We start from the raw sequence: 285034 nt of genomic DNA on the forward strand, positions 1-285034 counted from the left end.
TGTTATAGCATAGCTATCGAGTAAGCATCTCTTACTCAAGAGAACTCACCTACTTGCCCTCCTGTTGAGTGTCAGCAGTCAGGAAACGGTTTTACAGAAATAGGGCATTTAGAACAGTTGACCCTTCATCAATGCAAGGGTTAGGGGTGCCAACACCTCATACTCAAAAATATGTGTATGACTTTCGACTCCCCCAAAACCTAACTACTCATAGCCTGCTGTTGACCAGAAGCCTTCTGATAACAGAAACAGCACATACTGTACATTATATGCATTATGTAACATATTCTTCTAATGAAGTAAGCTACAGAAAAGTAAATGCTTTTGAGAAAATCTTCAGGAAAATACTTTTACAGTATTGTAAAAAATCTATGTGTAAGTGGGCCAACATAGTTCAAACAGTGTTGTTCAAGGGTCAGGGATATAGTGAAGTCAGGTGAGCAAGAGTGGATAGACATCCACTTGTGTGAGCCTGAGCCCCCTCCCCTGCATTTTGTGTCTCAAAAATGGGCATATTTTTCTAGGGCTTCTCTGGGATTCTTTTCTTCATTCATAGTCCATTGTTAGGTAACTACTAATATTTCCACTTTGACCTTTACCCTGTAGTTTCGAAACTATGCATCCAGTGTGGGTTTACTTTCTTTCATTCTGCTTGGTATTTGGAAGCACTTTTAAATTGAAAACTCATGTGTTTCTGATATTCTGGAACATTCTCACCTTTTATTGCTTTAATTATGCTTGCCTATCATCCTCTTCATTCCTCTGGAATTCTAATGAGATTAGATTGAACTCCTGGCTTATTGTTTTACTTGTCCCTCATAGGACTCTTGTCTTTAAAAAGTATCTTTCCATTCTTCTTTCCAGATGCATTTTTCAGCATGTTTCTTCTTTCTATTGTGTTTATGTCAATCGCTACATTTATCATCTCTAGGATTTTAGTTGGTTCTTTTAAAATATATGCTTGTTTTATTTCTGACTTTTTTTTTTTATTGGAGTTCAATTTGCCAACATATAGCATAACACCCAGTGCTCATCCCATCAAGTGCTCCCCTCAATGCCCGTCACCCAGTCACCCCCTACCCCCTTCCACCACCTCCCCTTCCACCACCCCTTGTTAGTTTTCCAGAGGTAGGAGTCTCTCATGTTCTGTCTCCCTCTCTGATATTTCCCACTCATTTTTTCTCCTTTCCCCTTTATTCCCTTTCACTATTTTTTATATTCCCCAAATGAATGAGACCATATAATGTCTGACAGTTCTGTATTACACAATTTCTTATCCTATTTTATGGGTATTATCCCATCATATATTTCTTAAGTTTCCTAAATATTTATTTAAAGCTCTTTTCAGAATGTTTCATTATTTTTTTATTTGGAGTGAATTCATCTTTCTTTTTTTTAATGTCTTATTTAAATTCAATTTAGTTAACATACAGTGTACATTAGTTTCAGGACTAGAATTGAGTGACTCATCAGTTCCATATAATACCCAGTGCTCATCCCATCACATGCCTTCCTTAATTCCCATCCCCCAGTTATCCCATCCCCTATCCCCCCTTCCCTCCAGCAACCCTGTTTGTTTCCTATAGTTAAGTCTCTTATGGTTTGACTCCCTCTGTTTTCAGCTAATTTTATTTTTCCTTCCCTTGCCCTATGTTCATGTTTTGTTTCTTAAATTCCATGAGTGAAATCATGTGGTATTTGTCTTTTTCTTACTTATTTTTCTCAGCATATCTTCTAGTTCCATCTACATTATTGCAAATGGCAAGATTTCATTCTTTTTTTATGGCTGAGTAATGTTCCACTGTGTATATGTGTGTGTGTACATGCATGTGTATGTATATCTCACATCTTCTGTATCTATTCATCTGTTGATGGACATAATCTGGGCTCTTTCCATATTTTGGCTATTGTAGACATTGCTGCTATAAATGTTGAGGTGCATGTGCCCCTTCAGATCACTATTTTTGTATCCTCTGTATAAATACTGAGTACTGCAATTGCTGGGTTGTAGGGTAGCTCTATTTTTAACTTTTTGAGGGCCCTCCACACTGTTGTCCAGAGTGGCTGCACCAGCCTGCATTCCCACCAGCAGTGTAAGAGGGTTCCCCTCTCTCCACACCCTTGCCAACATGTCATTTCCTGAGTTGTTAATTTTAGTCTAGAGTGAATTCATCTTTCAATTGCTGCTTTTCATGGTCAGTTAGCATTTGGTTTGTGCATGTGTTTTGGAATTTTGGGGTTGTCAACTCATCCTAGGTCGTGATTCTCTCAATCTCTCTCTCTCACTCTCTCTCTCAATGCCTCTTTGCTCACATCTCCTTCTGTCTAACAAAGGCCTTGACCTGGTCCAAGTGGTCATCCTGGTCCTCCCTCATCCTGGAGGGAGTAGTGTCCTGGCAGGAAGCAGAGATACCACTGTGTGGCTTAGCTCAGTTCCCGGTCAGAAGGCTGGATCTGTGTTTCCTCCCCTCCCTCTGGGCTCTGTAGTCCCCACCACCAAACAGGACCACATCTCCTCGCGGGACCAACTCTGGGCCCCAAGTCCAGCAGGATGGCTTCTGCAGCTCCTTCTCATCTGGGCACTTGGGTCCAATGTGGATCCTCAGTGATGTTTGGTTGTTTCAAGTACCCGTTAAGTTCATATTTTCTCTGTCTTTCATCTCTCATTGGTATATATTTAGAGCAGGTGCATGTGTGTGGCACCAGTGCCTAGAGCAAAACAACAGCGTCTTAACCAAATCCTCAGGCCAAGATTTTCACTTCTCACAAGGTTTTGCAAACATCAGTACTTTTAAAAATGTCTACATTGAAAAAAAGAAACAGAAATGCTTGAGTTGTACTGCATTTCCGAAAGCGGGCACCTATAATTTGGCATTTTTGATTTCCAGAGATGCCAGTGGATAAAGGAGAGGCCTAGGAGAAGTCCTGAGATATTCTACTCTCAGGTTTCTCATGGACAGCACCTTTCTCGATATTTATTTCTCTTGGTTTCTCCATTTCTTACTGCCAGTAAAGTATTTAATAGTCCACGTTCCCTTCATTTGGTCTGTGTTTTTATTTATTGAAATAAAATTTAATGGGAGTTTGTATTTAAAAATATGTGTTCTAGCAAAATTATATACATTCTATACATCAGCATATGTTATATATCGTTTATATAATTCTGTGACACATTTTATTTATATATTATTTTTATAAAACATAATTACCAAATATATGTGTATATACATAAGTATCATACAGACAGGGGCACATAGAGAGTAAAGATTGATATATTCTTACCATTTGTTTTTTCTTAGGTCTGTGAAATTCTTGATCTTTTTCCTGACACTTTCTATCTCCCAGAGCCTATGAAAATTGGGGCAGGAGTCAGGTTTATTACACTTAGTTCACTTTAGAACCTGTTTTTCACAATGTCTCTTGCATTCTCTCTGCTTTGGTTGAGTCAATGGCAGCCAGTGGGCGGAGTCATGTGAAAACAGCTCAGGAGATCAAGACTTCTATTGTAGGGATGAGGCAAACATACCTTCTCCTTCCCGCCCCACCATCTGGAACTATACCTTTTATTATCCAGAGAAAAGGTGAAAGCCTGGGTAGAAACCATCTGTGGCTTCCGTGCTGTGGCATCCACCCTTGTAAAGACTCATCATTTGAGTGATGGCCAGACTGCAACAGCTCGTGGCGGTGGGGTGTGCACCGTACCCCACAGTGGGCCTCCACTCCAGTCAACGATTATTCATCAAACAGCCTTGTACACAAAGCACAGTGCTGCGCTCGGTGCTGGGAGTGGGGGACAGAAGCAGAGTCAGTAAGACAGGTCCTCGGCACCAAGGGCCCTTACTTAGGTAAACTAAGGTAACATGAAGCAATTCTCCAACACATTAGGGGTGAGTGACCAGGTTCAAACAGTGTAATTCTCCCCCTGACACCTCCACACACACATACACAAACACACACAGTCTATTTCCTTTGCATTCAGTGTAAATACCTTCTTTATCTATTTAAGATGTGGCATCTTTTTTTGCAGCATTATCTTAACTTATAAAATGCTAAAAAACACATTTAACCACTGATGTCTGAGTTGGTAAGATTAAAGTCCTATTTTAAGGGCTTTTTGTATCTCTGCTTTCTCTGTGAAAACTTGTTTCCTGAGAATTCTAACAGGTAACCTGAAATTTAACCATCAAGAACATGGGAATATAATGCAGGAAAAATTTAAAGGCACATTCCTCCATTCACCAGTAAAGTAGCACGTACCCTACTTACTTCTGGAGACTTAATCCTTTGGAATCTCTCTCTTTTTAAAAATTAAATTGACAACACTGACCTTCTTGGCCATGGGTTAGGCAGAAGAAGAGTCTGGTTATTTAACTTTCTACAACTAGCTAGATTAACTTCTACTTGGCGAGGCTACGGTGGAAGGTAGGCTAACCCGGAAAGTTGGCTCTTTGTAACTCTATTATATACCTTTACTTGAAGTTTTATTTAAAGACCGTCCTCTGAATCAACAGATCTAGCAAAAGGGCTCTTAAGATGATAGGTGCTATTTTCGGATTAAAATATTTCAAAACTAATTTACTGAAATATGAAATTTATTGGTGGCTAGAAGTGACCTATAGACCATTAATCATAGTTGATATGTTTGTACCATTTGTTCTTCCAAGATGGATTAGGCTCTTAATCTTTCTCTTGGCATTTTCTATTTTCCAAAGTTCGTGAAAACTGGGGCAGGAATAAGTTTATTACATTTGGTTGGTCTTAGAGCCTGGTTTTCCTAATATTAAAAAAAAAAAAAAACTTCTTTTAAGTTCAGAGTTTAACTAGAATTTTAAGTTATCATTACATAATTTCTTCCCATTATATTATACTCTAAGATTTTAAGTAGATTGAAGTATTAGCAAGAAATACTTAAAATATTTGCTGATCAGTGCATATTTAAGCAGGAGCTCTTGTGTTTTTTAAGCATAACTAAAAAAACACTTTAAAAAAGAAAAGTAAAAGTTAGATACAAATTGGAAAATAAATTTTAAAACAGACGTATAGATGAAAAAGATTTTTTTTCTTTTGCCGCTCTGTTCACCTTCAGCCTCATCTCTGGTCTCACATCTTGGTTTCTCTGTCTATAGGGTGGGGTGAATAATAACTCCCACATGAATTTATTTTTATACAGCATTTCTTGAGTAGCACTTAAATCTGATTTCTTAAATGTATCAGTACTCAGCAGTACAGTGAAAATAGAAGATCATGTCTAATTATCTGTATAATGTGGAATCAAAATTAACAGAGGGATCAGTATGTTATCTTGAGACCTTGAACACTGACAGTGGAAGAATGTCAGCCTGGACATTTTCATGGCCTAAACATATACCAGTTCTTCGTGATTTAGAAATGAAAGGTATTCTTTGGATTCTGGGTTGCTTTTAAACCTTTGTCAATAAACTAATGGTGGTTGGGATCTACTATGAATTGTAGTTTGGATATCAATTTACCGCTCACATGTAACACAAATGGAGATTTTTAATGAGACTAGGAAAAACTATAATAATAACATTGTTTAAGAGCCTTCTGTGTGTCCTGCATCATACTGTAGGCATTCCCTGTGTGCCATGTTTTATGACAAAAATACTGCAGGGAACTTGTACTTATTTTCTAGCAATGCTGAATTTTCTCTAGCAATACCACGCATACTTACTTTGGACACCAGCAGTCTACTCACCAGCTTTGCAAATGGCATAGATCTTTACGAGAGAAGGAGCGAAGTCGTTCCTGGTAACAGCTTCATGAGCAATCAAGCTCTTACAGTGGCAACTTGGCTGACACGGTGGCTGATGACTCGCAGGGCATGTGGAACCTAGCGACACGCTTCTGAGCCGTGTTGACACGTGATGTTCACTACAAACAAAACAACCAAAAGCAACTTGAGAATACAGAGGTAGAAAGGAACAGAACGCCAGGACATGAAGGTACCATTTGCACACACATAGGCTTTTCTGCAAATCACCACCCTTTAATCTTGAGAAAGAAGGCCACAGAACTACTAAAGGATTCATTCATCCCTGGCACTGGTTCAGCACCTCAGGCTTCTGCGCCGAAGAGCCTCTGTACGCAGCTGGACTGTACTAGAGCAGTGGAAAAGGAAAGCGGGAGACAAAGCCCAGCAGGGATGATGGGATTCTCCTCTTGCCTACAAAAGAAAAAATCTGATTGGTGGCGAGAAAAATTACCTCCATTCTGGAAGACAGAGTAATGACCAAAAGAAAGAGGCTTTGTCAAATATAACTATTCTCATTATTACTTAGCTCTGGCTCCCCAACGATGGAGGCTTTTGGTTACAACGCAAAGATAGAGAATATAAGACACTGACTTCACCTGGATGAGCATTGCATGGAGGAAACAGTCTGTTGGAATGTGGTCTGCAGCCAAAAAGTAATTTTTTGAGGGGGGGGGAGGTAGGGGGCAATTAAAGAGAAAGCACCTTAAATTGAGAAACCTTGCTAGCAAAGTTAATGAGGCCTCCACGTGTACTGAGAGGTGAGCTGGCATTCCCCCTGCAGGAAAAAGGCCGGTGCGGTGACTCTTCCCCTCTGTTACTGTAACTTTGCAGAGCCTGCTACCTGCGTCTGTAGATACAAGTTGTCTGGCAGAAGATGTAGTCTCTGAGTGGATGCGCACAAAGGGAGCCAGGCAGCCCGGCACGCAGAGCAGAGGCAGGCGGACCGCAGTGCTGGGACTCCCAGGACACAGGACAGCCAAGGACAGGGCTGCCTCCAGACACTGGAGGGCTTCAGGAACCTCATCTTTGAAACACGCCCACAGCATGATAATTGACCGCCCAAAAGGTTCGCTCTGATTGGACTCCCACAAAAAGGGTATCACCCTGGAAGGGATGCCTTAGAGACCCACAGACGCCCGCGGGAACCCAGGCGAGGCGACTAGGGGGCACAGGCCCTGCTGCAGAGGTCAGCACCTGCGGACTCCCGCGCTCCGGTTCTTCCCTCCGCCAGTCTTGCTGCCCACGCCCATCCCGCCCCGCCCGGACCTAGCACCGCCCCTCAGGGCCAAGCCCCCCGGGTCCGAACCCAGCCCCCTGCGGGCCCAGCACCTTCCGAACCTAACCCGACCGGGTCGAACCCAGTCCCCTGCAAACCAGCACCTTCGGAACCGGGCTCCACCGGGTCGAACCTAGTCCCCTGCAGACCCAACACCTTCGGAACCCAGCTCCACCCCCTGAAACCCGGCACCGCTGGGACCAAGCACTTCGGAACCCAGCCCCCTGCAGACCAGCAGTTTCCGAACCGACCTCCACCCCCGGCACCCAGCCCCCTGCGGACCCAGCTGCCCCGGGTGGAACCCAGCCCCTGCGACCCCAGCAAGCACCTTCCGAACCGAGCTCCCCGGGGGAACGCAGCCCCCTGCAGACCTGCCCCCCGCCCCCAGCCCCGCCCAGGCCCGGCGCGCTGCGGCCTCCGGCGGCGGGCGCAGCAGCACCTAGCGGAGGCCCCGAGGTGCGGCGGCGCGGGCGCGCGGGGGCGGGCACGCGGGGCGGGGGCGCGCACGGCGGGCGGGGCGGGGCGGGCCGGGGGCGGGCCGCGGGCGGGCGGGGCGGGGCGGGGCGGGGCGGGGCGCGGGCGGCGTGTGCGGGCGGCGGGCGCACACCGGCCGGCGGGGCTGACGCGGGGCGGGCCGGCGGACGCGGCCGGGAGCCCGGAGCCGGGAGCCGGGAGCCGGGAGCCCGGAGCCGGGAGCCCGGGAGGCGGCGGCGGCGGCGGCGGGAAGGCCGGCCGGGCCCGCGGACCTGCGGGCGCGCGCGGTGCCCCCTCCCTTCCCCCCCCCCCGGCGGGCCCGACCCCCGCGGCCCAGGAGCGCGGCGCGGCCCGAGGCGGCGGGAGGATGTCGGCGGGCGGCCGCGACGAGGAGCGGCGGAAGCTGGCCGACATCATCCACCACTGGAACGCCAACCGGCTGGACCTGTTCGAGATCAGCCAGCCCACCGAGGTGCGCAGGCCGCCCCGCTCCCCCCGCTCCCCCCGCCCCCCCCGGACCCCGACCCCCCTCGGGCGGGGCGCGGCGCGGTCACCTGTGCGGCGGGCGGCGGGCGGCGGGCGGCGGGGGCGGGGCCGCGGCGGGGGCGGGGCGGGGCGGGGGCGCGGGCGGGGGGCGCGGGCGGGGGCAGCGCGGACCTTTGTCACTCGGGCGGGCCTGTGCCCCGCCGCGGGGGCTCCCGGGGGTCGGCGCTCGGGGGGGGCGGGGGGGCGCGTGCAGAGTGAGCGCCGGGAAAGTTCTCATTGTGCGCGTTTGCTGCCGCGCCGCCGGGAACGGAGCTCGCGGGACTCGGAGCCTCCCCCGCTGGTCGGCGGCCGCCGGGTCGGAGCGCGGCGCCCCTCCCCCCGCCGGGCCGGCGCGGGCGTCCGCGGTCACCGGGGCAGGGGCAGGGGCAGGGGGCGGGGCGGGGCGGGGCGGGGCCGCGGGGAGGGGGCCGCGGGGCGGAGGCCGGAGGCCGGGCCCCCTCCCCCGCCCGCCCCTCCCCCACCCCCGCCCCCCGCCCCCCGCCCCCCGTCCCTCCTCGGGGGCGGCCGGCCCTGCCCTGCCCTGCCCTGCCCTGCCCTGCCCCGGGCGCGCTCCCAGACCCGGAGGAAATCCCACTCGCCCTGGGCCCGGGACAATGGCCGTTGTTTATGGCCGAGCCGCCGGGCGGGTGGCGGACGGGGCGGGGGTCCCGAGCTGCAGAGGCACCTGCCCGGCGTGCGGCCCCGCGTCCTGGACGCACCTGTGAGCGGTCCCCGCTCAGCCCGCGTCCAGGCAGCCGCAGCCCTGCGCACCTGCCCTCTGGGCCGAATCTGCCCCCCCCCGCCCCCCCCCCCCCCCCGCCACCACGTTTCATCCTCTTTGGTGTCATGAGCCCCTTTTTATCACACGTGCGAGGTCAGCGTCGGGCTGGGCCGGGTTGGGGGCTGCTTTCTGCCTGGTGGGCCCAGCCCCTTGGAGCCCCTCCTGGGTTGGGGATGGTGCACGCGACCCGGCTCGGGCACTCGAGCGAGGTCCTCGCCTGCACATGACTGGGTGTGCGGACCGTGCCGGCGCCTGCACTGTTAGCGCCTCTTCTCCAAGGTGCTGTGCAGTACTTTGAGCTCTCTGGGGTCTTTCAGCATCATGGATTCATCCTTCTTATCTCTGCTTTAAAAACCGAGGATGCAAAACCATGATACGTGGTTGATTTGTTTTTCTGTTTGAATGAATCTATTTATAATTTTTTTTTTTTTGAGAGAGATTACCCAAGTCTGGTTGAGAAAAGGAATATTTTTTCGATTTACTAATAGATCACTCAGTTTATTCTTTTGGGATGTGGAATTGACTTGGCATTTAAAAAAAAATCTAAATCAGAAACAGATTTTATAGTTCATTGGTTTCAAAAAATTCCATTTTTAGGCGCTCAATTGAAATTTTTTCTCTATTTTCTTAGAGATCGTAGGAGGTATTAAAACTGGCCTGTCATTTGGAGAGCTGCTTTTTACATAGTTGACCTGCAGGTGAAAAGTTGCTGTATGTATGTGTCTTGAAGCAAAGCAGATTTGAAGGGCTGGTTTTGAAAATGGTTATGAATTGCATTTAGTAGTTTCTCGTCCCTACTCAACACTTGGTCCCTTTTTAGAAATGATTCTCCAGAATTGTGTGGGAAAGCTCTGCAAAATGAAATAAGTTGATTTTTAAAAATATATGCTATTTATGTTAGTTTTTTTTTTATTCTCTAGAACTAGTTCACACTTAATACTATGTGTTCTGGAGAACCTTGGCATACTATTAAATTTATTCTGGTCTTGCAGGTTGAGCTTCCCATTTAACAGGGTGTATTTTTCATTATGATGTAGGTGAACTTTCATGTTAGTGATTCTCTAAACCAATATTTCAAGATTCATGGTTTCAGTTTGCTTTATTTACCTAAACTTGTGTCTTAAAGTTTGTACCGTCTGATGATGAATTCTTACCTTATTTGGCCATCACAAATGATTTTTCTTAGTTTTCTCTAAGAATGTAAGTGGGATACGGGCCTTTATTATTTTTAGTAAACGTTAAGCAAATTTATCACAGAATTTGATTTATAGGATTGCACTTTAAGCCTTATATTTAAGTATTTAGATAATCTTTTATATGCGTATAGGAGAGCTTCGTTGTGGTTTATTTTCTTTGCATCTTGGGGGGGGCACAGTAATCAGTGTCTATTATCATTTTATGGCTACGTTAATTGTTGATCATTTGTGTTTGGTGATTTCAGGCAGTCTTGATAAGCACTGATAACTCGGTGGTTTCTATATTCAGTAAGATGGTAAACTTGGCTTTTTGGATTATATTCTTAAGAAAATAATGTTATGAAATCAACCTGGTTAAGTTTACTTTTTCTTTCATATTCATGTTTATGTGTAAAAGGAGAGCTTCTAAAGAAAAAGCAAGTTATATGTTGTCATTGCATATTTTTCAGTCCTTCCTCACTTGAGTCCTAGATTCTTTTGGACTCATAAGAGTTGACTTAAACTTAATGTTGATATCTTATCACTAGGAGATTGATGTTAAGTTCAATTAAGGTGTTGGTTACTGTGGAAAACTGTAGCTCCCAATAAAGCTTCTTAAAGTTTTTTAGTCCTGTTGTTTTCTTAATGTTAAGGCTTTCTTTCTTTTAGGAATTTCTAATTATTATGGCAGAATGCTTGTTGCTAAACTTTACTTCCATTACTTTCTCGGAAGAGGGCTTCTCTGCCTACCCAGAGCTCCCCTCTTGGTTTCTGGTCCTCTGTCTTGTCATTCATTGTAGCCACTGGTTTCTGTGTCCCTCTGAGATTACATGAAAGCAAGGGCTTTGAATTTTATTATTTTTAACATTGTTATGTCTGTCACCATGGTAGGTGCTCAAGGAATATTATGTGGAAAAGGTGTTGAATATGACCTCTTTCTGTATACGTTTATTCTTGACAAAACGTAGAGTACGTACATGTTAAGAACTGGCTGGAGTTATCTGTTAGGTGATTAGAGATTTCTGTTTTCATGTGTTACTCTTTTGTATAAGGGTTACACCTAAATGCAGGAACTGTTCTTAATTGACCATTTTGCTTCACCAGAGTTCTTAAAGTCAGTTTTTAAAAAATAACTTCCGGAGTTCATTATTTTCTTTTTTATGTTGATGGGAAAATATAACCTAGAATTTGTAGGTCCATCCATATACACTGTATTAAAGGTGAATGTGTTGTATTTTAATATTCTGATGAATCTTGAGAAGTAATGTGGTGATTCATATTACCCAGAGGTGTGTGTATAAAACAACTTCTGGTTTGTCAGCACAGGTGGAGTAGGAAGTCTTCAGGTGAAGTAGTAGTAAGTTGCATAATTTATAGCTAAATCTATAGTCCAGACTATATAGCTTAGGCTGTAACTGTGCTTTATCATAAGACTTAACTATATTGGAAACTATTTTGAAAACAACAGTTGTTTTATTGAACATCCATACTTACAAGATCCCTTTTTCTAGTGATTAATATATAATGATGCAGGCAGTTGTATTTATAGGCATCTCTGTCTTTTTTTTTTTTTTCTCTTTGAAACTTAATGGTGGTTGTAACTTTTTTTTTTTAACCTTTATTTCCTGTAATAACTGGTTAAGATTTGTTTGTATGGGTGTGAGCCTGTCAGTCTGAGGTAAACCCTTGTCTGACAGTGTTCAAATCTTAAATTGAAACTGCATCTAGACTGGCTTCAGTTTGCCCTCTTTCTGCCAGTGAAGACTAATTTTAATTTCTGCAGTTTATAGACTTAATGGAATATAACTGTTGTAACTAGGCTTTTCTAGAACTATAAAATTTTGATTTTGGTTAATAGCATAGTAGTAGAAGTGGCTCTTTCATATTCTTAAAAAAGTACGAGTCACAGAAGATCAGAGTATATACCAAATTGGTGGGAAGCTAGAGAAACGATTTAAGGTTATGCCATTAAGGATTTAATTGAGCAGTTGTAATATGTAAAGCATTATTACTAGATGTTGCCTATTCTGGTGGCATAGGTTAATTTGTTTATAAACACTTTTATTAGATTTGAACTTGGGTATAATGTCAGAAAATGCTAATGAATAATACTAGCAGTTACATTGGTGTAAATCTGTTTTCCTTTATTAAAAACAAAATGGATCTGAGTAGTGTTTATAGAACATAAAACTAAACTGATCTCTTAATTGAAAATTATTTCCAGGTTAAGTGAATTCTGTTGATTTTTTTTTTTTGTTCAGAAGTTTGCTGTTTCTATTATTTTCCTGGCTGATTGTATTTAGGATGCACTCATTTGTCTTAGGAGAGAGATGAAAATTTGTTTGACCTACATTTACACTTGTGAGTTGATAGTAAACAATTTGCCAAATCTCGCAGACCCTTTAACCCATTTTGGGTGTGTCCCAGTCTGTTAGCTGACACTGATAGGCTCAGGGCCTGAAAATCCACTGGTGGGCTTCTAGTTAGTACCATGAGTTGATGGCAGATGTGGGCATACGGTCAAAGTTGGACCATCCTTATGCATAAGTTATGAATGAGCAGAAACTTTTCTTAATATTACCCAGTCATATGTCACGGCCAAAGAGAGTGGGCTGGGGAGGTGGATCTAGTTGAGGTCATCTGGTTGAAGTTTGGTTCTAGTGACAATAAAAATGTAAAGCTTCACTCATCATTTTGGTACATGTGATTGACCAAAACTGTTATAATTTAACTTAGAAAGTGAATGTACTTTATAAGGTGAAAGTAAGCATATATAAAATAGTTCGTATGTAGGGACGCCTGAGTGGCTCAGCAGTTGAGCGTCTGCCATCGGCCTGGGGCATGATCCTGGGGCCCCGGGATTGAGTCCCGCATCGGGCTCCCTGCATGGAGCCTGCTTCTCCCTCTGCTTGTGTTTCTGCCTCTCTCTCTCTCTGTGTCTCTTATGAATAAATAAATAACATCTTTAAAAAAAAAAAAAGTCTATGTAAACTAGGAAAATATCTTCCTGGTATAACTTGATTCCAAAGATAAGGATAATTTGAAGTTTCATACTTGTAAGTTTATGAGTGTGTCATGAATGAACTTAGAGGAACTGAAATTGCATAGCTTACTATGACTGGAAAATAGCCAGAATTTCTGTATTTTACTAAAAAAAAAACAAAACTGATGTTAAAGAAAATTAGCATGGCTTACAGAAAATGATGTGAACTTTTGTTATACTTCTTTGCATTATCGTGTTTTTAGGTTGATTGCACATAGCGTGCTCTACTGTGTGTGTGTGTATCTCTGTCTAGTATTATGAGTTTCAGGTGTACAACAGAGAAGTACATTAGTGTGCATTTACATACATGAGGAAGTGGTCTCCATGGTAAATCTGGCTACCATCTGTCACCATCCAGAGTTATGAGATGTATGCACTAAAGCCTGTGTTGTACATCATGTCTCCGTGTCTTACTAATTTTCTAACTGGGAGTGTGTAGCGTTTAACTCCGCCTCCCCTCTTTTGCCCATCTTCCTACCCTGTCTCTCCTCTGACAACTAGCAGATTATTTTATCTATCTATGAATCTGTTTCTAGTTTTGTTGTTGTTATTGGGTGGTGTTTGTTAAGCTTTTTAGACTTCACGTAAGTGAAATCAGATGGTATTTGCCTTTCTCTGACTTATTTCACTTAGCATAATACTCTCCAGGGCTGTCCATGTTGTCAGCATCATGATTTCACTTTTTTTTAATGGTTGAGTAATATTCCATTGTGTATGTATACCACCTCTTTATTCATTCCCCTGTTGATGACCCCCTAAGTGGCTTCCATATCTTGGCTATTGTAAATAATGCTATAATGAACAGAGCAGTGCCTGTATCTTTTCAAATTAGTGTTTTCATTTTCTTTGGTAAATATCCGGAAGTGCAACTGCTGGATCATAGGGTAGTTCTAGTTTTAATTTTTTGAGGAATCTCCATGCTATTTTTCATAGTAGCTGTACCATTTTGCATTCCCACCAATAGTGCAGGAGGGTTCCCTTCTCTCTGCATCCTCGCCAACACTTGTCATTTCTTGTCTTTTTGATAATTGCTATTCTAACAGGTGTAAGGTAATATCATCTTGTGGTTTCGATTTGCGTTTCCCTGATGAGTAGTAATGTTGAGCATCTTTTCATGTGCTTGTTGGCCATCTGGATGTCGCCTTGGAAAAATGTCAATTCACAATCTCTGCCCATTTTTTAATTGATTTTTTTTCTATTACATTGTGTGAATCCTTTGTCTGTTTGGGTAGATTTGATATGTGGTTTGCCAGCATTTTCTTTCATTCCATACGTTACCTTTTCATTTTCTTCATGGTTTCCTTTGCTTTGCAGAAGCTTTTTAATTCGATGTAGATTTATTCATCAGTTTTTGCTTTTGTTGCCCTTGCCTGGGGAGACAGATCCAGAAAGATATTGCTCAGACTGATGCCCAAGAACTTACTGCCTGAGTTTTCTTCTAGGAGTTTTATAGTCTCCCATTTCATATGAGTCTTTAATCCATTTTGAGTTTATTTTTGTAAGTGGTATTAAGAAAGTGGTTCAGTTTCATTTTTTCTACATAGTTGTCCAGTTTTCCCTACAGCAGTTATTGAAGAGATGGTCTTTTCTACATTATGTATTCTTGCTTTCTTTGTTGAAGATTATTTGACTGTATAAATGTGTTTATTTCCGGAATCTCTGTTTTTTCCCATTGATCTGTTTTAGTGCTAGTATCACCCTGTTTTGGTTACTGGTGCTTTGTAGGTACAGTGTGAAATCAGGGAGCATGATACCTCTAGTTATGTTCTTCTCAAGATTGCTTTGACTATTTGGGGTCTTATCTGGTTCCATACAAATTTAAGAATTATTTGTTCTAGTTCTGTGAAAAATTATGCGGATTGCATTGTATCTGCAGATTGCTCTGTGTAGTATGGATGCTTTAACAGTATTCTTCTCATGGTTTGGGAGAATATTCTTCTAGTCTCAGCAAGGTCTATCTATACCTTTTCTTTTTTTTTTTTTTAATTTTATTTATTAATGAGAGAGAAAGAGAGAGGAGAGACACAGGCAGAGGGGGAAGCAGGCTCCATGCGGGGAGCCCAATGTGGGACTCGATCCCGGGACTCCAGGATCAGGCCCTGGGCTGAAGGCAGCACTAAACTGCCGAGCCACCCCGGCTGCCCTATCTATGTCTTTTCATTTGTTTTGAGTCATCTTCCATTTTTTCAGTGTCTATCATTTTTAGTGTACAAGTCTTTCACTTTCTTGGTTAAATTTATACCTAGGTATTTTATTCTTTTTGATGCAATTGTGCGTGGAAATGCTTTCCTAATCTTTCCTTCTGAAGTTCATTATTAGTCCATAGAAATACAATGAATTTTTGAGTATTAATTTTGTATCCTGCAACTTTACTGAATTTTTTTTATTCCAGTAGGGTTCCAATAGTATGTTGAATAAAAGTAGCGAGAGTGAGGGGCACCTGGGTGGCTCAGTCAGTAAAGCGTCAGCCTTTAGCTCAGGTCATGATCTCAGTCAGGGTCTTGGGATCCAGTCCTATGGCTCCCTACTCAGTCCAGAGTCTTCTCTCTCTGCCTCTGCTCCTACCCACCCCACTCGTGCTCACCTTCTCTCTCTCCCTTTCTTTCTCTTTCTTTTCTTTTTTTTTTTTAGTATATGTGCTGCCTGAAGCAAGCACTCTCCCTTTCTTTCTCAAATAAATAAAATCTAAAAAAAAAAAAAAAAAAAAAAGGCAAGAGTGAGCATCATTGTCTTATTCCTGATCTTAGGGGAGAAACTTTTAGCCTTTCACATTTAAAGATGGTATTGTATTAGTTGTGAGTTTGTCATTTGTGACCTTTATTATTTTGAGATATCCCTCTATAGTCCCCTTGTTGAGAGTTGCTTTTTAAATGCTGTTACTGTATAATAGTTAGAGTGAACCATATGGAACATATGTGAGTAATGATTATACCAGGACAAGAGGGATAAACTAGAATTGTTTCCATTCACAGTAAGTGCAAACAATACAAACTTGAGTAAATGGTTTGTTGTTTCAGTTTCTGAAGTCTCAGACTTCTTTAAATTTACTCTTGCCTGGAGTGCTTGGTTGACCTAGGCTGAACTGGTGAGACCATTTTTCACAGAATATCAGATATTTTCTTTGTGTAAAAAAAAAAAAAAAAAAAAAAGTCTTCCTTTTGGGTAGCACAGAAGCATGTGTAGGAAGAGGGCATGTGACTATTGAGTTCAGCTCGGCCCCCACCTGTAGTGAATGCTGTGTGACAGGTTGTTTCGAATATAGAAGTCTTACTTTGCTTTCTGAAACTTTATCTGAGAGCTTCCACTGGAATTTTGTAGTAGAACAGAGTTTAAATCCTAAAATTAAGACCCATGAGAAAAATGCTTATTTGTTAGTCTTGTTTGGGTATTTATGGGTTAAGTGCAGTCCAGTGCACTTGTTATATTCAGAGTTCTAGCTTATTGTTCTCTCTTGCTTGATTTCACTTATGTTTTACTAAGGAAAATTAGTCTTTTGCCCTTCGCAAATTTAAATTGTTGTCCCTTGCAAGAATGTACTTTCTTTTTATACCCTTGTTTGCTAATAATGGTACTTTCCATGGTAACCTACTTATTCTTTTTATTTCCTGACTTTTACAAGAGAACCAACAAGATTTCTATCTTATTTCTTTTTGTGCCTGTTACTAGTCACAGTGTTTTGGTGCCGAGGCTTCAGATTGTCAGTTTTTCCTGTTGCTTTGAACCTAGTTCCATATGTTTAGTTGCGAAAATGAAGTGGGAGGAAAAATATACACAGTGTTGGGGCGCCTTGGTGGCTCTGTTGGCTCAGTGTCTGACTCTTGGTTTCGGCTCCAGTCCTGACCTCAGGGTCCTGAGATTGAAATGGGAGCCCGGCTCCGGCTCTGCACTGGGAGCAGAGTCTGCTTGTCCCTCTCCTTCTGCCTCCCTCCCCCTCAAATAAATTAAATCTTAAAAAAAAAATGCACACAGTTGGACACAGTAAATAATTAAAAACCATTGTATTCTTAAAATGTGTAACTTCCGGATGCATGGGTAGCTCAGCAGTTGAGCATCTACCTTTGGCTCAGGGTGTAATCCCGGGGTCCTGGGATCGAGTCCTGCATCGGGCTCCTCACAGGGAGCCTCTTCTCCCTCTGTCTTTGTCTCTGCCTCTCTCTATGTGTCTCTCATAAATAAATAAATAAAATCTTTAAGAAAAATGCATAACTTATATACATGGTTTGTGTAAAGCCTATGACTTGGGAAGATGTCTTTCAAATATGTTATTTTTAGGTGGTTATTGGCATTGTTATCTGAGTAGATTTCTGAAGGCACCAGACTTCTAGACCAATGCTTGTAAAATACCCCATGATTTTACGTAAGTTTACAATATACCATGATTTTATATGAGCTCTCTAATGAGTTTCTAAATTACATTTCACATTAATCAATTTTTGTATTGACAAAAACTTGTGTAATTTTGGGGGTGATTATTTTTAAGAGACATTAGTAATAAAATAATCAGTTATATGAAGGTTTTTTATTTGAGCCTAAGTATTTTAATTTCTGCTACTAATTCTTCTTTAAAAATCTTTTAAAATACTTTTTATGTTCTATTACATTAGAGTTTGTCTTGTTGTTTGAGTGGATCTTTTACCCATACATAGTTTTTGCCATCATGCATTGACTATACAGAAAATATTGGTTCACTGAGTTATGTGGATTTTCCAAATGTTGGGACATTTATTTAAACAATACCGAAATACTACATTTGTTTAATATTACCACTGATCAGAAAAATCTTAAGTTTTCAAAACGTCTTACTTCCTTATCAAAGCTCAAATTTTATTACTGGCAGCAGTGCCAGAGGCAGCACTTGAAGGGATAGGCTTGCTTCATTCGTGTTTGCGAAAATGCCTGCCAGATACTCAAGCCTGAATAAGTGTAGCTTGTCAGTCATTCTTTCAGGTAAAAACGGTATTCCATGAAAAAGTTGGCTCAGCTTGATTACAATTTCAGCGGTTCACAAGTGCTTTTTCTTGAGAGATCCATCAAACTGGTACGCAGCCTATGTACAAGTGTTTCCCAGAGTGGTACATAGATTATTGAACACAGATTTATTAATTAAAATTATTATTTATTTATTTATTAAAACAAAAGTTTTAATAAAATTCATAATTTTTTCTGTTTTATCAAAGATACTCTTAAGTGAAACAGCACCTCTGTTTTTTAAGTGTTTACTCATAGCAGTGAAAAACTTCATTGGCTCTGAGTCCAGTTTGTTGCTGCTGCCTTGATCTGTGCTAACGGGCATTGGTTCGGCCCATCATACATGTGCCTGCACAGTGCGAGGCTGTTCCTGTGTAAGTACCAGCGTGCGAAAGTTTGCACTTCACAGTTGGTTTTGAAAGGTCTAAGGGGGAACCCCAGGGGCTCTTGGACTATAGTTATGAGCTACTGCCCTAGAATACTAAGATGGGTATTAAGAATTTTGGTTTACATTTGAATTTTGGTTTATATTTGAAGGTAGGTATTAAAGCCTGTATTCATGGTATTTTCCAACTATAGCTCTAAAATTAACATACATATCATTTAAAATGTGAACATAAGGCTCAATATGATGGAAGAGTAGACTTCAACAGTGTTCATTTTTTTGCATGTTATATATTTATTTTCTATATAAGCACATACCTTAATTTTTACTTATCAGTAATAAGGTACAAGCGTTTATACTTTTGTTATTGAAGAATACTGTCCCACGACCTCACTAAAGTGGTGACCTATGGATTTTATTACTCTGATTCACCCAGGATAAGACTTAGGCCACTCCTCCTGGTGGGTCCATTCCTAGCCTAGAGAACAATGCTGTCTAATGTATTGCAAGCGTTGTGGTGGGTGGATATTTTGTTTGATGCGGGCTCACATCTTCTGGCACTTGTGTGTCCTTTCAAGCTCTCCTTCCCACGTGTAAACTCTGATTATGCCAGTCGTTGACTCTGTGAGGATGTCTTTTTGCTTTTTTGGTTGTATTTTCCCTTAGCTTTAGTGTATTTCATAACATAAGGACAAATACAGACAGATAATACTTGTTTCTTAAACCTGCCATACAGAATATGGAATCTTAGTACTTCAAAGTAATTTGTAAATATATTCTAGAAAACATAATCTAAAAATTTATAAAATATATTCTAAAAATATATTCTAAAAACATGTGCTAAAAACAGAATATTTTACTGAATTGACATTTAAGATGAATTTCTTTACTTGCTGGCAACTTGTCTTGCAACAAATATATTGTGGTATTAATTTATGGCGAGATGTAAATTCATTTCAATTTTTTGGTGACTGTTTCCTTTTTATAGTTAGCATTACTAAATTATTTTGATACACCATTTTTAAGCATCAAATGAAACGTGTTTATTAGTAAACATATTATTTTAACTTACCAAGGTAATAAAATTACAGATAAGAAATCATATTTGCTGAATAAGCCAGTTTGTGAAGGGTTCCTTTGTAGATCAGCTAAGCTGCTGGTTGGTTATTCAAGAGGAGGAGCTCTCCCAGAGTACCATGGACAGTGTACATTTAACATTTAGGACTTCAAGTGTTTAAAAATGTGTTTTTAATTCAAGTTTGGCAAAGGTGGCCTTGTTGAGTTCTTGCTATAGTTGACATGTTTTTATACCAAATTTTCTGGTTTCAGTTTCTAAAAGTTATTTATTACTTTCAGGAAACAGTTACTTTGGGAGTATTGGGGACAGTGAAGTTAAGACCAGCAAATCTGGAAAAGCATTAGGAAACATTTATGATACTATTTTATGTTTTATTTGTAAAGTATCTTCTTGAAAGCTTAGTTAGAAGGAGTTTATGTGTTTACTTCACTGTAGTGAGATTGTACGTTTAAAAATACTTTTCTTTTATGAAAGAAATATACATCTTTTAGAATAGTTGGAAATTGCTTGAAGCGTGCGTGTATGTTTGGCTCTATGTGTTTATTGTTTGCATTTTTAGTCAGTACTGAGTCGTTTTTCTTTTTTTTATTTATTTTTTATTTATGATAGTTACACAGAGAGAGAGAGAGAGAGGCAGAGACACAGGCAGAGGGAGAAGCAGGCCCCATGCACCAGGAGCCTGACGTGGGACTCGATCCCGGGTCTCCAGGATCGCGCCCTGGGCCAAAGGCAGGCGCCAAACCACTGCACCACCCAGGGATCCCTGAGTCGTTTTTCTTAACCAAGCATATGTCTGTTGGGAATCCAGTTCTTAAAAGCTGCCTAGGTTGGTTGGACATTCTGTGAGTGCATGCTATGTCCACATGCCTGATACAAACGTGGGTGCTTTGTGTGTGTTATCCTACAGTTCTCCTAACTCCTCTCCTCTGCTTGAATAAGCAGAAGCTTTAGTTGATTTAGTTGAATACTTACAAATTCCCTTATTCATCCAATAAGATTTCTTACCTGTATTTTATTACGCAGTTAAGTTAAAACAATTTGTTTTCTAATAAATGTTTTTGTATGTATTTTTAGTTCCTGTAGCAACCCTGTGAGGTGGGTACTTCTACTGTTCTCATTTTTGGGTGAAGAGACCAAGGCCCAGGGAGATGAAATAATATGCTCAAGGATGTACAGGTGTAGTAAGCTGAGGAGCAATGAACCTGTGTGTTGGCTTGAACCCTAACCAGTGTGTTTGTAGAATTCAGAAATTTAAAATCACTGCAATGAAATTTGGAAATTTTGTAGGAAAATAATTTATAAATAGGATAATTTAGGGGCACCTGGTTGCTCAGAAGAGCATGTGACTCTTGATCTCCAGGTTGCGAGTTCGAGTCCGTTTTGGGTGTGGAGATTACTTAAAAATAAAATCTTAAAAAAAATAGGGTAATTTAGAGCTTGATCTTCAGAAAGAATCACAAGCATGGTTTAAGGAAATGTATGTTGTGTGTATATATGTATATTTTTATATATTGTATACACAGATATATAGATCATCTTGATTTTCTAAAGCTCTGTTATAGCTTTTATCTTTGTAACAGATGATTGTGTGTTTTGTAGCCAGCACAGTGCTTGCCATATTTTGTGTTCTAAATATGCAACTAAACTGGAGCAACTAGACTTGGAACTACTAAAAATCTGAGTATGAGTGAAGGATATGAGGGAATTTTGGTAACTTTGTAGATAGCTTTCCTGTGCCTGAGGGAGAGAGAGGCAGGCTCCCCAGGGTTCAGACTCTTTGGTGACAGCATGGCTGTCCCTTTGAGTTTGTAGTAGTCCCTTCCTCTCTCGCTCTGCTTCCTTCTTGAGTTAGCTCCAGTGTCGCCTCAGCCCTTCCCTGGTCCACGTTTCCATGTAAAGGACAAATGAAACTTGTTTGTTCTCATCACTGCTGGGGTTCAGTTAATTTAATTTCGTAACATTTTGTTTACATATTAATTAGCGATTTCCCCCTAGGTAATGTTTGAATTTCAACGGTTTTCTAGAGATAATAACTTGATTGTTACTAACAATTCTACCTAATATCTCTTGAGCATATATTTGCCTTTCTCAAATTAGAAGGGGGAATTTCAGATGAAATGGTGGGTTTAGGGGGCAGTGTAGTGGACCTTCTCAGATCCTACAAATTCACTTGTCTGGTCTTTTCTCACATGGAGGAAGTTTCTAGATGGGAAGTCAAGTGTACTATTATGAGTTGAGGACTCTGAATAATTGAGTGTAATATTTGCATGTATACATTACATACATATGTAATTTATGTGTTAGTATATAATTCTGTAACAGCAGCAAACTAAGGTTGTCTCTAAACTAGTGTTATAGGGTGTTTAGCCACATGCCATGCCAAGTTTTCCTGCTCTGGTTTCCTAGTATAAGTATAATTTAACTGTAAGAAATTATTTTTTAACCAAGTGGAAACTAAGCCACCAAATGCCACTTGTTTCTGATTTGCACACTTCTGAGCAAGTTTCCAGTGCTTCTGGAATATTTGCATTTTATTAGTGTAATGACATTTTTAGATATTTTATCTTTAGTATGTGGTTACAAATGCATATAATTGATATCACCAGCTTGATTGTTGAGACCCATTGCAGATTTTACATAAAATACTATGAAAATTGTTTGCTTTTTTCTACTTCTGTGAGCAAAAATTTGGAATAGGGAATCCTTGGGTGGCTTGGTGGTTTAGTGCCTGCTTTTGGCCCGGGGTGTGATCCTGGAGTCCTGGGATCAAGTCCCATATCAGGTTCCCTGCATGGAGTCTGCTTCTCCCTCTGCCTGTGTCCCTGCCTCTCTCTTTCCTCTGTGTCTTTCATGAATAAATAAATAAAATCTTAAAAAAAAATTTGGAATAGTTATGCACCTATATCACAGGCCCGGTGATAAGAGAAATTGCTTCTATGTTTGTTTTTTTGTGGCTTTGCCGTGTTAAAACTGTGGACATCTCGACATTCCTTTTGCATTTTTCTTAGGTCAGCACAGCACTCATTCTGGCCAGTATTCATTGAGTGCTTGCTGTGTTTCAGGCTTGATCAGAGACAGCCTGCAGAGGTGAGAGGATGAAATGGTCTGCTGTCCAAGGAAGAAGGGATGCAGATGGACCATCATGGATGGCCCCATTGTGCCGTCAGAGCAGAGCCTAAGTGGCAACCTACAATGCTGACTGCACTTCGGGCCAGAGGTTGAATCCTGGCTTTCCCACTCAGTAAATGTGTCCTTCTCTGTCTCCTTTACAAGGTCAATCATTTAGCAGTTATTGTTTATGGGCCAGTCGCTGCAAGTACTGAGCCTGCAGAACTTCATGGACACATGGTTCTTTTCTCAGATAGCTCCCATTCTAGTATGGAAGATAGATTGAAAAAACCATGGCAGTACTATGATAGGTGCTCTGTTTGGATGGTGGGGACCAGGGACATCTTTTATAGACTATCGAGATGAGTCCTTAGATGGTAAAGAATTGTCTGGAATTTTCTGTAAAGAATTGTCTGGAATTTTCTGTATGGGTAAAAGGGATGGCATTCCTGGCAGAGAACATTATTGATTCAGCAGACTTGGGTCATCTGGTACCCATTGTGAAAAGATGAGCAAGAGCACACTGGTCAGGAATGCCTTTGGCAGCAGACGTTCGCAACTCAGCAGATACAGTGTTTGCAGTCAGCGCTGTGAGGAGGGACAACCCGAGTGACCTGGGCAGCAGAGCTTTCCTGCATTGCAGGTCAGCAAGGTTAACCGAGCTATAGGAAGTGTTTCTTCTGAATCCAGAAGAATTTTAGGACCAAGATGGAGGAGAGGTGCCACGTGTGTGCCGGGTGACCTGTGGAGCGCATTGTTCCTCGGTGTCCACTGCTCCTTCCTGAGCGAGGGTTGCTTCCTGTTCTCCGAGTGTTAGGCTTCACTGTGTGGCTTGCTCCGGTCGGTGACACGGGCCAGCCTGCGTCCAGGCGTTAAGCCCCATGCCACACTGCTGTCCTGATAGCAGAATGAAGACCATGGGAACAGGCCCAGCTACCCACACAGTGATGTGCTGTCATGAGAAAGACCTGAATCTTAGTTGTCATAAGCCGCTGAGATGGCGTGTTCATTTTCGAGGCGTAACCCGGTGGCTGAAGGGTAGCGTGCTTTATGTGTGCGTCCTAGTGCGTCAGGAGCCAAGGAGCCGGTTTGTGACCTGGGAACCTGGAGGTGTTAACCAGCGCCTTGTTGGCTGAGTTAGGAATGTTCCAGATGAAACCGTAGGATGAGGTTTGCCGCTCAGCAGACCTCCTGGTAGCAGAGCAGGCAAGTGTAGGGTGAGTGAGCTTGGAGGCAGGAGGCCGGCGGGTTATCTGGCCGGTGGTCCTGGGAGACAGAAGCCTGAGCTCAGGCTACACTGGTCACGGGGCAGGAGAGGTGGCTGAGGAAGTGCCCCGGGGCCTGGAGACCGATGAGGCAGTGTCTGAGAGGAAAAGAAGTCCAGGCCCGTCCCAGGTCTGTTCTTGGCCACCTGGACACATGGTAGGACCCTGAGCCAGAAGTAAAAAGAAGTGTACATGTGGTCGATGAGGTTTGGGGGGGAAATAGGAAGCTGTCGTTGAGAGAGTTTGCTTTTGAAGGTGCTTGTGGATTTCCAGGTAGAAGGTTCCTAGGCTCACAGCTAGAGAGGAGGGGACAGCAAGGAGGACGATTGTGGAGGAAGGGAGGGACAGAGGGGGGAGCCAAGGCAGAGATGAGACTGTGGGAGAGACTTGTGTGGAAGAGACCAGAGCCCCGAGAGCCCCAGGACGCAGGCCTGAGAACACCCCGTTGGAGCCGGGGGGAGGGGGAGGGGGAGCACTCACGGGTGGCCCAGAGGGCTGACGCGGGGAGGCTGTGTGCGCGTCCTGACCAGAGGGCAGGTTGACGGCGGTGCCTTCTCCGGCCCGAGCACTGCTTGCAGCCCTGCTGCCCTCGTCAGCTGCTCTCCCGGGTAACCCGGATGTTCTGAGCGCCAGGATCACTTGCCCACTGTAGGACCACGAAAAGGCTTTTTCCTTTGCTTCCTGAAGGTGTCGGCCTGTTTCCTTCCTGCCCTTCCCCCTCGGGTGATTCCGTTTGCTCCCCTCTCTCGGCAGTGTAAGTGTGTTACTATCAGAGTCTGGGCTCTACGTACATTTTCAAGTAAAGAGAGGCCTGTAAGTATGGGACTGTTCTGAGACCACGGGGACAAACTGACACTGACCGTGGCTGACGTGATACGCTTCTAAAGAAGCATTTGTTGACTTCGCACTATTCATGCCCGTTTAGATACTAAAAAATGTCGCTGGTATTCCTGGGTCACGGGGTCCTCTGTGAGAGGCATTAACGGAGGCCTGGTCCCCGCTAGCTGCTTCGTCCCGTGGGGTCGTCTTCTTCGTCTCCTTGACCAGGACTGGACTGCGGATGCTGTGGCTCTGGTCATGGAATCTGGAGGATGTATTTTCTAGACCGGGCAGTCGAGGTGACGGCCTACCTGTGCTGAAATCTGGTATTGCTTTTGAGTTTAGACTGATGGGCAGTTGGTGACTGTTCCTCGGGAAGTGCCGACCGGGGCTGGTTTTCCTCCTCCACCTGGATCATTTGCAGTGCTCTCCAGTGATGTCACAGGCGTGGACATTTAGTCATTCCCCATTAGCCATAAATAAATGCCTAAAGAACAAAGCAAAAACTGTGATTTCGGTGGCCAGTCTTAGAAGAGAGGAGCTTTGGAAATGGAATAGATAATGAGGAACAGTAGAGGAGCAGAAAGAAAATGAACTATATTTTGGGGGAATCCAGTAGCAGTTGGTGTGCTTGGGTGGCTGGGTTAGAGGTAAGATTTGCCTTCACCTCCAGCATTCTGTCTCAGGGAAGAAGTCTGCAGGAGCATACCAGTCTTCCGCAGCACAGACTTTTTTTTTTTTTAAGATTTTATTTATTCATCCATGAGAGAGACACAAAAAGAGAGGCAGACATAGGCAGGGGGAGAAGCAGGCTCCCTGCAAGGGAGCCGGATGTGGGACTCTGTCCTGGAACTCCAGGACCACGCCCTGAGCCGAAGGCAGCCACTCAACCCCTGAGCCACCCAGGCGTCTCTCAGCACAGCTTTTGATTGATGTTTTTGCTTCTAGGCCGTTCTGTGCTCAAATGTTCAAATAATTTTCCCAAACGCCCACACCTCCAGGACTAGAGATTATGGAAATGTTGTCTGAGCAACTTCTGGTCTCTCGTCCCTAGTACTTGTGAAGATAGAGTGGCTGCGGGGCGCTCTGCGTACAGCTGAGGGCCTGATGAACATGCTCCAGGGATTAGGTGGTAAGTGTAAGAGCTCAAGGTCGAAGGCATTGACACCAGGGCACACTGTCCCACACCTGGCTCTTGCACTAAACTTCAGCTCTTTCAAAAACACTGAGGCTTGGATATATACTCTGCTGTCAATTTGAATTGTTTAACAGGAAAGTTAAATTTTACAACTTTTTCATTGCTTTTTACCCTAAGAGTTTGAACTCTTGACTTTTTTTTTTTTGTATTTTATTATTTTATTCATGAGAGAGACAGAGAGAGGCAGAGGCACAGCCAGAGGGAGAAGCAGGCTCCCTGCAGGGGATCCAGGATCACCCTGGATCATGCCCTGGGCCAAAGGCAAGCGCTAAACCGCTGAGCCACCCAGGTGTCCCATGAACTCCTGACTTTACCAAAATCTCTCCTGAGTCACCCGTGACCTTCACGCTGCCCAGTGCGGACTTTATTTTGTAACTCCTGATGCTGACCCATCCTCCACGGGCCTCTCTCCAACACTGGCCGGCTTTCCTTTGCTGAGTGAAGGAGACTCCAGGGTCTGACCACGTACCTCCTCTCTTCTGCCACTTGCTCGCTTGCTGAAATTTCCCTCCTTGTGACTTTAAGCACTGAATGGCCCATGTGTGTATCATTGCCCTGGGGTTACCGTGTCCAGGACTGAACTCTGACTTGCGACGGCCCCAGTCACAGCTGCCCTTACCGTCCTCCCCATCTTCGTAAGCATCCCGCAAGTCACTTGTCTGTTGCTTAATGCTCCCCACCTTGCCGTTGTTGTTGAGTCCTTTCTCTCACTCAGACCTCGCATTGAATCTCAGCATGTTCTGGTAGCTCTGCCTTCAGAGAAGCTTCATGATCCAACTCCCTTCTCGCTCCTGGCCCAGACCAGCCTGTCCTTTTACATCACTCAGAACGTACCTTGACCTCCCAAGCCCAGTGTGATGCCAGCCAGCTGCTGTCCTGGGGGCATTTGTACTTGTTCCCTCTGCTTGGAATGCTCTTTGCCGAGGGTTAGGGCTTTGCTCAAGTATTCCCTCCCACCTACGTCCCCCCTCTGCCCTGTGTATTTCTTGTGTGCCACCATCTCTCATTACTGTGTATCTCCTCTTGTTGGGTTATAATGTCCTGAGAATAGGGGCTGTTTTATTTTGTTCATTACTCTTTCCCCCTGCCTAGAACTAAGAGGAGGAAGAAGGGAGGAGAGGGGTACGGGGAGGGGGAGGAGGAGGAGGACCACAACCACGACGTTACTGGAAATAATGTTCTATCCCTAGGCTTAATTTCTTTAAGTCTTCCTTGGCTACTAAATTAAAGTTTTCATTTCTTTTTAAAACATTTACTCTTAAGTTATTATTCCCATATTAGTGTTTACATTTATTTATTAAAGGTGTAGTTTTTACATTTTTAATGCAATTCACAGCACTACTGTGAAGTGAGGTTTATCTTTGAACTCATGTGTGCCCCAGCTTTGGAAATTCTGAACTCTGGTGTTGGTTTTTGTTTTTTCCTCCCTTGTGGACAGTTTGTTCCCTTTCTCTTCTTCGTTCTGTGAGAGTTCTTACTGGAAGAATGCAGAGAACCTTTGTCCTGAAGGCTCTCACCAGCTCCAGGGAGACCTGGGTAGAAGGCAGCCTGCCTGCTGGGCGGTTCTTTGATTGTGGGAACTGAGTTTCTTCCTGGGCAGTAGGTTGTCTGACTGCCTCCTGGACTCGAAGTCGTATTACACACCTACTAGTGATGTAGGTGCTGCAACCAATCTCTTACTTCATTTAATTCCCAGAGCAACAAGACTTGTTTATTATTTTTCTTTCAGTTGAATCAAGACCCAGCAGGTTTTTTTTTTCTTTCATATTTTTATTTATTTATTCATGAGAGAGGGAGAGAGAGAGAGAGAGAGAAAGAGAGATTGGCAGAGACAGAGGCAGAGGGAGAAGCAGGCTCCATGCAGGGAGCCCGACGTGGGACTCGACCCAGGGACTCCAGGATCACGCCTGGGCCAAAGGCAGGCGCTAAACCACTGAGCCACCCAGGGATCCTCAAGACCCAGAAGTTTTAAGGAATAGTTACAGACATAACCAGAAGGCTTCTCTGCCTTTCCTTCTCGCTTTCTGCCTTTCCAGAGATGCGTACTTACTGGAAGTTGTGGGTGATAATTCACTTATTGTAACTGTTCTCTAGTATTCCATTGTCCAGATGAGTCTCAGTTAATCTGTCTCGCCCCCTACTGAGAAATGATCAGGTTGTTTATATTTTTCTACTGTTAGAGATGTGGATTTAATGAACATCCTTGTCCATGCTTCCTTCTGTACTAATGAGAATTTTTAGCATGGACACCTAGGAATTTCTTGGTCATAGGCCATGCAGAGATTCTGATTGACCAGGCCAAGCAAATTGATCTTTGAGATGATTATGTCCATTTGCATTCCAAATTTCAGAATTTCCCACTTTCTCAGTATTTTCAGGTTTTTTTTATAACCTGGAATATATGAAATATTGTTTATATATGACCCTAATTTCAGTGAGTGGACAGGCTCTCTTTTGTTAAGGGTCATTCTCATTTTCTCTTTGAATTGCCTGTTTATAGATTTTGCATGTAATTTTTCCTATGAGCTATTTGTCTTTTTCAGATTGACTCACAGAAATTTTTTGTAGAATCTGAATCCTAATTTGCCACGTATTTTGTATTTTGTTATGTTTATATTAATGGTTTCTCATGTTTCACAGTGTCTTCTGTAACAGATTTTAAAACTCCTGAAATGTAGTTGGGTTTATCTTTTTGTTTTGTTTTGCTTTTAAGTTTTATACTTTTTGTTAGGTGCATGTATTCCATGTTTTATTCTGAAAGTTTTACAGTTTGGCTTTTTACGTTTAGGGGTGTGGGCCAACTGGAATCTGTCTGTGGTGTAGTAACACGCTGTCCTCCTGGTAGCACCTGGCTCAGTGCTGGCCGCTCGGGAGCCCATCCTGGATCCCTGTTTTTCTGTCCTGCCTTCTTAGAGTTTTCTTTCTTTTTTAGAAACTCAACAGTATACTTAAGAGAAAGTGTATTTCGTATTATCTACCATATGATGGCAATGATGGTTCCTGAACCCTTAGTTCTTCCATCTTGCTAGAACTAGGAGTTCCACAGTCTTATTTTAATACCTCAGAGTAAATGAGAGGCAGAGTTGCTTCATGGTTAAAAGTATGGCCTCCTGTTTCAGAATTGCCTCAATACAAAGTCTGGTATTAGCTGTGCCATCAGGTCAAGCTGGTCTTTCTCACACCCAGTTCCTCCTTTGCAAGACAGGAGGAAAGTAATAGTACTAGCCTCATAGGGTTGCTGTTAGCCGTGAAGGGGAGGATGCAGAAAGAGCCCTAGCACCATGCTTGGCTCTTTTGTTACTAATGAGATTTCTTAGGATGGTGGTTAGGTGGTCTTACATTTTGTATTACATTATCATCATCATTATTTGTGTTTTTTTCTTTCCCTTTCTTGTTTTGTTTGCTGTAGCAGGACATCTTCCTTGTTCATCTCAGGGCAGAAATTTAGATCTGTCTGCTGGTCTCCATATCAGTTGATGTTATTTGTGGGGGAGAGGGGGGTTTCCAACAACATGCTTAGATTTGATAGTGTACGTTTTAGGTTGACTCCGCATTCCATATTTTAAATTGAAAAAAAAAATAGTTCTATTTGTTGCTGTTTCTTAAAGTGTGATGGTGTGTGCAATCATATCTAGATATCGTAATGTCATCTGCAGAAGCCTTCTTAAGTGAGGTTTCGTGAACAGTGTAATTTTATATATAAACACAGTGATTTTTAGGTTTTCATTTCATAGAACCTAACAGCTACCATAGTTCTATATCTTTTGTTTTTGAGTTCATGTCTCTGACCTTCCATTAATTGCCTAAAGAATTTATCCCAGAATGTAGTTTTTTTTTAGTGTTTATGTATGTTAGCTTGAGATGTTTGTTGTACAGTGTAGATGATTGGAATCGTAGGTGAAAGTATCATAGTGAGAATATTTAGTAACATGAAGTGAGAATCTATTCACTGATTGCTTCTCTTGCTGATAGTTCTCTTGAGCAGTTCTGTTAAGACGTCTCAGTGGAATCTGTGAGCTCATGTCAGTGTCACTTTGCCCCCGCATAGAGGTTTATGTTCCTTTTCTAAATTAGTGCTGTTAAAAATCCCCCTTAACAACAGGACTTCTTTTTGAAGTCCCTGTACTGATTTATATATCTTACCTTTTTGTTTTTTTTCTTGCCTGGTACTAAGTGACATTCCAGTCTGCTGGGATCATTTGATCATGCCCAGTGAAACAGGAAGTCAGTCGGGAGGTACTGCTTGGCACCAAAGACGCAGTTCAAGATCGTTCGCGATACGGAGGGAGAGAATGTCAAATATGTACACCAAAACAATACTCGCACCCAACAAAGTGTTTAGTTTGTAAAAGCCCAACTCTTAAGACCATAATAGTCTGTCACTACTGTTGCATCCTCTACCCCCAAAATTATTTTGTTTTTAATTTGTTCTTTTCACTTCTGTTGGAGGCCCCTCTCGAGTATCTTGTGTAAGCACTCATGCAATACTACCATAGACAGTTGAGGATATTTTTAATTTAGGTAATTTGCATGAAGTTTTGTTTTTTAATCAAAAGAGGTTGAATGTGAATTCAATTTTTAGTCCACTATGCTATCATACTATATTACTATAGTAAACAGGTACAGATAGAAGCATTCTGATTATAGGAAGCTTCTTTGAATCAGAGTATTTACTTTGATGTGAAATTACTGTAAATAGAGTAAATGATAGTCTGCTAATTTGTGTATACAGTTTGTATGGTGCATTATCCTTGTTCATACTTAGAAAGTCTTTATTTATTTAGGTTTTTGTTTTGTTTTATTTTGCTTTTTTGAGAGAGAGAACATACAGGCGGGGGCAGGACACAGGGGGAGAGAGAGACCTCCCATGCTGAACGGGGAGCCCCACATGGAGCTCCATCCCACAACCCTGAGACCATGACCTGAGTTGAAGAAACCCAAGAGTCAGATGCCTAGCCAACTGAGCCACCCAGGCGCCCCAAAATGCCTTTTTAATATTTCACATATTTAAAAAAAGAATCTCAGTACAGCTTGAAGAAGCAGGTTATAAAAACATGATTTCTTATTTTATATTCTTGGATTTCTTTTTGATATTATATGATATTGAGGCTGAGTTCAGGAACATGGTTATTTTCTTACAGACGACCATTCAGAATTTTGTGTATGTTGATTTGATTACAGTCTTATCATTGGATATGATTTGAACTTTTGCATATTGAATTTCAAAAACAATTGTAAGTGTTGTAAAGTGTCATTTTTTCTATAACGATTACTATTTTGCATTTTTCAGATACTTTTAATATGCGCTCATTTGTTTTTGCTTTTGTATTTTGTTTTGCTAGAGGTGGGATTTCAAACTAGTTCTCATGTAAGTATGAGGGCTTGAGAATGTGCACACAGGAAGTGACTTTTATCATCAAGTGCCTTATTCATGACAGGTGCTTTTACATACCATAAATGATGTAGTAACCACAAAACTCTGTGAAATAGAGTAACCTCTCTGTTTTGTACACAGGGAACAAGAGACCTCAAACATCTTGCCCGGAGCCACATGAGCAATCAGTGAAAATACTGGGGTTTGAACTAATGTCTGGCTATTTCTAAGGCCCTGCCTCTCTCCCTATCTCTCCTCCACACACCTGCTGCTTGCTCAGTGCAAGCCATAGATGCTTGGCCTCTGATGTTCATTATCTATCTACAGAATCTGATTCCTTGAATTTGTCCTAAAGAATCTATATTTTCATGAAACTAGGTTTATGTTATATATAATAGTTTGTAATTGGAATTTATTTTCATATTAAATATTTATTTATTTATTTATTTATTTATTTATTTATTTATTTATTATTTTATTCATTCATTCATGAGAGACAGAGAGAGAGGCAGAGATACAGGCAGAGGGAGAAGCAGGCTCCATGCAGGGAGCCTGATGTGGGACTCGATCCCGGGTCTCCAGGATCACACCCTGAGCCAAAGGCAGACGCTCAACCACTGAGCCACCCAGGCGTCCCCATATTAAACATTTTAATAAGAAAATTTAATAGATGAAATTCATTTATAGCCATCCCTTGCACTTAAAAATTTTCAGAATTTCATTGTTCTTAGTTTTTTGTTGTTTTAGCTATTTTAAAGCAAGTCCTTAAAGCTGACATATTTCTTTTCCTCTACCTCAGTGTATATCTCAAAAAATCTAACCATAATGCAGTACTCCTGCCAACAGTTAACCGTATTTCCTTACTATTTCCTAATATCTAGCCCAAATTCAGATTTCCCTGTCTTTCTGAAAAACTATTTTTACAGTTAATTTATCTGAATCGAGGATCCAGACAAGGTCCACACGCTATGTTTAGTTATCTTATGTCTCTTTAATCTAGAGCATTCTCACCCCTCTCCAACTTGCCTTTTATTTCTTGTCATAGACATGCTGGAAAAAACTGGCTACATTTTCCTGTAGAATATCCCCATTCTGGACTTGCCTTTTTTTGTTTCCAGGGATGGTGGTGGTATTTGACTTGTTTCCATAGCTTTAAGGCCCCTGTGGCTACAGATCCAACTATTTGAGAAGAATGCTTGGGTTGGGAGTGATGTCTGGCCTGTGGCAGCACATGGATGCACAGCAGGAGGGACTCGGCAGCCAAGAACTTGGTGTAGGTTTTATCCTCGTGGATCTCTGCCCAGTCAAGTAGGGGTTACAAAGTAGTGGCTTTCTAATTCTATCATTTCTGTCCCATTGAGTGACTGGCATTTTTCTTTAAAAAAAATACAAACGCATTTTCTGCATCTAAGTTAAGGAAAGCAGAGTTGCTGAGGTCTTTTATTTTCACTGCTTATTGTCAGGCCAAGGAGTTGGTGCCCTAGTTACTTGCAGTGCTGACAGTGATTATGATTTTGTTTTTGGCTTGCTTGGTTTTCTTTACTGTCATGGATGTGAGGATTTTTTTCCCCACTTTTTAAAAAATAAGCTTTTTATTTAAATTCCATTGTAGTTAACATACGGTGTTACATTAGTTCCAGGTATGCAGTGTAGTGATTGAGCAATTCTATACATACTCAGTGCCCATCAGGGTAACCGTACTCTTTTTTTTTTTTTTTTTTTGAAGACTTTATGTTTTTCTTTTTAAAAGTAATCTCTACATCCAGTATGGGGCTTGAACTCACAACCTGGAGACCAAGAGGCATGTACTCTCGGGACTGAGCCAGCAGGCACCCCTTGAAAAATGTCCTTTTTAATCCCTATCCCCAATTTCCCCTATCTCCCCTCCTCCTCTCTGGTCACCATCAGTTCTCCAAAGAGTTAAAGGTCTTGATTTGTTTTTCTCTCTTTTCCTTTGCTTGTTATCTTAAATTCCACATACCAGTGACATCATATAGTATCTATCTTTTCTCTGACTTACCTTGCTTAGCATTATACTCTGTAGCTCCATCCATGTAGTTGCAAAAGGCAAGAATTCATTCTTTATTATGGCCGAATAATACTCTGTTGTGCTTGCATGTACCACTTCTTTCTCATCCACCCATCAGAATGGATACCTGGGCTGCTTCCGTGGTTTGGCTGCTGTACTCATCATGCTCGTGAGGACTTGTCTGTGTTTCTGTCACTGCAGTCATTATTGTTGCTGGCGTTTAGATTTCCTCACATTTGGCCAGGTGCACCTGTTGGTTGACTGGGAAGTTCTTTTGAATGAGCTAGTTAATTTTTGAGAACTCCCTTTTTTTGGCATATCAAGATGTACCAAACTCCTTTTGTCCATTTTCTGACTTACACTTGGATTCAGCCATTTCTCCAAGGAGCTTTGACTCCTTTTAGTGGTGAGTCATATTTAGAGCTCATCATCTAGGTGCTACAGATGCTTACTTTTTACAGCTTGTCTTTTGCTTCAAGGCCTTTGCAATGGAAAGAGCTAGGAAATATTTGTGTGTGTGTGTGTGTGTGTGTGAAAAAGTCCATGAATTTCTTCTGATGCTTCCAATTCAGATTTGACCTTACAGGGTTTTTATTTAATTACTTTGATTTTTAAAAATGTTAATCTCCTTTCTCTTAAATTGAAGATCTTTTTTTATAATTAAATTAACACAATTACTTGTGTGCTTTATCTTGTCATATAGTTCCTGTATTTTACATTATAATGCCAGTATTACTAACAGTAGGACTTCTGAATGAAGATGAATATTTCAATGTGAGATACTTGTCCTTAGAGTCTGGGGATGTAAAGTCAAAAATCACTTGAAAAAAAAATAATTTCTTCTGTATGGTAATATAACCAACCTGATATATTGTTAGACATTAATTTCAATTTATTTGAAGTTTTTAGGTATTATTTTGTGTGAAAATTTAATTTTTATTATTTAAAATAATCCCAGGGTTTCAAAGTTGAAACTGTTTAATCACTTGCATTTGGAAAGGCTTTGCTTCCATGTTATTACATTTTGGTATATCCACTCAAGGAAAGATTCCTTTTGCAGATGTGATCAAGTACATTTGTGTGTGTATGTGTGTATGTGTGTGTGTGTGTGTGTGTGTGTTTCCTACCCTTTCATGTAAAAGATGCCTGTTGTGCATAGTGTCACACTCCTCACTTTTTTCCAGCTAACTGTATCTTGTGCATCATGCTGCATCACAGGGTAAAAACTTTTCCTCATTCCTGCCAGTAGCAGCATTTTATTCTGTTATCTGAAAGTACCAGAGTTTATTCTGCTCATGCCCTTTGCTGGATCATTTCTACACTTGTGCTGTTTTTGACTGTGCTATAGTGAGTCATTTTGCATAAAGCATTTCACATTCGCATCTCTGGGTAGATCCACAAAAGTCAGATTGCTCTGTCAAAATGTACATGTGTATCTAATTTTGCCAAATATTGCCAAATTCTCCTTGGGTATGTACTTTTCTTTGGTACTATTCAAACTGGGTATGTACTTTTTTTTTTTTGGCACTATTCAAACTAGAGTGTTGTCAGAATTTCAGATTTTTACCACTGTGATTGTTGAGAAATGGCATTTTACTGTTATCTTTATTTGAAGTCATTTTATCATTGATGAGATTGTTCATCCTTTTTTTAGACTTGAGTCCTATTTACCTCTTTTCTGAGCTGTCTGTTGAGCTTCTTGAGGTTCTTTGGCCCCCTTTTCAGTGAGTTATTGGTGTTTTTCTTCTCAAATTTTAGGAACTCTATTATTATTTATTTATTTATGGGGGGGGTGGCACAGGGAACGGTTTATTCTCACAGCCAAGCAAAGGATGAGGCCCACAGTTTGGTGGCAGCAGAGGTGGCCACTGGCCATGGAGCAGCCATGGGGTATCATTAGTGGTGGCAGCTGGTTCTTGAGCGGAGCTGGCAGCCTTAGGCCCACTGGCTCCCGTTCCTCCGTGGCTGGTGCTTCACCAGGGCTGGGGTAGGGGTGGGCTGGGAGGGAAGGGGCATCGGATCGGTCCAGCGGGAAATCTCATCCAGGAGCCATTCAGCACCAGGCAGGAGGTTCTCGCCGGTGTGGGCACCACAGCCCTGGATATGCTGGGGCGTCTGGACTTAGCTGCGAAGCCTCAGGGACAGCGTCAGAGGTCAGTGGTCCGGGCAGCCCCTGCTGGGTGGCGACTGGAGGGGGGCTTGCTCTGGCCTTGCTGGCCTCTGCAGCAGCCAATGTGCAGAGGGTGGTCGGCTTGGCCCACCTCCCAGTGAGGCCCTCTGTGCTCTGGTAGCAGCTCCGCGGGCAAGGTGCTCACACCCTGGCTGCTCAGCTTGATCCTTGGTCCTCTGGGCCCTTTCCTTTCAAGCCCTGCATCAGGGATGTCTTCCCCATTGAACTTCTTGAGGGGTTGTTTGTTTGCCAGCACGTTCCAGGCTGAGCATGAGTGCTCACAGCTCCCACTCTTTCTGATTCATTTTCAGAATATGGTCAGAAGCCCCATGGTCCCAGTAACCACCTAGGAACTCTTTTTCTGTATTAGAGAGATTGTATTTCTTTTTCTGTTTTTTTCCCTAGTGTGTCACTTGTCTTTACACTTGTGCTTTTCTTTTCTCCAAATGGAAATTTATATAGTCGGATTTGTTCATGTTGTTTATGTGCTCTGCGATCTACATTTATATTTTAGGATATAATTTTTAAAATATAGATTTCCATAAAGATGTTTATTACACAATAAAAACTTCAGAAGCAGCATGTGACCTGAATGTGTGGACACGGTGGAAAGGTGAACTTTGAAACTATTCATAGAAATGTTCTCCATAGCTGTGGCCAGACTGCAGGGGAAACTGGCGTGGGGTTAGGGAAGCTGTGTAATCCTGTTCAAAGGAACCATCATGGCTCAGTGGATAAAACGAGGGCATTTCGTGTGTGCTCACGTCTGAGAGAGAGTAGGGTTACCAGGTTTGTAGATCAAGGAAGTGCATCAACCATAATGTATCTGAACTTCATCGAGGAATTCAGCAACTTCTTTCATCATATTCTTGTGTTTGTGACCTGGGTCTCAGTACAGTTAGATGAATGAGGAACTAGTTGTACTCAAAGGCTGTTTAACAGATTAGCATCAAGCTGGAGAAATGTTATTAGTTGGTAACTAACATGCAAATGACTCAAGAACTTAAACTTTACTGGAATCTCATGAGAATCAGCAATATTAGGTGGTAACCGAAAAGCTAATGTAACCTTAACTTGAGTTAATTACAGGTGTCGTGTTAGAACCTGTTAGCAATATACTTAGAGTTGATCAGAACTACACATTCGGAGTTTTGTGATCAGTTCTGGAAACGGTGTCAGGCCGGGTGGATAGAACACAGATGTGTTTAAGAGGGAAGTGAGCAAAATAGTAAGTGATTTTGGAATTTTGTCACAGGAAAGAGAACAGTTGGAGGAACTAGAATTAGAATGCCATTCTGGAGAGGGACTAGACTTGCTCTAAATCCGCAGTTCTCCACAGGGACAGTTTTCTCTCCTGGAGGATCTATGCAAATGTCTAGAGACGTTTTTTGGTTTTTGCAGCTTTGGTGGGTGCTGCTGGCATCTGGGCTGTAGAGGCCAGGGGTGTTCTCGGGCATCCCACAGTAAAGTGATCCCTTCCCAATGTCACAGTGCTGAGGCCAGAATACCCTTTCTCGGACTAAATTGCTTAACTGTCACCTGTAGTGAGATAAAGAATTGCATTTTACCTTGTAGCCTGGGGCATACACAGGAAAAAACTGGAATTAAAATTTCATGAGCCGGTACTTGCCCCGTTTCCTTACCCAGAGTGCATTGTACCCAGTAGAAATCTATTCTACTGTATACTGTTTGATTAATAAATGGAAAAAAAATGGTCATTCATAAGCCATGGTTAAATATAGGCCTAAATAATACCAAAGGGTAAAGCTATAGGAGGTGAATTTTGCTTTTGTATAAAACCATACTTTCATGCTATTGAGCTATACAAAGAAAGAATGTACTACATGGCCAGTGAGTTTGCCATCACTGGAGTTGTCATAGGGGCTTCTTAACTTGAGGTCCGTGAATGGACATGATGGAGTCTTTGAACATGGATGAGAAGATAATTACATCTTTATTTTTGGTAAATAAATATTTATTAAACCTCTAACTGTAATTATCATTTTCTTCACTTAGGAGTTTATATTCATATCTACTCAGAATTGTGTGAATCTACTTATTTAGTATGTTAATAAAGAAGCACTAATTTTTGCTAGGTAATGATTTTTTAAAAATATTTAAATAATTATGTTTTATTTATTTATTTTTAAAAGATTATATTTATTTATTCATGAGAGACACACAGAGGCAGAGACATAGGAGGCAGAGGGCGAAGCAGGCTCCACGCAGGGAGCCCAATGTGGGACTCAATCCCAGGACTCCCAAGATCATGCCCTGCGCTGAAGGCAGGTGCTAAACCGCTGAGCCACTCAGGCATCCCTAATAATTGTGTATTAATGTAATTGTTTCTTTGTAAAATCTTTTGTATTTTATTTGATCCATTTAAAATTTTGATTCTGAGAACAGGTTGATGGGCTTTATTAGACTTCCGAAGGATCCGTGGCAAAATTGATTAGGACTTCTGCACTAGATAGGTGGCTTTTAGGGTTGTTTTTGTATATCTCTTAGGCAAATATATTTAAATATTATAATAGAAATATAGACATAATCTTTGATCATAAATGTGACAATGGCTCTTTTGTCATGTGGATTTAATGTATTCTTTAATTGATCATCTTTCAAATCCCCAATATATGTATGTGTGGTAGCTAGTCAAATAGAGACTTAAAAAAATTCTAAGACTACCATGGGGGCAAACTTTCACTTTTTGATCCCCCTCCCCAATGCTGATGTAGGAATTAGGTAGATTTCTGATTGCAGTAGAGTCTAGCAGCAGAACACGGTTTACCTTGCTGTGAAAGTAGACAGCTCACAAATGTTTAGCCACTGTGAGCAGATAGTTGTTTAGTAGACACTGTTGGCAGTTATAACTGAGGTACTTAAAATAATATGTTGGCTTATTGGTTTTCACAGTAGGTTGTGTTTTCTGGAGGAGAACTGTTTTATTTCTAATGTTCAGAGGTGTTTGTACCGGCTGGGATTTGTTAAGAGTTTGTAAAAGGGGATATGTGTTTATGTTCTCTTTGTGGGCTGTGTGTGTGTGTTTTAGTCCAGAAAATTTGCTTTTCACCTGAAAGATGACTTTTCCCCCATTTCAATAAACTTTGTCTTAACTAGTGAACTAGCATCAAGATGTTAGAAGTAAAAGTAGTTGGCTTGCACTGAACAGGTGTACACTGTGATGTGTTAGAAATCATACCTTTCAGACAAAAAAATATTTGATGGAATAATTTTTTTATAAAAACCAAATACAGGGATCCCTGGGTGGCGCAGCAGTTCGGCGCCTGCCTTTGGCCCAGGGCGCGATCCTGGAGACCCGGGATCGAATCCCACATCAGGCTCCTGGTGCATGGAGCCTGCTTCTCCCTCTGCCTGTGTCTCTGCCTCTCTGTCTCTCTATCTGTGTGTGACTATCATAAATAAATTAAAAAAAATTTAAAAAAAACAAATACACATATGCAGGTATAAAGTCTTTTCCTGGATGACGATTGCTGGGTCAGGGAGTAGTTGCTCTCTTATAATCCGATGCCAGTTTACATTCCTACCCTCAGAGTAACAGTGCCCTGTGGGAGTCCTTTCTCACAGAGGAGAAAACAGGTTCTGGAATGTTGAGCTACCTCATGATAGAGATGGGATTACAAGTGAAGAGAGGAAACTCTCTCTCTCTCTCTTTTTTTTTTTTTTAGATTTTATTTGCTTGAGAAAATGTGATAAGCAGACCTGGCCTCCCAAGTGGGGATCCCACTGCAGGGCTCAATCCAGGACCCTGAGGATGACCTGAGCCTAAGGCAGATGCTTCACTGCTTCACCGACTGAGCCACCCAGGCACCCAGAGAGGAAACTCTTAATCTGTACTCTATAGTTATCTGAAAGGTAGTTCAATATAAAACAAACCCATTTACTTAGATTTTAGAGAAACCTCTTAAGGTGCCATTTACAAGGTACTATAATATTGTTATTAGAAACAAAATAGGGGCTCCTGGCTGGCTCAGTGGGTAGAGCATGCAACCCTTGATCTCAGGGTTTTAAATTAGAGCCCCACATTGCGTGTAGAGATTACTTAAAATCTTTTAAAAAATAAAACAGACAAGTAAATTAAAAGGAGACTCTTAAATACAGAGAACAAACTGGTGGTTGCAGGGAAGGGGGTGGGTGGGTGAACAAGTGAAGGGGAGTAAGAGGACACTTGTGCTGAGTACTGAGAAATCTATGGAATTGTCGAATCCTTGAATTATACACCTGAAACTAAATAGCACTGTGTGTTGATGATACTTGATAATAAATATATAATTTCTTAAAAAAGAACCATGGGGTTTCTTAGGAGCTCCCCACCCATAGGAATGGGGAGCAGGTGGGAAGAGTAGGGAAAGGACCCCTTGGTAATAATGAGTGCCATGGGAAGATTAAGTGTGAGCCTGAGGAGGACATTGTACAGTTATGTACCTAAGCTTGCCAGGGTATCATTTCTCCTGTGAAAGTTTTAGATAATGCATATTATTTTAAAGAGTATCCTTGAAGTACTAGTGTTTAAGAAACAGTCTTTATACAAGTAAGATTCCAAAAACCCATATTCAAGTATTTTTTTTCATTTTCTACCTAAACTATTAACAGTCAAATGACTGTTGTCCATTTGATTGATTTATGTACTAATAATGTGTGTGTGTCTTTAGAGGCATAGCTGTATTTTTTCTTAACGTTTTGCACCTACTTTTGGAGGCACGAGCATTAGAAATAAATTATGTGTGTGATAAAGTGGTGTGCTCTGTCCACAGCCCTTTTTGCCATGGGGAGTTGGACGATTACCTGTTACAGTTGGTGTTGCTTTGCTGCAGGCTAGGGAATGGCTTCACATAAATGCTGGACATGAGGAGAAGAAAAATGGATTAGTATGGTCGACCTATTTAGCTTTAGAACAAATGGTTCTGAGCAGCGTGAGCAAAAAGGAGATTTGAGGTTGCACTGGTGAGTTTTTACTGGTTTGGAGAGGGCTGATTATCAGTTTTATTAATAAGATACTGATAAAATATTTAAAAATGAATTTCCACCTTTAATCCTTTGTTCTTTGCATTGGCTCTTCAGTAATTTATAATACAGCCTTCTGTGGTTTGGGTTTTTTGTTGTTGTTTTGGGTCTGTTACATTCTTTCTGGTAAGTATTAGCATAATTTTGTTTTGGAGTTGTCATTAAATCCACCCCAAGTAGTGTTCCATTTCTTTTGTTACAATCCTTGTGATGTTATTTCTCAGGGAGAAGTTTATGCAAAGGTGAATATATACCTTTAGGAAAGAAAGAAACTTGTTTTCTTGTCAGGAGGCATAACCCTTAAGAGAAGGAAACAGGTGCCTCTCACTCAGGTTATTGCCCTTGGCACATGGAGCAGGACTGTGCTGATTACAGAGGTTTCAGGCAGTTAGCCGCTGGCTTCCCTGCTCCTGGTCCTGAAAATAGGCTGCTAGCAAGTAGGTACTTCATTTTGATACTGGAGGACATTGCAACAGTGTTTTTTCATTTAAATACTATTATCTCTTGGATATTTGTATAAGGACTTTTTTACGGAAACATTGGTCTTTGTAAAATTATAATTGTATTGGCTGCAACGAACACTATCAGCATATTAGCCCTATTATTGGAACTTCACGGCCACTTATTACAGATTTAAAGTTTTGTTCCAGAGTTCTTATCAGTTGAGAACAGACAAACCACAGCTGAAAGAATTGGATATGGTTATTGGAAGTTTTGACTCAAATTTGTTTTTATTTTTATGTGGGAAGCATTATATCAGAGACTGTGGGAGGGTCTAGAACAATGAATAAGAGGCTCCCTCAGGAAAGGTGCCGTCTAGCGGGAGCTCTAATTGCTAGTTCTTTATATAGTTTACTCTTCAAAACAAGCTTATTTTCATTTTATAATTAAGGAAATTGGAGCTCACATGTGTGTGAGAGAGCTCTCTCAGGGATAAATGCCAGCTTACCTCTGCCGTGCTGCAAATGCCAGGTGTCTGCCCCGTGCACCGGGCGGGCTGGCAGGTCACAGGCTGAGATGGGAGTGAAGCAGGTGCTGCTCAGGGTCCGAGCCTGGCCTCCGATGCCAAAGTGAGCTTTAGTAATACTCGGATCCAAATGCCACCGCTGTCTAGGCAGTGACTGCAGCAAGTCGTTGACAGCACTGCGTGCAAAATTCTTTATCTTCACTGTTTCTTCTGGGACGACTCTTGTACCTGTTGTAAAGAAAAGGAAGGAAGTCATCCCAGACTTTTCTAGATGAGGAAGTGACTTGAAGGGGCTGCAGAGCATGGTGATTTAACACTTGAGGTTTCAAGGGACAGCTAATGCTGGCTGCATCTGGGTCCTGCTCCTCGGCGGGCTGTGTGATTGTAGTTAAATCAGACTTAATACTAACTCTGTGGACCTTCTTTAACCCTTTGTGAGGTAGGAATGATAATAGTACTTATTTCGTGTTTAAGAAATTAAATGCTGAACTTTTAGTATCTGGCACATAGTAGCCTTTAATACATGTTGGCTGTTAATATTATTGTTTGTAGGGTCATCACGCACAGAATTTTTAGGTTCACAACTTGATCTTATCAATCTTCTCAGGTCTGATAAAATTCTGTAGATTGGGGCACCTGGGTGGCTCAGTGGTTGAGCCTCTCTGCCTTTGCCTCAGGTCGTGATCCTGGGGTTCTGGGATCAAGTCCTGCATTGGGCTCCCAATAGGGAGCCTGCTTCTCCCTCTGCCTATGTCTCTGCCCCTCTCTCAGTGTCTCTCATGAATAAATAAAGAAAATCTTTAAAAAAATATTCTGTGGACTTAGTCACGCAGGCCAAAACTTATATTTGGCAGAATAAACACAATGCTAGTTTATTAAGGTATTATTCTAGTAATAGGTACACTCAGGTATTCTGTGTGGTATTGAGGTAACCAAACTAAGTTAATATTTATTATCATTTATCTAGTACAAATGAATTCAAAGGTAATTTTAATAGTCTACTTTGTTGAGGCTTGGTGTAGAACCTCGAGATTTGTTTCTTTAAAAACATCAACAGAGATATTGTTAGTTCTCTGTAGACACAAGAGCTGTTGCTTGCTGGATCTCTACCCTTGGGTTTACTCTTTTTTTTTTTCTTTTTACCTCGGCATTTTATGTGAGATCAGTAGCTGAACCACATTAATAATGGGGATTTTGTGTATTTAGTTTCTTCTTACAAACGGTAGTCATCTCTGTGTAAGGGAATTTCATGAGGGCAGTTGAGGGATCTTCCCCTTCCCATGCTTGCCTTAACCACATTCATTCACGATCACTTCCTTTGTGTTCTTGCCAAGTTGGGCATTCCTTCCCAGATCTTTGATTTCTGGTCATTTGGAGGTATTTGTGGACAGTCATCAGAGAAAGTGGTACGTTTGTGTCTTTGGAATCCATAGGCACATCTAACTGTTTTATTCTTGTCACAAATGATGTGAAACTACTCTTAGCAAAATGATCGAGTGGGAGGTTAATTTGCCTTTTTGGTTTAACTTCCATAAAGCATGAGCCATGGGAGGAGCCAGGGTAGTTTTGCCAATTAACATTTGGAACTGTAAGGTGTAATCTAAAGATGATTTCAGAGCGTGGTGATGATGAAAGTATCAGAGCCTGGGATGAAACTATGACTCCCATAATAAACACTTAAATATATGTAACTAAACATATAGAGTAGTTCCTGTTTCCTACCGTAGCCTGAGGAGGTGGTGGATAGAGAGAGCACCCCCTGAGGTGGGAGCATAGAAGGGCCTGGAGAGGGCACGGCCCGCCAGAGCAGTGCTGGGGAAGCCCTGTAGGGGAAAGGAAAGTAAGTGGTTGGTGCCTAGTAGCTATTATTAATATTCACTAGTGCTTACATGCACATTTACAGCTGAGGAGCATTTTTCACGTGCGTTGTTACTTTATGGAGCTTTGGGGGTTGCCAGACTAATACTGTAGATAAACGTTTAAAAAGGATGTTGTTTAACTTTGCTGCTTGACCTAGGCTGAACAAGACAGCTTATATAGTTTTGAGAGAGCAAAGCAGGACTACTAATATGCTCCCATTCTGCTAACTCAAAGCTTTTTTCACTCACCCCCATAATCAATGGTCCTACTTCAACCCAAGATCTGTGGCTCGATGGTATTTTTTTAAAAAATATTTTATTTATTTATTCATGAGAGAGGGGGGGGGAGGGGCAGAGACACAGGCAGAGGGAGAAGCAGGCTCCATGCAGGGAGCCCGATGCGGGACTCCATCCCAGGTCTCCAGGATCACACCCTGAGCTGCAGGCGGCGCTAAACCGCTATGCCACCGGGGCTGCCCTTGATGGTATTTTTTAATACACATGCTCACGTACTCTGTATTTTCCGTGGGGTAATGGGAAATGGGTAGGACAGACTGCCTAGTGGTCGTAGAAGTTTTTGAGCAAACACAGTAAAGCTTTGGGGCTAGAAATGTCTTGTCGTCTCATTTTCTATTTTAATTTTATATAGCTTATGCAGTTACCCAAATTCTAATATCCCATAACTATTATAATTATTAGGTTATAATTGTTAGCGAAGACTAAGCAAATAGATTGGGAAGAAGTAGAGAAAAGCTTACCTGTGATGGCCTTTGAGCCCATAGAAAAAGCCATCTCTGGAGTAAAGCTAAGGACTGACATTTTCTCACTTAACTTTTAACACAAATTTGGATGGATTCTAGGTGTATATTGAAGATGGGATAGATTTGATGTGCTAGCATGGAGGGTGAGAAGAGGGGAGAACCGATGAGCCATTGGCCTTTGGTAGTGTAGGGGCAGTGAGGGTGGCCAAATAGTTAGAAATGCTCCTGGGAATCTCGTTGAGAGCTGTGCTTTTTTGTGTTCTGGGAAGTAAGAGGGTACAAAGGAGCTCTCGACCTTTCCCCCTGACACCCCAAGGGAAGGTGTAACCCACCAAACAAGAACCAGGTTCTCTCTGATGCAGTGGTTCATCCTGTGGAATATGGACCGCTGAGTTATGGTTGTAGCAGAAGGCCTGGAAGCTCATGCAACTTTCACCCTACTGACTGCATTCTGATAACGAAACAGGGACACAAGGAAATAACAGGAAAGAGCGTCCCATAGTTGCATGGGCTTCAGTCTGTCTTTGCTTGTAAGACCATTGAGAAAAAAGTCTTAAGTTGTGTTCATTGATTTTGGGCAAGTAGTTCATATTAAAATCAGCCACCATTATATTCTGCAAAAGTTAGGAGTTTCCATTTATTCACATTCATGATAGATCTGGGCTAATGCTGGCCCTGTGGTTCTAGAGTAGTCTCTTCATTGAGGCTTTATGATCTCAGGGCTGGGTAGGACCTCAGGGACCTGTAGGTGTGGACTTTGGGGACCAGTGGGTCTGGGTTTTAACTCTGGATTTGCCACATAACTACCCAAGCGACGTACTTAAACTTTGTGATTTAATGGCCAAATCTTGAAAATAGGATTTAGTAATAAATCTACCTTACTGGGCCATTATGAGTACATAGTAAAATTTAGCATGTCAAGGTGTGCCTGGTACTTGCTGGAGACTCATTAAAATTAGCTGTTACTAACATCAGCTACTCTGCAGCCATTGTCTTGGATGTGAGATGAGTAAGGCAAAAGCTATAAATAATTTGTTCCCAGTCACATAATTAAATTTGAGGACTCAAAAGCCATGTCTCTCAGTTTCCATCTCAGATGTTTATGGTAATGAAACATTTTTTTAAAGTGATGGATAGCTCTTTTTCATTTATTATTGTTGTAATAAGTGAATCTTTTTAGAATGTTATTTTTCCAAAAATCTATCTTTTTGTTTTCTTTTAGGATTTGGAGTTCCATGGAGTGATGAGATTTTATTTTCAAGATAAAGCTGCTGGAAACTTTGCAACAAAATGTATTCGGGTCTCTAGTACTGCCACCACTCAAGATGTGATCGAGACGCTGGCAGAGAAATTCCGGCCTGACATGCGGATGCTGTCGTCCCCCAAGTACTCCCTCTACGAAGTGCATGTCAGTGGAGGTCCGTGCGTCCCTGCTTGTGTAGATAGCTCCCAAAACACCCATTTGTCCAGAGGGCAGTGCAGTGATAGCACTGCTCTCCCGAGGGTCCTTCTCTTTTTGGAGGGGCTGGGGGGCACATGGCAGGCGGGCAGAGCATTTGCGGGTCTGGTAAGTGTTCTTGTGAGATCCCAGCACACACGCTGTGGGAAGTTAGAATGAATAATGTCAGTTCTACACAGTCTGGTTTCTTCAGCAATAAGGTGGTGACATTTCTTCGTTAAAATTAGCCAACAGACCTAGGTGTCGTGTACACACTGCTGAGGCATACGGTATGCCACTTGCTTTGGGAAGAATAGTTCACATAACTCATGTGTAGATTGTGATGTTACAATTAACTTTAACCCAGTTAAATATTATGTCATCAGTCTTAAAAAACGCGTATTTTCTAATGTGAGACAGTATGTTTTTATTATTCTTTGGGAATAATTAGGGGAGGAAACTGTCTTATGTAGTTAGTAATTTTTACTTGTTTTTAATGTTTGAAATTTCTGAAAATATCCTGTGGATCTATGTCAAATAGCAATTCTAAGTTGGACTGACTAGAAATGTAGACATTTCTAAGTTTTTTTTCATGAGTGCGTTGGATATATCAAGTCACCTATAAAAAAATACAAATCTCAATTAATGAAGCAAATAAAGGATTATATTAACAGCCCAAACCAAATTTTAATACCTGTTCAATTCCATCCCCAAATCCTTTTTGAACATAAGTTATTTATTTGTCTTGACTTCAGAATTACAGCTTTCCGTGTACCTTTGAAATTGGGTGAACAGTTTTGTACTGTTTGGAATCTGTATATGACCACACATCATTTTCCCTGCTAGAATATGAGATGGGCCCACACTCGTTATTACTGCTAACGTCATGAGGGTATCCCACTACATCGATAATACAAAAACTAGATTTGACAACAGAGGATACACTCTGGATAGTTTTTCTGAAGTTGAGTTTTTCCTTTACCTCAAAATCAGTATAACCAGGTTATCAAGAATAAAATGTTCTTCACACCTTTTTGCGTTTTCACTTTTCGATCATTTGAAAACCACCAAATGAAGATTGGAATTTGAGATCTGAAAGTGGAATGATATTGATATTTTTTTAAAAAAAGTTTTCTTTTAATTTCCTTAAATTAAAAAGTAAAACGTATTACTTGTAAGGAGGTGAAAATACAATAAAGGTGTGCAGAGAAAAGGGAGGAGGGCTTGCTCACAACCCTGAACTGAGTGGCAAGGACCGTCTGGCTCTGTCTGTGCTTAGCAGAGTGGCTTCCACAAGGGCCGTCCTCCATGTACAAGGACACATGGACAAGGGTCATGAAGCCCTCAGGGTGTCACCTCTGGGCCAGAGGACATACTTAACAGTTCATGTTACTGAGTAGTTTGATTCAGACAAGTTAGTAAGTGTTTATGCACTAACAACATGATAGATGTTTGACAAAATAGTATACATAAAAGGAAAGGAAAACTAACATTTTCATCCCTGATGGGTGTGTGTGCCTCTTGGGCCCTGCACAGCTCCTAGATTAGAGTTGGGGCCCTCACTTCCTATCTGTGAGTTTAGGGGCGGTGCTGCTTGTTTTGTACAGCACCATGGAAATCTCAGGTTGACACTGATGTGATACAGGCAGAAGTGGTGGTGCAGTCTGGTGTGGACTAGGGGCTTCCTGGAGCTAGCAGTTTCTGCGGCTTCTGCCAGAGGTAACTTTTTTCCCTGAAAATTTAAAGTGCTTCTGAGTGAGTGTTCAGGGACCTCAGCACGTGCTTGTAGAGCTTTGCTCCGGTGGGCTGAATCCCAGGCCCCAACCCACATTTCCACCACCAGGGAAACTCCACTCTTGCCCTTTCTGTATATTAGGATCCTTTGTGTGAAATCAATTGGGAAAATAAAAAGGAGTCTGCTGTTAAAAAAAAATATATATATATTTATATATGTATATGTATATGTATATATATGTATATGTATATATATGTATGTTTATATGAACCACTAAGGCAGAAAGATATCTTAAAGTTATAAAGTTGTGTAGGACCTTGACTGTATTTATATTTTAATAGTTAGGCTCACATGCTTTAGAATAGCTACCTCACCCTTGTTTTTATTTTACTTTCATAATTTAGACTTTCTTGTTCTTAAAATTAGTTCTCTAAAAAATATACTATAACGGATTTCAATCTAGTACAAATTTTGCAACAACAAGAACTTGGTAATTTTGGTTTGTAGCAGGAATTTCAGATTTCTTCATTCAGTCCCTAACTTATTGCTCTAATTTTCATTTCTCATATTTTCAGTTCATAAAATAATAAATTAGAATTTGTTTTTCCTATATACTTAAAATTAACATTACTGTTTATATAGAGTATTTACTGAAAGCCTGTGTAAGTTTATCTTTTGTTTATCTTTTAAATTTATCCTGTTAACTCCTGTTTCCTTTGCCGCTGGTCTCTGCCTCCTGTGTGTGCTCCCCCCATTGTAGCACATCCTATATACAGTTACATGGATAATCTTTGCTGACTATAGGCTTCTAATAGATGGTCAGGGTGAGCCTAGCCCTTGGGGAGCCCCCTCCGTAGACTGCAGGGTCTTGATCAGTGTGCTTTGAGGTGTGTTAGATATCTAGCAGGCAGGGAAGGAATACTCCAAACCTAGCACTTTATTCTTTTTTTTTTATTTTTTATTTTTTTAAATTTTTATAATAAATTTATTTTTTATTGGTGTTCAATTTACCAACATACAGAATAACACCCAGTGCTCATCCCGTCAAGTGTCCCCCTCAGTGCGCGTCACCCATTCACCCCCACCCCCCGCCCTCCTCCCCTTCCACCACCCCTAGTTCGTTTCCCAGAGTTAGGAGTCTCTATGTTCTGTCTCCCTTTCTGATATTTCCCATACATTTCTTCTCCCTTCCCTTATATTCCCTTTCACTATTATTTATATTCCCCAAATGAATGAGAACATACAATGTTTGTCTAGCACTTTATTCTAATGAAGAGATGGGATGGTGGTAGTTTCATGGTGGAAGGCACTGTGAGGGCTGGGCCTGGTGAGTTTGAGAGACAGGGATTAGATGCACAGAGACACAAAGAAGGGTACAGCTGTCACATACACAGACACAGGTCAACAGGTCTCCTGTGTGAATGCTGTTCTCTTATTTTCCAGTTGCCTATATGAGATAATTTGATTTACAGAATTAGGCTTATAGCAAAGACCTATATATATTTTTCTCTAGTTTGTGTATATTTCTCCTGTTCTCCTGTTTGGATTCTAAATGTTTTAAGGACATTATCCCTGGTCAGTGTTTGGCACTGGGTGTATGGTACTATATATTGTAGAAGCAACAAAATGGTAAATTAAAATTCTCACTTAACATTTTGAGTTACATTTCAGCCTGTTAGTAAGTCCTTGTGGTAATATTTTATGTCTATAAAATTAAATGTATATGGGAGTGTTGTATTAGTGCCATTAAATAACCATGACTTAATTTCTTTTCGTTTCATGATTTGAAGAAGAAAGAAGATTGGATATAGATGAGAAACCCCTAGTTGTGCAGTTGAATTGGAATAAAGATGATCGAGAGGGCAGATTTGTTCTTAAGAATGAGAACGATGCCCTTGCTCCTAAGGTAGGATCCCTCCTCGTTTCATGGAGGGGGTCCCAGGGCCCACGGGGATGAACACAAGACTGATGTTGATGTGCTAGGAGTTCACTGAACTTGCCTTTTTGCCTCTTTTCCTAAATGACTTTTTTTTACCTTCCTCCCAGAAAAAAAAAAAAAAAAAAGTTCTATTTCTTTCTGTTTCATCCTGTTTCACTGAATAATCCTAATATTGCTCTCTACCTTTGAAAGTTAGTAACTTTTTTTTTTTTTTTAAGATTTTGTTTATTCATGAGAGACACAGAGAGGGAGAGGCAGAGACATAGGCAGAGGGAGAAGCAGGCTTCCTGGGGGAAGCCCGATGTGGGACTCCATCCTGGGACTCTGGGATTATGCCCTCAGCCGAAGGCAGATGCTTAACCACAGAGCCACCCAGGCGTCACAGTAATTTTGGTTATGAAGAGATTTAATGACCAAGTAGTCAGCACCAAGTTTTTTTGTTTGTGTTTTTTTGTGTTTATAACAAATTAGGAAGTCAAAATATGTTTTAATAAGAATCACAAAGGAAAATCTTTAATAGCCTATTTATATGAATTTTTGGACACAACTTCATAAGGCACATTTAAAACCTTTCCTGTACTCTGTGTGTAAGGATAGAGATGAGCAGACTTTCTGGGCTGACATAATGCAGTGATCCTGAAACTTCCTCAGGTGCCAGGGCATCTGGAATTCATGTGCCGCTGTTCTTTTGTGGGACACTATGGAACACAGATAAGACTTGAAAATATAATTTCTGTGTTAAATCAAATGGCATCTTACACTAGAATTCAGTATTGACAAGTGAGAGCAAATGCAGAAGTCAAGAATATTTTGAAAAAAAATCTTGTATTTAATTATTTTCCCTAACCAACTGGGAAAGAGTGCCATTGTTCACTCGTGGAAACAGAACATCTTCACTTTGCTTGTCTGATGTGAGTGCTCCATGTGGAAGAGTGTTAGACACACAGAAGGTATTCTTGGCCTTGTTAACTGTGCTTCTAGTGGCTTAGCATTTGTAGCAAATACATAGACAGTAAAAATGGACATCTCTTTCTTTTTTTGGCCCATGTTTTATTTTATTTCTGCACCATGATTTCAGCTGATGTGCCTCGCTGTGGGATAGAGACCCTCATTCACATGGATTAGAGCTCTTAGTAGGGTCAGGATAATGCTGACGTGACCAGCAATGAAAATGGAAATCGTAACTTAGATAAAACAGAAGGCAGTTTATTTCCCAATACAGTAACCACGCTTTCATATTTTTCTTGATTTTTTTTTTTTTACCAACCTATTAGTTATACATACCAAAAATTGTCTCTGTGTTATCTGCTAGTAGGGCATGTTGTAAATTAAGAATAACCAAGCAGATAAACAAAATGTGGAAAAGAAGTTTTGCAAAGACAGTACTTACAATTTTGTTTCAAAAAAGCTTATTTCTTATAGCTATACCTACCATTTCCTTTGAAGCTAGAGAAACGTCTATAAAGTAGATAATGATTTAAATAGTTACTTTTTTTTTTTTTAAGATATTATTTATTAGAGAGTAGAGAGAGAGGCAGAGGGAGAAAGAGAAGGACAAACAGACTCTGCACTGAGTGTGGAGCCCGATACAGGGCTCAGGCCCATGACCCCAAGACCTTGACCTGAACCGAAATCAAGAGTCCCCTGCTTAACTGATTCAGCCACCCAGGCACACCAGTTATTTCCATGTTTGATTAGGCTCCTTTTTAAAAAGTAACTATATATAAATTATTTGGATTTTTATTTATTGAAAATCAGATTTCGTGATTCTTGCCCCAGGTTTTTTTTTTACTGGGGTTGGTTTTCTGTTTGCTTACTTACATATTAGTTTTGAACTGAGATAAACTACACACATGCGAAGTGCACAGATCTTGAATGTATAATCTATTATGTTTTGCTAAATACATGCCTGTAACTGTCAGCCCAAGGTGAAGGACATTCCCATCCCCTGGGCCCTTCCCTGTGCCAGTAGCTGGGTGTAGCAGTCACGTGAAAGGAAGCTAGCTAGGCCGTATAGAGCTTCCTGTGATTCTGTGTAACAGCCGCCATAATGATGTTGGTACTTTTATCAGAAGGCTCAGAGCAATGGACCCGAAAAGCAGGAGAAAGAAGGTGTTATCCAGAACTTCAAGAGAACTCTCTCCAAGAAAGAAAAGAAGGAGAAAAAGAAGAGAGAAAAAGAGGCAGTGAGGCAGGCATCTGATAAGGATGATAGGCCTTTCCAAGGGGATGACATGTAAGTAATTCTGGTAATATTTCTATTTCTTTTTGCTTTAATAAGCTGACTGTTTTTAATGTAGCAGACCTCATTAAATCACCAAACTGTGAAAAGGATGAACATCTGTTACAAAGTTAATTTCCGTATCCTCTGTCTCTTCTGTGTGTAGAAGGTGGAGGGTCTCGGCTCAGTGGAGATTATGGCCGGCCATCCTGTCTCATGGGTTTGCTAATCCCCCATAAGCAATGAGCTGTACAGTGTTGTTTCTGAGCAGACCCTTGCTGTCAGTGTATTATTTTTGTCTGACCTCTCCTTTCTGGTTGTTTGGACCTTCAGGCTGCAGTGTTTTCTTCCAGCCCCTAAATACACTGAATGCTCCCCAGAGCTTGGCAGAACCAGTGAGGGCAATAAGGCTCAGGTGCACCATGAGGTGACCCAGGCCCATCAAGTTGTACTGACCTGTCTAAGGGTCTTTCGGCTTCTGACCTCAGAGCTGAGGGAATAAGGGAAATCACTGCATTTTGATTATAGCAGGAAAGAGACAGCAGAGGAGACTGACCTTTCCCCTCTGGGGGAGGTGTTGGTGTAGTCCTGCCCATTTCACGTGGGTCATTTTGTTCATGGGGCAGCCATGTGTCGGCGCTCAACTTGGGCCCCCTTGCCGTGGTGGTGAGTGCAGCACAGTGTCCTCAGTGTTCTTCTGTTGCTGAGGTAACAGACGTTCATTTTAGAAAGTCAGAACATATGCAGATTTGTCAGAAAGAGAGGAGGAGTCACCTGTTACCACATGAGCTCAAAGAGAACCATAGTTTGTTTTTGATACACAAATATATACTACACATATACTTCATATGTTTATGTAGAGTTTTAAAATATACCCATAGGCTTTCCACATAATGTTTTTCCATTCTACTATATCCCATAAATGCATATATATATTCACACGTATATATTTTCATAAAAGTATAAAACAATTTAGATGATTACATAGTCTCTCATAGTTTTTTCAAGATTTATTTCACTGACCTCTTTTTTGTACTTGTAGGTGGTTCACAGGTTTTTGGTATTATAAATAATACTCCTTGCTTTTCAACTCTGGGAGCACTCTGGAAGGACAGCTTGGGGGCAGCCTGGGCATATTTCCAGAGCCCACCAGCTTCCTCACTTCCTCGGACCCTGACAATTGTCACACACTCTCTCTTCCCCACATCCAATAACCTGAATGTATTTTATCATTAAGATAGATGTCTTTCTGCACATTGACTAACCATTTATATTCTGTGGTAGTGACTTCTTCAAGTCTTTCTTTATTGTATGATTAATACTAAGTGTATGTATTAAGGACTATTAATCATTTGTTAGTTAATGATGGTTACTTTAGAGTGGACTCAAGCCCATTTTGGATGGCATTGAAGTGGGTTTAAGGTACTAATCTGTCAGGCAGTGATGCCTGTGTAATGAGTATAAACTCTTGAGTATAGTATTACATAGTAATGCTCTATTTAGCATAAACAATAGGCAGAACTTATATGAGTATTTTGCTTATACGTGAAAAATATCGAAGAAAAGGAGAGTTTGAAACTTAGGCTATGATTTGTCCTATTAACTTTTAGTTTATGGGGTGATATGTTGTTTGTGTTTAGAAAATTAGCTACTTAAAATGAGTTAAGTTGTTCAATTCTGTTGATTCAAAGCTTGATTTTTTTTTTTTTTTTTTGATAGAGTGAGCTGGTGGTCGGGGGAGGGGCAGAGAGAGAGAATCTCCAGCAGACTCTGTGCAGAGTGCAGAGCTGACGCAGGGCTTGATCTCATGATCCTGAGATCATGATCTGAGCTGAAACCAAGAGTCGGATGCTCAGCCCACTGAGCTGCCCAGGCGCCCCAATGGTTGATTAGTTTTTAATTAAATTATTTTTATGATTAAAAATGACATCTTTAAAGTGTATTCATCAAAATTTAGCCATTAATCTTTTTTTAATACATAGTCTTCAAGTCCTCATTCTCTACAGTTGATTCCTTATCAGAGGAACTGCTGGAATGTTTCCTTTTGAAAATTTAGCTTCAAGAAAGTGAATGTTAGTAAATCTTTTAGTTAAAAACCATGTGGTTTGAGTTCAAGATTTACTATAATTTTATGAGGATTTTTACTAAATAAAAGTAAATCCAGTCCTTTATTTCTTGTGGTTGGAATGTTTGATCACTCATTGAGTCTATTTTAGGAAAACACTGGTGCAAATTGCTGACCAAGTGTAACTTACCCATTTTTCTTTTAGCCTCGTCAGTGAATCCACAATAATTGACGGGAACTCACTGATATTTTAATGATAAATTTCCATTGAGTTTAGTGTGTTGCATGTTTTGTGAGGAACTTCATTTTGTGTATGCGATGCTGGTCAGCACGTGGTCACCTATCTGCCACAGTGTGTGATGGCCAGGGCCCAGGGACACCTGCCCAGGCCATTTGTCTGAGTTTGGTGCCATTCTTGTTCCTGTAATAGCTAGAAAATGTTGTGCTTTGTTTTCTCCCAGTGAGAATTCCCGACTGGCTGCTGAGGTCTACAAAGACATGCCTGAGACCAGCTTTACCCGAACAATTTCGAACCCAGAGGTGGTGATGAAGCGTCGCAGGCAGCAGAAACTGGAGAGGAGGATGCAGGAATTCCGCAGCTCGGATGGGCGGCCTGACTCAGGTACCCACACCAGGCCTACTCCACTGGGCACTGGACCCTGTGTGGCTGCTGCCCCACTAGTGTGCCTTCAATACGTAGAGATTTGTTTAGTGACACGGTTTCCCCCAGTGGGGCTCTTTTTTCCCCTAATTTTTGCTTTCTGGAAAATTATCTATGAAAGAAGAGAAAGATACAATGAATTCCTGTGTCTTATTACCCTGCTTCCATAACTGACAGCTCATGTCCCATCTTCTCCTATGTGTATTGTTCCTGTTCCCAAACTGTACTATTTTGAAGCAAATCCCATATTTCATCTTATATTTCAGTATATTTTCCTAAAGGTCAGGGTTTTTAAAAAATAAGAACAGAAGAAACCATAGTACCATTATGATATACAAAAGAATTGATGCTAATTCCTTCCCATCATCAGATGTCTTGTCACTGTTCAGGTGTTCCCACCTGCCTCAGATAATTCTCTGGTCAGGGTCTTAGTAGGACCTGCCTGTGGCCCCTGTCTCTCATTTCACCTTTCAGTTTGTGCATTTGGGGGTTTGTTTAGAAAACCTCAGTTGTTTGTCTTGTAGATTTTGCTGACAGCATCCGGTAGTTCACCATCTTTTCCTCTTGCTTTCTCTGTTTCCTCCATTAGGTGAAGAGGCAGGTTTAGGTTTGGGGGGTGGGGTGGGACGGAATGTGGCAGAAACACTTAACTCACTAGCATCCACAGGCGAGCAGTAGTTTGTGAGATGTTTTCATGCACTCATGGAGTTAAACTTCTCAGTATTGTTCCGTCTGTTGCAGTTATCTCCTTACTGATTCTTGATCTGTCACTTGGAGTCAGTGAGGATCCCTTCCACCTGGCACCTGAGGCTTCTGCATGTCCCCGGTGGTCCTGGGGAGTCTCCCTGTGTGACTGGACATCCAGGCTCCCGAGTGCATTTCCCACCCCAGGCTCTAGGGAGTGGCTGTTTCTCTAAGGAGTCTTTGTTCTGTTTGGTGGGATGTATTCTTTGGTTGCCAGGAGTGTCCCGTGTTACTGGTCAGTGTTTGCTTTTAATTCTACTTAGTGGACAGAGTTTTAATACTTTTTTTTCTACTATGATTTCAGAAAATCTGAGTATCTTTTCTCATGATAAAAATTCTTTCCACTGAACACCAATAATTAATTATTTGCTTTTCCCTATGATAAATAGTGATACCAAAATAAAAATAATGCTATGATTAGCAACATGATGCTGAAAAAATTGTAATCTTTTTTGGGAAACTTCTCTGTGAGTAAATCCCATAAGGATGTACTGTCATGTTACTGTGTTTTGAAGTCACGGAATTGATGCCTGTGTAGTAGTTACATATTCATATTGATTTATACTTAGGTTTGTTTTATTTTGCTTCTTAAAAATTTAATGTACTTATTTGTTCCCAAGTCAAATCTACAAAATAAGGTATATTCAGAGAAATTCAGCTTTTGTCCCTGGTCAGCCCCTTTAATCAAATGACAGCGTGCTGTATACTTTTTGCTATCTTGTCTTTCCCACCTACACATACACTGGAGATTACTCTGTATTTCTGAGGGAAATAGAGATTATAAAGAGAGTTAAAGTAAATGACTATTATTTTAGTTATAAATTGGATTTGTGTATTTTTAGCTATTTAGCTATTTGACATAAAATTTTATTTGTAATTAACCTGTAATTATATTCATCCAAGAAAATACTTGTTATAAACTTACTAGTTTTGCTTGTTAAAAAATGATAGCATAATCATTTTGAGTTTCAAAAAAGAGCCTTCTGTTGGAAGACTAGATCAGTGAGCCAGCCTTTTCCAAAAATGTCTGACCTAATGTGACCCATCCTCTCTGTAGTTCTTCTATAACATTATACTTGCGTACTCCAGAACTGCTCATGTTGTGTTGCATCCTGTACGTACACCTGTCAGCTCACTTACTAGCTTTAAGGTTTTGAATGATGAGACTGGCAGCGCTTTTCTAACTGTGGACCCCTTCTCTTTAATCCAAGCCTGAGTCGAAGGGTTATACTCCCTACCTAGCATTTTTGTAACATTGCCCAATATACGTATGTGGCAGCAGGTCAGATCTGTGTGGGAAGGCTGTGTTGACACTCGTATTACGTTCATGGGAACAGCATTGTTTTTCATTAGTAAGTCTCCTGTCTTCATTCGCGAATTTGTCTGTGGACCATGGTCCTGATATGCTTGGTCACTTGACAAAAACTGTTGTGATTCCATGTCTTCAGAACTTAGGGTGTTGTATCAATGTCATGTTCCCCACACCCACTAGCCATGGTAGAAGCTGGCCTCAAAGGTTTGCCACTCTTGCTGTCTTGTGTTTACTTTGTTTACCTCTGCACCTTTATAAGGGAGTCTTAGTTACATGTTTCGTGAGAGCTGTAGCCTCAGTGATTCAAAACAGCTAGAAGAGTGAGATACTTATTAGTTGGATAAATAATGTAACATGAGGTCCAGGTGATAATCTGTTTATATATATCCTGTCTTGTTTGGTGAAAGATTCAAAATAACTTACAAATATATTTTAGGTGGGGATTCAGAAAGCATTTAATTTAGCCTAAGTTCCAGATCTGGAGTGGTTTCTGTGGGAACAGTAGAGGATGGATCTGATGAAATTGCATTTGGAAGTGGGCATATGCTGCCCATGTGAGGGATGAGTCTCAGTGCAGTCCCTGGCAACAGGCTGGTAAAAGAGAAGCAATGTATCTAAGAAGTGGAGTTCTCAGGACCTGGTACAGACTAGATTTGTCTTGGGAGGGGGGCATTCTGGAGAAGACCCATTTCCAGTTGGATGGATGTTGACGGACTGCAATGAGAGAATGTATGGGAATGGAATACAGGTTTCCTTGAGGTGCTGGTGTGATCTGGGGGATGTTCTGGGCTGGTAGTTCAGTGGCTCTAGACCAGGTTCTGAAGTGTCAGAGAGAGATTTGGGAGTAATCTGTGGTTGCCAGGCAGGCATCATTGGGCATGAGTGAGATTCTTTTTGGTAGAAAATATGCAGGTAATAGAAAAATTTAAGCAAGGTGACTATTAAGAGGGGTAGGCAAAGACAACAGAAAAAAAAAAAAAAACCTTCCAAGAATTAGGAGGAAGACTACCAGAATATCCAAGAAGTAGAGGTTAAAGGGATAGTTGGGAGCAGAAGGAACATTTTTCTATATAGACTTCCTGGAAATCCTAAAAAACTAAATACTGTTAGCAAAATAGATGTTTATGGTTAATATTAAGGAAGTCAAATATATTAAGTTCAGCTACTTTGTCCTTAATAATTGATTTAGAAAATATATTGTCATAACATGTTATAGTTATTAGCTTTGCTGTTTTGTTGGCAGAAAATACGGGGGATGTGGTCACACGTTGCTGAGCCTTCTGAGAGTGACCGCTCCATCTGTAGTAATCCTGTCTGGTTAGCCTAGGGATTGGTTCCCTAAGTTCTCGTGACCTGACTCACTGCACAGCTGATCAGATTCCTAACTTGTAAGAAGCTTGGGCCCTGGACTTTGTAAAAAAGCCTTTTTGACACTCTGGTATATTCAGTCTGTAATTTCCTCAAAGTGTAGTTGGCCCAGAAGGCCCCTGCGATCGCCGCTGACTGGTTTGCAGCACCGTGTTCTGCTGTCTGATATGGCCCTGGGTTTCCTCCTGAGACATCGTTGGCAGCGGCGTGAGGCTGCTCTACAAGTCTGTCCTCCTGCCTCCACCGTTCCAGGAGCAGTTTTGGGGGTGGCAGAGCACTGTGACAGGACCCCATAGCTGGGGGCCTTGCGAAGCACGGGCCTCGGTGTGTCCTCCTCAGACAGGGCAGCAGACCTACCTTAGTCGTAGAGCCGAAACGTGCATTTTTACACATCCAGGTTAGTCCACAGCAGGGCTTGTAAATTGTCAGCTGCTCCTGTGTTCTTCCTCAGCAAACTGGGTGTTAGTAGGCCTGTCAGCTGAAAACCCTCTGAATTAGACCGCCTCACACTCCTGATCCAAAACCAAGTCAGGTTTTAGACAGATGTTCTGAAACATTCCAATGGGTGCTACAAGTAATTCCATCCAATGGCGAGTTCATTCGGCTACGTGAGTATGAATTTTACAGCTTCCTCATCATGATGTGTCCTTTAGAAGAAGTGCTACTTAAGATTATATTATCTCTAGGAACCATACCGACTTTTTAAAAGATTTTCTGGTTAACCCTGACCTTAAATTTTTTCAGACCAAATATTCTTTCATCTGCGGTGGTCTGTAACTTTGGGATTGCAAAGTACTTGTCTCGGCTTTTGGCAGATGCAACATTTTTTAGAAAAATTAAATTTCTGAGCATTTGCATTTTTTTTTTGTAACCCTGTAGGTGAGGATACAAGTCCATTTCTTCAACTCTCAAATCAGGTGGTCTGGTTTGCTCTTTGGTTGTCTAATTAAAGCACACAGATATTACCTAAGTCTACAGAATTGTTTTTACTCATTCTCTTGTACATACGTTTTTCTTATAAATTAGTTCAAATATGCATTTGGAAGTAGGGTATAATTAAATCAGAAGGTAATGCATTTTGGTGGACTAGAACGTGTACTTTAAAACTGGCCTTGCCCTGGGGTTGTTGGCCCTGCCTCCACAGTTCCTTACCCAGAAGCTGGGGCCGTCTTAGGAAAGCACGGGTGGCATTTTCCCACCTCCCTGCCTGTACAGGCACACACACATGCTAGTGCTTCCATGCATGTGCACACATAGTGAGTGAGAGCTTCCCCATGGCTCCCACTTGAGCTAGAGTAAAATCCAGACCCTCATGATCATGGTTTGCTGTGTCCCACGTGGTCTGGCCTCGTGACTGTGGGTGAGGAAGTCCTGTAGGACCTGGCTTCACACATTCTGACTGCCTTTCTGTCTTTTCCCTGGGGTTCATCTCTGACAGGTGAGCCTAGCCAGACCCAGGCGAGCTGTCGGCCTTAGCGTCCTGCTAGTCCCTCTGCCCAGAAAGCAAAGTTTAGGTGGCTTTGAGGCTGCTGCTTGTCACTCAGGGCTCGGGGCAGGAATTTATCTTCATAGAAGGCTTTACAGTCCTGTGAGCTTAGAAAGCTTTTGGTCATTTTCTTTCTCACAACCCTGCTTGTATTTTCTTTTTCTTTCTTTTTTTTTTTTTTTCCCCTGCTTGTATTTTCCACAACATGTATCACTGTCTTAACTGTTTGCTTGTCGGTCTTTTCCTCCTGCCCCCGACAACTACAGGGTAAGCTTTTGGCTGGCAGGGACTCTGACCTGTGTGTCGTTGCATCCTCAGCATTGGAACACTGGGGCCCTCAGCCTGTGAGCCCGTGTCAGTGTTTGTACGTGCTAAATGTGTTGACAGGCAGCCCTATCAAAACACTCTGGAGTCTCTTCCCTTACTCATCCTTTACCCATAGTGAAAGTCTGCTCATCATTATAAAAACGACGTGGGCTTAAGGAGAGGACAGAACCAGTCTTTGTCATACAGGATTAGTCACTGTAGCAAAGTGTTGTTAGATCAACAAGTGACTGTAAATGTATGTTGTCTAACAGGACACGAGTATCGAATTATTGCCCAGATTCCATCTTTGCAGTCCTTGAAACTGCAGCTTAGGTGTCCTTTTTTAAGTGATCATAAATGTTAGCTATCTTTTTGCTGGAATAAAATAAAGTAGGACTCAAAGATGTCAAAATTTTTTTTTACAGGTGGAACATTGAGAATTTATGCCGATAGTTTAAAACCAAATATTCCCTACAAGACAATCCTGCTGTCTACCACAGATCCTGCAGACTTTGCTGTGGCTGAAGCGTTAGAGAAATATGGTCTAGAGAAAGAAAATCCTAAGGATTACTGCATTGCCCGAGTAAGTAACTGTCAAATCAGAACTCACCAGTATTACCCATGCTAGAACTTCACATTTAAGTGGAAAGATATTCTTTAAATGATTTTCTTTCCACGGTATCACTTAAAATGTAATAAATGTAAACGCTGTATTAAGTATGTGTTAAAAAGTGGCATGTTCCCTTCCATTATAGAAGTAGTAGATGTTCTTGTTGTAAAGTTAAAAAAAAAAAAAAAAAGTATAAAAAGATGAATTGAAGAAAATAAAAATCACCCATAGTTCTAATACCAAAGGATAACCACTACTGACTAGAGAGGGTAATACATATGACACGTGTGTATACACAACTGTGTAAATACATATGTGTGTGTGTGTGTATATACATATATATAATATACATATCCTTTTAGTTCTTGTTTTGTCTATTTAGGTAGCATTTTTTTAACAGTGTTTTTCTTATGGTTTTCACTAAGATACATTATGAAGATTAAACTTTTAAACAAACCCAGTTTGCTGTTGTAACTAGCACGTGGTGCTACATTTAGTCATCTGTCATTTTTTGCAGAAATCTTCCACCCAGTTCTCCCAAGGACAGTGAGCTCTTATTCCTCAGAACAGAGTGGGCCACATTAAATAAATCAAGCAGGTTTTCTCTTGTGAGACAGACTGCTTGGACACAGCAGACACAAGTGTCTGTGCTGACTTCTTTCTTACCAGGATTTCCCTGTCCAGTCGCATTGGCCTGGGTTCTTACAAGAGATGTCTTCCTTTCCTCGTCCTTTTTTTTTTTTTTAAAGATTTTATTTATTTATTCATGAGAGACAGAGAGAGAGAGGCAGAGACACAGGCAGAGGGAGAAACAGGTTCCATACAAGGATCCTGATGTGGAACTCGATCCCTGGACTCCAGGATTACACCCTGAGCCAAAAGCAGACGCTCAAATGCTAAGCCACCCAGGTGCCCTGTCCCTCCTTTCCTCATCTTAACAGTTGATTATTAAATAATAAAATAGTGTGGTTACTTGTTTTGGTCTCCCCCTCCCCAAAAGATTATGGAGGAGTGATGACAATGCAGCAAACCTCATGTACTTACCCTTGGCAGCGCCGCCAGGATCAGCGCACCAGCACAAGCAGCATCATATTCACCTGCGGGAAGCTCTAAGTGCCTCTGTATAATTCATCCCTTCCTTCTCCCCCTTTGCTAGGCAGCCACTGGTTTGCTTTCACTATAAGTAGTTTACATTTTTTAGAATTTTTACGTAAGTAGCATTACACAGCCTATACTCTGGTTTCCTCTTTTCCTGTACTCAGCTGTAAGGATTTCAAGTGTCCTTGTCTGTATCCATGCTTGCTTCCTTTTCGTTGCTGAATAGTATTTCATTATATGGATACTTCAGAATTTATTCATCTGTTTTCCTGTTGATGGACATTTAAGTTGTTTCAGTTTCTAGGTTTTGGCTGTTACAGTGAAGCTGCCATGAGCATTTGTGTGCAGGTCTTCTCATAGGTGTTGTTTTTTTCTCCAGAAATACTCAATAGTAGGTATACGTATAACTTCTTAAGAAACTCTGGAACTGTTATCCAAAGTGATTATATCTTGTTACATTAGCGCCAGAAGTATGTGAGAGCTGTGGTTGCTTTACTTCCTCACTCATATTTGATGTGGTCAATTATTTTAAATATCAGCTGTTCTGATAGGTTATAGTAGTGTCTCATTGTGGAAAACGGTTTTAATTTCCCTGTTGAGATATATATTAAGTCCATTGATACATATGTTGTGAATACTTTTCCCCAGTCTGTGACTTTCATCTTTTTAATGTTACCCTTTAGAGAATGATTTTTTTTTTATTTTTGTGGACATCATTTTGGTTTTTTTTCATCATTTTGTTTTTTTACATATTTTCTATTTTGTTCTATGTTCTATATAAGAATTTGTCTCTTCTGAGGTTGCAAATACTTTCCTCCTATGTCTTATTATTATTTTTGTAAGATTTTATGTATTTTTTTGAGAGAGTGTGCAAGAGCGGGGATCGGGGGTCAAGAGAGAGAAGCAGACTCCCCACTGAGCAGGGAGCCCGACCTGAAGCTTGACCCCAGTACCCTAAGATCATGACCTGAGCTAAAGGCAGATGCTCACTGATGGAGTCCCCCAGGTGCTCCTCCTCCTGTGTCTTATTATAGAAGTGTTATAGTTTTAGTATTCACATGTAGGTCTGTGCATTCCATTTCAAGAGAACTTTTGTGTGTGGTGTGAGGTTAGGGTAGATGTTCATTTTGTTCCATGTAGATACCCAGTTGATCCAGCACCATTTGTTGAAAAGGGTTTCTGTTCTCCCACTGAGTGCTTCGAATCCTTTGTTGAAAATCAGTTGACTATATATATATAGTTCTATTTCTGGAATCTGTTCTATTAATCTGTACATCTTGTATCCTTTTGTGAGCATCAAGCTATATTGATTACTATAGATTTATAATAAGTCTTAAAGTCAGGTAAACTAAGTCCCAATTTTGTTTTTTTTGCTTTTGCTTTTAAAAATTGCTTTGATTATTCTAGGTTATTTGTGCTTCTGAATAAATTTCAGAATCAGCTTGTCAGTTTGTACAGAGAATGTGCTAGGATTGTGGCTGGGTTTGCATGGCTTCTGTAGACGAGTCAGAGAGACGTCTAGCCTCGCAGTGTCCGGTCTTCAGGCTGTGAACACAGTGTGCCTCTTTGTTTATGTGGTCTTTGAGCCCCAGCAGTATTTTGTAGCATTCACTGTAGAGGTCTTAGACCTCTTTTGTTAGCTATAGATGGAATTATATAAAAGGGCTTGTTGAGCTTTATGGCTTTTATCTTTTTGCTAAAAACTAAATTCTCTTCAGTTGGAAAAACTGTTGGCAGATCTGTAATTTTATGAATAGAACTCAATTTTCAGCTGAAAATAAGAAAACAGATTTTTTCCCATTAAAATGATAATAAAAAATTAAATAATCTGTATAAATGTGCAAGAACAAAGAAAATGAAAGAAGAGACAGCAAAAGACCAGAGCTGTGAATGAAATTCTGGAGAAGTAATTCTGATATCCTACTCGTTGGGTCCGAGGAAACCTGCAGAGAGAACCTCCAACAAGAAACTTGTCAAGTGCCCGTATCCTATCCTTAAGCAGACTCAGGAATGTTAAGGGGCTTTAGCACTTTCTGAGTCAGCATTAAAGTTGAACTAAAATGAAATTGGGTCGAAAATTTTCATAAGAAACCGTAGACCCACCAAATTCCTCTCCCCATCCCCACTCCCATGTCATCTCTCCATCTGGAGACTGTGGTAGAGGTGATGGGGCAGAGGCCTGCACTTCGGGGTAGCAGGCATACAGAGTATGGCGAGGGTCTTTGCTGAAAATGGGAGGGTGAAGTGGAAGGCTCTAGCCAGGATACTGACAGCCAGAAGATTTCAGGATTTCTCCCAGAAGGCACTCTCTGGCCACATGAGAAAGATCTGTATGGAAACTGTCCTGTGGAAGTTCAGTCCGATAACCTCAGTCAGAGAGCTCCCGACAATACCCCTTGCCCATAAGCATAGCCCCCACCTTGAACTTTCTTGTGCCTCACTGTAGAATGTGAATGTATGGCCAAACTTCAGCAGACATTTGAAACACCTCTATGATGAAAGACAGACCCACACAAACAGGTAAAGAACCGGATCTTATTCCATGGATGATACAAGGCAGAAAGCAGAGGGAAGTGTTCAAAGAACTGAGAGACTTGGAGAGGTAAGGAGACAGTGCATCTGTGGAGTAAGATCACAGTGCTATCATGAGGGACACCCAGGGAAAGAGGCCTCAGAAGTTTAAAATGTAAGTAAATAAGGGGTAGGAGACAGTGTCAACAGAAGGAGGTAGAAGATAAAGCTCAGGAAATCTGTCCAAGTGTAGAACAGAAAGAAAGGATAGAAGAGGAAAGATCAGAAAGTTAGGACATCTTGTAGAATTCCTAACACTTGGCTAAAGGAAAGCCAGGGATGAAAGCAAGAGGACATGGAGAGGTAGAGTCATCAAAGATATGTACTGGAATGTCTCCCAGAACTGAAGCGTGTGCGTTTCTAGCTCAGGAATGGCCTGTAGGATAATGTTGGTACAGCCACACCAAGGTGTGTTATTTTGGAATTGTAGAACAGTAGAGAAAAGAGGATAATGATTCCAAAGAAAAAGATTGCAGTCACACATAAAGTGTTGGGGGGCAAGATGGGTGCCAGTCATTTCAGCATCACCATGGAGTCTGGAATACCTGAGCCAGTGGTCTCTGATTCACAGTGAAATGATTTCTAGCCCAAACTGTTGAGTGGTGTGGGTGGAATAAAGACATTTCAAAACATTCAAGGCAAAATTGGCCACCTGTTCAGCCTTTCTCAAACAGGTAGTGGAGGGTATCCCCCAGCAGGATGGAGTGGGCCAGGAAAGAGAAGGGTACAGGCTCCCCAAACAGGAAGTTATCCCATGGGTGATGGTAGAGGAAACAGTCTGGAAGGTGTTTTGTGTAGTTATCCTGCATAGTGCTCACTACACTGTGGGGATGGGGTTTAAGATTGAAAATGGTGTTTATAAATGTTAGTTATATTATCTAAAACAAATGGCAAGTAAATTCCTGAATGTGTTTCTAAGAGAACTTTGTTTCAGTTCTCTGTGTTATAGCAATAAATAAGAAGTAAAACACCTATCACTAAAGGATTGCTTATGCCATTGGATACCTTTTGCTATGAAATATTATGAATTAAATCTATACAAATTGACTTGGGGGTACATACATTTTGTAAAATACCCCATTTTTGGAAAACCAATACCATAAAATAAAATGGAACTACACAAGTCTGTGTGTATGCGTATGTGACCATAGAGAAAGGTAGATGCCCAGGAAAGATACACAGGTTACTAGTTACCTACATGAAGAGAAGAGGGAAGGAAAGAAGACTTTGAAATACACATGTGATTCAAATGTGAGCTCTCATATGAGATAGGTAGATGCATAAAGATCATTAATGAGGGCATGATCGTAAAAACAGTCATCTCACAGTGGGTTTTTTTTTCTTACTTCCTTATACTTTTCTGTGTTCCAGGTTTTTACAGTGAACCTGTATTACTTGGAACCAAAAAAACATACCCCAAAGATCATTTCTTAGTGAGGTGGGGAAAGATCAGTGATCATGAGTGTTTGTTTTTCGATATGCTTTTTCATTCTCTTTGGTCTCACTAAGAGAGAGTAAGAAATAGTATTGATAAATTAGAAGGGAAAGTGAAATAGAAGATATATTTTACACTGAATTTCTGGAGAATAGGGTTCATAGATAAAGAAACAGTATCCTGAATTGAAATTCTATCCCACTTTGGTGAGGGAGGGGACTCTTGGGGTGAGGTTGAGAGAGTAGGTAGTCACGGTAGTTATGCATTCCCTCTGAAGGGGAAATGCTTAAGATACAGGACATTCTGATGCATTTTCCTCCTGGTGGTTAAGTGTGAAATAGAAGAGAATCTTGTGATGCCAGGTTTTGTGAGCTCGTTGCTTTTCTGTTCAGGAGGACTATGTAGTGAGCATTATCGTATATGGTCCACTTATGCCCTTGGAGTAATAGGCCCATGGATGAGGATGGATTTGGATACAGGCTCCGTCAGCTTTTGGTTAGTAATGACTATAAAAATGTTCCTGGTCGGAATAAAATCAGCAAATCAGTAGTGTGCCCAGGGCCCAGCTTGCTCAGTGGAGACCTGACCCTCTTCCACTGTGCCCCTGCTGGTCTGTGAGCACCCAGGGCAGGGTGCCTTACCACACCTAGCCTTGCATGTGAGACTTGGGATTGCTCACGTGTTTGCCAAGGCACGTTTTTGTGTCCACGCATATGACTCTACTAAATAATATTCAGTTGCATGTAAAGTTGCATTTGATACAATAGGTGGTAATGACCTTTACCATTTTTTCCCTCTCCTTAATTTCTACCATACCTTTACTGACGACATTCAAGTGAAAGGGCACCCCAGTCGAGGTCATGAAATATAAAAGCCTACCATGGGCTTGTAGTGACAGGCCTTTTTGAAGTCATTTGATGTTTTCTTTTGAGGGTCTCCTACTTTGGGCTTTCCTTCTATTATGTCCTTAGAAATTCTGCTTCGCAAGCTTAGGCAGTAGAAATCAGGAGTTGATTATTGTTTTAATCTTGAATGAGATGTTCTTTGTTCTCTTGGTCTGTCATCTTATCAGTTATGTAGTAAGTAGTGCTTCCATATTCATTCATTTGTTATTTTAGCTATTGAATTATTCAATAAATACTTAAGTTCCTCTCACTTGTTAGATACTCTGCTGGGATACAAAAGCCAGAGCTGTCTCTAAAAGAACTTAAACTGAAAGGAGACGGAGAAGCCAGGAGTGAAAAATATAAAACAAGGAGTGCCTGAGTGAGAGTGGTGGTCGGGGAAAGATTACTAGAGGGGCTGTAGTTGAGCTAGGCTTGGACACTGGGAAATAAGCCTTTTAAGCTCAAGAGATCATGGAAGTGTGGGAACTCACGACCTAATCTGAGAGCTCTGAGTAGTTCGGTGTGGCCCGGGTCTAACAGAGTGCAGGACAAAGATTGGGACATGAGAGAGGTGTGAAGCTCAGGTTCTGAACTATGTGTGTTCTAACCCCAAGATACTAAATTCAATATAAAACAGCACAAGGAAAGATTAATTACTTTAGGAAGATGGTGTTTTATAGTACATTTGTCTTACTAAGGTAATCTGAAGCAGTGTAGAGAGAAATTAGAGGGTTCTACAGAAGAGTCTAGTCCACTGGTATATGAGTATGATGATATTTTGGGTGGCCAGGTCTCCTGAGATAACATTACTGCACTACTATAGGTTGAGCTGTTCACAGGCCAGTGGTCTGGCTGCTTCTCATATTTTCTATAATTGTGTCTCAATTTGCGTTAATACTTAATACTTCATTCCTTAGAATGAAGGAGGGGCAAAAATCCAGCAGATGTGTGAGCTTATTGGGCCACTGTCACCTAGATTTTTCCTTTGTATAACCGGGGGGGAGGATGGTGTGTGCGAAAGTCGTTTGGCTACCATAAAAGCGTAAAGAGCATTATGAACTTTTAGAGTGTCATGAATGCAGTCTTTTAAAACAGATGCTTAAACACATTTGTTGAATGAATCGCTCTGTGGTATAGCTAAATGATCTGATTAAAATTTAATCGTAAAGATAGATTATCTTTAAGAAAAAGAATGCTTTGCTGTTTTGTTGTTAGGTGACATTTATCTTGAGAGATCTCACATTAGATGAAACTACTTAAAAAAAAAAACCAATTATTTAATGATGGGAAGGTGGGTTTGGGACCAGAGACTGAGCAATGGTGGAGTGATCTTTCCTTAAGAAATTACTCACAATTTGCCCATTGCATACCATCCTTTCCTATAAGAGTTTATTTAAAAATAAATAAATAAAAATTGCTCAACTAGTACCTTTTGGGGGCCGGAGAACAAGGTGAATAGAAATGGCCCCATCAGCTGGCTAAACGTTTTATTGGAAGCTATTTTCCTTCACTTTTGTTGATAGTTTGAGAATTGTTTGTAGTGTTTGGTCAGTTTATTTACACTAAGTTCTTATTTGTGAATCCTGGTGCTTTACTTTTTAGGTATAGCACAGTTGATTTTATAATTTTCCCTTTCAGGTTATGCTTCCTCCTGGAGCCCAGCATTCTGATGAAAAAGGTGCTAAAGAAATGATCCTGGATGATGATGAGTGTCCTTTACAAATCTTCAGGGAATGGCCAAGCGACAAAGGTAAAGGGTAATTTTATTTGTTAAAGAATGATTTACATGACGAATTAAATTTCTGTCAGCTACGTGAGTTTTAACAATGAGGACGCAAGGGAGTGTGCAGGGAAGTATTTGTTTTGTGGTTGTTTGCTGGTGTAGTTTTGTAGCTCCTTCATAGATCTGCCGGATGGTTCCTACGTGGCAGCCTTGTCCTGAGGGCCACACACAGCTTATGTAAGTCTGGGGACCTGGAGTGGGCGGTCCCACTGTGGAAGGAGAACCTCATCTGGAAGGGACCGGGACTTGAGTGCTGCACTGTGTCGGCCAGCACACTGCACTCCTCCGTCCACGCTGAGCAGATGAGCAGGGGGGTGCTGATGACAGGATGGTAACCTGCAGCCCTAGAGACTCTCCAGTAATTCAGTCATTTCAAATAAGAAATCCAGACTTTTCACTCTGCGGACAGTTCCCCTTAATGATTTCAGAACAGCAAAGGTTGAAAGCTGTGTTTTTGATGAAATCTAGTTTTCTTGCTTTTGGTTTTACACCGTAAGCTGGCTGTCCTCTAGCAGAGGCCTTTATGTAATGAAGACCTACAAATTGATTGCCCATTCATCCTATCAGCAATGTAGATTGGTAGTTTAAATTAAAATGAGTAAACTAAGTAATTAAATTACTTAGTCTACCTCTTTTTAGACTGTTTTAAAGTTAATTGTGTTATAAAATCAAGTTACTTTGACATCTGAGTTAATTCAATTGAATTAAAAATCAGATCAACTAAAAATATATTTGTATATGCATGTGGTATGTGTCATGTGAATGTATTTATTGATCATAGGGTTATTTACCAGTATAAACATTCATTTATTCTTAAACAAATGCTATGGTGTTTTCCAGCATGTAATGTACTTGGGTAGTTATTTAAAATAGTTATTTAAAATAATCTTTGCAAATTGCTATGAGAGTTTCTCAGAACACAAATACTATTTCCTCTATTTCCCTTCCAGTATAAACTGGATAAGCCTTCACTCAATCACCCCTCAGGAGATGTTAAATTAAATTTTTTGGTAAATCTTAGAGGAATTGACAGTCAATTATTTGGCTGTGCATGCTGACTTGAGACTGCTTGATGATTGACGCTGTGCACTGTTCTAGGGCTTCTAGTCTTTCAGTTGAAGAGGAGGCCAGCCGACTATATTCCAAAGAAAACTAAGAAACACGTCGATGGGAAGCTGGTGAAGGGAAAGGAGAGAGCAGAGGGGTCAGCCTACGGTTCTGCACTCCCTCCCGAGAAACTGCCCTATCTAGTAGAGTTAAGCCCAGGTGAGAAATACTGTCAGTATACATTTTTTTAGCTTTTCATGTTTACACTTTTAATGAATTTTACTTAAGTATCCTTTCTCTTGACTGACATTTAGACCATTTATTTTTTAAAAAGTCTCTTAAGATATTAAAATAACAGAACCTTAGTGTCACAGGATATGTATATTCATAAAAGTAGAGTTCACATGGACAAAAATGAATGTTGAAAAACAGCATTTAAAATAGTGAATATGGGGAATTTAAGGAGAAGTTTAAATGATCCACTTCCTTTTCAATTTTTTCTAAAATAATCTTAAAAATCTACTAAAGTGAGAAACTGAAATAGATGTACTCTTAGGGCAGAGTTAATAGAAACAAGTGTGTGTGTATTTACCATACTGTTGTTTAATGAATGAACCGTGTCTGAAAAAAAAAACCTTTAAGTTTAACAGTACATTTAAGAAATCTATCTGTAAGAGGAAGGATATTTGTTTGCTTTTAAAATTATAATAGACCAGGTTTCTTTTCATGTTAGTCCTCTACATATTTCTTTTTAGAGCTCCCTTAAGCTAAAGCTGTTACTCTAAGTTAGCCATGAGGTAGAGAAATATGTTGACATTCTTGAAGAAGTGAGCATATACATCCCAGTGTGCGTATATGTGTGAGTATAGGAGATACGTGTACATGTATGTGACGTTTTATTACTCATTTGGGTCAAATCATGGTATGTAACCTGTATTATAAAGAATAGAGCATTGTGCTCTCCTTCCCAGAACTGCTTTTATTTTCTACTTTTGAAGATTTATTTATTTTTGGAGGCCGAGAGAGTGAGAGAGAACATGTGTGCCAGCAGGAGGGAAGGGTGGAGGGAGAGAACCCCAAGCAGACTCCCCACTGTGTGCAGAGCCAGACGTTGGGCTTCATCCTAGGACCCTGAGGTTGTGACCTAATCTGAAATCATAAGTCGGATGATCACCTGAGCGCCCCCAGGCTCCCCCAGAGCTGCTGTTAAAATAAAGCTCAGTTAGTAATAAGTACGGAAAAAAACTTGAAGCCAGAATGATGATATGGATCATCTATGGTTGCTTGGACAGAAATTATGTTTTTGTCTTCTTTGATTCATGAGCATTTATTTATGAGATTATCCCCATGAATAGATGAGAAACCTGTGGCCCTACAGTCCTAGGGCACAAGGAGGAGCTGTCGATTCAGGAGAAATGGTCTTGGTTCGACTGATGCTCTGTGATTTACAGTCAGCGGCAATATTGCTGCAGCTAGTAGTTTTTATACTTATGTTTGAGGAGCTTTTAAAATTGATTTGCTGTTTGTGAGGAACATGTTAGTGTTGCTTTGTCCCTTGGTTCTCTGGCTGAAAAGTTCAGCATTGTCGCTGAACTTTGTCGCTGTGGTTTGGAGACATGTCCCAGTATTGCTGTGTGCTGTGAAGTATGAGCGCACGGGTGCTGGTCACGGAGGCAGCTGAGGGCCAGCCGTTATGTTGGAACTTAAACATTTTCAGGATCTTTGGGCATCGGGTCTACTTTTTAAAATTTTGCATTACATGCTAAAAACTAATGATTGTTTTCTCCAAATCTAAATTTTGAGGATTTAGGAATATTAGTCTAGAGAGAATTGATAAATAGCACCCGACATAAAATAATTTTCAAATGAATAATGAAAAGGTGGTTTAGATGGGTAGCAGAGACAGGATGAGCATTCAGTCATCTATATTGAGAAGTACTTACTGATCTTTAGTATGTGTCAGACCCTCCCTGTCCAGGGTCTTTGACATGGAGCACCAACAAAACAAACAAAACCTGCTGACCTTGGCAACTTCCATTCTAGTGAGAATTGCTATTTTGACTGCTTATTTCATACTTTTAGTCTCCCAGCTAAATATATATATATATATATATGTTTTTGTAGGTGTGGAAACATGATAGACTGTAGGTAAAAATTAATTCTATACTACTTTTCACCAAATATCGGGTTACTGCTCATGACACATCTCCCTTCGTGGTGCTCTGCTGCCTTTACTCAGCATTTACTGGGCTGCTGCTTCAGGGAAGGCAGTGAGTACAAAGGTGGAGAGGGGAGATACTGCCTTCAGGTGACTCCCAAATAGTGTGTGTGAGCCCCCTGCAGCCCACCACCCCTCCTCAGTACCCTGGGCTGCCTGGCTGGTACCTGCTTGCGGTGACACAGGTGCACGTCCTGAGCTTGGCTCTCACAGCCTGCAGGCTGGGCCCAGGTCTTTCTCACAGTCAGCATGCTCAATGTGGTTGATTCCTTCTTACATGGACAAGAGAATGATACTGGTAAATGTTGATTTGTCACAAACAGATACGTGCTGTACTTGCACTGGACACGTGACCAGCCCCGCAGGTATCCTCAGGGTTGGGCCGAGGTGCAGGGGTGTAGATGGGAGGTTTTTGAGGTATGGGTGTATGCTTATACTGTCTGGACTGTCTTTTGGAGAGATGGGGGGAAATGTCATTTTATCCTTTGGTTTGGATTTGAATGTGTTCTTTTAACAGAAGGAATAGCTGAGTTGGCTGGTGATCTTCTAGATGATTAACTAACTGTTGCTCTCCTGCTGCTTGGTGACTCACCTGTTGTCTTGGTGTTTTCCTTAACAGTGTGCACTGGTTTCTAACACACACACTGCCTGGAGCACTGTTGTTTTGTCCTCACAGCTCTGAAAGCTATGGGTGAACCGTAATTTTCATCCTCTGAAAGGTGTCCCACTGCAGCTCACCCTCTCCTGTCTCTCTTCTCCTCCCCCCTCCCACGTGCTCTGCATGACCTCTGTCCTGACGATGCTGCCTTCACCTGGGTCCCGTGCATGTGTTTCTAATCCCAGGGAGAAGGAATCACTTTGCCTACTACAACTATCACACTTATGAAGGTAATGCTTTGCTTCATACTACTTTTTTAACTAGAGCACTAACAGAACCTCTTGAGCAAAATAATGTTAACTGGCCAAACATTTTATGTATTAGTTTTTGAATTGATAGAAATAACTTTATTCTGAGAAATTTAATGTATTGTCACTTTATTCGTATCTAGTAAGTGTTCCATATGCTTTATCGCTTCATTTCACAGAAGCTTATTTTACAGAAATGTCTAGTTCCTTTTTTTAGGCTAAGTCTTAAGTGAGAAATTGGACTGAAGAATGATGGGAGCTGTGTTCCTATCTTTCCCCTCCTCCCCCCAAAAGGTTAGGAAGAGGGGAGATGGTGGGGAGAGAGAGTGAGGGTGGTGGGTAAGAATGTGCCCAGGACTGAGGGGCAGGTGGGAGGGGCTCCGCGGTCACACACTCCAGCTATGACACTGATGGGGAGCAGGTGTCCCAGTCAGTGGCCTGTGTCTGACAGTATTTGGGAGAGTGAGAGGAAGAGAGTCAACCATACGCTTGGCGTTCACTCATATTTACCATCTGTTTTGTAGGGAACTAGCTTATTACATTATGATCAGGTTTTAGAGTTTCCTTAGGATTCTCCTTGTTTGCCTCATCAAAATTCATTTCTTCTTGTTAGCAAAGATGTACTTTCTTAGAATATGCTTCTCAAATTTGTGTGTATCTGTCTTTGTCATCTTCAGTAGTATAGCTACTTATTGGTTTTATGGAAATACATTTTGGCTGTTTTTATGTTTTTAATATTTTTTTACATGTTGAATGTAACAAATGTTTTCCCATGCTGCATAAAGTTTCATCACCCTTTTTAGCATCTTGTATTTGTTGAATTATCTCCATACTGATCATATAGACTTTCATTGGCTATTGACTGACCTTGCAGTTTTGGTTTTTGTTCTTTTTAAAAAATATATGATGGGATCCCTGGTGGTTCAGCAGTTTAGCGCCTGCCTTCGGCCCAGGACGTGGTCCTGGGAGACCCGGGATCAAGTCCCACATCAGGCTCCCTGCATGGTGCCTGCTTCTCTCTCTGCCTGTGTCTCTGCCTTTCTCTCTCTCTCCCTCTGTGTTTCTCATGAATAAATAAATAAAATTTAAAAAAATTAAAAAAATGAATAAGTGGTATTTATCACCTATTTTGATATTCATATGCATAGAGTCTAAGACCTGCTTTTATTATTATTTTTTTTAATTCCTGAAAAGGATTCTTTAACGTTTTTATGTGTGTGTTAATTTTATACTATAAAGTAATGGAAACTAGGGATAAAATGGCATTTCCTTTTTTACCTTGTGTATATAAAAAATGCATGGACCAAACTCATCAAAACTTTGACCGAGGTGCTTTTAGTTCTCCAGTTTTTTTTTTTTTTTAAAGACTTTATTTATTCCTGAGAAACATACAGAGAGAGGCAGACATAGGCAGGGGGAGAAGCAGGCTCCATGCAGGGAGCCCAGTATGGGACTCGATCCCAGGATCACAACCTGAGCCAAAGGCAGATGCTCAACCACTGAGCAATGCAGGTGCCGTGCCTTTCTCCAGTTGTATTTGAGGAGTGCCAGTTTGTTGTTTGCTTTTCTTAATAGAGTTAGTGGAAATATGCTCTAAAAGCTCTGTGGTTCAGTAAGCTTCGGAAATTTGATGGCTTTCTGAACTGTTGGGTTGACTTGGCTAAAGTAAATTCTGTGGGGATGAGAATGTGTTCAGTTCCTCACCATGCTTAGGATGCGGCAAGTGCTTGGTCAGCACTCTTGAAATGAAGGAGTCCCCACCTTTCTCTAAGTGGCACCTTTCCCTAAGTGGCGTGGCAAAGATGACAGCACCACAAACTAACCTCCAGAGGCTCACCCTGGGGAATTCATCCCAGGAAGCAAGCAAAGACAAAAGCAGAGTTGGACATAAAGAAGTGCTGTAAAAACAAAAGTGCTATTTAAAGACTCTTCCTATGCTATGTTCATAATAGTCTATTTTCCCTTAATATTCAGCATACTAAAGAAAACTTCAGGTTACATCTCAAATTTAGAAAAGCAAAAGCAGAAAAACAAGATGCAGAATAGTGTGAACAGTAATTTAGGGGTACCAGAGTTGGCAAATGAAATTCAGGAGACCCAAAGACATTAGCATTTTAGAAAGAACACCAGGTTTTTGTGTAAATGGGTCCCGACAATCGCCCATTTGACTAGATGCCACATATTTCATTTGTTGACCCTAAGGAGTATTCTAATGTTTGTCCAAAGAAAGAAAAATGCATGTATTGAGTTGCTTAACTATATGTGCATAAAACAGATTTTAGAGATTTGCTTCTGGATGGGGAATTAGGCCAGGAAAAGAAGGGTACTTTTCATTGTATACTTCCCATGTCTTTTAAATTTCAAACTGCATGAATATTTTATAGATTTTTAATTCTACATTATGACACGAAGAGAAGAAATGACCTCTGATAGAAGCAGTGTTATGTGTGGGAGGGTTACTTAGATGTGTCTCTGCTCTTACAGATGTTCCAGATCTGTAAGGAAGAGAAGTGCTTAGGTGCTTTTGTTCAGTTGAGGACAAGGAGAAAATAGAAGCGGTTGTTTTTGGCAACTTTTCTGTGTTCATTAATGCCCATGAGATGGTCCTTGTGCTCTTAATAAGGAGAAGGGAGTGAGTTATTCCAAAAAGAAAGATGTTAGTTATTTGAAGATTACCTGCCTGCATCTCCCCTTCCTCCCTGACTCAAACCAAACACCACTGTATCTAGTAAGTTCTGTGGCCACCATTTGGGTTATTCAATAACCATATTGTCTGTCCATAAAGGCTTTCTCTGTATTTTTTGTTGCTATGTGGTAGTGAAAAAAGAGGGAGTGGGGAGCAGCTTGACTCTCCCCTCGAGTGACCGGAGGCGAAGTTTGTATTTACCCCTTTTTCTTTATACTTCTGAATCTGTTGTGTAGAAAAGTCCATAACATCCATTTATTGGTTCACAGGATACTTTCCAGAAGCACTCAAAATGCAGAATATTAATGTGAATTTTTTCTACCCCTAGACACGTATTTTTCATGTTCTTGTACTTTTAACTTTGTATTGAAATAATTGTTCATCATTTATTTGCTTCTTTTGCTCCCTTTGTAATTCATTTGTGTAATTACATAATATCTGTGTCACCAAAGCGCTTTATTTTCTTCATTTTTAGCTACTAGTTAATTAACTGTAATAAATTAAATCTTTGTTGGGTGAATACTGTGGACCAGGCACTGTACTGAGTGCTAGGATCAAGTTTTTTTTTTTTTTTTTTTTTTAAATCTAGCTACTAAGGAGCTCAGAGATAGGGGAGGCAAGTAAATGGAAATAATCATAAACTAGGGTTAGTGGTATGACGATAAAGTAGCGTACAGGCCTGTGGAGGATGGGAAGAACACACAAGGTTTCCTGCCTGGGAGGATTTATTGGGACCGCCTGTGGTGTTTAAAGCAAGCAAAATAATAGACATTCCTGGGGGACTGGACTCAGCAGCTCTAGAAGGGAATGAACTGCCTACGTCCAGGAAAGGCCCACGTGGTTCTGATGCCTCATTTTGGATCAGGACGTGGAGTTGGAGTTGAAAATAAAACTGCTTAAAAAAAAAAAAAATGCTCCAGTTGCCACCACACACAATGAGGAGATTCCAGCTGCACAGCATTGTCAATTATGAACCAGTCTTTTCATGCATATTAGGTGTTGTGGTTCTCAAATACAGGCTACTTTTATCCAGATTTGACAGGTTTCTAAAATATTTCAGAAATGGGAAATATTGTTATTAGAATGTTATTTTGTGTACTCTAAATTTAACAACAATCCTAATAGAACTTGTATGTTCACGGTGTGTTTTGTCTGAGAGTTGAGACCACACCACAGCTAAGAGATTTTAGTAGTCTTAAACCTGCAGACACTCCCAGTGTTTAATTCTTTTTTTTTTAAATTCAAACTGCATTTTATTTTTATTTTTTAATTTAAATTCAGTTAATGAACATACACTGTATTATTGGTTTCAGAGGTAGAGGTCAGTGATTCATCCATCTTATATAACACCTCATGCTCATTACCCCGGTGTCTAACTTCTGAACCTCTCACAGCTTAATTCCTGGTCCCAGTGACCAGAGGTTTTAACTGGCAACTTAATAAATGGATCAGCAGTTTATTAATGCATTAAAGTAGGCCAGGGAGACTCTACGTGGCCCCCTTAAGGACTCTGCACTGTGGATGGCACACACCTGGTTGGCTGTCATGGCTGGGAGATGGTATCATGATTCACTGATTCTGTGAGGCTTGTTTCCTAGTATGTTAACAGCTCTGAAATCAGAATAAATCTTTGATTGACAGCCTGTGTTAGGTTGAATATAGTAGGTGAGAAGTGAATGAACATCAGGGTGTAAATGGACCAGATGTCTTGACACTGGTTCTTTTTCCTTCTCCACACACCAACCCCATCATAGGAATTCATGCACAGGGAAGTCAAATAATGGTAGCAGTTCACAGAGGTATTAAAAAAAAAACAACAAAAAAAACACATTATCTCTTTCTGTCCCTCCCTCCCTACACACACACACACACTCCACTCCACAAAGCTAAGCACTTTTAATGGTAGTTGTTACTGGAACTTAATGTCAGGAATGGGCATTGGAATCCCTTGGGGAGATTATGTGTGTGCGCCCCACCCCTAGAGATCTTGGTCTGAAGGTCTGGATGGGCTGGGAAGTTGTGCATTTAAAATCTCCATCAGCGATGCAGCTGTGCCCTGTCAGTCCATCCATATAGTGCCCTGTGCTATATATATAGGTGGCAGGTTTGCTCTGAAAGGAAGGTCTATTTTTGCTAATCTTTATCTGCTTAATAGAATTGCTCTTCAGAGCCATTAACAAAAATCCAGGGCTGCATGGTGGAGAAATTTCTTTTTATGTGATAAGAAGAATGTTGGTTATGGATGATGATGTTAGCCCCTTAAATTGTATTAAACAGAAGCTGACGTGTCTGTGTCTTAATTTGAATTTTCTATATTCAGTTAGTTAAATTGCATGATTTAAGTTTGGAGAACTCTTTGAAATGAAACCCTGAGAATTGGGAACTGTTATATCATTTCTAAGATAAGCTTTTGTTCGCTTGCTTTGTTGGTTTGTTCAAATAACGTGATGAGAACATCAGACTTGGCAAATGAAGCTCTGTTCTTCTCTCTGCAGATGGCTCTGACTCCAGAGATAAGCCCAAGCTTTACCGCCTTCAGTTGAGCGTTACTGAGGTTGGGACGGAAAAGTTTGATGAGAACTCCATCCAGGTGCGCAGGCGTGCTGTAGCTCTCACGCATTTTGTAGTTCTTACATTTGGGTAGGTGAGGGCACCCGGTATAGGGCCTGCCGCACAGTAGCAAGTGCAGGAATGGACAAAAATACCCACCATTTGCTTCAACGTGGATGGAACTGGAGGGTATCATGCTGAGTGAAAGTCTGCATTTTAATATAAATAACTGTGTACTTTCGGCCGCTTTCCTTTGCTTCAGCATGAACAGAGCAGCCTGTGAAATTATGTCCACTCTCCACCTTGGAAACTTGGCCTGGTTGTGGGGTTCTTCCGAGACTTGGCTTTTCTCCAGAAGGTGGTGATAACTCCATGGGTCTTTTTCAGGGATGGAGGAGGTAGCCTGCCACCGGGTCTGATGCCCGTAGCAGTGGGCATTCCCTGAACTGTAGTCACAGTGTTAGCCAATGTGGTTCTCAGGTATTTTGTTAAAACAGCATAGCATGTTCTTTAAAGGAGGAAGGCCAGGTTCATTACCTGACCCATCTCAGCTCACTTCGGCAAACCGCCCTTCCCCTGTGCTGTCCTATCCCAGCTATGAATGATGGGTCAGGTTGTTCAGTGTCATTTTTAGTTCTGGCATCCCTTCTTTCAGCACAGCAGTAAAATGCATAAATAGAATTTGTGATCCTAATGATCTGTACAGATTTATTCTTGACTATCTCATAAATGTTTAAGATGACCATGTACTTTTCGATTCAAACTTACAGGGTGTCTTAAACAAGTTACTGGATGCCAAACATAATGTGTTCAATTACTTTGACACTATTTTGATAGTGTGTGTTTGTTTTTATACTGTAGGAGGAGAATCCACTTAAGTATCAGAAAGCCAGTTTATCTTATATTTATATAATAAAAGAAGAACTCACTGTTTTGAAATACTGGCTTCTTTGCTTTTACGAAAGCTCCACACTCAGTTTGGAGCCCAGTCCAGGGCTTGAACTCATGAGCTTGAGATCAAGACCCAAGCTGAGATGAGGAGTCAGCTCCTTAACCAGCGGAGCCTCCCAGGCGCCCCTAAGATTGTTTTTCAATACTGTGTCCTTTATGATGGAAGCTTCTTTGATTTTATTTTAGCTGTTCGGATCAGGAATTCAGCCCCACCACTGCGACCTCACAAACATGGATGGAGTTGTCACTGTAACGCCGAGAAGCATGGATGCTGAGACTTACGTGGAAGGACAGCGCATCTCGGAGACAACCATGCTACAGAGCGGGATGAAAGTGCAGTTTGGGGCGTCACACGTGTTCAAGTTTGTGGATCCCAGCCAGGACCACGCTCTGGCAAAGCGATCTGTGGATGGAAGCCTGACCGCCAAGGGTCCCAGACATAAACCTGGGTAATTGCTCTAAGAGTTTACGCTGGTTCGATGATGTGTAGCAGAGTCTGAATTAGGCATACGTTACAGGTGGTTTCATTTTTAGGAATTCATGGTGGGGTTTGTTGTTCTTGTTGATCTGGGTTGGTTGCAGAGGGAAGAAGAAACTTCCAGGTCTTGACTTCATCGCAAAATTGGCAGTTGTAGCTGGTTTTTAAGTTGGTTTCAAATCTTGTTTTTTTAGTCAATAGTTTATTCTTTTATGAGGAACTGTGATATATTATGGAACAATCCCATGTAGCTAAATTTTTGTTGTTTTTTTTTTTTTCTTGTTAGTAGTGATGAGACACGCTGAGCTCTTTAAGGAATTTAGAATATTTTAGCTCCACCTAGCGCCTTTGTGAGGACTGGCAGTGTGACCAGAAAACAACAGTCCTCACTGAGGACCTGGGAAAACATTGATGGGGGAGGGAGTAGGACTTCCTTTATGGTAATGGTGATTATTATTGTTTTTTATTTTTTTATTTTTTTTTAAATTTTATTTATGAGAGAGAGAGAGGCAGAGACACAGACAGAGGGAGGAACAGGCTCCATGCAGGGAGCCCAATGTGGGTCTCCAGGATCGCGCCTGGGCTGAAGGTGGCGCTAAACTGCTGAGCCACCTGGGCTGCCCAGTAATGGTGATTTTTAAAGGAATATGCTGCGTGGCTCCATTATCACCCGTCTTGCAGGCTGCTGGGGCATAGTCTTGGGGCAACAGCTCCCATGGCCCTTCCTGCAGGCTCTTGAAGGGTCCACAGAGTCTGCTAAGTGGAAGCCCTCTGCCCCAAGCCCTGCGGATGCCACATGTGGGTGGTCTTCAGGCTGCTGCCTGTCCCACTGTTCTGTGCTGTGACCTCACTTTCGTTAGCCTCCCAGAACTGATACTCTGGGGCAGGCAAAAATTTGCAGTTTCTTCCTTTGGTCTTTTGCCAGTTTCCCGGCATTGTAAACTCTGCCTCGATCCTTCCTGGTGGGTTATTAGTTCATTCTGTGTCCATCTTGAATCCTGGCCCAGGAAGAGGATAGAAGGCAGCTAGTACAAGGAATGCTTAATATCCTTCTGTAGGATGATACTTTATGGATCATCACACACCGTCTGGTGGGCAACAGGGGATGTGGGAAATGTCACAGGCTGGGTGAGACCTTCTGTTCCCGGCCGCTCACCTCCAGCTCCATGGTTTGGCCAAGGACCCATCCCTTGGTTCCCAAGGAACACTGTCATGGGCCTTGACTTCTCAAGAAAGCCCGTTTCTGTCTGACTTTCAGCTTTAAACAGAATGTGTATCTAAACTCATCCTTCCCGCTTTGTGTCTGGGAGGACTGTGTGTTTTATATTCCATTCTTAAGGTTGTATTTACTTACAAGCCATGTCCACATTTCCTGCCCCTCGTTGTGACCTCTGTGGCCCCTTTGCTTCAGCCAACAGTCCTATTCAGATGTTTTCCATTCTGACCCTCCTCTATTCTTCAGGCCCATGTCTCTCTTTCAGCACCAGACAGGACAGGGTGAGGGGTATCTGTCTGAGAGTCTTACGTGCCACTTAGCTGTATGATGTTCGGTCAAAGAAATCGGTTCCTTCTGGCCTTCTGCATGTTTACAGCGATGCCTATGGTTATTCCCAATCATGCTTCATTCCTGATTCCTAAATCAGATTTATTTTGATGGTAGGAGTTGCTGTGCCTATCAGACTTTGCCTGTCCCATCACTACAGCCGTCCAGTTCTGCTCGGCGAGGTCGCTCCCTAGTTGTCTTGCCATAATTGCACCTGCTTTGGAGGCCTCCAGGTGTCTTTTCTCATCTTCTCTGGCCAAAAGCAGAATCTTTTTTTTTTTTTTTTTCAAAAGCAGTATCTTATTAAGAACATAGCTTAGTTTTCTTTTACAGGAGTGTGCAATGAAATTTTAGGTTTATTATTGTTAACATCTTTTCCCTACAAATCTAGTAAAAACTGTGTAGTGGTTGAATATGCCAGTACTTACATGTACATACATAAATTAGAACTTTCTTTTCTTTTTTTTTTTTTTTAAATACTGATTTTGTTCTGTCATCAGACTGTTACACACATGTCTAGGTAGATAATCCATGGGTGTTTTTCACAGCTGTGTTTGTGATATGTTATATATATATATATATATATTTTAAATGATCACCATAATAAGTCCAGTTACTATCCATCACCATACATTGGTACATTTTTTTTTCTTGTGATGAAAACTTGCAAGATTAACTCTCTTAGCAACTTTCAGATATGCAATACAGTATTATTAACTGTAGTTTCCATGCCATACATCACATCCCCATGACTTATATTTATTCTATAACTGGAATTTTTTACCTTTTGACCCACTTTACCCAGTTGCTACCCCTGCCTTTGGCAACGACCAATCTGTTCTCACTTAGAACATCTAAGTGTCTATGAGCTTAGATTTCTTTTTTTTTTTCTTTTTTTTTTTTAGATTCTGCATATGAGATAATATAGTATTTGCCTTTCTCTGTCTGGCTTATTTCACTGAGCACATTGCTCTCCAGGTCCATCCACGCTTTGTAAATGGTAAACTTCCCTTCTTTCTTATGGCTGAAATACTCCATTTTATATATATGTGTATGTATGTTTATGTATATATATACTTATTTATGTAATTTTTATATAAATATATATATATAACACTCCGTAACTAATATATATATTTTTGATAGAGTCCTTAGGGTTTTCTATAGGTAATACCATGTTATCTGCAAATAGTGACAGATTTGTTTCTACCTTTCCAATGTGGATGCCTCTTATTTCTTTCTCTTGCCTAATGGCTCTGTTAACTCATCCAGTACCATGTTGGATAAAAATGATGAGAATGGGCATCCTTGTGTTGCTCCTCCCGATCTTAGAAGAAAGCCTTCAGCTCGTCATCATTGAGTATGATGTAGCTGTGGCCATGTCACATATGGCCTTTATTTCATTGAGATACATTCCCTCTATACTTGCTTTGTTGAGAGTTCTTACCATAATTGGATATTGGATTTTGTCAAATGCTTTCTCTGCATCTGTTAAGTTGATCCTGTGATCTTCATCTTTTCTTTTGTTAATATGGTACATCACATTGATTGATGGGTGGATGTTGAACCATCCTTGCATCCCTGGAATAAATCCCACTTGATCATGGTGTGTGATCCCTTTAATGTAATGTTGAATTTGGTTTGCTAATATTTTGTTGAAGATTTTTGTGTGTATGTTCTTCAGGGATATTAGCCTGTAATTCTCTTTTCTGGTGCCCTTTTCTGGTTTTGGTATCAGAGTAATGCTGGTCTCGTAAAATTAGTTTGTAAAAGATCCCTCCTCTTCTAGTTTTTGGAGACTTTGAGAAGGATTGGTAACCATTCTTCTTTGAACATTTGGTGGAAGTCACCAGTAAAGCCATCTGGTCCTGGACTTCGGTTTGTTGGGAGGATTAATCTGTCTATTCAGATTCTCTATCTCATCATGGTTCAGTCCAGATAGTTTGTGTGTTTCTAGGACTTCATCTGTTTTTTCTAGGTTGTCCAGTTTGTTGGCAAACTGTTGTTTATAGTGGTCTGATATGTGGTTTTATTTTTGGTTATCAGTTGTAAAGTCTTCTCTTTTCATTTCTGATTTCATTTCCTTCCTTCTAGTAACTTTGGGCTTTGTTTGTTCTTCTTTTCCTAGTTCCTTGAGGGATATATGATGCATTTATTCTTTTTTTTTTTTTTTGATGCATGTATTCTTAATTGCAGGTTTCACGGTCAGTGTCTTCAAAGCCTTAGTAATGGTGTATGTATGAGCAAAGTAGCACAATTTGATGTTGATGGTCAGTATGGGACTTCTGTTGATACATTCAGTGCTCTCCTTCATCTCTTCATGTATACATCTAGCCTGCATTCTTGGAGCACAAGTGTCACATGTCACAGTGCTCTGAGCTGAGGTGGCCAAGACATGGTTCTTATCCTCAGTGGTCATTCTTAGATAATGTCCTCAGAGTCATGAATGAGATCATTTTGTAATCATTTATGTATCTATAGAGTGCAGTATAAATGTGTCCATGTTAAACTTTAATGTCTTGTTAACTCTGGGGGAACAATAACAAGCTTTGCATGGTATTGAGTAAATTTGTTATTTTACAAGTGGAGTCAAGAAGGCTTATCAGGTTATATTTGTGTACATCAACAGCATGGAGTTAGGGGTAGGTGCAGTGCATGTGTAGCTTTGATAGATGACAAGGAGGTGAACTATCTTTTCATTATCAGAGACAGAATGACTAAAGTAAATTTCCCATTCTAACCATTAGAGACCAGGAGAACAGTTTCTCTGTTGTTACTATCTTGGTGACAGGATCGCTGACAAAGTATGGAGCCTCAGGAAAAGCTGCTACTTTCTCAACTTCCTGTTGAAAGTGGTATCGGGACACCTGGGTGGCTCAGCGGTTGAGCGTCTGCCTTTATCTCAGGGCATGATCCCTGGTTCGGAGATTGAGTCCCACATCAGGCTCCCTGCATGGAGCCTGCTTCTCTCTCTCTGCCTATGTCTGCCTTTCTTTCTCTCTCATGAATAAATAAATAAATCTTTTTTTTTTTTAAAGTGTTGTATTATTTTGCATTACAAGATGATTTTATTTTCATAGTGATGACATAGAAGTGGAATTTGTACCTGGTTTTCTAATTCGAAAAACAATTTTGAACTTTTATATCACTTGTGATTTCATCCTATAGATTGGGCTTAAGTACAAGTTTAAAGTTACCACAGTGCTGTGAAACTAGAGTGTTGTCTTTAAATAAGAAAAAGATTGTCATTTTCTTTTTATTATCTTGGGCAGAAGCCCAGGGAATTTAAGCACTAACCCATCCTGTTGGTTTCCAGGTGTTTTAGGGCTCTTTTTTTTCCTTTTATTGGGGTCTTTCCCTTGGACTAGGATTAATGGGTGGTATTTACCCTCATTGTGCCAAAGAACCATAGCTTGTTTCAGGTTATTGACTCTTTAAAATGAGATTTTGTTTATATTCTGAATTTTTCATAATGATGGGTTTAAAAGTTTGGTATTTTTAGATATTCTAAAAAATTGTTTAAAATGTAACTTAATCTGATTACTAACATTATATAAAAATTCCCCATTTCTTTATCATAACTTAAGTAGTGGTATCCATGAGCTTTTAAAAAAATCATCAGATTGATTTGTGAGGATGGCAGCTCAGGTCCTGTGCCTTACCCTCCTGTGGACACAGTTGCCTTCCCTATGTCAGTGTGTGGGCTCTGGCACCATAGACATATGCCCTTCGTTTGTGTGCCATTATGTGATGAAGTAGCTTGCTTTTTCCTTTTATGGTTTTTTCAATTTATTGTTATTAAAATATAGTCTTAAAAAATATCCTGAGAATATTCAGGATATAGCAGTAAGAAAAATGTAGAAGTTTTAACAGCTTTTTAATTCTCTAACATTATATGTGAAAATAAAGTGATTTCTTGAAGATCTTTAAATTGGAATATTTAGCTCTTTTCTGTTATTGAGAAAAAGGATGTCTTCTCATTTGAGAGTTACTAATTCTATGTATTTCTTTTTTTTATCCTGAAAGAATTGTTCAAGAGACAACATTTGATTTAGGAGGAGATGTTCACAGTGGAACAGCATTACCAACAAGTAAGGTAGGTCATTTACGTAACCCAACAGGGCTGTTTGTGTAGAGTTATAGGCACTATGGATGCACTATTGCTCCTATGCTCATAGAACTAGTGTGAGCACAGACCTCACAGTGGTCTCTAACTGAGGGGTGTCCTAATTGGTGCTGCTGTGTCTCATAGTGGTAACGTAGCAGGGCTGAGGCCGGGGAAGTGTGCTCTCTCCAGGCAGTGTATCCTAGGTTCATCCTCTGTTGAAGCAGCTCTTCTGGGTCTGGCGACCTCTGAAGATAGCAGACTTTGCTCTCATCCACCTGCCAGCTTTCTTTCTTTCTTTTTTTTTTTTTTGCCAGCTTGCTTTTTCAGGCACTTTGCTTCCACAGTTCTCTGTTATCTTGCATCATCCGGGAACCTTCGTCCTCATTTTGGTTATCTATTGTTCAATAGCAAACCACCCCAGAACTTAGTGGACTAAAATAAAATAGCACGTGTTTTATTTACTAACTGTTGTGCATTGTGGTTTGGACTGGCCAAGGCTGTTGGCTTGTTGGACTTGCTGGTGGTCACTGGTGTTGCTGCATCGGCTTCCGGTATGTTGGGTCATGGCCCAGCCGGCCTCCCTGTCCCCCTGTCCTCTCCCTGAGGGCAGCCAGATGTTTCGGGGCCTCACAAAATCAGGGAGTTGACAGGCCTTCTTAGGCTTGGGCCAGAGCTGGCACCCAGGTTCAATTCCTTCACCTTCCACTGCCTAAAGCCAGATAACGGGCTTGGTGCAGATTCAGAAAAGGGGCTACTCCGGGTGCGGCCTGCCAAGGAGCCATCCCCACCGGCTCAGCACCTCCTGCTCTTAAACACCTGTGCCAGTCCTCCAACCATTGCCTCCGGTGTTCTGCTGCTCTTCGTCACACGTTTTCTTGAGGAATCGCTCTGTGGTCCACCTCTTGTTGTTCCATCATCTTCCCTTGAGTCCCACATCCTCATTGGGACGGTGCTTGTCACCAGCTCTGCTCACACCCAGATAGCCTGGTCCACTGCCTGAGCGAGGTCCGCACCACTGACCTGGGCCATGTTTTTATTTCCACTGCAGGGTGTCACTCTCCCGACCTCTCCCGCCTTGGTGTTCCTCCTTGTGCTCATCTAGGGGTGGCACCTCCTCCCCCCTTCCTCCGCTGGACTCCTCCCATTGCTTTCTGACCTGGGCACCTTCCCTCCTGTGTATGCATATTCCTGGGAATCTTGTGCAGTCAGGGAGTTAAAATATATCTTTATGTTCATGACTCTCCACTCTATCTTTGGCCCTGACCTCTGCAGACCTCACAGGCTTGCTGGATGTAGCTGTGGCGGTGTCTGACATGTATTTCAAGTGGAACATAGCTAAGACAGACTAGATTTTCTTTCTCAAACATCTTTCTTTCTTTCCCTGATCCTTTCCCATCTTAGTAAATGGCATCCTCATCCACAGTGTTGTCCCCACAGAGGTTGGTCACTGCTTATCCTGGTTCCTTCCTTCTCTCAGCCTCTCCATTCCATCGTTGGCAAGTTCCATTTGCTCTTCGTCTGGAATAGTCTGCAGGTGCCTGCCTTACTCCATCGCTGCTGTGAGTGGCCTGCCATAGGCAGGAGATCTGCATGGCTCGGACTTGGCAGCCTTTCCTCTGCTGCCCTGGCTTGTCACTCTTCTCCCAGCAGATACCCTGATGTTTTGAAAATATAAATTCGATCCTGTGACTGCCCTGCTTTCACAGCCCTTCATCCCACATATCACACACTCTTCCCTTTGGCTCGCACCACTGCCTCGACCTGGCTCACCTTTCCCCTTGGCTTAGCCGGCACCAGCCACATTGGTGTCTGTTCACTGACCGCACACCTCTCTCCCATCGGAAGGGTGGGGCATGATTGCTCTTCTTTGAATGTTCTTCCCACTGGTTTTCATGCAGCAGCCCCTTCCCAGTAAGACCTCAGTTCACACATCAGCTCCTTGAAGAAATCTTCCCTGACCCCCCAAGCATAATTATACCTTATTTTAAATTCTTTGTGCTGGCCTGTATTGCTATCTGATACTTCTCTTGTGTGCTGACTGGAAGGTGAGCTGTGTGCAAGCAGGGATCTCACTTGACACATTCACTGCTGTGCTGTGTGTGCTCAGAACATGCCCAGAGCATGGAAAAGCTGCAGTAAAGAGCTGTTGAGTGACTGCATGAGCACATGCTCTTGGAACCAAATGTGACTTTCTTCACAAAAAGCTGAGTTTCTTAGGAGCACCCGGGTGACTCCATCAGTTGGGTGTACAGCCCTGATTTCAGCTCAGGTCATGATCTTGAGGACATGGGGTTCAGCCCCTTGTCGGGCTTCATGCTTAGCAGGGCATCTTCTAGAGGATTCTCTCCCCCTCTCTCCTTCTGTCCCTCCTCCCATGCATGCTGCTCACACTCTTTTTCATGCTCTCTTTCTAAAACAAAGAAATAAAATCTTTTAAAAAATTTAGTTTCTTATAGAAGTGTAAACTAGTATTGAGAAAAGTATATAGTCAAAACAGAAAACTTGGTAAATTAAGAAAAAAACATACAGAAATGAAAAGCATTCACCTGCAATTTATAGCTGGCTATTGGTAACATCTTCATGGATCCTTTTCTGAACTCTTTATGTTGCAGGTGTGTTAATTCATACACTTTCAATTAAATATCTGTGTGCACTTGCACGCACGCACACACTTTCCTTTAGCCTTCGGTTATGATTTTGTAAGTGTTTTATTCAAAAATAGGCTAAAATTATTTTGTTTGTAATATGTAAGCTCATAAACATAACCTAGTTTATCCATTGCCTTTTTATTGTTCACTTATAACAATTTTTTGTAGTCTGTTGCCATCCATTGACCAAGCATTTTTATTTCTGTAAATGTATTTATGGAAGTAATCACTGCATGTGAAAAAATATATATATTTACAAGCATGCTTGTCAGGACACCCTGTCCTGGTGAACATTTTAAGCAATGTAATCAAAGATTAGTTCAATGAACTTTGGTGAACAGACAACAAAATGTTACACAGCCATTACAGTTCCATAACATAAAAATATTGTAAAATGTTTACAACATAGAGTATTTTTTTACAGGGTAGGTTGTATAACCTCATTTATGGAAAATAAGAAAAACTAAAAAATATAGCCAGGAGTTACTATCTGGTTGGTAAGACAAGAATGATTTCTATTATCAAGCTCAATTTCTACAATAAACAAATAAAATGAGAAATTTTACATAAAATTTTTGCTTCAGTGATTTTCTTTGTATAATTTTATTGATTCTGTTCTAATTATTTTCTTACTGATATAGGTAGCTTATCCATTTTGTCTGCCGTAGGTTGGTTAGGGATGTGCCCTGCTTGGAAGAGCTTACATGTACTGCCCTGGGCTGCTATAAATGTGTTTTTCTCTGTTGATTAAGGGCAAGAAATAAACCAGTTTCTGTACCAAATTCTTCACTGGGTGTTGCACTGTGATGAGTAGATATTTAACTCCTTAAGTAAAACAAAGACCTTGACTTTTCTTATTAGACATACTCTCTCAGCTCTCTCCTGTTTTAAGAGAACTTTCTGGAGTAGTCGCTGTTGTTACTGTACTGTGTACAGAACCCTGGTGTATATGTACCACTTTTCCCTGGCTGTTTTATTATTCTTTCAATGATGGTGTGTTTGGGGCATTCCACTGTGGGTATGACATCCTCCGTGTTGCTGCGCCTTCTTCTGGTCTGTGCTCCTCCTCTGCATCCCTCTCCTGCCGTCCCCTGCCTGGCAGCCTTGCACCAGAGCCTCACCTGCCACAGGAAGTGTACGCTTGGTTCGTTTGCATGGTGTGTTTAAACGCTCTGTGTTTTCCCCTTGGCTTAGAGCACCACTCGGCTGGACGGCGACAGGGTATTGTCTGCCTCCAGCACAGCGGAGCGAGGGATGGTGAAGCCGATGATGAGAGTAGAGCAGCAGCAGGACTACCGCAGGCAAGAAAACAGGTAGGATATACTGCTTTTCTGAATTACAGAAGATGTGAAAGTATTCCTGGAAAGGGCTTGGGATAAAGATTATTGACTCTATTGACGTTTAGCTGACATTTTTAGGATGTTAGTGGTATTTGAAAGATTATTTTCTGTTCATGTTACTGAGCTGAAGAAAGAACGCTTCCTGAGTGGTTGTCCTCCTGTACCACGGTGTCCTCCACCCAGCTGACACAGGAGGGACTTCCAGTTAAAAATGTCTCTATTTTAAATGTGCTATTCTGTAAAACACGGAGAGAGGAAGTTTTTCTAGGTTTTTAATATTTGATAATTTTTATATTTAGTTTATGTAAAACTAATCATTTCACACATTTGTATACAAAATCCTCACGTATTTAAATATACAAAGCCAAACATGACCGAGGCAGCATTTTTAGAATTTACAAAGTGCCATGTTATCGGGTCGTACCCCCTGCGGAAGTGGGAGGGGGGAGGGTCTCTTATCTCCTCTGCCATTGTTCTTGCCTAAGTTTTTTGAACCGAGATCTTCTGCCTTTTGTGATTTCCTTTTCTTATGATTTTTAAGTACACGTTACCTTAATGAGAATTCTACTTATTGCTTAAAAATGTTGCAAAGTAAAAAAAAAAAAAAAAAATGTTGCAAAGTAATGTCAGTGCCTCACACATTGAAATAACAGGTGATGAGCTCCAGATCCTGATGAGCTTCATCCGCAGCGTGATGTGGTTCAGGTGCTTCTCCAGCAGGGCTCTGAACCCACTCAGATGGCCGTAGGGAAATACGAGTACTGAATCACACACTCTCTGTCAGCAGTGGAACCGGGAGTGCTCCTCTTTTGGTGCTCTTCAGATATTTGATGAAGCCATTCTAACTGTTCCCTTTCAGATCCGGTAACTGAGACAGGTAACTGGCCCAAGGTCACTTATCAATTTGGTGACAGGCAGCTGATGTATTTCTTTAATTTTCTATCTTCCAGTAGAGGGCGCTGTGTATTACAAGTTTTTAATATCGCTCATCACAGTAATTCAATTTGTAGATTTATATGGGAATATCAGATTTTTTTTAAAAAGACTTTATTTATTTATTTATTCATGAGAGACCCACCGAGAGAGAGAGGCAGAGATACAGGCTGAGGGAGAAGCAGGCTGCATACGAGGAACCCGATGTGGGACTCGAACCTGGGAATCCAGGATCACGCCCTGAACCAGAGGCAGGCGCCCAACTGCTGAGCCACTCAGGCGTCCTGTGGGAATCTCAGATTTTTACCTTGTTTTTATCTTGCGCTTTTGGTTATTATTCAAGATTTTTGTTGGCTAGGTGAATTTTTTCAGATGTAATAATAAGTCTACTTTCTCAGTCCGTACTTGTTTTTGGTGGTATGTTCTAGAATAAGATATTCTAAATGGTAAACTGGTATCAAAAGAGAGTGCCTCTGTTAAAAGGTGATCGAGAGGAAGGTATCATAGCTCTTAAACAAGTGAATAAATCAAGAAATGGGGGAGATGAAAGAAACTGATTAGGGTAATTCTTTTAGGACAAGCAAAATTAATGAGTATATATAAATAGTCGATAAGTAATGTAGTATGTTAGTACAGGGTCAGGTAGCCATCCGATGGTTCACTGTATGTTAGAATTGACTGTATCCTGTGAATGAAGATTGTACTAAAGGTGTTACTGGAATTGTAGCAATGTCCTACCTTCTTGATACTATAGCAGTGATAGCAACAGATGGTAGTTCTGTTTCAGTCTGTGTTTCTCACATAGACATTGTGGGTATAAGCAATGCTTAATTCGTTTATTCATAAAAATCAAAGTTGTTTTAATAGACATGTTTAAAATACTGATTTAAGTCAAGGAAAACAATCGTTTTTAGTAATGGAGTACCTTAAGTTATCACTTGATACATTTTTTAATTTTTTTGGTGAGATTTTAATGTCCTTATTTTTCCAGATGTGTTAAATTGATGAAACAGATGATTGGTATGGTTCATCCAGTTTATTGCATAGATACTAAATTGAAAATAACTGCTTATCTACAATTTTAGATGTCTATAAATACAGCAGTTAAGAGAGATATGTTTACATAATTGGACATTTAAATTCTATTGTTTATAAGAGCCTTTTTATACCTAAATTGTTAAATCCAAATTATTCAATCATTGACTAAGAGACATTGAAGCCTATAATTTGATGAGAAGACTTTTGTTTTTCCTTCTGGCAGTTACAACAGCTTGAGGTGCCTTGCTGTGTTTCTCCTTGCTACTCAGTCACTGCCTGGGGAGGCGGACTGGTGGGAGGGAGCATCGCTGCTGGGGACCAGTGACTGGTCTGTGGCCATGATGGGCTCTTCTCCCTCTCATCTCCTTTCTTGAACAAGTTGTTATAGGAGCCAGCTTAGGGAGTGAGCGGTTGTCCCAGTGACTCCAAACACAAAGGTTTGGCAGGTTCGCCACCATTTGTCCAGAATCAGTAGACCGCAGTGTTCCTGTTGAAAATGACGGTCATTTCAATCACGAACACATTCAGAAACACCGACGGAGGTGTTGACTGTCCCTTCCTCCAGATCTGAAGCTCTCTGTGAACACTGAGCTCCGTGTTCCTCTGAGCTGATAATTACCTCAGTAGTCGCTTTCATTCCCATGTAAATCATCAAGGCCTGCTCTTTGCTTTCCAGTTAAGTTTGTGGGAAGGCACAACACATGTTTCTTTACTTTTGCTGTCAGTTTTGATTTTCTTAATCTTTTTGAGGACAGATTTTTGGAAAACTTTTCCTGGTCCTCTGTTAGAGCTGAACTAAAATGGTAAAGATTTAAACTCTTAAGGAACCTAATCACTTGCCAATTTGTTAGGAGTGAGGGGTGACTTACGTATATTTTATATATAAAACATAGCTAGTAGCAAACTCAGAGTGATGATTAAATTGCTTGAAATCCTAAGCACCTGTCTACATGAAGGAGTAGTTCATGTACTACTCCATCGATAATAGTATAAATCCAAGGTAAGGAGATCTAAACTGGATTTATAATTCTTTATCCTGCGCGTTTTAGAAATCCCGTGCTTTACTAAAGGCTTCAGCTGTTGTTTGACCATAGTATACAACACAGGATCGTATTTTATGTTGTGCCCTGGTGGACACATACCTACATATGTATATGTTTGTAGCTGAGAGAAGAATTTCACTGAACAGTGAACCTTTGTCCTACCAGTGAGAGCAGGGTGATCCACTATTTGGAGAACTCTTTGATAGAAACTGAAACATACCTAATGTTTGAAGTACTTTGATCCAGAATACCTGAATATATATAAACATGAGGACAGTGCTAATTCTTAGAAGTGTTCCAAATCATAGTTGCTCTTGGTTTGTATTTCTCAGCAGCACCTTATTTTTGTAAAGTCAGGCTAAATAATGAATTGATATGACTTTGGGAAAAATTGTGAGTAGGATGTCTTCTTTTTAAAGCGTGCTTCCCTGTGAGCATCACAAAATGCTAATATGGAGTGAGTGATCATCTGCTCTGAGCTTCATCAGAAGCCAGGGCAGAGTCTGGCTCGTAGGAACTGGTTCTCCTCCATGTATGAGAGCTAAGTGTCAGGCTCACTGTGGTTTAGTTTTTCTTGTGTGTCCTGGCAGTGGCTTTTCATTGTGACTTGAGCCATTGCCATAGCAGGTGCATGACAGCCTGGTTGCCCTACTCCGCATGAAATCTTCATGAATAATAGAGAATTGTGGTCAGATCAGTTCTCATGATGAAAGCAGATCCTTCAAAGAACTGACCTCTGTGAAGAGTAGGGATATGCTCGCCCCCAGTATGCTCATTTGAATAGTTGAGTAGTTTCCACGTGAACACGAGTTACTGGGCCATGTATTATTTGTAAGAACTGTATGGAGACTGTAAAAATAGTTGCCGAAATCTGCATAGATTGTTATTGATATTCTTAGCCACGTGACCTGATTTTAAGAGATGGCCACTTTCTTCTTCCAGAACTCAGGATGCTCCTGGGCCTGAGCTGATACTGCCTGCAAGCATTGAATTCAGGGAAAGTTGTGAGTAATTTCAGATTCCATTGTTAGTGAATTATTTCTTGTTCCATTTTCCTCCATCTGATTTTCATGGTTTTTTTTTGTTCTTTTTTTTCTTTTTCTTCTTTTTTGAAATCTTTTCACAGCTGAAGATTCATTTTTATCTGCCATTATAAACTATACTAATAGCTCTACAGTCCATTTTAAGTTGTCACCTACATATGTATTATATATGGCATGTCGGTATGTATTGTCAAGCCAGTACAGACCCGACGTCAGCCCTACAGAGCGCACTCACAAAGTGATTGCAATAGTCAACAAGATGGTGAGCATGATGGAGGGGGTGATTCAGGTAAGCCTCCGCCTGCAGAGCCAGTCAGTAAGTGTGCCTGTTGTCTGACACCAGTGAAGCCAGTTGGCTCAATGTTTCCCATTGGTTACATGTGTGACTTTACCTTAAGAGTCTTTTCTGAAATGAAAATTCTATAAATAGCATTGACAATTGCATAGCTTTACAAGTTGAAAAGAAATGTGAACTTTTTTCTATTCTTCCTACAAATGTTAGAAGTAAGGGAAGGTACTGTATGTGTAATGTAATAATGATCATGGTAAAGGTCCTTAAAATTTGCAATGGTCTCAATGTATTGAGACTTGTGGGTTTTTGTAGAATCAAAAAAAAAATAATTTGTTGAGGTGAATTTCACATTAACGTAAAATTAACCATTTTAGAATGACTAATTCAGTAAGCATTCCATACATTGACACTGTTATGCAGCTACCACTTCTTGTTCCAGAACATTTCCATCACTCCACAGTAAAACCCCGTGCCCATTGAGCAGTCTGTCCTCATAATCCCTTCCCCCGGACCCTTGCAACCACCTTCTTAGAGTTTTTTCATGGTTTGAAGGGCATTTGCTCTTTTATAGTGAGTGTATGATGTCAGTAGTAATTACCTGGGTTTTTTGGTAGCACTTTTATAGGTGTGATGGACATCATGACATTTCTCAATTATGATGAAATGTTCAGATTCTTTAATAAAACTATGTTGAAAGTTTAAGGAGGGAAGGGTATTCTCTTTGTAGAGTGGTTCGTTTCTTTTTAAGTACTCTTCATCTGTGGTTGGTAAAATTGGCATAGCAGTTTTCCAAACTCACAGATAATTTGAAGGTTTAATCTTACGTCCTTAAAAGCAAATTTAAGACTTTTTTCAAAGTTTTTCTAAACCTCTTATCAGTGCTGTTATTCAGCCACGGAATTTAAACCCTAGTTATGTATCATTGTTAAGCAACGTAATTAGATGATTTGGTTGTTTTTCTCCTGTGAGGATAGTTTGAGCAAACTAGTCTGTTGATTTAAAAGGCCAGATTTTTCAAGAACTGTTTCTTTTATGTGGGAGGGGTTAGCATATGAATCTAATGGGCTTAGGATTCTTACACCCAAATGAGGAAACAGCCAAAAAGGATTGTCACTTTATTTGGATCCCAGTTTGTATTCCTCTTTTACTAATTTATAAAGAAACAAGGATTTCCTTTTAGTTCAGAGCCACCGTCTGTTTTCCATCGTGTTTGCATTTCTAAAGCCAGTTTCAAATTGTGAAATTCCTGTCCTCAGACTACTGTTGATAGACTTTTTCTGCCTGAATTTGAACTAGTCAATGAGATGATCATTATCGAAACCGGTCTTTTAAACTTCAGATGTAGCCTTACTTAGTATGTGATTGGGGAATCTTAAAGTTTTTAGGAAAGAACTGTAGTAATGAATGCTTTAATTTGTAAAAACCTACTTTCAGAAGCCAATTTACTCCGTTTTAGTACAGTTATGTCTTTTTTTTTGTACATTTTTAAAGTTTTGACTTTTATTTTTTATGGTTTCTGTTGGTCTTTACTGTCTCTTTCATCCCGTTAAACCCGGGGATAGACACTCCTCTTAACGTACCCTTAAGTAGTCAGACACATGGTGTCCTGAAAAGACCTTAAGAAGTCCTTCGCGTCTAGGCCTTCCCAAGAGATCCGTGTGTTCCTGTGTCTATTGTCCCGTCTCTTCCTAAAAGCCCTAGGGGTCCCGTCCCTTACTGCGCCAGCGCTCAGAACGTAGAACTGGCCCCTTCGGGCATGCGCCTCAGGGCCAGGAATGAACATGTAATTGGGAAGTAACCAAATGTCGTACCTTCATGTCGTACCTTCATAGTAGTGTTTTGATTTTTTTGAACTATCATGATTGTTTACAAGTTTCTTTCTCTCGTTCTGCTTGATTTCCCTCCGTCTGTTTTTCTCCAGGAAGTAGACCAGGTTGATCAGGTAGGACGTGCTGCTGGGAACTGGTCCTGGCTGTGTCGGCTTAGCTGAGTTTCTCGCGCTGCTTCCATGTCAAAACACAATACCCCAGCAAGTGGACTGGACGGTTCATAACACTCATTCAGCAACTGAAACATTGCAGTACTAAATCCTTCCTTGACTGTGCAACCTTTACCAGCATTTCATAATTTCTGCTTCATGCACTTGAGTGTGGATATGAAATGACGAAAGTTCTGTTTCTCCTCTCTTGTTTATCCTTGGTTCCTATTCTTTGGATCTCATCTGAAGTTGCCTGGCCTGCACATGTGGTCGGGAGATGATGCGATAGATCAGTACTTGATACCGAGTTGCTCGGCGTCCGAGCCAGCGGCCCGCGTATCAGGGTGGCTGTGGGTAACCGTGGATAGACGCGTGTGTACTTCACAGATTACCAGATAATGCACGATCTCCAATTGGGCGTCGGAGGGTTTGGGATCTCTGTTTTCTACACTGATGCCATACGTGGTGGCTGACTGGATCCATGTGTCCATACATGAATCCTAAGAAGACGTTGTCAGTTCCATTGCTGTGAACGTATCCAAATTCCTTTGCAAATATCTGGTATCTGTGGTAAATACCCTGGTGACAGTGGGAAGGCACTGGTCTATCTCCAGCAGCTTTTCAAGAGCATTCCTTTTTTATTTGCATTCTTTTTGTTTGTCTTGGGGTTGCTTATGGGAATGTGTTCTGTCTACAGAAACAGAAGAATATTGCAGGGGCCCTTGCCTTCTGGATGGCCAATGCATCTGAGCTGCTCAACTTCATTAAGCAGGACCGAGATCTTAGTCGAATCACACTGGACGCCCAGGACGTTTTAGCACACTTGGTTCAGATGGCGTTTAAGTAAGGATCACGTTCTTGGAGATTATTCTGTAGAGATTTTCTTTAAAGGTTTTTATTTACCCTGATCGAAGATGAGTACCAAGAAGCATGACTATTTGCCAAATGGGTTGATTTAACAAATTGAATTTATTGAGCCGTGTTTCAAGAATCCTGAGAGTAAGACTGTTGTATTGTAAATGGAAAATATTTCTAAATAGTATGAACTATTTCACTCATGATGTCATGTCTGCTGATAGCGGTGCGTCTTGCTGACGTTATTAAAAGTGCTTACGTATTTTCAGATATCTGGTTCATTGTCTTCAATCAGAACTGAATAATTACATGCCAGCCTTCCTGGATGACCCCGAGGAGAACAGCCTACAGAGACCAAAAATAGGTCAGGAGGCTCTTTTTCTCCTCCTACTCTCCCTCTCTCCTCACCCTCTCTCTCCACTCTCCTTCTTCCCTCCTTCCTGTTTAACTTCATTTTAATATTTAATATGCATAAGGAGGAGATATTTTCAAAATAAATGAGATAACCTATTGGATTGGGCATTCTTTAATAAATAGTAACTACCATCTGTTTTGTTTTAAGAATAGCTCTGGTTCTGGTGTGTTGTCATGCCTTTTCGGAAAATCTCCTGGGGCGAGCTGCGCTATGCGTAGTTCACTCCTGTGTGTGGTTTCAGACCTCACCACTGTCTCCTGTCTGGAGAGACTGGGATCTCAGGAGTGACTGAGTAGGCCTGACCATAACTGCCGTTTTCTGAATTCACCATTCGTTCAAAAGACTCTTGCTTTCATCCTGCGTCTCTGAACAGATGATGTTTTGCACACGCTCACGGGAGCCATGTCTTTGCTGCGGCGCTGCAGAGTCAATGCTGCCCTGACCATCCAGCTCTTCTCTCAGCTCTTCCACTTTATCAACATGTGGCTCTTCAACAGATTGGTGACCGACCCTGAGTCGGGACTGTGCTCCCACTACTGGGGGGCGATTATTCGCCAGCAGCTAGGACACGTGGAAGCTTGGGCAGAGAAGCAGGGGCTGGAGCTGGCAGCGGACTGTCACCTCAGCAGGATCGTGCAGGTGGGCTGTGCCGATTCTCCCCTCCCCACGGTTCATGGGCTTTGTCACCAGTGCCTCTCACCCTGTCGTGGGTCAGAATGTGGGTTCATCAGGAGAACATCAGTTACCCCCTCTGGGGTTTCCCACGTGTATGGGGAAGGAAATGATGGTATGTTGGTATCCCTGGTCGCCGTGACCGATCACCAACTCAAGGTTAAACGACAGACACTGTCTCATGGTTCAGGAAGCCAGAAGGCCAAGGCCAAAGTGGAAGGGGGGTTCTCTGCCTCTATTTTCACAGGGCAGTCTCCCTGTGCGCACGTGTCTCCCCACACATCCACTGTTTATACAGTACAAGTCCTGTTAGACCTGCTGTCCTTGCTTCCGTCAGGACCCTTTCTGCAAAGGTCACATTCTGGGGTACACGGGGTTAGGGCTTCAGTGTATGAATTTTAGGGAACACAGTTCAACCATAACAAGTGGTAAGCAGTAGAATAAATATCCTGAGACCAGTGGGTGTATTTTGTGAATCTCCATACTGGATGGGTGGATTCCAGTTTCAAACTGGATAATAATTTGTTCTTTAGCCTACAGAGCCAGGTGACCCACAAAGCAGAAACCTGTAGGGGATGCACAGAAGAGAAAGGGCAAAGCACTCAGCGGTCCTCACATCCCAGAGGACGGGAGCAGGAGATGGAGAAGGGGGCGAGGAGTGTCACAGCTGCATGCTAAGAGCTTGGCCAGTTCTCCGGGTGTCCCTACGGAGCCCTGGACTAGAGATGGGTTTTACAATCAAGGAAGTGATGGTCAGAAGCCTCAAAAGTTACTGCGGGTTTTTGTGATTATTATTATAGTATATAATTTTGTGGGGTTTTTTCAGTTTCTTAATCTCTTTTAAAGTTAGTAGAAGGAGGGCACTTCCTCCTCCTTGGATCGCATTAGCTGGCTGTAAAAAGTCATTCCAACGAAACTTTCCTTAGACCCCAGTAATTGGTGATCGAATGGCCTTGTAAATGTTTACAGTTACTGAGAGAATTCTTTTAAATGATTTATGAACATAAGTAATTGAATTTTATTTACATTTTATGTTTTTAGTAAAATATAAGTACGTACATATTTTAATAAAATTAAGAGGCCATCTGTAAACCTTTACTAGACAGCGGGTTTTCAGTTCAATTCCATGTGAATGGAAGTGTGTTTCCCTAAAAAAGATTCTGGATTTCAAAATCAAATGAGCAAGTTATTACAGTTTTAAGTGTTACATTAAGGGGAATGCTTATAAAACACTTTTGAATCATATCTCTTGTTATTCTTTTAAACAGGCAACCACTTTGCTTACAATGGATAAATACGCACCTGATGACATTCCAAATATAAACAGTACCTGCTTTAAGTTAAATTCACTGCAACTTCAAGCCTTGTTACAGAATTACCACTGTGCACCTGATGAGCCTTTTATTCCCACGGTGAGTGAATGTGAATGACAGCACATTAGCCACACAGTGTGAGACATGTTTGCATAGGGAAATTTAATTTAAAAAAGCAGTTGGGGGGGGAGCATTTATAATAATTACTTTATTTCTTTAATAAAGTTACTTAATCATCTTGTAAGATCGTATTTTGTTGGTATTTGAGTTAGGGTTTAGTACAAGAAGTAGAAAATACACAAGCATTTTAAATAGAAAAGAATTGAATTCAGGGAATTAGGTTCTTGGAAAATCATTGGAAGGACTGGGGGAGAGGAAGTTAAGAAGTTACCCTGGTGCGACTTGAGAGTCAGAGGCCCAAGAGCTCTTGCTACAGCCATAGGCATCCTTGTATTGCAGGCATGGAGTGTCCCCTCACATCCACTTCACGTCCTCTTATGCTGCCAACAGCATGCTGCGCAGCAAGAGGGCCTCTCCAACCCACGCAGAGGCATCAGACTGCTAGGAATCAAGGTTTGGCATTCATGCCTCTCAAGGGGAGGAGTAGAGGGTGAGCAGCCTGCCCACAATGTGTACTACAGCTTCTATTCACAGAGTGAGAAAGGCTGCAAGCACTTGTCACAGGGGGATAAAAGCTGCTCTAGGCAGGAGCCCTGATAAGGGAAGATCATCAGGGGGATGGGGCAGCTTCTAGTATTAACTTTATGCCAACAAAGGTGGTGTACAGAGTCACCCAGGATCAGAAATCCGCAAACGCTGACCGACACAACAGTGTATCTATCGATGGTCCTGTCACAGTGGCGCCGAGGGGTGAATTTGCACTGCAGATGAAATGCACTGCGCCATCTGCACAAAAGTTAGATATAGAGAGATGCAATCGGCTTCCATCAGTGTGGGTTTCAAGAGCAGGCACGTGGGATCTGTGGCGGTAGAGGCCCAGGAAGCTGACCTTAGGATGAGAGACAGGGTAGTGAGGGGCTGCTTCTCCCCCATGAGGTTGCCGTTCCTGGAACTGCTGGGGAGAGTTGAGGTGCTGTGTTCACATCATCAGGCTGTACAGGTCAGGTTGGTGAATTTTCCCCTGGATTGGCTGAGAATAGATTCTTTTGTCCTGATTGTTTTACATTTAACGTTGTGTGAGCTTTTTCTGTCATTAAAAATTTACAAAAATAGGATTATTAGCAACTAGATGTTAAAAAATTGCACAGGAAAAAAAGGACTACCATTCAAAAGGTAAAACCATTTTGTTGTGACTGAATAATTTCTCTTTTAAGGCTGAAGAGGACTTGAGATTAATTATTACTCTCTCGGTTTGTATGTTAACAGTATGTACTTCTCTGATCCATTGATTTGCAAGCTGGTTTTAAACATACTGAGAAATGTGTTCCCCCTCTGTGGCCCTTGCGTGCGTGTGTGGCCTCACTGCACACGAGGAAGTCTGTGTGCCAGTCAGATAGCGTGTTTATGATGTCAGTGTACTCTTGTACTCTGACCAGGACCTGATAGAGAATGTGGTGGCTGTGGCTGAAAACACGGCTGACGAGCTGGCGCGCAGTGATGGCCGGGAGGTGCAGCTGGAAGAGGACCCCGATCTGCAGTTGCCTTTTCTTTTGCCAGAAGACGGCTATTCTTGTGATGTTGTCAGGAACATTCCAAATGGTTTACAAGAATTTTTAGACCCTTTGTGCCAGAGAGGTGAGTATCATTTACTGTACGTAGAGTCTACGCTATGACCCGGGTTGAAGTGAGCATTTTAGCAGTTCTGTGTGTTTGTGGGGCAGTGTGCTTGGGTCGAGCCCACACCGTGTGCTTCTGGAGAAAGCAATGTTCCAGGATCTGGACATAAGCGTGTGACGGGGAGGCGGGGGCAGTCAGATATCCAGCCACAAAGTTCTTGTGGATGTGCTGTGACCCTTCCATGGGTACTTGCTGCGCTTACCAGCTGTCACAGCCACAGTTCTGCCCAGGCTCATAGGAGTTGCTCCCCACTTTGTTCTTTGGGAGCCTGGTGGCTTGGCTCATCTGCTAGAACTGTATTGTCACCGTGTGTTGCTACCAGCAGAGCTGTCAGGAGGATCAGACCGTCTTAGTTCCAACCCCCACTCTGACTCCTGTGACATGCCATCTACAAAATGGGCAGGTGGATAGCGTGTACCTCCTGGGATCATTGTGAGGCTCGGGCATGCAGCCTATGGAGCCCTTACACCTCTGGCACAGAGCTGGTCTCTGAGTCGGCACTGCTGCCACTGTCACCTACTGCATGCTTGTGGGCCAGACTCCAGCTCATCGTGTCTAAGGGCAGCCAGCTTTCTCTGGTTTGATCCTGTGTCTCTTTACATATTACTGTTGGCTATGTGTTGATAAAAATGTCACACTTCTAGGGTGCCCAGGGGTGCTCAGTTGGTTAAGCATCCGGTTCTTGGTTTTGGCTCAGGTTGTGCTCTCAGGTAGTGGGATGAGCCCTATGTCAGGCTCTGCACTCAGTGGGGAATCTGCTTGAGATTCTCTCTCTCTCTCTCTCTCTCATCTCTGTCATTCCCCTCCACATACAACACTTCCATCTGAAGCATAAACTTTTAAATTAGACCACATTTCAGTCCCAGTCTGCTACTTGTTTGTAACGTTGAGCTCAGATGAATAGAAAAATAGATTCAAAATTCAGGAGTTAGTTTAAACAAAAATAATAATTGCAAAGTTAAGGTTTTGTGTTCGTCTATATAAATTTAGTCAGCGTGATTTTTAATTTCAATGGTTATTGCACATGCTACAATAAAGAGATTTCTTCAGAATTCTCATTTTATGAAGGCTGCTCCTCATAATGAAAGGATCAGGTGTTTGGATGTCTACCAGCAGGTGTGGCCGCAGCCCTGCCAGGAATGCTGCCTCTTGTGAGCAGTCAGTGCTGTCCTCAGAGTGGGCCAGGACTCCTGTCAGGGCCACCCTCCATCCCAGCAGAGTGTGTCTCCTGCTGCCCCACCACCGCACTGAGCCCGGGGATATGGATCGCCGTGTGGGTTCCACTTAACACACCCCCAGACCCGCTGCCATCAGCCATGTGTTCCCAGCACCTCACACACCCATGGGTGGGCTACTGCAGCAGCACTCCCTGCCCCCCGAGGTCCCAGGTGGCAGGTGCCCAAGGCTGCGCCCCGCTGCTGGCTCTTCTGCCCCAGCTCGGCCCCTCGCCCCCAGGATGCAGACAGGCTGGCAGCCTCATCCCGCTGCTCCATGTGCCCCCTAGAATTCATCTCCTTAAGTCCCCATCATGTAGCCCTTTGTCTGCAAGACCTCCGCCTCCTCCTGACGCTTAAGCCACTTGTCCCACAAGTGATTCTGTGTTCTTTGAGGATGTTTTTGTGACATCACTTGAAGTGCACATCTGTGCCTTCTCTGGGGTTGAGCTGGAGTCCTGGCAGGCGGGCGGGCTTCTCCTCAGCACCTATCATGGGGCTGCTGGGCATCGAGTGCTCAGCGGCGGCACTTTTTGCTTATGGCTTATGCACGAGCACACGGGAAGGCTCACTTACTGGCATTTTTCAGATACGTGTGTGTGATTTGTGGTGTGTACACAGCTGTCGGTTTTGTGATGTGTGCCATAGCAGAGATGCTTGCCAGATGGGAAGAGTGAGCTCTTGCCTTGGCAGTGGAGTTTGCTTCAGGACTTCCCCTGAGGCTCCCCTGGATGATTGATTTCAGGACATAGGTGATATTTCATCATGATCTTGGCGTCCCCACCTTATTCCATATGTGTCAGGTGATAGCACAGCCTATTACAGAGATGCCTTTACAAGACTTACAAAGAACTCGGTGTTTTCTTTTATGACATCAGTGTTTTTAATTCTTCACGCTCAATTCTTTGTAAGCCAAATAAAGAACTACTATGTGCTCTCGGTTTATATTCCTTTTGTTTTGTCCTATAACATGATTGTGTGAGAGGAGGCTATAAAACCAGCACAGACTCATACCTGATCTGAGATGCATTCCTTCAGCTAAGAAAGCAGAAAATGTCTGCTTCGTGTGGGATCAAGCCTCATTGTGGAACCCTGACATCTGAAAAAAAAATTATAGAAAGTGTTCATTTCAAAATTGTGGTAATTACAATTCCCTCAAGCAGGGGAAAGAGAAGTTGTAGGTTATGTTTTAATGAAAATGGATTGAAACAATGATTTAAAAAAAAAAAAGATAAGTTTATATCTTTAACTGTACTCTTGTGACATCTCCATTTTCCCTTACTGCAAAGAAAACCTTATAGGTGCCCCAAAATAATGGGCGAGCTTTCCTTACTGGTAGAATCTGAGAGTGCAGGAGTGGCAGGTGGCGTCATCTGGGGCTCTCCCAGCCCCAGGTCCGCAGGCCGTGCTGAGGCGGTGCGGAGTCGGGCACGCAGTGTGCTCCTTGTAAATGGTAGCTTCTAGTAATAGTGAGACTCTTTGGAGAAGATTTAAGAATTGTGCAAGGCCTATGAGATAGGACTTTGTCAGGAAATTTCTGAGTAACATAGAATAAGATCTGACTACATGAATAACCTATTTTTAATTGAAAAGCTTAGGTTTTGTAAAGATGTCATTTGTTCGTGATGAGAATATCAAAAGATACTCCTTAAAACATTATACAGTGATTCTAAAATTTGTGAGAAATGTAAGTGACTAAGTAAGGAAATCTGGACAGAGTCACAAGAAGGAGTCCATCCTGCAGGGCAGATGCTATCTTCCTGGAAACCATGGAGCTGAGTGTGCTGTGGGACGGTGCACGGCCGTGTGTACTCGTGTTGTTGCCGGTCCCCGTTGTGGAAAGCATCCTGGGTGTTGTTGAGGAGAGCCTGGGCCGCAGGAGAGGACTCACAGTGTGATTCCGTAATTTCTCATAGAAGTAAGGAAGAATGTGCTGTGGAACAAAAAAGGAGGGAAGACCAATTTCCCTTTTCACTTGGTGTTGAATTCCATTGGACCCAAACAAACAGTGATTGTGTCTGATAGTTCAGTTTTCAGAGGGAGTAAGGGTTGTATAGAAAGGAGGGCACAGGTCATCATGAGGTAGTGAGCAGTTGATATGTGATGTTGCTTCCCTTCTTGAAGATGATGTAGCTGACATGCTTTTCAGTTTCATCATTTGCTTGTTTTCTCCTTAGGATTTTGCAGGTTAATCCCTCATGCACGTTCACCAGGTACTTGGACAATATATTTTGAGGGTGCAGATTACGAGAGCCATCTTCTGCGTGAGAACACGGAGCTGGCAAGTATTTTGAGGGTGATGGGTGGAACACAGACCTGTGTTCCTTACGATTTGAAAATGTAATGCAAACCCATTCCTTGATTATAGTGAGCATTGTTGTGATAAGTATATTTTAAAATCATCTTTAAATACCAATTTTATTTTTAAAAATCTGAAACCATAATTTACATATATATTTTTTCCAGGCCATATATATATACTTGTGTCCATAAATAAATGGGATTTTTAAAAAATAAAGCATATTTCTACCCACAGCTATACCAGCCTTAATGTTAATAGATATTTTGAAGAAAATATGAATGAAATAATCTTACGAATTTTATCAGAAAATGTTTTTCATTGGTAGAAATATTTTCTCCTTATAGCTGGTTCTACCTTTTTTTTAATTGTATCATGTCGCTGATATTTTGTATCTTTTTTTTCATTTTTCATTTTTATTTATTTATTTATTTATTTTTATTTTTTATTTATTTTTTATTTTTTTTAATTTTGTATCTTTTGAAAGAGTAGTCAGTCTCAGTGTTTGCTAGCTTCACACATTTTATGGAAGATTCTGCTTTGCTCTCTGTGGAGAGTTTTAAGCAACAAAGAATGTTTTCTTGTGCCCTAGAATGTGACGGCAGACACAATTGTCTTGTACTGCATATACTGGCATATTTCTCATTAACATATCAGTCAAGAAAAAAAAAACAAATGAAATTTTTCCTTTTTGAACTTCATTGTTGAGTTCATCTAAATATCTTTCTATAATTGCCATTTTCATTTTTGAACCCACTTAAGGGTTCAGAGGAGCAAACCCATGTGCCAGTACTTCTTTCAAGGTTCCTGTGGGTTGGGGGTCAGTGCATTATGTGTGATTCAATGTGGCCATTTATTCACTGGTCCACTGATTCCCAGTAGGGGTGGAATATCCGGTGTGCCTAGGCCAAGATGCAGAGATTGTGGTGTGTGTATGGAAACAGCCGTAAATCTGCTAAAGCTTCGGAGACTTCCTAGTACCACCCTAAAATACTAATCAGTAGTCAGAGCTGTGTGTCTCTATTACATATCTAATTTCTGAGAAAACAGATTATGCAAATATTATACTTAATGTAAAATCATGTAGTGTGTATTTTTTATATCAAATTCCAAATAATTATTAGTCATGACTTAGTAGCCTGCTTTAGATTGGAGGCTGTATACTGTCCACCTCTAGCAGCTGAGTTGGCTGACAGCCACTGTTCCACCAAAGAGCTGATTGCATGTGGCCACTGACACAGGATGTGCCCCTCATATCTTCTCTCAACCTCACTAGCGATTTCCCAAGTGGTAGCAGTTCCCAACTCCCAGATTTTATAGGACAGTGAGTACCTTCTTGGGTGGGATCACAGGTTTTTCATTTTCTTCATGTAATCAGAGATTCCTTGGGAGCTTTCAGGTCTTAATCTAAAAGAAAAAAAAAATTGGAATGTCATCTAATCTTACTTATTTCCTTAAAATGTTCTCTCACTGACCTTAGTTCTAGATTAACAGCCCACACATATAATTACCACCTGTTGGCCATGTGCCTTCATACATGTGTATTTGATTAATTAAACTATCCCTTAACGTGTATGACTGGTAATTCTTTTCTGTTGTTTTGTTCATTCTTTGTGTGAGGAGTGACATGTGTATAACATGTAACTTTGTGGACAGTTTATTTGTTTATGGATCAGTTCAAGAACCAGCTTCTCACTGATTCGAGTAGAACTGCCCACATCATGGGATTGTCGCAGTTGGGTTGTCTAACATCCAGCAACTCTTGCATTTTCCTAAGAGACAGAGATGTTGGATCATCTTGGTTACAACTGTCTTTTGCTGACCTCCCCATAGATGGTATAAAAGGAGTTTAAATTTCTTATTTAAACAACTAGTAATTTATTTTGAAAGGTAATAAAGTAAGATTTTAATTTTATTTTTGTGGTTGATTTTTCTAACCTGATGGTAATGGAAGTGTAGTTTTGTATTAAGTTCTCCAAATAATATTTAGATAGCATTTATGACTAGTTTCACCTTCACAGCTTTTGAGTTTAGTATTGATACTTCCTCTGCTGGGTTAATCCATGAGCAGTATCTGTACAACTTGTTCTTCTTTACTGTTCAGTTGCCTGTTCCCCCATGGTCTGTGCCATTTACCACAGTGAGTGTGATCAGCAGGTCAACTTATGAGTTGTCTAACCTAGATATACTTCATTTCAGCCATAAAGTAAACGTTTGTTTTCATCCTTCAGGCTCAGCCTCTGAGGAAAGAACCTGAAATAATCACTGTGACTCTTAAGAAGCAAAATGGGATGGGCCTTAGCATCGTTGCAGCAAAGGTAGGATGCAATTGGTGACGTGAGGGCTGTCACACTGCATTCCTGAATGTTGAGCAGCATTGGGCCAGAGCTGAGTGCGCAGGAGCCCCTCGCTGCCCATGGACAGGTGGTGCGTGCAGTTGTGTTTGTGGGGGAGGGGGTGTCACACGAATGTATCTAGGTGCTCAGGCTCACATAACTGCATGATGGCATCTGCTCTGGAAATGGGAGCTGCAGGGAGTGTAACTTTGATTTCTGGCCGATGGTGCTCCTGAGAAGTGAGCAGAGTCAGAATGTGATGGGGCACGACAGGCATGGGAGAAAGGAGATTCCTGAGTTTGAAACAGGAGTGAGGTCTCGCACATGGTCAGAGGTGGGACATTAGACACACTTCTCAAGTATTCCTGCACATGGGCATCACTGGGCATGTGTCACCCAGGCAGACTGTGGCTCCCTGTCCGGGTGGTCTCTTCCAAGGGGCCTGGAGAGCACATCCTTCAACTGGGCTGCACATGGGCTCTTTGTGGGGGGATTGTGAACCAAGTGCACCCCAGCTATCCTTAGTGTAAGTCCTTGGGAACAAGCAGGGATGGCATAAAGCAGGGCTGTGCTGAGGGCTGTCTGCATAATTTTAAACCTGTCTTGCGTGGCAGGAGTGGACTGAGGGATGTGGTGCTCTGGTGATTCTGGAGCTCATGATCGAGAGGTGAGGGGTTTGTACTGTATAATGACACCACAGAGAAATAACAGGGACTTGATGGAGGGACATTTCAGGAAGCTGTGTCTGCAAAGGGCGTGGTGTGTAGGTTGAATTGAAGAACCTGAGACCACAGGTGTGATTCCAGCTGAAATCAGCTGGCCAAGGTGAGCCTTTGTAGGTGTGGATGGAAGGGGGTTGCCTAGCATGGGGTCACCCAAGATGGGCCAGAAGAGGGTAGGTCCAGAGCCTGGTAGTACAGCTCATAGTCCAGAGTCCCTTACATTGTTAAGGGTCATGCACATGGGCCGTATTTTCAGACTGTCCTAATTTAATAATTCACAACTCAAAACATTTGGAAATATGAATGGAAAGGTATTAGACATGGACTATTTTCTGTTTACCATTTGAATCAGATGCTCATTTTTAGGGAAAAAAAATACCCGGATGATACATTACCTGGCTGCACTAAGATATACAGGAAAGCTCTAATGTGCATGTTTTCTGGTGGGTGTGTATACATATACACATTTTCTTTCCAATACTCGTTGGAATATTAAGTACTAACCTCTGGGGTGGCAGGGCCACCATTTATTAGCACCTCCATCTTTTCTAGCTTAAAAAGTTATGCTCTCTCTTAGTAAAGAACTACCTATTTTCTGAAGATTCAAGTCTGATTTACGTAAGCGTCTTTGATCCTTTCCCTAGCACCTGGTGATGTGTAAAGGACAGGCGTGTACCCAGTGAGGCCCACATGAGCACCCCTGCCCTCCCCTTAGGCCTCTGTTCTTGCCAGGCAGCCAGGTATCAGTGGGCGGTTAGAACCAGGAGTTGGGCTGAAGTCACAGTCACGCCTTGATTCCCATACGTGTGCCCGTGGGTGAGCAGGGGAGGGAAGGCACTGGCCAAAGGCCTCTGGTCTCCTCCAGGACTGCTTCCTGCTAAGGGTCTAATGACAGGCAGTGGGGAGAGTCCACTTACTGCCAGGTGGCATCCCTCCATCTTCCTATAGACCGGGGCAGGAGAAGGAGTGAGAAAGCAGTGAGTGAGTGTGGAGGACAGGACCTCAACTGAGGCCTATGAGGAGGTCTCTGCGTGGCGGTGCTCAGCCAGGACCAGTGATGACAGCTGGTCTAGGGGCCTTCTCCCCTGCCCCCACCCTGTGCTGGCCACAGAGCTGTGCTCGTGTCCTCTCGACCAGCTCTTCACCCCCACCTCTGCTGACTGTATTCTGTTCGTATATGCTTTCCTACAGGGAAGTTTGGAGAAGACCCTGTTCTTTCTGTAATGAGGAGGAAGTATTTTGTTACAAAAATGGAAATGACTCTGAAATCCTTGCTATCACAGAAGTGTTTGTAACTTGTGGTCAGAAATCATGGTAGCACGGTGGTGACTGACTGCTCTTAGCCTCATGTAAGTTGGGAACACGGAGGATTTAGTTTCAGGCTACATGGTGGTCTTAAGAGGAGGTCTTTGTTGTTTCATTAATACTAGAATAAACTCAGTGTGAAAGTAGTAGCTAATTGTTAGGGTGACATTTATTCTAAGAGAGTACTGAATGCCTGTTGTGTGAAAATAGAGTATAATTTTCACTTTTTAGCCTTTCAGTCTCCAGGTTTCTTTTGGTGTACTGACATGTTAAAAAAAGATATTTGAAGAAAAAACTGGAAAATACCAGTTTTAGTATTTGTAATTTGGATGTAGGATGATACAGTTGGGGCTTCATGGGGAATAGGAACAACACAGGGAATTGTAAAGATCACCTTTTTACCACCTGAGGCTGGTGTGGAGAGCACGGCTCCTGTCACATCCGCGGCAGACTAGCCGATGCCTGATTCTTGAAAAAAAGTGTGCTCTCCTTCCCGCCCCGTTCTGCGTGGCTCCTGCCACAGGCCTCCCCTCAGAGTCGAGAACCCGAGGCAGGGAGCACCTGGGGTGTCTCCGCCCTCATCTCACACCCACCCCTTGCTCTCGCCCTCTCTCTTTTTCTCTTGCTCTCCTGTGCACACGTGCTCTCCCCTCTCGCTCTCTGTCTCTCTCTCTCTCTCTCTTTCACGGGCGCTCTCCCTCTTTCTCTCCTACTCTCTCTCTGTCTTTCACAGCAGGCCCCGTGAGGGTAAGCTGGGAAGGTAGCGTTCTCGCCAACATCTCTGGGATTTCCACACACTTATTGTTTCTGGTCTTTTTAAATGCTTTCCACTGGGAAAGTATAGACTAGAAAAAAAAAGTAATGATACACATTTCTTGAAGAGATTCCAGATTTGATGTTAAGATGGTTAATTTATCAGTTTATCCAGTAGATTTAATACAACTTGAGTGTATACTTGGCTCTTGTGCCCTTTCTCCCACTGAGAACATCTTTATCAGTAAATACCCTGATCACTTGAGGGGTGAGGCAAAGAACATCCCAATGAGTGAATGACATCAAGAGGTCATTATTTATTCAGGGATACGTGTTGGATGTCTAAACGCCTCAGGAGAAGGGAGATCAGTGAAGGCCTTCCTGAGGAAATGCCTTTTAGGCTGAAACTTCAAGGGTGCCTGCGTGTTAGCCAGGTGGAGGATGGTGGGCAGAGAATTTCAGAAGAGGAGCGCCAGGCGAAGGCACAGCCAGGTATCTGGAGCACAGGAAGCATGGCAGAGGTGCATCTGGGATAGAGAGCATGAGGCCCTGTCACCCATAGCAGCGTTGGCATACTTTGCCTACAAGGGGCTGGGTGGCAAGTATTCTCTGCTTTATGGGCCGTGGGGCCTCTGCTGCGGCCACGAGCTTGTGTGGCCTCAGCGGGAACACAGCCGTAGGGCAGTGGCCAGTGAGGGCATTTGGCTGTGTCCCAGAGGAACTTAGAGTCCCTGACATCTTGACGGGGTTGTGCATTTACTGTAGGTCGGGGAGTAGCCATTGGAGGGGTTCACATAGTGTAAGGGGATCAGAGTGAGGTTTTGAAAGCTTATTGTTCGTCTTTTGAGCCTGCAAGTTTGAGGGGCTCAGAAGCACCAACAGAAGGACCAATAGTAATTAAGCTATTAGGTCCCAGTGGAAGGTAGTAGAGGCTCGGCCTGGGAAGTGGCAGCAGAGATGGGCAGTCCACTGGCTGGAGGCAGGTAGAGCACGTTCACTGGGGTCAGGCACTTTGTCTTGTTCACTGCTAAGGATTAACAGTTTCTGATGCATCGTAGGTGCTAATACATATTCATTGAATAGTAATTTTCCATGCAAACGATGAATTGGCTGTAGTGGGTGACAGAGAAACAGTAGAATGTACCAGGTTTCTGTCTTCAGCTGTTGAGCATGTGGAAGTGGCTTCCACGAAAGCAGGGCTGGGGGCAGGGGAGAGATTTGGGCAACAAGAGAGTCAAGTGTTCAGTTTTGAACATGCTGCATTTGAGATCTGGGATGCCTGTGGAGCCAGGCAAGTGGATATGTTGTGCAGCAGACAGTTGAGTATATGGGTATGGAAGTCAGGGAGTGAGAGCCAGAGATGCTCAGAGAAAGGAACTCACAGAATATGGTCTAGAATATGGTCAGAACTGGACAGTGTGCCACTTTAAGAATGAATAGGGTGTCGGTGCCTATTCTTGAAATGAGACCCGAATCTTGCAGTTCCCTTGTATATCCTCTTGCTTCACATAACCTGTTTTTCCCCAATTTCTTTGTAATGTCTTTGGAATTAGGAAAGGAATGTTCAGCAATAAAAGAAGTCCTTTAATTTATACACTTTTGCTAAAAAACTACACTGTAGCTGATACATAGTGTGGGTCTGCATAAATTATAACAATAGAACAGATTTATTTTGGAGATTTCAAGAATATATGTGAAGCACAAGGCAGGCCAGTGCCAGGGCGAAGGGTTGGGAAGGGTTTCAGCACAACTGGGAGACTGGGAGTTGTCCCTTCCGTCCTGCCCTGGCACAGCTCAGGTCCTTCGGCAGTCTGATGCCATGGGATGCCTGAGCTCCGGGCAGATCTTGCGTGTGCGCCGCACGGTGCTGTCATCTTGTTCCCTGATTGCTGCTGGAGCCTGGATGCCCCACCAGCTGGCTTTACCCTCAGTAACGCTTGCTTGTGTCTGTGTATTTTGTTTTCTCTTTAAGCTGTTGTGGTCTTTGTATCTGGCCCAGTCTTTTTTTGATTCTTTTTTTCCTAATTAGTGTGTGGCTAGCTGCTGTGAGCCTGGACGATGTTTTGATGTTAAGCTCCCTGACGCCCCTTCCACATTGCGGTTCAGTTTTATGAAATCCAGATGATTTGGAACAGTATGTGTGTGCAGTTTACTTCTTTAAAACATTGCTTTTGGGGAAGTTTTAGTATGCTCCTTCTTACTCATCTGTGGGACAATACGATGCTTCCTGTTTAATTTGGATTTTTAAAATACAAACAATTCCCTCTTTATTTTTCTAGCTCTTTTTAAAGTTTAATAAAGTACAAAATGAACAAAAATCAGAGCTGACTGGTTACGTAAGAGCTTGAATGTGGCACTGGCTCCAGTCCGTGCTGATAAATGCCATACAGTGTCCCGACGTCCAGCTCAGACTTGTGCCGACCCGGGTCCTGAAAGACCAGCTGTGTGGGTTGCTGTTGAGAACCAGGGAAGCACACAGTTGTTTTTTCCTCAGTTGGAGAAGTTGCTGTAGTCCTGAGATCAGAATGTGGTTCTCTGTTGTCGGAAGAACAGGATCGGTGGTGAGTTTCTTTAGGGTGTCTTTGTGGATGTGGATGTTCTTATGCAAACTCTGAGCTGTGATCCTTCCAAGAATGCTGCTGCTTCCATTAGAACTTGTTTAAACCTGCCAATAATTAACTTGCTCATGAGGCAACCATTTACTGTAGCTTGTGATTCCACACCCAGAAGTTTGTTGCTATATTTTAATGTTGCACATTCTTTAAGTTCATAAAAAATAAAAAGTTCCTATACCCTTTTTGCACAAGGAAGAACCCCATAAATTTTCTCCTGCTGATCACAGTGTGGTGAAAATTGCTTGAAATAATACCGACTGCCGTTGTATAACTTACTGAGAGTAAGTGGTGTAACTTCTCGTGGGCACTTTGGGTGGCTTTTACTGTCTCTGAAACCCATTTTTGCTAAAAGTGAATCTAAAAATGATCATTTTAAAGGTACTTAGGATATATTATCATGTTATTTAAAAATGAATAGTTGAGTAGGATCTTAAAAATGTGTTAGTCTGTTCTTTTGGACTCTGCTGATTTTAAGTTTTTAAATCTTAATTAGCTTTAAACACAAAAAAGATTCACGTGCCTTACAAAAGAGATGGTGCAAACAGTGTTTATTAACCTAATATATTCTCACTGTTTGAAAAGTAAAATCTGGACGTGAACTACAATTAAGTCCCTTGAAGAATTTGAGACTTTCATTCTTAATTTTCTTTAATGTCCTTATTGTGACCACCACATGGGAAAGACCTAGTCGGAAAGATGAAGTCAGGAGCTTCCTGGTTCCTTTTTAAAATCATTTTCAAAGTATCCAGTGCGACTGCATTTCTTCCATGGAAGTGCCAGAAATAATTTTCCATTAAGTGGAATGAACTAACTAGTGCCCTCCATGGCTGTTCATGAATTTGGAAATGACGTTTTATATTTTCATTCTAAAAGCAAAATAGCACCCCGGGTTTCGGAAATCAATCAATCAATCAATCAATCAAAATAGCGAATTATATAAAAGAATAATTTTTTACCTTCTTATACTAATAGTCTAAGTGCTAATTTCTTGGATTGATGGGATTATTGAGTTTTGTTACAGCACTGACGTAGCGTAATAGGAACATGAAGTGTTAATACTCCCACATGGTGGGACTCTTGGTAAGAAGTGATCTTTCTGTGGCTTGCTGGACACAGGGAATAATCACTGGTGGAGCGCCGGGTCTGAGGAAGGTTCAGACTGCCTCAGCCTCCCCTGCCCACTCTCAGCGGGCCGGGGAGTCAGGACACACCCCTGCAGAGGCCAGTCCCCGCATGAGCAGTGCTTCTACAGAAGCCAGGAGCTCGCCTGCATTGGTCTCACTCCTTTCACACCCAGAGGCACTGTGAGAACCTTGGGAAAGCCCTGCTCTCCACACACATACCACGTGTTGTGTGCAGTTTCTGGGGATCCACGGGCCTCCTACAGCCTCTCCAAGGGACCCAACTTAAGAATCCCTCCCCCCCACCATTCAGGTCATTTCCTTTGTTTTATAAAAAGGGAAACGATAGATGTGATGTGTTCGTCTTGTGTGTGATGCTCAAGGGACGTGAACAGGGCTGGACCTGAGGCCTGGCTCACAGGAGCCACGTGGGGACTCGCGGATGGCACTGCACCTGTCAGGGAGCACCTGGTGTGAACTTTTGGTGTCTTTGAGGGTAGAATGTGTATCAAGAATGAGTTTTATTTCAGAATTAAGGTAACTCCTACGAAGAAGAGAGCTTTGCAGTGTTTTTAAAACCCTTGTCTGAATTTTGATAGTTTATGAATGAGAACTTGTCTGGTGAGAAGTAAAGCAGCTTTCCGACACTGAGAGGAGCACGTGGCAGAGTGTTGTACCGACAGCCTGATGAGTTTTCAATACTGCTGAGCTCTGAAGTCCCCCAGCCCACTATTGTTCTGGAACCTTCAGTAAAGGGCCCGGACTGTGTCTCCAGCCCTGGGAACAATAGGCTTGACTCTGTGCCTGCATATCTTCCTTCCTCCTGCCGCTGCCTTTTTTTTTTTTTTTTTCTGGATTGTGTTTAATGATGTTTTCATGCTGTTCGTCATCTCTCCTCCCCCACACACTCAGTGTGCCACGGAGCGTGGGAGGTGGAGGTTCCTCCTGACAGAGTTTCTGTGCCCGAGGTGAGTGGACCTCACCCTCCGGCTTCCCGCAGGTGCAGGAGCAGGCACCCAGACCAGCTGTCCATCCGTCTGTCCGGAGCCTCCTGGCCCCTGCAGCCGGTTGTCGCCCGGGCGCACGGCTCGTGTCTCGAGAGTCCTGGGCAGAGTCGGGCGCCTGGCAACCGGGGCCTCTCTGCCTCCATCGGTGCAGCCGGGAGCCTGTTTCGGTAACTTACTGCCAGCCTTCCTCTGCCCCTTTCCCCAAGTAAAGCCTGGGATGCTCCCACTAACCCGTCCCCCGCTGCCCTGTCCTCCTCTTGCGCAGTAACGCCACCTCCCTCCTAACCCCTTCTTTCCCTTTTCAAGGAGAGAGAAGCAAACTCAAGATGCGCTTTAACCTTAAATGCTGAGATCACACATGTAGTGATCTCTGTTACTCCGTTTTCATTGCTTTTCTAAGGACTGAGGATCTGGCTCTCTGCTTTTTTTTGTCCAGCCTGGCTGGTGCACCTCGGTCACCACCGACCACTCTCTAGGAGTCTGGAGTGACTTTGGAGAGGGCAGGCACCACACAGCAGCCCAGGCACCGTACCACCATATTCTTCCCCCAGGTGTCTTCAGAAAGGAAAATGTGTTTTTGACATTTAAAACTTCACTTCTCATTAGTTTAATTAAATTCTAAAATTGTATTTAGTGTAATTCATAATCCCTGATGCCTTTGGAATATATACCTGCTTTTCAGGAGCCCCTTTTTAGAAGGGAATTTGAGGGGCACCTGGGTGGCCCAGTTGGTTAAGTGTCTGCCTTCGGCTCAGGTGATGATCTCGGGGTCCTGGAATGGAGCCCAACATTGGGCTCCCTGCTCAGTGGGGCACCTGCTTCCCCCTCTCCCTCTGCCCCTCACCCTGCTGTGCACTCACTCACTTGTTCTCTCTCTCTCTCTCTCTCTCCAATTAATAAGATCTTTTTTAAAAATTAAAAAATAAAAGAGAAGTTGATTTTAAAGGGGTAATGGATAATTCTAGATGATCCAGCTTATTAATCTTTTAATTTTACAAATAAAAGACTAAAAATACAGTAATATCTTCAGATGCCAGTTTAGGTAGCTTTAAACAAGTAATCCTTAAAGTTATTTAGCTTTTATGTTTTAATGATTGTGGTTACTCCTCCCATGGTTGGAAACCAGGGTGCATAACGTTATATATTATATTGTGGTAAAATCTGTTTTTTACCCGGTTATCTGCCTAATTGTAAATTTATTGCTAGTACCTGTGCTTACTAATAACATATAGTATAAAAAGTCTATAGTTTTGGAGTAGTAGTGTTGTCCAATAGAATGTGTGCCCCACCAAGGTAACTTTAAATACTGTATTAGCTAAATTAAAAAAAAATTAGTAATGTTTTATTTTATACAATGTATCTGAAATGTTATAATTCCAACATGTAGTAAATGCAAGTAATTAATGAGATATTTCAGGTCCTTTATTCCATAAAAAAGCTTTTATATCTGGGTATAATTTGTACTTAACACATTTCAGTTTGGACGAGCCACATTTCAGCCACATATTCAGTATAGCTACATGTGGCTTATGGCTGCTGTATCTGACAGCAGTTTTATAGTGTCTAATACCATTCCACCAACATTTGAAAAGCTGTTTCTTTATATTTCCGTAATTGGCTTCAGTTAATGTTTATATTGCTCATATTTACATTATTTTACTGACAGATGTGTTACATTGGTACTTAGCAGCAAAACACTCCTGGACCCATTCTCCTGTCTTACTTAGAAAAGAAGTGGACTTAGGGTGCTTCAGGGACTCTGTCCCAGGGTGAAGCATCTGCCTTCAGCTCAGGTCATGATGTCTGGGTCCTGGGACCTCGAGTCCCCCATCGGGCTCCCTGCTGCCCTCTGCTTGGTGTCTGTCTGTCTCTCTCTCCCCCTTCCTCAAATAAGTAAATAAAATCTAAAAAAAAAAAAAAAAAAAAGAATGGATTTGCCGTACAAATGCAGTTTTTCTAGGCTAGGTTAGTGTGTGCATTATTATTCAGAAATAAGACATAAGTGATTAAATGTTGCTAAAATTTTGTTTTATACAGTTTTTATCATAGTGTATAATATTCTTATTTTTATTCAGATGAAGTGGGGCAGGTAGTGAGAGCTCTGTAATATTAAGGAGTTCTTGTAGGTTGACAAATGGTAAGTTTGCCTGGGTGCTCACAAGAGCCGACCTGGCCCCAATTGGAGCGACAGTTAGCAAGGGCAAAGCAGCACCTCCATGCCCTTCTGTCCAGCCTATCAAGGTGGACATTCCAGACCAGGGCTGCTGTGGCCAGATGGAGATAGTGGGTCCCTTAGAGTCTGTCAGAGAGGTGTGCTATTTTGGGTTGAAAGTAACTACCCATATTGTGTGTGTGTGTGTGTGTGTGTGTGTAGTTAGAAATTCCTTAGACTTCTTTGATTTCTGAGTATCTGTCTGTAATTTTGTTTTTCTAAAATAATTACCAGTAGAACTGGTCATTTCTCTGTGTAACAATTGTACTTGCAGTTTTTTATGGCCGGTTTATGCCTGTGCAAATGAAGTTGCAAATGAAGTATAGATGAGATTCAAATAAGCAGAGGTGGGAAGGGACCAGAGTGGAAGGGGCGAAGGGAGTTCCAGTGGAGTAGGTCACTAAAGAGAATGTGTTTACAGAAAGGTAAAAGGTTAGCAGGATGGCAACCTGTTTATAGAAATTTAAGCAGTGAATCTTTTAGATAAAGAATATTTCTAGGTAAGTAGTGCAAGGTTGACACTACACTAGTAGGATTCAAATATCAATGAAAGCTTGGATACTTCTTTAGAATATTCTAGATCTACATTCTTCACTGGTATATCATATATATATATAAAATGTATTTCATCATTCACCATCAGTGACCTAATTAAAGTCCATTGTATGACCAACCTTAAAAGGATCTTTTAGAAGCCTATTGGGTGTTTGGAATTGAGTTCTCTAATCATTGTCTTGTAATTCCTAAGACAAAGACCTCCTTTTCTGACTAGGAAGTGCATGGATAAATTGAACTTGGAATTAAAGATGTGATTATAGCTTAGAACATAGATAAATTCCATCATGTGAGAAGATAGTAGCATCTCTTAAATGCTGTGCCTTTCTCATCATCCATACCTGACAGTAATGGATTGGAGTGCTTCTTCCAAAACAATACATGTAGTGCTGTAGTCAGAAATCCTGAGGGTTCCCAACTTTATAAACTAGGGAAGTTTCAGTGTTACCAGTGTTTGTTACCAGTTCAGTGTGTGATGGCTGCATCTGCTGCTTCCTAACCCACTAATACTAACGTGTCCATTCAGTAAGATTCTGGACTGTCTCATGGTAGGTTTGAGAGTAGAGAGTTGACCATGTAGGAGGAACAGAGAAGGCAGCGACCAGGGAATGGAACTGGGGGGAGAGCCGCCCATACTATCACACAGTTGGAACACAGGACAGAGCAACCATCTGGGGCATAGAGGTGAGGAAGAGCTTCTATTGTGCGGATGTTGGGAAGGTCTATGGCTTGGTGAATGGTGGCTGGTGAGCCCAGGAATTGAATGACAAAAGCATTTTGGCAGACGCATTGCATCAGACATTTTGTGTGGAAAGTACAACATAAACAAGGGCCAGAACACGGAAACAGGATGGAATGGGGTCATGGGAAGGACGATCTGGATCGGGCCCTGTGTATCATGAGAGGGGCTCAGAGGGTGTGGTGCTTGGGGAGGCCGGCAGGATAGCCACAAGGAGTGCTTGCCAGGACTGTTGTGAGATTTACACTGGAAATTTGAAGGTGTGACGATTATGATGCTGTCCAGTGTCTACACTACATCATCAGTTGTACTTGAATATGTAAACTTAGACTTTGTAAACATCACATTGCATGAAGGATATGAAACTGCCTATCTAAAGGTGCTACAGGGTTTCGGGATATTCACATATTGTTTGCCATTCATATGGAGTTTCCCATATGTAAGTATGTATTAGTTCTCTAAAATGTAAAGTGGTCGTGGGATATGGGGCCTGGTGGCTCCCTTCGGGGGTGTGATTCCTCCTCTAAACAAGGAGGCTAAAAGCATAAAGGGACATCGCAGCGAAGCTACTATTCATGGTGAGGGTAGAACCATCCCCCTCTTCCCAGAGTGAGAATTGTGATACAGAAGCTAACCGATGGGCAAAAGAGAGTGTGAGAGCAGGGCCTTGGTGTAGGGAGAAGCAAAACTGTATTTTTGTCTTTTTCTTTTATCATTCTATTTTGTTATTTTAGAAAGAAAAAGAGTTCTCTTACAGTTTGTCTAAATGTTATTTTTTCCATTATTAATAGTAATCTTTTCTTATAAAGAATATCAGGAAGGGAGAGGTCTTGGTTTATTATTTTAGAATGTATATATTTGGTATTTAATTTTTTATTTCACTGTTACTAAAAGTATTATTATTAGTGGTAAACATTTTTCTTTTCAAATATGGTAGTAATTGAGTATCTTCTGATAAGGACAATTTTTATAATCTGTACTGCATCCTGAAGATGTCAGTGCCCACCATTGACACTGAAACTGTATCCTGAGACGCCACGAGCATTGCTTCTCCCTAGCCCGATGGAGAACTCTGGAAACAGGTGGCTATGCTCTTAGAGTCTTTGAGGAAACAATCTGGCCTCAGGTGTTAGGTGTAAGGAAATACCATGTACCATTTACAGAAAAGGAAAAGGGGGATTTTCAGTGCCCCAGTCAAAATTATTAGGTACAGAGAAGACTGCTCCGGAATGTAAGCTTTGTGAGGGCAGGGGGCATTTGTCTCATTCATGGATGTACGTACAGGGCTTAGGACAGTGTAAGGAGGCATTCAGTGACTATTTGTTTAGTGAGTGAGATTGTCATTTAAACATCTGAGTTGTTGGGGGTGCCTGGGGTCTCAGTGGTTGAGCATCTGCCTTCATTCAGCTCAGATCATGATCCCAGGATCCTGGGATCAAGTTCCACGTCAGGGTCCCTGCTCAGTGGGAAGCCTGTGTTTCCCCCCTGCTTTTGTGCACATGCTCTATCTCGCTCTCCCTCTCGCTCGCTCTCTCAAACAAAAAAATAAAATCTTTCAAAAAATAAACAGCTGAGTTGTTGAATTAGTCAATCACAGATTACATAAAAGTATAGAATATATGGGGAAAATGATTTAATTAGATGACATGTGAGGGAATTCCCTGTACCTTGTAACAGATAGGGTTGGGGGTGGAGGCTGCCTTAGATGTAATTTCCCTGAGTGCATGTTAGGTCCCTGGGTTCAAAAAACCCAGCATTGGCCTGAGTGAAGTTGGGTCAGAGGTTTATCTGTTGTTCTTTTGCTAAGTGATGTGCTAAAATATAGAAAAGTCCTCATTTATTGAGGGCCTACTATATATATTTTTTATTGTGCCATCTCAAATTTACAAAAAAGTACAAGCTTCCCCAACTGTCTCAGTGCTTTTTGTTGCTTGTATGTGTGTGGTGGAAGGACCAGGTACAGGTCACACAGGTTGTCCTGCTATACTGGAAGTGCTGGATGATTTCTGCAGGGCAGGCATCTGTATGGGAGGCAGTTAGATGTCTGGCACTGTGCAGAGCTGTAGCAAGGGGACGCGGGAGTTGTCCGGGTACAGACAGATGGGCACCGAGGAACCCATGGGAGTGGAGGGATGGGAAAACGGAGGCCAATGGGGAGCTGCCACAGAGGAGACTTGATTTTTATCTTGTAGAAGACTTTTATAAATTCAGCTCACAGATAATGTAACCACATGAAATTTGAAACATACTGTTTCCTGAAGTGGAGTTGTTTTGTTAAATTGAGACATTTTATACCATTTTTTATAACGAGATACATAATAGATGGTTTTAGTCCAAAACAGTGGCTCATGCTAGACTTGCCTTGAGGGGAGAGTGGGATGGCCTCAGCCATGTTTGGCAGCCAGACTGTCCTGCCAGACCTGCTCTGTGAGCGAGAGAGTGAAGAGTTCTCAAGTAGAAATGATGTGCTTCCAGAGCATTGTAGAAAATCTCTTTCAATTAAGTCATTTATTGAAATCATGGTCTTTACAACTCTCTGTGATACCTTTATATTTTTGCTTTTACGACACAATACTTTGTAACTGTTGAAGTTACCCTGAGCTAAGGAACATGTATTCCCTTATGGAACATTGGCAGTAATGAAAGTGAGATTCCACTCATGCGATTGCTGATTGCTTCCTTAGGCTGTTCTGATAATTATCCACATTTGATGTTTAGGTTGCAGTTGTAATATCCAAGTAGAACATTGGTGATTTCTGTACAAGAGTTGCATGTGTTCCTTAAACCAGCTTCACAGCAGTTGCTTGTCCTCTGGTGATAGAACATGAAGTACAGCTGGTGTGCATCCGTGTGGATTGGGGCTCCTGGCTTCAGTGTTCACCTCAAGTTATAGTGTGTGACGTTTACATTGAATCTATACAGAGGACTTTCTACAGACTGTTCTAGGACTACCTAAGTCCCCTTTCCTGTACACCACAAGATGTTTCCTCTTGTTTTAAATTTTGAAATCTAGCTTTGGAAAGAATAAGGGGATATATGTAAATATTGGAATATAAAAACACTAGTAAATGACTTTTACATTAAAGTGATTAATAGTGTATTAATACATCACGAGGGTAGCTTTAGCTCACTTAGGGCTCTCAGAACTTATGTTGAATTTCCTTTAGGATTCCAGGTCTTAGTCTTCTCATCAGTTGGTTTATTAATTGATTTTTCAGGAGTACTTTTCGTTCATTTAGAAACATAAAATACGTACACTTCCTGTTCCTTCCTTTATATTTACCAAATAGAGTATTGATTTTTTTAGTACTAATTTTCACATGAAACCAAAAATCAGGACTTGTGTTGCAATTATCCTTGTGCAAATTTTATTTTTCGTTTTATTTTACTGAGTATTGTATTTTTTACTATGCGTTGTCAAGCAGTGTTTCCTTGTTTTTGCTCAGGGTGCTGGTCAAGATAAACTTGGAATCTATGTCAAGTCTGTTGTAAAAGGCGGTGCTGCGGATGTGGTTAGTATCATTTTTAAAGTTGTAAGTTTTCAGTATGTCCTATTCAACAGATGGCCTGCAGTGTGCCCACGGATGCTTGTAGTCCTAGCATACCGTGTACACTGCTTGCTGACATACAAATGTGAGCTTCCTTTCTATTGACTTTCCCCTTCCACCTCTTGCCCTTGGCTGTCCCTACCGCCCAAAATACGTGCCACCTGGGTATGCACAGGATGGACGCCTGGCTGCGGGTGACCAGCTCCTCAGTGTGGACGGACGAAGTCTGGTAGGACTCTCTCAAGAAAGGTATCGTTTATGTATTTGTTGTTTAAAGCTCGATGTTAACATGTTTAAGGATACTGCACATTTGCAATCGGAAGACAAAGAATAAAGCTAGGAAGCTATGCCCTTACTATTCACCTTTTTAAATGTAAAACGGTGTATGTGACACCTCATTTGTTACCAGATTATAAATATGTATTTTGGTCTGGAGCAGTTTCTTGGAAGCTTAAAAAAACCCTACTCTTAGCATGCCCTGGGAATTTCTGAGTATCATCTTACCGTTCTTAATGTGATAACAGGAGGTGTGTGCTTAGTTAATCTTTAAAGGAAGGGAATGAGCAGTAGGTAATGTGTCCGAAGGTCAGACTGTTCCTCAGAATTGCCGATGGTTGCTCTGGTTACAGGCCAGCATTGTGAGAGCAAGCACTACATTTCACTTTCCTTACCTTTGTGATGCTCGCTTCTTCCTAGGGCGGCAGAGCTCATGACAAGAACAAGTTCTGTGGTGACACTAGAAGTAGCAAAGCAAGGAGCAATTTATCACGGCCTCGCCACGCTGCTTAATCAGCCATCCCCAATGATGCAAAGAAGTAAGAGCTTATTGTGGAAAATCGCATGCTGCTGCCGCCTCTTACTATCGCCAATAATAGCTGGCTTGTGCTGATCACTTACCGCATGCCATGCAGTTTACGGTCATGACCTTCTCCGTAGTCATGAAAACTCTGTGGATTAGATGTTACTGCTTTCATTATCCCAGCTGGGGACACAGGCGCTTCAGCACGACGCGCAGGATGTAGCCAATAAAAGCATTGAGGGTGGGCCACTGACCCTCTGGCCACGTGGTCATTCACTGAGTCCTTGCCCCCAGGGGCCCCGTGGGCCTGGCCGGCCACCAGAGAGGGTTTCCATCCCCCTGGCACTGGGCACTTAGTCGTAGTGGTGGGTGATGCATGTTATAAAGTCTTCAAAGAACAAGTGGAATTCTCTACTGAAACGAGGTCCGTGTGTGTATGAATACATATTCCAGTATTATGTGTGCAGGACACATTTATCCTGATATACGGACTTTAAATTAAAAGCTCAATTATTTAGATAAGGTAACCTGTTAGTCGGAACCATGATTTTGTATCTACATCAGAAATCTCATAATAAAACCAATATGAATGTAGGGCTTTCTAAGAGGATTAGTTCAGAAATCATAGGGAAGAAACATTAGGACTCATATTACCTTTTAAATCAATATATATTTGCCTTTACTTGGCTAACTTTATGCACAGCCGCCAGATCTGTCTTGATGGAACTGTCTTCTCCATTGAGGTCAGTGTCCTGGTAGCTTTAAAGTCCAGGACCTGAGGTCCACCTTATGGTAACACAACAGCTTCTGAGAACCTGGGCCTACCGTTACTGGAATAAACAAAAAGCATGTCTTAACACAACCCTGTGTGGTAGCCTAGGCCTTGAATCCGCATTTCTTACTTTTTTCATGACATCATCCCGTATTGGTGGTCTAATGTCCTAGCTCATGACATTAGCTCAGTTTCCAAGAAGCAAACCTGACCGTGAGTTAGAACAGAGAACACAGCAAGGCTGCCACACAGGGAGACAGGAAGCCAAAGTAGAGAGTGGACAGTCACCTAGCTGGTGGCAGTGCCAGGTGCTGAAAGAATTAGTGTTTTAGAAAGTGAGAGAAGTATATTTGTTTTACTTTTAAAAAGTTGCTTTAAAAGTAGTCTTAGGACTTAACAGGTAAACTTTATGAGAAAATAAGCTTGGAAAGAACACCTTTATCCATCAAAGCCAGTTAGATGTTGCTTTTAAGATTCTCTAGAAAGATTTTACTCTTAGATTAAAAATTACTTTATTTCTTTGGCTAAAAATAAGGTCTTACGAAATTTTTAAATATTTGTAGATTCATCTTTCTTTAAAGACCAAATAAGAGTGTTTAAAATAAAATCTTGAACAAATGAAGAGAGCCTGAATGCACTTTGATTGCAGTTTCAGACCGTCGTGGCTCAGGTAAACCCCGACCAAAGAGTGAAGGTTTCGAGCTCTATAATAATTCAGCTCAAAACGGGTCACCTGAGAGCCCTCAGCTGCCTTGGGCAGAATACACTGAACCCAAGAAATTGCCTGGCGATGACAGACTGATGAAGAACCGGGCTGATCACCGCTCCAGCCCCAACGTGGCAAGTAAGCGGGATCGCTTTGGCCCTTCCTTTCCTGGCCTTGCACTCTTGTCCCAGGACAGCACGGTCACAGCGTGAAGGGGACGCCCTGTGCTCTCTTAGTTATCAGAACAGTAGGATTACCTGCATATATTGGCTACCTGAGATGTGCTTTTCATGAGACATATCAAAAGTAATGTTCTTCCAGTAGGAAATAGAAACCAAGCTGGAAAACCTTTGATTCAGTTGATGCCCTAGCCGAGTGCATTGATACTGTCTCTAGCGGGAGTTGGCAGACTGCCTTGGGAGCTCAAATGGTTTTTATACTTTTAAAGTGTTGTTAACAAGAAGAAGAATCAGTAGAAGGATGTGCAACACATACAAGGTTTGCAGAGCCTGAAATATTTACTGTCTGTCCCATTGCCAGAAATGTTTGCCAGTCCCTGGTCTGTAGATGAAACCTTGCAGCTCTGGTTTCCGATTATTCAAGAGCGGGGAGTGGGTCTGATGAGCCTTCGTCTCTCACATGCCCTACTTCTGTGTCTGCGCTGACTCCTCACTGGCAGTTTGAAGATGCATGACACATGGTCACTACCCTTACAGAGCTCTTGTCATGTTGCATCGAGTGTTTGTCTAATACTAAACTGTCTTTTCCCTGACTCTTTCCAACAGATCAGCCTCCTAGCCCTGGAGGGAAAAGCGCATACGCCCCTGGAACAACAGCTAAGATAACGTCTGTCTCCACTGGGAACCTCTGCACTGAGGTCAGAAAAAAACATCCTCACTATGACGAGCACTCAGTCTTCCCGTGGAAGACCTGAATTATCTCCTAAAACTTGCATTCTGCACATCAGCAGTGTTTAGAATTCCTGAGTGCTGCTTTATTTTTAACATAATAAGGAAATTAAGTTTAAATTAATAAGCCAGGGCAAAATAAAATGTTTTTCTTTATTCTCAGTATAGGATCAAACACTTCTAATTTTTAACACTGTTTTAAATATATGTATCTGCTATAGTTTAAAACAGATCATTGGAAATTAAATTAATCTATGTACACAAATTGTGCCAAAAGCTCACTTTTCTGTCTTCTTCTCATTTTACAGGAACAGACCCCTCCACCTAGACCTGAGGCTTACCCCATCCCCACTCAGACATACACCAGAGAGTATTTCACCTTCCCAGCTTCCAAATCCCAGGACCGGATGGCTCCTCCTCAGAACCAGTGGCCAAATTACGAGGAGAAGCCACACATGCACATGGACAATAATCATTCCAGTATTGCAATTCAGGTTAGAGAGGAGGATCCCACGAACATTTGCAGCCCTCAAAGATAAACCATTCTGACAGGGTGAAATCTGAATGATTTCAGATATATGGTTGTTACCCTGTAGGCAGCACTGTAGCCGTTACCTTGTCTTCTTTGCTGGTCTCCTGGTTTGCTGAGGAAGAGGGGAGAGGCAGGAATACAAATGTGAAGAGCAATGCTTTGTTCCCTTGATGTTGGATTAGTGTTAGTAATAGGACATCCTCATTAGAGTTTGTGAGGCAGGATCCCCAATTCAAGGAGTGAGAAATGAGGGATGTTGTGTTTTTCTGTTTGTACCAGCTGTCCAAGTGCTGGGACACAGACCTAACCATGGTCCCTGCCTGTGAAACTAATGATGTGGTTGAGAAATGAGACAATAAAGTCAGTTCAGTGTAGTAAGTCATGCTGGAGATCTGGGTCTGCCCGAATGACACAACTGCCATTCCATCTACATGGGACTTGGACCTGGACACACACACACACCCCCCCCCCCCCCCGCCCCGCGCGCGTTACATGACAGCTCTCTAAACAGAAGAGCTTTTCAGACTGAGGGAGAGGGCTCGGAGATGTGTAGGAACCTGGCTCCAGGAGCTGTGGCAGGCCTTTGCAGCCTGGAACCACATTCCAATGCTTGAAGTGATAAGCTGAGGGTTTGGGTTTCATCACAGTTAGTGGAGAAGGGAGTGTCAGTCTGGGTAGGTGAGCTGCAGAACATTATCAGATGTGTTGTTCTGTTTAGAAAGATAACTTTGCATTGTAAAAGGCTGGGAGAAGAAATGTATGCTAGGAAAGAGGTGCAGTCTAGGCTGTGTCACAAATACGAGTCCTGGATAACGAATTCTGGATGTGGTGCTTTAACTGGGGTGGAGGGAGGAGCCTGGGGATTGCCGTAGGGCTGAGCTGAGCCATGAAGGCCAGGGGAACAGAGGAAGGGTCATAGTTGTGGGGAGGCAGCATGAATCATGGTTCTCAGAGGGCAAGAAGTGTCATCTTGCCTTGTCCACAGGTCTGTCCTGTCTGATTACCCCCACAAGCCCAGTTTCTCTGGGAGCGTTGGATACCCTCCTCCACCCATCTGCCAGCTGTCAGTGAGCTGGAGTTAGCTGCGAAAAGAGACCTTCCTCCAGACTTCATTTCACAATGAAGTGCTTGTGTGTCCTGCCTCCTCTGGCATATGTTGTTACCCTTAGGAGGATCTCCTTCCCCTATGTCAAGATATAATGTACACGTTTTCTCCTGTTGCATGGGAATAACATTATCAAGCTCCACATTCACAGTGTGTGTCTGCTGTTTTCTCTGCCTGACCTCGGAGGTAGAGGATACTTCTAGAAGAAGTCAGGAAACCGGTCCAGGGGTTGATGTGGATCTCAAAATGACTAAGAATTAGGATAGAACCTGCCAGGGGATCCACGGAGAGATGGGGTGATGGTTGCACAGGACCTAAATGAGTCTTCAAGGAAAGCAGAGGAGTGACTCGGGAGTCCCTGGGAACTGCAGCAGAGGGAGAGCAGATGGGCAGTCTGAGGCCTGAACTCTGAAATTCTGTCTGTTCTATGAACAGCAGGTGTATTGACATGGTTGACTCTTGAACACCATGAGTTGAAGGACTCATGTCCACTCTTATGCACGTGTTCTTCAGTACAAGTGCTGCAAATGTATTTTCTCATCCTGATGTGTTTCTTAATGACGTCTTTTCTATAGCTTATTGTAAGAACACAGTAGATTAGTAAGACATACAAAATATGTGCTCACAACACATATTTGTGAGCGTCCATAAGGCTTTCCAGCCAACAGTAGGCTATTAGTAGGTAGGTGTTGGGGGGAGTCAGAAGTTGTATGTAGATTTTTGGCCACCCAGTCTTCAGTGCCCCCGTCCCCCACCTTATTTGAGGGTCTGTAGATGGCCCAGTGATGTGGAAGCCATTTCTGTGTGCAGAGTGAAGCCATAGCAAAACGTGGACAATAAATGTTCCACTTTCCTATCACACTGTTTTTTCAAGTGATATTTCATTTTTTTGTTGTTGGCTGATTTTTTTAAGGAAAGGAAACAGCTTATTTTCCAGATTTGCATGTTCACTTTCTACACATTAACAGGACAAGGGAAAAAAAAAAAGTTGACATCCTGGTGAATCATTTCTATCAAACTACTTTTATTCATGCTGTTGTGCAGACTTCAGACTAGCCCTTTGGAAGAGAGGGTTCATTTCTGTCTCTTCCACACATACACAGAAGTTCATGTCCAGCAGATTTATAGCACTGTGTTTTATTCTAAGGTCGGAACAGAGACACCCAGGTGCATAGCTTGTCCTGGCACATGCCCCGTTCTGTCAGTGTCCCCAAAGCCGGTCATCAGCTGGTGGAACTGTGGCTCCAGTGGCTATGATTTGATCATTACTCTTATTCAGAATTTTACTATGGAGAAGTAAATTTGTTGCTATTCATGTAATTAGACCAAACACATTCATCCTTTGAAAGTCAGCTGTGTGAAGAACCACAGTGCAGATGCATGCAAGGGGCATCGTCAAAGAGTGGGGAAGGCCCCACTTGTCCAGAAAGTACCCGGATGTCTGTGTGTGTGTGTTTTTGCCAGTGTTGCAGACAGAAGTACAGCTCTTGCACAGATGAAGAAATTCACTGCACCTGCCCTCCATCCCCAACATGTTTCCTCCACATCGTGCACCCCACAGAGCTGGACAGTCTCAGCCTCTGTTTGACACTCACCTAATAATTTCCCTAAAATGTGTTCTCCATGAGGATAAGATATTTATGAATTTTTAGTAGTTTTTTTCTAAGCAGCTGAAATAGAACAGTTTTCCTTTTTGCTTTTTCCAGCGTGTTACCCGTTCCCAGGAGGAGCTTCGGGAGGATAAGGCTTACCAACTAGAGCGGCATCGGATCGAGGCAGTCCTGGATCGCAAGTCTGATAGCGATATGTGGATCCATCAGAGCTCCTCAGTGGGCTCGAGCACTTCCAGCCAAGAGCACCTGGACCACCCCTCCAAGGCCGGCACCCCCGCTTCCACTCTGACCAAGAGTGGCCCTGGGCGCTGGAAGACGCCAGCCGCTGTGCAGCCCCTGCCTGTGGCTGGCTCCCAGCCGGTCCAAACTGACCTGCCCCCACCACCCCCGCCGCCCCCCACGCACTACGCCGGAGACTTCGACGGGATCCCAACAGACCTGCCTCTCCCACCACCTCCTGCTAGCCAGACAGGACCTGCCTCTGCTCAGGTGGTGGCTGCAGAGAGGAAGAAGAGGGAGGAGCACCAGCGCTGGTATGAGAAGGAGAAGGCCCGTCTAGAGGAGGAGCGGGACAGGAAGCGCCGTGAGCAGGAGCGAAAGCTGGGCCAGATGCGCTCCCAGTCACTGAACCCAGCCCCGTTTTCTCCTGTAACTGTCCCCCATGTGAAGCCAGAAAAACCTTCTACACTCCAGAGGCCCCAAGAGACGGTCATTCGGGAGCTGCAGCCCCAGCAGCAGCCCCGCACGATTGAGCGCAGAGACTTACAGTACATTACAGTCAGCAAAGAGGAGCTGTCCTCAGGAGATAGTCTGTCCCCAGACCCGTGGAAGCGGGATGCCCGGGAGAAGCTAGAGAAGCAGCAGCAGATGCACATCGTGGATATGCTGAGCAGGGAGATCCAGGAGCTCCAGAATAAGCCCGAGCGCAGTGCAGAGGAAAACGATCGCCTGCGGAAACTCATGCTGGAGTGGCAGTTCCAGAAGAGGCTCCAGGAGTCCAAGCAGAAGGACGAGGATGACGAGGAGGAGGAGGATGATGACGTGGATACCATGCTCATCATGCAGCGCCTCGAGGCCGAGCGAAGAGCAAGGGTAAAGGGGAGAAGTGCTGTGGGCATGCGTCTCTGTGCGTGTCACTCATGGGGGGTTGGCAAGGGCCCTGGCCTGTAGTGGGGTACTGTAGCTACTGCTGCGTGCAGGCATCCTGCAGCGTGAACCCTCTAACCCCTCTAACCCTCTAACCGGGTTAAAGGCAGACTTTGCAAAGTCTTAGACCATCCACATGGAGCTCTGCTGTTTTAATTTAGCAAAGTTGTTCCTGCCCTTCTCATTAATGCTTTAGTTGAGCAAACAAGCTAATAACCACTAACCTGTTAGTGACCAGTAATAATCCTCATCAGGGGTTGGCAAAAATGTTTTCTTAAATGGCTGGAAAGTAAGTACCTTAGGCTTTGTGAGCCGCACAGGCTGTCTTAATGGCACGGCTCTGCTGTCGAACTCTGAGAGCCGCCTTGACAGACTGTGAGCAGCCAGGGTGCTATGTGCTTCCCAGACAGTTAACAAGACATATGCTGACCCCTGGTCTCGATTATCAGCAGTGGGTGGTGGGTGATGAAGACTATTGAGAACTTCAAAGTTAATGGTCATTACCAGGAAGACACTCTGCCAGGTGCTCATACAGTTGATGAAGCAGGTATAATTAAACCACATTTCAGTAGTAGTAGATACTGAGAATTTATCCTTATTTCTCTATATGATAAAAATAACTTGTTCTTGTATCAAATAAAAGAAGTGAAATTTAAGTTACTTTAACGCAATAAATTGAAGTGCCAAATTCAAGATTCTTTTTTTACCCTGTCAAGAGAATTGTTAACAGAGAGGCATTTATTAGTATTAATTTGCAGAAAGTGCTATTGACCGTATCATGTTAGTTTAGTGTTTATACAGTGCAGTGTTCTGGGAAAAGACAGCCTGGAGCATGTCTTTTGGATTTTGTTTCTAATTGCAACTGTCTGTACTAGAGATCTAAACGAATAACTGTTAGGTCAGACGTTTTAGTCTTTCCTACATCGTGATGCAGTTTAATCTTAGATAATTACTAGTACATAAAGCTAGCAGTCTGACCACTTTTCAAGTTTGCTCTATGAATTATATTCCTGAAACATGTCACACACATCTAATTATGCACATATTCTCACCGAAAGGTGTATGGAACTTGGCCCAGAATTTAGCTGGAACACTGAAGTGTCTTAAACGCAAGCCCAAATCTTAGCTGTGACATGATTTTATTAGTATTTTCCAAGTCACCAGTAAAAAAAAAAAAAAAACGCCCTTAGAAACAACTCTATTTAGTATCAGTATTAGTTTATTTGCAAGAGGAACTGTTGGATCAGGAGTGAGTCGCGTACAATGTCAGAGTCCTTTGTGCGGTTTCCACCCCAGGCCTAGGACTCCCCCCCGCCCGGCCATGTGGAGGGTCCTCTCCCTCTGCTCTGGCTGGTGCCACTAGCCCAGGGGGCCACTCATTAACATTTATTGTGAGAACTGTATCCCATGGTGAAAAGGTAGCACCTACATTGTAGGATTTCTGCATTTATTTGTACCAAATCTTTATTAAAGGTCTGTCAGGTTTTCCATATAGTTTGAACAGTGACTGTTTTAAAGCCTCTAAGTAATTACGACATTCAGAAAGTTTCATTCGGTAATTGAATTAAAAGCTGTGTATTTATCATTAATCATATTTAAGATTAATATCTTAGGCTCCAAGTAAGAGAGCTCAGGGGAATATTATTTTTTTAAAGTTTCTTTCGTGTATCTTAATAATGAAACTCAAGTGTTTAATGCCATATGGACATTTCCTATTTCTGAGGACCGGAAGCCGGTCCGTAGTGTGACTGTTCTCATTGGGTTGTCCTTCAGACGCAGACGAAGCATGGGAGCAGCACACACACCGGTGGTGGAAATACAGGTCTAAACTTGACTTTTTTTCACACTTCATCTTTCTTTTTTTTTTTTTTTTTTTTTTCCTTCTCTGTTACCTGCAGCAGACTGCTCTGCCAGCAATCTCTGTTCTAGATTTGGTATGTTCTCATTTCTTTCCCTTTGGTACTTTTTCCTGTCTTGATTTTCTTTTTTTCTTTCAGTGGTGGTGGTTTTGTGTTTCTAGTAGACCCAGTTCCTGGGGGTGTCCGAGAGCAGAGTGTATAGCTCGTGCCTCGTAAGAAGCATGCCTTCCTATGTTTTTAGATTTAGTGACTCTTTGGTTTTCTCCATTAATTTTAAGTGTTACTGTTTGTTTATGGATTTTGACCTTTTCCCAGTTTTAGTCCTAAAATTGATTCTGTGTACACTTGCATAGTCATAAATACATGAGCAAATGAAAGAAATTTTGCAATGACCATAACCAATTTCATCCTTATTATTTTGGTAGCAGATTTTGAATAATCACCTACTAAAAACTCAATTGACCTGATATTCATGTTGTTTTGCCCATTAAGATATAACTAGGATACAATGTGTGTTGGTAGAAAAAGCCTTTCGATAAGCATTTATTCTGTCTTCTTTAATAATTTCACATGGACTTTGGTTTAGTTTATCAGCCATACCAGTTTACTGTCTGCCAAGAAATGCTGGAGTCCTTTTATGCTATAAATTCAGTGTGTCTGGTGTCGGTATTGGGGAAATTCAGTTGGTCCTTCAGTGTATGCAGTGCTCAAGAGCTGTGTCTGTGTCACCGGCCAGAGAATTATGTACTGGCTGACACATTGAGTTGAGGTTCTCTTTGTTAGTTGGCTCCTACATGAACACGGGTGGCATCACACAGAACCGTAAACAGTCCCCAGCTCCCAAGTCTGGCTTTGCTGACCTTTTCACCAAATAACACCCCTTTTTTCTTACTTTTTTTTTCCTCTCTTTTTCCTTTTTTAATTCAAACAGTGTTGTAGTGGCACTATTTCTCTAAAGAGAAGCTGCTCATGGAGACAGCTCCTCCCCTCCTTGATGGCTGAAGGGCATATGATTCTAGTTTTTTCTTCTGCATGAGACAAAGATAAAATATGTACGTTTTTCTCCACACTTCAGTGTGTTGAGGTGTACCTATGGCAGGTGGCCGGAAGATATCCATTAGTGTGGCTTCTTTGTGCTCAATGCTCATTTAGCATACGCTTGCTGGGCATCTGTTACATGCCAGGTGCTAACCTGATGCATGGGCTGTAAGATATTTCACAGCCCCAGCTCAGTGGCCCAGAATCCTCTGCAGGTCACATGACAGGTGAATAATATTCAAGGATAAAGCATTACATGAAGATAAGTATTTTAAGGGAGACAGAACGTAAAGACTGCTAACTCTGGGAAACAAACTAGGGGTGGTAGAAGGGGAGGAGGGCGGGGGGTGGGAATGAATGGGTGACGGGCACTGGGGGTTATTCTGTATGTTAGTAAATTGAACACCAATAAAAAATAAATTAAAAAAAAAAGATAAGTATTTTAAAGACACATTTTAGAGGGTTTTTTTCTTTAAGAGGTAATTATTTTGAGTATTAATATTGACCGTAACCACCACATTCTTCAGCATTTCTTAGTCTGTTTCCCCAGGGAATATTAGTGTTATTCCTGGCAGTGTCATTATCCACAGCATCCTTTTGTCGGAGTTGACAGGTTTCTAGAGGGGCCTCCTCTGCTAGGTGTCCTAGAGACACCGAGGTATCCTAGAGAGTTCTTTCTCTAAGATAAGAAGGGTGGTGGCACATGTAACCAGATGGGTAGGAACCACCCCCTGTGCAGTTTCCACAGTGTTTTCTTTGTAGGTAACATCCCGGGGTGTTTCTGATGATGAGTGGGATAAGCAGGTCAGGTCGTCTGCTCCAAGCAGCTGTGTCTCAGCAATCTTGAGAGTGGGCAGAGTGGGCTGCACCCCTGTGTGGGGCCAGCTCCCCGCTGCCTGTGCCCACTGCCCAGTGCCTCTGCCTCCCAACCCAGGAGCCTCCTTTGTATTTGTAGGCCTAGCCATCTCAGACTGGAGACCTGTAAGCATCTGCCCGTGTAGCATCTCCAGTGGGAGTCAGACAAGACTCTGCAAACCCCAGCAAGTTCTGCCTGAAATTCCTTCTCTCCCCCAACCCCTCCCCAGGATGCTGCTCATCTGCTCTGCCTTCAGCCTTCCCCATTCCAGCAGACTCTAAACTGCCCCGTCTACAAACCCTCATTAGCATAACCCCCTTTTCTCTGCATCGAGAAATTCTACTGTCTTTACCTTCTCAGAATCTGACCCCCTCGACACCCACGCTGGCATGAGCCCCTGCCATTTCCTCCTGCAAAGGACTTCCTGCTGCATCCCCCTTCTCCTTTTGTTCCCAAAAAGGCTGTTCTCAGCCCAGCAGTTCCAGGGACCCTAGTTAAAAACCATCAGAACCCTGCCAAAGCTCCCGTCACTTAGAGAAGCATCCTGAGTCTTCCTGTGCCCAGGAGGGGCTGTTGGCCAGCCATGCCTGCCTACGCCTGTCACACCTATGATTCAGGGTGGGTGGTATCCCCTGTCACAGCAGCGTCACCTGGCTAATGTCCAAAGGGCGTGCAGCTCATACCTCTGCTGCCTAGGTTGTAGATCCTCATACATGCATAACTGTCCTGTTTCTTTATGACAATCCTGTGATGTGGGTAGGACCAAGGGACAGGCCAGTACTGAAGAGGTTGACCTACTGTCTAGAGTGAGAGGATTCTAACCAGGATATTTCTGGCTAGCATTTTCTGAGTTGATATTTCTTTCATATTCTGCTACACAAAAATGTCTCCTGTTCATGAAACTCTTGCTAGGAACCATCTTTCAACTAGAAAGTGACGTGACTGGACAGTCGCTTAGTTGGCCAGTCTCGGGCTTTGTCCTGTCATTGTTTTAATGGCTCATGCACTGACTCAGATGACCTGCCAGTTCAAGGGGAGCATCCCTCCACCGTGGGGTAGCACTAGTGAAGTGACGCTCTCCTGTTGCCCTCGTAGGAAGGCCCATGCTCTCCATCTGCCCTCCCATGGGACAGTAGGAATCAGGCCTCCCCCAGCAACCCCAGGCGTAGAAGGCTTGAAGCAAAAGCATTAGCAGGGCTTCGAACATGTAGTAGGAAATCCTGTTGAGAGTTGCACTTTCTGAGAGAAGTCCTGAAGGAGATGTGGACTGCCCTCGGCCTCTTCAGGCTGAAGGCTTGGCGTGGGAGGGAGCTGTGGCCCCCGCAGAGCCAGGGGAAGCTGTGGGAGCCACATGGCCCGACTTAGGGGTGACTCTCCTGTCTCTGCCACTCAGCTCTAGATCTCTCGGATCCTGGTGAAGTTGTCCTCACATTGAGAAGGCTGAGCATGGGCTGTGCCAAGGGCAGGGAGCCCATATACCAAGTGGCCTACACCATGGAGATGGCTTTCCTAATGAAGAAACCCCTTCCTCACCTAGAGTGAATGCCCACTGGGATGTGGGGCTGGAGGAGTTGCTCTGGGGCCGAGTCAGGTGCCAGAGGTGCTTGCATTAAAAATTTTAACATGTTTTTAATAGTAGATGGGAACGTAGAAAAGGCTTGCCCAAGTTCTTTTTTTTTTTTTTAAGATTTATTTATTCATTCATTCATTCATTCATTCATTTATTTATTTATTTATTTATGGGGGGGGGTGCAGAGACACAGGAGGAGGGAGAAGCAGGCTCCATGCCGGGAGCCCGACGCGGGACTCGATCCCAGGACTCCAGGATCACTCCCTGGGCTAAAGGCAGGAGCTAAACCGCTGAGCCACCCAGGGATCCCCCTTGCCAAAGTTCTTAATGGCAATCTGTTCAATAGACTTTAAGTTGTGTTTTCAGTGAAAATGTCAAAAAGCGAAGGATAGCTGGACTCCATTTTGTATTCAGATATTTCAACATGATTGTCTCCCTTAATGGGGCTTTTACTGTCAATTTGGGGTACAGGTTAGTGTTTTTTGTGGTATCAAGTCATAAACACATAAATTTCAACTTTTTTTTTTTTTAACCTGAAAATGCCTTTTGTAGAAATGGGGACCACCAGGGTAGCAAACCTGGTTCAGGCTTAGAGCACTAGCTTTTGGAATCCCAGCTTCGTTCTCGGTTCAGAATAGCTCGAGTCTGGACACTGTCTTGTGTTCTTTCTGTAAGAATTCTCATTCTGTCTATGCAGATCTGTTCCCCCGAACATAACCTCCTACCAGACAGCTTTGATTCATGTCACTCTGCATTCTTTTCCTGTAAAACAGTGAGCTCATCTCCTGTTCATTTAACCCCAGTGTTAACATAACATAGTTTGTCATCGGATCTCGGCCACGAAATTTGTAACTTAGGTTGAACTGGACAGCAGCTCAGTGTACCGTTTTGAGCTGTTATTTGGAGTAAATGAAGAGATTCGATTGTCTTTTCTGTCCTTAATGGGCTTGGGGGGAGGAGGGTAGAGTAAAGCAGCAGCAGCACATGTACGACGAACAAAACAGTCTGTGTTTTGAAAATGAGAGTGCAAGAAGCAGCTTACCAGCAGTGGAGACAGCCCTGCCTCATGGGCCGGGGCAGGGAACTTACCACGGGAGAACTTTCCTTGCTTACCCCTGTCCAGATTTAGAAGAGTGAAGGTTTTTAAGAGAAAGAGTCTGTTTACAGATTCATAAGATAGCATTCTGTATCTGTAATGAGAATTGTAACTGTTCTCACTCTTAAAATTCTACTCCTCTTTAATTTAAAGGAGTGAGTGGGCTATTTCACCGTGTACCGGTTTTATTGCTCAGACTTGTCTTTAATTAGGTCTAGAAAGTATATAACATGATGAGTTAGTGCTTTATTGGGCACCAGAAAACTACTCATTAATGCAGTTTTATATTCTTCCATACATTACTCTTCTGTAAAACATTTAATATTATCAATCACTGTTTTATTTTGTTATTTTTACTTGGATCCTCTTCCTCATTTGGACTGATGACTGTAACCTGCTTGATCAGTCTTGCGGCTGCTGGCTCTCAGCCCTCCTGTGGGCGGCTCTCCCTGGGGCGGGATGCTGGTGACAGTCCTTCCGTCCTTCTGGGGTTCTCAGGCCGCAGCACCTGCTCCTGCTAGCAGAGCCCCTGACAGCACTTATCCTCACCTCCCTCCAGGGCTTACTCCTAGATTGTACTAAAAGAGAAAGTTAAGTAAATTTGTCTTCTCGAGGAGGCAGGTTTTAATTTTCTCCCTAAGGTGTTTTAATATTGTTTGCTGACATGAAAAAGTCTAGTGACGCAAGTTAATTTTTACTTTTCCACCAGATGCAGTGTTCACTCCACAGAATCTGGAAAGAGTGAAGCTGCTAGGTTTTTGTTAAATAAACAAACATAAATACGTTTCAAGTCCAGTTTCTATTTTTTGCTATGGAAAATTTATACAACAACTAGTAATTCTGAAAACACTGTGAAACACACCCTGAGCAGTTTTACATATGGAATTCCTGTAGTGGCTTTAGGTGTTATTAAGTTACATTTTAATTTTTCACATTTTAAATCCACTCTTCTTGATGTGGGATGGCACGGGGCACGGGGCTGCGAGTCCTGCTGCAGGCCGGCTCTCACAGAGGATGGAAACAGAGAAGCAAGCTCTGGTCTGGTGTTCATCCAAACCTCCCTTTTAGACAAGGTTGTTGGAAGCTGTAGTACTTAGATCTGACCAGAAGGATAAAGAGGCTAGAACCAGGACAGGCTACATCTTAGATTTTTGAAGATATCTTGAAGCATTTGCATGGCATGAAGGGAAGATATTAAATTTGTTTTGTGTTGTTTCAAAAAGGTAGAACCCGAATGATGAAAAATAGAAAGCAAGCCAGTAGGTGATGAATATTAGACCCACAGAAGAACTTTCTGACTAGCTGTTACCCGAAAGTAGAAAGCCCTGCCTCGGGGAGGTAGGCAGTGGGTTACCAGACACCAGAGTTACTCAGACAGAGCAGATAATTACTTGGCAGAAATGTAGCAGGAGGAAGGTAGAGTAAGGTTCCTTCCAAATTTCAGGTTCAGATTCTCTGACTCAGAGTTTGGTTATCCCCGGGCTGAGGAGAAATTCTCAAAGTCTAGGATGGGGTCCAGAGAGAGCTGATGGCCCATGGTGCCCAGCAGAGGCAAGCCGCCCTAAGTGGGCTCTCCAACAGGTGCCACGTCCCCCTGGAGTCATGTGCTGGCATATGAGCCCCCCAACCCGGGGACACCAACATCCGCATGCCACACCTCACAGGAGCGCAGGCCAGGAAACACAGGGAGGAGGGGGCTCAAGTGGGTTCCATAGTTCCATCATTTGAGGGTCTGTCGTTCGAGTCTGCTGTTTTACATGAGCTGGTTAAACTTCCATTTATTCTAATAGTGTAATGTGTGAATGCATGAGACAATCCTTCTTGTTTGATTCACAGTTAATGGGAAAATTAATGGATCTGTGGGGACCGTGCTTTAAGGTGACTTATTTTGAAACTGTAGCACTATAAAATGTGTCTGTTTTACTGTCTTTCAACAGTGATTCTAGCCTGATATCTCGTATTTAACTGTGTGTGTGTGTGTGTGTGTGTGTGTGTGTGTGTGTCTGTGTATCTGTCCGTGTCCATATGTGCCTGCTACACCTTGTGCTTGGGGGGTTTGCAGAGCGGGGGTTAAAGTCACTTTGTTGTTAGTTACAGGATGAGGAGCGGAGGCGCCAGCAGCAGCTGGAAGAGATGCGCAAGCGAGAAGCAGAAGATCGCGCCAGGCAGGAGGACGAGCGGCGCCGCCAGGAGGAGGAGAGAGCAAAGCGAGATGCTGAAGAAAAGGTTATGGTTCTCTAGGGGCAGCTAGAGTTTACCCAGTTAGCCTGAACCCAATCGATGGGCTGGGGCAGAGGGGCTAGACCTTACCTGTACCCTCAGACGTACGAGACAGAACAGGGCCTGGACCCCCACCTGTGTTATCGGACCCAACACGTGAGCCCGGCCTGGCCCACCTACCTCTCTTCCGAACTGTGTCCAGATGCTCTTACCCCCCGAGTCTTGTCTCTCTCCCGCTTCTGAACTCATAGGCCTGGTTGTCACAACCTGCCCGCGTACTCCGGGCTCTTCCCTTTCCTGGACATGGTCCAGCCTGTTACCGTGAGGGCGATGCCTGTGCGCTAGTCGGTCAGAGGGAGTCCCAGCTGTGGGAGGCGACGGGAGCGTAGTGAGACAGTCCGTTAACACTCCGCACTTGAAACAGATCATTCACTGACATCACTCACTTCTGGTTGATGGGAAGGAGAGCAGATGGCTTATGAAAAACACCATACAAGGAGAATTCAACTAGGATGTAATTCTGATAAATATCCTGAGTTCCTACTTTGTTTCCATATGTGGATTTTTTTATGAAAGCAATTTTTAAGTTGAATTTTAAAGTGACAACTGATTTGACCTATTCTGAGAAATGGGGCCCATGTGACGCTGTGCCCCGCAGCCCCCTGCAGGGCTCGCCTGTCCTGGATGCTGGCCGGGAGAAGCCGATCTCCTCTGCCACTTCCCTTCTGTGAAGGCAGAGGCCGGGAGTGCCACGGTTGCCGATGGGGGAAAGTTTGGTTCTTATTCATCATTCCTCCTTTGCTAGTCCAGTGAACTGTATTCATAGAGCACCCTCCTCCTCCCCCCCAAAAGAGAACTTGTAGGAAGCTTTTTTATAGCGATAAAATCTCTCTGAGTATATAACGAGTGAAAAGCAAGATTGACAGAAACGATGTGACTCAATTAAATGAAAGTAGATACATAATGCTAGCACACGTACCTGTATGGAAATTAGCGACTTCTGCGTCTTCTAGACCTTCACCATTCCTTAAAGCCTATCGTCAATCTTTCAAAGCTGTGTCCCAGCAGATTTACAGTGTTCTGGAGGAGTCTGAGCTTTCAGGATTAGGTCTCCCTTGACTCTTTCACTCGTGTCCTGATAAGTCAGAATCAAAATCAGTTCTCCGAAATGTGAGCCACTTTCTGTTGGGATGTGTGTGTTGTCTTGCTGTCCCGTGGCTGCGTGGACCCTCCGCCTGCCCGGATGGCCCGCACAGACCCGCTGCATGAGCGTGAGCCTTCTGTGGACGCTCTCGGGCTACCTGGTTTTTCTAGCGTGTGTGCTCCCAACTCACGATTATGTCAAATATGCTTGTGTCTTAGGAACTGCTTCTAGAACTGAGTGCTTACTGTAAAAAAGAAGCTGAATAACCTATTTTTTATACCGAATGTCCACAATTGATGGGCTTGCTTTGTTATAGAAAATGTGCCATTCATCTGTTGGGCAGAGTAACTGTCGAGTCATGTAACTGTATCTGCTCTCAGTGTAACTAAAGGGTATTTTGGTTTCCTCTTAAAATGTGCTCCATGTCACACTAACATTCCTGACGACATAAAGGCCACTGAGGTCATTCTGGATTTGATTCCCCACCCCAAGTAGACACTTACTTTGTGTAGAAAATGAGGTAAAAACTGTCTTTCCTTCAGAAGGTCTCAACACAGAGTGAGAAGTTAAAGGGAAAAGTTTGGTCTAGGCATTGGGGCTGGCACTGCTCCGAGAGTTTCCTCTCTTGAAAGGGGATGCGCCGACCACTGTCGTCGTGTGCAAGCCTCAAGAGGGAGCAGGGAGGAAACACAAGCCTATACGATGAGATGAAGTGGACCCTGATGCCAGCATGGTCCCTGACTTTAGTTTTCCTTTGGTTGAATGGATTGGAAGTCCACTCCACTCCTTAGCACAACACCGCATCCTGGTTGAGGCACATGGTTCTCTGATCTTGCATCCCTTTTCTTACATTCACTTTTTTCATGTGTTCTAGAACTTTTGTCAATCTGTAACAGAACCATGCTGTTACCTTTTTTAATGTTAAAATAATTTCAACTCTGTCAACTGTAGTTTGTGCAGATGTATGTCAGAAAAAAATGTACAGTATGTGTCAAAATATATTTGAATATCGTGTTGCTGTTGCTATTCACGCCTGGCTCTCTAATTTTCTGTCTGCCAGGGAGTTTGTTAAGATTTGAATTATAAATTAACAACTGTGGAAAGCTTATTTGTTAGATTGTTGCCTTGGGAAAATGAGTGATGTTTTTTACGGTTTCTGGTTTCTGTTAACTTCCTCTGAATAACTGGAAATAAACCAGGTGACTTAATCGTCCTTCTGGTCGAGGAAGGGCTCTCTGAATTCCCGGGGTTCAGGGAAAGCACACATGCGAGGTTGCTGCCCTTGCACGTGCCCGCTGTAGAAAGCCACGTAGAGCCTGTTTTGGGTTTGGTTTTGTCTTTAAACCGAGCGGTAACAGGTAAGTTAAAACCCACAAGAGCAGGAGAGAGAGGCAGCAGAGAACGAAGGTCTGGAGGAGTAACTGACTGGGGTCGGTGGCGTAGTAAGTGGAAGCTGGAGCCTGAAGTACTGAGAGTCCGTCCGCTCCATGCTTCGGAGGTTTCATGACCCATAACCCACCGTAGGATGAAGGTCCGTGAGTCTCAAGACCGCTTCTGTTGTAGCCTGTTAACGTTGAAAGTTGCCGTCCCCTGGACTCACTGTCAGTGTGGCGACGGGAGACAGGGTAACGGTGCCCTTTCATCCCCCCAAGGCCCGTCCCGACTCTGACCTTTGCACTCTTGTCTGTTCGGCCTGCAGAGGCGTCAGGAAGAAGGCTATTACAGCCGCCTGGAAGCCGAGAGGCGCAGACAGCACGCGGAGGCCGAGCGCAGGTTGCTGGAGCCGGAGGAGCCGGGTCTGTGCAGACCTCCGCTGCCGCGGGGCTACGAGCTCCCGTCCCCGTCCCCTCCGGCTGCCGCTCCTCCTCCCCCGCCTCAGCGGACCGCCTCCTCCCTCCAGGCCCAGGCCCTCTCCCCAGACTCCCTGTACACCGCCAGGCTCGTTGCGTACCACGAGGAGGAGGAGGAGGAGGAGGAGCACTGCAGTCTGGCAGGTCAGGACAAGCACTCTGGCACGAGGAAGTCCCACGGGCACCTTCTTCCCGCCGCCCTTGAGCCGCAGCGGCCCCCCCGCCCGCCGCGCCCGGCCTCCGACGGCATCTTTCTCTGCACCTCATTCCGGCCCCCCTTGGCCCGAGCCAACAGTACTGCTCACAAAGCAGGCCAGCCCCCACCCCCTCCAAAAAAACCAGGCTTCTACCAGCCCAGCCACTCGAAAGGTAGAGGTAAACCGTGGGATCACCAATCAAGCCCTCTTTGTCTTCCTGATTGGAATCGGGACTCTGCACCCCCTCAATCAACACTCGCATGGGAGTTGTGATTTTATTCGATCACTAGTGTCGGCGTGCTCATCGCCCGCTCCCTCAGTCCTGTCTGTGCTCAGAGCCCCTCGGGCAGCTCCCCCAGCAACCCAGCCCTGCTCTGTGCCTGGAAGGTTCCGTCCCTTGGGCCGGCCGGCGGCGGTTAATGCTCTGTACCTCCCCAGTCACGTGAAGTACTGTTGGTCTTGGCCTCCATTCTCTGCCTCTTCACGTAACTCTTAGGTTGAGTTGAACACATGTTTTTATCACCCATTTTGGTGTCTGAAGCTAAGAGTGAGATAGTCTTCCCAGTAGTGTCCTGGTCACACGCTAAGTTTCATCCTTTAACATGAGTAGGACTCTCCGTGTTCTGGGTTATGTGCCACGTGGCAGGGGTTTACAAGACGACCCCTACTTGCCTTGGTCGTTCAGGCGGAGTAGTTGGTGCTGTGCTGAGTTGATGGGCCCGCTTTAATGCGAGCTGCCTCACGCCAGGGGCACAGAACCCAGTCATTGTGAAATCACTCCCTTTCCCTCTCGCTGGTTTCCTTCCTTCCTGTTACGTGACATTCCCTGCACGTCACAGCCCTAGCACTCCGGCCTGGACAGGCGTGCAGTCACCTTGACGATCTGTGACGGGACTGCCTGGCGTGACGGTGGCCCTGCACACGGGCACATCTGTCATCACCAGTGTCCGAGATGGCACTGAGGGGGGAATGTTTAAAATATAACCGTAAATCACCAGGATTCAAATTTGCAAGTTCATCTTACTCTCTTAAAATTAGAATGCCAGCAACAAATGTTCTCAGATTTAGTTTTACTTGTTCCTGGTGCAATGCACGGGACTACGTTTCTAAAAGAAGGTGAATGATCAAAAACATGTGACCTTGGTGTCAGAGCTTTGATCCACCCCGAAGGCTCAGCATGTAATCTTGAGACTGAGTCACTCAGAAGCCAAAATTAAATTTTTTTTATAAAATCTCTGTTGCTGAGATCTGGAAAGACGTTTCTGGGATAGTAGTAATTTTTGGAGCGAGATGCCTTCAGTCCTCTTGCATCACGTTACAAGCGGAACTTGAGGTGTTTCGTGTCATGACACAGACGCGGTTCGCTAGCACGACGTTGGGCTAGGTTTTCGCTTCTGACCACCTTGGCTGCCACTCATACCACTAACCCTTATTTTATTTCACACTGAAAAGACCACGTAGGAGAGCAGGTTATATCCTGCGTCTGATGGCTCGTGCCTCTTTGAAGACTTCCTTCGTAAAGTACAAAGCCGTCTGCACCAAATGCAGAACGTTTCTGACCTCGTCACCGCCATCCCACTAACATGGCCGTGCCCCTGGGCTCGGCTCGGTTCTCCGTTGTGAGCGCTCTGCATGCTTCTGCAGGTGGACTTGCTTTCTTCCCCTGGGTGCCCTGAGGACTAGGATCGGCGTGGGAATGGGAATAAACTGTCCCATTCTAGCATAGCAATGTATTAAAAAAAAACGTTCTTTAATTGGAGCTCTTTGAAAATTACTTGAAGTGTGCAGTAATAAGTTATATATAGTCCACTGGAAGTATTTAACCTTCTAAACAACTTTGACAATTTTGAAGAATTGGTTTTTACCAGCGGAAGAAGCAAGTATCATTCTTAAAGCTCAAAAGACGCAACACGGCATTTTCTAAAACAAAGACAATTTAGAATTAAAACAGAAAAGAATTGCACTCTGCTGATAATTGTTGTGAGGCCCGCTCTGGGTTACCCCACATTGGAGATACAGGTCTGTTTCGTCTTTTGAGTCTTTGTGGAGGATGATTTCCCATGTGGTGATCACAGGGAACCTGTCTAAGGAATGGAAAAGATGCAGTGCCCCAAGGAGGAGCCCAGCGGGTACTGAGCTCCGTCGACGTCTGCACAGTATGCCTCTTCATACAGAAAAGAAGCAAAATTCATTTTTGTGCAGCTTGTCTAAAAAGGATAATTTTAATGTTGAGATACTGTAGTAATCGTGTGACCCCGTGCCATCAGCATTTGCTGAGTATTTTGAGCACTTACTGCCCTGTCCTGTATCATCCTAAGCAAAAGGCTCTTCGTGAGATTTTTTTTTCCTTGCTCATCTCCTAATTAGCAGAGTACCTCAGTATTGATGCAATGCACTATGATTTTAATAATATATCATTAGTGGTAATAGTATCTTATCTTTGGATGCATTTTAAATTTTATATCTGCATCATCTCTTTTGATCTTTAACTTAAACCCTTTGGAGTGGATAAAGTGGGCGGTGCCATTCCCAGGCTGGGGGCTGGGCTGGGAGTCCCACGCTCACGCATGCCTCCTCTGCCCCACGCAGCTCGGGGTCTTGTTTTCAGTGAGTTTGTATTTGCAGCATTTATATCAAACATAGGGTTTTTGTGACTCATTTGTTTAAAAAGTTTTGTGTTAATAATGATAGCCATTTATGTAGCGAGAAAATTCAGTAGCTATCCTGAAAAGAAACTGCAGGTGTGTGGTCACTGCTTACTGTTTGGGTGACATTTGCTCTCAGCGGTTTTGTAAGGAAGTTCTTCATGTCAGGGGTACCTCACAGTCTCCCCACTGAAGCCCGTCTTCTGTGAATTTTTCTTCTGAATTCATGGTAATTACCCATCTTAACTGATTGGAACTTTTTGGCCATGCCCGCCTACATAACAGATGGCCCGGCTGGCTCGGAGCTGGGCACCTGTACAGTCTGCTGGTTGGGTTACTCAGGCCACCCAGCGACGTGAGCTTCCCACCCACGGTCTCCTCTGCGGGCACTGCATCTTTATCATGAGTATAGTTTTGGAGATTATGCAGTCACTTTAACTTGGACTTTTCCTTTTGTGGTGAAGGACCAAACTCTTACCTGGGATCTGCCGGGACAGCTGTTGGCACCCACGATGCCTATCGGGACCCGAGAGAAAGACTGTCTAAAAGGTATTGAGAGCTGCGCTAGACGAACAGCGTCACACAGCGGGACACCAGTTTTGTAGGAGGCTGTATTGTCCTCTCCGACCTTCCTCGTTGTACACAAGTGTATGAGCCTAGAGGCTTTTTTGTCTTGCTCATACAGTTGTTTCAGACCAGTGATGTAGGTACCAGGCTTTTGGTCAGACCATCAGAAGCAACTGGGCATGCTGCTGTCTGCTTCCTCCAGCAAAGGTGGGAGGTTCAGGGCAGTGTGCAGACCTCCTGCTAGGCTACCTGAGGCCCACCTGATGATGCACACCAGCCGGCCTGCCGTCTGCTGAGCACGCTCACCTAGGTCGTACTCAAACTATTCTCCAGATAGTTCTTAGAACACTGAAATTTAATCAAGAAAATGTTTAGTATCTGAACACTAACTTGTTAAGGTAGGTATATTGATGGATGTCTCTCGGGTACACGGAGGCATCCACCATGTACCCGTGGGCTCATGAAAACGACATGTTAGAAGCTGTATCTCTTTAGTAAACTAACCTATTAAGAATTCCCTGTCTTCTAAAATGGAAATTACCGGCATTTTGAGAGTGGGATGTGGCTGGAGAAAGTTAACATTTTAGTCAGGAGAACATGCTGCCCTGTTTTCCTACATGCCTCTGAGTACAGCCCCAGTGATTGTTTTTATGGAGAGGGTTGTGGCAAATTAAGGAAATTGTACTTAATCACCCAATGTGTAAAGTTATCTAGTTGTTGACGGGTTATTTCCACGTTGACCGGTGATGTCTTGCATTTCCCTCTCCTGCAGCCACGAGGCAGATTTACCTGGGAGCTCTGGAGCCCCTGAAAACTTGACATTCAAAGAGCGCCAGCGTCTGTTCTCACAAGGTCAGGACGTGTCCAATAAAGTAAAAGCCTCTCGTAAATTAACAGAACTGGAAAACGAACTGAACACCAAGTGAGCCAAGGACGCGGTGCCCGTGCGCGCACACCCAGGGTCCCCTTGGCGTGGCTCTGGAGGGCGGGCCCGGACGCCACAGGGCTGAGTCACGGGAGCACTGCTTTGGAGCCGGCTGGGATCCCGGGATGGTCCCCTTCCAAGAATGTCTCTTGTCTCACCAAGAGATTATCATTTCTACAATGTAAAACACTGTCTAATTTCTTAATTATCTGACTCATGTGAAGATAAGTTTTTTGTTTTTTTAAAGTCTGAGTGGGCGAGGGGAGAACTGAGGGCAGGAGAGCAGAGTGAGAACACGTGTTCTCACCCCCACGTGTGGCGCTCTGTCATGGACGGCACTGCGGCCGTCGGGCGGGAACCGGCTGGCGCTGCCCAGACCTTGTTTGCACTATTGAGTAGCAGTGGCAGCGGCCTCCCGGGAGGGTGAGCTGTCCCCGTCCAGGAGAGAAGACGGGAGGCCGCGCCATGTGTCCCCGCTGGGTGGGCCCGAGGCAGCTCAGACTCACAGCCCGAAAGGGAGGTGTTGCCTGTCGGGACCGGCCCTCTCCTTCCTTCCACCAGGGACAGCCCTCCTGGTATAAATAGGTGATTTAAAAATAAAAATTCTCCAAGAAGAAAATTTTGAGGATTTAAGCTTAGGATATTTTATTTTTATAAATGCCAGATTATTGTTAGACTAATAAATCATTGGTGATTTTAAAGATGGCAATTAAGTTAGGAAGTCCGCTAAATCTTTCAGATATTCAAGGGAATCTATGAAAAGATATCTTTAGCTGGGCCGTGTTGATGTGAATAGAAAGAGAAGTATCTGAAAGGGATGGGAGGTTCGTAGTGACACTTGAGCACGACTGTTGCTCAGAGATTTTAAATTCGAGGAAGAAAGATTCACCTCCATGTGCTGTCTGAGAAGGAAGGTTCGGTGACACGTGGCATCTGTGACTTACAATGTCAGGGGCTAGTTTGGCAGTTCAAGCTATTTTTTTACACCGAATAGAGTTATTTAATTTTCATTTTGAGTCATTGGTGATCACTGTTGTTTCTTCAGCTGTGAATGCGTGGCTGATGCTGGGGAGATGGATCTCACTTCGTTTTATACTGTGTGCTGTGAAAGTGCTAAATTACTTTGTGATTATGAGCAAATTTTCTATTTGACAAAGCCCTGCTGTGGGATCTTGATGATTCTTATGTACCAGATTGTTCTCTTACAATATATATGTTAGAAAAATATGCACACTTTCAAATAGAAGAGGGAGAGGCTTTTTAGCCATAGAAATCACTTTAATAAGAGCTGTATGATAAATCGTTGAGCGAGTGTAAATATTTTTACGTCTATCAGGGTTCTCATTTGGAAGTGTGCTCTCACCATTCCCCTTGTTGAAGAGAGTAGAGTGGTTCTAAGTGTTTATGAAGGATGCGCGTGCTTGCTCCGGAGGTCCCAGGAAAAGCAGGCCCCTCCCAGATCACTCAAGAACACTGGCCGCCTTACGGGGACTGAACCCACACTTTCTTTCACGAAAAAGATGCAGATGATTTACTTTTGTGTTAATATATAGAAAAACGGTAAATACACGTAAGTACCTGCAAATACATGTAAATATTGATATACGGGGTGTCTGTGTGTGGTCGCAAGGCCTGTAAGCAGGTGGGTGGGGCCACCCTGGGGCCGTCGGGTCAAATGTGAACACGTGCTCTTCGTAACTGCGTCACTGTGGGGCCGTCACGACTGCTGTACTTGCCCGTTTCTACTGTACTTCATTTGCAATCTATTTTTAATAAACTTTGTATGTATTTAAGTGTGTCCACTGTTATTTTAGTTGGCCTCCCATCACCTTCCCCTGTGCGCTCACCTGTGGGACCTCTCCGCACTGCCCCACGGCCCCCCCCCCGCCTGCGAATGCTGCAGCCACTCTGGTCGTGTTGTCCCACGCACAGCTCCCCAGCCTCGCTCTCACCACCTGCCCGACAGGTCAGCCGACCTGCTGCCTCACACTCACATGCCACCTTCAGCACCTCTCGATTCTTGAACACACCCTGTAACTAGTAGATGGTGTGGACTGGCCTGAGGTGGCTCATGGGAGGGCGCCGCAGCGGGGCCAGGTGCTCGCTGTTCCTGGAAGGGCCTCTCCCAGCCCCGTTGTCAGCCTTCCTGTGTGGCCCTGGAGCGGACATGCTGGGCATTTCTACAAGGTCTGTCCTGAGGGAGGGACTGTCTTAAGGGCTGCAGATGCTGGGGGAGAATGTTGGGGTGGGACCAGCTGCTGCCATGCTGGAGTGATGGCATTTGCCATCTGCCATCTGTGGGAGGACAGAGACAGGACCGTATTCACATGGACTCAGGACTCAGGTTGTCTCCAGGAGCACTGCTGTGCGGCCTCACATGGGGGTGATGAGGCTTTCACTGCAAACTGTCCCAGCCGGTGCCACTGGAAATGGATTTCTGCTGCTCTATCGCATGGGAGATTGCTGGGGGCTGTAGAGAGGATCCTAAGCTCCAGCCTCGAAACAGCGCCTGACCTGGTTGCCCAGAGATCGGGACCCCAGTGGAGATCGGGAGGGGCCACTTCGCCAACAGCCAGCCCAGCACCCCACGTGGGAAGCCAGCGTTAGAGACTGGCAGTGGGAGCAGCCACAGCCTGGCCTCCGCACCCGAGTGTCACCTGCACCAGGGTCCCACGGGAAGGGAGACGCTGGGGGACAGGTTCCGGTGCACAGCCACTCTCCAGTTTATTCAGTCACGGCACCCCAGAAGATGTGCGTGCAGCTCCCTGGTGGGACATGCAAGGCCATTCCTCACAATTTATTTCACAAATAGAACTCATGAGCACCTGCTGTTTCGGGTCAGTGGGGACGCTGGTTCCAAGTGTCCCACAGGTGCAGGAAAGCAGGTCCCCTGCTACGGAAATGTTTTGTAGACGGCAGGTGCACAGGGTGCCCATTCTAACTCCTGGTGGGGCCCCTGATGACAGGAGGGGCTGTTGCAGGCAGAGGAGACCCCCGGCCGATGAGAGTGTTCCCCGCAGGGGCTCAGGAGCCCGGGGCCAGGCCGGGAGGCGGCAGCACCAGGGAGGAGGGCCGTGCACTCGGAAAGCACATTCCCAGGCTTCGCGTGGCTCTGGGTGGGGGGCGGCTTGGTGGCGTGGGGAGCGAGCACAGCGGGGAGCCTCACAGGACAGAGACCACCTGGGTCTGTTGCTAACTAGCAGCTGCCTCATCCCTTGGAGCCGCCTGCCCCCCAGGAGAGCCAGGGTGTCGCGCAGGGAAGTAAATTTCATATATTCTATTTAGCCCAAATGTTAGAAAAGCGTCCTGTCCATACGCCATCAGCACAGAAACGAGCTCATGAGGCAGCTGGTTCTGTCGTGGGAAGCCTCCAGAACCAGGGTGTGGCCAGAATCAGCCTCAGGGAGGGCTGGTTGCTGCCCGCAGCCTCGGCCTGTACCCACTGTGGTGGAGGCGCCGGTTCTGATGAAAGTGCCAGGCTGTGTCCCCGGAATTGGCCTTGAGAGCTGTGTGGGGCGGGTGCCGTGGCCACAGGGACACAGGGTGGGAGAAGGGACCGCCACACCTGGCCACCACAGCCGAGCAGGCCGCCTGTCCTGGTGCCAGGCCCCAGGGGCTCTCCTCTAGGACCGGGAGCACTGTAGCGTGCACGCGTGCACCTGTCACACGGGGCTGTGTGTGCATCACTCCGTGCAGGAGCCCCGGGGCAGGCCCTACCCTGGTGCCTGGCCTCCACCCATCCCCATGGCGCTGTTTGCTGTGGACCCCGACCCCGTGGCCCGTCTTGGTCACTCCTCAGGTGTGGGCAGCCCCTTCCGGGGAGGCCCTGTGGGGAGAGGGTGCCGATTGCCTGCCCGCTCTGTGCCTCCATCCAGGAGCAGCTGCGGACCTGAGTCCCTGCACAGATGACCCCTCTCCGCAGGCCTTCCTACGCCCGGGAAGCCGTGGTCATTTGGCAGATGCAGAAATGAAGGGACAGGAGTCCAGTCCTCGGCACCACCCAGACAGGCTTGTAATTATGCGAGGTTTGGGACACCCACAGTATTTAGGAAATAGGCTTCAGACGTGGCCGCCCCTCCCCCGCCCCGCCTGCCCCGCCCCACCCTCCCCGGTCACCGTGGAAACCGCGGGGGGGGCCAACGCCCACCCACGAGGAGCGGTCCTCGGAGGGTCGGCCTGGCGATGCCCGCGCAGGCCGGGCGCTGGGGGCGCTTCTCGGAGCACCAGGCCCGGCAGCTGCAGCGCCAGGTGCAGGTGAGCAGGTGCAGGTGGACGCAGCTGCAGCCACACCTGCAGCCCCACCCACCTGGGGCCCACCACCACCTCCCGCCTCAGCCTTGGGGGCGTGGCCAGCGTGGGAGGGTTGGAGTGATGGTACCCCATGGCCTCATGGGGCAGAGGCCCTGCCACCTTCCACCTTCAGCTCTGTAGGGTGCGAGGCCCTAGTCCGTTACCCGTCTTGACCCCACCCCATCCCCACCCCCACCTGAGGCCTCACTGCCCCTCCCCTGGGGCACCTGTGTCATCCGCCCAGCACTTACTGAACGTTTACTATTTTCCGCGTTAAACGCAGAATACAGTGGTTAAGCAACCTCACATCCCATCCTTCTGTCCCCTGCTCTTGTGCAGTATACCCTTGAATAAGGAATCAGTAGTCACAAAACAAAATGCAAACCGTGACAGGGGCCCCATGGTCATGCTGCAGAGGGGAGCCAGTCTCATTAGGGTTTCTAGTGCAACCCTGGCTAAATGGGAGAGTGGGGGACCCTCCTGTGTGTGGGGTGGAGCTGAGCTCTGCTGAGATGGGAGGGTGCCATCTGGCACGGGTTGTCGGGTAAGGACAGAAGGGCCTTATCATGGTGTGTGGCGGGCGGGGCTGGCACCAGAGAAACTGGCAGGGCGCCCGAGACACAGCAACTGGTTGAGGCTGAGGGGTGGGAGGAGGGCAGCCTGTGCAGGGTCAAGCAGCCAAGGGCATTTGTCTTTATCCTGAGGGCCAGGAAGAACTATTGAAGAGATTTTTAGGAGAGGGAAGACACAGATCCTTATGTTGAAAATGTCACTCACTCATAGCAAGTAGTGCTTAGGCGGGCAAGCATGAAGATGTAGGATCGAGTTGGAAGTTGCAGGGCAGGACTTCTGGGATTGCAAGACCAGGACCTCTGTGAACCTGCTCCCAAGCAAAGCAAGCACATCTGGTGAATACCAGAAAAATGGTTTAAAGCCCCTGGAAACTGCCCTAATGGCAGCCATTAAATGAAGAAACATATATTCAAGAAATCTGCTAAAAATCTCTGTAAGAACAGTGAGAGTCTGTGGCTCCTTCCATCCCACTACCCAAGCTCAGTGACAGAAGGTCCACTCTGGACTTGTGTGGCCAAGAAGATGGGCCTACCCCTCTCCTCAGCTCTCGACTTAGGGTCACCATCTCACCAGTTGGCACAGACCACCAGCACACAGTTGAAGAGGCTAAATTACTAGTGAGTGGGGTGAAGCTTTGGGGGTTCATAGGGTTCCCCACTCATGACAGAGGCCTTACCCCAGAGCAGAGGCCAAGAGTACTGGGATCCCCACCGCCCTTCCCCAGCTCAGTTCCATCAGCACAGAGGACCTGAGGCCACAGCCCCACCCAGTGCCCTGAGTGGTGATTTTTATTTCTGGAGATTCAGCCCAGGGGGAGAGGCTGACCATAAGAAGAGAGAGCTCTGAAGCTCTTCCCAGAGGAACAGACTTTATCTGAAACACACTGTGGGGAAGTTCAGAAACAAGAGCTCTTCTTAATTAATAGGACATACTAGCTGGTGTGGGCACCATAACAGATCAGGTGGTTTAAACCACAGAAATACATTGTTCTCAGTTCTGGAGACTGGAGATCTGGGACCAAGGTGTAGCCCCAGCCCTTGGCTTGTGTGTGGCTGCCTTCTTGTGGTGCGCTCATGTGCTCTTTCCTCTGTATGCAGACATCTCTGGAGCACCTTCTGCATGCTAATCTCTTCTTCTAAGGACACTAGTCAGATTGGATTGGAGCCCTCTCTAATGGCTTCATCTTAACTAAATCACACCTTTAATGGCCATGTCTCCCAATATGGTCACATTCTGAGGTCCTGGACAGGGGACTTCAACAAGTGAATTTGGGGGGATATGGCCCATAATGAGCAGCAAGCCAATAGGCCACCTAGTTTACTCCAGGCTTAGAAGAGTCTGGGGTTAGGACAAATTTCAAAGACCAACTTCCAGAAGTACCCCTCTCCCAGTGTAATTGGACCAGGCCGAGAGAACAGTATGCACCAAGCAACTATTAAAAACAGTAAGACAATTCAATAATTAGTGGAATGGTTGTGATGCCAAGGGACACAGGGTTAACAGATCAGGGAAAGAGGTTAACAAGAGCCCCACTTCAAAAAAAATAAAATAAAATAAAAAAAAGAGCCCCACTTCAGCTGCCATCTCCCAGGGCCTGTGCACGTGCCCACAGCTGTGTCCTTCCCGCCGAGGGGAAAGAGACTTCCCTGGAAGAGTCGAGCTCAGTCACTCAACAAAGCACACAAACAGCAACAAAAACAAACTGCAGGTGGGGGAAAGGCCCCACTCTCTAGAGTTTATACAATATATTTCCTCAAACATCCAGTTTTCAACAAAAAATGATTAAGAGATGAAAGAAACAGGAAAATGAGACTTATCCACTGCAGGGAAACAGGAACAGGAGCTGCCCATGAGAAAACCTGATGTTGGAATTAATAAGTCAAAGCAGTCAGTATTAATATGTTCAAAGGACTAAAGGAACCTGCATTATAGAAGTGAAGGAAAATATAATTTCTCATCAGATAGAAAATATCAGAGGAGTGATAGAAATTATTTTCTTTTAGTTATAATCCAAGAGTTGAAAATAACTGAAATGAAAACATTCTCTAGAGGATTCAAGACTAGATTTGAATGCACAAAAAAGGAATCAGCAAACAGATTGGTAGAAATTATGCAATTAAAAGAGAAATGAGGGCAGCCCTGGTGATGCAGCAGTTTAGCGCTGCCTGCAACCCAGGGTGTGATCCTGGAGACCCGGATTGAGTCCCACATCAGGCTCCCTGCATGGAGCCTGCTTCTCCCTCTGCCTGTGTCTCTGCCTCTCTCTCTCTGTGTGTGTCTCTCATGAATAAATAAATAAAATATTTTTAAAAAGAGAGAGAAATGAATAGAACCTCTGGAAAAGGTGTGAAACCAAAAGCGTGCCAGCATATACATCTTGGAAGTATCAGGAAGAGAGAGCAAGAGAGCAGGAAAAACATTCAAAGAAATAATTGCTCACATTCCCCAAATTTGTTAAAATTTGGTAAACATAAAAGAAGCTTAATGAACTCCAGTTAGAATAAATACAAAGAGACCCACACCCCCTGCACTGCAGTAAAAATAAAGAGAAGAAGTAGGGAGAGAATCTTTAGCCATGTCAGTCCATGATGGCTGTGAACAGACTCGCATCAGCCGGAGTTGAGGTCAGGGTACTGGGAGACATGTTCAGAGTGCTGAAAGAGGAAAATCCTGCCAACCACAAATCTTACATCAAGCCAAACTATCTTATAGAAACAAAGGCAAAAGAGAAGCATTTCTGGGCACCTGGGTGGCTCTGTTGTTGAGCGTCTTCCTTTGGCTCAGGTCGTGATCCCAGAGTCCTGGGATCAAGTCCCACATCGGGCTCCCTGCAGGGAGCCTGCTTCTCCCTCTGCTTCTGTCTCTGCCTCTCTCTCTGTGTCTCTCATGAATAAATAAATACAATCTTAAAAAAAGAAAAAAAAGACTCCAAATAAACAAAATCGGAGAAAATGTGTTGCTAGCAGGCCTATCTTGTAAGAAATGCTAAAGGAAGTCCCTCAGGCTGAAAGCAAGTGCCCCCCCACAGAAACACAAATCCACAAAGAACTCCAATAAAGACAGTCATGTAATTATACAGGAAAAAGTAAAAGTGTATTTTTCTTCTTTTTTTCCTTCACTGATTTAAAAGGCAACTGTGTTAAACAATAACGTATAACTGTGTTGTTGGAACTATAACAGGAATATATTTCACAAAAGTAACACAAAGGACATGGATAGGGGCAAAGTTTTGTTGGAGTAAGGCAATGACACCAGATGGTAGCTTGAATGCACAGGACCAAGTGAAGAGAAGTCAAAATGGTGAAGGAGGCCAGCAAAGCAAACCCTACAAATATATACTTGCTGTCCCTTCTCCCCTCAGCTTCTTTAACGAACATGCAATGAGGTAAAGTAGCAATGATCACGGTGCACTGTTGCATCTGTAATATACATGGATGTGATGGGTACTAACACAACAGATAGAGCAATAGATTGTAGTTACAACAGGAGCATTTCTGGATCTCACTAGAACCTGACTGTAAATGTGAAGTAGACTGTTCAGGTTCAAGGTACAGATGAGCCCTTGAGCAACCACTAAGAAAATTATTCAAAAACTAGTAGAAAATGTCATCAAAGAAATTAAGATTTCACACCAGAAAATATCCACCTATTGCAAAAGAAGGCAGGAAATGAGGAACCAATGGGATGCGAGGCACATAGAAAACAAAATGAAATGTCGGGCATAAACCCACATCAGTGACATTCATTATGAATGGACACACCATCACTCCAAAGGTAGCTACTGTCACACTGGGTAAGAAGCAACACCTACCTGCATGCTGTCTGCTGACAGGGGACCTGCTTTAGATTCAGAGATATGGACAGGTTGTAAGCAGAAGGGTGGAGGAAGACACATCATGCTACTGTCAGCGACACACAAGCTGAGCGATTGTGCTAACACGAGACAAAATCGACTTTGGGATGAAAACAATGTTACTGCAGATAAAGAGGGACATTTGATCATGACATAAATGTCAATCCATCAAAAGATGGGACAGTTCTGGGATGCCTGGGTGGCTCAGCGGTTTAGTGCCTGTCTTCCTGGGGTATGATCCTGGAGGAGTCCCAGGATTGAGACCTGCATGGAGCTCCTTGCATGGAGTCTGCTTCTCCCTCTGTCTGTGTCTCTCATGAATAAATAAAAAAATCCTAAAAAAAAAAAAAAAGAAGAAGATGGGACAATTCTATGTGCAGCTAAGAACATGGCCCCCAAATTGGTAGAATTGAAGAGAAAAAAAAGGCAATTCAAAGATGATAGTGGCAGATGTGCACCCTCCCCTCTCAGTAATGGACCGACAGTCTGGACAGAGGACCAGCAGGGAGATGGACAACTTGAATGACAGTACTGACCCAACCTGACAGGCAGATGTGCACAAAATCCCAGTCCATGCAGCAGGAGGACATACTCTTCTCATGTATGCGTTGTGCACCCTCCCAGTTGGACAATGTACTGGCTGCAGAGGAAGCCTGAACACATTAAAAGGTAAAGAGCATATAAAGTATGTTCTCTGGTAACCATAGAGGGATGCTAGAAGTTAATAATAAAAATAATTTTGGGAAATTCACAAATAGGTGAAAATTAAACAAGACAGTCCTAAATAACCAGTGAGTGAAAGGAGAAATCACAAAGGTGGTCAGGGAATATTTTGAGAGGAATGAAAATGAAGATGCCACATAGCCAAGTTTACAGGATGCAGCTAAAGCCGCACCTGAGAGCATTCGTAGCCATAGATTCCTATGTAAACAAGAAGATAGCTCTCAGACCAACGACCTCAAATTCCGCTTCAAGACACTGGCTGAAGCACGGAAGCGAGACGGTAAAGGCAGCAGAAGGAAGGTGCAACAGAGACGAGAGCAGAAATAAGAGCACCAGAGCCTGAAAAACTATACAGAAAACCTACAGGACCAGAAGTGGGCCCTGTGCAAAGATGAACAACGCTGATGACCCTTGGTTTGACTAATAAAATTAATAGGATCAAGAATAGAAGGGATGGCATTAGTACCCACTTGCAGAAATGAAGTGAACAATGCTGACAACTTAACCTAGACGAGATGCTCTGACTCCTGCAAACACAGATCACCAGAACCGACTCAAGAAGAAGTGGGAGACATGAACACAGCTGCAGTGCGCTGGGGCTACCTGAGGAATCAGAGATCTCACAGAGAAAAGCCCAAGCCCAGATGGCTTCGCTGGGGAGTTGTACCAAATAGTTAGAGAGGAATTAATACCCATCCTTCACAAACTATTTGGAAAAATAGAAAGGATGAAACTCTTCCCATTCCATGAGGCCAGTATGGCCCTGATCCCAAAACCACATGAAAACCTCACAAAAAAACTCAAGCAGTCTTGCTTTGAATATAAATGTAAGAATCTTAAAAAAAAAAAAAAAAATACAAGGCAAACTGACTCCAACAGGATATAAAAAGGATTATAACCATGATCAAGTGGGAGTCATCCCCAAATGGTCTAGCATTCCAAAGTCAGAAGAAAGGACAAGCCCATGATCGTTTCAATAGATCTAGAAAATGCTTTTGACAAAATTTAGCTCCCTCTCATGATAAAAACACTCAGCTACCTAGGAACAAACGGCAACTTCTCGACCTGACTTTATCAGGACGTTCATGAAACCCCCCAGCTGACACATTTAAGGTGGAAGGAGGAAGATGAACAGATCTGCTCTCACCACTTCCATTCACCCTCTTCCTGGACGTGGTCGTCAGCGTGGTTAGGCGAGACCACGGAAGTAAAGGTATTTATATCACAAAGGAGGAAGACAATATCCATTTGCAGATGACATGATTTCATATATAGGAAATCCCAAGGAATCCACCAAAAAACACTATTAGCCCTAGTAAGTGATTTCAGCAAGGTTGAAGGATGCAAGATCCAGGTGCAAAAATCTATTGTATTTCTACATCATAGCAGTGAAAAAGAAACAAAAATGAAATTAAGAAATAATTCCATTTACAATATCGTCAAAGATAATAAAACGCTTTGGAGGGAGTTTAACCAAGGAGTGCATGACTTGCACATTGAAAATGACGGTCAGCAGTCGCCCTCAGGGCCATGCAGATCAAATCGCAAGGACACGCCACTTCCCACCCACTCGGATGGCTGCCACCAGAGAGGTAGCCACTGGGTATTGGCAAGCGTGCGGCCAGCGTGGAATCACCAGGCACTGCAGGTGGGACGGGCTGGCAGGTCCTCCGGTGCTAACCAGAGGTGCCGCACGCACTTCCTCCTAGATTCACACCCGGGCAGAGGGAAGTGTGTCCCACCAAGACTCGTTCAGGAACGTCACAGCCGCCCTCCTCACAATGACCGAAACCTGGAAATGGCCCGAACGTCTTCCACCTGATGAGTGGAGAATTACACGGGGCACAGCTGTTACAATCAAATAGTCCCGGGAGATAAATGAAGTGCTGGCAGGCGCTGCCACACGCTTCAGCCGTGGGAACCGGGTGCCCTGGGAAGGAAGCTGCTCAAAGGGGATTCCGTATCCTATGTGCATAGAGTCAGGAGGTTAATGCTTTCCTAGAGCTGGGTTGGGGGTAGTCAGGGGTGCCGGCCACGGGGTGGGTGTCCTTTCAGGGTGATGGAATAGTAGACGAATTTCGGTGATGCTGGAACAACTGTGAGTGTCCTCAAGCCTCTGGCCTGTGCAGTGTGGGCGGGCGAGTTGCACCTCTGTGAACCACAGCCCCAGAAAGCCGCAGGCAGGGGCGGCATCAGCTCCTGCAGCTGCCTGGGTACAAAGGGGTCACATCTTAGTGGATGCCAAAGTGGACTTTTGTGGAAATATTCGGTGTTTCTTTAAAAAAAAAAAAAAAGAGGTAAAATTGTCTGAACATGGTAGCAGAAAGCCTAGATACCCAGATTTCTGATTTTATAACCAAAGAGATTGCCCTTAAAGTGATCATAGTTTTCTAAGAGGCAGCAGGCTTGGGGAGGGACTCTGCACAGACAGGATGGCCCCTGAGCCGCCGTCCTGCAGCCCCATGCTTTCCTGTCCACCGAGGCTTCCAGCTGCTGGCTCTCAGCGTTTACTGTAAATAGCTCATATTTAAACTCCTCTGCTGCAGACAAAACTCCCTTCTTCCTTGTTGTCCCTCCTCCTAGAACCCCATCCTCCCAAGTCTCACCTTCTCTCTGCCCCTGAACTCACCAAACTCCTTCCTGCCTCAGGGCCCTTGCACGAGCTTTATCCTTTGCTCTGGGTTTCCTCGCTGGCCCTTCCAGCCCTCCTCCCCCTCGGGTGGCCGCTCTGTCTCTGAACCCACATCACTGTTTTAGCCGTGGTGTCGCTCCCCCGGCTCACTTACGATGATGGGAACCCCACACCTCATGGGTTCGCAGCGGTGTCCACAGCACCCAGACAAGTGCCTGGCACGTGACAGATTGCTGACACACAGCTTTTGAATATGAGTTAATGCAAGGAAAGAAATGCTGGTTTTGATGAGCAGAGTCCTTAAGGGAGTGTGTTCCAGGCCTTCACTTGCACGGGGGTCACCCGGCACTAGCTTACATGCAGACTCCGGTAGATTTGGGGTGGGGCCTTTTCGGGCAACTGGATTGGGGTATAGTTTATGTCCCATAGTGAGGGATTCTGTGACCACACTTGGAGCACGGGTCATAGCCTCGGGGCAGAGGGCGCCTCTCCACGTGGCAAGTGGCCCCGACGCCAGCCGACCACCCCCCCCACCCCGCAGATCTTTGCTGATGTGGGTGCTCGCTTCCTTCTGAGGGTGGAATGCTTACTGATGAATATCAATTACATTGATAATTTCCCATTTTGGGTCTTTGGTTGTAGGCCAAAGAAGAGCGGATAGTTGAACTGGAGATGGAGAATGCTGTCCTTCACCTGAGACTGGCACAGGTAGCGCTCCCGCGCGTCGGGCAGGTGGAGCCGCAGCCACTCGGGGCTGCGGCCGTGCTGGTCCTTGGGCCGTCCCGGGCCTCTCTCTTTGCCCATCCAGTGATGTGGCAGGGACCCGTCCTCCTATCCCGCACAAGGTTCAGTCCCTGCGCCCACGAGCGTTTAGTCATAATAAATACTAATGTCACTGAATATTAATTTGTTACTAATGAGTAATAAATTCATGAGGTTCCTGCACTTTTCAAAACAGCTGTATCGAGGTCTACCTTACTGGCCATGCCTTCCCCCAGCTGACGTGTGCCAGCGAGTATTCAGTCCGCCCGTGGTTGCCCCGCCGTCGTGACACCCCCTTCACCCACACCCCAAAGACCCTCATGCCCCCCGCCACTTCCAGATCAATTCTGGCAAACCTGGCACAGACGTTTGTGCATCCGAGGCAACTGCCTGCAGATGTGTTGTCACACTGGAAGGGGAGGGAGCATCGTGTGTTCCACTCCCACCCGCCGGCCCCTGCTGCCCTCGGGCTGAACAGCAGCCCCAGGGGCCCCGGGTGGGCCCCACATTGCCACGGCAGTCCTGGCAGGAGAAGAAGGCCTCGTGGAGACAGCAGGGGCCGTCTGCAGACGCACAGCCGTAGCCACGGTGGGGGCGCCGCGGCGGCCACGGGAGCAGGAGAGGCGGGCAGGCTCTGCCCGGGAGCCTGTGCCCTGGTGCCACTGCCCACACCTGCATCCCGGACGCTGGCCTCCGGGACCATGAGCGGACGCACCTCTATTGTCCTAAGTTCCTCGGGGGGTGGTCATTTGTTACAGAGGCAAGTCTGGAAACCTGGTGCACTTGTGAGTTCCCTATCCTTAAATTACCACCTGTTCAGACTTCTCCTTAGGGCCTCACGGCAGGACCGAGCCTTCCAACTCCCGACGCTCCTTGAATAACCCTCCCAAGGTTCACCGCACCCAAGTTAGTTGCATTCAATTGTAGACGAACGTAGGGCTATTTGCACTGTTTCCTAAATCAAGTATTAACGTGTTTGTGGACATTGCTGGCGCTTCTGGCCACAGCTACGCACGTGGACTGTCACCAACAGCAAGCGGGCGGCCTGTGAGCCGGGGCCCTGGAGAGCCACATCTCCCCAGCCGCGCACCACAGCCTTCCTGGGCAGCCAGAACCTTCCCACGGAGCTTCCGAGGAGCACCGGCCGGTAGAAGGAGCGGCCGGCGGGCGGCGTGAGGCAGTGCCTGGGTGCCGCGCTGCTCACCTGCTCCGCTGCAGGAATGGCTCCTACGGCAGCTGCCGGATGGACGGATGTCAGAGCAGACTTCCAGCCCCGCTGGGGTCCTTACCCCCGCTGCAGGGTTAGTGGTGCACAGCAGGTGGGATCGCTGAGGTCACGACCTTCTGTTGGCCAGGGCTGCCGCCAAGCACCACCGGTGTTTCCAGACATCACCGAGATGAAATTAAAAACTTCTTTTTTCACATTGGGAATTGTTAGACGTAACATGTCAGTAAGATAAAGCCTGTAACATTTTTGTTGTTTGTGTGCTAAGTCCCTCCTAATCATTTTTGATGATTATAAAACAGAACATGGTCATCTGTGTGGCACATGCTCCGCTCGGCTCCGGGCCTGGGATGGAGACGGTCGGTGCGCACAGGACTGTCGGGGAGCCTCTCTCTGTGCAGGAGGAGCCTGGTTGCTCCTGCCCTGGACACTCTTCCTGCTTCATGTCTCTCCCAGGATGAGTCCGGCCCTCTTTTCGGGAGCCCGTGTGCTGTCCCCAGAGGCTCATGGCTTCCTGCCTGTTTCTCCCAAAGCAAACCAGCCCCGGAAGCCAGGCGACCTGACGTCCAGTGTGCAGGACTCGGTTTCTCTACTTCATTTTCTTCTGAATGCCTGTTGGGTTCACAGCCGGTACCAGAGACTTGGGGTGTAGGTCTTCATGTTTATATGTCCATGATTTTTTTTCCCAGAGAGAATCTGAGTCTTCTGAATTTAGGGCCTGCATTTTGCTTCAGTCTTGTCTTTAGTGACACAAGGAGCAGGAGCAGCCCACCGCGTGGCGTCCCCAGTCTCTGAGGTGTCTGCAGACCTGTGCCCGTGCCCGTGGCACCTGCTGCACTGAAGGCCGGCGCCCTGTGGAGATGCTCTGTAGTCTTTATGATCCCACTGACAGGTGGGTTCTCCTCAGCTTCCCTGTCCTGTCGACTCTCCGTGTGAAGGTCTCACACATCAAGAAGTAATCGACTCTCCAGCCTAGTCCGCGGCCCTTGCCAGCTGCCAGCTCCATGTCCCCTTCACTGTCACACGCTGCTTGGGCGTTCACCCTGCTCCTGGTGCAGGGGAAGGATTTGCTTGATGTGGTGTCCTCAGCATCACAGCTTTGATTAAAAGAAAACACCCATCCCAACAGTTGGGAGTCAAGGAAGACTTTGGTTTCTTTTTTTTTTTTTTTTTTTAAAGATTTTATTTATTTATTCATGAGAGGCAGAGAGAGGGAGAGAGGCAGAGACACAGGCAGAGGGAGAAGCAGGCTCCATGCAGGGAGCCCCACGTGGGACTTGATCCCAGGTCTCCAGGATCAGGCCCTGTGCCGAAGGCCGCCCTAAACCACTGAACCACCTGGGCTGCCCAAGACTTTGGTTTCAACCACCACGTGAGCTGGCACGAAGCCTCAGTGTGCAGGGTGGGGAGGCCGCGGGCACGGGCTCTGGCCATTCGGAGAGGTCCATCCCAAGGGCGAGGACACCCGTCACCTCTGGAGCTTAACTGACTTCTCCCGTTCGGCAGAATCAACAAAAGAAGGGAACGGAACTCCATTCGAAGTTAGCAGCACTCTGTCCCCTCCGGTGCCTCCCTGGATATTCTTGACAGAATTCATTTATTTAACATCATGCTGCCTTCCTCCTTCTAAGTTATGAGCAGAAATCGGCCCAAAGCTCCCTGATGCAGCACCGAGCAAATGAGCTAAATTAAATGAAATTGCTATCTGGTTGATGTTATTTCCTGTCACCGGAGGAGCGGCCCAGGCCTGCGAGACCGTTAGCCCGGGTCATCACGTTCCTCCCGAGCTCATCTCCGTGACATAAGGACTGTCCCGCAGTGGCCGGGGCGGAGGCGGGGTCGGATGGGCTGCAGCGTTCAGAGCCGCAGGGCCGGCTTCCCGCGGGGCGTGGACGGCGCCAGCCTCTGCCCCGCTGTCTACCTGCGGTACAGTGAACGGTAGTGAGGAGCAAACGCCCGTGAAACCACATTTGGCAACAGAGAAAGATCTTAGAAAAAGTCCAAGCTGACAAACCAACCTCAAATCTGCGCAGGACTCTCCGCCCCGGGCCTGTCCTTCTGCCACCCCCAGCACCACGCTCCATGCATCCCACGGCCTTCCCCAGTGGCCCCCACACTGCCCGAGGCTGCCCCCCAGATAGCAACGTGGTTACCACCGAGGCTCCCATGCTAGTCTCTGCTGGGGTCTCTGCACCACCCACAACCCCACCCCACAGGCAGCGGCCCTTCACCCACCCTGACAGGATCTCCGCAGGTCTCTGCCCCTGAGGCAGAGGAGGATCTCTGATCTCCCAAGCTCTGGCAGATGAGCCTGCCTCCTGCTCCTTGGACAAGGCAGTTTCTGAGGCACTCCTGCCCCTAGGGCACCTGCCCGGGCTGCACCCTCCATGACCAGGGTGGCCCCCGGGCCCCAGTGCTCAGCAGCCAGGCCCCCACTCCTGGAACAGGCCACACGGGTCCTCAGGGTGCATCACCGCACACCCTGGCCTGTCCCAGCACAGACGTCCCACACTCTCCCAGTGTCCCCAGTCAGGTGCCAACGCTCCAGGCGCATCCGTGTCCAGGGCCCCGCCGGGTCTCCTCTCTGTGCAGGGGCCTGGGTGGGTGCCTGGCATGGCCCACACTGACCCACCCTCCTCTGCCTCTGCCCTAAGAGAAGAAGCCGATCCTGCAGCTGCAGTGAGCAAGTATCGGCTATGACCTCCAGCTTCTGAGCTGTGACCTTCATGTCTGAATACACAGGAATCTATCTCACTGCGTGGGTGATGAAGTCAGGAGGGCACCGTGGTTTTCGGCAGTATGTTTCACCTCCTGGAAGGTGGGCAGTGGGGCTGACAGTCCAAGGACTCAGCCTGAAAGCATCACCACTCAGACACAGACTGGAAAACAAAGCAAAAACCCAGACCCATCTCCTGTCCCTCAGGACCTGAGTTATGGCCCCGTGCCAGCCGGCATGCAGGCCGGGGACTCGGGAGCTGCGGGGCTCCTGTCCTGTCCCACTGTGTCATCTCCCAGACATGCCAGTATTATCCTGACTCACCTACTCTGTCCCCGGGTACAGCCCCCTTCACTCTGTCCTTCTCCACCTCGCTCCCAGAACCATCCTTCTGAACAAGTGCCTGTTGTGAGAATCTCTGCTGGCTTGGCACTGCCCTGAAAAAAACACCCAGGAAGTGACCCTGGTCACCTGCGGCCTCCCCCTCACCCCTGTCCCCCTCACTATTGTGTCCATCGTTTCATCAGCCAGACTGCCCCAGCCTTGCACACATGCTGCACACGGATGCCTTCAGGCTCCACTGCCCTGTGACCCCTGTCCTTGCACTCTCGTCCCTGTGCCGCCCACCTGCACCCCCCACTTCTATCCCTGTGCCGTCCCCCCGCGTCCCCCACCCCGTCCCAGTGCTGTCCAATGAGCTCCACCTGTGCCCCGTCCCTGTGCCACCCCACCCGTGCGGGCCCTGTGCAGCGTGAGTGGTTACAAGGCCGGGCAGCAGCTGCTTGCATGCAGGTGGGGCTCAGCGGACACCCTGTGAATGTTCTCCCCTCAGAGAACGTGCACCTGCTCCAAGGCATTGAGACTTCAAACCTTCTCATTCTTTTTGGCTCAACAGTGCCGAGGAATGACGGGAGAGGCCGGCAGCGCGGCCGCAGGGCTGTGCCCCCGGTGCCTGGAGCAGGACCCACCGCGGAGAAGCACGCCCCCGGCTGCACCCCAGCTCCACCGCGGAGTTCAGGTAGGAGTTCAGGTAGGCGCAATGCCCCGAAAGTGGAGGTCTGTATGTCACGTCCGTGACTCACGGTGCTTGTTTTCTGGTGAACCTGTGCTGTTCTGCTCGTCAGACTACATCTACTCTTCGGGATTCAAAGTGGCCTTGATTGAAGGAAGCAGAGCTCCCGGGGTGGATGTCCCCGCAGCTTCCAGGGGGGCCGGGCCTCCTCTCCTAGGCCGTAGAAGCATCCCTACGCCCGGGACCCATTGTGGTGGCGCTTGCTCCGGGAGCTCGGCCTTCTCCGCTAGGACTTGCCCAACGCAGGTCCAACTCCCGGGCCCGCGGGCTGCGGTCCTGCCCGCACACAGGAAGGAAGGAAGGCCCCGGGACGGGCGGTGGGGAGCAGCCCTGGTCCTGCTCCACTGGGAGCCGGGGGCCTCTCCTCCACGCTGAGGTCAATGGTGGAAGACGGCACTATTCACGTCAGGTTAGCCAGGGCACGTGCCACTGGTCACACGGAAGCAGCTCCTGCTGTACCGCGGGGGCGTCTGGAAAGAAAAGTCAGAAACGTGGCCGTGGCTGCAGCCCGCCTGGCAGTTCTCCAGGGCGAAACCGCGCTGGGGTATTTTTATACCATCGTTTGATTAGGAGCATTGTTCACCTTTCGTTACAAACAATGTGACCGGGGTAGAAATTAGAAGGGAAAAAAAAAAAGACCATTATCACAACAACAAAAATGCCATCTGTAAACCTGATTAGTCGGCCCTGAGAGGTTTGCCGGAGTGCATGCAGAATAGGTTGACGCAGAATGAATCCTTTGTCTTCTGACACTCAGTGGCAGGGATCCATCTTTGACCGCAGTGGCTAACTTTATCTGCATTCCATGTCATAAACATACTGTAATTCGGTAAGGTATTGGCATTTCATCAGAATGCAACCCAAACATGGAACGGTCTCCATTCTATGGAAAAGAAAAGACCAGAAACAAGGACATCTAGGAGATGTTAAGTGGCAGGACATGGGCTCCTTCCTTCTCTGGGCCTCTGGCCCTGGCGCCAGTCTGCCTCCCCAGCGCCTCAGAAGGAAGAGCCCCTGACGTGGGGGATGCTGCTTATCGGTCCCATTGTCCCCAGAGTCCACTAAACGCTCCTGCATGTGCACTTGGCCGTGTGTCAGAGGCGCTGAGGGGCCACCATGGCTCCAGCGTGTGCTCAGGACCACGCGGCTCCCAGGGGGTGGCTGGTTCTCATCTTACAGACACGTACGTAACTGCTAACCATGGTGCTCTGTGATCAGTAACGTTAACCATCTTCATCGTGTGTGCTCTTGTGTCACAGAAACTGAAGCAAGACATAAAGGCGCTGCGAGCCTCGTCTCTGGCAGCTTTCAGAGCTTGCTGGGAACACCTGCAGGACGGTCTCTCTGCAGTGGAGGCGGCTGTCCAGGGAGCACAGCTGTGCCACCAGGCTCTGCTGGGTAAGCATGGCCCTAACCCGACGGTGACTCGGCCATTTCGCAGACACAGACAGCTGTCAGGGATTCAGGTTTCCATGTGCCTTCCTTTGTGCAGCCGCCTGGGCACACAGGGGAGAGCACCCCGCCTGAGGCGCTGGCTGGCCAGTGTGGGGCCCAGGTCTGGGTCAGGCGCCCCTATGGGGTTCCCGGGTCCTCTGGAGGGTCTCCTGACCCTCATGCGCTCCCTGCACCGGGGCCGTGTCCCCACTGAGCCTCCTGACTCAGATGTTCCTGGGGCGCAGTGGGACATCTGGTCCATCTGTTCACTCTTTCTTCATTTTTGAGAGCCCCACGCAGCTTGGTCATGACTGGGTCAAGATGGGGATACTCTGTCCAAGGACCCAGGGAGGAAGGGGCTTTGGCCCCCAGTACCAGCCAGATACCTTCCTGGCATGTGCGTGTACACCTGAGGTCCTCCCAAGTCTCAGGCTCCAGGAAGGGGGACGGGACGGTCATCCAGTGGGAAGTAGTATATCCCCGCTCTGAAAAGTGAGGGGCCTTACAGAAAACTGGAAGGGAGAGGAGCCGTGGCTGTCCCCAAGGACGTGAGCCTCCTGCAGGCAGAGCAGGTCACGGCTAGTGGCGTGAAGGTCCTCCCCTGCAAACCTCACCGGAACTTCGGATGATATTGCCACCGCAGCTTGGCAGTCCAAGGTGGGTCAGCTGGAGCGGTCGCTGCAGGAAGCAGATGCGCGGTACCAGCTGGAGAAGCAGAAGAGGAGGGTGCTGCACAATCGCTTGGTGGTGAGCACCTCAGGGCTCCAGGAAGGGTGGGAGACGTGACCTCCAGGAGGCTCCTCAGGAAGGTAGGGGGGGTGGGGTGGCGGGAAGGGGGGGCGGGGGAGGGGAGAGGGATGGGACAGCAAGGAGGTGCTGCCTGAGGGGGAGGTGTGGCCGGTGGAGGCATGGCCAGCAAGGGATGTGTCACACGAGAAGTCATGGTCAGCTGGAAAGCGTGGCCAGTGGGGGAGATGCGGCCCCAGACCAGGGAGGTCTGGCCAGTGGGAGGCGTGGCCTGCGGGGGGCGTGGCCAGTGGGGGGCGTGGCTAACAGGGAGGTGTGGCCAGGGGAAGGTCTGGCCAGTGGGAGGCGTGGTCCGTGGGGGCGTGGCCAGTGGGAGGCGTGGCTAACGGAGGTGTGGCCAGGGAGGCGTGGCCAGGGGAGGTCTGGCCAGTGGGAGGCGTGAACCATGGGGGCGTGGCCAGTGGGGGCGTGGCTAGCAGGGGTGTGGCCCATGGGGAGGCGTGGTCAGAGGAGGCGTGCTCAGGGGGAGGCGGGGGCCCACATGCAGGATGGACGGGGCTGAGCAGCCTCGGGGTAGGGTGAATGGGACCAGCCCCGGGGGTGGTTGGTGGGCAGTGGGTGGTGGGTGGTCAGACACCAGGCTGAGCGCGCGTGTGCAGGGGTCTGCAGAGGGTGCCCACAAAGCGCATGAGCCGGGGTCCGTCGAGCTCTGCCTTCCTGGCCTGCACTGCCCCCAGCTTTCCTCAAAGGCAGCAGGATGCAGAGGCCAACTCGCCCTTCCTCTCTTAAGCAGTGTGAGGTCTGAGGCCCCGGAGGTGTGAAGACAGATTTCCATTTCTGCACACAGTGAGGCTGGAGCTGGTGGTTTGTTGGATGAACTTTGCTTCCATGAGATTGGGGAGTGTGCTGGAGCCCCGGCCTCCTCTTGGTCCTGCTGACCTGCAGCCGCAGAGCCTGTGTTCCTGGGAGCCCTGGGCCCTGGGCCCCCCAGCGGTTAGACTCACTTGAGAGTGGCTCTCACTATGGGCTTGGCTGTCTCCCAGTGTCTCCCAGGCTCTAGACCATGACCCTAGAGCGTGTCCACTGCAGGCTTCCTGCCCACCAGCCACTCTGAGCGCTTTGGTGCATTTTCTTACCTGGTCTTAACAGCAGCATTGCCCTGCTGCAAAGACCAAGGGAGAGATGAGCAGGGAGCTGTGGTGCCGCCGCTCTCCCATGGGGTCCCTACGGGAACCAGGGCCAGGGTGGGATGAGGCCTGGCTCTCCAGCTGCCTTCCATGCCCTGGAAGACAACCCATGGAACTGCAGGTCTCGGCGTCCTGGAGGACCTACAGCCCATAAACCAATCGATGTGTATCACTTATTCAGTGTTCAAAAAGTAAAAGGAGCTGTGCTTTACAACTAGTTAAATAAACTGGCAGCAAGTCCGGGGTAAGATTCAGAATGGATCACCAAAGAATGGTTTCTGAACACTTGGAAGGAAAAAGTGTTGTTCACTGGAACCAGCAGTTTATGAGCATGCCAATGTTCTCACGTCCTTTCCAGGTATTACATCAAGAAAATAGGAGAGATGTAGAGTATCTGGTCAGCAGCCAAGCATTTGCAAAAGTGTGACATGAAATATTTATGAACAGAACATCGACAGAAGAGCTGCAAGCCGTCCCTCACAGGCCAGGTGCCTGTTGGGTTTTGGCCTCTGGAGGCCACACACTGAGGGAGGGGCAGGCCTGCCCAGCCAGGGATCCCGGCCCAGCTGACAGCCAGAAGGAGCTGTCTAGGGACAGCCTCTGGGCTCTGTCCAAACTCTTAGGTCCTAATTCTTATTGACTTGATGGAGACAGCAAAGCAAGCTACTATATTTGACAATAGAAATGTGAAAGAGATTGATAGCAAGCATATTGAATGGGAGTGTCCTAAAATATTTCCACAGGCTAGAGTACTAGGCTTAACCTGAGCAAACAGGCTATGAAATGCCAAGTACACAGGTGCAGGCAGTTGAAGTGGGACAACAGCAGGTGTGTGGGAAACGTGCCCGAGAGAGGTGACTGCCAGCAACAGCATCACCCTGTGAACTAAGAATCAGTTTTTAAACAGAAGAACATGTTGACACTCCCATCATCACCATCATCCTTGTGGTTGTTAACAGGAGTCCCTCTCACCGCCCTGCCACAGGAGCTCGGACCGCAGGCTCAGCCTGGCGTCCTGGTCCCCACAGACCACATTGGGCTGTGCCCATGATGCTCGGGTGTACGTGAAGTGCAGGTGGCCGTCCCTCTCTGTGGGTGACATCTCTTCACTACATGGATGCAGCCACCTCTTAGGTCACCTGACACCACCCTTCACCTGCCTCTCCAGGTTGCTCCTGCCTGGCCCTCCCCATCCTTCCTTCCTTCAAGTCACTGTCTTGTGACAGTGTGGTCTTGGTTCTGGGCCATGCCTTCTCCCACAGAATGCTGGATTCTGGCTGGGAGTATTGTTGGCCTCCTGGCGGAGCCGTGTCCATGCTGACAATTCCCACCTTTCCCATGGGTGTGTCTATCCTCTGAGGGGCTGGGGAGGAGCTGCTGGCTCCCTTGGGATGGGTGCAGAATTCTTGGCTTTAGGTGATAATCCTGAGCACAGAATGGGTCATGTGTGTCAGGGGCTGACACGTAAGCTGGTGGTTGCTCGGCTGCACTGATGGAAGAACATCAGAACGTCAGAGACGTGACCTAGAGATGTACTTCTCATTCTGGATGCGGAACTTCAGGAGGGATAAGAACAGACCGCCTCTAGCCATTTGGGGAATGCCCAACGCAACCGCAAGCCAGGGCGCTGGTGGGAGTGAGTGGAGACGGACGGTTTCTAGAGGACGCAGGGCAGAGTTTGTGTTCCCAACCTTATAAAAGGACCAGTGGGTAAAAGACACCAGCATGGTGACAGAGAGAGTGGTGCTGCGTGGAGCCGGGGTCACCCAGGAGGAGTCAGATCCATCATCGCTAGCACATGTTGACCAGCTTCCATAAATCAGCGAACGTCCCAGATGGTAGCTCCCCTTCCTCCGCACAGGAGCGACATAGTTTAGTCAGTTCTCACTCTTTGCCTTTGTCTCTACAATATCACATCCTGTCACGGTTTGGATGAACACTTTGCAGGGGCCGTAAAAGTCACAGAAGTACCAGATTTCAGAAACTTCTCCTAAAATGTCTCACAAAGTGGATGCAGGTGGCAGTTGAGAGGTGTTGTCTTGATATGTCCCTGTAATGACCACTTGACAAGTGAACAAATTTCAGTGTGGATTTTTAAAAAGCTGAAAAGAACACCGACGGCTCAGTCCTAGTCCCTGGGGACTTGTTCAGAAGCCAGGGAGTGGGTGGGAAATCCAACACTCACATCCTGGGGACGCGGTACTCCGGATGAGTTCCTTGAGGAAATCCGTAGGTCAGCTCAGCCTCGCTGCTCAGCTCACAGGTACTAATTCTGTTGTTGTAGGAGCTGAAAGGGAATATCAGGGTTCACTGTCGGATCCGGCCTCTGCTGCCTTTTGATAAAGAATTTGGTGATCCAACTTCACAGGACAGGTAATTTGTTTTGGCATGTGTGTGTGTGTGTGTGTGTGTGTGTGGCTATTTTAAGGAAGAAGATAGAAAGTGCAGCAATTTCCCACGTATCCCATTCTCCTGCCCCTGGTCCCAGTTCAGGTTTTCTCATGCTCTGGGTGAAGGTTCTTTTCTGGAAGGAGCTGAACAGTTAGCAGGCCGCTGGCATGCGGCTGGAGTGTGTCCAGAGTTTCTGAGCAAGCTCCGTACGTGTCAGAGGGGTTCTGCTGCCCAATGGGGTCTGGCTGGTCCTTTCTCTGTGTGTGGGTACATCAGAGGGGAGGCGGCATCCTTTTTTTTTCTTTTAAGATTTTATTTATTCATAAGAGACACACACACACACACACACACAAAGAAAGAGAGAGAGAGAGAGAGAGAGAGAGAGAGAGAGGCAGAGGGAGAAGCAGGCTCCACGCAGGGAGCCTAACGTGGGACAGTCCCGGGTCTCCAGGATCACGCCCTGGGCCAAAGGCAGCGCTAAACTGCTGAGCCACCCGGGCTGCCCGGCATCCTTCTTTACTTACTCAGGAGACCCCTCAGGGATGTGACGAGGTCATTAGTATTGACACAGCTGGTGTCTGTGACTTAGGATTTTGATGGTGTTAATGAATAACACAGAATTCTCTGAAATTCCTTTAGTTGGCTGTTTACTTGAAAACCACACTCAATAGGACTTTCCCTTCTTCCCCTGATGAAACAAATCCACATGGAAAGGTCCTCCCTGCTGCCTGCTGAATGGATTCCAGGTTCCAGGTGCTGCGGCCTCCCGCGGTGGCCCACCCCGCCCCCGCTTCCACCTCCTGGGTCTCCTCGGTGGGCTTGCGGCCACAGGCACTCACCTGTCGGGGTCCTCCCCTTGTCTGCCCACATTTTGCTCCTCTGTAAGGGCCTCTCTGGGGTCTCACTGATGTTTACGTCGTACAGTCTAGCAGGTGACTTTGGAAGGTCTTCAGAAAGCTCTTGGTCAGCCCTACAGTACAAAACACACTTTGTACCTTTTTGACATTAACTGAATATTTTTTTCTTCGACTCTGTTGTTTTGCTAGTGTAATACTTGTTGTGCCGTGTTGGCCATTAGCCATTGGCCAGAGGGCCTGAGCAAGCCGTGTCAGGTACCACGGCGTAGTACGGTGGTCCTGCAGCGTGGTGTCTCCACAAACGCGTGGTTTCCCATTACCTTAGTGACATTTCAATTGCTGATGTTGGGCTGTTTCCATCGTCAGAGGAACAGTGTTGCTCCTGGCTATTCAGCTTCTCAAAACTTCACCAGAGGCTTCATGAAGTCTCGTTTGTGCTCCTACATCATTATGTTCATTCAGGGTTTGTTCTGAAGCCTGTTGCATTTTCCCAGATTCACGATTGCCTTCAAACACCTGAGTTCCTGAGGACAGAGACTGCGCTGCAAGGCTTCTTGTACATCAGTCACCCCTGAGGTTCTGAGCCAAGGCTGGATGTGTAGGTGGCACCGGGGTAGAGCTGTGCATATCACTCACAACACACAGGGGATCTGGAACCAAGAGCAGAGTGTCATAGAAAACATTTCCAGAGAACATGAAAAGGAAGGAGGAGAGAGGAAAATGAGGAATGGGGAGAAAATGAGAGATGTTGATATAGGAGGGAGGTGTGAAGAGCAGGAGAGAGGGGCAGAGAGATAGGCCCAGAGTTAAGGATGGGACCAGTGGGGAGGACCGGAAAGTGAAAACAGAAGGATGGCTCAGCAGCATGAAGAGTGTCAAAGAGTTGGAGGCCTGGGTGGCACAGTCAGTTAAGCATCTGACTCCTGATTTTGGCTCAGGTCATGATCTCTGGGTCGTGAAATCAAGCACCGCGTTGGGCTCTGCACGGAATGTGCAGCCTACTTGAGATGCTCTCCCTCTGCCCCTTCTCTCTCTCTCTCTCTCTCTCTCTCTCACTCTCTACCTAAAAAGAACGAAAGGAAGAAAGAAAGAGCATCGAAGGGTTTGGGTCCTGGGGACACAGACAGAAACTGCACAGTGATGTGTATGGTCATTGTCGTCCTCCCCCCAGCTCGGTGCCAGCAGGAGTGGTCCACGCCATCGATGATGTGAGTGACGTTCCCAACACGCTGTCTTTGGAGAAGCCTTCTGTTCGGTGCTTCCCACAGTCCCCAGAGTCATCCAGAGATGGGTGAACGCACCATCATCCTCTCCCTCACCCCATGCCTCCTGGATAATGGAGATGGGTGGTTTCTTGATTCCCGCTGGAGCGAGGAATTAATGAGGCTCTGGGTGCACTTCCCTCCTGTGAAACCACAAGGCTCCTGACTGAGGGTGTGAGTGAGGAGAGTCACTCCACCTCGGCTGGTTTTCTGTCTCCCCGATCAATGTGCACACATGCACGGGACTTGAAGTTTAAAGCCTAAGGACAGAAGCACAAGCATAGAGCCGGCGAAGCTGAGCATGAACCGTGTAGTTTTAAATTTATGGAATGGACAGGTTTACTCCCAGGTCACGGTTTTGTGGTCTCCTTACGACCGCGTTTCCTAGCTTTATCTGCCCAGAAGGCCTGGCAGTAGCACTGGGAGCCCAACTCCCAGGCTGTGGCTTCCACCTGCTGGCAAGTGGGGCTCCTTGAGGATGGTGGGCTTAGGAGTGCAGGGCGCACCTGGGCAGGGGCTGCACCGGGCAGTGAGGCAAGTGACAAAGGTGATGTGGTTGTGTCCACAAACCCAAAACCCACATAAAGGGGTGCCCACTGACACAAGGTAAAATAATGGACCTTGAGGCATGACTAGAGCCAGGATGAAATATGTAATTACATAAAAAGTTTCAGGACGCCTGAGTGGCTCCATCAGTTAGGCATCTGCCTTCAGCTCAGGGTCCTGGGATCAAATCCTGATTCGGGCTCCCTGCTCAGCGGGGAAGCTGCTTCTCCCTCTGCCTCTCGCCCTGCTTGTGCTCTCTCTCTCTCTCTCTCTCTCTCAAATGGATAAATAAAAATCTTTTTATAAAAAAACCCTTCAGTTCATAAGTACTATGCCCTTAAAATCTCACAATGACCTCTGCAGGGTGCTAGAACATCAGAGTTACAGAGGGGTAAACACGTACGACGCCTTTCCTGTATGAAATGCATTCAGTGTAAAGGAATCATTGACGAGGGAAAGTTTATCTTTGTAGAAGATTCTAGCTGACAAATTCAGAATAAGTGATAAAACTAGGAGTCACCACTTAAAAGCCCTAATGGCTCTGGGTGACGTCCTTCAGTGGGTGCCAGACTGTTAGAGGTCCACGGGATCTTTACCACGGAAGGTCCTGGAATCCCTGGGAACCCAGAGCACTCATAGTTTCCCTGAAAGCAAGATGCTCAGTCATTAGGAAGTGGTGATGGGGTGTGGAGGTGCTCCCCAGCCCCACGATGGAGAAACTGAATCTGCATCTCACGGAATCTCTGAGTCTGGCATTCTGAGCGAGAGGGAACAATCAGCCCAGCCAGACAAGTGACCTGATTTCTCTGAGCAGTCAGTTACACTAAGAAGGAAGACAGGACACAAAACGAGAGATGCTGCAAGCTCACTGCCACCGCACCTGAGCAAGCTGTCAGCCACACATTTTGGGGACAGCCAGAGAAATTGGGGTATGTACGGGGTCAAATTAACTTTATAAAGTGAGATGAATAACATCATGGTGGGTATGCTAAAAAAAAAAAAGATTCCTTATCAGTTAAATCAAATGATATGTTGTCTGATATTTAATTAAAATACACCAGAGAAATGGGAGGTGGGTTGAGCATCTGTATAGAGTACGATGGACCAAATGTCAGCAAGGCTGGGTGGGCGGGTGGGGGCTCACTGTCCTGTTTCCTCTAGTTCTGTGCATGTTTGAGAGTCTCCATAAATAAAAGTTAAAAATATGTTAGGCTTGTCCTTCAGCACAGCACGTTATGAGCATCACAGCATGAGTTTAGGAAACACAGGGAAAAAAAAAAATTAAAAAAAAAAAAAAAGGAAGCACAGGGAACGGGAGCCCGCAGCTATAATGACAGCCCTCTGGACCGTGGGGCCGGGGGCAGCCGCGTGTGGCTGGTCGCTTGGCCCCGGCCCCTCTGCCACAAGTTCACCCATTGGAGGCCCTCCGGCAGAGGGTCACATGTCCTAACTTGCAACGACTCTTCAGACTCTTCAGCTTTATTCTTTTTTTTCCCAAAAAGCCCAGAAAACTGTTAGTGCTGTATTAATACACCTTCCGACAGTCCCAGTCCTTGTTTTTAGGGATGCTTTTGCCTATCATTTGATGCATTGTATGTTGCCTTAGACACCAGGAGACAAATTAAATTCGCATTATTAGGAATTTGAGTTAAAAGGTGCCGTCATGATCATCCTGTTAATGTCCTCTTGTAGGAGAAGACACTGAGTGTTCGTGGCTAAGCGCAGGCCCTTCTACACTCGGTGCAGTCTGTGGGTGCGCTGGTCACCCTCGGGTTTGGAGTGGGAACGTGCATCCTGACCCCCGGGCCCCCGGGCTGTGGACCTGCAGAGGCACCTGCTTCGTGTTACTGAAGGTCTTTGTCACCACCTTCACCCCGTGTCTGTCCTCTCCCGTCCATGTCAGAGTCCCGCTGAAGCTTCAAATTCCAAAGTTGGAAGGTTCTGTGGGTTTTTTGATATTTTACTCATCAAGATAAGATAACATTTCTTTTGATTGGGTCATTTTGGGTTTTGCTTAAAGAAATCCGAGTTGTTTTTCAACCTAACGGAGCTGTTTGTTCAGGAACTTGGTATCTCTGAATCTGCTGACGGGGCGAGCGGTTGGGGCCGTGACGGGCAGCTCTCGGCTCCAGAGTCGGAAGAGGGCTGGTGTTTGTGTTGGATTTCCTTTCAGTCCGTCATCGAATTCAACATTTAATAGCGTTAGGTTCAGCCTGTACGTAGAATCCACATCAGATGGAGCTGCCATTGTCCTGGTTCTCGGCTTGTTCGACACTCAGATGTGCAAGAACAGATCTCCGGCTTCATCTGCCTGTCTGCGGTTCTCCCTAACATTTCCTTCGTGTTGAACCGCTCAGTTTGACAGTCCCAGACTTGAGTGTCTGAATGCAGCTAACAAAGCCCAGGGGTCAAATGATTCTTAGGCATTATCTGTAGTTGAGGTCAAAGCTATTTTTGAGAGGTGGATGGATGATGGATTTGGCACACGAAGACAAAATTTTTAATGATCAGAGTTTCATACGGTCGTTGACAGATTCCCTGTCGTTTAACTCAGGTTCACCTGGTCCTCACTTATCTGGAATGGCTGGCATCCTCCGCAGGCCGCTTCGGCATCTGCGGAAAGCAGAGATTCGTGGTCGTGCCCTGGGTCTTCTGGCGTCAAGCCCCGCAGGGACGCCCCAGCTCTCCCGTGTGCATCCCTCATCCAGGCAGCCCTGAGTCCTGGAACTGATATTCGGGATGGCTTGCATGATCTCGAACAGAGGACGCCCCACACTGAGCTCTTGGTTTTCCCTTCAGATGGACTCCTCTTCCTGTCACCTCGTCTTTGCAAATGGTAACTCCGAGCACCCAGTTTCTCATGCCAGACCTCGCCATTGACACTTGCCTGATGAGTGCTCAGCAGATCCTGTGGGTTCTGCAGGAAACCCTTCCCTGGGTCTCATTTTCGCCGTAACCATCACCTTCGCACTCAGGATCACGTCCCCTCCCTGGACCCAGCCCACCTGCTTCTCTGTCGTCTGCCTGTGTTGATCCACTCCATAGCCATGGAGCAGTCTTTGAAGATGCAGCATGATCAGATAGAGGGCCTCCCGGCTTGAAACTCTTCCATGAATTCAGAACAAGTTGGGGACAAAATCAAAAACTCTTGGTCCTGACCTCTGTTTCCTTGTCCATCTGTGGCACCAGCCCCTTCATGCATTGACCCCAGCCACACTGGCCTTGAACATGACAAGCCCTTTGCCACCTGCAGGACTCTGCACCTGCTCTTCCTCCAACCAGAATGCCCTCCTCACCCTCATTGCCCAGTGCAAACATCACCGCCTCCAAAAACCTTCCTGGGTGTCCCAGTCTGAACTGGACCATTTGTGCCACCTCCCTGCATCCATTTACTTCTTCCAGCTTCTTGGTGGAATCCTATTTTTCTGTGGCCAATTTGTGAATTTGTCTACTTCACCACAGCAGGCTTCGTACCATGTATTCGCCATGAGACTCGCTTTAGGACCTGGCACAGCCTCTCTCCATGCACACAAGCGAATGAAACACATACTTCTAGTTCATTCTGTGGCTCAGGGCGTTCTTATCCTTACCGGCACCCACCAGCTATGGTGGAAATCGGACTACCTGAGTCAGAGGCTGACAGGGTGGCTTCGGCCGTGCTTCCAGGCCTGTCAAGATCCGCTCTTTCCTGCAGTAAAATTGTGGGTCTCAAGGGGGTTTTCTAGAAGCAACATTTAGTTCCTCAAATATAAACCAACTTTGAAGAATTGAAATTTGTTATAACTGCAAGTGTGACTTTTACAGACTTGGTGGTCAGAGAAAGATGTTTGGATTTTTAAGGAGTTATGAGGATTTAAGGAAGAAATTCTCTTTCTCTTCCTGTCTGTTTACTTTGAACTCATGCTCTCTATTTTACATTTTCTTCTCCTACTAGTAGGTTATTTCATATCATTAAACCAGATTCAGCGAGTTTGCCCCTCATCCTGTCTCCAGCATGTGCACCATCACAGGGAAGGACACGCTCCTGTCGGAAGATGCGCTCCCAGCGGCCAAGCGACCTGTGCGTGGATGTGGACACAGGTGGGGGCTGTCCGTGTATCAGCTGGGGTCCAAAAGTGATTCTCTTTTGCATCATGCCCCCAGAGTATATACTACAGTAGAAGTTCCTACTACATTTTTTCCTTCATGAATGGCAAATTTAATCTGTATTTTAGATCTGTGGACTTACCGAGCTACACAACTGTGAGGTCCCACTGGGACCAGACTCTGACGCCAGCACATTTCACAGACGGCAGGAGACGAGACTTCGAAAGGATAAATGACACCCCAGGGTCATGCAAGTTGTAGCAGAGTCAGAGTTAGCAAGTAGGTTCTCTATTAGTTGTAAAGACATCTGTGGCTGCCTTTCACCCACAGACCCCGAAGAACCACGGAGCCTGTGAGCGTCTGCGGTCCCGGAGGCCCTGTGCAGGGTCCCTGAGGGCAAGGTGGAGCTGGATGCACTGAAGCCTTCATCACTCACACTGTGAAGTCTTGTCCCCTCTCCACATGTGGAAACCTGCCAGCACCTCGCCCTGATGCATGTACACACCTGCACCTGTGCCTGAACCCCCTCCCTGACTGGGTTCCTGGTCTCGGAGGGGGCAGGTGGGGACACGGGACACCTAGCCCACCCTGTTGGTTACCAGCACGCTGTGAATGTGGAAGGGGACCAGGAGCTGCTTAATAATATGTATTAGCAACACACAAAAATAACAATAAATATATTCTTCCAGCTGTTTTTGAAAAATAATTCCAATAAGAAATGAACACCATCCTTTGTGTCCTCGTCAGGTTAGCGGTCAAGCAGTGTAACCTAATACTGAGATGTAAATGATGGTAATTCAAACAGAGGTTGGTCGCTCACCATCTGCGAGCACAGCGTGGGGGGTCCTTGGAGCTCCCCTCCTCGGTTACCCGCCAGCTGCACCAGGTTTCTCTGTCCTCAAGTTGTCATGAAAAATGTACGACACATCATTTGGCACTTGGTGTTGGGTACCCTGCCTGTAGTCTTTGACTCTTGGAGCGAGACACCAGTGAGCAGAGAGTGTATGTAGGGGGCAAGGCAAGGGGTTGTGTTCCCGGGGTGAGGGGGTGCGGTGCAGGAGCAGCCATGCATGGAAGGGGGGCTGACCAGTGCCCCGCAGACCAGCTGTAGGGGACGGGCACTGATGGATCCCACGCTGGCTCTGTTCCCCATGACAGGAACCAGGGAGGGAAAGAGGGATGTCTTAGGGGCAAATTTGCACACAAAAGGAGCATCTTAGAACGTGTCCAAGGCAGAAAGGCTCGGGCCCACCTGCTGGTTCGCAGCTCTCACAGCTCAGGGTGCACAAAGAAACAGCAGGACGGGGGTTCCGTCTGTTACCCATGGGAGCATGGAACATGACAGAGTGGTTTCCCTGAAGACTTTCATGAGATGCGTGGAAAAAACTCATGCTCTCAAGACAAAACAATCCTTTAGGAATGCGTCCGAGGCTGTGGACAGGTGGTCCGAGAGCGCCAGGTGGGCCCTCCTGTCTCTGCACCTTTTCCCAGCCCTGCTGCCTGCCATGCTCACAGGTTTGTAGTAATAACACACAAACCTCTGAATCCACCACCCAGTGTGGAAGCTGGAACATGGCAATGACTTTCACCGCATCCACCCTGCCTCCCCGTCTAAGACCGTCACTATTTCACATCTTATTTTGAGGTGCCTTGCATTAAACAGATACTACAGGTATAGATACTGAGGACACCTATATATTATACAATGTTTACAAATACATTACTCATAAATTATGTATAAGACTTATCTGAACTACACTTACAAATAAAACTGTATAAACTATAGATGTTTACATGCATATAAATGTTTCTATCTCTATTTACTCCTAAAAAGTCATTGGTTAAGTTTTAGTTGTATTTTGGGCCACTGAGTTTCTAACATGGATTTGCTAAGCTGTATCCAACTCGATGCGGGTTGCTACGTAGAGGTAACTAGTAAAGACCTACTGCCCACAGAGGTGACCATCTTTTATGTCATTGTGCAGGGCTGTAGAACCAAAGCATCTCCTGGGAGAGGATTGTTGCCTTATATTTGCAAACCTCATGGCCCATCCAGTAGGTTTTTCAGAATAGGGAGATGATATACCCCCCAAAGATCGCGTTTAGTGCCTGCATCCCCAGGAGAGAGAACTGGGATATTTGCCACAGAGTCACAGCACGTGTGCCCCCGGCCTGCACTCTTCCCAGTGGAGGTGGGCAAGCTCCCTGTGGTCATCGTGCAGAAGGCCAGGAACTGGGAAGCAGCACTATGGGCTGGGCAGGGCCTGGGTTCTTGTTTTTTTTTTTTTTTTTAAGATTTTATTTATTTATTCATGAGAGACACAGAGAGAGGCAGAGACAACAGACAGAGGGAGAAGCAGTCTCCACGCAGTGAGCCCAATGTGGGACTCGATCCCAGGACCCCAGGATCATGCCCTAGGCTGAAGGTGGTGCTAAACCGCTGAGCCACCCAGAGATCCCCTGGGTTCTTCTTCTGAATGAACTTCACTTACCTCCTCCTGGTCTCAGCATGTGGCAGTTGGATTAAAATGGACTTTTAGCTTCAAAATGTGATGGCTGAGTTGATGGCAAAGAATTGTATGCCCTGGATTTTTTTTGAAAGGTGTCCTAAGAGGTTGGATACAGGTACAGAAGCAGCTCAATGTCGGGAGAATGGCTTTGTGAGTCACGGGCTCTGAGCTGGGCACCTGCCATGTGGCGCCCAGGGGGAGCCAAGCAGATCCACAAGCAGGTGCATTCACCCCGCGGGGGAGCCGCAAGGATCTGCATCTATCACTTCTGTGCATCTGGGCCAGTCCCCTCCTGAGAGGAAGGATGTCACAGGGCAAGAGCTTGAAAATTTGGATAAAAGGAAATTATGTTAAAAGGTCAAGGAAATGAATCTTACTTGTGAGGAGAAGGGATGTTTAGTGCTACGAACGAAGAGGTATTTGTTTGGAAGAACATTTAAGCTGTGTTGGGTGAAATGGAAGTTTGCTCTTGGAATCATTTCAGATGCTTAACATCTAGTGATCACACTGTGGGACGACACTCTAAATAGCCATGGGGAGCTCTTGGATGCAGGCTTGTTTTTATGGCTTTTTATGTTCCTTACATGGTGTCCCTTGAGCTTTTGGGTGAGACATTGTGAACCTTAGCATTTTTCGTTTGTTATTCTTCATGGTTAAAACTTCAGCTTTTGAAAACATCCAGTAAAACACTTTGGGGTGTGCGTCCCTGTGCAATTCATCCTGGGGCACTGGGGTTACGTCTTGGCATGATATTAAAGGAATACCACCACCATCAGGCAACAGGAAAATGAAAATATGCCTCTGGGAGGGAGCAAGGGACTGAGGCCGGTGGTCAGATTACCACTGATGCATAGTAATATCACTACTCTCCTGTACTGTCCTACAGACAGCTCCTAAAGCAGCTGCTGGCATAGTAGGTGCTTAATAAATGCTCAGCAGAAAAACGAACACTCTGTTAGCAACCCCCCTCCCCCCCCCGAGAATAAAACCTCTTAAAAGCCAGGTTGGAACAGGGCCACATACAAATCTTTGTGTATTAACCAGATTAGGCATCTGCGTGATGTGAAGGAGGCCCCACCTGTTGTGCTGAACTTTTCATTGTGGTAGCAGGAAGCCTCGACTCTGCCGGGTGCAGTCACTGAGAGCTGGGGACAAGCCCCCCGAGTGACCTCCCCCGCACTGGCGCTCTGCACCACCCACTCCACACACGCTTCTCCCCTTCCTGCTGCATTCACACTTAGGAAAGGTTTCCAAGGCAGTGACATAAAGAGTGAACTGGAAGGGCACCAAGCTGGAGACCCAGGCCAGCTCGGGGGAGGGCCAGGGGACCATCCCGTTGGCCTGGGTGGCGGGCGCCATGGTCCCCTGCAGGCCACAGCAGCAGCAGGTGTCGGGAGGGCCACAACAGGGCAGAATGGGGGGAGACGCTTGACTGAGTGTGTTGGCAAGGTTACTACTCAACAGTTGTCTCACAACCCAACTCACCGGATGCACACCTGTGATTCCTATAGCGTGTCGCCTTCGATTATGAAGACCGGAAAGGCTCACGCCTCTGGCAAGACCAGTATTTAAACCAGGGGGCCTTACAGAGTCCAGACGCACAGAGCATCACTCCCACAGCCCAGACCAAGTGGTTGGCAGTTAAGTAAGTGACAAAAACAACCACATTTGGAACAAATAGCTACCGAATCGCACAGCTGTGTCTTTAACACCTAAACTGGCCACTTTTTGGACATGCACTTATTTTTGCAGATCGCTCTCTTGCTCTGTCTCTCCAAGTACCTGTAAGAAGATGGGGAGCCACGTCCTCCAACAGCTCTCATAGAAAAATCAAATGTCTATGGGCTATTTATTCACCACTGCAATTGTTGGTTTCTTTCTTTTTGCTTCTTTCTATACGCCTGTGTTTTCATGAATTTGCATTTTGTTTTAGAATCGGAACAGACTCCAAATATTTATTTTTTTTCTTTGCCTAAGGAAAAGTAATCTCAGGCAGCATTTCTTGCTGAAGACAGCCTTGGCTTCCCTCACACGAGATGACATTGAAGAAGATGGTTTAGCAAGATCAAAATTGATGTGTTTTTTAAAAAAACAGACCTTTTAGTGCCTTTACGTGTTATAATTAAATGATAACAGGTCTGAGATGAGACTTCTTTATTCCTGGGCTAGCCTTACACCTGACTTGAGCTGTCGGGCTGCCCCAAGAGTCACTGTCCGGGGCCATTGCACGTCTGTCTCTGTGGAGGAGGAGGCCTGCTGTGCATTCCTCCACAGACGCGACTTTCTTCTCATCTCAGTGCCTGGCCCACAGTTCCCCTAGATGGGAAGTAAATGTTACAGTCTTTGGGGGCCATATGGTCTCTGTCTTAGTTACTCAATTGTGTGGCTGAGTAAAATGCATCCGTAGACAATCTGTAAACCAGGGTGTGGCTGTGTTCCACTAAAACTCTGTTTACAAAAGCAAGCGACAGGCTGGATTGGCCCCAGGGCGGGGTGGTTTGCCCAACCCTGCTTGGTACTGTCCGTGGAGCCCTGGCTGAGTCTTACACTTTGTTTACACTTTTTTTTTTTTTTTTAAATCAGGAAACGGTCCTGGTGAAATGTGCCCAGCCTGCTCACCCTTTGATTAATAAGACATATAATTTTGAGAGGTAAGTGCTTTGACGCATGAAGCAAAGTTACACTAAGAGAAATTTTGCATTAGCATTTGGTTAATGAGATTCATGATGTATCCTGTCATTTGCACTCATTGCCAAGCGGCAAAGGGAATCTCGTGGAGAAAGTGTGTCTTTTCAGCACGTGGAGCTGGTGCAGCCGCGCGTTGCAGGCAGGACGAGAGCCCTGACCTGTGCAGCACACCTTTTGCAAAAAAGTCAGTGAAATGGAATCTAGACCTAGATATGAAGCATAAAACCATAAAACACAGGAGAAGGTCTTTGTGACCTTGAGAAACGCCACTAAAAGCGTGATCCATACAAGACCTTGACCTTGACCACAACGAAGCCATGTGCTCTGTGTGTGGTCTTGTTAGGGGGACGAACTGACAAAGGCCCCACGTGAGAAAACCTCTGGAAATCACAGAGTGCCCCAAACACCTGTGCCCAGAAAACAAGAAAACAAACCGCCCCATCAGCAAGCCAGCCAAGTGTCTAGACAGACGTCCCACTGAAGACAGGCGCCGATGTCATTAGTTCCCCGCGAGCTGCTGAGGACCTCCGGGCTGACCGCGCCGGGTGCTGGCCGCCCCGCATCTCCGGGCTGACGGAAGCGAAAGGTGGCGCGAAAGGTGGCGCGGCCACTTCGGACAGTTGCCAGTTTCCCTGGCATTAAACACCTGCTTACTCTGTGACCCAGACGTTCCGGAAAAGACAAACCTGGGAGCGGGGAGAGAACAGATCAGAGTCCCCCGGGTCGGGAGGTTGGGCCGGGATTGTCACCGCAGAGGCTGCCCAAGGACTCCGGGATTGCTGCTCTGTCGCGGGGCGCCCTCGCTCTGCATGTGCCGACGCCCCCAGAGCGCTCGCCTCAGTGAGCTGTTCTCTGTGTCCGTTTTTCAAAGAGGCTTTCAGAGACAGAGGAACCGGCTGTGATGTGTGGATCCGGGTTCAGTCCATAAAGCCCCGCCCGGGTTTGTACAGGAGCGCTCAAGTGGCCGCCTGGTGTCAGACAAGCCCCCAGGGAGAGGCAGGGGCCCGTCGTCCCTGTGAGGCATCAGTCGACACGGGGGCGACCAGGCCAGAGTGTGAGGCCAGAGATTCAGAACCAGTGACACTGGACCGAATGGGGCCCGAGGGACAGAGGAGCAAACCCCAGGTTTGGTAGGAGACCTCACGGCCCTCTCAGGAACGACGGAACCGGATACGGCGAGCGGCAGGCAGAGGCTCTTGAGCGCGTGTGCTCGACCTAGCGGAGTAGAAGTCACCCAGCTTCCCCGTCTTCCTCCGAAATGACCGAAGGACCTTGGGCCACTCGGGCTTGCACCTTGCACGCCACCTCCCGGTCAGAGCGCCGCGGGGATCGGACACGGAGATCCCTGGGCTGTGGGCTCCCCAGGCTCAGGGGCCCGAAGCTCCATCACTCCCCCTGACGAGCTGGCCACAGCAGGTCTGCAAGGACTGTGGTGTGGACGAGGGGACAGGGAAGTGTGGTCCTGCGGCAGGCTCTGTGGCGGCTGGGGACCGTGCAGGAGATGACGGCGCCCTTCACCACCAGCTGTCACAGCCTCTGCATCCTCTCTGGGGAGGACTCTCTCAGGGAGCCCGACCTCCACACAGGGGTCGGCCCCTGCCACCCTGCTGCTGGCAAGGACACAGGAGGGCTCGGGCCACTGGCCATCCTGCCACCCCATGGCGCCAGAGGCGGCTCCAAGGCTTCTTGGGCCCAGAGTGCTGGCTGTGGCCCCAGAGACCTCAGTGGACCAGGTGGCACAGAAGGACGGGCAGGTCTGGCCCAGGAGGTCGGGAGAGGACACACAGGCAGTCAGACCCACCCTGCAGACTTTCTGGTCACAGCTACAGTGGCGTGGGGGTGGTGACAGTCCCCGCAAGACACACTGGACGCCAGTGTGGTGGGATCGTCTTCTGGGGTCAAGTCTGTCACCGAAGCACAAGGTCCTGGGTGACGCTGTACGAGTAGCAAAGTCTCGGGTCTTTGCCTTGAATGACACCTTCCCTGGGACAACAGGCTCGGCACCGGGGCTCCTGTCCCGCGCTGTCACATGGGCACATGGGCATGTGCAGACGTAACATGAAGAGACTTTCCCTGGAGGGTTATTATGGCCGGGGACGGGGTCATCGTCCAGCACAAGGTCAGAGCTGTTGCACAGAGGACCTCTAGCTTCGCGGGGTGCCAGCCTGTCAGGGTCAGGAGAAGGGGTTTTGGAGGGGGCGCTGCCCCTGGGGGAGCACAGGCCTGTTCTCAGGAGGGAGGGCTGTGAAGGAGCCCCCAGACCCTGACCCGGTCTTCATGTGAGTGCTCCATTTGGGGTTTATGTCCCCATCTTCCCGTGTCCTGCAGGACTGTGGCCATGGCTCCTCCTGGGGACCCCATCCAGAGCCCAAGGCACACAGCACACTTTGTACCATCTTGGCCCCGCCCTGGCATAGGGCCGCCCCCCACCCCTGGCTCCAGGTGTCCCCCCTGCAGAGAGCGGGCCCACCTGGAGCACTCCTGCTCCAACCCTGGTTCCACCGGCAGGGCAGCTCCGGCCTCCCCAAGGGCCAGCGGTCTCTCCTCGTGCCCCTGGAGCACTTGTCTGGCGTTTCTGGTTACCTGTCATCAGTGTGACCTGCGTGTGGTGGGGGAGGCAGCCGCACCCCCCCCCAAAGCCCACCTGCCACCAGGCAGCTCTTTAATCCACGCCTCATTTACATGGCTCCTCAGATGACTCAGAGCAGGTCTGTGTAAATCAAGTCACAGGACCTTCACAGGATCACCTGGGCAGGTGGCACAGGTCAGGAAAGGTCACACAGCTTTCTGGGGAATAAAGTCTGCTCTCCCTATGATGTCAGCTGCAGCCTGCAGGGCCGAGAGGAGCTGGAGAGGGCGCTGGAGGTGGGGACGCTGCGGCCGGCAGTCACGGGGGCCTTGTTTGGGGGGTGGGGGGTGCCCACACGTCACTCAGATGCCAGGATCCTTGGGGTGCCCTGCCGCAGTCGTCACACACTCTGGAGTTCAGACGGAAGGGAAAGATCTCGACTGTGGTGTTGGAACAAAAAAAGAGATGAAGGAATGTGTGCACGCCGCTGCATGTGGAGGCTGAGAAGCAAGAATTTAAAGTTAGGTCTCCATAGGAATTTATTCTGCAGAAACACTGTTTTGGTGCTCGGGGCTGTCTCCCTTCACAAACAGTAGAGCAGATGGGTTTTGTGAAACCAGGACACTGCTTTTTTTTTTTTATAACAGCTTTTTACAGAACTAATAGACGTTAAATTATCTTATTTCAGTTCTGAAAGAAAATTTCAATAGTTTCAGTGCTTAGCCCCTTTTTAAAAATAAATGTGTGTCAAAGGAAAATACACTCCTTACTATTCAGGAAAAATATGAATGGGCCCAGAGTCAGAAAATAGTCACTGCCTTCTGAGTGGAATAAAAATGTGTTATTATTTGTTAAAGTGGCAAACTAAAAGGAACAGCCATTGACCCAAAATGCCATAAGAAAAATACCGAGCAATTTTATTGTCTCGAGTATAATTTACATATGGGGTGGCCGAAGGACTCCTGGCTGTGTCGTCCTCTCCTTACATGCGTTCATGCCACCCGCAACTGGTCTGTGCTGAGTCCCCTGTGGTCCTGAGTTCGAGGCTTCCCCGAGCTCCCACTACAAGTAGGCAGAGGGCTGTTGGTGAGCCACAGGCGTCCGACCCGGGTCCTGACAGCTCAGTTAGCCAGGAGTTAACCAGGTAGAGAAGAGAAAGGACAGTCCAGGTGGGGAGATGGTCAAAGACACAGAGAAGAAAGAAGAAGAGGGTCAGAGACCCTGGAACCCCCCAGTGGGACTGGGTATAGATGGGAGCCGGTAGGGGGGTGCTGGCTGTGCAGAATGAACACCCCACGTGGCCTGGCCTGCCCCCCGACCCCGAGCACCTGCAGCTTCCCCTAGGGACATGCTGGCCCCTGGGGCCCCGCCTGCTGTGGCTGCAATGTCACCTGCACCCACTTCTTTCACGGGGCTGGACGTTCTTTCAGGCAACGAGAGCCACGTGCGGTTCTGTGATGTGCTCCTCTACAGACACTTATTTCTAACCTAATAAGGAGCATATTCCTACGTTAGGAGGACATGGTAGAGTTTAACACAGAAAGTATTGGCCTTTTCCTTCCCTGTTTTTAGGAGCGCTTTATGTATCAGGAATATTGATCTTTTGTCCATGATTTTAAGTGGCAACTGGTTTGTTATTTGTATTTTTTTCTGATATCTCTTAGCCACGCAAAAGCTTTCTCCCCTTTAACTTAATTACAGTTACAAAGGCCACCGGGTTAGAGAAGAATATACTCACGTGTTCTTCCAGTACTCAAGTGATTTATTTTTTACGTTACCATCCATTTGGAATGTATCCTAGAATAACCAATGTCTGAGGAATGGATCCTACTTCACCTTTGCCCACGTCCCTCCCCAGTGACCTCGACACTCCTTAGTGAGACACACCTTTTCCCTGCTTATCTGAGGTGCCCCCTTCGTCCTACACCTGCCACGTGCAGGCAGGTCTGGTCCTGGATTTGTCTGGGGCACCCTCGGCCCCGCTCCTTTCCTGCCCAGGGATTCTTTCTATTCTGCTCTCTCATTTTGCAAATAAATTGTACAAACACATTGTCTGGCTCCGGAAAATACCTGATGGTGTATATGGCATTTGGGGGGATTAAGGCAAGTTTATAAAGTGACTTTGGAAAGTCTAGCTTCCTTACAGAGCTCAGACTTGCTGTGCAAGTATGTGGTCCATCTCTTCATTTGTTCAAGTTGAGTTTTGTGTCTTTCCGGAGAGTTTAATATTACTGTTGTCCCGAAAGGATTTGGACATTCTTGATGAAGCGTATGGCTAGGTTCTTGGTTTTCTTTTTTCCTGCCATCGATGGGACCTTCCTCCCATGGTATCCTCTTACTCAGTTGTCTGTAAGTGTGAGCACGATTGACATTTGTGCACAAACCCTATAGCCTGCGACCTCGCTAAAGCCCCCTTCTGGCTCAGTAGCGTCTGGTCCTTTGACATCGGAGTGCCTGGATGCCTGGCCACATCTCCGCTAGAGGGATGAGGGTCCTGGCCACCACTCAGCTGCTTCGTTATGTCCAACTGCTGGGGCCCTGAGCATTGGACTTGGTACAGCATTACCAGGTACAAGTGGCAGGACCTTTGACCTTGGGTTCCTGGTGGTGAATAAGAGCTGAGCGTTGACGATGCTCACCAAGACTAAACTATTTACTATTTAGGAAATGCTTGGGGATCCCTGGGTGGTTCAGCGGTTTAGCGCCTGCCTTTGGCCCAGGGCACGATCCTGGAGTCCCGGGATCGAGTCCTGCGTCGGGCTCCCGGCATGGAGCCTGCTTCTCCCTCCTCCTGTGTCTCTGCCTCTCTCTCTATGACTATCATAAATAAATAAATCTTTAAAAAAAAAAAAAAAAGGAAATGCTTGCTGAGTCCTGCCATAGATTAGAGATTCAGGAGACATTCGGCCAGCAACCACGGGAATGTCTTGTTTGAATCATGATTTTTAAAAACTGAGAGGAAAAATAAGCTTACCAGAGAACCAGAGGAATGTCAGGGAACACAGACTGACTTTGGGGGGGGCGGTGATGCTAAGTCATTGCCATTAATTTTTTAAAATGTGGTAATGGTAACATTCCATGATGTTTTTTGGAAGAGTCTTCACCCTTTTCAGATACTGAAATATTTGCGAGGTCTGCTTCTATAGGCTCTGGGTGGAGGGCTGCGGGCTTGGGCTGAGTAGCAGGCCTTGGGGAATTTGGTGATAAGTTAAAAAAAAGACTCCAGGGGCTCCTGGGTGGTGCAGCTGGTTAGGTGTCCGACTCTTGGTTTTGGCGTAGGTCCTGAACTCAGGGTGATGAGGTGAAGCCCCACATTGGACTCAACACTCAACACAGAGTCTGTCTGAGATTCTCTCTCCCTCTGCCCCAGCTCCCTGCTCACGCTCTTTCTCTAAAATAATAAATAAGTAAATCTTAAAAAAAAAAAAAAGATTCAAGAGATCAGCATCACACCGCTTGCCCTAAATGCCATCCTGATCATACATCATAAGCAACATTTTATAAGTTTAAAATTACTCCTGCTCCTAGAGATACTAGGGATCAATGGGACACTGACACATTTTGAAGATGAAAGAAGAGAAGCATTTGGCCCAGCTCAATAAAAACCTGTAGTTCAGGCATCTAAGCTTAAATGCAAGCACATTAGATTCAATGCAACCGACCACGAGTGCTTATTTCATATATTTGGCAGTCTGGCACAAATTCTGCTCTTCAGCTGCATTCCAGTCTTGCTTCAAATTGTGCAGCGAGCTGCATTTTTTGGAAGTTCCTTCCTACTTAGCTGTGTTTGTGCGTGCTTATAAACACAGAACCACATCGGAGTCCCTTCTCCATAGCAGACATTCCAGTCCCATTACACGTATGGACATTCTGCTCCACTAACCTGGGGCCTCAGGAAAACAATCCTTTAAGAGCGTGAACATAAAAGTTAAATATTATATATCAAATGTTGCCCAGCATATGATTTTTACATGATTATTGTTGGACCCACTTAAGTGGAGCTAATTTAGTTCCAAGATAATTACATGGTATCCCTTCTTTTTTTCTTGCTTGCTTGCTTTTTCTTTCTGCTTTGCAAGCATTCATAATTGTGTTTTTATAACACAGGAGACATTTCTTCAGTTTTCCTTAACCTCTGTCAGCCTGAACGGTAATGGAATCAAAATCAATGTTCATTGTTGGCAGAGTTGGACCTTGACTGTGCTGGGGGCTGAGATGGGAAGTGGATGGGGCTCTCGTTCTTAGAGGGTTTTCAAATTTGGTTACAAATGTAAATCTCTGTTTCTTCCAATAATGCATCTTATTTGCTTTGCCTCTCAGAGTTTATGGTCCAGAAGAATCTCAGCAAGTGGTATTTGGGGATGTGTGCCCGCTGCTTACGTCTCTCATAGATGGGTGAGTTAAAAGACCTTCAAGGTCTGTGATCACAGTTACATGTAACGGTGGGTAGATCTCATTCAAGCTACACAATGAGCATTTTATACGATGGCAGAGCAAACCCATGGCCCCAGGCCGATTAGCATCCATCAGGGGTCAGTAGGTCTGCCTGCCAGGAAGAGGCCTAAGCAGGACCTGAGGATCGGCTGTCAGTAAACACCTGGTGACACGTGCATGGGGTGAAGACCATGGGCATTTGCTCATGTGCTCTCTGGGATTCCTTCTGCCTTTTAGAGTTTTCAGAACGTCTGTGGAACATGTTTACGCTGGACTGAGGAACTCCTCATCCTTTTGGGATGGAGCTTCTGGTCCCGGAGACATGACCCCTGATTCCCAAGGCCGCATGTCACACCTTCAGAGTAAAGATCATGTTTTCAGCAACAAATGGAACCAGGTTTGTGTGGCTGAGACACAATACGCCGAGACTTCCCACTTCAGGGTGCCTGCAAGAACTCTGGTTTGGTGCATTCAGCGTCCTGAAGAAGGCATATTTGTGTTTGCCCAGCAAAGGCTCCTGCATGGCCAATGTCCCTGAAGTGGAAGCTGTCATTTCAGCCGTGTTTCCGCCCACGGTTGCTCCAGCACCTCTAGCACGTCACAGGGGCCAGGAAGGCACATGATGTGATGGGTCAGGTCCCCACAGGAGACCCGCGTGCCTCTCGCTGCACGCACCTGCTGGGCTGAGCCTCCTGCTAGGAAGGTTGGTTTCTCCTTCCGCTCTTCTTCTGGAATGTTGGGGCTTTTATATGCATCCCAAAAAAAAAAAAAAAAAGTTCTTCCATGGAAAATGATAGGGGGGCTCTTTTGTCTTTTCTTTTCTTTTCTTTTTTTTAAGTAGGCCTCTTTTAAGTAAGCAGATTCCAGAAATAAAATAGGCATGGTGGTTAAATGGTCTTTGCCAGAGTTGCCTTTCCATTTTAAATGTGAAACAGATGGCATTATTTTAAGTCCTGAGCTGCTTTCTTCAAGAGGCTTCTTTCCTCTCCACATTCCCCAGGGGCTTGAAAGGTGGGGTGAGTGCTCACTGACCTGCTGGAGCCACCAGAGACCCCCACACGCCTCTCCTCCAGGAGGGGGTGAGATCGGGAGGCAGTGAGGTGTCTGTTATGAAGACCTTGAGACTTTTCCATCCTGGAAGACAAAAAAGATGGGGTGGTAGCTCTGAGGCTGTTGGTCAGTTTTCGCCCTAACACATGCTCCCTGATGGACCGGGTCTGCCCATCGTGGTGGAGGGAGGGCCCTGGTCATGTTGGAGGCGCCAGTCAGCCAGCTCCTCCTCGGAGTTGTGGTGGCCAAGTCTCAGCCCCTGCCAATCTGACTCTCTGGGAATACCTCCAGCTGAAGGATGCATCTGATTAAAGGCGAACGGGTGGAATCAGAGCATTAGATGGGGCCCATGTGGGGACAGACTCATCCCCTCCATGACATGAAGGCAGGTCAGGGCTTGGCATCCAGCCCCTGAGGTCTGGATCACCTGCACCTTCATGTAAGGATGTCCTTGTATAGCATTTGTAGATTTACATCACAAACGCATATCTTGTTGTATCAATGCATTTCAAATATTCTTTCGATGTTTCAACCTTCCCATTGACATTTTGGGCTGAAAAAACAGCTGGAAGGAAATGCAGGGAGCTGGCAACAGTCCCTGTCCTCTGTGACATGATGCCTGTCACAGAGACAGCGCCGGCACCTTCTGGCCGACTGTGGATGTGCAAACTCCAAGTCCCTCGGAATCAGGGAGTCTAAGAATAAGCAACAAATGTCCTGTCGGCAGTGCTCACAATCGTATGTGTAATGTGGGAACCATTGGTAGAAAACCTCAGGAAAGTGTGCACACATGGTGTCATTTCACATGCATTAGAAGAAGCCCGGGTTTACCAAGATGCACCTGCATTGGTGACCCCAACCCTGTGCTGACAGAGTGGGTGGGCGAGAAAGGGGTCTTGCTCAGGGTGGGACCCTGCATGGGCCTTGAGCTCAGGGCACCAGCCATGGACGCCCAGAGCAAATATCGAATCACCGAGCAGAAGCAGGTGTCGATGAGGAGCATGCTGTGCATGTGTAAAGGCAAATGTGGTTTAACCCAACAGCGTGCAACCAAACAGCAACACGGATTATGCAAAACACAGCTATAGTCCTGGGAAAGCCTGATTTGTAAGGAACCAAGTAACGGAGGAATACAGAGAAAATGTATTGAATTTTCTTTTCTTTTTTTTTTTTTTTAAGATTTTATTTATTTGAGAGAGAGAGCATGAGCAGTGAGGGAGGGGCAGAGGGAGAAGGGGAAGCAGACTCCCTTTTGAACAGGATCCCAGGACGCTGGGATCATGACCTGAGCCAAAGGCAGACGCTTCACCCACTGAGCCACCCAGGCACCCTGAATTTTCCATCCAAGTAAACGTTTTTCTTAGAATCCAGGTATGGCAAGAGACCCACTGTGCATTTTGTGGCACTGAAATCAGTGTTGGGTTTTAGGTACAACGTCTGCATTATGGCTTACGGGCAGACAGGATGTGGGAAGAGCTACACCATGCTGGGTCCACACTCTAAGGAGGAGCGCATCCCACCATGGGGACCTCACAGTGACCTTGGAATCATGCCCAGGGCTGCTGCGGAGCTGTTCAGGTACCTGGGGGTGGTGAGCGGACAACCACAGCAGCAGGGGGTGTGGGGGGTGGAGAGCTCCCCTCTGCAGAGACCGCACCTGCTGCTCCTGTGGGAATGTGCTGCAATCCACGGTGCTTCAGTACTCGGGGCCTCAGGACCACAAACACTAGGAATTCTTGTAGCACACTGATGTTGAAATTCTGTCGTGAAGACAAAACTTCTTTCTTTATAAAGAGTTGCTTCTTTTTTAAGATTTTATTTATGTATTTTAAGGGGGGAGGGGCCGAGGGGGAAGGAGGGAGAGAGCATCTCCAGCAGACTCCCCACTGAGTGCAGAGTTCAACACGGGGCTCCACCCCATGACCCTGGGGTCATGACCTGAGCCCAAAGCAAGAGTCGGATGCTTAGCAAACGGAGCCCCCAGGTGCCCCAAGACAAAACTTCTTGGAAGAGCTTCCCTAGCAAGACAGTTTTCCTGGTCAAGAGAGGGTGGAGCAGGGGGGTTTTCTGTCCTAGACGGGAAGGGGACAGAGCGAGACCCCGTTGTCTTTTCCTTGCCTCCTGGCCCTGGAAAGAGTAGACGCATCTGGTTTTCTTCTTTTGAGTTAAGGCAAGCTGGCACGTTAAAGATGCTCCTATTCTGGGGAAACATTCCCAGAAGAGACACCCCCCCTCCCCGCCTTGCATTTTCATGATTTTACCTGGAAAAAAAATCGTGACAAGTTGTCCTTGGCAGCCCAAGTGATGTTCCAGCCTCGAGGCCTGGACGCTGACCATCCCTGCCTTCAGGGGGCCGCTGTGCTAGAGACTCATTTTCATTGGGCACCTGCTTTGTGAGTGCTGTGGGCTCACCCTGTGGCCTATGTGTCACGTCCCCGTGAACTTGGCAGCTCCTTGAGAGGAGAAGGCGCCTCCCAGCAGCAGGTCTCCAGGGGAGCCAGGGCTGTTCCGTGCTGCCGATCGCCCGAGATTCGGTTCCTCTCCGTGTCTCCTTGCCGAGCTTTCCATGTCTTAAAATCAGGGCCAGATAAAGACGCAAGAACCCCACACAGCCTGATATTTTGGTGCCTCTTCAAATCAACATCCTGTAACTGTTGGTGCACATAGTGAGTTTATGATGTTCACTCTTACTACTTCTGAAAAGTACCTGTCGGCACAGGTGAGGCTGTGCTGTGTGACAGCCATTCTGGGAATCTCAGGGGCCGTGAGGCTGATGACAGGCTCTGCTCGGGGCCACCACTCCCCAGTGTGTCTGTGCATTTCCGAGATGCGGGAGAAGGTCAGGGGCCTGTGGCCAGCCCTGCAGACTTCTCCAGGAAGAGCGCGTCAACCCTGCCCTCGCGGCATCGATCTGAGGAGGTGTGTGGCCTCCTCGGCGTAAACCAGCCCAGGGCAGGGCCTCTGTGGACACGGGGCCATCACTCAGGCCACAGAGACCTCCTCTGAGGATGCTGCACTCCATCAAGTATTCGGTTTATTTATTTTTTATTTTTTTTATTTTTTTAAGTATTCGGTTTAGTTTCAGAATTTCAAGGGGCTGGGACTGCAGCGTGAGTCACAGACGTCCTCAGCAGAGCCGGGCCGGTGCTGGCAGGCGAGCCATCTGTCCTCCTCTGGGAGTCCTCACCGGGCAGCAGCCACGTTGGCCAAGCAGTGGCCACGGCTCGACTACAGCAGAGCTGCAGCAGCTCTTGGCGTTCCTGGGCGTCATGTGGAAAGAGGGACATCGGAGAGACCGGGAGTGGCAGAGAAGGGCCCCCCGGGAGCACTGCCGTTCCAGGCTCTGGGGTCCTCGCCGGCGCCTGTGGACCGGACCGCTCCTCCAGCCCTGTGCTCACTGCTCCCTTGGCATCGTGATCTTCACGATCTGGACAACATCCGTTTCGATGGGTGGAACGTGCGAGGCATTAAGTCACCAACCACGGCTTTTCCTTCCTGCCAAGCCAACTCTCAAGGCCCCGACACAGAGCCGAGGCCCGAGGTCCGGTGTGGGTGAGAATAGCAGGAGCCGAGGTTCACGGGCCTCCTGGCCCCGTCGTCTTGCAGCGGGGCCCCCGGGAGTCAGCCACGGCCGGGATTGCCGGGGCAGACGTGGCTTGATGGCAACTCTGAGTCTCGGTTCATCATATTCCCGACACAAGCTGCGTGCTTGTGGAAAGCCGGGGTGGTAGACAGACCTGCCTTCCCCGTGAGAATGGCAAACAGGTCTCACGGGCTCGGAGGTCAGGAAGGAACGGTAGGAATGGGGTCCGCAGCTTCACCAGGTGGAGAAATGGCATCACGGACAGGTGTTCACTCACCTGCTCTCTGACGTGGTCTGTGTTTTGAGTCGGGCATGGATGGTAACTGAACGTGGTCTGGGCGTGCCCGCGCAGCGCAGTGGGCCAGGGCCGTCCAGTCCTCCGGAGGGAGGTCTGCATCTCTGATTTTGGGGGCGCGTGGCCTCCCTAGCCTGGAGTCACTGTTTGCAAAAAAACGAGTCTAGGGATCCCTGGGTGGCGCAGCAGTTTGGCGCCTGCCTTTGGCCCAGGGCGCGATCCTGGAGACCCGGGATCGAATCCCGCGTCGGGCTCCCGGTGCATGGAGCCTGCCTCTCCCTCTGCCTGTGTCTCTGCCTCTCTCTCTCTCACTGCGTGCCTATCATAAATAAAAATAATAATAATAATAATAATCCTTACCTTTAAAAAAAAAAAAAAAAAAAAAACGAGTCTAACAGCCCAGATGCAGAACAGTTTGTGCCGCTTTGTTTCCGAAGCCCGAGCAGACACAACCTTAAAGGAATGTGTTCAGCTCCGTCTGCAGGTGGTTTGGTGCCCAGCTCAGAATGCAGGCAGTCTGTCTGTCCCGAGCACACGGCCGTAGCAAGCTCAGGCATTGTCACCAGGGACGGGTCTAGTGAACTGCTTGCCCTACGGAGTCTGCGGCGTTACCAGAGGAAGGCACTCCCGTGGCGCTTTAAATGCAGTGGACGCCACCAGGGGATGCTCTCTGGAGCCGCATCGGCCTCCTTCCCGGCTGATCTCAGCTTCTCAACAAACATTAGGAGGCTTTTCCACCTGAAGGCGCAGGACCACAGGGCATGTGCGTGACCATTTTCAGCCTCCGAAAAGCCCAGAATGAACACTGACAGTGAGGAGCCAGGGGGACGTGCCCCCGCCTGCCCTGCCTCGGGGATCAGTGCCCCCTTTGTAACCTCGCAGGAGCCTATGCGCATTTTCGTGTAAAATGTACGGCACAGCATAGTGATTGCTTATGCGTGCGTCCTGCCTCCTAGACACTGGGCTTCTCCAAGGCGAGGACCGAACGCCACTTTTCAACACCGTTCGGAGCATCTGGGAAACAACTAAATACCTGAGGGACACATGAGTTGACGCAGGAGGCACATCAGGTGCTTGATTTCATGGAAGAAAATCTTCAAATTAGCTCCCTGCTATTATGTAGATAAGAAATTTTGAATTTGGGTTTTGTGGAGCCCACGGACACGGCCAGTCACACGAGGGGACGGAGCCACACGCTGAGGTCAGGTTTGCACCTGCATGTTCTTGGAGCCCCCAGCTCAGCAGACCTAGGTCTCCCCCCACCCCGCCCCCGTTACTGTTCTTACAGGCTCCTCCTGGCACGGAGGACGAGCCACATCTGAGCTCTTTGCCCAAAATCATTTTTACTGGAGAAGTTATTTTTTTTCTTTCATTTAGTCTTTCTTGTTTTCTTGACTGTATCATCAGAGGATGTTAACTGCTCATTATATTCTTGGCTCCTTGTAGCTCCTTAGGAAAAACGCAATCCAGCCGTGCTTGTGCAAGACGCACGCAGGCCGCAGATCCAGACTTCCCTTGTGGACGAGGAAGCACCGTAGTCAGAGTCAGAGTGGTCTCACTGTGCACGTGTCAGAGAAGCAACGTCCCCAGAAGACAGAGGCGGCCGCAGTGGGCCGTGTGGGGAGTTTTGTGGAAAGGCCCCAGCAGGGACGTGGGCGGGGAGGAGCCGGGCTGGCAGTCACTCTTCCCCTGCCTGGGGTTTTGGGGTTTCTCTAGGCGGGTAGTATCCGTATTTTTAAACCTCTCCGCAGTCAGCACATAGCACTTGACAAGATGAAACACAAGATGTGCAGTTGTCTCTGGAGCCCGGGTGGGGTGTCAGGAGGTCACAGGCTGGGCTTGTCCAGAGGCCTGGGCACGTGGGGCTGGGTCCAGAAGTCTGTGTTCAGCCTTGGCCGGAGCAGAGTGAACCCCGGTCCCAGAAAGGTGCAACAGCCCTCCTGTCCCTGCAGCTCGCTTTGGGCTCGTGCAAAGCCGTGACACCCAGGCAAAGGGCTGGAGGGGGACCATGGGGTTTCCCTGCTTCCTTCTCGTGTACTTGCAATCTTGGGCACCCATGGCCGAAATCATTGATTTAGATACAGCTCATGTGCAGTAGCTCTTCCCAGGACAGTTGCTCGCCTTGCAGTGCAGCCCCCCACCCCTGCCCCGTTGGTAAGATGCGGCCCTGCACTCCCGGGACGGGGTCTCGTGGAGCCTCATCACAACTCTGATCCTCTCCCTGTGACAGTGCTTGTCTTACAGCTTCCTCCCGGGGCTAGCCAAGCGCCCACCACAGCTGAGTCCCTCGTGTCCTGCCCCCCTCTGTTCCCCACCAGGCTCATTGCAGAAAACCCGTCGAGGCGCCTGCAGGTTGACCTGTCCATAGTAGAAGTCTATAATAACAACATTTTTGACCTTCTGGCCAAGGCACGTGGCATGGCGGCGTCTGGGTGCAGGCGTGAGGCACTGACAACCAAGGATGCAAGGCGGGAGGTCCCTCTGCTGACCCGAGAGTGAGTATCCCCCCCAACCCCAGCACCTTCCCGGGACCCCAGCTGCATCACAGGATCTGCATGTTTGTCTCTGAGGTGGCTCGCCCTGTTCTCCTGCTTAAGACGTGCTGTGTATTTTTCAATTTGCTGGAGAAATTATCTTTTTAAAATCACACTTAAAACAGATGAACAAATCAACCTTTTAAAATATCTTGATGGAAAATGCATGGCACAGGTGCTCTCCCTGTATTCGAGACCAGGGGGCAAGCCTGGAGACGTGGACTTGCCCGCGGCCCCTGCGTTAAGTATGGACGTCCTCGGTGCCACCTGCACGTCTCAATATTTTATAGAAGACGGTAATTATTTGTCCTGTGATAAAGCAAGAAGTCCCCTCATGTTGATTAGACAGGTAGGCTCCTCACAGCTGCATGCTCCCTGGACCCGCGGCCGTGTATCCGGTGAGCTCACGGGCGGCAGGGAGCCGTCTCCCCGTGTTGACCAGGAGGAGGGCAGTGAGCCTGTGCTGGGGAGGAGGCAGCAAGGGGGAGGGGCTGCAGCTGTTTCTCGCATCTGGAAAAATACTATGGGGGGATGATGCATCGAGCCATGAGTCTGCACGAGGCAACCAGAACTTTCAGCTTTTGACCAATAAGACACGGAACAAAGTAGGTCCTGCCAAAGGCAAGGTCTGACTAGCTGCCATCCCTCACCAACTGAAGTAGGGAGAAGGGTTTTATTGGGGTCCATGGGGACACGCAACAGAAGGCTGGGTGGTAAAAAGATCTGAGACCCTTGATTATTCTAGATTAAGCAATTCGTGATACGTCGGTCGTTTAGGCCTCAAAGCAAGGAAGGCGTTTGATGTTATTATGTTTTGTTTTGTCTTATATGTGCTTCAGTCTGCTTTCTTACAGTGGGGGCCCTGGTGCACGTGGAGGGAGGAGGGCGTCCGTCGCCGCGCCGTGGCCGAGCTCCCCATCCCGCGCGCTCTCCTGCAGGCCCGTCCACAGCGCGGAGGACTTCGTGGCGCTCGCTGCCGGAAGCCTGCGGCTCAGGGCGGAGCTGGCCACCCTCGTGCACGCCCGTTCCTCTAGATCCCACCTGATAATAACGGCCACTCTCACCAGGGGTCCCGCTGCCGGCGGCAGCCCCGGTAAGTGGCCACGCCGAGGCCGAGGGTGGGAACTGCAAACCCGCCTCTGGGGGATCCGGAGCCGGGCTGTGGTGGGAGGGGATTTCTGAGAGGGAGGGGAAGGCTTTGTTAACACGGGGAGGCCGGGCATCTTCGTACCTGGGAATATGATGCCTGCGCCACGAGGGGCACAGTGAGTGTGGTTTGGGTTTGCAAAGTCACCGGGCAGCATATAAAATGGTGCCAGGTATTTAAGAAAAGTAAGGACGTGTGGCAAGGTCTGTGCGTCCTGGTCAGTGACGACTGGGCCAGTGCACACGGGGTCACCTGCATGGCTTGAGAAGCATGGGGGCGCCGCCCAGCCAGCAGGCCCCCGAGGGGCGGGGGGAGGGATGATGGGCCCGAGGACCCCAATTTCTGCAGGCTCCGGTGCCAGAGCCCACTGGCGGAGGGCGGAGGGTCCAGGGCCCCCCTTCACACAGAGGAACCAACGCCTGGTCCTGGTGGGCTGCCACTGGAGAGGCCACACCTCACTCGGGTTGCAGGCCAGCGTGGAGGGCGCCCTCCCAACCCTGTGGCCATCAATGGGGAGGCACGACCATCCAGAGATTACTGACCGCACCCACCCCCCCTGCCCCCGAACTCAGCCCGACTCGCCCCAGGCCAGGGCGCCTGCAGGGAGAGCTGGGCCCCTCATGGACACGTGCACACGAGCAGTTCAGGGAGCCCACGGTCACACGTGGGAAGGCAGTGAGACCAGAGCGGTTTCTATGTTCTTTTTATTTTGGTAAATTTTTATGCTTTCCACAATGAGTATATACCGTTTAGGTTTAAAATAATCTCCTTAAGAAGTCTGTTTGGGAAGAATGCACGATGACATTGATGCACACGCGGGATGAAGAAGCTTTCTGTCAGGGTTTCCTTGGGGGGCTCGGGGGCTCAGAAACACACTGTGGAATGACCTCCGTAAGGGCCCGTCAGGTTCCCGTCATTACTGAACGTGTCTGGGAACATCCTTCAGCGTCCTGGGGACCAAGTGGGCATCAACCTCACCTTCGAGGGCAGTGTGCTGCCCTCCGCCCGTCCCCCTCCTGCGGGCGGCCCTGCCCTGGCTGTGGGTCTGTGGGTCAGAGCAAGCACCCTCTGGTGCGTGGGCCCTTGGGGTGAGGGCCGGTCCTTCAGCCGTGGGAAGCTGAGGGAGGCATCCTGGACGTCATTCCCGGGACGTCATTCCCTTGCAGCTGACCAGCAGGCAGAGCGACCACCGCTGGAGGGGCGGCCGGCCTCAGGGAGCAGGGGGGGCGCCTCCTGCGGCAGAGCCCCGGCCGGGTCCCCGGGGGCCCAGCAGCTCAAGGAGCAGGTGCATGCCAAGCTGCAGCTCGTGGACCTGGCGGGTAGCGAGTGCGCAGGTGAGCCCAGAGCAGGGGCTCTCTCTGGGGTGCGTGGGGATGTGGGGGTGCGTGAGCCAGCTGCCCAGGGTCCAGTCGTCTTGCACCTGCTCCTCCTCGGGGGCAGCTGTCTCCCCACGGCCACCAGACGCGTGCATCCCAATGTGGTGCCCTTCTCCATGGCTCGGCTGCGGGCCAGCCCGTCCCCAGGCGAGGCCATGCAGGGTGTGGGAGGAGGACGCTGATGGGATGGAGGGTCTCCCCATCCCGTGCTCCTCTCCTGAGGAGCACCAGTTTTGCTTTTCCTGGTTCATTCCTTGATGTAGCCAGAATATTCATTGCACATCCTCACCATGTGGCTGGGTTTTCGCGCGTTCCTAGGTGTGTCCGGCGTGACAGGATCGGCCCTCAGGGAGACTTCGTTCATAAACCGGAGCCTGGCGGCCCTCGCGGATGTCCTGGGGGCCCTGTCGGAGCGCAGAGGCCACATCCCGTACCGCAACAGCCAGCTCACCCACTTTCTCCAGGACGTTCTGGGTAACGTGAGCCCCCCACCCCTGGGAGGCCCCAGACCACAGGACCCCCAGTTCGTGTCACGCCCGCTGTCCCCTGCCCCGGGGCGCACTCACTCCCGTGGGGGGCTCGCTCCTCCTGGCCATACCTCCCTGGGGACCTCCTGGCTCCCCAGGTCACTGTGGTCCCTCCCACAGTGTGTCCAGCGTGTTTTCTCCTGTTACCCTGCACCAGGCTGGCTTGTTTGCAGCGGCCTGGCGAGCCCTCCAGGTTGGTCCTCGGCTCCCGGCAGGGCAGCCTCCATGTCCTGTGTCCCACCCTGTTGGGCACGTCATGGGTGTCTGGGCTGGGGGGACGCTGCCGAGCCCACGTGGGCACATGGCGGCGTGCTGGGCTCCCTAGGCCCTGTCCTCTTGCTCGTGCCACACGCCGTTTGCAGGTGCCAGAAACCCAGGCTGAGTTGCCCACGGGGACAGGATGGGGGGATTAGGCTGCAGCCCGTCCTGAGGACAGCCACGGGTGGAATGTTCTAGGGCTTTCTACGTGGCATCTCCTCTTCCTCACTGCAGACAGACTTTGCACAGGATGAGGCGGGGCTGGTCCAGGGCTCACCTTATCCCTCTGCTGCTACGAGGGCTCTGGCGCCTCAGGCCCTGCGGAGCGTGGCCGGGCCCCTGCCGTGACCTTCATGCCGGCGCTGCTGGCCTTCCCGTCCCTCCTCAGCTCTCCGTCTCTCTCCCCTCCACGCCGCTTGGGCCTCCCTGTGGTCCTATAGGCAGCGGCTGGGGCCCGGGGGCTCTCCCCCACCCTGCAGGGCAGGGCCCCGCCCGCACCACCGGGACAGGCTCCGCCCCACTGTGGCCCGCACCCAGGCCCTCACCCCGGCCACCGGCGCCCCGACTCCCCGCGGGCTCCACAGCAGCTTAGCGATGCGGGGTTTTTCTTGGGATTCTCTTCACCTGCGGTTGCTTCTTATTTCAAAGGAGGTGACGCAAAGCTCCTGGTGATGCTGTGCGTATCCCCCTGCCGGAAGCATGTGGCAGAAACGCTGCGGTGTCTGGGGTTTGGGGCCCGGGCAAAGCAAGTACAGCGAGGCCAAGCGAGTGGAGGCAGTCCGGCCCCCCGAAAACCCAGGTGAAGGAGGATGGTGGTCGGGTCGCATGTGCTAACGGGCTCCGCGCCCTGTCGTTGCTTGACCACGTAGGTGCCCTGCGATAAGCTCATTTATGTTCAACTTCATAAACCTGTTGTCTTCCAAGGAAACAGTGACGCGCTGACCCGCCACCCAGGAGCAGGAGACTCCTCGGGAGAAGCAGGCGTGGCCGAGGAGCCCCTGGGGGACGGGGACTTGGGGGCTGACGCCCCCGGGGTGGGCGCTCTTGGCTGAGCAGAGGAGCTGCGCTGTGTGCGGCCGGCAGGGGAGGTGAGGAGGTGAGAAGACCAGACGAGGCTCTGGGGTCGGCGCCCACATTCCGGAACCACAGCCTGGGGCTCTCCTGGCGGCCGGTGACCCGACAGATTCCTTAGCCCGTTAGGCCCGGTTCCCGCCTGCAAGATGCCGAGTGTGCACACATACCCCGAAGAGCAGATGTTCTTGGTCATGATTCCTCCTCATCATGACCCGCCGTCCCGGGCCGACGTCCCAGAGCTGGTCGTGACGCGTGACACATGGTGGGGCCATGGGGGGCGTGGGACCCAGGGGCCCCGGGAACTTGGACGTACGGCGAACACCCTCCTTGACCATGGGCCGCCCGCTGAGAAGCCCGAGTGTCGCGGTCGTCTGGTTGGAGCCGTTCGGTGACGGGCCCCAGCCGGGGCATCACAGGCCACCAAGCCCCTGAACCTGCGGGCCACGGGCCACCGAGCCCTGGCTGTGTGCCGGCCGCGCGGCTCGGAGGTGACGCTCAGACGCAGGTCCCGGTCCGTGTTTCCGCGGCCCAAGTGGCCCAAGTGTGGGGAAGCTCTGTTCAGACCTCAGCCTGTCTTACGAGAGACTGAACATAATGTCATAATGTATTTTCTCATAATTAGCACAAAGCCCGCAAGCCCGCTCCAGGGATGAGGTGCGGTGCCGTGAAGAGGGAGGTGCATGGACCCACGCCTGCCTCGGTCTCCCCAGCGCGGGGGCGGGCAGCACGTCCAGGGCCTCGGCTACTCGCTGGCCTTTCCGTTCCTTCCCACACCTGCCGGGAGCCCAGTGTCCACCCGGCCGTGGGCTCGTGTGGCAGGGACGGGGCTGGACGCCCAGGCAGCCTGCCAACGGGGCCCGTGCCGAGCTGACCGGGTTGCCCACCCCGCGGGGGGCAGGCTCCACAGACGGCGGGGCCTGGCGGTGACCGGGAGGGGGCAGATGTACTGGCTCCTCGAGGACAGACAGCCACGAGTGTGTGTGCAGCCCCATGAGTGTGACGGGGACGCGGTGTTCGATCCTGACTCAGGACAAGTCCGTGTGGGGATCCTGACGTGGGAGACGCCCCACCTGCAGAGTGGGGTGATGGTCACAGAAACGGTCCCCCGAGACCTCGAGGGAAGCAGAGCCGGGCAGTCTTTGCCTGCAAGGGCCTGTGGGGTGTTAGAGGCGGGTAGGGGGGTCCCGTCACCGCAGGATCCCTGGGGCACCCGGCACCCACCAGCTCCGAGACACCCTGTGGCTCAAGCAGATCCCAATGTCTGCAAGGGCGGCCCCAGGGCGGGTCCCTCCATCCCAGGTGTGCTGGGCAGGGACCGCACCGGGCCCTGGAGAGAGGCGAAGCGGGTCGCCAGCCACTCGCGGGCGCGGCAGGAGGCCAGCCGCTGTGGCAGGTGTGGCCCGCTGCCCGAGAGAGGCCTTTCTGCCCTGCGTGTGGCCACCTCCGCCCCAGCATCCTCCCTGCAGCCCGGCGACCTGTGCTGCCTCAGGATGGGCCCTCGAGCCGGGCGCTGGCCTCTCCAAGTGGAGGCAGTGACAGGCCTCCCTGTGTGAGCCTCGTGGCGCGAACCCTGACAGCGGGGCTGGCGCATCGGGGGCAGGCTCGCCGTCCGGATTCGCACTCAGGGCCTCTGTGAGCACGTGGCCGTGGCCGTGGGAGCGCCCAGGCCTCAGGGTGCAGGGTGCCAGCGCGCAGCCTCGGCCGCTGTTCCGAGTTGGCAGGATAACCACGTGAGCCTCCAGCCTCGACTGGCGTGTTTGGCAGACGCAGAAAACACTTCATCTGTGGAGGAAGCGGCAACGGAGCCTGGCCTCCGGTGGGTGTCCCTGTGGGGGTGCCAGAGGGCGGCCCCGGGGCTTGCAGCCTCCCCCTGCCCCCGCACACAGCCTGCCTCTGTCCCCATCACCCAGTCACCCCTCAGGGCCTTTGTCCCAGAGGGGAGGGCCCGGTGCATAGGAGGGAGAGTGCCTGGGGGACGTGGGGTCACCCCGACAGAGCCAGGGCAGGAACGGACCTGCCCCAGCCTGCCCTCCCCCGCACCCTGCCCCCCCACATGGACACGTCTGCAGACACAGGGCTCACGGCGGGTGTGCGGAAGAGACCCTGTTCCACAGGCCAGGGCCCCGGCACCACTGTCCCCCCGACACATCTGGTACGGGAGGGCCGAGGGGAGGCAGCCCGTGCGTCCTCAGGGGCCCAGGCAGGTTGCTGCCTCGGGTCACCTGTTGCCACTGCGGGGAATTGGCCTCCCAGCCCCGCCTCTGTAGTCCCAGGCTGGGCAGCTCCCCCTGTACCCCCACATCCCCCTGCCCTCCTGCCCTGGGGATGGAGCAGCCTGACCCTCCCCAGCCACACTCCAAGCATGGATCCACACACAGGGACCCCCACGCCCTCGGGGCTTGTGCCCCCAATCCCTGGGCCTTGCTCACCGGGCAGCTCTCTCCCCGGGCTTGGTGCCCCCACCCCACCCCAAGGGAGTCTGCACACGGGGGCCCATGTGGGGGGAAGTCACGTCCCCCCTCGGTGCATATTTCAGTTTGGGCGGGGGAGGCCTGAGCCTGGGGCCCTGAGCCATGTCTGTGGGCAGGGAGGGGAGTCAGCGCGTGGGGGGGCAGTCTGTGGCACCCCGTGTCTGGGAACCCCCAGCCGCTGGGTGAGGAAAAGGCCGGGCTCTGAGGCCAGAACCTGCACTGCTGGGGGCCCCCTGCGGGAAACCCGGTGCTATTAGCTGTGAGCAAAGTCCTTCGATGACGTAGAAAAGCATCCAGTCAGAACTGCTAGGATGTGGCAAAGAGCATAAGCCCGAGACCCCAAGATGCCACCCACGTTTCCCAGAGGCTCTTGAGAGACCCCAGTGGGTCAGCTTGGTGGAAGGAGCCCGCTGCCTTCCCATGCGGAGGTGGTTGGGGTCCCTGTGAGGGTGATCGGGGAAGGAGAGGACTGGGGGCTGGGGGGCTGGGAGGGTTGGAGGGGGCTGGAGGGGTTGGGGGGCCACAGGCCTGCGCCCGCTGTCCCCAGACCCTGAAGGCCCCTGCTGTCCCTGCCCAAGGGAGACAGTTACCCATGAACCCCACAGACACCAAACCTGACCTACACACCTCCGACTGCTTCCCCCTGGCTGGGTCCCAGCGGGGGCTCCCAGAGGTTCCGGATCCATCCACGGCCCTTCCATGAGGGGCGATGGAACCAGTCCTTACTGGGGAGTCCGTGGGTCCTAGTCACTTAGGGTTAAGATCTTCTTCATTTTGTACATTTTAGAAAACCTGGCAGCCATGAGCTGATGGGGCCCCAGGCCTAACAGTGACGGGGCTTATGGTTCCCCTGGTGCTGGGTAGACCTGCGAAGGCCGGACTCCTGGGAGCCCCCGGTCCCCCAGACGGTCCTCAGTCCACCTGCGCTGCTCCTCGGCTCTGGGCCGGTCGGCCACGGACGGGGTCGTCTCCTCTGGAGGAGGTTGGGCTAGGCGACCCCGGGGCCACAGGGCAGAGTTCCCCTGGGTGCATGATGGCAACGGGCTGTGGGTCCCCCCGAGGGTGACAGGCCCCGTGCACTGAGCAGCCCGCCCAAAGTGCCACAGCAGGGCTCCCGCCCGTGCTTCACCCCAGGGTAGGCAGGGTCACAAGGCCGGGCGGGGGTGGGGGGTGGTGTTGGGGGGGTGGGCCCAGGATCCACATCGAACAAGCCCTCGAGGATTTCTGTGAATGTAGACCTGCTAACCTGACCTCTGACCTCCGGTGGCATCCTTCCCAGCCCCGATGGCAGTAGCGCAGGGAGGCGTGTGGGGCTTTGCTCTGTGGCCCTGCCCGCTGCACCCCTGGGGGCCACATGCCCCTCCTCACAGGGGTCACCCATGGTCTTGGGCGCACCAGCCCTGACCTGCCTCTTCTCACAAACCATCCAGCCCGTTTTCTGGGAAGATACCTGTTTTGCCTGAAAGACGAAACCCTAATCTTACCCGAAAGGAGAAGCTGGTGCTTCTGACTTGGCTCTCCAGCCCCTCCTGCCTCCGCTCTTTCCGGGTGGGCAGGACCGGGGAGGGCTGGAGACCACTGCCCCGGCCCCCTCGTGGCCTCTAATTGTGCTCCCCGCTCACCCCAGCAGCCAGATGACCCAGTGGACAACAGACACTTGGCATCGTTTTCCTCATCTGTATGAGGCCTGGAGGAAGGACAGAAATAGGCGCCCCTGCCGGGCTCTAGTGGTTTCTCGGGGTCAGCCAACGGTCCCTGCGGCCCATCTGCCAAGGACACAGGGCACTGGTCCTGGCCTCCCTCCTCCTCCGGCCTGGCCACCCTCAAGTCGCAGATGGCTGGGGTCAGGGTGATGGGAGACGGAGCCTGGACGAGCCCGGCTTGTACCCAGAGTAGCTGGTCAGAAGCCACATGGCCCCGATGTGCCCAGGCCTGCCTCCCGCAGGTGCAGGTGCGACAGCCGGGCCTGGGGCCTGGGGCGCCGGGGCAGCAGTGGGGGGTGGGGGTGGGGGGGCACCCTCCTGCGGCAGATCTCCGGCGCCCTCTGGTGGCAGCCGGGGACAGATGCAGCGACCCCCAGGGCCTTCCTCCAAGCCCTGCCCCTCACCGCATCCCTGAGCCTTGGCGCCTTGGCGTGTGCAGGGCCCGGCACCCCCAGCTGGCTGGCACCGGGCTCCTCGGGCGTGGCAAACCAGTCTGGGGGCTGAGCTCCTGTGCCCTCGCTTCTTTGAAGGAAAATGATCCCCATAGACACAGCTCAGAGCAGATTCAACCCCTTTGTTGCTCTGGGGACTGGTCCTGGTGTGATTTTGGAGACTCCTGGGAAAGCTGCAGCCCCAACCTCAAGCCATCCTGCTCGGGGGCCCCTCCCTCAGCTACTTGCTCTTGGGGCCACCAGGCTGGGTGACCTCCGGGGCCTGGGGCCTGGGTGCTTCCTACACAGGGGCCAGACGGGCAGCCCGGGAGGCCGCCCGCCACCCCAGCCCCTGGCAGGCACCCCACTCTGCTGGCACCTGCCCAGGGTGGACACTTGACGCGTGTCTGGTGAGGGGGACTAGGTGACCACAGCGACCCCTGGCAACCCCCTGGCCCATCCCCATTCAGGCTGCAGATGAAGGAGGCCAGAGCAGCCTTGCTTCTCGCCGAGGCACAAATTTGGTAACTCTGAGCGCCCCGGGGCAGGAGAGGTCCCCGTGGTCCCTGTCCGGGGAGTGCTCGGACACAGCGCATGTTCACCGGAGCAGCCCCCGGCGGCGGCGAATGTTCCCAGCTTGGTCCTCTACCAGTGTGACGTGGCCGCCCCAGTGCAGGCCGGTGCACGTGCGTGTGAAGGCATGGGTTCAGTCCTTTATTACACGTGCCCGCTGTGCACACACACAAGATCACCTTTCACAGAAAGGATCAAAAGCCCAGCGTGGGGGGCATCAACCTCACCGTGCAAGTGTGCACGCACCCACCCGCCCAGCCATGTGCATGCACGTGCGCTCACACATGGGCTCCAGCTCCACCCTCCGTCTGAGCTCCCATGCCGCTGCGGCCGCCCCAGCACGAGCACCAGAGACGGGGAGGCGTCACGGGCGCAGGGCTGTGTGGCAGTGGGCTCACCATCGCCCGCTGAGCGCTCGGGGCCTCCAGACAGGCAGGGGCCGGTCCCTCCAGGTCAAGGGGACAGCAGGTGTGCGGGTGCGGATCTTGGGTGGGGGCAGCCCAGAGGGGCCCCAGGTCAAACGAGCTGACCCGCACCCTGAGCCCCACTAGGAGCCTCTGGCTCGGGGCTTGTTATTAACCGTCTCGCATCCCTGCTCTCAGGGCTTCCGGAAGGGTTGCAGGGCCCACCTGGGGCCAGGAGGCAGGTAAGACAGGCCCTGCTTTTCCTCCCGGGGCGGGGTGTGCAGTCCCTCCACAGGTGGAGGCCACCTGCAAGCGGGGCTCAGCCTCAGGGAAGCCAGCCTGCCTTTGAAAGGAAGGCACAACTATGCAAATCCTCCCAGCGTGGGGTGGCTGTCACCGTGCCTCGTGCCTCCCCCCCACGTGGGCCAACCCATGCTGGGGCTGCGGCTGCGGCCCTGCACCTGCCGTCCCGTGCTGCTTGCTCACGGGCTCTCGATGCACCCACGGCACAGAGAAGGTCAGCTGTCCCTCAAAAGCACACTTTCCCAGGAATCACTGCCGCAGGAGCTGTGAACCTGCCAGCGTCATGGCGAAGCTGGGAACACTCTCCCAACCCCAGCCCTGGAGCGTGGGTCGGGTGCAGAGGGTGGCGGGGGGCTGGTCCCCGCTCCGCCCCATCTCACCTGCAGTCTCGGACCCCTAGAGGGTGCCCAGCACTGTCCCAGGGCAGGAGCCCTGGCCGCCCCTGTGGGCAGATCACCGCTGCCGTGTGACCTGTGATGGGAGAGGACCAGGACACGGGGCTCTGTCTTGGGGCCGAGGGAGGAGGATTCAGAATCGAGATGATGGCTTTGCTGGTTGACCAGCTGCCTGTCTGGCTTTGTGAGCTCCGCAGGGACCAGGTGTCCAGGTGACCCTGCAGCTTCGGGCATGGTGCCTCCCGGGATGTCCGTGTCATGTGGGTGGTGGACAGGGGTCATCCACCAGCCAGGCCTGGGGTGGCAGCCGGGACCACACCACACAGAGGGATTGCAAACACTGGGCTAGCGGAGGCCTGTGGCCAGTGCAATGACAGGTGACTGTGGCCTTGGGTCAAAGACTCCCACAGGGCTGTGCGCGTGGTCTGGCCTCCATCAGGGGTCAGTGCAGAGGGAACCTGCGGGGTCTCGCCACCGTGTGGGCACAGCTACCACATCCTCCTTCCCAGAATAGATGGGGAAGGGCTACCTGAGGCCAGCCCCCACTCGCCTGGAGACCGCATGGTCAGACCCTGACTTCTGCCTCTTGGTCACACAGATGGATGGAGCTTGGACCCATCATGGCTGGCACGAGAGTGGAACCCTCCAGGTCCCCTCCAGGCCTGACGTCAGGGCCTGCTCCACACCACTGACAGGTGATCATACAGGAGGGGGGGCAGGGGGCGAGGGGAGGGCCTCAGTCAACCAGGGCGTGGCCGGAGCCTCCAGCGCAGGAGGGGGTGAGGGCCAGAGACTGTCCTGAGGTGGGAGGAGGTGTGGGCCAAGCCCACTGTGCAGATGCAGCTGTGCTGTGTAGACAGAGCCCCACGTGGACAGGACTTGCCACATGGACGAGCCATGTGTGTAGACGGAGCCCCGATTGGACAAGCCATGCCTCGTGGATGCAGCTGTGCCACGTGGACAAACTGTGCAGCGTGGGTGAGCCCCAAGGGCGCAGAGCCCCATCTCTAGGCGTCTACACCACAAACTCCTCCAGGAGCTGGTCTTCCCTGCACAGGACCAGGTAGAGGCTGTTGGTGGACCTGCAGGTTCCCGGCGGTGCGCGGTCCAGGCTGTGGTGGGGTGGCTCTGCCTCTGGCATCTGTAGGGGGACAGTGCGAGTGCGTTCTGCTTCCCGCCCTGCCTCCTCATCTTTGGCCACGGCTCCAAGTCTGTCCTCCCTGCACCCACACCCCCTCTGTCCCCGCCCCCAGATCCCTCACTGCGCCTTGCTGGGCCCACTGTCTGCACAGCCAGCCTTCTCCTGTCCCGAGTGCCCGCCACGGGTGCAAGCTCTGTGGGCAGGAGAGGGGCACGGGCCAGGATGGCTCAGGCAGGGAGCGGCTCCTTCTGCACCGGCTCCTCCCTCTCCTCCCCGTCCTGGGTCCCCCCGGGGCCCCTACACAGAGCCCACCCCTGTCAGACTTGGTTACTATTTGAATGATTTTAGGGGTAAGACCTGGAAGCATCCTCGAAGTCAAGGAGAGCCTCCTGCCTCTATCTCCTGTGTGCGGAAGCCTGTCCATTGCCCGGGCTCCGAGGCGGCCGCCTGGGGCGGGGGGTCCTGTCCAGGTGGGGGTCCAGCTCGCACCCACCACACCGAACTACTGCAGCCACTTCGCACCCCACAGGGCGAGCTCACCACTGCAGAGGGGCTGAGCGCACTGGTGATGCAGGCTGTCTCATCGCCCTTTGGGGGGCATGTCCTATCCACTGTCTCTGCCCAAGGACCCCCAGCTGCACAGGGCGCCGACCCTGCCCAGGGCACCGGCTTCTCTCTCTATCCCTGGGAAGTCACATCACAGCCTTATGTTCTGTCTGTCCAGGGCACCACCCCCAGGTCTGCTCCAAGCAAGGTGAGGAACCCTCAGCCCAAACCATTGGGGTCGGTCTCTCCTCTGCCCCAGGGGGGCCTGGAGCAGCCCCTGGAGTGCTCACTACCCGGGGTGGGGGGGTGGACTCTGCCACCCACTGAGCACTCAACCAGGAAGGTGGAGACCCCAGGGGGCCAGCCCCTGCCTGCCTTGTTCCCCGGAAGCTCCCCCACGGCCTGACTACAGGTCCAGGGGTCTCCACCCGGGGACCTCCGGTGGGCCTGGACGGGCCAGGAGAGCAGGTGCCGGAGCCGGCCTCGGGCTGCCTGGCCTGGGGCTGCCACAGTAACATACCTGGTACAGGGCCTCCGCACACCTGCCCCTCATCCTGATCAGTGGGACCTGCACGACTGCCGAGGGCTCCGGGCCAGAGGCTGTGAGACAGGAGGAGGCGTGAGCAGAGCCGGGATGAGCCCCCGCTGCCCAGCTTCTCCCCTGGGGACCCTCACTCTGACTTGGGACTGGGCCTCCATGCACCCCCCCCTCCAGGGCCCTTGACCTGCAGCGTGGTGGTGGGAAGGTCGGCGGCGGTCACACCCTGGTCACCCGTGCTCCCCACTGACGTGTCTGAGCCTCCTTGAGCATGCGGGCCACGCTCTGGACCACCTGGCTCCTCCTCGCCCACCGAAGCCCCAGCCCCAGCACAGGACGCCCGCCCTCGGGGCCCCCATGGGACTAGCCCTGCAGGCTCCCTCTGCCGTAAGCCTTGCAAGGGTCCGGGCCCTCCCCACCCCCATCCCGTGGGCTGGCACCGCCCCATCCTTCCTCACTGGCACCAGGCTGCTTTGGTTGACCAAACGCTCTGATGTCCAGTCACAGCGCACTCTTACTGGGCAAGCTCCGTATCATTATTATCGTTCACGTTGGATTGCAGACCACGAGCTTGGACAGAAACATAGACGGAAGCCACGTGGTCCTTTACCACCTGCCCCTGGCTGGCCCTGGTGTCCTGAGGTGACCCTGGGTGACCCTGGGTAGCCCTGGGTGGCCCTAGTGGCTGGGACCTGCAGCTGGTCCCCACGAATGCCCCTCGCAGCCGAGGGAACAGCAGAGCCAGTGGGACCTTCCTGAGGTGCCGGGGAAGGCGCTCCAGGGCCCCACAGGCCCAGACCGCCGCAGAAACACCCCTGAGGGCTGAGCTGAATGGACACTGGGTCCTACAACTCCTGGGGGCCTCTCATCTTGTGATTTCACTGATCCGTGTGGCTGCAGGAAAATCTGGGTGACATTCCCTGATGGCCAGATGATGAACGAGGGGCCCCGAGGAGCCTCTTGTGCCCAGCTGCAGAGCAGGCTGCAGGACCCCCATCACGCTGCACCCCACGGAGGGCCCTGCCGTCCCGTCTGACCCCTGACCCCAAGGCCCGCCTCATGGGGGTGGAGGGTGAAGGAGTCGCAGGGAAATCCCGGTCACGCGCACCGCAGCCTCTCTCGGGACGGTTTGTACTCATTGCCCTGGTGCCCACAGCAGTGGCCCTGCCAGGGGCCGGCTGGGGCACACTCACCGTCTCCCCGGGCCCGGCCGTCCCCCTCCAGCCGGCCTCTGCTGCCAGCCTCTGAGCCGTGGCCGCTCCGGATGGAGCTGGAGCCGCAGGGTGGCATCTCCACGTGGAGGGCCTCAGCACCCGGGGGCTCGTCCACCGCCATCTCCCCGGCCTCTCTGACGCCTGACGTGTGGGAGCTGCTGCAGCTGTCAGCTGACCCAAGGGAGAGGCGGCGGGGGACGTGCTGGCTGCTGCCCCCGCTGCCCAGGGAGCCCCTGCCGCCCGGGTCCGGATCCAGGTCCAGGTCCAGGTCCAGCGTGTCGCGGATGTAGGACTCGCGATAGTGCTCCTTCTCTGTGCGGGGACAGGACCGACACCCCAACAGTAGGTATAAGCGCCTTCCCGGAGCCGCAGGCTGCCAACAGTGGCCGCCCACCGTCAGCTGGTGCTGAGGCCCAGGAGGCACAACATGAGGGGTTTGTGGCCCTGGGTACCCCCGTCACAGCCCAGGCTGCCCAGGTGGCATCTGTCACCCTCAGCCAGTAAGCTCCAGATAGGAGCCCCTTGTGATAGTTTCCCAAGGGCTCTCGCGTGGCTCTCAGCTCGAGGGACCCCGAAGCCGTGCCTGCACGCGAGCAGCATGGTCACACTGAGGCACGCCGCTGCCCACACAGCCACGGACCCAGGAACCACCCAGCCCCTTGAGAACTCTGACCCAGAATCCAATAGGTCTCTAGGCCGCATCTTTAGAACTGCGCCCCGGGAGGAGTGGAGCCGCCTCATCCCCCTGGGAGGGGGACACAGGAGCCAAGGGGCCACGCCCCACAATGGGACCAGCGGAGGTGCCACCAGCCGCCGTGCCCTGTGTCCGGCGCAGGCGAACCCCGGTGCCCGGAGAGTCGGGAGCGCGGGTGGACGGTGCGCACCTTCGGCCTCCTCCCGCTGCCGTAGCCTCTGCAGCGCGGGCCGCAGGCTGAGGTGCAGCTGGTGGCTGGCGCTGAGCAGCTGCAGCAGGTGGCGCGAGCGCCAGGCGCAGCCCGTGTAGTACACCAGCTTCCGCGCTGACGGCAGCCCGTCCAGCCGCATCTCGAACTTCTTCCCCTGGACAGAGGAGACCAGATGTAACTGCAGGGAAACCACGTGACAACAGGACAGAAGTGTCTGAAGCAGCGGCCCCGACCCCTAACTAGGAAGCCAGCCGGTGCGCAGGCGGGCGGTCAGGGGCACGAGTCTAAGGTGGACACCGCCCTCAGCCTTGGCCAACCCGGGGGCTGACCACATTGCAGGACGCGGCGCCAGGTTTCGCTTCGCCGTCCGGAGCAAGGGTCCAGGGCCAGCGTCTGCCCGGGGCCTCACTGTCCTTGCGCTCAGCCCGAGTGCCAGGCCCAGCCGGGGAGGCCTCGTGAGGCCAGGACACACAGCGGGGGCACGTGGAGGCTGTCACCCCAGAGGTGCGTTTCTATGGCCGACTCCTCACTTCCCTTTGTGGTCTCCACGAGGGAGCCGGAAGGTCGCCGGGGATCAGAAGGCGAAGGCCGGGGCGGCGGCCACGAAACACTTCCCAAGGGCAGGGCCACTATGCCCTGCAGCGAAGAGCCAGGCCCTGGACGCCCCAGGTGCGGGGGCTCGGGCTGGGCCCCACAGAGGATGAGGGCTCAGGGGATGGCCTGAAGTCCAAGGGTGGGCTGGGCCCTCCCACCTCAACTCTGTCAGCTCGTACCAGAAATGCCACCTTCCCAATGTGGGACCAGGGGAAGTCATAGAGCAGCTCCGGGGCACGGTTCACCTCCTGCAAAGGAGAGAGAGCCGCTCAGGAGGGTCCACCGGAGGGAGCACCAAGTCAGCCCTCCAAGAGGAGGGGAGGGGTGGGGAGGTGGAAGGAGGTGGGGGAGGGGGAGGTGCACGGAAGGAGAGAGAGGAAGAAGAGGGGAGAGAGGTGGAGGGGCAGGGAGGAAGGAAGGAGAGGGGAAGGGGAGGAGGAAGGAGGTGGAAGGGGGAAGAGAGGAGAAAGGAGGGAGAGGAGAGGGGAGGAGGGAGGGACGGGGGAGGGGAGGAGGAGGGAGGAGGTGAGAGAGGAGGAAGAGGGGAAGGAGGTGGAAGGGGGAGGAAGGGAGAGAGGAGGTGAGAGAGGGACAGGGGAGGTGGAGGAGGGAGAGGGGAAGGGGAGAGAGAGAAGAAGGGGAGGAGGAGGGGCAGGGAGGAGGGGCAGGGGGGAGGAAGGACGCTGCAGGGACTCTTCCGGTACCTGGTAGACTTGCATTCCCTTGAGGGTCAGTCCCAGGATGATGGTAGGTCTGTCCTCCTTCTTGTCCTGGAGGACACGACCCTCAGAGAGGCCCAGAGCCCTGTGCCGGGCGGTGGGTGGGTCCCGCCAGGGACAGCAGGGCCCTTTCCCTGTGAGGCCAGAGGCCTGGTCCCACCTCCCTGCCTCCTTCACCTGCTCTAACTTCTGCGTCCCTGGTAGCTGAGCTCCTGGAGCCCCACTCACGGGCCCTCCGCCCAGCTTCCCCCAGACCGTGCTGCCCGCAGACCGCGGCAGGAAAATGCCAGAATCGGTCCCATTCCACAGACGGTCCCCCTCGCTAGGGCTCCAGGTGGGGCAGCTCCCACCATAGGAGGCCGGTGGGGTTGGGGCACAGGCCAGCTGTGGGGACGCCGTCCACCCTGTCCCAGGGTCAGGGCCCGGTCCCGGGCTGGCTGTGGGGACACTCTCCACCCAGTCCCGGGGTCAGGGCCTGGGCCCAGGCCAGTGGTAGCAACACGTCCTGGCTGCCCCGTGGGCTCAGCTCATCTGGGCCCCTTGGGCAGAGCAGATGTGGGGCGGCCTGAAGTCCCGGGTCCCGCAGGGCCTGACCTTGTACAGCCTGAAGAAGTGGACGGGGACGTCCTCGAGCCGGCAGGCCTCTCTGATGAAGCACAGCACAGCCTCCTTGGGGTTCAGGCCCCGCTGCTCGCGGTGCATGGCCGGCGCGTGCCTGAGGATGTAGGCGCGGCCCCTCTTGGCGATGATCTGGGGAAGGGCCGCAGGCCTGTTGGTCCCTGCCTGCTCTCTTGTCCCCCGCCTGCCCCTCTGGCCTCCAGGGACTCCGCCCCAGGGCCTGGGCCGAGAAGGTTCTCCACCGCTGCTGAGTAGCAGGTGACCTTACCCACGGCGGAAAGTAGGCCTGGGGCTCGAAGTACCTCCCCACGTGGACCGGCTCCCGGTGGTTGCCCAGGTCGGCCTGCAGCCCGTAGGCGGCCAGCAGGAAGTAGGCCTCCTCACGGTGGGCGCACTGGGACCTCAGCACCCGCTCCTTCAGGTGGCAGTAGTACAGGTGCCTGGCCGTCCGGTCGCTGGAAGGCAGCAGGTGGTGCCGGTGGGAGGCGGCTCCTGCCCCGCCACAGCCTGGGGCCCACCTGCTGCCCCCGCGCCCCAGCCCTCAGAGCTTCTCCGAGTCCCAGGGGTTCCCGTCCCTGTCACACCACAGGCCACTTTCCAGCATGGCACAGATGGCCTTGGCCGGTGACCTCTGCAGCCGAGAAGCCAGGGAGCCTCAGTGCTCAGAGTGGAAGTGCTGAGATCAGGCTCATTCCCTGGTCAGGTCACGCCCCGGGCCGCGTGCAGTGCTCCAGAGAGGAGCTCATGCACCGCTAGCTGGGATCCCATGGGATCCACTGGACCGGGCCCACCCAGCCTACACGGATTTCCTTCTGCTAATTTCCCAACATGACAGGCAAGAGAGCAGGCTCAGATCTTCTAACACTAGTAACGTGATTGGTGTCACACTTCTCTCCGCCACCCTCCACCTTCCAGTTCTCCCATCTACACTTCTCCAGAACCTTCCAAATGACCACCCACCCCCACTCTCCAGAACCTTCCACACAACCACACGTGCCCACTCCTTCCTCCCCAGCCATCTGTCACTGGCCCCCCGGCAGGAGCTCAGGGCATCCTGGGGGCCGGGCTCCGCTCACCTGGTCCAGCGGCTCAGGTCCCCATGTGGTACTCGGGGCGACCCCTCAAGGAAGCAGCCCCACAAGGCAGGAGGCCCCAGGGGTGCCCGCCCGGCACCCTTGCCCCCAGGCCGAGAGCGGCGCCCCCCGCGGGACAGGCCAGTCCTTCCGGGTGACAGGCACAGATCCCCCTGAGAGAAGCCGAGTGGGAGGGCGACGCGTTCCCAGGGCGCGTTGCTGAGCAGAGCCCGCCCTGCCCACGACCCGGTATCCGGGAAGGTCGCCTCCATCCCCTGAACGTCCTCGGACGGCGGCGACTTACCTTATGACCCTTCCGTTGTCCACGTAGTACCGCACTCTGAGGAAGGTGACAAAGGGCGCGCGGGGCCGCCCTCCGGCCTGGGGGGGTAAGCACAGCCGGAGGGCAGTGGCCACCCGGGCAGGCCCCGGCTCGGTGCCACTGGGTCCCCCACATCGGCTCCGGCGGTGACAGCCGGGGCACTTCCAGGACTCTCGTGACGTCGTCTTCCTTCCCAGAAGGGGACATCCCAGCCCATTGTCCACACACTCGGGAGCACCCCTCCCCGCAGGCTGTGGCTGTGCCCCCCAGGGACCACTCTGGGGACACAGCAGACGCACGCCGCCCGCGGGTCTGACTTACCTCGTGCGCATCCCGCTTCCAGTCCTTGGAGAAGTACTTGCTGAGTTTCTGCTCCAAATCCATGAACATGTACTCGTCGTCTAAGGGAAGCAGGGCCTCGTCAGCGCCTCTGCACCCCAGGTACCGCGGGGGTCACAGGGTCACATCGCCCACAGCTCGGGGGAGCGGGCCACCACGCATGCCAGGTCAGGAGGTGGCCGCTCCACCAGGCGGCGCTCCAGGGGACGGGCAGAGCCACCCACGCCAGTGCCTGCTGCACGCTCGGCCTCAGGCAAGTGGGGTGCAGCCTCCAGCCCCCGATGGGTCCTTCACGGCCAGACCCACCTGCGGGCAGGGTGGCCACTCACCGCCTGGGGTCCACAGCGCCTGTTTCGGCCTCTGTCTCTGTCTCTCTGTCTCTCTGTCTCTCTGTCTCTGTCCCAGCCCCTGGGCTGCATGCAGAGGTCTCCTGCCTTGGTGTTGGCTCTAGACCTCAGTCTCCAACATGTGCACCCCTCACAACCGTGGGGTCACCAGAGCATGACCTTCCATGAGCCTCCCACCTGAAAGGTGCAGGTCCCCAAAGGAAGGGCTCCATCCCATGACCAGGAGGGTGCACAGTGGTTCAGGGCCCCGCGGCCAGCGGCTCAGCCAGAGGGACAGGCCGCGTTGGACGTGCACTGGGTGCTCGTGGCGGGTGGAGCAGCTCTGCACCATCTCCCCTTGCAGAGAAGGAGGCCGGGCAGGCAGTGACCCCAAATTCCTTCCTGAAACCTGCCCACCCGCTTCTCAGCGTGGCCATCTCAGATGTCCCGACTCAGAAGAGGTGAGTGACCAGGAAGGGCCGCTTGGCAGGAGCAGCAGACGCTCGTCTGGGAAGCCCCGCTGAGTAAATGCACCTCCTCCAGGAAGACCACCCCCAGCCCCCTCGGCCCCCAGCCCCTGCCGGCCCCCTCCACCCTGGACTGATCCTGGGGGCCCCCACTCCCGCCTGGGACCCCGCAGCCTGGCTGGTCAGTCTGTATGCCCAGAGGAGGGTACAACTTCCGTGGGTGCACGCACACACACATGCACATGCATGCACACACACGCACACACGTGCACACACATGGAGGTCACAGCTGAGAGCTGATGTGGTCCCTGCTTGGGTTCCAACTCCCCAGCATCATTATTCAGGTATTTGGGTCCAAAGCCACCAGCCTGAACACCAGCAACGCTGAGCCATAGGCCCTGCTCCACAAGCTACTGGGGGCTCCCAGGGCCTCCACTGTGACAGGGGTTCACCTCCACCTGCTGAGGGCATGATCCCTCCTTGTGAGGACCCCAGCCCAGAGGTGGTCCCCGTCCCACTTACAGGCAGGACCCTCCACCAACATTAACTGCCCCCCGCTGCTGTTCCATCACGTCTTCATGAGGCCTCTTGGCCGCAGGGACCCTCAAGGGTCCATCTGCTTGTCCAGCACATGCAGGGGGGACTCTTGGGGCTGCCTTAGGCCATCGAGTCCAGGGCAAACGGGACACTCTGGTGCTCCCCACAACCAGGGCAGGAAACCGGGAGCACACAGAAAGTGGGCAGAGCAGAAACCAGCCCCTCCGTCCTGAGACGACTGCTTCCAAGCCTGGCTCACGTCCTTCTGGCACTGACTCGACCCACCCCGTGGGGTTTCCAACGTGCCCCTAAACACTCTCCTGATCCTTTTCTCTTAAAGCTCCTCTAAACCCTCAAATGCCAGAGGGGGCCAAGAGCAGAGGGAACACGCCCCCCTCTACTTCCCTGCAGACAACCGACTGTCCTCTCGGTTCCTGAGGCCACAGAGGGGTAACCACAGAAGCCAAGGTCAGAGACCAGCTCCCTGGCGCGGACACCGCCATCCTGGAGCACACCTTGTGGCAATTTTTTTTTAAAGATTTTATTTATTCAAGAGAGACACATACGGAGAGAGAGAGAGAGAGAGAGTGAGAGAGAGGCAGAGACACAGGAAGAGGGAGAAGCAGGCTCCATGCAGGGAGCCTGATGTGGGACTCGATTCCGGGTCTCCAGGATCGCACCCTGGGCCGCAAGGCAGGTGCTAAACCGCTGAGCCACCCGGGCTGCCCCCTCGCAGCGATTTAAAGGCAGGAAGCCTGGCAGCCTTGGCTCCTCTGGGGGATACTTGGAAGGAAACGCATCTGCAGCTTCCTGCCCTGCACTGGTCTCTGGGTGACACCTGAGTCCAGAACATTCCCTGCACATCCATCCACATGAGGCCCATACCCAGAGCCCCAGCGGGGCCGTGATGGGTCAGGTGGTGGCAGCCTGTCCTCTCAACTCCTGGCCAGGCAGGTGGATGGTGGGCCTGGAGGCTACACAGGACCAGAGACGTCGGGGGCGGCAAAGTCCCCTAGAGGGACATGGGCTCTAGGCGGTACAGCTCAGGGAGGGGAGAGCACCACTGCCCCCCGCCCCCCACTGCTTCCCTCCCCAGATCAGTCCCCCAGGCTCCACCGGCCCCGGGCTTCAGGAATTCATTGCACATCCCTGAGCCCCTCTCTGCAAAGCGAGCTCCAGCCCTGGGCCCTGGGGGTCCTGGAAGATGAGGCTTACATCAGGGGCCAGGGGCTCCCAGCAGTCCCCCAGCAGGATCCTCACTGCTTGGCCTTCCCTGGGGCCCCCTAGGAAGTCAGGGGGCCTCCTGCCGCTGATGAGCCCTGTCCCAGGAACCAGGAGTAATTCCACTTACGGAGCGTAAAAACCTAACCCCTGGCACACACACCCCCAAAGAAAGTGGGGTTTTATGTACGTGTTTATTTCCTTGGCTGTGTCACCTCTGTGGACCCAGACACAGAGCAGCAAATGGTTAAAGTGGGGGTTGTAGACGTCAACCTCCAACTGGGGGTAAAACTACCCATTAACTCAGCTTTCTGTGCAAATTGGGGAAAGTCCACCAGTATTAAAATTTAACAGCAAAGCCAGAAGCTGCTGCTGCAAACCCAGCCCCGGTCGCGCTGCCTGCCTGTGGTCCCATCTTTCTGTCTGAGCCCCGGAACTGGAAGGTGCTGCCCACAAACAGCAGAGCAGGGGACCGTCCAGGGGCCTGACAGCCTGGACCGCCAACACAGGATGCCCTAAGGCTGCACCTCATGGAGGGGGCAGCGGGGCCCATGGGCGGGTCATCCGGGGCAATGCGGACTTACTTCTGACCACGCTGAGGCCAAAGAAGTGGGCTTCCTTGATGCTGGTCACGTCACACACCTGCTGGAAGAGCTCACGGCCGGTTGCCTGCACCTGCAAGGTGTGGGTGGAGGCTGAGGGCCCCTAAAAGGGGTGGACAGTCCAGCAGGAGCAGGAGGGCCACTGCTGCTTCCACCCAGGCCCCTGGGTTCCTGCCCGCGCTGGACCCTGGTGCCCACCAACCCAGCAGGGCCACGAGGGAGCCAGGGCGGGGGAGGCTGAGCGTGCCCTGACCTCGGGACAGAAGCCCACTGTCTCATCCTGGCCTGTGCAGGGGCCGCCCAAGGACGGGGAGGGGGGATTCTCGTGCCCCCAGGGCATCGTCCGGCCTTTGTCCTCATGTACACCCCCCTCACCTGGGTCACTCCTGAAAGCAGGCCTGGGGTGTGGGCACTCAGAAGTGGGCCTGGTTGCTTGGAAGTCAGAAGGGGCTGAGGGTGCTCTCAGGTCACTGGGCCCGCCCAGCGATCCCCGCAGTCTGAGCAGGTCGGCTGTGGGATCTGAGCCTTGGGCCTTCGAAGAGGGGGGACCTTCCTGCCTCAGCCTACCCGCAGGTGCCTCTTGCCGGGCGTCAGGCCCAGGCGGACCCCCCAAGCCTCCGGGAACGCCGGCCCTCCCCCATCACCTGCGAGGCCCCCTGGCTCCCACCCACGGGGCGGGAGCTGCCGCTATTCCTGAGCACGTATCGCTCCTCAGCTGGGTTTCGCCTGCGCAGCGGGGAAGGGCGCGCTCGCCCATCGCATCGATTGTCCCGTCTACTTCACGTTACCCCAACAGCGCTTCGTTACACCTCAAAACTGAACCATCTCCTAATATCGAATATCCAGCCAGTGTTCGTATTTCCAGCTGTCTCATGAATTCAACTTTTTCACACTTTGTGGACTTGAATCAGGGCTCAAGAAAGGGCCGGCGCTGGGGCCCGCTGCCAGGCTGCCCTCCCTCTGGCCGCTGCTCCGTCCGGGCCCCCATGGTGCTGCCCGCGTCTGCACCCACTGGCGCCTTTCCTCCGGGCGCCTGGCACGCTCCTCTGTCCTTGGCATTTCCTGGGGCTGGCGGGCAGTCCCGGCTCACGGTCCAGGCCGCGTCTCCGGTGTGCACCGGATGCCCTACCTGTGTCCTCTGAGAGCAAATGCCTCGCCTGCCGCGGGCCACCCAGGCTCTGGGCCCTGCAGCGAGAGGGGTGCCCTCGCACAAACCCACGGGCGGGAGCAGGACAGACCCGAGTGCTGAGCTCGAATCCATGGGCTCTCGCCCAGCACTCTGCTCAGAAGGGGTGTACTGGGCACGGCACAGCCCCAGGGGTTCCAGGACCTGTCTCCCCACAGGCTCAAGTCAAATGATGCACCTCGACTTTGCAGCCGTGAATCGCTGTAACACCGGCTCCAGTGTCCTCCATCTACTAATTTGGCAGCAGATGTGGAGCCAAGCTTGCCACAGGGGTGACGCGTACCTCCGGCTCGCCGAGGACACAGGTGAAGGCCACTGTCCCACCCCACCATCGCTCCTAGGTCAGAGGCACCTCAAAGGACTCCCGGGATACCCTCCCAGCAGCTCCAGCCTCTCATCACCAGACGGGTAAACTGAGGCTTGGAGAGATTCTGTTGCTGATGTCAACGTTGGCGTTGACCCAAATCCAGAAGTCCAGAGGGACTCCAAGTGCGTCATCACCAGCAGGCCAAGCGCTTCCCACCCGCCCGGAGGGGGGACCCGTGAGTGGGCAGCGGGACGCGGGATGTGGGACAAAGGACGAGGGCGGCTCTCGCTCTCTGCCAAGCCTCGCCCACGTTCGCGCTGCATTATCATGAACCCCACTTTCCCTCAAAATGAAAACACCATCTCCTGGGTCAGCTAATCTTCTAGGGTTTTCTTGTCCCTCTCAACTCAATGGAAACATGGTGAGGGAGAGCGGAGGGGAACAGCGGTTCCTTCTGCCCCGGCCAGGCGGCCCCGACCCTCCGTGTTCCCAGGATGAGGCGCTGGGACTGAACTTGCTCCCCGGCCGGCAGTGTGCACCAGGGACCTTCCGCCCGAGGCCGGTGAGAGGGCGTCCTTCCCGCTGCTCCAGGCAGGGGACCCCGCAGGGCCTGCTCTGGTCCCTGCTGCGAAGGCACACACCCATTCAGCGCTCACCCTGCTGGGCCTCAGTGTCCCCTTTGTAAAACACGACTGATGAGACCGAGGAGGAGCGTGCGCAGAGGGTTGAGTGAGCCGGTGTGCATGACCCTCGGGGTGCTCGGCATGGGGGCTTCTGGTACAGGGAGGGGCGTGCGGGATGCTGACGGTGGAGGGGCACGGTCCCCTGCGCACCAGAGACTGCCTGCATTAGGGGGGCTCGACACCCCTCCACTTTTCACTCAAACAATTGATGAGAACTGGAAGGGACCTCCTCTCCCCCCAACCTGGACCTGACCTGTCCTGCTAACCGCCCATGAGGAAGGGCCCAGAGCGCAGCACCCTCAGAGCTCAGACAGAGGCTCCGGCTGGGCGGTGCTTGGAGTTTTCCATCCAGCAGGTCCCCACTGAAGTTTGCTCCACGACCAGTCCTCACGCACCCCAACAGGTGAAGCACAGCAAAGGGGCTCTGTCCCCCGGGCCTGCCACATGCCCCTGGGGATGTCTTTGTCTACCAGCCCCACCCCTGTGGAAAGCTGGACCCTAATCTCCCAATTCTCCTACTTAGGGATGCAGCTTCGCCTGGGGTGGGGGGGAGGGAGGACAGAGCGGGACCCAGTCTCCAGGGGGACCAGGTGCAGGCTGACACTCCCCGTGACCGCGGGCCACCCTGGAAGTGATGGCCTGGGGACCGTTCTGCCCCTGGAGTGACGGGTCGCATGGGAAAGGGTGGCTCGGGAGGAGGTCGTGGCTGCACACACGATGGCCCCGTGTCCGGGGGGCAGGTCCACCGGAGTGGGCTATGCAGAGGGTGAGCAAGGAAGTTTGTCTGCAATCGGGTACACAAGCCACTTCTCGTTACGCGTCTTGGATTTTCAAGCTACTGCGTCGTCTGACGGAGGTTTGCAGAAGAGCCACACGGCCCTGTGAGCAGAGTTTCAGGCATCAGCCTTCAAAGCTCCAGGGAATCTTGATCCCGTTTGAAACACAGGTTCCACGGTCTGGTGGGTGGCGGGCAGGTGGGTGGCAGCCCCAGGTCAGGGCGCCCCGGCCTCTGCGGCCGCACCTTCCCCAGGGCTGTCAGCCGTGCTCGGGCGCACTCAACGAACCGCGGAACTGACGGGTTACGGGGTCGGCATCTCGCGAGGGGGGGCCTGAGTGCTGGGATAGGTGGAGGCCACGCAGGGCCCGCGGCGGAGCCCGTCACGGGGAACCCACGGCCGCGATCTTTCTGCGGGCACCCCCAGCCCGGGTGCGGGCGCTTGGACGAAGGCAGGCAGCCCTGGGGGCACCACCCTGGCCGGGGGGCGGGGGCTGGGATCCCTGCACCTGCTGCGGGGAGGCGGACGCCTGGGCCAGCGGGGCCCTCATGGGTGGGCGTCCCTGGGGAGGGGGCAGGCGCTGCAGAAGAGCCCAAGAGGGTCACCTCCCTGAGACGCAGGGCAGGCGGGGTGTCAGAGAGCTCCGGGAAAGTGGGGCCTCGCTAGAAGCCAAGTGGGGCCGATGAAGAATAAAAGGGAAGAAGGGCCGAGGGGACTTGTCCAGAACCGAGGCAAGGCCACACCAGCTGCCTGCTGGTTTCCAAGACCACAGAGCTTTGGTGTTTGAGATGAAATGTGCCACAAAATGCCACTTCGTACTTCCTAACATCTTTGTCTTGTTGGAAGAAGAGACCTGTGACACCCCCACTGCCCCCCTACAGTGCCCTCCACGGTCCCCCCAATAGTCACCCACAGTCAACCCCCTGGGTCCACCGACGGTCCCTCCACCATCCCCCCACGGTCACCCCACGGTCATCCCTCACTGTTCCCCCCACAGCCACCACAGCCCTAGCTCTCCGCCACGCTCACCCCCACCACCAGCCGCAGCTGCTCCCGCGTGGGCAGCAGAACCAGGACATCCCTGGCCTCTGCAGTCATCTCGCTGTGTCACGGCGCTCCCGTGGCTGCACGCAGGCTCTCAGGACGGGGCCTCCTCCATGGCCTCCTGCGGGGAAGGACTGGTCAGGGGCATGGCCGGGGAGGGGCCGAGCTGCCAACAGCCTGTGTGCCACCCGGACGCCCGGGGCCCCCTGTCACCACCCGGTGGGCGCGGCCCGGCCCCCCAGCCACAGGTGGGGAGCACAGCACCCCCAGACTCACCCCACTGCAGGTTAGCCGGGGGCCGGGCTCCTTGCTGAGCTGGCTGGGAAGGTAGGCGGAAGGCAGCCCGCGGCTGGGCCAGGACAAGGTCCAGGTTTATAAGTAGCTGGGGCACGCGTTGGCTGGAATGCAAATAAACAGTGTCAGGCCGGCCCCGCCCTCCCCTGGCTCCTGTGACCCCAGCTCCACCGGGACCACCTCGCGGCCCCCCTCCTTCCCGGGGCCCGGGACAGAGGGCCATGCAGAAGCCCGTGAGGACACAAAAGCCAGCACCTGGATCATTCCTGAGGTTCCTGGAGAAGGTGGGGGCAGAGGGAGAGCAGAACCCAGAAGGGCACCTGCAGCATCAGGGTGCCTCCCCCGGCCCCAGCACCCCCTCCTGGAGGGGAGAGAATCAGGAGCGTGTAGCAACACTGTTCCCCAAACATGTCCTGTAGGCACAGTCCGACTCCCTTTAGCGCAGGAACTCTGGTCACGGCCCCTGGCTGCGGGTCACCTGCTACCTGCCCCACAGTGAGTAATGCCTGCCACGGGTGAAGGCCGGGTGAGCTGCTGCCCGTGAACCCTGACCCTCTGGGCAGAACGGTGGCTCCAGACCCGGAAGCACAGGGGACGGACAGCAAGCCCCCCCGGAGAGGTCTCTGCTTGGCCGAGCAGGTGCTCCTGTCACCCGGCCACCCAGGGGGTCCCATGAGGGTGGCCCACCCGCCCCTTCCACCCAGACTCGGGCCCCTGAGAGCTGCTGCCCTATCTTTCTCTCCCTGGAGCAGGTGCAAAGCTGTTCATCATTGGACACATGCATCTCCTTTCAAGAGGGCGAAGAGCCCGAGAGAACACAACCGGTATTTCAGGGAGTTCACTGGCTTCTGCGGCCTGTGGCGCAGTGACTACCGGTCCCCACGGCTCCCGTCACAGCACAGGACACGTGGCCAGGAGCGTAGGCACGCGGCGAGGACGTGCAGCGGCAGGGCGACTCCACAGAGCACACACATGCCAGACCCGGGGCGGGGAGCGGTGGGCAGGGGCCCCTGGGCCGTGGCAGGAGGGAAGCAGGTGCTGCACCCCCCGGGAAGGGGAGCTGAGAACCAGTGCAGCGGACGCCCAGGGCCATGATGCGTCTGGCCTCGGTTCCTCCGCTGTGCGAGGGGGTGACGGTGCCTCCGCGAGCTTTACAGGACCTGCGGCCAATGAGCTCCGAACACTCCAGTGAGAAACAAGGAAAAGAAGCCCCTGCGATCCTCCCAAGAGTGCCACCCAGGGATTCTGTAAGGATGGAAAGCCCCCACCCCCACCCCCGCCCACCCGCCTCACAAAGTCCCTGGGGTGGGGGGCAAGTCCCAGGGCACGGGCCTGGCCACGCGGCCTCCAGGTGAGCCCAGCTCCGCGGGCCCCAGGGCCGGCTCCCCGCCCTCCGCACCTGCCCACCTGTCACCGACCACTGTTTTCAGGCTTGTCAGGAGGGTAAAAGCTTTCCTCCCTTGGGAAAACAGAAATGTGGCGAGGCCCCAAAATAAACACCACTTCTCAACGCTTAATTGTCTTCTGGATGAGCTCACGCCATCAAAAGTGGGGAGGAGCCGGGAGAGGCGTGAGGGAAGCAGCGGCCCCCCTGCACCCCGACCATCCTGCGGCTGTGCCAGCCCCTCTCTGGCTGCCCCCCGATACCTGCCCCCTACCTACGCCCCCCGCGCTGCAGACCTGGTCTTCGTCCTCTGCTAAGAATGTTCTGAAAATAAAGCTTCTGACATCTAAGTCCGCAGAGCACAGGCTCACGAGCAGCGCAGAGACACCGTTCAGCAATGCCAAGGCGTGACGGGCCCGCACGCGAACAGACACCCAAACGTCCTGCTGCCCGGGACACGCCAGCCCACAGCACGCATTTTGTGTGAGTCCCTGAAACGTCCAGAAAAGGCAGCACCCATAGAGGCAGAAAGGGGGTTTGTGGCCGCCCACGGGCATGGGGTTTTGTTTCAGGGCGATGGGAAGGTTCCATGGTGGTGGTTGCACAACTCACAGATTTACTAAAATGCGTTACGCCGTTCACTGAAGACGAACGTATTTTACGGTGTTTCAGTCAGACCCCATAAAGCTGTTTAAATACATAACATGGTATAAAATCATAGAAAAGCACAGACGTCATTCGGCAGATGGCAGAGCTAGGGCCCTGCTCGGCAGGCGTGCCGTGAGCACACATGCGTGCGTGTATGTGCGTGTAGGCATGTGGGTATGTGCATGCGGGTGTGTGGTGCGCACAGCTTCGGGGACCCAGGGCACCCGGCTGCCAGCCTCTCCTCTGGCCCTTCTCCGCCTGGACGACAACCCATCTTAGGGGGAAGGACTCTGAGCTCAGAGGTCACGAGGCCTCCCCTCGCCTGCGCCCCGGCGCCCGGCGCGCACACACCGTGCGTCGACTTGTGGCACCTCGCCCTCGGGCCTCGTGGGCCCTCACAGCACCTCACGAACACTCCCTCATCCCCACTGTTCCCAGAACGGAGTGGTGGCTCGGGGCGGCCTGCCTTGCTCATTTTCAAAGTAGGGAAATGGAGGCACAGAAAGTAGAGAGGCCTGTCCAGGGCCCCTGGCTCCGGCGTTTCTAAGGCCCAAGCCTGCTGAGAACCTGCTGGAATCCCACAGAAGGCGCCCACTCCTACTAACAGTTCGGGAATGAGCCGTCAGCATTTCAGGAAGCACGAGACATCTGCAGCGTGCCAGGGCAGGGCAGGTGGGGGCCCCCGGCCCCCGAAGGGTCAGGAGGAGCTTGCCAAGGACAGGACAGGCGGCCGGAGGCTGTGTGCTGACCACGCAGGGCCGTGTTTTGCTTGCTGCCCCGTCAGAATTCTTGACCTCAATTAAAACCCGCAGCCCCACAGCAGGGCGTGTGGGAGGGCTGGTGCGAGCACCCTCGGCTCCGGGCCACGCCAGCTGCCTTTTCTCCTCACTGACCTTTGCTGCGGGCTGCAGGGGACAGCCTGCGACCCTGGACAGATGTGTGTGTGACACCCTGCATGTGATTGCACACACTTCTCGAGGGTCGAACAGCAAGCCACCTCCATCCTGCAGGTGGGCACGGGCCCCTGGGCTCACACCCGTCCAGCCACCAGCCCGGCCCAGCACCCCGCCACGGGGCACCTCTGGGCACGGGGAAGGGACAGACCAGGGGAGCCGGTGGGGCCCAGGTTGCATGGACACGGCGGGACGAGGGCTGTGAATGTCCCAGCCACAGAGCACAAGGCTGTTGGGCCCCTGGGGAGTGACCTCCTGGGCGCACCAGAGACCACCGCCCCCCAGGCCCATGCAGCGTGCCATCATCTCTTTCCGGTGGAGCACAGGTCAGGCCCCCAGCAGTGCTCCCGCCTCCCCTCCTAGACAGGCCCTGCCCAGCCCCGGGCATCAGAGGTGGGGAGGGTACCTCCAGGCCAGGGGCAGGTGGTCACTGTCCTAGGCCAGCTGGGACAGACGTCCTGGCCACCCTTCAAGCAGCCACGGAGTGTTCAGAAACCGTTCAGTACGTTCTCGCTCAATGGTGTGTGCTTTTTGTGTAAATTCTTACGGAAGGCTTCCCCTTCACAGGTGAATCACCGTGAGTCACAGCGAACACGTGTTCCGAAATCAGAAAGGTCAGCCCGCCCAGCTGAGCGAGAGGCTCCGTACGTGAAGTGACCTGAACAGAAGAGCACCTGGGGATGGGAACGGGCAGGGTGGGGGCACTCAGTCCCCCCGAGCACCAACACGGGGTCCCCAGGGGCCCCAGACTTGGGTCTGCCAGACAAGGACAGGGACGCGCCCTCGTTCCCAGGCTGGGGGCCACAGCACATCCTCTGCACCCCGGGGAGACGGAGAAGACCGTTTCCCCCCCCCCAACCACTGTATGAATCCATTCATCACAACATGATACTTTACTTCCAACCTCCCGGAGCCAGGGTCTCCCCCCGCTTGGCCCTGAAGGCTCACGGGGAGCCTGAGTACTCGCCCCACAGAGCACCAGGTGGGGGTGGCCGGCAGCCCAGGGGCCTCTTTGGGGACAAAGACAGGCAGTGAGACCAGCTTGTTGGCCAGCGGAGTTGGCCCGGCCCCTAGCGCGTCCTGCTCGGTCGTCGCCCGTCAGACTGCAGCTGGTGCCCCGTCCCCGGGGCTGGGAGTCTGCGCACCAGCCAGAGGAGCATTTCTGGGGCATGAGCAGAGCAGGGGACATGGGGTCTGCATGCAGGGAAGGTGGTTACTTCACATCTGGGGGTGTCAGGATGGGATGTGCGGGATGTTTGTGCGTCCTCAGTGTCAAACGCTTGTAACCACGAGGTTAAAAAAGCCAAAGGGAGTCAACAGTCCCAGCAGGACGGGTCACGGGAGAAGCGGAGGTGTGGGGAAGCAGGTGCTGGGGTGCCCCGGCATCGGCCTCCGTGGGGCCCCCAGAGACAGACTGCAACCCTCCTTGCCAGCAGAAAAATTGCAGGGACAGAGCTTCCCAGCCACAGCCAGCGGGCCGCCCCCAAAGAGCCGGGCCTCAGCTCAAGGTCGCTTTGCCCTTTAGGTCACGACAATGCAGACTTTTGTAGAAAAACCAGAACCCTCATCCTTTCCATGTTATTCTCCCCAGACCCGGCTCTGCCAGGCACGGGGCACAGACGGAAGCTGAGGGGGGCGGCCCCCCGAGGTCAGATGCCATCCCTCCCTGTCTAGGGGGACAATGGGCCTCCATGACGGTGGCGGTGGCGGTGGCTGTCCTGCTCAGGCAGGTGGTCAGGGAGCACGGTCCCGAGGGTGATGCCCACAGCACAGCCTGGGGGGGGGGGGCAGAGGGCGTCCTGGCCACAGGGAGCTCATCCCTGGTGGGCTTGGGGCGGGCCACAGAGTGCAGGGGCCTGGGAAGGAGGGCGGCCCCCGTCACTGGCCCTGCCTCCAAGCAGAAGGGGCATTGCGGGCCTCCTATGCCACCTGCTGCCCAGACACAGGCCCCAGACGCTGAGGTTGCCCCGTCCTGGTCCACCTGTCTGTCAGGGGGTCTAGCCCCGAACGGCTTTAAGCACCAAGTCTGCACAGAACTTGGAGGTGCAATCATGCGGAGAGGCCTCCCGGCCGTCAGGGGTGCCTGTGGGGACCCAGGCCTTCCCACCCCCAATCCAGGCCCTGCCCTGCCCTGACCACACAGACAGAGCTGCCCTTGAGCCCCAGGCCTCCTGGAGGGGTGTCAGTGTGCCCTCTGTCACAGCTTTTAAGGGGAGGAAGCAAGCCGTCCTCCTCATTCCGCCCCGCCCCTCACCCCCACCACTAAGCCCCTGTGCCTGGGATGCTAAGAAGCACCTGGCTTCTGGTGCTTTTCAATCCTCACTGTCCGCCCCTGGGCCTCCTGGACATTCCCGAGGGCACCGTGCAGGCAGGGAACCTCGGGTAGACGTGGCCACGGCAACACTCTGCTTTAGACAGAAGTGCCTCTGGGGTTTAGTGCGAAAGCAGGAGTCTGTACCAGAGGAAGGTAAGACCCCACACGGCAGGCACGGCCAGCACCTGGAGCCAGGAGCCTGGAGCCTGAAGTCGGGAGCTGGGAGCCCTGGAGCCCTGGAGCCAGGAGCCAGGAGCCAGGAACCCAGAGCCAGGAGCCAGGAGCCAGGAGCCAGGAGCCAGAAGCCAGGAACCCAGAGCCAGGAACCTGGAGCCAGGAGCCTGGAGCCAGGAGCCAGGAGCCCGGAGCCAGGAGGCAGGAGCCCTAGAGCCAGGAGCCAGGAGCCAGGAGCCCGGAGCCAGGGGCCAAGAGCCATAGAGCCAGGAGCCTGGAGCCCAGAGCCAGGAGCCCGGAGCCAGGAGCCCGGAGCCAGGGGCCTGGAGCCAGGAGCCTGGGGCCTGGGGCCAGGAACCGGGATCCAGGAGCCAGGAGCTGGGAGCCAGGAACCCTGAGCTAGGAGCCCAGAGCCAGGAGCCAGGGGCCAGGAGCCCTAGAGCCCGGAGCCAGGAGCCCGGAGCCCTGGAGTGGGGAGCACCGTCCCCAGCAGGCCCCAGGTCACCCCAATGCTGGCAGGACCCCTTCACGCATCCAGGGGACAAGTGCTGAGCCCCACTGACGAGCCGCCAGGTGCTACTCTTGTCACCAAGAAGTGAAGACGATGGCCTGCTCAGCGACGACGCTCTGTCCTTCCCACTGCTCAGGACACAGGGCTTGTGGCCACCTCCTCTCTCTCTCCCCCCTCCCCGTCCCCTAAGCCCAGACAGTAGCAAATCCCAATGTTTTACCTTGGAAACACCCCTGCACCTACCTGCCCACGTAGCCCCCGCACACCTGGTCCAAATCTCTCGCCTCCAGCCTGGACAGTGACAGTAGGCTCCCAAAGTCTCTCCTTCCAGACTTTCCCCCCCATACTCAACACCTTAGCCTCCAGAATCTTGCTGAACAGGGGGCAGATCACCACACTCCTGCCCAAAACCCAAAAATAGCTCCCCCTCTCTCAAGGGAGAAGCTGGAGTCCTGGAAAGTTACAGTGGCCCTCGAGCCCCTCCAACGGCTGGTCCATTTGCTCCCCGACCTCCCTGCCCTCTTGCCCCGGGGCCTTTGCACCTGCTGTTCTGCATGGAAGGCTCTGTCCTGCACATCTGCCTGGCTTGTCACCTCGCTGCATTCAGAAATCAACTCACGTCTCCTTGCTGGGGAGGCTCATCCTCACTTCCAGCGCTCACCATCTCCCACAGCACTGAGGTAACTGGACACGTTTGTTCATTTATGTCTGTCTGTCCCCGCTGGCAGGCAGCTCCGAAAGTCTTACTGCTGCAGCCCCCCGTAAGAGCAGCTCTAGGCCTGCTGTGTGGGCTCAACAAATATATGCGGAGTTAAAAAATACCCACTACTTGCCTAGAACATTTGCCGACTTGATTCAGTGCACTGATCCTCTAGAGGGGCTATTACTCTCGTTGTACAGATTTGGAAACTGAGGCGCACCATCTCTGAAGACCAGCTCTCCTGGCTTCCACCCATGGCTTTCCTACCGCTTTCACTTCTGGCCTGCTTGGTGGGCTCTGGGGTGACCTGCCTGGCCTGCCGACCCCTGCAGGCCCCGGAAGGAGCTGCAGGCTCTCCAAGCGTATGTGGGGTCCCTGGGTCCATTTCTTCACTGCCTTGGGCTCAGTAGGAAAAGGTGCCCTGTGAACTACTAGGAGTTGCCATCGCCAGTGCGAGCTGCCAACTTCCCAAGGACTTGATGGAAAAAGACTAAGGCCACCCCAAATCTTCCCTGGTTATGAAGAAGACTGCTCACATCCCTGGCATCAGGGGACCCTGCGGGGCGAGTGGCTCGTCGGGCCCCATGCTACCCACACCCTACAGGCCCTGCCCCGAATCCTCGCCCACGAGCTGCTTGCTGCGCCTCATAGGCCCACCTTAGATCTTTCCACCTGGAATACGTTCCCCACGCTCTTCCTCCAGTCGGTGCTCGAGCACCTCCGCTTCCCCGCCGGCCCTCCTCCCCGGGGTGCTGTCTGCAGACTCCCCCCACCCGTGGGCCTCTGTCTTGCCTCTTCAGGGGCCCCTTGCCCCAGGGAGCAGGGTTCTCTGACACCGCACATCTGTAACATGGGAACTCTGTGGCAGGCCCGGCAAGCTCGGTGGGGCCAGAGAATCTGCATTTTGATCCAGTCCCCAGGACCGTGCCTGAGAACTAGGGCTGTGGAGTGACACACGAACCCAGCGGGCACCCAGAAACCTTGCTGAGGGACCCCGTGTCTACTCACTGCCGTGCAAAGGTCGATCAGAAACAAAGGCCTTGGGCTGCTCACCTCCGGGTATGAGGCCGACCGTCTCATCCCCCCTCCACCCTCCAGAGCCCGGTCCTACCCCGCTCCCCCTCACTCTGGAGCAGATCTACCGTCATGAAGAAACTGTCTGGACAGCTGCAGTGCCCGGTCTCGACCACTGGCCTTGCCAGCGGGCGCCCTTCGGCAGCTGGAACAGTGGAGCCCTGTGCACCCCGACTCCCTGGGATCTCTCCCCCAAGGCTGTGCTCAGAGCTGCTTAGCAGGGCCGATGGCTCACTCTCGTCTCCTTCAAATGCCACCTCTGTGGAGGGGGCTCCTCTGGCCACCCAGGCCACAGCTCTCCCTCCAGCGACCCGCAGGCTCATCACCATTTCTGTTTCCTCCCGACATGCAGTGGGACTGAGATGGCTTCCCTAATTTCTTGCTGATTACATGCCTTGCCCACCGACACAAGCTCCTCCACAGCCAGTATGTGTGTCCTGGCTACTGCGTCCCCACGGCCTTGATGACCATCTGGGCTAAGGTTAAGTTCTCAATAACAACCCACTAAGTGGATGGACGACACCTGGCCCAGGTAGAAGGCCATCACTGGGCTGACCTTCATGGCCACTGTCCCATGAGATAGGCCTGGCCAAAGAAGAGAGCACAAAGGCAGCCTTTGACTTGTATGGAGCACACAGCATCCAATCCTGGAAGATGGTTCTAAGGACCCAGAGCTGTTAGAACCCAAGGTCACAGTCATCACATGTGCTCTCCCACCTCAGAGCTCAAGGTCACGGTCATCACATGTGCTCCCCCACCTTAGAACCCAAGGTCACAGTCATCACATGTGCTCCCCCACCTCAGAGCTCAAGGTCACGGTCATCACATGTGCTCCCCCACCTCAGAACCCAAGGTCACAGTCATCACACGTGCTCCCCCACCTCAGAACTCAAGGTCATGGTCATCACATATGCTCTCCCACCTCAGAGCTCAAGGTCACGGTCATCACATGTGCTTCCCCACCTCAGAACCCAAGGTCACAGTCATCACACGTGCTCCCCCACCTCAGAACTCAAGGTCACGGTCATCACATGTGCTCCCCGACCTTAGAACCCAAGGTCACAGTCATCACACGTGCTCCCCCACCTCAGAACTCAAGGTCACAGTCATCACACGTGCTCCCCCACCTCAGAACTCAAGGTCACGGTCATCACATGTGCTTCCCGACCTTAGAACTCAAGGTCACGGTCATCACACGTGCTCCCCCACCTCAGAACTCAAGGTCACGGTCATCACACGTGCTCCCCCACCTCAGAACTCAAGGTCACGGTCATCACATGTGCTCCCCGACCTTAGAACTCAAGGTCACAGTCATCACACGTGCTCCCCCACCCAGAACTCAAGGTCACGGTCATCACACGTGCTCCCCGACCTTAGAACTCAAGGTCACAGTCATCACACGTGCTCCCCCACCTCAGAACTCAAGGTCACAGTCATCACACGGTTCCCCCACCTCAGAACTCAAGGTCATGGTCATCACATGTGGTCCCCCACCTCAGAGCTCAAGGTCACGGTCATCACATATGCTCCCCCACCTCAGAGCTCAGGGTCATGGTCCTATGCTCCTGTACTTTAGAACTCAAGGTCACGCTCACCACTCGTGCACTACTTCTCCTAGTCTGTCACACACTGAATGAAACATTCAGTATTACACTTGGTGATGTCCAGCCACAAATGGGGATGTCACTGTAGATCAGAATGAGGTTCCATCCAAATTTATACGTTAACTTTTACAACATGATTCAGGTTTCCTGGACCAACTCCAAAGTTTTCATCTGCTCAAGCTGGTAGCTGTATCCAGAAGGGCAGACCCAAACAAACTCACAGTCTTTTTACAGAAACTCCAAAGAGGCTCTTAGATTTTTGCAGCAAACATGGGATTTAGAGGCTAAGTCTTTGGAACTCTTTATAGACTCTAATCGCGCCTTCGTGTGGAGTAAAATAAATGTAGTCTGGACCTCCATGATTAGACTCTCTGAACAGCCACCTGGAGAGCTGCTCTTCACCAGAACTTTCTGCTCTTTCATTTAGGAAGCTGACTTCGAGGGCAGGTACACCGGAGCTAAAGATGCAAACAAACCCCTTTTGTTAGGTTTTTGGCCTCATTGTGTTTGCTGTTTCATTTCCAGTGGCGTGGCGCTGTGTCACCATGTTAAACAGCGAACCCGGGCGCCTGGTGATCAGCCGGGTCCCCTCGTAACAGGTGCCCGTGCTGTACAGGTGACCCGGGGCCCACCAGCCACTCACTAGCACGTGGCCTCGGAGCGTCAGCTCTCCCAGGAGGGCGGCCCCTGGACCCTCTGCCCCCTTCTCGGCTGTGGTGTAACCGCCGGGGAGCCTGGCTGACACCTGACACCTGTACTTCATATTTTATTTACTATGTGTCACATTTATGCTTTAAGCTGTTCCAGGCGCTTTCATACACACGGTCCCATAAGACAAGGCTAGTGTTGGCTCCACTTTACGGCTGGAGGAGACAGAGGCCCAACAGGGATAAGACGAATGTTCCAGAACAGAACGGATTGACGAGGCTAGTAACAAACTCCTGGGAGGTGCTCTTCCACCCTTCTCTGTCTCCTCAGGCCTGGGGCGGGGCCTACATTCCCAGGGGCCTCGGGACCAGGGCTGTCCCCGGTGCAGCCCCCGAGGACCACGGGCCTTCCAGCCTGCCACGGCACAGACCACCCCTGTGACCCCACAGACAATCAGCACAGGAGCCTGACGCGAGGGGACAGCACCTGGGTGTTCCGGACGTCCCGTCATGAATTTACAAAGCAGGGCCAGAGCGCAGGCAGGGAGCCGTGTCCCTCCAGCCACCGCGAGACAAAGGGGTCCCACGCCCAGCAGAACAGATGCACATACAACCCTGTCAGCAAACTCTCAGAGCTGACAGGTCAGCCTGTCCCTGTGCCTGCGGGTGGAGGGGCGCTGGCCTCTGCGGGGGAGGTGGCCCAGAACTAGCCAGTCACCTGGCAAGCGCCACAGACTTGGGGAAGGGGGGCAGATGCCAGAGCCGGGGGTTGGGGGGGTGGCGTGGGGGGTGGGGGGGTGCAGGGGGCCTGCTGGCGGCGCAGCCCTGGGGAAGGGAAGGGCCGGGGCCCCAGGGCCAGGGCCAGGCCCCTAGACTTTGCTCAGACCTTCCAAAGCCTTTGTGATGTGTCCCCTTCCTCAGGGGACAGAGTGGCAGTGGGGGTGAGGCACCGCTCAGGTGTGTGTGTGTGTGTGTGTGTGTGTGCGCGCCTGGCCCCAGGTTCTGCAGAGAGGGGCCTGTCCTGTCCAACCACACCCTCTGCCAGGCGGACACCAGGACTTCTGATCTTTGACTTGCTCATTAGCAGCACCCTGGAGCGCCGCCCCGGGGCACTTAAGGCCCCAGGCAGACGATGAGTCAGGCCAAGTCCCTGCGACCAGTGACCCTCCCATGCCCAAGGTAGGGTGCGGTGGGAAATGTCCCCAGAGGGTGGAGGCTCCTCACACTGGGTGGACCCCAAACGGCCTCAGACAACATTTATTTTGTACCTACTGTGTGGCCCAGACTCCTGGTTTCTGATTCCTACTGTGGTCTCGCAAGGGTTTAGGAGGCTGGGGTCGGGTTGTGTGTGGGGGGACTGGGCTAGCCGCCCAGAGTCCCACTGAGTCACGGCCCCGGATGCTGAGCTCCACAGTGCCTGGCTGCGCTCCAGGGCCTCTTCCAACTTGCTTGACCGCGGCCCTCCATGGAGCAGTGTATCTAGTGACCTGGAGCACACGTAAGAGTGTGTAGAGCCCTGCAGGACACGTGAGGCCACTGGCTTCCCCTCACCTTGTCCTGTGCCCTCATCAGGCCTGTCAGGCGTGGGCCTGCATCCCGGCACACGGTACCCACGTCCAGTGCCCCCCGGCACCGGGCCACTAAGCACTGACCTGCGTGCCCTGGTATTGGGGGAGGTCTTCAGGAGGCCCACACCTCCCCACCTTCACCCCACCCCGGGCTGGAAACTGTGTTTGGCGGCGCCACCCTGCTCCCCTGACCCCGAAGGCACACTCTGCCCGGTGGCCTCAGCCTCGGGGACTGAGGTGGTGTTGGGACCCACTGGACACTACACATGACTGAACCCCATGAAGGCAGCCCTACAAACTTGTAAGGTCCTGGCAGGCAGGTGCGGAGAGCTTCGGGCCTTGAGGTCGCCCACCGCTAGCCTCCCTCTAAGTCCCCTGGCTTGTTGAAATAGCCGCCTCCCCATCGGGAGGGGCCTGGGTCTTTCCTCAGCTGCTCCCCTGGGTCCTTTGAATTTCACCCAGGAAGCTCCCGGGGTTTCAGACCAACAAATGGCAAAGCACAGATGAAGTGACAGTGGATGCTGCTCCATGAATTTGTGCCCCTGCTTCAGGAGGGTGTGACGGAGCACGGCGTAACCTTTATTTGTGGGGGCTCATAGCCCCTGGGGCCCCAGTGCCCCCAGCACCCGGAGGGGCCAACAGGGACTTGCCCAGTTGTGAGAACCAAGCACAGCCTTGCCCTGCAGAGCCCCGGGGACGTCAGTTCCCGTGTCCCCCTGGCCAGGCCGCAGTGCCCAGGGGAAGGGTTTCTAGGTGAGATTAACCCTTGTCAGTCCACTTTGAGGAAGCAGATGAGCCTCCTCCACGTTGTGTGTGGGCCACACCCCATCAGTTGAAGATGTCCAAAGAAAAGCCTGAGTTCCTTGAGGGGAGGGGTTCTCCTTTGGATGCGAGCGCGGTGTCAGGTCTCCGGGGGTCCCAGCCTGCAGGTCCGCCCTGCAGGTTTCAGGAGTGCCAGCCCCACAACCATGTGAGCCTGATCCTTAAACTCAGTCTCTCCCCAGATCTCCCCCATACACATATCCTGGCGGTTCCACTGCCCTGGAGAACTCGGACTATGCTCCCAATTCCATGCTCCACTGTCTAAGTGCACAGCCTTGGCCTCGAGGGCACCCAGGGGTGCTCGATGCTTGAGGGAGGCACCTGAGCCTCCCACCCTGGCCCTAGACCGTGGGCCCAGCTGGCCTGTGTGCCCGGCTGCCACGGGATGGCTTTCCTTCCTGCCCTCCCTGCTGGCGATGCGTCCTCCTGTCACTCGGATGCTTTCCTCGTCCCTCTGTCCACCCGGGGGTCTCCTGTATGAGGCCCCGGGCAGCCTGCTCACCCTGACAGCTTCCCATCCTCCCTCTGTCTCTCCACACAGGGGTCCAGACATCCGGACAACGTGATAAGACAACATGAGGGTCCCACTGTCCCTTGGCCCCTCTGACCCAGCCTCCCTCCTGCCCTCTCCTGGTCAGGAACCCCCAAGTCCCCCCTCCGAGGCCTTCCCTCCCTCCCTCACCTGCCATGTGCTACCTCAGACCCTGGCCCCTTCCCACCCCAGCCTCGGCCCCCCAGACTCCCCTGGCTGATCCCCACATAGGTGCTCTGCCCCCGCAGCATCTGCAGGTCTCCTCTGAGCACCAGTCCGGCTGCAGCGCCACCTCTCCCTGTGACCTAGTGGCAGCTTTCTGACCAGGGGTCTGGGGTGGGAGCAGAGTGGTGACCGGTCGCCCACAGGCCAGTGTATCCCGCCACCAACCCCACTCACAGCACACAGCAGGCCCTCCACAAGTGTTTGAAGGAAGAACTGACTCCAGTGTCAACAGGGCCTTCCTCACCCCCCTTCAAGCCTTGTCTGGGGCCACGCGTCAGTCCCAGCCAGGCCAGCAGGCAAGGGGAACCTGTGCCCTTTCCAGGTGGCTGCGAGCCCGCCAGGCAGGCACCTCTTCCCTGTGGGTGAGGGGTGGGCATGCCACCCACGGTTACTGTTGGGGTCACGCTTGCCTCGTCCCAAGAGCAGGATTTGGTGTCCTGGGTGTCCATGGACACTCCATACACATCCACTCCTTCCTCTTCCGTGAAACTGTCAGTGGAGGTGACACGGGAAATGACCACCCCCAGGACCACTGGCTGCTTCTCAGCATTGCACCCACACCCCGAGGGTGGGCCAAGTCCCGGGAACCAGCCCTCACCTGGTGCCACCAGCGACCGTCCCTCCATGCTCCCAGGGGAGAGGGGCTTCGATGCAGGGTCCTGGCCAGGAGCCATGAGCAGCACAGTGAGGGCCCAGGGCCAGGCAGGCAGCTGGAGGAGCACAGGCCAGAATTGAGGGGCCCGATCCCCCTACGGCCCTTAGCTGGGGCCGGCGTGTAGTCCACTGTAAGCATCATCAGGATGTGACGGTCTCTCCCGCACACGCTCACATCAGCCTCTGGTGGGGTGCACGGCTGAGCAGACCAGTCTTCCCAGCACCAGGGCTTCCCAGCACCAGCACATGCAGGCCTGGAGAGGCAGGCTGGCCCTGCTAGGGGGGTGCAGGGAAGAGGCTGGGAGGGTGGCTGGCCACCTAGGCCCACCGTGCTGCCCCTGCCCCCACCCACCCCTACACTGGGCACCCAGGGTCACGCCACTTGTTCAGGGAGAAGAGCTAAGATCGGGTGACCCCTGCGCCATCATGGTGACAGTGCCCTGGGCCTGGGGTCCTGAGCTGCTCTTCAAAATCCCGTCTTTTTAAGAGCAGAATGCAAAACTCCTGCCAGGTACAGAAATGCACAGCCTGAGCCTTAGGATGGTACTTCACGCAAGTATTTAAGCAAGTGATTCTGGGTGGGACAGTTCTTTGGAAAACCACCGTCTTAAGAATCCTGAGACTTCAAAACAAACGTTGACACCTCCTACAAGTAAAGAAATAGCTCCGTCACTGGCTGCACAGAGCAAGCATTTGTACAGCCGCAGACAAATCTGCGGTGTAGAGCACCTCCCCGGGTTCTGCACCCCATGCGCCCCTGTGCAACCTCTTCCCGGGATGGAGTAAAGGAACACAAAGTGTCCCGGAGAAGCTGCGGATTTACTCACATCCTATGCCTTATCCGTGGATGGTTTAACCCACTGCGAGAGCAAACGGCCCCGGTTAGCCCACGCCGGCCGTCAAAGCTCCTCGAGGTTACAGCAACGTGTAGAAGACACACAACGCAGACCCCCTCCGGGACCCTGTCAGGAGGGCGGGGTGCGCGGCTGAGCAGACTAGTCTGCTGTCCTGGGGCCAGGCGAGGGGACCGGGAAGCAGGCGCTGCCCCCTGGTCTGGACAGCAGGTCACCCACTCCTGCTGCGTCCTGCTGCACACCAAAGCGCTAGGGCTCCTGCCTTTCTTGGATGTCTATGGGCTGAGGGTTTTCTGAGGCTCCACCCCACAGCTCTCGTTTACTGGAGGGGTTCGGTGCTACCCCTGAGCACCTGGGGGACTGCACTGAGCTTAATCAGGTCAGGTCCGCAGGCGCCCTCACGTCCCCACCATCCTCATCTCCGGAAAAAGAATGACGTGGACACAAGCACCCCGCTAAATGGGGGCACTTACAGAGCCTCCTCTTGTAGGCCCCCAAAAGTGCACAACCAACATGAGCTCTAGGCTGACCTCCCCCCCAGGCTTCCTTCTTCTGTCTGTCCCTCCTAAGACAGGCTGGATGTGTTCCCATCTCCCCCACCGGAACCTGCTGGGTGGGTGTGGGATGCAGCTCACTTCTTGCCAACAGTTGTCGGGAAGCTGAGGCCCCCACAGAAAGGGGGGATGAGCCTGTTTCAGGACCACCCAGCCGGCAGCAGCCTTCCCACGTTTGCCTGAAAAGTCCTCTCTGGTGGGAACACGCCAGCACCCATGCACGGGCTCCCTGGAGCCCGCACTCGCACACCTGCACGACCTCCCCGATCCCCGGCCGCTGCAGTGTTACTTTCAGGGAAGGAAGAAAGCAGGAGCTTCCCCGGGCTTCCTCCACTTTGTGACTGGATGCTAATGTGTCATTTTGTCACCTTTTTCATTACTCCCCCCTCCACACCTCTACACAAACCACCCGAACCACCTAAGCCTGCCAACAGGTACCCCCGTGGTGACCCCACCTCCAGCTGCCAGCTGCAGGCACCGAAGACCCAGGCCCCCAGCCAGCCTCCCGCACCTCCGGGCACCTGGGCGCAGCCCTCTCCAGACAAGCTCAGGAAACTGAAGTTTCAGGCCACACGGATGGACGCTGGGGCCGGGAAACTAAGGAGGCCCGGGAGCCCCAGCGCCCCTGCACCTGCTCGGCCACGAGGAAACAGGGGAGGGTGGAGAGGGAGAGGGGTGGTGGGGGGACCCAGGGTGGGGGCAGAGAGGCCGCGTGTGGGCAGCAGGGACTCCGACGTCACCGAGGGAGCCCCTGAGCCCCTGGCTCAGGACTTTGGGGGCAAAGCCCTTAAGGCGGGGGCGTGGAGGCGACAGCCCGTCCACCCGGTGTCCGCGACCCCTCCCCCCCCCGGGCCTGCCCGCCGCGGGGTCGCCGGAGGGGGCGGGACGGTCGCGCTCACCTGCGGGGGTCGCAGTCCCTGCGCGGGTCGGACTCAGGCTTCGGGGTCGGGGTCGGGGTCGGGGAGTGGGCGGGGGTCGGGCTCCGGGTCTGGACTGGACTCCGGGTTGGGGTCCGCCTCCGGGTCGGGGTCGGGGTCGGGGTCGGGGTCGGGGTCCGGGTCCGTGTCGGGGTCGGGGTCTGGCTCCGGGTGAGGGTCGGGGTCGGGGTCGGGGTCGGGGTCGGGGTCAGGGTCGGGGTCGGGGTCAGGGTCGAGGTGGGGGTCCAGGTCGGGGTCCGAGCGCAGCGGGGTGAAGGCTGCAGCCGTTATGCGGGATCTCGGTGGAGCCCGGGGAGGAGGCGGTTGCGGGGGGCGAGCCGAGGGGGCGCGCCGGGGCTGCGGATTGGCCGGAGCTTCTGCCCCGCCCCGCCCCCGCCCCTCCGGCTCGGCCCCGCCCTCTCCCCTCCCCTCCCCTCCAGTTCCTGCCCCGCCCCCGCCCTGTCCCCTCCCCTCCACCCACCCTCCTCCATCCCTGCCGCGTCGGCCCCGCCCCTCCCCCGCCCCCGGGTGCCCACTCCAGAGGGGAGGAGCGAGGCTCTCGGGCTTGCGGCAGGTGGGCTGGCCGGCCCCTGGTTCGCAGCCTGCCGAGGTGCGTGGACCCTGGGATTGCGCACCTGCCCGGGGCTTCGGCCTCCTGGGCTTGCAGCCGTCGGGGGTCGCCCGTCGGGGTCGTTCCGAGCCGGAGGGGGAGCGCGTGGCCTCGGAGAAGCCCCCGCGAGGTCGCGCCCCCGCCCTGGGCGCGAGCTGGACCCCGTTTGCCGGGCTCCGGCCCCGCCCCTGCGCAGCCAACGGCGCAGCCCGCCCCGCCCGCAGCCCCGCGCGCACCCGCACCCACTCGCGCCGCAGGTGCCGCGCACTGCGGGGACCCTCAGAGGGAGAGTCGGCCCGGGAGCGCGGGGAGGGCCCGGGGTGCTATGAGGGGTGCCGGGTGCGGGTCCCACTGCTGTGGACACGAAGCTATTGCAATTGCGGGGGCCCCAAGGAGGGATGTCCCCGAGGAAGGACTGAGATTGTCCGAGGAGCAAAGGCAGACCCTGGACGGCGGGAGTGGCTGCGAGTGAGGGGTCCGCAGGTCAGACGTCACTGGCTCCGGTGGGATTTCTCAGATCCCTCCCTGGGGGTGACCAGCCACAAAGTGACATTCCGCAGAAACCTTTGGGGGCGGGGTCAATGGGCCTAGACCTTGGAATAGCAAGGACAGACCCCTGAGGCCTGCGGCAGGCAGTGAATGGGCTCAGGCGCCTCTCCTCCTAGGCCGGCTGGGCTGCCCCCCGCATCCTGGAAGGTGCCCCAGCTCAGTGACCCCTGGGCTCCAAGTGCCAGCATCCATCACAGCCCCAGCCTCTGAGAAGCTGCTTCTGCCTCTCCTTCAGGTCTCTCCTTCTCCTGCCTGCCCCTCACCTGGCTATCCCCAGCTTTGGTTTCCCTCCTGTATCTCCTAGTGCAACACCTTGCGCACAGACGCCCCCACTTCCAGTGTGAGCCCCACCACGGTCTCTCTCATTTACTGCTGAAATCCCAACACCCAGAGGAAGTTCATATGTCAGGGCCACACTTAAAAGTAACAGCTCAGGCAAAGCTTTTCCCACCTCATTAGTGGCTCTTCCTCTGGACTCTGAACCCTCAGGTCAGACCTCCATCCTATCACAGGTTCACTCGCAGCGTGGTTGCTTACGTCTCCCCATTCCATCCCGACAGCCTCACAGTTGTGCACAAGCGTCAGCCATGCCAGCCGTCTGCGCCGTGTTCGTGGTTATATAGAATTCTGCTGAGCAGGAACCAACCTTCCCGATTTACGGAGGAGGCCACCGAGGCTCAGAGAGGATCCCGGCTGCGAGGCCGCGTGGTTAACAAGCAGGAAACAGCCTTCCCTGTTCTGGAGCCCGGGGAACCTCCCTCATCCCCGCTGATGGCATTTACTCGCTGCTGCACCGACACTTAGTGGGCGCGTCTCCTTAGCAAGCAGGAGCTTCTTGAAGAGATGAGCATGTTAGCAAACCATCATAAAGTACACCGTTGCATTTGTTATTTAACTTTCATACGCCTCGAAACAACCCTCTCCACTAACTCACGTGATGGGTCCGAAGCAAAAATTGACAAGGGAAGTATGAGCCCATAGCTGAGCACGTGGATTCTGCAGCTTGACTTTTGAGGCCCAAACCCTGGTTCTGTCACCTCCTTGCTCTGTGATCTTAGGTAGCTTAGCATCTCTCTGCCTTTGTTTCTCTATCTGTAAAATGGGCTTAATCATAGTACTTACTTGCAAGGCTGTGTGAGGATTGAGTCAATATTGATAAAACATTCAGAAACTGGCATCATAAGGGCTTACGCAACTTTTAGCCTTTCTACTTTTGTCTACACAGCAGAACAGTATGTGGCCACGTGATTAAACTGTGTCAAGCAGGTGGAAAGCACCAGGTGCTTCCCCTCACAGCCAGGAGCTCCTGCGGGCCGGTCTTAATTTACTTTCCCCTTTCGACTCCTTGATAGCTGCAGGGGTGACGGAGCAATGACCCATTTGAATGAAGATGGCCTGTGCCATCTGTGAGCCGGCACAAGGAGGACAAATGGATGGTAAAGGCCTTGGTGCTGGGGACAGGTCATCGCAGACCAGCTGCTAGACAGCTCAGAGCCTCCTCGGGAGATAACCTGCCAGATGCAGACCTCAAGAAAGGCTACGGTCCAGGGGTCATGACATCTGGCAGGTGTGTGTGGTTCACACGCCTGTAGGAGAGCTTTGCCAACTTCTCCTGGACCCATACTCCCAGCTTGCATCAAAATTTGTCACAGTTCACACCGACGGCCAGGAGGCCCCCCCTAGCTGTTCCCTCTGTCCTGTCCTCAGAAGGGGTGGGGCCTCAGGGAATCCCCTCTCTGTCAAGTGCTGCAAGTTGGCAGTGGCGGCGGCGCTGTGCTCTCCAGGAAGGTGTGCAGAGTCCTTCTTCAGAACCTGTGAACATGACCTTATTTGGAAATCAGGTGTTTTCAGGCCTATCAAGGTAAGATGAGGTCATGTGCAGGGGTGCGGGGAGCCCCAATCCAATATGACCGGTGTCCTTAGAGGAAGAGGAGAAGAGACACAGAGGCAGACAGGGAGGAGATGGCCATGAGGATGGAGCCAGAGATGGGATGAGGCGTCTGTAAACTAAGGCTGGCGCCACCAGGCAATGAGGAAGAAGAGAGGACCCTCCCCCAGAGCCTTCGGGGGCATCGGATCTCCGCCTTCTGGTCACCAGATCTGTGAGAGAAGAGAATTTACTGCTTGCAGCCCCATCTGGGCTCCTTTGTCTCGCCATCCCAGGATGCTAACGTCCTGCATGTGGCTGTGGTGCGTGGCTCCCGGGCTCGGGCTGACGGTGGCACAGATCGGGGCGGCTCCGCGTGTTCTTGCGTGTGAGCGGCATCAGGGGGTACCTGCAAATGGAGGCCAACAGGAACCCACGTATCCCATTTTCTCAGTGTTTTGTGCTGGGAATAGGCCCCAGTGAGGTGGGGCTGGGGTGTGGTTTGAAGGGGGACGTAGGTACAGTTTCCAGCGACCTCACGAAGAGCTCCCCATCCTTCACGTTACTGTGCCAGGAGATGCCTGGCCCTCTGTGTTGAAAGCGTTTGTGTTTTCCTGGAAAAGGTGCCAAGTGCAGCTAGGTGCAGCCCGGATGAGTTTCCCAGGGTCACTGGCACAGAGTACCACCAAGTGGGAGGCTTAAAACCACAAGAATTTATTTACCCTGGTCCCAGAGGCCAGAAGTACGACCTCCAGGTGTGGGCAGGGCGGCACCCCACGCCATCCCAGATGTGGCCTTGCCACCACGTGGGGCATCCCTCGGCTTATAGACGGCCCGCTCTGATCTCCTCCTCATCCTCACCGGGCTGTGGTCTCTGAGTCCTCTCCTTCCCTCTTCCTATAAGGACACTGGTCATACCGGGCCAGGGCTCACCCTCCTGCTCCAGTGTGAGCTCATCAGAACTAATTACATCTGCAACCAGCCTATTTCCAACCAGCACATTCTGAGGTGCTGGGGTTCAGACATGAACATGTCTTTGTTCAGAGAAGGGACACTAGTTAACCCCCCATCCCTGATTCTTTAATTCTGTTTCTCGTGACCAGGGGCTGTTCTCAGCAGGACGGGGCTTCAGGGGAACACAGGAAAGGCTGCTTCCCCAGGGACGTGGGGCTCTCTTCAGGCTGAAAGTGGGGGTTGGCAACAGTCATACCCGCAACTAGGCACAGTGGTTTCTTCTAGAAGAATTGGCAGTATTTTCCAGGAACAGATCTAGCTTCTGCGCCGATGGCCCCGGGGGATAAGCTGGGGGTTTCCTTGCCGGTGATGGCTCTTCCAGCCGAGAGGAGTCTCCTGGCTGCCCGCTGCGTTGGTGACAAGGGACCTGGCCTCTCGCTCGGCACCCCCGGGAGCCCTGGGTGCTGCTCCAAGCTCAGAAATGAAGCGAGAGTGTCATCAGACGCCAGTCCTCGCTGGTGTTCCAGTGGGAGGACGCCAACGTGACACCTAAGTACCGTGTTCAGGACAGGAAGCCACGGCCCTGCCACCTCCAGAGTGCAGGTGACAGAAAGGATAGAGGGACCCATTTTATTATCTTGTCATGAAACAAAGAGGAACGTTATGTTGGGACCAGAGTCAGAGGTCTCTCTGAACAAAACAAACCAGCTGCCACCGGCCTCTGTCCTTCTAGCGAGAGCTTACAGGTGACGTACCACGTCCTGGGGAAACGAGCAGCCGAGGGAGCGATGCCTGCACATACTTAGTCACTTTAAGAACGTGCTCATTATAGACGGGTACCTGTGAAATACACGCTATTATCTTCCTGCCTCTACCTAAATCATCTACTCACCACCCTGTAAGCTTTTTTTTTTTTTTTTTTAATTAATCTGCCTAGGGACACCTGCAGTGGCTCAGTGGTTTGGCGCCTGCCTTCAGCCCAGGGTGTGATCCTAGAGACCCCGGATCGAGTCCCGCATCGGGTTCCCTGCATGGACCTGCTTCTCCCTCTGCCTGTGTCTGCTTCTCTCTCTGTGTCCCTCATGAATAAATAAAATCTTTAAAAAACTTAATCTGGCTAATATTTCTCAAATTTCCTATGTCACAGAGTGATGTCCTTGGAGACGAATAAGGCGTCTTGCACGGACTGCACCCGCTCTAGTGGCCCAGGCTGCCAACATCAGTCTAAAATTTATTTTTCCCTTAGACGCCTGAATGGCTCAGCAGACTAAGTGTCAGACTCCCAGTTTCCACTCAGCTGGGATCTCAGGATCGTGAGGTCGAGCTCTGGGTCAGGTTCTATGCTCAGCAGGGAGTCTGCTTGAGATTCTCTCTCCCTCCTAAAATAAAATAAAAAAAAGCGGTTTTCATTTTATCTACTTTAACTTTTCTATCTGTCCATTATTAATCTGTCAGTTATCCACTTGGTGTGTAAGCTCTGTCCCCTGTCACCCCTTCCTTTCCCTTCTGTCCTCTGCGATGGCTCAGTGATGGCTCAGAAGAGGGTCAGAACCATCCTGGGATACAGTGAGCTGGCCCCATGGAAATGGCCCAGATACTCCTAGGTGAGTACAGTGAGCACCCCTGCTCCTAAGCTTTAGGGGTTTCCTTTCCATCATTCACACAGATCTTCTTGGTCTGTGTCTTAATTCTTGGTTGTGGTGTGGACAGCTGAGTTTATCAGTGACCTTCTGGTAGAACAGACATTGTTATATTTGGTAAAACAGGTTATGTGTGTTGTTACTGCCGACAGGGGAGAAAAGAGAATGAGATTTAGGATGATTTCAAGCGCCTTCCACTCAGATCCCCTCTCAGATTGGGGATGCATTAAGCCAATCGAAAACCATCTACTGAGCTCTCACTGTTTGTCCTGAGGCCCCAGGGAGAGGGGCAAACATGCTCTGAACCCAGAGTAAGGACACCGGAGGGGAGGGTCACCTGGAGTGAGGACACTGACAGGGAGGGTCACCTAGAGTTAGTATGCCAGCAGGGAAGGTCACGCGGAGTGAGGGCACCAGAAGGGAGGGTCACCCAGAGGGAGGACGACAGCAGGGAGGGTCACCTGGAGTGAGGACCTGGTGGGGAGGGTGACCCAGAGTGAGGATGCCAACAGGGAGGGTCACTTGGCATGAGGACGCCGGGCAGGATGGTTCAACAAGGAATCAAGTACTGAGGGCCCTGCAGAGTGTTAGGTGGGAGGAGGGTGGTAGAAACTGTGATGGGCCCTTCTTGGATTTGTTGTGGAAAGTGAATGCACCGTCCTCATGAGTCCATACCTGAATCCCGTGGGCTCCCCTGTTGGGGAACCTCAGAGCTTGCTGTCCTCTCCCCGCTGACCTCGAGCAGCCCGCATCCTGCAGCCACCCTCCGAGGAGCCAGAGTGGCGCACCCACTAAGGGTGCAGTGGGGGCATCAAGCGTGCCTGTCAAGGGAGGCGCGGAGGTGGACGTCGAAGCGAGCTGCAGGGTGTGATGCTGTTAAAACACTTGTCCCAGAAGTCCTGGAAATGGGCTGGAGGCAGCTCCCGAGTCCTTTGGAGAGACTGACATTAAGATACAGATTCCAGAAGCTACGCAAAGCTGCACTATTTAACTCACTGTTAATTGTATTTGTTCAGGACTGAACTAGCACAGTATTTCATCTTTAAGGATTTTATTCATTTATTTGAGAGACCGCCCTTGCACAGAGTGAGGCTGGAACAGGAGGAGGAGCAAAGGGAGGGAGGGAGAAACCCAAGCCGAGTCCCCCTGAGCGCAGATCCGCACTTGCGCTCAATGTCAGGACCCTGAGATCATGACCTGAGCTGAAATCAAGTCTGACCTCAACCAACTCAGCCACCCAGGCGCCCCTGAGCTGGCGTCGTAGTTCAAATCAAATGAGTGTGACAACAAAGGAAAGCACGTTCGCTGCGGACTTGTTTACAGTAACTGTGATGTGGAAACATCTTAAGTGTCCACAAAGGCATGAGTGGATAAGGAGAGGGTATGTGTGTGTGTGGGGGGGCTGGGCTGGGGAGTGGGGTATCCTGGGGCCAGCAGTTCTAGACAGCAGCTAAGTGTCCTACAGTCCAACCCAATCCAGCCACCGCCTACCTGGAGAGAGACCCCACACACTGCCCCCTCTAGACTGTCACCCATGCTCCTGACCAAAAGGTTCAAACATCAGAGGTTCCCACAACCTTCTTTTGAGTTTGATTATTGTGCTAGAGTGGCTCAGCAAACCAGTTGAACTGGTTCCACTAGTTAAACTCAAGAAACTTGGGAGATCACCAGTATTTTTGGAAGGAATAAGACTTAGGAGCGGCCACATGGGAAGGCTGCACAAAGGGTAGGTGAAAGGGGAAAGGGTTTGGGGCTTCCACAACCTTCCCAGGTATGCCGCTCTCCCCAGATCCCCCGTGTTCACCAACCCTGAAGCTCTCCACATCCATCCTTTGGATTTTCACTAAGGCTTCATCGCACAGACCTGACTGATGAAATCATTGCCACTGGTGACTGAACCCCACCTCCAGCGCCCTCCCCTCCCCTGAGGTCAGGGGTGAGATGGAAAGTGCTAACCCTCTCATCAGGTGATTGGTTCCACTGGCAACCTGCCCCTACCCACATGGCTTTCCCAAAGTCACCTCATTTAACCACCTAAGACACGTTTGTCAGTCTGGCCACTTGGGAAGTTCCAAGGGTTTTAGGAGTTCTATGCAGGAAATTGGGACAAAGGCCAAATATATATATAATTCTTATTGTAAGTCCCTACATGACAGGTGGATGTGAACAGGATAGATGGGTAACATAGAGCATCAGATGGAAATCACCCTCAGGAGTCTGCAGGAGAGAAGGAGGAGAAAAAAATCCAAGAGGCTAAAGGGACAGCAAGAGTAACATGAGAAGAGTGCGGGTTGTAATAATCCCTCAGCACCAGCTTACAGGAATGCCCAAAAGATCCTTATCAAATAGGAGAAGTACAGCGGGGAGAAAAAGCTGAGTGGCCTCTGCTCAGCAGCCCCAGGGCAAAGCCAGAGGGAAGAGAGGCACCGGAGCGGACCTGGGGCGGCCCAGGCAGGCAGGGCGAGCATGGCCGGTGCCCAGGCAGGTGCCCAGGGTTTCAGGGCTGGTCGGGTCGAGGGCACAGGGTCCTGCGGGGTCATTTCCATACCAGCCTGCCCTAGCCTCTTTTTGGAGGCCCCAGCCCAGTAAACCTCAGTGCCCACCCCCAGTCCCCAGGCCAGGTCAGCTCAGGGGGGCCAGAGGCATCCCCAGCTCAGGGATCCAGGGGTGCAGGCTCTGATCCAGGATACCTGGTGTCCTTAAGAGAAGAGGAGAGTGGGACAAGACACGCCCAGAGGATGAGCATGTGGGGATGGGGGAAAACAGCCGTCTGTGCACCCAGGGGTGAGGCCTCAGCAGAGACGAGCCTGCCCTAGCCTGGGGGTCCCACCTCCCGCCTCCAGGACTGGGAAAGAATTGAAGCCGTGGGGTCTGTGGTTTGTCGTGGCGGCCAGAGCCGACCAACACAGTCCCCAGACCATCTGGCTACTGTAAAGAGTCACCAAAATGTCCACACTTCTCATACCCACCCCACTCCTGGGTGCTTTAAAAAAGGACACCCCCACTCCTAAGTTTGTTGCAGCATCGCTCACAAGAGCCAAGACACAGAGACAACATGTGCATCCCTGCAGGAAGGGATAAAGAAGACGTGGTGCATGACATGACGGAGGACAGGCCAGCCATGATCAGGGAGGACAGCCTGCCATTTGTGACACCGCGGATGGACCTGGAGCACGGAATGCGAAGTGAGAGAGGTCAGAGAGAGAAAGACAGGTGCTGCATGATCTCACACGCGGAACCTAAAGAATCAAGCTCAGTAGGATGGTGGTTACCAGGGTTTGGGGGGTGGGGGGAAAAGAAAGATGGTGTTTAAGGATCCAAGCTTGTAGTGAGTAATAAATGGACCTCAGTGATCCAGTGTCCAGTATAACGAGCACGGACAGCTGTGTCGCACCACAGCCGTCAAACCTACTAACATACCAGAACATAATCATTCCAGCCACTGGAAAGAAGGGATAATTAAGCAATGTAATAGAGGCTAACTATTGCTACACCCACAATCCTAGTGCAATACATAAAATTAAGTCATTAAATCAACACTTGTGCACCCTGTAGTTAGACAATGTTGTGTGTCAAATGTATTTCGTAAAAAATGACATATATGAAGATGCTCATCAAGTTTACCTTTGTAAGAGGCTAATTAAATTTATAACAATGGAAACATATAAAGGAGGGATAAGTGGGATCCCTGGGTGGCGCAGCGGTTTGGCGCCTGCCTTTGGCCCAGGGCGTGATCCTGGAGACCCGGGATCGAATCCCACATCGGGCTCCCGGTGCATGGAGCCTGCTTCTCCCTCTGCCTGTGTCTCTGCGCCTCTCTCTCTCTCTCTGTGACTATCATAAATAAAATAAAAATTAAAAAAAGGAGGGATAAGTAGCAACAGCATATTGTGCGGTGGTTAAAAATTGGAATGTGAGGATCATAACACCATTTGAAAATTATTTATAAAGAGATGACCAGAGAAATGGGCAAGTCCACATTTCGCACACCTCACTATTACTAAAATGATGTGAATAATTTGTAGAGGGGAGAAAAAAAGATCTAAAGTGTCAAGGCTAAATAATAATTTTTTTAAAAATAATTTTTGAAAGTGTTGCAGCTTTACTTTTTAAAAAAATTTCTTTTTACTTTAAGAAAGCTTTTAGTATGTGAAAATATTTATTTAGAGGAGAGGAAAAAGCTAAGGGCACAGTGCTCCTCAGAGATTTCCTTGAGCAGGACCCCTCCCGTTCTCTGCTAAACACATGTGCGTACAAACATGTGCACAGGCGTGCATGCATCTACACCTGCAGCAGGTGTACCTGCTACCCCCCAACGGCAACAGAGGTGACCACCCGTGTGTACAAACACACACACACACACACACACATGCACATACACACACCAGCTGCAGACTCTCCCCCCATGGCAACAGATGTGACTGCCCTACACAAAGTTCTTTTAATATATAAAAAATTAAGAAGCCATGACCATTCTAGGATTGGATGTGTAACCAAACACAGTGAAACCCATCATCACAATGCATTATATTGAGAAATTATATTACAATTATATGGTAATTTGCAATTGCTCTAAAATTATTTCTCAAAGTTCCAGATATTTTCCTGGTAAATATTTGATTGAGCTGATATAGAAATACACTTTATTTTTATTTATTTATTTTTTTAATTGATGCTCAATTTGCCAACATATAACACCCAGTGCTCATCCCATCAAGCGCCCCCCTCAGTGCCCGTCACCCAGTAACCCCAACCCCCCCCCCCGCCCACCCCTTGTTCGTTTCCCAGAGTTAGGAGTCTTTCATGTTCTGTCTCCCTTTCTGATATTTCCCACTCATTTTTTCTCCTTTCCCCTTTATTCCCTTTCACCAAGAAATACACTTTTTTAAACAGATGAGTCTCTTTACAAATCGAGATCCTTCTTGGCAGTGAGACACTAGATATGCACCCACTGGGATTAAAACAGGTGCCCCTACTATTACTTAGTGCATATTGCATTGTTCTGGAACTTCTAGAAATGCTATGAAATATATGAAATATGAAGGGGAAATAATTGGTAGAATGTTAGTAAGGAAGACACAAAATTATAATTACTCGTAGATGATATAATCATTGTGAAATAGATATTGTAAGGAGTTTCTTTGTAAAATTATTTTACAAGGGTACCTCATTTATAATAAGATATCCCAGTGCATTTAAAAAATTTCTGGGCAGCCCGGGTGGCTCAGCAGTTTAGCGCCGCCTTTAACCCAGGGCCTGATCCTGGAGACCCAGGATCGAGTCCTGTGTCGGGCTCCCTGCATGGAGCCTGCTCTGCCTCTGCCTGTGTCTCTGCCTCTCTCTCTTTCTCTGTGTCTCTCATGAATAAATAACTACAATATTTAAAAATAAATAAATAAAAAATTTCTGACAAAAAACAAATGTGTAAAAATAGTCAAGAAAATGTTGGAGGAAATGGGGAATGAACAGGACGTAGTCACGATTGTTTTATTGTGTGATCTTCAAGCTGCACCAGTCACAAGTGCGGGGTAGTAGCAAAAGGACAGGCAGACGGGTCTACGTGTCCGTGGAGACAGACACAGATCCTGACATGTGTATCCATGCACACTGGTCACATGACAGCGTAGGTCAGGACGGGGGGCTGTTCCATAAGCCGTGCTAGGAGCACCATTCAAACATCTGGGAAATTTGGATTATTTCATATCATACAGTAAACCAAGTCTGTGTTAACCAATGAGTTAGATGTAAACAGTAAAACACAACAACACAGTAGTTGGGGTCGGGCACTTTCCCAGGACCTCATGTGCATTAATATCTATATACAAGAAAGCTAATGCATTATCACTTTTAATATTACAAATACAGGAAATGCCATTTAGAGCAGCAGTTGAGAATAGGTTTTAAAATATTGTTTTGATTTGGGGCACCCGGGTGGCTCAGTTGGTTAAGCGTCCGACTCTTGATCTCAGCTCAGGTCATGACCTCAGGGTCGTGAGATCGAGGCCTGCATCGGGCTCTATGCTCAGCGTGAAGTCTGTCTGAGACTCTCTTCCTCTGCCTCTCCCTGCCTAAAATAAAGAATTATTTTATTCTTTTATTCAAGATTTTATTTATGTGTTCATGAAAGACACACAGAGAGAGGCAGAGACACAGGCAGAGGGAGAAGCAGGCTCCATGCGGGGACCCCGATGTGGGACTCGATCCTGTGACTCCAGGATCACATCCTGAGCCAAAGACAGATGCTCAACCACTGAGCCACCCAGGGGTCCCAAGAAATCTTTTAAAGAAAGTATTGTTTTGATTCAAGATAATCAAATATTTCTGCAGATTGTACCCACTGTGTTTTAGAAGAATATTTTTTTCACATGAAAATTGCCATCATATGAAATCACAGGATATAAAACCATATATAATACAATCCAGATGCAACTTTTAAAAGTGGAAGGAAATGCATTAGAATTTTAACAGTACTGATTAGCATAGATACTGCTATTTTAGGTGCTAGTCTTATAATAAAAAACGAAGTTGTGAAAGCCCAGCTCACCTGCTCCTTGTAAGAGGAGGTCGTGGGGCAAAGCCTCCTTTCAGGTGTAAGTAGACATGTGTCAAGCTTAGTCTACTATTCCCCGTGTCTCTGCAGACCAAAGTGCTGTCAGATGGATGCGGACTTCGAGATCTTTCTATGTGGTTTCTGCGGACCTGCAGCTCTAGCAGGGCTTCACGCAGACCCTCTGGTCCTGAGGCCGGGCAATGCTGGCAGAGGACCGTGTGCAGATGCGTTTCCAGCATCCGGGTGGGGGGCTCATCTACACAGCGGTGCTGTCAGCACATTCTGCGAGCCTCGCCAGCAGGAAATCAGGAGGATCCTGGCCGAGCTTGTGAGGACAGTAGGGCTCTCACCTCACATTTCAGGGACACTGGAGGGACACCTCAAGTTTACCAATACTGCAGTTTCTATCCTTCAAAAAAATTTATATTTCCGGAAAAAATGCTGGATTCTCTTTGGTCTTAGGACCGTTTCTAATGAATTGGAGCCTGCGGACCCAACTGTGGTGTGAGCCCGCTCACACAGACACATCATTCTCCATCTTCATTCGTGCCTTCTGCATTTTAGCTTTTATCACCCTGAACAAAAGTGAGTTTGGTAAGAGATACCAATGAGATCCGTGGAAGATAAAGCAGAACAAAACCAGAAACACAGACCTGGTGACATCGACACAGCAAATACGACCGGGAGACACACAGACCGTGGCGGGGACGAGAGGGTAGCAGGTGCCTAGTGGCCGCAAGCACCTGCCCCGGTCAGCGGACACGTGAGGATGGCTGTCGGCACCGGGGATGCCAGGCCCCAGACTGAAGCAGCCGGCTGGTGGGCACCGTGTCTGGGGGGAGAGACACTGCTCTCTCGGGGTGATGTGATAGGTAACGTTTTAAAGACTTTTCCCTTCAAGTTTGCTGGAGGCAATGCTTGTGTGAGTGGGCCTTGGGGTGCTCTCCAAGGCCACACCTGGTGAATGAAGAGTTGCCAGCTCCGTGGTACCCTCTCCCCCCACTCCCCATTTCCGTTTACTTCACGGCCTTTGACCTCTGAAGTTTGTTCGAGGGACAGAGGGCCTTTGTATGGAGCTCGGAACTGCAACGCTGACCCCGTGGGAGCCAGATGGGGAGGGGTCTCATGTGTGGGGTCTGCTCTATGAGGCAGGCCCTCCTCTCCAGGAGCCTGGCGTAGGGTGCACGCTCCAACCCCTGATCTGGGCAGAGCTCCCCGCACCATCGACCTTGCTCAGTGCACACATCTCTTGGGACGTGACCCACAAAAGTACACTTCGGCCGAACCACGCAATGGAAAGAGGCTGCCAGAGTCCTGGGTTGGGTCACAGGTGCCGTGGGGACACCAGACACCTGCCTGTGCCGTGAGCCTGCGGAGCCGTGCGGGAGCCTGGTACACAGGGACCATGCAGGATGCTCGTGGGCTTGGGGGCATAGGACCAAACCCACTCCCCAAGAAAAGAGAAAGCAGGAAAAGAGCATACGGCGTGTATTGCCCTGTCAAAGCTCAGACGTCATTTTCTGCTGGGGAATTTGTGGGCTTCCCGGGAGCACCCACGGCTGCTGCTCTTGGCTCTTCTGCGGCCGGAGCAGAGCACCCTGGGGACGTCTCCCTGCACCTGGCTCCCGCCCCCTCACAGGCCACAGCCTTCCTCGGCAGTGCCACCCGCCTCACACTGTGCTGCTCCTTCTGTCCAACAAGGGGAGGGACCCCAGGAAGCACGTGCGTTTGCTCCCTGTCGGTCCTGCCTTCGCCCCGAGACCCACGGATGGAGGTGGACTAGGCAGCTCCCTGCCCCATCAGCAGCCTTTCCAGAAGATTCCACAGGTCAGGACATGGGTGGTCAGCAGCAAAGGATGGAGGCTTTTCATCTTAGCAGGACTCCGAGGCTCTGGATTTATCCTGAGGTCCTACCTCAGGTGCCATCTCTTTGGGAGACGCCTTGAGATAGCTGGTCAGGCCCCAGTCCCGAGGAGGCCTTGGGGCCTCTCCAGAAACCGCGGTGAGCAGATGGCAGCCAGCACCAGGTCTCTGTGCCGGGTCACAGGGACTTTAAAGCTTTCACACCTATTCTAGACTGGCCTCTAGACTCATGCCAATTTGCATTCTCTCACCTCCTCGGCAATATTAACAGAATTCTAAACTATCTCCACCAAACCAACAGGTGAAAGTCTCTAAAAACGCTCTAAAAAGCCTCTAAAACTCTCACTTCAGTGTGTTTCTTTGGTCACTGAGGTGGAGCTTTGGGACGTGTCTGGGGCACTCGTGCCTCTGCTGCTGTGGGGCTGACGTCCATCCCACCTCCCTGGCACCCGCCGATCCCACGGTGCAACCTTGCGGCCTGCCTGGAGGAGGTGCCCTGGCTGCACAGGGTCCTGGCGGTTTGGGCCTCCGGGTAGGAGTCCTCCGAGGGGCTGCCCCGCCCACAGAGGCTCACTCACAGAGCTTGTGGAGGTTGTGCGGGGAGCCTCCTCATCAAGAGAATGAAGCTCCTGCTGGACGCTGACCTTGCCAGGGCCCAGCTAAGGGACTGAACACGCAAGCCTATGTTTTTATAAGTACTTTATAAAATTTGCAGCAGTTGATGTTTTCTTTTCTTTTTTTAAAAGATTTATTTATTTATTTTTATTTATGAGAGACACAGAGAGAGAGAGAGGCAGAGACACAGGAGGAGAGAGAAGCAGGCTCCATGCAGGGAGCCCGACGTGGGACTCGATCCTGGGACTCCAGGATCGTGCCCTGGGCCAAAGGCAGGCACCAAACCGCTGAGCCACCCAGGGATCCCCAGAAGTTGGTGATTTCATAGAAGCACAGCTTCTTCCCATTCCAACTCCCTCAGAGGAAGCCCCTGCCCTGGCACACGGGGCCTACGGGGGTCTTGCTGGACATTCTGGAGCATGAAGGCGGCCCCTGCGCTATGGCCCGGCCTGGCAGGTATGTGGGCCCCTTGTCCGGGGCTCCTCCAGGTGACTGTGCACACGGCACACGGGCCAGGCCCGGGCTGACCACCAAGCTGAGGCTGGACCCTGGGGGCACTTCCCAGCACAGATGAACACCTAGTGTGTGTGTGTGTGTGTGTGTGTGTGTGTGGTCTGAATTTGTAGCATGGCCTAGAGAGCAGTCTAAACAGATTTCTGCTTTCTCCTCAGCATTGATACTACCCCCAGAAAACAAATTCAGGACACGGGACACTTCCTTGACCCCAGCTCGTTCATTCCCTCAGGCCGGCAGGTGAAACGTGGTGCCCAGACCATGTTTCTGGAGCTGGCCAGACGCCTGTCTTCCGAGGGGCAGGAACAGGCTCCGTGGTAATCGTGACTCCACATTCAGTGTCCACACGGCAGGTCGCTCGGGTTTGCAGCAGACAGTGTATTCCTGCTCCCCCACCCCCTGGTGCCCTGGGCCTCCCCCGTGCCGGGCAGGCCTGCTGAATGAAGGAGGCCACCCCCTCACTCGTGTGTGTCCCTCCCTGGCAGCTCGTGGCATCCCCTTCCCCGGGGCCCAGGCTCTGTGCTGGGAAGGAGGCGGTGTGGTAGGGAGCCTCCGTCTTGCTTCTAGCTCCGTGAGCCCCTGTGATCCTGTCCCGAGCGGAGACCAAGGACAGCTTTCCCAGGATGTGGATAGAAATGCTGCCCTGCAGCCCTCACCTCTAGGGACTCTTTGTTACACAGCAAGAGTTAGCTGGAACAGGCTTGAAGCCCAGCCGTTTACCAGCCTGTGAGGTCAGAACTCACCACACACACAACCAGGTCATGCCCTCACGCTAATTCTGGCACCGGGTTCTCCTGCTTTCACTGTGGATGATACACCACTGGCTTGAACTCACACCACCAGGAGGACCCAGAGCTGGGACCTGGCGGCTGCACCACACCTTCACAGGGCGTTTGCAGAATCAGTGACACTGGAGCTTTCTCCACTGTGACAGCCCCATCTGTCCCCTGGGCAGGTGCCAAAGGTCAGCCCCCTCGGAGCAAGTCAGGCATGGGCACTGGGGGCCCACGGGCTGTCGGTAAGTCAGAGCTAGGTTGCCGTGGAGAGAGTGCACACGCGTGAAATCAGCGAGGACACCGTGTCCCCATCATGCCCTGCCTCCCACCGCCTGTGTGGGTTACACTGTCACACTCTGCTCTGGTGCCACCTGCACTCTGGGAGACACTTTCTCCGCCTTGGTCTTCCTCCCACAGCATCGCGCGGTGGCATGTGGGCTTCAGCCAGGTGGCTGGCAAGACTGGTCTGTGCCCGGGCCGTGATGATAAGCCTGGGAACGCGGGCGGCCTGCCCCAGGGCATGCCGCCTGCTCCGCCCGCCTGTCTGGGGTGCTGCCGGTTTTACATCCTGTTTCCCACGGGATCAGCAAGAAGGGAGGGTGGAGGTGGTCTGAACCATGTGCAGAAGCTACTCTGTCCTCGGAAAGGGCAGAGGTCACCTGTATGAGTCAGCGAGGGAGGTGACAACTTTATCCCTATCCCCACCACCCAAGCGTACCTGGTTTTTACAACCACAGGCTGGGGCGAGTAAGAAAACACTCAGCATATATGAAAATCTAAGGGCAGAACATGGAACTAAACTGTATTTTGTTGAATTGAAATGAAGACAGGTTGTGGTCTGAGACAGAATGACGGGAAATAACACACAGATTGCAAAAGGCCAGAAATCAGACTGACAAAGCGTATTTTGATTTAAGGTTATACGTGTGTTTTTAAAAAGTCAGCTGTGCCTTATAGAATTGCAGGATTTTAATACAAACTTGTGTCATAGCGAGTTGAAAACAATATGTCGCAAATAGCCGGTCACACGAAAGAATAGTATTTTATTTTTGTAAATTACCCAGACCAGCATCGCGGGGCGGGTTGGTGGCGCCATCTGGTGGCAGCAGGTGGAGCCGTCTGCTGTGTTTTTCTCAACTTCTCTGGGGTTGCGGCCCCTGTGCTAAGGGCTCTCTTCCTTCTCTCCACAGCTCGTGCTGGGGCCGTTTCCTGCTGGGCGCTAGCATTCTTCGGGCTGCCCCATACCCCATACCCTCTCACGCAGAATGCCTGGATCAAGAGAAAGGAAAATTGCTTCAAAAAGAAATGAGTTAACTGTTTGAGGAACCTCCACACAGTTTTCCAGAGTTGCTGCACCAGTTCACATTCCCACCAACAGTGCAGGAGGGTTCCCTTTTCTCCGCATCCTCTCAACATTTGGGGTTTCCTGCCTTGTTAATTTTCCCCATTCTCGCTGGTGTGAGGTGGTATCTCATTGTGGTTTTGATTTGTATTTCCCTGATGGCAAGTGATGCAGAGCATTTTCTCATGTGCATGTTGGCCATGTCTATGTCTTCCTCTGTGAGATTTCTGTTCATGTCTTTTGCCCATTTCATGATTGGATTGTTTGTTTCTTTGGTGTTGAGTTTAAGAAGTTCTTTATAGATCTTGGAAACTAGCCCTTTATCTGATATGTCATTTGCAAATATCTTCTCCCATTCTGTAGGTTGTCTTTGAGTTTTGTTGACTGTATCCTTTGCTGTGCAAAAGCTTCTTATCTTGATGAAGTCCCAATAGTTCATTTTTGCTTTTGTTTCTTTTGCCTTCGTGGATGTATCTTGCAAGAAGTTACTATGGCCGAGTTCAAAAAGGGTTCCTCAAAGAGTTAAAAATAGACCTGCCCTACGACCCAGCAATTGCACTATTGGGGATTTACCCCAAAGATTTAGATGCAGTGAAACGCCGGGACACCTGCACCCCGATGTTTCTAGCAGCAATGTCCACGATAGCCAAACTGTGGAAGGAGCCTCGGTGTCCAACGAAAGATGAATGGATAAAGAAGATGTGGTTTATGTATACAATGGGATATTACTCAGCTATTAGAAATGACAAATACCCACCATTTGCTTCAACGTGGATGGAACTGGAGGGTATTATGCTGAGTGAAGTAAGTCAGTCGGAGAAGGACAAACAGTGTATGTTCTCATTCATTTGGGGAATATAAATAATAGTGAAAGGGAATATAAGGGAAGGGAGAAGAAATGTGTGGGAAATATCAGAAAGGGAGACAGAACGTAAAGACTGCTAACTCTGGGAAACGAACTAGGGGTGGTGGAAGGGGAGGTTGGCGGGGGGTGGGAGTGAATGGGTGACAGGCACTGGGGGTTATTCTGTATGTTAGTAAATTGAACACCAATAAAAAATAAATTAAAAAAAAAAAAGAAATGAGTTACATCAAGTCAACATGCTGAGACCCCACAGGTCCCTTCATGACGTCCGATCTCAATGCATCTGATCCACTTCCTACTCTGAAGAATAAGTAACCATTTCGCTATCAATATTTTTTCCTCCTTTCCATACTGACAATTGCTGTCACATCAGTTTCCTCTTTAGACTGCCTTGCATATTAAGTAGGTATTTGTACATTATTAGCTTAGGACTCACGCCGCATCTCTACATCCGTGTCATGGGAATCTGCTTCAACAGTCACCTCTCATTTTCTCAGGCCCGATGACCTGCGTATGCTTGTACAGCCTCACAGTTTTGTAGGTGTGGCCTGGTGTCTGTCCGGGAACGTTCCCATCCGTATCAAAAGCCTGCTCGAGAAGATCCAGGTGCGTGCTATCTTGATCTACACTCTTCAAAGTCGAGAAAATTGTCCTCTCCAATTTGAGTGGTCCTTCAGATGCACCCAGCCCGCCGGCTGTACTTGAGATGGCAGGATAAACACCCCGCTGCGTGGGAGGCGTCTGTCTGGGCTGTTTCTCACCGGCAGTGCCAAGTGTTCAGAAATTCTTCAAGTGCCCTCTGATGGAGCTCTTTGTTTTGTTTACCAAGCTCATCACTGTGCAGGTGACTTCATCTTCCACCTGATGGACAGAGCTCTGCCTCTTGGTCTAGACATTTTCTCTCCTAATATTTCATTTTTTTTGCGAAGAGGTTTAGTATTGTTCTCATGCAGCTGGATTGCCAGTTTACCTAGTAGTACGGAGTGTTTTATGGCAGCCACCAGCTTCTACTTTAAAACCGTCACTACTGTCATCAAGATCTCCATCATCACCATCATTATCACCACCATCATCACTATCACCACCACCATCATTGTTACCATCTCCCCCATCACCATCATTGTCATCACTGTCATATCATCACCATCATATAACTGTGACTACTATCACCACCACCATCACCATCACACCATCACCACCATCATCACCACCACCATTGTCACTGTCATCATCACCACCATCATCACCACCATTGTCACCATCATCACCACCATCATTACCACCGCCACCACCATCATCACTGCATTATCACTATCATCACTGACACATAAACTATCTAAGGCAAAAATGATAGGAGTGATGGAGTGGTTTTAAACTCTGGCAGCAACTCCAGAGGGTACAATCATGCCCAGTGCACTCTATTAAACTCACTTTATCCGTCTCAGTTTCTTCATCTATAAGCTGGAGATAATAACAATACCCTCCTAATGAAGGTGCTGTGTAGATCAAATGGCCCCATGTACATAAGAGGCTTAGCATGGCACCTAATATGCACCCAACAAATGTTAGTTTGTAGACCACAGCAATGTGTTTGCTAAACCCTCCATGAAATAATGTGTTATTTATTCAGCAAACAACTTAGCTTCTGCTAAGTTCATGGAGAGAGTGATTTCACCATGGGAAGACCACCCCCTGGCAACCCCCTATTACACTGACTCCCAGTGACTGTGGCCATAGATGGCCACCATCTTGCTTGGGCGGCCCAGTGACTTTGACGCAATGAATCTGAATTGCAGGGAAATGTGTGTCCCCCTCACTGGCCAAAGGTAAGTGGGTACTGGCATGTGCACAGTTTCCCTTTCTCTTCTGGCCTCAGACCTGGCTTCCCCTCCCAGGAGCCATGGAGTGCTTTATCCTGCCATCTGTGGATGCTCACAGCCGTGATTACAACCAGGCATGGAAAGCACTGCTTCAAAGCAGTCAGCACGGTCACCATGTTTCAACTCCAATGCCTTCACAGACCCCAAATAATTAACTTCTGGGAAAACATCTGCACAAAGGGGTGCTGGAGGGAGAGAGAGCAGCTGCTCTGGTTGGACCCCCCACAGCCCCCCAGCTCTTCTGGCCATGCTGCGGTCACCCAGTTCCCTGGTGGGAACTCTCCAGTGGTGGACCTGGGCCTGGGCAGAGAGAGCCCCCCACGGGACTCCGTCCCTGCTGCCAGCCTTCAGTCACTCACCAAACAACAGTAGAGCATCTGTCCTGTGCCGGACGGCCGCACACCGGGGAAATGAAGCCGATCCAGGCAGGGGAGGAGGAGAGACAAGGGAGGAGGGATGGAGGGACAGGGAGGGAGGAGGGGGAGAGGAGGAGGAGAATGGGCAAGGAAGGAGGAGGAAGGAAGGAGGGAGGGGAGGAGGAAGGAGGGGGAAGGAGGAGGAGGGAGGAAAGGACAGGGAGGGGGAGAGGGGAGGGAGAGGGGAGGAGGAGAAGAAGAGGGAGGGAAGAGGGGAAGGGAGGAGGGAGGGGGGAAGAGAAGGATGGGGGAGGAGGGGGAGGGGGAGAAAAGAATTGGGGAAAAGGGAGGGGGAAGCGGGGAGGCCTGGAGACAGCGTCAGGGGCAGCCCAGTGGGGCCCCACATCCCACACCTCCACCAGGTGCTCCTCAGTTCCTCACTGACCCATCGGGGTCACAATGCTGACCTTGGGGAACCTCCTCAGACTTGGAAGAGAGCGCCTGTCTCATGTACCGCAGCTCTGGCCCACCACAAGCTCACGGATGGATCCTCCGGTCGGTCCATAAACAGGACGGGTGCCAGTTCTCAGGGCAGGTGCCGCCGGCCCCCTGAGCAGAGGCGCTGCTCCTCACCACGGAGGTGCGGTCCTCACCCTGCGCTCCGGGCCCCAGGGAGGGTGCAGGTGCCCAGCAGCGGGTTCTCCCCCAGCCCCGCTGGGCGCTCGAGGCTTCCAAGGCTCCTTGCGAGTGAGGCCTCGGGGTGTTGGGAGGGTCCCGTGGGGTCCTCGTGCTGGCCACAGTGTGTCCCCTCAGTGCCCAGAGAGGGTTATGTAAGTGCCTGCACCCAGGGGCTGCCCGGGGGGGGGGCAGGGGTGCGGAGCCCGCGGTGGCTGCTGACTGGAATCCACAGGACACCCTGAAGGGCCCATGCAGCACACTGGCCCCGGAGCACCCCATCTCAGGTGGGCCTCTACGTCCTCAGCCCTTCCGCAAACCGCCTCCCAAGGCCCATCCAGGGCAAGCTGCTCTCACCAGCCTGCGGCAGATGCACCCCCGCCTGCTGGCAGACCCCGTGTGGCTGCGGCAAGGGGAACCCCGTCAGCTTCAGCCCCAGGTGGTCGGGGTCTTCCGGGAAGGACAGCCACACGGGGCGGCCTGCACTTGCTCTGAAACCTCAGCCTCCCGCCGTGTAGCACCGTTACCCCCACGGCCCTCTTCTCTTTTCCTGGTGGCGTGCACGTGCCGGCAGGCTGACCCGCGTCCCCGGGAAGCTCCCACATTTTTTTGTTAGTTCTGCTATTTGCTCCCATTTTGGTGCCGCTGGCCTTGTCCCTCTGATCTGTCTGTGACTTCAGCTCTGCAGAGTCTGGACGAGGTGCTTCCTGCCGGAGCTGGGCTCCTCTGCACCCGAGGAAGCAGGCTTCGTGGCTGCCTGGGACCGCTGGGCTCCTGCGTGGCCCCGGACCTCTGCCGCGAGGCTCCGCATGCACCTGTCATCCGGTGGTATCATCTGCCGATAAAGCAACTTCTTAATTGAGTTCCATTTTTCTATCCCTGTCATCTCTTCAAAGATGGATGGAATTTGCTGGAATTAATAATCAAAAATCAATCATTATTTACTGGAATTAATTTTCAAAAATCAATCATCAATTAGGGTGCGAGAGTCACACTTAGGGTTACCCCGAAGTGTAAATTGTTCTTTCTTAGGGCAGGATGATCACTTAATTCTTTCTCTTGGTTTATTTTCCGGTAAGTTCTCATTTACCTACTTACTACATCTTCTGTTTATTCTCTGTCTCTTGTTGCTGGAATGTCTGCTCCGTGGTTCGGTGTCCCCACGGTCCTGGAACACCTGGCGGACCTGGAGCACCTGTGAGTGTTTGCTGCATGAGGGGACGACTCACCTGGGGCAGCCAGACGGTGCATGACCTTGAGCCCTGTGGGACATTGCCTGGGTCCCCAAGCTGCCCACCGTGTCCTCCTGTAACCTGGGAACGGACAGCAAGTTCGCAGTGGCTGCAGGAGAAGGCTGATGGGGCATCAGATGTTTCCAGTACATTCCACATGCTGATTGTACGGCTCAGCTCATGGCTTCTCCACAAACTGGCCTCAACCCTTCAATTAATTAGATTGCTTGGGTTAATAGAATGCCCAAGCAGTGGTCTTGGAAACAATCTGATAATATTGTGATAACATTGAAGATTATGTGACAATATTAAAGGAGGTTTACTTAATCCCTCCCACCCAAAACATAAGAACACAGAATTTGATGCCCACTGAGAACCGTTTGGCAGATTTTGGGGAACCTTTTGGGAGGTGGCTTCACACTAATCACTCCACCTTGGAGATCTGGAGAGTGGAACAAGGGTTCTGGGAGCTCAGGGGTGTTGGCTTCAGGGCACGTGGGGCTGCACAACCCCCCCCCCCACACACACACACACCTTCCTCTTGCTCTCTGGAAGCTCCCGGGATTCTCATCCCCTGGCGGGACTGCCTGTCTGTCTGGGATGCTCTGCTGACCTCATGCAGGAAAAGTGTCATCCTCCTCACCATCGTCTCTACCAGAGGCTCACGTAGACGGGGTGAGGCTTCCGGAGCAGTGCACAGGGTCCCGCAGCCCATCCGGCCAAGCCCGCTGCACGGAGCCCCTGGGCTAGCGTTTGCTGGTGACAGGTGTTTGCGGAGGGCGCCCTGTGAACAGGGCCAGGAAGGGAGGAGGGCGAGCACACCGCAGCACCACCCTCAGGAGCCGAACGTCCAACAGAAGCAAGAGAAATGCAGACAAAATGGGTTGTAAGTGACATGACAGGGACAGAAGGGCTGACACGGATTCACACGACGGGTGTGTCTCACCCCAGCAGAGCACCCCTTTTCTCTCCAGATCTCGAGGACTGCTCCATTCCTAAGCAGAAACCTGTCTCCAGGGCGTCTCCTGCAGTCATTTCCTTGGTGCCTGGAGCCAAGCCCGAGTGGGGGCCGCGTGCAGACCCCGGGCTCCAGCCTGGTCCCCGGTGAGACTTTCCTCTGGCTGTGGGACACGTTACCGGAAACTCAGGCTCGCCCGGAGCAGGCCGAGTGGCTTCTTTGCACCAACTCTGGAACCATGAACCTCATGCCCTGGAAGGGGTGAGGGAACTCCGAGCTGTGGTCGGGGGCAGGACGGGCAAGACGTCTCCCACATCTTCCCCAAGGGAGAACACGTTCATGGCACCCAACAGCAGAAGTGGGAACATCTTCCGTGTTTGTTTGGGGGATGCGTTCCACAACTTTTCTTGCTTTGAGAACGCAGCTTCCCAATTGTGTTAGGTGGGCCAAACTGGAAACAGCCTTCATCCTGCAGGTCACATACCTGGAAAGTGCACATGGTTCCAGGACGAAATTTTGCAGAAGTGGATGGATGCCCTTTTCATCGGCTTCTAGATGTGCGAGATCCTGGGTAGCTTCTTGTTTCCGTTACGCCGGCTTCCTTATCTGTAGAGTGAAGACAACCTTAGGACCAGGACCACCTCCTCCTTGGCGTCCTTAGGGGTTTAGATGAGGTGATGTGTGTCTGCTGGTTGGCCCCACCGCCCCCATCACCGTCACTGTCACCCTCTCCGCCACCCCGACGGATGCAATCTCAAGTAGAGGGGGGAGGCTTGCAGGAAGCTTATAAATTATTCTGTACTTAGATGATGACGTCTTCCTAGGTGACAAGGCTTATTCGAACACCAATTTTCTCATCAACATTTTCGCATTCCAGTGGAATCCTTAGGTCCTTGGATATGGTGTCATGTTAAACTACAGGGTTGCAGAAAGCATCTGAGCTCTAAGCCGGGATCCCCCATCTGACCTGGGATCCCCCATCTGACCCATCTCACGGCTGTTGTGAGAAAGTCTCCAAAATCAAAAGATGCTTATTACTTCTGTCTATCGTAAAAGGTCCTCTAGGCAAGACCGTTGTTTTTTTTTTTTTTTGCTTTTGTTTTATTTGGTCTTTGCCTCTACATCCAGCAGGTGGCAATGTGAGCCTGTTGCTGATGCCGAGATGCAGGCTGAGTTCCTGAGGGGTTTGTGAGGCCTGGGATGTGCAGGATCAGGATCGGTCCCAGGACGGTTTGTAGGTGGGATTCTCCTTCACGGAAGGAGAGAATTGTTCACTGGGTTTTCAGAATGAGTAATAAGAGAAAATCTCTCATGATATAAAATCGATAGCTCTGATTTTTTTAGAACTTTGCGTCTCTCCTGACACCCTACCACTGCAGGGAGCACATGCAGTAGGTTTGAAGATACCTTTTGCTCCTGGCACCAGCCATGAAGTCCAGCTGGCTCACAGGCCACCTTTTAACATGGAAACCATAAAATACTAGAGGGGAAAGGGAAAAATGTATTCATGATGTTGGGGCACGAGGGCATGACCCAAATCCCCAAAGATAGAAAGGATGAAAACAGACAGTGTGTGCCCTGTAAACGTAAAGATGTCTGGCAGGAAGAAGCCAAGTCAAACACAAGCATCACAGTAGAGGAGATATTTCTCTCTCATGTGACAAATAAAAAGACTGTGATTCTACTCTACCCACATATCAATGGGGGGGATGAAATATTGAAAAATATGCAAAAGATACAAAGAGATAATCCTCAAGGAAAAATACCAATGGCCAGTAAGCGTGAGGATCCATGCTGAAGCCCACGAGACCCGGGGCGGCTCCCCACGGCAGGGCTGCTTCCGTTTCCACTCCACTCAGCCATCCGTGGAGACAGACCCAGAACCTAGGCCGCGCACACAGGTGTTCTCATCGACCTGGTGGACCATAAATTTCCTTATTTTTTGGAGGTCAACTGGCAATATCTGTCGAAATTATGAATACGTCTGCTCATAGGCCAGAAACTCACCTCTGTGCAAAGATGTTTATTGCAGAACTTGTTTGAAATAACAAAATATTAAGAAATCCAAAGGTTCTGAATGGAATAAAATGGGCTAAGTAGAATAGCGGGTAACAGCATTCGGTATGCCATCAAAAATGATAGGAATGCTGAATTTGTACAGATGTGTGTAGATGCCTAGGTTTATTTATTGAAAAAGTTGCCAAATAGTACTTAGGTGTTACATATGCATATGCATGCACAAGTAGGTTTATATATAAACATAGATATAAATTTTATATGTTCATATATGCAAAAGGAAATTTACTATCTGGAAGGTGATATATCAAATTTTCAACAGTAGTGACCAGTCTGGAAAAATGGCACATCTCTCTCCGGCAGCAGGGACCCCGTTCCAATGGGCTTGTTTCTCTTCTGCTGTCTACACGGTCTCTTCACGGAGGGTGAAACTCTCTTTATTTATTTATTTATTTAATTAATTAATTTTTATTTATTTATTTATTTATTTATTTATTTATTTATTTATTTATTTTTGTCTAATGTTATGAATACCATCCATTTGCTTCAATTCTAAAATTTGTATGCAAAAAAAAACAAAAAAAATTAAATAAAATTTGTATGCAGAGAACTATGAGTGTTTCCTATGGCAGGTACGCAGGAGGAGAGTGCCGAGGGCGTATCATCTTTGGTCTTCGCCAGTAGCTCCAGTTTGATCTCTGCTCCTCGCCTTCGGAGAGGTACATCCCTGGGAACACCCATGTATTTTCTATCCCACTTCCCCAACTATCATATGGGAGCTATAATACGACTTTTGTGGGAACAACCAGGCTAGTGCACACCGAATAATGAGCGCAGGGTCTGGGTTGATTGAAAATAATAACAAATGGCAGGTAATTCTAAAGGCACTTCTCAGGGCTGGATACTAGGGGCTGAGGACTGAGGAAGACAGCAGGAGGCTACATTCTCCTCTGCAGATGAGGAAGAGGAGGCACGAACTCTCACCTCTCTTTGTCCCTGTTTCTTTGGCGAGAGCTCAAGCACAAACCAGAATGGGGGTGAATAGTGAACAGGACCCTTGATTTGGGGTCTGGACCATCCAAAGTAATGATGGGTGACTCTGTTTCCCATGACTGCCCTGGCCACTGTCTCTCTGGGCTCCAGCTATCAGCGGGGCCAGAACCCACAAAGCCACATGTGGTCCCACCTGGGACAGACCTAATACATCCCCAGCCCTTGGAGTGGGCCAAGTGCTGAGCATAATAAACACCTGTCCCGCCTCGAGGTCTAGGGGGAGGGAGCAAATGTTTGCACTTCCTGCGGAGTCCCACATCCCCACACCCCAGATGGCCATCCATAAGAGCGATGACTTTCATCCTGGGACCTAAAGACTTCGGGTAGGAAATGTGCCAAGGCAGTGTGTTCCCAGTCACAGGGAGCTGCAAGCTGCAAGATTTTTATTGCATTTTTGGAAGGTCTTATGTCTCCACTGTGTCCTGTGGGCTGTTTTCTCTTACGTGTGGCTTTCTTGGCCAAATGTTGATTTGGTTATTGACAAGGCTCTTGGGGTTCTTCCAGCGAGCATCCCTGATGTAAAATCTGTGTTGCTGCCAGGAGCACTCCCAATCTGCAGGAGTTCCCACCACAGTGGCGGGGAAATGGAGACTTTGCTTCTCTCTATTATCCTACCTGAAATCACTTTGTGTGGCTGGAAGCCAGGCTCACAGGGTCAGCTCTGTGCTGGGAGACACTTCCAGCCTTCACCGAGGTCCCTGGGCTCCAGGTCGTGACCGAGCCCTTGACCTTTGGTACTTGCAGCTGCATTTTTTTTCTAGTAGAATTTTAAATTTGTAGAGAATTGCTCTGGAAGGGATCTCACAAACCATGTCAATGGCTCCTTGGTTCGCCACATGAAGAGCTTGAAGCCCAGTGAAGTCATATTAGACGAATAGTAACCCTCCCCCCCCAACCTCCGCAGGGCAACACGAGCTGTGGGAATCACCCAGAGACAGCAGCACTAGGGGGACATGAACTCTGATCAGCTGTAAAACCTATACGTGCGTCCTCCTGATGGCAAGCAGGCAGGCAGACTAGCTGAAGCCTATGGTCCCATGAGTACTGGGGACTTAACTCTGATGAGCACAAGGTGACCCCTCCCCAGCTGGAAGATGGAGAAACTAGGCAGAGATGGAGGCGGGCAAGCAGCCCAGAAGCCTCCCTGAGGGTCGGTGATGGGGACAGGTGCATCTGGGGTCTCCCTGCCCCTGGGCATCTTAACCTCACAGTCCTGTTCTCTGACCCCAAAACCACTGGTTGGAAGCCTGGTCGGCTCCACTGCAGAGGCAGGGGTGTCAGAGGCCCCCGGACAGATGTTCAGTGCGTGTGATCTAGTCAGTGCTAACATCATCATGCTTTCGTTTGATTTTAACTGAGCTCATTAAACATTCTATTAAGAATAAAGCAGATTGAGGGACGCCTGGGTGACTCAGCGGTTGAGCATCTACCTTCAGCTCAGGGCGTGATCCCCGGGGTCCTGGGATCGAGTTTTGCATCGGACTCCCCGAAGGGAGAGCCTGCTTCTCCCTCTATGTCTCTGCCTCTCTCTGTGTCCCTCATGAATAAATAAATAAAACATCTTAAAAAAAGAATAAAACATATCAAGATGTTGGCTTTGCTGTCTGTGAAAGATATTTCAAACACAGCAGACTGGGTGCATTTCATTAGAGGCTCCTGAAGAATCATTGATGTAGAGTGAATGTCTTCTGGCATTTAGAACATGTATTCCTCATGTTTTTTTTTTTTTAAGATTTTATTTATTATTCATGAAAGACACAGAGAGAGACAGAGACACAGGCAGTGGGAGAAGCAGGCTCCATGCAGGGAGCCTGACCTGGGACTTGATCCTGGGTCTCCAGGATCGCACCCTGGGCTGAAGGCAGGTGCTAAACTGCTAAGACACCCAGGGATTCCCTTCCTCATGGTTTTAAAGTAAGACTCAAGCATGTCTCTAACTGGTGATACTCTCCATTTGGGATCTTGGTTCATTTTCCTTCAGGACAAACATCATTTTCAAAATAAAAAGGTGATGATAAAGTGATTTATGTTGTTGGAATTCACTTATAATTCACGGGAAAACAGGACCTCGAGTTCGGTGTTGGTAAAAGCAGCCCACCTGAAACAGAGAGGGTGGAGGATTTGGTTTATCGAACCCTTGCCTGGCAGGCCTGATTTTCCCTGGGTCTTGTCTGAGCCCTTGTTGGGCTGCGTTCCTGCTGGATTGTATATTTTCTCCCATGAGCTTTTACATTTGTATCCCTGTGGGGCCCCTGGGTGGCTCAGTCTGTTGGGCGTTTGCCTTTGGCTCAGGTCATGATCTCAGGGTCTTGGGATCGAGTCCCGCGTGGGACTCTCTGCCTGGGGAGGAGTTTGCTTCTCCCTCTCCCTCTCTCTCAAATAAATAAATAAATGTTAAAAAAAAATAGTATCCTTTTCTGGTCAGAGGCACAGGATGGAAGCTGGCAGTGCCAAAAGCCAGGCTGGCTCCAGGTCTTCTGTGCCCTGCCTCCCAGGCACAGTGGTGTGGCCCCGTGCGCTGGAGCTGGCTCCAATTTGCTAATGAGGGCCGAGTCTCAAATAACTAGAAATTTTGGGAGCCTGATGTCAAGGTAGCTTGAAGTCGACCATGAAAGGAATATTTGCATCATGGAAATTGGGAAAAGCTACAGAGCAGGCTTCTCTCCCTCTACCAGCTAGATGAACAGAAATCCACCTGCTTTCCCCATATCTGTTTCCTTCTGGCAGAGTGAAGTGGAAGGCTTCGGGAGCAGTCCGTCCGACTGGTTGACGTGTTTTCTATTACGCTCCACACGTGGCGGTTCCGTGTGCAATGGCTAGTACACGTGCGCCCCACACTTGCAGGGACATAAGGGCAGGGGACCCAGTGGGAAGACAGAAAGGGGAATGCATATCACAGATGGAGCCACGTGCCTCCAGGGGGGTGAGGAAATGAGGAGGGGAGGGCAAGGGTTGGGGTGTGGGTGACGGTGGGGAGGGACCTGGAGGAGGCCTGGAAAGAAGGGCCTGGAAAGATGAACCAGGTCTGGAAAGATGAGTGTAAATATCTCTTTGAGAATGATGGGGAGGAAGAACCATTTACGTGGAGAAAAAGCATGGCCACCTGTGCAGGGTCTCCTGAGAGGCCCAAAAAGAGATTGTGGGGGTGGAGGCTGTGGATGAGGTGGCAGGTGGGCTGCAGCCACACTGTGACCGGCAGTTGCCGTGCTTGTACATTTGGTGGATTCAATGCCCAGACGTCCCAGGCAGGTGCATGGTGAGCCACTGGGGCACATGACAAGTATGTCACCATCAACCTTTAAGAACAATCCTGGAGATGTCATCTCTTGTGTCAATAACTGTGCTGTGTGTCTGTCTGGATTAGATTAATTCAAGGAATATATTGTCCATCAAGAATCTTGAGGTTTTTTTTTTAAAGATTTATTTATTTATTCATGAGAGACACACAGAGAGAGGCAGAGACATAGGCAGAGGGAGAAGCAGGGATCCCGATGTGGGACTCGATCCTGGACCCCGGGATCAGGACCTGAGCCGAAGGCAGGCGCCCAACTGCGGAGCCACCCACCCAGGCATCCCCTGAGTTGTATTTTCAAATCTGCTATTAACTTCAGGTGAGACCTATAAAGTCATCACCATGTTAGGTCTCATATCTTAACTGTCCCACAGCAGATCTTGGGGAGAAAGATTGGGCTGTACCGTCTGCCTGACTTGAGTTGCTGGAAAACACCCCGAACCAGCAGCAGAAATCCGGTCTCAGTGTGGGTGGTGGGGGGTGAGGGTCTGGGAGCACCTGCTTTCCACGTCTTATTCCCAGACTCTCGCGATGCTGATTGCCTGCCCGACGCCCAGCGGGATGCCACCGACGTGAGGAAGAGTCTGTAGGGTGACATTTTTGTTGCAGGGCTAGTATTTTACAAAGTCAAAGGATTGCTTCCTGGAGCACACCCTAGGTGTTATCCGAACCTCCACTCTCTCCGCGGCCTCTCCTCGAGCTTGGGAGAACAGGGTCATCTCTGCTCGGGAGCACCTCGTGGTCTTGCCAGGCGTCACAGAAAAATGCCCAACCCAGAGCTGAGCCTGATCTTGCTAATCGTCGCTTGCTAATCCTTTAGCTTGTGTGTGTGTGTGTGTGTGTGTGTGTGTGTGTGTGTGAACCCGGGTTCCCTCCAGGCTGGGCCTCCTGACTCACAAGAGCAGACCTCTGCATTACTCACCGTTCTCAGCACGTCCTCCCGAGTCCCAGAGTTTATGTTCCAGCTTTGCTGTCAGAAATCTAAGCCTCCTTGATGCCTTCGTGCTGTTCGGCATTTAGTGATCACAGCGAGGGGCAGGGCCGCTCCCGGCTTCCCCGAGGGGGTGGTGGCCCCCGTCCTGCCCTCTGGTCCCTGACCCTCACCTGCAGGGCAGCCAGCAACATCCCGGGAGAGCGGCCCGCCTTCCCCAGGGAGCCTGGGATGCGTTTCTCCTGCCATCCTTTCTGGACTCACGGATTTGCCCACATTCTCATCGAGGGGCGTTCCTCTCTCCCTCTCCATCTCGGAGAGGTCAGGAAGGAAAACTAAAGATTGCCAACAGGGCTGCACATTGTGATGATCTAGAATCAAAACTGGTAGGAAAGTCCAGAAAGAGGTCTTTTTAAGAGGCAGGTGGCAGGAGGAGAGATCACGCATCTGTGGCTGAGGGACCCCGGGTGAATGGCCCTGGAAAGAAAGGGTCTGATTTCCAAATGAACAGGGCATTCTTCCATTTAGCTGAAATTTTATAAAGCCCCTCACCGTGATGTCGCGTCTCTAAGTGGGCTAACCCCTCCCTATCTCCTGTAAGCCATGAAGACATTAAAACCTGCAAACTCATGAGACACACTTTGCACCAACTTAGTCATCTGCTGGAGGAGCAGCCCTGCAGCCGGAGGGGGGTGAGCGGGTCGCGGAGCCGCGTCCCCAGGAGCAGCAGGTGCGCAGCAGCCGATGCCGGGTGATCCTAGGGACGGATTAGAGGAGCTGCAGTGTCTGCAGCTAAAACAACACGCCTCCAGCGGAATCGGGAGCAGTGGGGCCCGACGTCGGACAAGAGAGGAAAAGCCACTGCCAAGCCAAGTCCCGGCCCTTTTGAAAGGACACTTTTGCCCTCTGGAAAAAACAAATTGGCATCGACATGTGACAAATTCTGCTGCCCAGCAAGATGCAAAGTGAGTCAGTAATGGACTTGTCTTTGCTTCTGATGAACCAAACAGTTTTCGACAAAGGCAGCTAATCCTCTCGCATCCCTGCGGAGCCTCTGCGTGGCCAAGGGAGTGGCCAGAAAGGGCGCCTGGGCTGTATTTGGTGCACCCGTGATGCTGACCCGCAAGACAGAGTGTCGGCCTTCTCCCTTTGCGCTGGCGCCAGGGCCAACGCCCCGCCGCTCCTTCTTACCCCTAAGCTGGGTAGCAAGCCCTGCAAGTGGGCCCCCCCTGAGCAGCGCTAGTCTAGAAGGCCACCCTGTGCTTTGGAAATGAGAGTGACTTTTCAGCTGTCTAGTTCACGGCAAAAGCAAAGTCTCACCTCCTGCTTTCTGGTGGTTTTGAGGCTCCGTGTGACGGCGGCACGGCTTCCGGAGCCCAGCAGGGAGCAGATGGAAGCCTCTCTCCTTCCTCTCCTGCCTTGAGTGGGTTGGAGCCTGGCTCGTCCATCTGGGAGCGCCAGGAGGGAGGTGCCCGAGGAGAGGGGTTCTGTGGCTCCCCAGGACCTGGGCAAGAGCACTTGCTTCTGGGCTGTGAGGGTGGAGGCCTGCTTCCAGGGCACTGGCTTGGCCTCCTGGACAGGAGGCCAATCACATCTGCTTTGCTACTGTGACCATGTGAAGGTCGTTCCCATGCGTATGTCTCCTTGTCCGTGTCCGTGTGGGGAACACCAGGGGTCGCTGGCACCTCCTCAGCGTGCTCTAGCAGTGCTGGGCCTTGTTATTAGATCGCTTGGGTCACGGGAGTGAGCCCATCACACCATTGGATGAACCTAAGAACCACCAGAAGAAAGGACACCACCGTTTTTTGTTTCATTACAGAAAAAGTTATGTCAAAAAAAAAGAGAAAAGTGATGCCAATGAACCCAGGAATCAAAGCTTTCTTACCACCTAGAGATTTTTTTGTTATTTCAGATGAATTTAGGCAAATGGTGTTATATATCAGTCTTGTGACAACATAACAAAGAGAGCAAATGAAATAAGCAGAAGTTTTTCCAGACCACATTTCTGTCCTCCGTCGTTGACGACAGGCCACCCAACCGCCCTGGTCTGGTTGGGACTTTCGGAGCTAAATGGGGGTGGTCTGACAAGCCAGCGGCTGGTCCCCCTGCATGAGGAGTGGTTTCTTCATGGGGTCATCTCCGTACCCTGGGGGCTGGGACCACACGTACCTCTTCTCCAGGAGTACCTGTCGTCAGAGTTTGCTTCCAGGCCCCGACGCCCATCCCTCCAGCGCTGACACTGGCTTGTCCTTGATCTTACCGGATGGTGGACACTGACTTTTCAGACGAAAATCAGGACTTAGGCTTGTATTCAGCTGAACCTTCTGGGGCTTGCTGGCCGAAGCCCTGAGGGCAGCAGTTGTCTGGTGGTGGAGTGACAAGGAGTAACGGGAGATGCAGAGCTCTGAACGCGGAGGGTTAAGCCCCCCGGGAGCAGCCTGGGCCTGGGTGTAAGCCTCCCCTTGTGGGCTGAGCACCCCCCCTTCGCTGGAGCGGATGGTGCAGCACCAAGTTCACACTTGAGGAAGCAATGAGGTCTGGGGTGACCCCTCCTGGCCCCTCTGACACGCTCCTGTGGCCCACCTGACCTGAAGGGCCCTGCAGGGGACCGGGGGACAGGCTGTTTCCGGAGACTTCCGTGCCCCCTTGCCTTGTCTTGGCTCTGCTCCAACTGCACCCACACCTTCATTTTAGGGAACATGGCTTCAATATTTGTTCCTATTTGGGTTGTCTTTTGCGTTTGTCACAGCCCTGCTGCGAACGCCGGCAATGAGAGTAAAGGGCATATTCATTACTTGAGTAACAGTGATGAATTATTTTATTTTCGAAGATCTCTGAGTCCTGTCACCTCATCTCCTCAAGCTGGTGACGTCCCTTTGGATGTTCCACTCGCGTTATTAAACCGTGAATCCAGCATCCCTCTGCCACACGCGTGCACGGCGCTCATAATTACGGCTCTGTCTTTTCTCCTTGAGGATGTGCGCCCCTTTCCATGCAGGGAGGACCTCAGGTTTACAAGGTACATGCAGGAAACCTTCCCAGGTGGAAGCGGTAATCAGTGCTGTGATCTCTGTGGCATTTTAACCCGTTGGAGATAGGTTTAAACATTTAAAGCCACGACCAAGGCATAAGCTTGAAGACATTACGGAAATATGTGCTTTGCTGTGTCTAAAAGCTCCCTTCAAAAATAAATAAAATAAAATAAAATAAAATAAAATAAAATAAAATAAAATAAAATAAAATAAAAATAAAAAAATAAAAGCTCTCTTCAAATGAGCATCAAGGAGAGTGACAGGCAGCTGAGCACATGGGGTAACCTGCGTGCCCCGCCCCCAGGACCTGTTCTTTGCTGCTCCGTCACTCACAGGTGATGGTATAGGTCCCCCACGTAATACAGCTTGGCTGCTATTATATCAGAGCTCAGGCGGCTTGACCTAAAAATCCATGCTTGCCCAGGTTGGCACAGCTCGAGTGTGGAAGTCAGCAGGACACGCGTGTCTTGTCTGCCACGTGCAGCCAGGCGGTGGGTCCCTCAGATGCCACCTTCCCGCTAACTATCTGGCTCAAGTCACAGATCTGGTGAGGGGACCCCGGGCTCCACCTTCTTTGTTGAGGTCCTTTGCTAAGTAAAAGCAGACTGTGCCTAACATTTCCAAGCGTCAGCCACTGAGGTACACACAGCCGAGTTCCTTGCTGGCGATCCCGTGGCTCAGGCGCTGACCCTGGATCAAGGGTCCCCTCATCCTAATTCTTTCCCGGATCTTTCCTAAGTGGGGAGGTGCTCACCCTGGTGGATCCTCCAGCATACTTAGGTCCTCTGAGACACTTTGGTGTAAGTGTCCCTGACAGCATCATGTGACGGACCCCACATCCACTCGCCAGGAGCCGCAGCTCCCCACAGTCCTATGGAGATGGGAGGAAGGGGGACATGGAAGGTGCTGCTCTCACCCTGGGCTGCCTCCCAGGCCACAGACTAAGGGAGGTGAAAGCACAGGCCCATGAGTCCTGGATGCCCAGGGTGGCCAAGGATTCTGGATGAGTGGGAGGCAGGTTGCAATCAGGAGACATTTGGGGTGGGTTACCTAAAGAGATCTCAGAAGAAAGGAACCACAATCCCCTAGTTTCCAGTGCTTTGTGTGACTGCTTTTCTTATTTCAACAAAATTTTACCCTAGTACCTACATTTTTACCATTGGATACCCTTACTTGCACCAGGGTTAGACCAGGCAGTACCTGGACCCCCTCAGTCCCCAGGTTCAGGCAGGAGAAGAGGGCATCTCCAGGGGCCATCTCTGAGGCTCTCTCCTGCACTCACATCCGAGTGGGAGCTGTGTGTGCACCGTGGGGCTCCTCTCCCTGGGACTAGACCTTCTGTCCCAGCCGTGGGCAGGTGGGGGTCTGGGGCCCTTCTGCTCCAAAGTTATGTCAGGAGCTGTTGCTGGTTTGCGTGGGTCATGAATGTTCACCCCCCGAGGTCATGGGTCACAGGCTAACCTGACCGAGTCGTATTATGAGTGCTTCTCACTCAGGCAGGGTGGGGGCTATCTGCATCCAGGGCTTGCCTGGGGTGTTGGGTCATTTCTGATTGGCAGGTCACCACAGTCACCCAGTGGGTATGGGTTATGGATAATAAATGCTATGGACTGAATGTGTGTGCCCTCCCCAAAATTCATGTGCTAGGATCCTAACCCCAATGTGATGGCTTTTGGAGGTGGGCCTGTGGCAGGTGGAGCCCTCAGGAGTGGACTTCGTGTCCTTACAAAGTACCCCAGATTGCTCCCTTGCTCCTTCCGCCATGTGGGGACGCAGTGTGAAGATGCCCATCTGTGCACCGGGAAGCAGGTCCGCACAGAGCCTTGGTCTGCCAGAGCCTTGGCCTTGGCCTCCCGGCCTCCAGAACTGTGAGGAATAGTTGTTGTGGTCTGCAAACCCCTACTTTGTGGTGCTTTGTTAGAGCAGCATGGAAGGGTAGGACAGTAACTTTCTGCCCTAAGTAGGACGGTCCCACATGATGAGCAATGCCTCACCCCACAGCTCTGCAAGTCCTCCCATCCAGGAGCCCTGTGGGATGCAGGAGAGGAAGTTACCCATGGCGCTGTCGACCCCTCTGTCTCCTCATAGTCTGTCCGCGGGGTGGAGGACCTGACCCTGCCTGCTCCGGAACACCAGCTGTCCCTGGAACCCTCGAATGGGTGGAGGGACGTTTATCTTCATTCTCACAGCTTTACCAAATGTTATTTACAAAATTTGGTTGTGATGACACCACCCTACAGTGTGCATTTCTTTCTAGAACAATATCTATTGTATCATGCAGAAGATTTTTGCTTGCTGTATAATTCATATTTGCTTAAACAGAAAAGCAAGAATAAAACCCTCCCAGAATATTGTGCAAGCTTTCAAATCCAGTTTCTAGACTAAACAAAGTTGGGTGAAGGCCCAGGCTTCGGTATGCGTACAGGCTGATCCGTGCCCATCGCTGTCCTGCTCCAAAGAGAAGAGATTCTACATCTATGCTGATGCGGGGTTTTTTACCCACAGAAAGAAAAAGAGTGATTCTTTGTTCAGCTTGGTTATATTAGATGTTTTGTGACTTTTTTTTTTTTTTTTCAGAAATGCTGGCTCAGATGCGCATCTGGTTATTTTTGTGTCTCTGTTTTCCAGAAGAGCCAAGAAGCCCAGAAATGTCAAGTGGCATGTTGGAGTCACAGAGGCATGAAGTGGTTGACCTCGGGTCGAGCAAGAGTTGGCCCAGTGGACTCCTTTTTTTTAAAGTACGATTTACTTCAAACCAATACTTTCTGACATGAGGTCTTGTGTTCAACACAGAAGAGGGTAGAACGATGAACAAAATCTCTGTGGACTCCAGACTTCCACGGGCCACGCCGGTGCTCTGCACACACAAACCAGTACCGAGGGTGAAGGCAGCCACTGAGCTGCTCTGCATGGGTCATGGGGCACATGTTCCTTGATGCTCCTTCATGTTCCCAGCTTTTAGCCACTTGTTGACTGAAATGTAATCATTTTTGTGCGGCTTCATGGAAATCTGCATTGTGTGGGTTATTTTCCAGTTACTTTTCTGTTAACCCTGAAAAAAACATTAGAAAGGTGATCAAAACAGCCAATCTTCAGCTTTGAGAATGTGACTGGACCCCGTCGTCTTCTTGTTAAGGGACTTGGGATAGTTTTAGGCTCTTGAGGGAACCATGGGGCCATCTTGCGTCACTCTGTGAGGTGGCTGTCAGCAGTGCTCCGGTCAGGTCACTGAGTAGCTGTGGATCTGGGCCCCAAGTGGCTGTGTTAGGCTCAGTCAATGCGTCCAACCAAGTGTCAGTGACCCCAATGTCCTCAATTCTAGGGGTATTTGCCTCTTGTCTCCTATCCCTTCATCCATTCAGGTAGAACCGCCGTCTGTGTTCACAGAAACAGGAAACTCATCACATGTTGTCGCTTGGCAAGTCACTTACCACTCACATGTGGCTTGGGGCCAGAGGGGCTTCCCTTGGTCCTGCATGGAGGATGGAAACGGCACGTTTGCTCCATCGCACTGGCGGGGGGCAGGAGGGGGTGAGGGAGGTGTGTCCTAGACGATTTGGTGACGTTTGAACTTTAATATTTGCGATTGATTTCTAAAGTAAGTATTGTTAATCTTTTTTTTTAAAGCAGCTATTTTTTAAAAGATTTTATTTATTCACGAGAGAGAGAGAGAGAGAGAGAGAGAGAGAGGCAGAGACACAGGCAGAGGGAGGAGCAGGCTCCATACAGGGAACCTGACGTGGGACTCGATCCTGGGTCTCCAGGATCACATCCCAGGCTGAAGGTGGCACTAAACCGCTGAGCCACCAGGGCTGCCCAAGTATTGTTAATCTTATTCATGGGAAAATGAGCAATCAAAATTAAATTAAAATACAAATCATTGGCTAAATAAAAATGGACCAATTTTAAATGAGACATATAGCATTTCTTTAACAAAGTGCTTGAATTTTGTCTGCTCAGCCATTATTATTATAGCTCTTCTTTCTATATGTTTTTTATCTCCTTCAAATATGATGACCTGGGTGGCCATACTGGAAAACAAATGGTAATGGTGGTAATAAACACCGTTAATATTCACCAAGTACTTGCCAAGTTTTGAGGATCATTCTAAGGATGAATTCACATGCCTGGAACCTGGTACTGTTGTTTTCCCCGCTTATAGATGAAGAAACTGAGGCACAGAGAATGCACCCAGGGAAGCGGCGAGGTCGGGGGTGGAAGCCAGGCCATGAGCCACCAGGGCACAACCCACTGCTATGATAAAATAGAAGAGATTGTCACCACTGAAACCTCCCACCCGAGACCCCACCTGCCCCTCAGTGCTGCACCCGGGACCCCACCTGCCCCTCAGTGCTGCACCCGGGACCCCACCTGCCCCTCAGTGCTGCACCCGGGACCCCACCTGCCCTTCAGTGCTGGCTCCTAGGGTCTAGCACAGTGCCTGGTGCACAACAGTGATTTCAGGGATTAGCTGAAGGAGGGAATGTTCACGTGGTTCTCTGGAGTCTGGGGTGACATGTACAAAAGCGTAACTTGGAAAATTAACAGAAGGGTGCATTTTGATGGCTAAGGCAGCAATTAGGCAACGTTGTGTTATACGGATGCTAACTAGGACTTGGCATTTTGAGGACTTGGTCTTATTTTCTCAGACCTAGGAAAGAGTAACTATGTTCTGTGTCTCTCTCTCCCCATGGTCAATTGGCTCCATAACCTTGGCTACGGATGGTATGAAAGGTTCTGTGTCAATCAATGTAAGCCCTTATTTGGGTGGGTGTGGAAATTCTGACTTCCTGGGACTTTTGCCTCTCCATATAAGCTTTAGGATCAGTTTGCCAACATCTGTAAGATAACCTGCTGGGCTTTGATTGAGGTTGCACTGAATTCAAAGATCAAGCTGGGAGGAACTGATGTCTTGACAACACTGAGTCTTGTTGCTGTCCATGAACATGGAATAGTTCTCCATTTATTTGATAGTATTTGATTTCTTTCCTTAGAGTTTTGTTCTCACATAGATCTTGTATATACTTTGTTAATCATGTCCCTAAGTTGTTTTTTTTTTTTTTTTTTGGATGCTAATGTAAATGGCAATGAATTCTTATTTTCCAATTTCACTTGTTCATAGCTGGAAGCATCGACTTTCTACTAATTATTTTTCCACCTTTAACCTACTGTCATACTTGCTAATGAGGACATCAGCATAGCAATGCTTAATTAAAAGGTGGATTGCATAACATAGGAAGATATAACTAATGAGTCCCAGCAAGTGCCGAAAGATGGAAGGAACTTAATGCCCTGAGGTCACCAGATCCATGCAACAGCATGACTTCACTTTTATTTCATGCAGGATATTCCATCTCTGTCATCACGTGGCTCAAGTCCTTTCGCCACCCCAGTGGGGATGGCCTGAGAACTGACCTCACAGTTGAAGCCCTGTCCTCCTCCCTGGGTGGGGTACACACTCTACCACACATCATTTTTGGAAGGAAAAACTTGAAGAATGGTTCTTAGCCCTTGGGGGACTTACAATGCAAAATATGATAGACACACAGAGGTACAGTCTCAGGGTTTTTTCTGGGTTAGAGAACGTAGGGAGCATGTTTACGTTTCCAGGGTGTTGGAATATTCTGGATGTGCTGTGATGGTTTCCAGAAGAAAAAGAGAAGAAAATGGGCATTAAGAAATATTTAAGGTACTTGAATAAAGTGATTTGAACTTAGGTTATTGATTTAATTATGGGATGTTGCAATTCTGTGGCTCAAATATTTTCTTTCTGTTTTCAAATCTCAGCCAACAGCAACTCACATCTTCCCCAAATATGCATGGAAAGAAGAGTCTGGGCATTTGCATGTCCCACACATATCCCAACTAGTAGCTCTGGCATCTGCTCTCTCTGGGCCTTATTTTCTCCCCTGTCACATGAGGGATAGAGGTGACAGGGAAGATGACATGGTCTAGGGCCTGTGCCAACAAAAACACTTTATAATCCTGTCCTCCTCCTCAGATCGAGTGCCACCATGAGCCTGAAGATGCCTTCACATGAGTTAGAAAAGGTGATCCTTCCTCCAGATATTTACGTTCATCTGACAAACGACGGTTTATGGGAAGGTTGCAACAGGTGCATTTCAAGCTACCACATGACATGATATGGCTCCACTCGAGGGCACCATCAAGTTTCTCTCAACAAAGAACTGGTTGCAGCAGGTCCAGGAGGTTTCACTTCTTTACTGATTCCTTTGCTGCTCCTGCTATCCCAGATCACCAGCAGACCTACATTCAGAGCACAGCAAGGACAGGCATCTCCCAGCAACATTCCCTACAATAACCCCTAAGTCAAGGACCCTTCCCCGTGCAAGATATCTCGAGACATTTAAGTTGTGGAATGGAAAGAATTTGGTTGTTTTCCCATGGCCTTTTTAAAAAGTCTGGAACACAATAGTAAGACCAATAGGAGCCTTACTCAGGGAACGACTAGGTCTTTTCAGTTTAATTCTCTTTGTGAAGAGTTTTCAGTTTAATTCTCTCTGTGAAGAGACAGGGCTATAGAGAGAGCAGCCAAGGAGTGGTGACCCCTTGACTATTACATGAGACAGGGTGAGAGCATTCCTGGACTGCACTTTAATGACCATTACTGGCTCAAGTTGTGTTTGGTTATCAACAGAATGGGTGTGGAATAAGCGAATAAGTGACGTGCTGTACATTGGCATTCGAGGGAGTAACCCTGAGAGATTGGTAGATTTATAGGCGCATCTGCCTACAGGGATTTTGCCCATCCCCTCAGGCTACCTGGCTCTTCCTTCAATCTCTAGCATTTCTTTTTATTTATTTATTTATTTATTTATTTATTTATTTATTTATTTATTTATATGTAAACTCTACACCCAACGTGGGGTTTGCACTCATGGCCCCGAGACCAAGAGTCACATGCTCCACTGACTGAGCAAGCCAGGTGCCCCCTAGCACTTCTTCATAACAGCAAATTATGATGTGAGAGTTTCCCTCTTTGTTTGTGATTTGACTTGAAAGTGAGGTGGTTCCATTCTTCTTTCTTCTGGAGCTATGTGGCTATCAGGAGAGTCTGGGGCTGGGAACACTATCATTTATAAATGAAAGACCTTGGATTAATCTCTCTTAGAAAGTTTAAATACAAAGATCTACTTCTGGGCACCTCATGCATGAGCATGGATATCAGACTCCTGGAGCATATTTGGGGTGAGGGAGATAATTCTCTCAGGGAGGCCAGGAGCCTAGTGGCGCTGCCTTTCCCTTTATGTGGGTGAAGTAGGGACATTTACCTCCAGGAGGCGCAGGTGTGCCCCTGTCACGCACCAGGTCATGCACACATACCTTCAGCTTCCTGTGTGGATCTTTTCACAGTAAAAGGGTTCACAGAAATGAAACTTGGCTTTCAGTATCCTGCCATATTCCATTCTCTGTTTTTGCCAGAGACAGAAAATTTCCCCAAATTGCATTTACTTTAAAACTGTGCTGCTGTTTTTGAAAAACAAAGCCCACATTAAAACAGTCCAAATATGGAAAGCCTCCCCAAAGAGGATCAAAGAAGTACCTCCCCCATTTACTACTTTTATTTAAGAAAGTATCAAATGGAAAGGTTTGTGAAATTCCTGTTTTTCCTTGTTGCCTGCCCTCCCTCCCCCAAAGGGGTCACAGAACAGATAGGGATGGGCAGCAGGAGAGATAGAGGAGGAGGGGCATGGGAAGGGGAGGAGGAAGCAGGGGAGGTAGGGGTGGAGCAGGGGAGGCAGGATGTGAGTGGAGCATGGAGCTTCAGTGATGGCATCAGAAGCACTTGGAGTTCTTGTCTCCCACTCTCAGTTCTGTGGCTCAGGGCAAATCTCTAAATTCCTCAGTCTCCTGGCTCCTCACCTGGAGACTGGGGTTCATATCTGTGGGCAGGACTGTTGAGAGGATGCATCCGGCCACATGATGTAGGTAAGGCACCTGCACAAAGTAGCCATTCAGTAAGTGTTAAGTGTGGCCCAAGGTGGCTACTATAGAAATTTGTTTTAAGAAAGTGTCACTGAGACACAATTCACATACCATACAACCCATCCCTATAAAGTACACAACTCAGTGGTTTTTAGTGCAGTCACAGTCTTGTGCAACCATCACCACAATCAATTTTAGAGTATTTTTATCACCCTAAAAGAAACTCTGAACCCCAAGTTTTCAGGTTTATGTTCCATCCCTCTGCCTGTAGGCAGCCACAATCGACTGGTGTTTGCATGGATTTGCCTATTCTGGATATTTCATTGAAATGGAATCATACAATATGTGGTCTTTTGTGACTAATAATATGTTTTTTGAGCTTTCTTGGTGCCAGAAAAGATCAAATAAGATGAAATCTGTGTATGAGAAGCCACTCTCTGTTATTAGATTTTGATCATTTTGTCGGGGTTTTGTCTCACTGTGAGTGCTGACTGCTACTGATAACCATGTCCTTTGATCTATCCCCATAACAATAATTAGTTAAAAGTAAATCGACAACTTAAAGTCTACCGAAAATTGTTTGATGGGTTGCTCCCTCAAACATGCAATAAATTTCCTTTCATTTTGGTTTCATTTTGCTTAAAGAATCAGGAATGGAGAGGCATGATGGAGAATGGGTGAGGGAGGGCTTCGGGATCCCGGAGGCCACCTGAATGTGGGCGTGCTCTCAGGCTCGGTGACGTGGGCAAGTAGTTTAGTCTCTGAGTAAAGACCAAATGTGTGGTTCATGCTCCCCATGTTGAGTGTCTGCTACATTCCAAGTCTGGGATGGGGCAGGCCCGGGACTGCCACCAGAAAAATGTAAATATAATGTAAATCGTAGAGCTGCTTTGTCAAGAATAAAACTGCAGCATGGTAATTAGGATTTAGATGAATCCAGTGAACCTAATGAAATAATTCCTTAGCCTCAAAAGGGTCCTTTCTCCCTGAGCCTGACAGGGGTCACAGCTGAGGCTGGGGATAACCTTGGTGTTTGGCCTCCAGGGACTCTGCTCAGAGGAGGGAAGAGCCACACAGAGTATTGCCAGTTGTCCCTGGGTGGTTTCCTCCTCACCAGATGAGTTCTCCAGAGAGTCTCAATGCCAATGACCAGGGAGGGGACACACACTCTTCCACTGTCAGGAAGCTGGTATCACTTGTAAGAACCTCTGTGTGCACCAGCAAGGAGCAGGCGCCAGCTCAGGAAGCCCAACACTGAGCCACTCAGGCGTCCCCTCAATGTCCCTCTTGAAGCCAGTCCCCAGATTGGCCTGAACTCAAGGAACTGGTGGTCAATGTACCTGGATCTTCTCAAAGTTATTGGCCTCACCTCTTAAGGCAGAAAGACTCTAGGATGTGTGAGATTTGGACATCACCTGGCTGAGCCAACCAGAGTATCTTTTGAAGAAAGAACGTTACCTGAAGATGAGAAGTGGTCATGGAAGAATGTATAGAAACAGAGGAGCATAGAGGTGGAGTCCCTGGCTCTCCCTTCTGCCCACCAGGACACAGCACCTCTGTGCCACACAGGGTGTTAGGGGGTTGGGGTATCAGGTGAGCCCAACTTATGCTTGTTGTGAAAGCTTCTCAGATAAACTGATTACAAGGATGTGCCAAAGTGTCCTTTCAAACTCACCAATATAAATTTTTAAAAATAATTAAAAACTTTTTTTGGGTGGAGGAGAAGAGATTTGGTGGAGTGTGTGTGTGGCCGGATAATGTTCTGAAACAATCATAAGAAAGAGATTTCTGGTCCATGGTGAGGTTGTCCCTGAGGGACTGCTGGAGGTTTGTCATGGGACAACAGAAAGTTGCTCATACAGTCTTGTAGGAACCCACTCCCTTCCTGGAGGGGACCGTTAACTCAGCAGCCCACTTCTCTTCCTCTCCTCTTGCTTGGGTCTGAAGGGATTTGTTTCTTATTTCTAAACACTTAAGTCACATGACTTTCCACCCAGTTCTGTGGGATGCCCTGGCCTCAGCGTGGCACTGCCACAATCTGCCTCCAGCGAAGGTGGCTCTCTCTTGTCTCAGGGGGTGGATGGGTCATCTAGGATTGGGTTGCACCCCAACTCCAGCACTAGGCTAACATGCCTCTAATTTTGGATTCCTCAGCCTCTGGCCAGGGGAATTCTCCAGGGAACCCACAAGGCTTGCCTGCAAATATCTCGTTGGCAATTCTATTAAAAAAGTGAGAGGATTTCCTGGCTTCAGTCCTCTTAACTGAGGTGATGGATGCTCACCGAGCCATCTGCACAGACACGTGGATGGTAAGTGACATTTACATCAGTTGCTCCAGTACAGGTTACCACATTCCCCTCAGTGTTGCTCCCAGGTGCCCTCCCTCCCAGCCTGCAAGAGAATTCACTTCCGTCAGGCAAATAGTGTCTGCTTTTAATATGAATGTGATTAAACTGAGTCGTTCCCTAATTAGCCATGTAACAGAGTGTCTGGGTCGAGGCAGCCCATTCGTGCAGAGGAGTTAGTGGGTGACTCTGTCAGCACCTCCCCGGGAGCAACGAGGGCCCCAACTTGCAGCCCACCATCCACAGCTTGCCTTTGGAGTCAGAGCATTCGAGTTGAGTGAGGAGATGAGGTGGAAATGCATGTGACTGGTCTGAAGAATGAGTGGCGGTTGGTGGGTTGGGTGGGCTTGGCAGTGGGAGAAGGGGCTGGGGACGGGGAGGGAAGAATAATAAAGTGCTAGGAGGCCCAGGCATCCTATCTGCAGGAAGCAAAGCTGTGGAGGGGTGGGCAGCGCAGGATATGAGGATGAACCGGGATTAGGCATTTATCTACTGAATGGCTTTCTCCAAGGGGGCAACCAGTGCTGTCAGTGGCCCTCAGGGCCTGGTCCAGCCCACCCTGCAGGTGCATGCACAGTGTCCTCTGGGGTGTGTCACTGGGTGGGCCGCCCCTGAGCTCCCAGGGCTCCCGCAGGGTGTGTGTTCTGGGCTCACACCTAGAACGCCCTAGAGCTGCCATTCTGTGGTGGAGATCTGCCCTTTGAGGTTTGCCAGGTGTGGTTACCCCAACTGTTCAGAAGGGTGTGTCCCTGCCATTTCTTTCTTCTTATTTATTTATTTATTGATAAAATACACCCTTACTCTCATTTCCACTGACCCCTCTCCAAATCTAAATGCAGATTCCAAGCAAGCTGGGTCTCTGAGTTGTGGATGTGGCACCCCAAGGGTGGTTGAGTCACAGGCCCCCAGCACTTGGAGGTCATGGGCCTGGATGAGGGCCACCCAACGTGTCTGCCCCAGAGAGCAGGGCTGTCCTGGGGGCTTCTGGGGGCCATGTGAGTGACTCCCCCTTTCTCTTTTCAAACCACTGAACATATTTAGATTTCCAGAGTCCCTCCATCGGTTCCAAGGCCATGCTGCCTCGGTCTGCCACCTGGCAGCAGGGACCCCACTGCCCGTGCACCCTGGCCATGGTGGGGGGTGAGTCATGACAGTGTTTTCTTCCTCGCCAGATCCCCCAAGAAGCAAACATTTGTTGGGTGTGCTCAATCATCCCACCAGAGATTTGTTTTTAAGCACGTAAGCCTGTAAACATCCCTTCCCCTGTCTGCAGGACTGTTGTGTCACCCCCAGACTTCCTTCTTTATGGGTGCATGGAGAGACACCGACATGTCACCCCAGTTTTTTCTCTTAAGATCAAATTCTATTTCTCCAAGCTAAGCTGGGAAAGCAGATTAGTACTTAAAATGTGGGCATGGAAAAGAATCGGGGCATCCTGTCACCACACTACCCTGTGTCCCTGTCCTGTCCCTGAAGCCCCAGAGTCATGACTGCCATCTCTTTACTGTTTCCTATTCACGGGAGGGAAGGACCTGGACGCTGAGCTGGCCGTTTAGTCAGGAATCCTACACATATTACCTACTAAAATCTTAATGTTGTGGGAAACATATTATTAAATAAAAGTCATCGAAGGACGTGAACATATAGGGACTCACTGAGCACTTGTGGCACAGCAGCTCACCACTAGGTGCAGGGATGGCAGTGGGGGCCCTGGGAGTGAGGGGATGGGATATGAGGGCAGATAAGGTAGGACACAAGGGGTGGTGCTGCAGAGGGCGGGGAGTGTGGGCTGGGACCTGCAGAGGACGGGTCTGGGGGTGGTGAATGCAGGCGATGTGCAGGGTCACAGCCCCCCTGCAAGCTCCATCAGGTAGAAAATGGGGCACCTCTGAAGGTGACCCTGGAGCCAAGGGTCAGGATCTGCCTCCATCCCACAAAGGGGAGGGGAGGAAGGAAGATGGAAAGGATGCAGACTGGATGCCCCAGGTTTGAGGTGCTGCTTGGCTATACACACACTTGGAAAGAGGCCGGTTTTGGGGGTGAATGGGGGGACCCCAGAGTCAGAACCGGAGTCCTGACAGTGAGGGAAGGGGATGAGAGGAGCCACTAGAGAAAGAGAACAGTGGAGGAGGAGCCTCCTTGGGCGCTCAGGTGGGAGGGCGCTGGAGGCTGGAGCTGATGCCAGTGCAGGGAGGGTCAGGAGACAGGCGGTGGGCACATCTGCACCCCTGCAGCCATGCCTCGGGGCCCCCACACTCTGTGACCCCACGTGAGGACATGGCTGGTGAGGGAGGGCACAAGGCTGCAGAGACAGGTGCCTGTCCTAGGACGGGCGTGCGTTCACTGAGACTGAGGATTCACCAGCTAGCGCCGGGGTGTCTGCAGCAGACATGGGGCAGCCCGAAGCTCGGGCACAGCATTCAGAGCCTTTCCCACCCCTCGTCCTCCCTGTGGGCAGCCGTTGGTGCCCCAGGACCCTGTCATGGTTGTGGTAAGCCTCCCCCTGCCCAGCACGGCCTCCCTCACTGCCAAGCCAGTGGGGAGCACTGCGTGTCCGACCCCGGCCCTGGGTCGCTGCCCCGTGTGTCCCTCACAGCAGCCTCATGCCCTTCGCTGGTTGTCCTGTGTCTGTGGCAGCCCTGGCAAAAGCCAGCGGGGGGTCAGGGACTGCCCACACCTTCACAAGGTCGCTTCCCAAACCTGGCACTCGGTAGGCCGTGTGATCACGAGCCCCCCATCCCGGGCCCTGGGGGCTCCCAAGAGGGGGTCAAATCAAGGGACGAATTTCAGCCTCAGGTCCCTGATCCCCAAGTCAGACCTCCTGTTACTCTTAACATCGCTGTCACTTTGCGTCAACATGAACGTCTGTTCAGTGACGTGTGAGATAAGCACTCGTGATTATTTCGTCTGTGACTCTGCCCTAGAATGAGGCCTGCAGCCCAGGAGCTGCATCTGAGCCGTCCTCACTGTGTCCCCGGCCCGGGGGGTGCTGGGCTCTCAGGTTTGAGATGGAGCCAGGGGCCTGGTGGTGGCATGTGGCAAGCCCGTGCCATAGGGGACCTGCACCTCACCTTGACTCTGCCATGAATAGCTCCCTGACCCCGAGCATGTCAGACTATGTGATGCATGGACGCTTCCTCTGAGTCGTCTGAGCTGAGCCATTTGGGCTGCCTGATGGGGCCAGCACAGTGGGTTTTGGTGGAGGAAAGGGCCCTAAGACCTGGTCCTCTGCGTGTGTGCGTGTGCTTGCATGTGAGCACGTGTGTGTGCATGAATGTGTGTCTGTGTGTGCATATGTATGTGCATATGTGTGCATTGTGTCTGTGTCTGTGTGTAGTGTATACACATGTGCATGTGTGTGCATATGTATACTTGTGTGTGCCTGTGCTCATGTGTGTGTGTCTGTGTGCCTTGTGTGTCTGTGCATGTGCACATGCATGCATGTGTGTCTGTGTGCATATGTACACATGTGTGTCTATGTGCTTTGTGTGCGTGCGTATGTATGCATGTATGGTGTAGGTGTCCCTGTGTGTGCACTTGTGTGTGTTTGCATTTACATGCCTGAGTGCCCACGTGCGCCTCTGTGCATGCATGCATGTGCATGTGTGACTGTGTGTGTGCCTTTTTGTGGGCATGCATGTGCATGCCTCTGTGTGTGTGCCTGCCTGCATGTGTGACCGTACATGTGTGTTTGTGCCTGTGCATGCATGTGTGTGCGTGTGTGCTTTGTCATTTTCTTTCCTGGGAACAGGGTCTGAGGCTCCCATCAGATTCTCAGTCTGGTCCCCAGGTTGGGGGCTGCCTCTCGGGGGCTCCCAGGAGCCCAGCACACGTGCTGACGATTGGTTGCTACCCCTTTCCTCTGCACAAACCTCGAGGAGGAGACACTCGCTGGATTCTTGGTAGATTCTGAGGCTGTGGGGGGACCGTGAGCCAGGTCACGGCACCTCTCCCCATTCCTCAGACCTGGGAGGTCCCAGGCCAGACACTCGGGGAGGCGGGAGCTGGAATCCACATCTTCTGATGGTTCTAACACCTTCCTTGTGTCCTCAGAGCACTGACTGCTGGCACAGAAATACAGTCACAGGATGGAAATGCTCTCATAAAAGCTTACGAATTCTTTAGTGTAAAAATGTGACTTGTTTCCTTAAACTCTTTGCCATGATTTTTTTCAGCGGGTCCCGTCTCGCTGCCCCTGGACAGCACCAGCCTCCCGCGAACTATGGGACAGACAAACATCACACCAGGCTCACATAACGTGTGCCTGCGCATTCAGATTTCTGAAGGTTTTCCTTCTGCAGAGACAGGACGTGCTATCCTGTAGAATTTCAGCTCAATGGCTCATTCTGCCCGCAAGACCCAGAGGGCTTTCGGTTACCTGGGAGTTGGGACAGGTGAGGTTGCAAGGTGCCAATGTAAATAACCGTGAGTTTACCCAGCACAAAGAATCAAAGCTTGGCTGTTAGCTTCCTTAGCAGTCATCCCAAATAAAAGCCAGAGCCAGAGCCAAGAGATCGACTTACAATATCACAATGCAAGTGTTTGGTTGGTAAAAAAAAAAACACAACCTACTAAACTTTCCATTGTGTCACAATACAAAGAACAATATGCCACAAACTTTGTTCCCGGAGAACTTCCCATCTGAGTAGAAAGCTGTCTGCTTCCTAGATTAGTTCCAGGGCCATGACTGAGTAGGTATAAGCAAACCATCCCTCCTCTGAACATGCGGAAACTCCCCACTGCCTGGTCTAATTGCCAACCAGAGGCTCGGAATCTGTAAAAATCAAATACTTAAAATGAACTGGTGTTTTAGAAAGTTAGGCCCAGAGCCACGCTGGGAACGCACTGGGTCTCTCCCATGAGGTCTGGTGCTGCTGGGGACCAGTGAGGCGTGCTGGGGAAGCCTCGCTGGAGAAAGGGCACAGAGGCCAGGGCGAGGCCCGTGCAGGGCTGGCGTCCAGCAGGCCGGGGCTGGCCGGGGAGCTTGCGGCGTCCAGATGGCAGGTGGCAGGTCCAGGAGCCCAGAGGCATCAGAGGAGCACAAGACGTGTGCAGATCGATGGTGGCCCCTCTTCCTTCCTTCCCGGTGTGCAGAGTCCGCCATGGGGTGTGTGAGGCAGGAAGGACCGGACGGGAACTCAGCAAGCCTCAGCTTGTCCCTGAAGACCCTGTGTTACGGAAGCAGGTCAAGCAGATTCAACTGGCCTGTGTTGAGGGACTGGAGCCGAGCTGCTCCTCACCACCATCCTGGGGTGAGACACCACCAGTTACAGGATGCAGAGTGACCTCCTCTTTGTCCCTGTGAGGGGTCTGAGCAGCTGATCTGTGTACCACCTGGGCCTTGCCCCATCTGTCAGCAGAGGCCACT

The 285034-nt window shown here is 49.1% G+C and overlaps 4 protein-coding genes and 1 long non-coding RNA gene across 34 annotated transcripts; 3 read left to right on the forward strand and 2 right to left on the reverse strand.

Annotated features, from left to right (window-relative positions):
• Window positions 1–7680: 7680 nt before the first annotated feature.
• AFDN (afadin, adherens junction formation factor) lies at window positions 7681–145330 on the forward strand. 20 transcript variants are annotated; one of them, XM_025422761.3, is made up of 35 exons: window positions 7815–7995; window positions 45273–45468; window positions 49017–49129; window positions 51238–51398; window positions 53910–54070; window positions 59751–59908; window positions 67565–67676; window positions 68808–68975; window positions 71818–71862; window positions 77062–77156; window positions 78254–78516; window positions 84115–84184; window positions 88039–88157; window positions 92141–92202; window positions 92325–92530; window positions 94455–94475; window positions 95209–95354; window positions 95636–95730; window positions 96155–96420; window positions 97722–97865; window positions 99323–99521; window positions 102955–103058; window positions 105308–105394; window positions 119888–119953; window positions 120165–120238; window positions 120686–120804; window positions 122210–122404; window positions 123052–123143; window positions 123483–123668; window positions 126518–127516; window positions 129469–129504; window positions 136081–136215; window positions 139053–139347; window positions 142510–142594; window positions 143385–145330. In XM_025422761.3, the coding sequence occupies exons 1-35, from the start codon at window positions 7891–7893 to the stop codon at window positions 143536–143538; spliced, it is 5532 nt and encodes a 1843-aa protein (XP_025278546.3). In that variant the 5' UTR covers window positions 7815–7890; the 3' UTR covers window positions 143539–145330. The 20 variants fall into 20 exon arrangements, with proteins under 20 accessions (XP_025278556.3, XP_025278555.3, XP_025278546.3 ...); XM_025422759.3 differs by having other exon boundaries at window positions 7816–7995; window positions 49014–49129; XM_025422758.3 differs by having other exon boundaries at window positions 7817–7995; window positions 51235–51398.
• Window positions 145331–147678: 2348 nt separating this feature from the next.
• On the forward strand, window positions 147679–198464 carry KIF25 (kinesin family member 25). 3 transcript variants are annotated; one of them, XM_025422774.3, is made up of 15 exons: window positions 147679–147791; window positions 156251–156316; window positions 161207–161341; window positions 162643–162781; window positions 163461–163564; window positions 167036–167124; window positions 169171–169207; window positions 178987–179054; window positions 185981–186055; window positions 188573–188722; window positions 193341–193517; window positions 194495–194649; window positions 195870–196037; window positions 196398–196553; window positions 197513–198464. In XM_025422774.3, exons 1-15 carry the CDS (start codon window positions 147720–147722, stop codon window positions 197665–197667), a joined length of 1746 nt encoding a protein of 581 aa, XP_025278559.3. In that variant the 5' UTR covers window positions 147679–147719; the 3' UTR covers window positions 197668–198464. The 3 variants fall into 3 exon arrangements, with proteins under 3 accessions (XP_025278559.3, XP_025278560.3, XP_025278561.3); XM_025422775.3 differs by having other exon boundaries at window positions 161207–161329; XM_025422776.3 differs by lacking the exons at window positions 169171–169207; window positions 178987–179054.
• Window positions 195390–202407, reverse strand: LOC112644444 (uncharacterized). Its single transcript, XR_004813386.2, has 2 exons — window positions 197142–202407; window positions 195390–196848 (listed from the first exon to the last, which is right to left on the reverse strand). It is a non-coding gene; the product is annotated as an uncharacterized LOC112644444 (long non-coding RNA).
• An 827-nt stretch (window positions 202408–203234) lies between these two features.
• Window positions 203235–236572, reverse strand: FRMD1 (FERM domain containing 1). Of its 9 annotated transcripts, none has more exons than XM_049114581.1 (16): window positions 236441–236515; window positions 235410–235519; window positions 234308–234442; window positions 219653–219774; window positions 219362–219497; window positions 215363–215453; window positions 212210–212289; window positions 211871–211947; window positions 210762–210948; window positions 210470–210625; window positions 209861–209926; window positions 209336–209404; window positions 208542–208716; window positions 207637–207969; window positions 206426–206505; window positions 203235–205359 (listed from the first exon to the last, which is right to left on the reverse strand). In XM_049114581.1, exons 5-16 carry the CDS (start codon window positions 219428–219430, stop codon window positions 205234–205236), a joined length of 1509 nt encoding a protein of 502 aa, XP_048970538.1. In that variant the 5' UTR covers window positions 219431–219497; window positions 219653–219774; window positions 234308–234442; window positions 235410–235519; window positions 236441–236515; the 3' UTR covers window positions 203235–205233. The 9 variants fall into 9 exon arrangements, with proteins under 9 accessions (XP_048970538.1, XP_048970535.1, XP_048970534.1 ...); XM_049114578.1 differs by having other exon boundaries at window positions 235400–235519; XM_049114577.1 differs by lacking the exon at window positions 236441–236515 and adding an exon at window positions 235788–236228.
• LOC112643471 (uncharacterized) lies at window positions 224347–238147 on the forward strand. Its single transcript, XM_049092939.1, has 3 exons — window positions 224347–224478; window positions 236407–236898; window positions 237525–238147. Exons 1-3 carry the CDS (start codon window positions 224347–224349, stop codon window positions 237585–237587), a joined length of 687 nt encoding a protein of 228 aa, XP_048948896.1. The 3' UTR covers window positions 237588–238147.
• Window positions 238148–285034: the final 46887 nt, after the last annotated feature.

Source organism: Canis lupus, chromosome 1 (genome assembly GCF_003254725.2).
Source record: "Canis lupus dingo isolate Sandy chromosome 1, ASM325472v2, whole genome shotgun sequence".
Taxonomy (NCBI): Eukaryota; Metazoa; Chordata; class Mammalia; order Carnivora; family Canidae; genus Canis; species Canis lupus.

Excerpts from the sequence above, each read along its gene's own strand:
- AFDN (XM_025422756.3), top strand. The coding sequence starts at position 7,891 with ATGTCGGCGGGCGGCCGCGACGAGGAGCGGCGGAAGCTGGCCGACATC. Across the intron at positions 59,909-67,564 it reads AGGATTACTGCATTGCCCGA|GTTATGCTTCCTCCTGGAGC; the intron begins GTAAGTAACTGT and ends TTTCCCTTTCAG. Across the intron at positions 95,731-96,154 it reads CCTACAGAGACCAAAAATAG|ATGATGTTTTGCACACGCTC; the intron begins GTCAGGAGGCTC and ends GTCTCTGAACAG.
- KIF25 (XM_025422774.3), top strand. The coding sequence starts at position 147,720 with ATGCCCGCGCAGGCCGGGCGCTGGGGGCGCTTCTCGGAGCACCAGGCC. Across the intron at positions 147,792-156,250 it reads AGCTGCAGCGCCAGGTGCAG|GCCAAAGAAGAGCGGATAGT; the intron begins GTGAGCAGGTGC and ends CTTTGGTTGTAG. Across the intron at positions 196,038-196,397 it reads GGCGGGTAGCGAGTGCGCAG|GTGTGTCCGGCGTGACAGGA; the intron begins GTGAGCCCAGAG and ends GCGCGTTCCTAG.
- FRMD1 (XM_049114568.1), bottom strand. The coding sequence starts at position 219,430 with ATGACTGCAGAGGCCAGGGATGTCCTGGTTCTGCTGCCCACGCGGGAG. Across the intron at positions 212,290-215,362 it reads TGGCCTCAGCGTGGTCAGAA|ACGACGAGTACATGTTCATG; the intron begins GTAAGTCCGCAT and ends TGCTTCCCTTAG. Across the intron at positions 207,970-208,541 it reads GCAGCGGGAGGAGGCCGAAG|AGAAGGAGCACTATCGCGAG; the intron begins GTGCGCACCGTC and ends GTCCCCGCACAG.
- LOC112643471 (XM_049092939.1), top strand. The coding sequence starts at position 224,347 with ATGACGGTGGCGGTGGCGGTGGCTGTCCTGCTCAGGCAGGTGGTCAGG. Across the intron at positions 224,479-236,406 it reads CCACAGGGAGCTCATCCCTG|CCTGCCGAGGTGCGTGGACC; the intron begins GTGGGCTTGGGG and ends CCTGGTTCGCAG. Across the intron at positions 236,899-237,524 it reads TGCGAGTGAGGGGTCCGCAG|CCTCACAGTTGTGCACAAGC; the intron begins GTCAGACGTCAC and ends CCATCCCGACAG.